Source organism: Haemaphysalis longicornis, unplaced genomic scaffold (assembly GCF_048455015.1).
Source record: "Haemaphysalis longicornis isolate Haplotype H1 unplaced genomic scaffold, Haemaphysalis longicornis Haplotype H1 scaffold_5, whole genome shotgun sequence".
NCBI lineage: Eukaryota > Metazoa > Arthropoda > Arachnida > Ixodida > Ixodidae > Haemaphysalis > Haemaphysalis longicornis.
In genome coordinates, this window is record NW_027526385.1 from 69,591,401 (window position 1) to 69,879,758 (window position 288,358).

General features: G+C 47.1%; 2 protein-coding genes across 4 annotated transcripts; one reads left to right on the forward strand and one right to left on the reverse strand.

Annotated features, from left to right (window-relative positions):
* The first annotated feature begins 13,890 nt into the window (after positions 1–13,890).
* LOC144138404 (uncharacterized) lies at positions 13,891–28,574 on the forward strand. Of its 2 annotated transcripts, none has more exons than XM_077670671.1 (10): positions 13,891–14,148; positions 14,642–14,688; positions 16,426–16,464; positions 17,679–17,714; positions 19,983–20,079; positions 22,488–22,630; positions 25,091–25,138; positions 25,227–25,262; positions 26,282–26,475; positions 28,271–28,574. In XM_077670671.1, the coding sequence occupies exons 1-10, from the start codon at positions 14,085–14,087 to the stop codon at positions 28,272–28,274; spliced, it is 708 nt and encodes a 235-aa protein (XP_077526797.1). In that variant the 5' UTR covers positions 13,891–14,084; the 3' UTR covers positions 28,275–28,574. The 2 variants fall into 2 exon arrangements, with proteins under 2 accessions (XP_077526797.1, XP_077526796.1); XM_077670670.1 differs by having other exon boundaries at positions 26,282–26,471.
* Positions 28,575–50,962: 22,388 nt separating this feature from the next.
* Irsp53 (Insulin receptor substrate 53 kDa) lies at positions 50,963–194,616 on the reverse strand. 2 transcript variants are annotated; one of them, XM_077670672.1, is made up of 16 exons: positions 194,432–194,616; positions 145,684–145,759; positions 112,137–112,229; positions 79,488–79,549; positions 72,509–72,580; positions 71,534–71,668; positions 70,606–70,671; positions 67,794–67,880; positions 66,720–66,830; positions 65,135–65,366; positions 63,038–63,245; positions 61,004–61,078; positions 57,930–58,092; positions 55,365–55,524; positions 52,766–53,168; positions 50,963–51,382 (listed from the first exon to the last, which is right to left on the reverse strand). In XM_077670672.1, exons 1-16 carry the CDS (start codon positions 194,477–194,479, stop codon positions 51,307–51,309), a joined length of 2,067 nt encoding a protein of 688 aa, XP_077526798.1. In that variant the 5' UTR covers positions 194,480–194,616; the 3' UTR covers positions 50,963–51,306. The 2 variants fall into 2 exon arrangements, with proteins under 2 accessions (XP_077526798.1, XP_077526799.1); XM_077670673.1 differs by lacking the exons at positions 50,963–51,382; positions 57,930–58,092 and having other exon boundaries at positions 52,902–53,168.
* Positions 194,617–288,358: the final 93,742 nt, after the last annotated feature.

Genomic DNA, 288,358 nt, shown 5'->3' on the forward strand with positions numbered 1-288,358 from the left:
GGCTTGTCTCGCCCGCGAAGGAGCCTCTTGGCGTCTAGGTCAATTAAAATATATTCCCGCTTGTTCCAAAACAAAGAAACGAATAAACAACAAAAACAAAAATCAAACCCAGTTCACTCTTTTAATGAAGTTTTCCCTTACTCTTATTATTACTATTTATGCGCGCTAAGTGTCTTTGTACCATTAAGCGGGAAATGTAGAAGTAAGAGCGCTTCACGTGTCCACATCACTAGTTCAAAGTAGAGAGAGAGAGGAGGGGGGGGGGGAGAGCGAGAATAAACATGATGCTCTTATCACCTCCCTTACACATAATACCGGCTTTCAGCCATGTCGTATAAGGCCGAAACATACCCGAAACATGGCTTTAGCGCTGCTGAGTAACAAAACACAGCAGCTCGAGTCCCGAAAACTCCTCGTGACGGATGGCTCCCAGTACTTCACTCGACGGCACCGCCAGGCTGTTTTTACTCGCGTCTTGCTATTGCTAAAGCTTCTTTCCTAAACACACGGTGCGTCGGACAGTGTCCTCCAAGCCCAGATCGTTGTTCCACTCACCGAACGGCTCTGCCGGACCTGGCTCGAAGACGGAAGACGCTCATTGCAGCCGGCTCATCTGCGCGCTATGAGGCGACAGAAGCCAGGGATCCGCAATTAGGAGTAATACCGTAATTCCAGCCTCCCCTTCCGTCTGCCGCACCCCTCTCGGGCCTCCGGGGCTATTGCATAAAGTGGTCCGGGTGTGATGCCCCATTAGGCACTACTCTCCGGGACGAGGTGGCGCACGGCGAAGCTTGCTCTTCCAAGTGAGTATCCAGCGGGGTGAAAGAAATACAAAGAAGGCTGTATGTCCCGCGTGGATAGGGGTGTGGCATAGAGAGAAGATGAGAAAAGGATGCGGAAGAGGTTCAGGAGCGGTATTAGAAGCAATAATGGGCGCAAGCGTTGTCCGCGCAGTAATTTAATCAGCCGGGTGCAGCGGTGGAAGCGGGTGAACAACAACATTTATCACGACATGCATGGAAGTGGTGCAGAATCGCTGACGCTGTACTTTCAACAAATGACAAAAAAAAAATCTGTGAGCGCCTGACTAGAAAAAGGGTGTCGATACACCCGGGTGGCGATGCAAAATAGAGCAGACGCAAGCTTGAGAAGTTTGAGAGTTAAAATGACGGTGGGGCTAGCCTAGACTGTGGTAAAGAAACAGAAGGATAAAATTAAACAAATAAAAGGAAAAAAAACTGGAAGAGAAAATTGGCTTATGTGGGTAGCTTCTGTAAATCGATTGAGCGAAGACGCAACGCAGCGCCAAAGGGATGCCTACAGACCAGGCCACCAACACAACTATAACCGCTTATGCATAACATGACGTTAGCTATGGGTAAAGCTATGCAAGATACGAAACAACCGGAAACTGGAGCCAAAGGCATTCGGGAAGTGCACAAAAGCCAACGTTTACCGATATCGCACAAATAGCCCGCGAGTTTTGTCGTTAGGCAACGGGTGCAAAATAGGGAATGAAAAAAAACTTGAAGCATGGGAATGTGGCACCATACACCAAAGTAACTGAGATTTGGATTCGAGGAAGGAATGCTGCTGTTCCATCGAAGCTCATTAACTTTGTACGAGCGCTCTGGTGCAAATGAAGTGGATTCTGCATGGGAAGGAATGGGAATTGTTTTTCAGTTTTTTTCGTTTTTTATCATTACATATACCGGCAAAAAACCACGAACTGCATAAAATATCCCTTTTTCCACGTTCATTTTGATAACACTGGGAAAAAGCTTTGTTTTTTCGAAAACGCAATCATTTCTCTGTTTAGAATGATGCGCGTTTACATGCACCCACGGATATATTCGATTACCAGCTCAAGGTCTGCTAGTTTCTTTGAATTTGAGGTTTAATGTACTGGACTCGTGTTGTTTTTTTATCCGTGCCTCTCGGGTAACGTCTTGCCTGGCCAGTTACTTCTTTCAAAATCTGCTTGGGGCTGCATTCGAACGTAGGTGACCTGCAAGGCATTCATGCGCATTCGTTTGGCTGTGAATGTAGTCCCTTGGAATTTACGAGGCGGGGTATTTGTGAGCAAAACAAGATGTTGCCCGACAATCTGTCGTGCCACGCTTTTTTTTCCTTTTTAACACAAAATTCTTTTATTCCGGGACACACGAATATTTCTCTGACGTCATATCCGTCACGGAAATGACTCCAGTACAACGAAGCAAGCGGCCTGTAAAGGGTGCACCCCGGCACACAGGGTCTTCTTGCAGGGAAGCAACCTTTAGTTTAAAGAGTACGTTATACTTAGGGTTGTTCGTTTTCGGGCTTTATATTTTAAGACGAAAGTGTTTAATGCGGGGTACACAAAGATTTCACTGACATCATATCCGTCACGGAAATGATGCCAGTACACCTTTGCCGAAGTGACCCGCCAGCAGGACGTCACTTGCCAAGCCCACCCACAAGACAGCCGCCGACCCGCAAATCATGCTCAGCTGTAGATTTTGCTGCACATTCCACTTTCGTGTTTTACCGATTCCTATGACTGAGAAATGAACCACAGTTTGTTGTAGTCTACGACGGTCAGGCAGTTTCAGTGCAATACCGTAAGAAGTACCAAAATGTTTAAAAATCAGTCTTCACACTGGTGGCATCCTTGCATTGCTCTTGCTGTTCTTTGAAGTACAAAACTTCTGTCACGGCTGCAAACGTTTTCGTGCACTACACTGTTGCTTTCACACTACTGTGGGCGCTTATGTACAACACATGGACATCCACAAAACAACCAGTCTATCCTTCCGTGCTGTTGGCAAGGAGGGGAAAGTCGGCTGAGTGAATGTTCCTCGTTTCTTTCGAATATGAACCAAAAGCGGCCGCGTGAAATAATGGCGAAACGGTGTATGCCGCTGCGGTTGCCTGCACTACACAAAAAAGGAGATCTTCGAAAAGCCGAGCGGAAGCATACGCCCATCCAAGGCCCCCTCCCGCGACGGCAGGGCAGTCCATGCGTACGTGTAGCTACTATTCAAGTAAGCTTCCGGGTAAGTAGGCAAAAAGCACGGCGCCTTATGACGGCATCGCAAGAAGCCGCGGCTGAGTGCGGTACGGTGTTCACTACGGAAGCACGCAATCTTTCTCTGTTCCCGCCGCAGCGGGGCATGCAAAGCGGCAAGTCTTGGGTGCGAAGACGGAAGAGTAATAAAACTCGACAGCCTTACCAGAGGTATATATTGCGAACCCCTCTGGAACTTAAAGGAGGCGCAAGCCAATGCTATCTACTTTCACCGTCCCGTGCTTTTAAGCAAAGCTTATATGGCTGGGGTTTTAAGAATTTTTTGCGTCCCATAACGAGAACTCCGAAGGCTCCGCGTGTCTTTCAAACGACCGGTCACTACCCCCGCCTGAATGCCATGAAGTTAATTTCCCTCTCTATTTCTGTCTGAAGCGCGAGGAGTTGAGAAACGGACGTCCCGGTGGGGGTGCTATTAGAAAACAGTCAACACCAAAGTCGCACGCCGTTCGAAACATGATTTATATCTCAGGCTTATACGTATCATCACTTGGGTATCCGTCTTGAATAAATTAGTTAATAATATAGGCACCATTTGCAAGACCAAAACGTGTCGTCGACCACAGCCTTCGTCACTCGATACGTCTCATCACATGATGCATTTTGGGTACATTAGATATCGGTTGGAACCAGTTTCAAGAACAGTAGAGTCAATATAAAGGTGTAGGTATATGTCTCTCTATAGGAGTGACCACCCTCAACGCTCAAGAGATATAAGACTTGCTCATACCTTACACCTAAATCCCGTGTCCTCTCTACGTCATGTGCTAGAAAGCTACGCTGGTCACAGAATGGAATGGTTCACAATATTTTAAAACGAAGCTTTAGGGTCCTGACTTATGCCGTGGTACGACAATACGCCCTGCAGGAAAGCCAACTTTCTCTGATGATGATGATGAATGATCGTGGGTGAAGTGAAAGAAAAACAAAGCTCCCCGTGGCGGGAATCGAACCTGGGTCCCTCGCGTCATGCAACCGGCGTCTATTCGACTTCTCCATTTCGACAAAATCGAAGCGAACGCCAAGTAGCAGGTACCACTTAACGCCGTACACCCCAAAAAGAGAGTAAATGTTTATTGAAAAGGAGAAGAGGTTGGCCTGAGAAATTGATCTTGGGCCTGCTACTTCCCTCTGGGGGGAGGGTACTGGGGACAGAAAGAGAAAGGAATGAATATGGAAGGTATGGGAAATGACAATGAAAGCGACAAATGAACTATGTACAAGCAGTAAAACCAATAAGCGTCTCACGTACAACGGGGTGCTGAATCAGATGACTACAGTTCACTTTTCAGCACATGACTATCGTCCATGAAAAAAAAAAAGAAACTGCTAAGACATTATTTCGCAGTCTGTTCAATTTTGTCGCAACCTAGAGGCGAGAATCCAAAGAGGAGTCACCAGAAAATGTAAGCAGGGCTTTAACGGCTAGGCTTTGCTTCCTGTTGTCAGCCCACGTGCCCAAAATCTTTTGTTCGGACAGAGGGCGTGTCCAAGTGTAGTATTAATGCTGCCTCAAGGTTCATTCGCTCACTAGAGTACTTTGGACAAGCACTAAGCAAATGTTCGATAGTCCCAAACCCAAACGTTAGGCCTACGGAGTGCACCCCCGAGATTTGCTGTGGGTTTTGTAGAAAAAGCGGTGCGTACCTCCAGAGTATCACACACTCGCATTGTGGGATTGGCCAACTAAGTAATCCATCATTAGAAAGCTTCGCGTTCAGTTATTGTCGTCGTTAGACGGAGGTGTGCATGATTTTTTTCATTGTGTATGCTTTGTACCGGCACCAGTTGTGCGCTCGAATTCCTCTGGCGTGTTTGCTACCTTCACAACCCCGCCCTTTAAGAAGCGCACTAGCGCCAGTGTTACACTTGCATGGGTTCTGGGGAAAACACCCATTCTCTTTCAAGTTTTTTTTTGCGCAGCTATGCTCGGCCGTACCGCCTTCCACAGAGTAGTGCTGGGGGTTGTTACAAATTTATTTTTGAAAGGGCAACCGTAACCTCCATTGCTTGATGAACTTTTTTTCTTTATCCAGGATTCCGACGTATAATATGGTCGACGCCCCGAGGGGGCAAAGAGGAACAAAAAGTACCCTGTGTTCGACCATTCCGCACGAACAGAAAGGCACACGCCGGCTGGCTGCCTTTTCTTTGCAGTGCTGCTGGTGCCGTAATAGCTTCCTCCGGGCATCCACTCCAAAGCGGGCGTCGACGGGGGTGAAAAATGTCCCCGCCTGTCAAGCTGCCACGCGTGTCGGAAGAAACCGACAACCGAATCAATGCCGCCTCAGGCGACTCTCTTCACGCTACCGTCGATCGCTTATTTCCTCTCATTCCTCGGTTCGAAACGCCTGCTTACACAAGTTCATTTAGTTCTTATAAATGTGCTCTCTTTTTGATGGCGTCAAAAGTTGTATCGGGACTTATAACATTGTGTGCAGTGAAACTGGTCGAAGGGCGCAGCTCCACGCATATCGATTGCTTCAAGCTACAGCCTGAACGGGCCGGCAACGTAAAATACAAACTGGCGTAATTTAGAAGAACTAGCGCAATAAACCACTGCTCAGCCTCATTTCAGCCACAAAAGACGTTTCTTAACCGAAAAAAAAAACGCAGGAAATGTTGACCGCCTTTCGTATTTCGCCCTACACGGCGTAAGTAGTTACGTAATACAAAGAACAATAAAAAAGACTCAGGGGCACCTAAATCTGCTTTCGTGCTTTGATGGCGAAAGCCTCGCGATACGTATTGACAACTTCTTTAGTGCTATATTAATCCTTTACTGCCACATTGTATTTGCTTCTCTTTCTTTGCTTTTGTTTCTTCGTCCTACGGCGCGAAGTACGTCAGAAAGCAGACTGGAACACGCCGCAGCTTCCCTAGATTCAGGATTGTGCGGGAATGGTGCTCAGTGTTCTACTTACATTGCCACCACGTTCAGGTGCCACGCGGCATGCACTATTGTACAACCCTTGCGTTTCAAATTCATAGTTTTAATTTTGTGAACCGAGAACATTGGCCCTCGAAGTTCTTGGAGCCTTATCAATCCCCTAAATGGATGTGTTCCACTAAGACGTTGTTGCTGTTGTTGTTGAAAGGCCACACAGGAGTTCCCTTCAATCAGTGGAGCCCAGGCTAAGGTAGATCATATATTATAGGACCATTTCTACGACCGGGGAGGACCCCAGTCCGGACTAGTCTTGAGAGCCCACTCTCTACTCCGATGAGCCCAAGGGCTGTAATAAAATTTGGGTCTTCAAATGGAGGGTCATGTTGAGTGGCATCGGGAGAAATAGCGTTGTGGAGGATGGGCCGGTACAGTCAAAACGCGGTGCAGTGCCAGACTAGGGGGTCGAGAGTGGCAAATACGGTCATCTGGCAGTATGGACCATAAGGAGGTGGAGACGCGGTATGATGAGTCCATTTTCTTGTGATTAAGAAAGGAACAACAACAACCATGTTCCATTGCTGGCAACATGTGGAGATAGCTCAGAGGTAGGTAGGACGTTAGGCTGTGGAGACCTGGATTCAAATCCAATCAGATCCCACACGAGTCTGCGTGTGGGTGTACGCGTGCGTGTGCGTGCACGTTCGTATGCGTTCGTGCGTATTCACTTGCGTTCGTGTGTGTGCGTGTGAGCGCACGGGCATGCGCGGGGGTGTGTGGGAGGGGTAATCGTAAACATATTACAAAAGGGAAAAGAAAGGACGGCACAGAATGAATTCGATAGTGGACTTCCTATTGCAGTCGGCATAACACGGTGTGAGGATGATGATTATAATCATGATCATGACGACTACGACGGCGACGATGATGACAGTGGCGATGCACATATTGTTCTAAACCTTTCGAATTTGAAGAGTGCCATCAGACCAGCCTGTACCATTCCCACTGGCTTACAAAATGAAGGCGTGTGAAATGAGCGCCTTCGCCGGACCGTCTATCCTTTCCGTTTCATTGTAGCACCAGCCCCCCAAAACAGCATAGAGTTAGAAGGCGAGCACGCATCGCGACGCGATGCATGCAGACCTGCCTCTCCTGTCAATGTCTTCTCTTGAGCTGTAGTTACCCTGAGTGATTAAAAATCGCCCATCAAGCGATTTTATTCGTTTGGTTATTAACTACGCGTAACAATCCTGTCCGCGCTTTAAGTAAAAACAGTGCATGAAAGCCACCCCACAGAGTACTACTTGTTACCTCCTCGAGGCATCCACCTGGGCAGTGACTCAAAATACACCCACCGTCAAACTGTCAGGCATGGTCACCGTGTGGCCACGCCCCTCGAGGTCAATTTGTTCTAATCATTTTCTTCGCCTCCAGAGAGAGCCAACTCCTCGGTCCGTGTCCGGGGGATAGCACTCTCTAAGCGTTAGAAATTGGAAGCGTTGTCGGAGAGAAGCGTAAGTACCGCGCTGTCCTCAGGCACGCTTCGCCCGCTTCGTGGAGCTCGCGGCGTTCCCTTTTAGAACTGACCACTTCTCCTGAGCCAGACATGTTTGTAAAGTTGCTTCTATTGTTCCTATATATCCGATTGTGCCAGCTTAGCTGGTATACATACACATTTACCTCCAAACAGGAATAACAAAGAAAAAAGTGCCGATAAATTAACAAATATTTTGTCTAATTGCTAACTTACTTCTTTGGCGTGGGGACCTTACGTCATTATTACCCATGTGACGTATAATTCCGGCAGCCTGGCCGGTAATAATAAAAAAAAATCTTACTAAATATGGCTGCGGCTTACCTCAGATAACCTTCTCAGCTCAGATAAAATATATGCCAAGTAAAACTTGACTTGGTCTTTTTGAGTGTTGGTTTCGCTTGATTATCCTGTCATGCAGCTGTATGGCCGATTACGGCTCAAAGCCGTTCGGTCCCATGCAACTCTCACAGAAGGAGGCCCGGCCTCGCTTTCATTCTTGGCGAACGCGGCGGTCCTCTTCCCCGAGTCCAAGATGAGTCACGTAGCCCGAGATGACCCGGCGGCGCATGCGTGGGAGGATGCGGGGTTGGTCGGCTGCCTATCAGCTGTGTGCACACCACGACCGGCGGCGCTCGGTTGAGCAGAACGACGGAAAGCAAGGCCTTGTGCGCAGCACCAGAAAAGGGTCCAGCGAGTCACGTGATGCTCTGCAAGGGGTGCGTCGTAGGGGGTGTGTCTGCGGTCAAGAGGTGAACTTGCGCATTCGCGGCAAAACCGCTGGACGAGAGTAGTAAAGCTTTGCTTTAAAATCAAGACGGATACGAGGAGAAAGAAACATAGAAGACAACACGGACAAGAGGGGAGGAATTATGAAGAAACATATGCCCCATGGGGTGGTGTCGAAATAGCACGCGACAAAAATGCACAGCGACAAAGCAACACAGTGAGAAAACAGCCCCCTTTTTGGGAATGCCTAGATGGGCAACCATTTACATATTTAACGTGGCTACAAGCATTATTGCGTGCAGTTTTTACGTCGTGCTGTATTGTCGGTGCTGTTTTGTCATGTGGTTTTTTTATAGCGCAATGTTCTGTCGCAATCCCATGTCGCACCGCCCTGCCAGCACTGGCAGCCTCATAGCAATTGTCAGCATAAAAACATTCCATATATATCTCTTTACCTCTCTCTATAGCTCTCAGCCAACTTGAATGCTCATAGTTCGTTTCGTCCTTTCATTTAGGCCGAACCTATCATGAAATCTGTTCCGCGGAAAAATAAGGTGTAGAAAATTAACTTGGTTAGAGGCGGTCCGCAATTAGGCAATGGAAATCTGACGAAAGGGGCTGATAGCAGGATTAAGTTACAGTTCAAAGCTGCCAGCCTTCATGCTGCTTCGGTAGCGGAAAGTGTTTCTTGAAAAATATACTTCTTTTTTTTTGTCTACGTTTTCGTTCGACTTCATTCGAGCAGTATTTCCACCCCCCCCCCCTAAGTTGTAGAGAGAGAGAGAGAGAAACATCTTTAATGGGCAAGTGAGGTCAGCCGGGCTGGGCGCCCGACTTGCTACACCAAATGGGGGTGAAGGTGTGATGAAAATATACCAAAACTCTCACTTACACATGAATACTCAACCACACAGACGCCCACATACAGCACACACACAATCAGGCGATATAGCCATTTGTCTGAGAGTTCATAGCTCACTCACAAGTCCAGTGCTCCGGAGGAACGTCACGAGCACTTTTGTTACGCGACTTGCCATGCCGGTTGTAAGCCAGGGCACAAGTAGAATGAATGAATGAATTTATTGTCAAGGAAAAGGAAAGGAAGGACCACCAGCAGGCGTAAATTGTCACACCTAGGGGTGGACGGTGGAACGGCTGCTGGTGTGGGGGTTGGGGCAGAGGATGACAGATTCATAGAGAGGAGAGACAGAGGATAGAGGTGACATATTTACAGAAGACAGAAGGAGGTGCCTGTAAGAGATCTGGGCGGACGCGGGCAGGACCAGAGAAAGCTTAGCCATGGTACGCTCAAGTTCGTAGCGAGGACATGCACAGAGAACGTGTTTCAGGTGCTCGCGAACTGTACAGGTAGGGCACAGAGGGGAGGAAGCTCGACGAAGTTTTAAAAGGAAATGCTTAGTGTAAGCCAAATTCAGTCGTATTCGATGCAGGACAGCTTCATCTCGCTTGCACAGACCGCTTGCCATCCGAAATCGGCACTCTGGGTCTATTGTGTGCAACGGATCGTAGGTCTTATTTGGGCCGATCCACAGCAGTCGCTGAGAACTCTTGGCAAGCGATGACGCCGGAGTCGCTCCGTCGCGCCTTGTGAAAGGCACTGGAGTAATAATTGGGCTGAAATGCGCTGATGCAGCAGCTCTGTCGGCTTCGTCGTTGCCAGCCACACCGCAGTGAGATGGAAGCCACTGCAGAACAACGACGTGGTGGTTGTTTATTGCCTGCGTGTGCAGGCCATTAATTTCTTGAGCAAACTGCTCTTGTGGCAGCAACATGAGGTGCTGAAGGGCTGCTCGAGAGTTGGTGAAGATTGGCCATGCCTGAACTGGAGCAGTTAAAATGTGTTGCAATGCCGCACGCAGGGCCGTAAGTTCAGTAACCATCGACGAAGTTTTGTGACCTAGTTTTGCGGTAATTTTTGTGCTGGTTGATGGGATTCATATTCCGATGGTAGATGACGTATCCATCACCGATCCATCCGTGAAAATCTGAGTGTAATTTTGGTAAGTAGTAGCAACGTGCTCCAATGAAAAGAACTTCAGAGAAGGCAGAGGCAACTTAGCTTTGCTCTGGATGCCGGGAACAGCTAGTGTTATTTTCCAGGATGCAAATATCCATGGTGGCTTGGTATGCTCTGGTGGGCTCTGATACACTGGTGGTAATAATACACGTACCTCGGCTTCCGAGTCACAAGCCAGCGCATGGTCGACAGTCCTCGTCACAAACCGCAAGTATGCACGAAGGAGTTCTCGCTGGCAGAGAACCGTTGGAGAGAGGCGCCTACTTTCCCTGAGAGTCCCAAAAGTTGAAGTATTTTTAGGCACCCCAAGGCACACACGAAGCAGTGTAGGCCTTCTATAAGCCGTGAGTTGGTCTTTGTGAGAGGCTCGAGGGCAGGTAAGCTGTAGCGAAGCAATCCCTCGCACAGTGCATTGCAGAGCCTGATGAGAGACTCCACTGAGAAATCTCCCGCACTGCTGGAGATCATGCGGAGGATCGATGCGTACCCCTCAAGCTTGTGCCTCAGTTGCCGTATATGAGGGGACCACGTCATGTTCTTGTCAAAAGTCACTCCTAGAAATTTGTGGCTGTCAACGTAAGAGATAGGAACGCCTCCGAGTTTAAAAAGATACCGGGAGATATCACGCCTGGTGAAGGCTATCGCAGCAGACTTCTCCGCTGATATTTCGAGGCCACGTACTGCCAGAAAGGTTGCCATTGAGGTAATGGCCCTTCGAAGCCCTTCACTAAAGCAACCGAACGAAAAAAAATGGCTCATGCCTTTGAAAGCTCGTGAGTAACGTGAGCATTTAATTGCATAGCCGGTTGTTGGGTCTGTTTTATTTATCATTCTCGTCATCATCATCATCATCGTCGTCGTCGTCGTCGTCGTCGTCCTCCTCTTCCTCATAATAATAATACCGCCACCATCATCATAATCACCCTCATCATCATCCCCATGATCATCACCAGCCTATCTACGCCTACTGCAGGGGAAAGGCCTCTCCCATTAATCTCCAATTACCCCGGTCCTGTGCTAACTGCGACCAATTTATCCCCGCAAACTTCTTGATCTCATCTACCCGTCTATCTTTCTGCCGCCCCCTGCCACGTTTGCCTTCTCTAGGGATCCACTCTGTTACCCTTAATGACCAACGGTTATCTTGCCTTCGCATTACATGCCCTGCCCACGTCCATTTCTTCTTCTTAATTTCTACTAATATGTCCTTAACACGCGTTTGTTCCCTGACCCACTCCGCTCTCTTCTTGTACCTTAATGTTACACCTATCATCTTCTGTTCCATTGGTCGCTCAGTCGTCCTTGATTTAAGTTGAACCGTCTTAGTGAGCCTCCAAGTTTCTGCCCCGTGGGTAAGTACCGGTAAGATGCAGCTGTCATACTCTTTCTTCTGAAGGGACAATGGTAGGCTGCCATTCATTATCTGACAATGCCTGCCGAATGCACTCCACCCCATTTTTATCCTTCCAATCATCTCTGCCTCATGGTTGGGATCCGGGGTCACAACTTGGCATAAGTAGATATGATAGATTCGCTTACCACCTCCACTGCCCCGCCACCTATCTCAAACCGCTGTGCTGTCCCGAGGTTATTGATCATTACTTTATTTTCTGCATATTAATTTTCAGGCCCACGGTTCTACTCTGTTTGTCCAGTGCATGCTTTTCAATTCGTCCCCCGAGTTACTTAGCAAGGCAACGTCATCAGCAAATGTGAGGTTACTGAGGTATTCTCCATTAACTCTTACTCCCACCTGTTCCCAATCCAATGTTCTGAATACTTCTTGTAAACATGCCGCGAATAACATTGGAGAGATTGTGTCTCCTTGTCTGACGCCCTTCCTTATAGGGATTTTAGCGTTCTCCTTATGGAGGATGATGGTAGCTGCGGACCCATTGTAAATATCCTCTAGTATTCTTACGTAATGCTCGTCTACACCCTGATTCCGCAATGCCTGAATGACTGCTGAGGTTTCGACGTAGTCAAATGCTTTCTCATAATATATGAAGGCTATATATAGGGGTTGAGTATACTCCACGCACTTATCGATCACCGGATTGATCGTGTGAATATGGTACATTGTTCAATAGCCTTAACGGAACCCTGCTTGTTCTTTAGGTTGACTGAAATCTAAGGTGGCAGAAATTGTGTTAGCGATTGCCTTGGTAAGTACCTTGTAGACGGCTGACAGTAAGCTGATCGGCCTGTAATTTTTCAAGCCCTTCATGTCACCTTTCTTATGGATTAGGATGATGTTCGCGTTCTTCCAAGATTCCGGTACACTTGCGGTCATTAGGCATTGCGTGTACAGGTTTGCCAGTTTTGCTAATACAATTTGCCCGCCATCAATCAAGAGGTCTGCTGTTATTTGATCTTCACTAGGTGCTTTGCCCCCTTTCATTTCTTTAAAGCATTCCTTACTTCTTGGGTCGTTAGTGGTGGGATTTCTATCTCTTATGAACTACTTTCTCGTGCGACATTATCCTGGATATCCCGGCTACTGTAAAGATCTTTATAGAACTCCTTGGCTACTATAAATATTTTAGCCCTATTTGTTTTGACATTGCCTTGCTTGTCTTTAAATGCATACATCTGATTTTCCCCACGCCTAGACGCCTCTTCACTGCTTTTAGGCTGCCTCCGTTCTTTACAGCATATTCGATCCTCTCCATATTATACTTCCGTATGTCAGCTGTCTTACGCTTATTGATTAACTTCGAAAGCCCCGCTAGTTCTATTCTGTCAGCTGGGGTGGAGATTGTCATGGTTTGCTGTTTCCTAATGAGATCTTTCGACTCCTGGGAAAGCTTTCCAGTATGCTGTCTAGCCATCGTTCCCCCGACTTCTACTGCACACTCCGTGATAATGCGTGTAAGATTGTCGCTGGCTTCCTTTGTCGCTGGCTTATTTACCATAGACCATTGGAATTCCCGCCGCCATAAATACGCTTTGGGAAACTATGTCGCAGTTACGCCAGGCAGAGTTTATTAACCGACTCACAACATTATCGTCACAGTTCGTTCGCTTCACTGTCCTTCAAAACACCTCACCGGTAAAAAAAAAAGAGACGACGGAATACCCGCATTGTTATACACACCTGACATTCTCAGCGACCGCTGAGGCTTTCCGAGTTCCGGGAGGAATTGTTGACAATCTTTCCGCACAGGCATAGACACCGACATGACATTTCGTCACGCGAAAAAAAAGCAAAAAAAAAAAAAAACCGCCACGACGACAATTGTCACATTGTTAGAGTCCATGCGGTGAAGCTATGCCGTGCACACCTATGGTTCCGGGCTCAACCTGTCGAAGCGTTTCCGCCGGTATCGACGCATTGTTGACGTCACACCGCAGCCACGTGTCCCGGTGGAAACCATTGGCGTAGAGTGGTTGCCCCACCTGGAGCCTGAGGTAGCAATGCTGACGGCATCTGTCAATCGTTTTGGAAAAACAATCAGCGTCCGGTTCTTGTGAGAAAGCTGAAGCCACGTGCCCAAGAAGGACGCTTTGTTTTGGCACGGGGCATGCGCCGTAGATGGTACTGCTGCGTTGCTGGGACGGCAATGCTGACAGCATCCGTCAAGCCCCCGAAAAACAATCCGGTTAAAGTCAGGTATAAATACAAGCAGCAGCGACCCTGCGACCCTACGCCTCCCACTCAAGCAATCTTTGCTTACGGGCCTTCAGAGACTGCGATTTGCCACCAATGTTGGCTACACCGCGTTATCTGTACATTTATTCGACCGATCAGGTCGTTTTTATACCAGAAACAAAGCATATCGAGACATTAGTTGTTCGCTAAGATTCCCGTCAGTCCTCAGCCTGCACTATGATCCGTTCAACGTCTTACGCTCTTCTGTTCTTCGGAGTCGCCCTTCTTCCCATTGTAAATGGTAAGGAATGCTTCACTATGACAGTAATATTCAATCTATTGAATAGGGCCAGTGTAAAAAAGGCAATTTCTTCTAGCCACAGTAAGCTATTTCTTTCGAAACTATCACGAAACTTTCGATTTTAGTTTTTAACACATTTGCTGGGCAGCCCATATAGAGCCATGAACAAAGGGCCGAGTGGGTACACATTCGAGAAATTTTCTTTGCTTTGAAGCGCCTGGGTTTCATATCTCTTTCCGAGGAAAGTTTGATCATCAATTAATTAAAGCTATTGGCATCGTAAGTTTATTTCTTGCTTAAGGACTAGGATAAGTTTTCGGAGGAATTCAACCACAGAACCTGTAATCAATCCTGACTGCGAGGTACTAAAATACTTTGAGAATTTATTCAACAAAATGGCAATTTCGGAGTCTCCTAGTCGTTATTATGCTCCCTTTTCTGGGCTTCGAAAAGGCGAATATCACTATAAAAACTATTTTTTCTGTGTTTGCAGGCCAATGCATCAACGTGACTTTGCCCAACGTTTTAGGTCTTGGGGAGGTAAGCATGTTCTTGACGTGTTCATACGTACGAAGGGTTTGTCCATGGTACGAAGGATCTGAGACTATGCAAATATGAAGGAGCGGTGAAGTTAGTAGAAATGGTAGACTAGTCATGCGCCTAACGATGCTCGAAAATATAGAAGGATAGCTTGTAAATAACCGCTAAGGGTACAGAAAGGCTCCAACACAATCAACATTTAAACTTGGTCCAATGCATTTATTGTTATCAGTCAGAACATATTCTTTTTTGCTCATATGGCGTCGAGATGACAGCCGGAAATCTTCTGGCACACGGTCGTTTAAGATACATATAAAATTGTCCGCATGACACAGTGTCTCATATTGTACTTTAACGTTTTTACAAATGCACATTAAACGCCTGCTACTTCTGTAGCCCTGTGTTGAAAGTTGGCGTTGTATAAAGTGATGCGGTAGGTTACTCGAACTGGCGGGTTTTGCCGACACGGTTTCTCGGCTAAGCATGAAATTTACTATCAGCAGTTCGTCATTCGTCTTCCACGAACACAACTCATCGTATAATTTAAAAGTAAGTCGCAAAAATAACTTGTAATTGAATGCGAATAAGCATTATATGGAGATAATGTTTTGTCGAAACAAAAACGCGTTATTAGATTAGGATAAGTGCGTTACAAAGACAGCGTTTAGGAGAGGGATAAAAAAGAGTGCATGAACTTTGTAAAATCACCTGATTATTTGGGAAAAAAATATTTTAATCAGACACGGGTAAGCAAAGAATTGTTAATATGTATACCCCGAAAAAAAAATTAGTACTACTTTGTTTCTCGTTTTTTAAACGTTAGGATGTCGAATCTTTGCCGGTCTTCCAAACAGCGGCTTTCACTACAATTACCTACGTTCTTTTGCAACGTCCCACCAAAGCGCACTTCAAACAAGTTATCCACTTGGGAACGCAGACACACAACATTTTGCATTTGACCAGTAATTGAGGCCGGTGCATGCAGTTAAAAGTGATTGCCCACACACTAAATAATTATTGCTAAGAAAAGTGTCTAATAATTTGCACCACGTGATTTTAGGCGAACATCCTCTTTTACAATACAACACATTCATTTGAAATTGTCATCGCGCAATGACCCGTATGCGCGGCACTTGTTTTTTTTTTTTTTTCTTCCGCGAGTTGATGTTTCCAATGCGTAGGCACTTCGTTGCTGACTCCGCTAGAAAACCTGCGTATTTGTTTTTAGGGCTTGATGTTGCGCGCTCTACCCACATACGGAAATACCATTAATGAGAGGCCCTGGGGATTTCATATCTTCATATGACGTCCCTGCATTTCGCCTAAGACGTTTTGCCGCAATGCATTTGTGCATGCTAGTGAGTCGGACTCCAAAGAGACTCGTTTTACAACGCTACGTATCTGTACAGCGCTACAGCCGGTTTATCGGTTTATGAAAGCATTCAATAACAACAATTAAATAACAATAGGGCTTTACACTTTGATATCAGACTACTTATACGGACCACGAAAATGTATTTTCCGCTTTGAATTCGGATGTAGCAGGGAAGCCACTTTTAAAGTGACTCGTTGGACCGCAGGCCGGCTTACGTATCCTTCCGACAGTTCACTTGAGAGTTTCCAGAATTTTTCTTTATTTTAAAATAGCCTCTGGCAAGTGGGAGGTCTGTCTCAAGAAACATTTGTTACTGAAATGGAGATTCTGGGCTTCATAAAATTCCTTCGTTTTGTCTGCAGTGTCTTGGCACGACCTTGAGAGCTTGCCCCGACACATCGGTAAGTCTTAAGCTTCTGTGCAAACTTCCGCGTGGGGGTTGCTCCGTACTTCGCTTAGCAATGAATTCGTCTGAAGTACTCGTAATGAAATGCATGCAAATTTCATGGTGTAGTGCATGTGTGCAAGAGACTGCTTTAGTTTGAAGGGACCCTGCAACAATTTCTTCAACTCTTTTTGAAATCTTAAATGCTCGCAGAAAGAAGTCACCCAACACACCCAGTACTTAGATATAAGGGGTCGCAAAATACCCGAGCCAAAAATTACGGCTCTATGCCCATCGGATAACTTGGAAACTCGCTCAAAGGATTTTTCTTTCTTTCCCCGTCCTCACATTCATCTACGGCTCGAAATACGTCCCTAAGGCCATTTAGCGGACATTGGCCGGTTTTCCTTCAGTTGCAGCCATGAACGCATTTCGATAGCAACTTTAAGAAAAAGCCACAAAAACAAAGCAGAAACGGAAAGCGTATCTGGTGCGGCGAGCAAATCACGGAGTGCCGCTCCGTGCTGGCGATAACTGTACCTTTTGCGGTGCTTCAAGACGCGAAGGAAAGAGTTAAAGCGTTGCAACACTTTCGATAAGCGGTTTCACTCTTACCTTCGCGTCCGGAAGCACCGCAAAAGGTACACTTCTCGCCAGCACGGAGCGGCACTGCGTGATTTGCTCGTCGCACCATATCCACCTACCATTCTGCTTTGCTTTTGCAGCTTTTTTAAGTGTCTATCGAATGCGTTTACTGCTGAAACTGAAAGAAAGCCGGCCCATAGCCGTTAAACCGCTGTAATGAAGTCATTGCAGCGGTCGAAGAAATCTGAGACCGCGAAAGAGAGAAAAATCTTCTGAGCAAGTTTCTAAGTTATCCGATTTGGCATAGAGCAACAATTTCTGTCAGAGGTACTTCGTGACCCCGTATTACAAGTACTGGGTGTGTTTGTTGATTACGTTGTGAAATGATCAAGAATTTACAAAAAAAGTTAGGATGTTGCAAGGTCGCTTCAATTTGGGTTCCGAGGTGCCAAGACGATACACCTGAACCGAAATTTGTCCCCTGTCTGAAAGTATGTGTTCTCTGAGAACCTTCAGCCGCTGCATCAAACGTGAAGCAGCATCCGGGAGGACAAGCATTGCTTTGCTATACTTTAAACCAACTTATGCTATTGTTTCATGGTGCGTGAATGCATTTTGAGCGTATCCGGTTTTCTATTATTTCAGCCTGGGCTGATACCGGACCTGGCTAAGATTTTGCGGGTGAGTCATCTGCTTTCTTCGCTCAAGATTGGTTACGTACAACAATCACCGTAAACGTATCGCAGTAGCCGTGAACGACTGTAACGTATAGTTAGAGGCATGGGACCGTATTCTCCATCACAATTTTCTCTTACTTACCTATCTGTTTTCAATGTTGTGCCTGATGCTTGGATGATGCATTCCAGGCCATCATGTGCAAAAGGGGGCTAACGTAATAGAATGCTGATTGACCCGCTTACGAAATAATAACGTTTTTAAATGAAGTATGCAGATTAGTTACGGGCGGAGAGTAATGAACTTACAGCAGCCAGAGGAACTATCAGAAGAGCTGTGCTCCTACCTATTCTGTGATTCTCTTGTTTACACATGCAGTGATTCTCTTGTTTTGTTCCTTTCACCAACACAATTTTCAATTCGAATAGCGGTAGGCAGATACAAATAGGGAAGGATGCGACGCTTATTCCTTTTTGTTTGCATGCACCTTCAGGGAAATTTCAGTATGCATCAACTAGCCGAAACCACCGTTCTAACGCAGTTCCTTTTTGTTTGTCGACTTATGTCGTCAATTTTTCATCCTGACAGTTTCTATTTTAATTTTCTTAACTTCAAATGAAAGGCAGACAAGTTTCTATGCCTGACACCTCAATAAAACGCCGTTTTCCCAAGCTATACTATAACTTACATCCGCCCACACTCACGAGCAAATGTTCCCATAAAACGATGTGATTGTAACCGTGCATCTTCTGCAGCATTTTCCGGGAGAGTTCGAACGTCCCACCTTTCTACAGGGCATAATAACGTATCGAAAGATATCCATCGCATTCTAATTCCTTTTTGAAGGGAAATCATTTAATGCTTTATTGGGCAAAAAAAATTCCCCGCATTTCCCCGAGGGGAAGAATGTGAAAGTGCGAATGCACGAGTTGAATTTGCGCGGTTCGGTAATGTTCGCGAAAGAGAGATCACACACACACACACAACTACAAAGAAAGAAAGATGCATTTATTCACAGACACCTATTTGTGTTGTCGTTGTACTTGATTGCTAGAGCGGATCTCAGCTTTGAAATTTCGTGTCAGTACTCCTTTAAGCGGGTGCATTAGCCCTTCTCACGCCCGATTCCTGGCCAATCCCCCACGTGGGTATGTGCCATGTCAGCGGCCAGGAAGCGCGCGCCCATCTCCCCCCGTTGCCAAGGAAGACGAGGAGCGCGCGCACCCGCAGCTGTTGCTATGCGGACGGCGGCGGACGCTTTAGGCTCGCTTAAGAAGTGCATTCGCACTTAAAAATCCGGCGTAAACGTCGGCGTCTCGCTAGGAAGCTGATAAATGGTTACCACGCGACTGCGAAGCGTTCCATAGCACGAGCTTCGCCATTATGAAAACACAAGTAGAGGGCCGCGCTGCTACGCAACGCATGGACCAGCGCAGAGCCGTGTGGAAATCAGAGGTACAACTGCGGTTGTCAGCACAGTGTTCGGGGCTGGCATTCGTAATATTAAGAACAGGTTCCGCTGACTTTCCCCAGCAGCGCATCAGCCACCATTAGCCAGAAATATTTTTTCGAGGGGTGTTATACACCATCGGTAATAAAAAATAAAAAGAGCTATCCTGCACCCAAACAATAACAGTCATTTTTATGCTTTAATAAAGCAACAAGGTTAGTTCTTTTGTTCACTGGTAAAATCAACAAACACACAAGTGCACACTTGGCTAAGCAGAACCATTTTTTGTCGAGAAACCAACGGCCATCTCATGTTCGTTTTTACATTTAAAGTTATCAATGCGATGTGTACATAGCAGGGGAGAACAAAACCCGAAAGGCGGGAATAAATGCAGCCCTAAGAAAATTTCGGGAGCTGTTCTGGCCCCGATCCCCAACTGTCTACGCGCCTGCTTGCGGCGCAAAACTGGAGCGAGCACTCGACGGCGTGCTCGCTCCAGTTTCACAACACGAAAATCTGAACCAGAACACGCAAAATTGATAAATACTCTTCGTGGAGGTCAAATAATTCCGCGCTACTTGTACATCTGGATGGCCCCATTTCTTAGCTTGTAAAGGTTGTTAAGCCACCCGTCAATTTGGATTGCATTGAAAGAAATCGCGCTTTTTCTGAATTCTCGTTCATATTTTCTTAATGGCGCTCCATTTTTCCATAACTGTACATTATTGCTTTCCCATTAAAACTAATAAGGGGACCTTACGCGTCCTCGAAGCTTTGTTGTTATGCCCGACGACAATACGTGCCGTACCTCTCGTGGCCAACAGTGCGTGCTTCAGATATTGCCAGAAGTCGCCAACCCTGTTTCCTTACTCTACAACGTGGTCGGGCTGCTGGAAGTCGTCGTCTCAAGACTCGGCCTGTGTGAGTACACGTCTACTTCAATGGAGAGCTCAAAAAGGTTCAATGACGCCAATTTGCACTGCTGTTGGGCGAAGTGCGAGTCGTTCAAGCGTAAATAGTCATTGTATCTTCAATTCAGATGGTCATAGGTCCCATACTACGGGTTTAAAAAACGCTAAAGGCCTAATACAACTTCGTATTTCTCTGAGGATGAACGCCCCTAAATAAAATACGCACCATCTTAGCAGCTTCAAAGTGACGGGAACGTTAAAACGAGGCCTATGTCCCATGCAACAAGCTCATATACTGCAGCTCATGACGAAAAAAAGAATACGTATGAAAATTTGTTAAACTGCTCAGTGTGAATAATAATAAGATAAGATAAGATAATCTTCATTTTCTCCAGAAGAAACGAAGGTCGTCCGGGCTAAAAGCTGCTAAATACAGCTTGACAGTGGCCCGGAAACCCTCACTTGGCAGGGCTCAAGAAAAAAAAAGAGTCACTCATAACGAAAGCAATTGAAAAGAGTGCATCCTTCGTACGTAGTTCACAATAGGCTGAATTCGAAAAGTTATACAAAAATTATTCAGGTAAGAAATGGTGGGGGCTGGTTGTAAGTAAAGAAGTTAAGAGGAAAGCTGATTTTGGTTTCATCGATAATAAGAACAAGGCGACGATAGAGCTCATTTGTTAAAATCTCTGGGGAAAGAATAATGTAGTTGTAAACTGAATGGTGCATCTTTCAGCTTTTGGCAGGCAGCCTTTACCATTGCTGCGATAGTGCGCGGCTGCTTTGTGCGCAGCCTGCAAGAAAAATCGAATGAAGCGAGAAAGTCATTGCGGCTTCATGGTTTAGTCGTTGGCGGATGACTACGTATGGGGACGGGAAATTTGAGCGCCATATGAAGTCACTGTGCATTAAAAAAATGACTAGTTGGTCGACTGCGATTGATTGATTGATTGATTGATTGATTGATTGATTGATTGATTGATTGATTGATTGATTGATTGATTGATTGATTGATTGATTGATTGATTGATTGATTGATTGATTGATTGATTGATTGATTGATTGATTCATTCATTCATTCATTCATTCATTCATTCATTCATTCATATCCCTTATTTGACTAACTCTACCATCAGGCATCGGTGAATATTACTCTGTCGGAATGGAATGCCCCGTATTTGCACGCGTGCACAGCTATGGGCGGACGAAGCGTGGACACGAATATATTAGTATTTTAAATGCGCGGATGATTCATTGTACTTATGTCATAATTTGCCGGGAAAGAAACAAATTTGTGCGTTCCAGCTTATATTTTATTATTCCCGTTTAATTTTCCCGTGCCTCTGCCAACAGTGCGACAAGCCCAAATGGGCCATACATCGACTTTCGAGTAGCTTACGGTAGACATCATATTAAGGTGTCCCAGCACGGAGAGTGGACGCTCTAGAAAAGTGTTCCCAGCGAAAAAGTTATGAAAAGTTTTACAGTTATATGTCATTTAGAGGATTTGTGGTGAAGCGACGGTGCATTTAACAGCGCGAATTTCGTTAGACTTGTAATGCCTGAATTGCTGAAAGAACTCTGTTAATATGGGGTAAACTAACACGACGTCATTGTATATGTATCAGAAGAGGTTGCAGCACGGATAAATGTCTCTACATCAACGTACGCCTTAGTTACAACCGAAACATAAAGACGGGAAGACCGTAGAGTGGAGCCGAAACCAATAGTTAAAACAAACTAGCATTGTGTACTTTCGTAAAGACGCCATGAAGACAAAACACTACCTTTCCTCATTAGAAAGACTGCTTTGTATCGATAACAATGGTACTAATTCTATCGCAAACTTCAAAAAAAAAAAAAAAAGGAGACCTTAAGGAAAACAGATACAGCAGTGGCGACTTCCTCGCCACTTTCTGGAAACTTTTGTGTGACGTTACAGAACCTTCTTTGTGCGATAGGCGGCCGCCAAACTAACCCACCGCTAAGATACATGACTGAGCGATTGTAATGGCGCCTCTGGTTTCCCTTGTAAGCATTCTTGGTACGCTAACGTGCAATTACCACACTTAAAATTATCTGTTAGTGCTGACCCATATGGCGTCACTCCTGTTTATATTACTTCATTTTTTGAGCGACATTTCAGTTTTTCATGAGTTCTTGCTCTTTCTTTTTTGGTTATAGAACTCCTTTCGTGGCTGGGGTGGAGCCGAGTGAGATACTGAAGCCGAAGTTGTATTTTGTCGTTGTGGCTCGTTTAATGCTTGCATCAAATAACTGTTATCAGGAGTCATAACATTCTAAGATTACTAGAACCAACCCTGGAGCCTATGACTGCTTACGGACCCGGGGGGGGGGGGGGGGAGGGATTTATGGTGTAAAGCAATAACTCACATGGAACCATTTTTTTTCCCTCAGCGGCTGACATCGGAGGTTTGTCGAACATTTTGTGCAATCCTCTTGGAATATCCCTGTTCACTTGCGGACGGTTCAGCCCGGGAAATCTGGCGTGCGGGGAGCCTCTGCAAATAAGCCTGCCCAGCGTCTTCAAAATTGGCAAGGTGAGAGACATGTTCCACCTGCAAGTGATCAGTCAACGCACCCTTGTTTTTAGTTCTGGGCTGACCGGCTTTTCTTAGCTCGGTGTACTTTACTAGCTGGGTTGAATGCCTTTTAAAGTGGCAGTGTATTGTGTGCCCGTAATTGCGTCTACCCCCTGCCACTGCTGCCCGTCGGTATATCCCCGCTCAGTGGGGCGCGTTAGAATAAGGAAGCCTGCTCCACAGCGTAACGCTAAAGGGATTAGCTGGCGCTGGCATTGGTAGCGACACCCGTCAAAATAGCAGCGGTTGGATAAATTCCGCTGTTCCGCCGACAAATGACTCAGTTTTTCGGACTTCGCTTGCAGACTCGAAGTATCCTAACTAGAGTGTCTTGTTCTAGGAAACTCTATCTCTGCCGTAGCTTTACAATCCTGGAAGGCACTTCAGTCCTTCTTTTTTTAGTAATGCGATTGCTCAGTGACATAATCCATTAAAAAAAAAGAAATGTCTAAGAAGCAATAAAGCGCGTTTCGCTTGTGTGTACAACTGACTCAGTGGCTAAGGCGTTCCGCTGCTGAGCACGAGGTCGCGGGTTCGGATTCCCGGCCGCGGCGGCCGCTTTTCTGATGAAGGCGAAAAGCAAAAACGCCCTTGTGTACGAGATTTCGGCGCACGTTAAAAATCCCCTGCAGGTGGTCAAAATTAAACCGGAGCCCTCCACTATGTCGCGCCTCATCGCCTGCCTTGCGTCGGTGCGTTACACACTGCAATCAATCAAATACTGTGCACCGTGAAGATGTCAATTTTTTGACGGTCTGCAGCCACAACAGCACACAGACAGAGTGAGCGTGCACTGCGGCCGCGCTTGTAGCAATAGGTAATCCCGAATTAGTTTTTTTTAATAAGGTTTCGATGCCAGTTGATGAGAGGGAAACGACTGCGAGAGGAAAACTCCAAAGAAGGCTAAACGAATGCAGAAGTACTTTGAAATGTCCTTGAGTGCGTCCAGGGCGGATGGCTGACAGTTGATTGCAACGATATATCAGAGCGGTTTTTAAATACATATAACGCACCAAAGAGAAATATTTCAATATACCCTCAGACTGTTAACTTGTGCCTTAAAGGGGCAAATGAATACGTCAACTTAGTTGGCACCATGCAGGTTTGAGCAAGTACTTCACCGCACAAAACGCATAACGGTTTGCCGCTAATATTGACAAAGCCAAACTCCAAGTAACTTGCTTTGTAGACACGTAAATTGGACATGGCTACGCGGCTCAGACGAAAACGGAACTTCGCGATGCAGGCCAAGCGGTTGGTAATGCACGGCACAGCCACACAACGTCAGTCGAAAATCGGTATCGTCGGTGCGATAGTAGGGACTCGAGAGGTGTAGAAGAGCAGAGAAGTTGTCCCGGTACGGTTCCCGGTAGCCGACCGGCGCCACTGCGCGTGCTCAGAGAGGGCGCGGCCGGTTGGGAAAATGCGAAATTGCTCCGAGTTTGGATCATTCGAAAAATTGCTTTGTCCGGGTTACAATGATACCAATTTTATCGCAAACTTCGAAAAGCGTAACGAAGACACTAAAGAAAACACGCGAAGCAGTGGCGACTCCCTAAACACTTTGCGGCAACTTTTGTGTGACGTCACAGAATATTGTTTGTGTGATTGGCGGTAGCCGAACTAACCCATCACTAAGACAAATAACTTGGTGATTGAAGTGGGGACTCTAGTTCCGTTTGATCGTGTCAATTGAACGCTAACATGCGGTTAACACACTGAACGTTGGGTTTTAGTGATGACCCATTTGACGTCGCTCATTCCCATAACATGTCGCAGTAGCGCTAAATATGAAAGTGTTTCAATACTAGCGTTTTTTTTGTTAAAAAACGTATTTCAAGGCTGTAATGGAACTTAGTAAGATACTTAAGCCTAGTTCTTTCAAATTAAACAAAGTTTTGCGTCGTCATGACCCCTTTAATAAGAAGCAAGCGTAGAAAGAGTGAATACTTCTGATTATACTTCTATTATTCTATTATACTTGTAGTATTATACTCCTACCCTATACAGAGTGTTATTGTTTATCTAAGCTATCCTGAAGAAATTGTGTTCAAATAACATTTTGTAATGGGTCCGTACAAGCCTTGTGGGCTGAGGACCCAGATGCGTGATTCACAGTTTTGTTATCTATTTTGGAATAAATCTTCTTCTTCTTCTTCTTCTTCTTCTTCTTCTTCTTCTTCTTCTTCTTCTTCTTCTTCTTCTTCTTCTTCTTCTTCTTCTTCTTCAACTTCTTCTTCTTGTGCCAGGGATGTTACTCGTACTTATGAGCATGAACAAGAAGTTACGCAGTGAAAGCCAAGAACTGCACTACTGCCCCAGTGCTTTTACCCCCTTTCCCCTATCCCTTACCCTGCACAGAGCGGTACACCGTTTCAATAAAAGATGTACTACTACTATTCTTTTAATTTCTTCCAGTGCCTGAACACAACTCTTCTGTTCTGCGCCGAAGGGCAGAAAGTCACGGTAAGGCCTGGAGTTTGCATCTTGAGGAGGAACGGGATTGTGTTGTCCATATTGTCCCGTACTAACGATGGTGTTGCTTTTGTTCCAGGATCCAATTCTAAATGAATTATTCAGCGCAATCGCCGTGAGTATCCTTATTCGTGTAACCAGTCACTGAGACGGAATTTTCTGCTATGTGATAAAGTAGAGTGCACTTTGACCTACAGAACAGTCATAGCAAGGAAAGACTCGCATCGAGCAACCTGACCAACAGATTCTGGAATTTTAAGACAACGTGTAGTAATTACTAATACTCTGGATGAAATAAATTGAACCCATCACTCCCAAAGCAGTGCAGCCACCAAGACTAGCAGCCAGAAGTTGTGGAGGGTCGAACTGCGGGGCAAAAATTGGTGGGACATATGGATTTAGACTACAGAATGGGACGCATCCTTGGGTCCAGCGAGGAAACGGTCTGTGCGCCCGTCAGTGCCTACGTCATGCCAATTAAATTTTTTCCTGCTTGATACCTTCAATATTAATTTGTGCAGTTATCTCGACTCACTCGTATATAACACAAAATTTTTATTCTTTTTGTAACACCTTCTGTGTTAGCTTAGTTGCTAAAGCGAAAGCATAGCAAACTGTGAATGGTTCAAAATTTACCACGTTTCAGTTTGATTTCCCCCCTATTACACTAGTAAAAATGTCATTGAGACTAAGTATTTCTCCGTTGTCCTCCCAATCAATTTATGCCAATTCATTCGAAGGAGGGGATAACCCTGAATTTGTTTGAACGGTGGTCATGCGTGTGTCTTTTGGGGAACCAACAATTTGTACATGCACATACAACAACAACAGCTACTACTACTACTACTACTAACACCACCACTACTACTACCTCTGCTACTATTACTACTACTACTATTACTACTACTACAGCTACTACTACTACTACTACTACTACTACTACTACTACTACTACTACTACTACTACTACTACTACTACTACTACTACTACTACTACTTGAACAAAAGTTTCTGCTAGCCTTAGCCTTGCGGCATAAAAGAGGCAGCGAACTGCTAACAAAATAATCCAAACAAGTGTATTTTGCTCAAGCAGGAACAACAAGCGTCAATTTGTATGTTCGTTACCTTACGCAGTGCATTCTGGGCGGCGCTCCTGAGGGGTTGCAACTGGACCTTGTGAAAAGCCTGGTGTGTCCGCTGGTAGAGATCCTCCAGTCGTCTCTGGCAGCGTTCACGGATCTGCTGCCGTTCAGATTTCTCACCCGTGGCATCACCAGAACTGTGAATTCGCTCACCGACAGCCTGCTTGGATCTGTGGTTTCTTGTACGTGAGTAGAAGTACCCGCTGACGACAACTTACCATTTTGAGGGGAAGGGGAACGCCACCCGGCAACACTGATTCAGATATGAATACGAAGAAAAATTTGGCACTCACCCATGCTCCACCCGTGGTGGCAAGTAAACGCTAAAAGATATCTCAATTTAGTAAAAAAATATTGGTGGGAGCTTGAAGAATTTAGTTTGCATAGCCGCCTGATGTTGTTAACTTTAGAGCAAAATTTCGTACAGAGTGGGGGTTAGAAGAACATCCAGTAGTTTTTTTGTTGTTATTTTCAGCCGTGGTCCTTGTAGAAGAAGACTCCTTTTATTAGAGATTTCATTTCCTGTCCGCGGCCCTACACAGGTTAAAAGGAACAGATGCCTGATTTTTGTCGAGTGTTTTTTTTTATTTATCCGAAATGAAAGGGCACCATTTAAAACACCTTAACACGAAGTGGTTTTGCTCATAGTGCCCTAGAACTTTAGAAATCGGAATTTTCAGATCTACTAGCCGTTCATGTACCAACAAAAGGAATGCTGGCAACCATGACAGTCAGCCTATCGGCAACACACTTTTAACTGCGCATGAGATTAAAAGAGGTATTTAAAAACTTGTCCACGGCGTAAACAACAATAATGCGCAGCTTTTCCTATTCCTTCATGCGGCTTTTGAATCACGCGCTGAAATCGACGGAGTTGTTCGAACACGTAATGTACTGTCACGTTTGGACACTAGGTGTCGCCACCTTTCAGACTTCCGAAATTTTAGCGCAAAAACAAAATTGTTTCCGCCTGTTCATTTAGATATTTGTTGTGGTTACTCCGGTATATAAAACACTGGCTTTCACACGGGCTAGACGACATGCACTCCCCAAAAATCGGTTGTCTGTCCCTTTAGGGCGCCCATGCAACTTCTTAGTTTTGAAAAAGGGAAGCCCCTGAAAGCGAGATCAGGTCATAGAGGGCGCTAAATGTTTGGCCTAGCCGACAGCAACGTCTGGCTTCTGTAACTTCTCCTTCATCTTTCTGTAATTGATTCAGGGACACATCTTAATCTCATGATCAAGAAAGTAAGGTGCGAGCTGGGATAAGGGGACAATCTCTCTTTTATTCAGGCGGCGCCGTGTTTTTTTCTTCAGCGAAGCTGTCTTTCGCTCGGTTCTGACCAAACATGCGTGCGTCTATCGGGTCGCGTCCACAAACAATCGCATGCTCTCGCTCCAGAGCTCGGGTAAAATGCTTTATAGCTCGTATTGTACTGTGGAAATCTTGAAAACAAAGCACACTAAAATTGGCCGGTAAGACAACTCTGCCATTACCCCAAGTTTAAGTTACTTTTTATAATCAGCTCACCGTGAAGCTGCAAACGTTACAGAACTCACGTCTACTATCAACCCACAGCTGTTAACGGAGGGAGTGTGGCTAGAGAAAATGGCTGTACTTTTCGTTTTATCAACATTATACCATAACAAAAATTAATAAGGATGAATTCAAAAATTAATTCCAATTAGGTTACGTGTATGTCTCTATTCGATCCATACCGTCACTGCAGTGAAAGAGCTCTAAATTTTTTTGCATCAAGACAGGGTAAGCGTATTCAAGTCCATTTTTGCGGGGTCGTTAAAGCGTATTATGTCGAACTAAGGGAACTTTGCCGCCTTTCGGTGTACCGACGTGCTGTTTTTTTAACATTCGTACCCATATTGACCAGAGCTTCTCAAACACACGGGTAAGGATACAGGTGGCGTTCCCGTACATTGCGTTTCATTCACCTAACGAAGATGAACTTTTCTTATAATGCAGGTAACCGCTAGGCGAAAAAAGCTAAATGAACCCGCAAACCTTTTCGCGTAACATCAGAAAAGCCTTCCCGCCAGCATCTTCTGTGAACAACCTTGAGTCACACCCACTCACCTACGCAAGCCAAGACGAGACTCCACGGACGTGAGGACTGGGACATTCAGCATTCAATGAAGATACCCTCAAGACCAAATCGTACCTCCCCCTGTGTCTACCTCATTTTTGACAAGGACAGGCCAAGGAAGGCCAGAGATTGCACGCCTAAATGTGCTCTGAGAACACGCAATAAAAATTGCAAATTCTTGCACTTCGCGTGATTGTTGAGTTCCTTGTTCACGCGTCTGGCTACGGATAAAATATGGTGCCGTGTCGTGACTGCACCCCAGCCAGGTGCGTGTGTCCCGTCTTATCTCCCGTCGCCTATGTTTGCTGTTGTCTGGCTTGAGAAGCGTCTAAGCCAACTGTTTCAAGGGAATCCAGCACATGATGAGGAGGTCTTCGGGGTTTCCGGTGTGTCGTAGACAAGTAAAAAGAAATATTGCGGGAATAACCAATGACAAAAGCTTATAAAAGAGGGCAAGTCAGGTTCCTATTGATGTGAAAGCGTTGGTTCACCGGAATTGGGATGAAACAAAGGGTTGTAATTGATTGAGTTCACCCACAGCCGCCACTTGTGAGATTACATTTGACACATAAAAGGGGCCTCGGTGTAAAACCTGAAATGACGTAAGAGTAGACGAAAGAAAAGCCAAGGGTAAGAGAGATGGCTCATTGGGCGAGTTCTGTCTCAAAGTCAACTAATGTAACAAGTCTGTTTAGATTGGTCTCGGACGGCGGCGTAGCCAAAAGGGGGGCACAACGGGCCTGTGCATCCCCCCCCCCCCCACCCCAAGAAATGTTTCATGCCAGGCTGGCATGCGGTTTCGGTCGCCTTAAGTCGCCTGGAGGCACGGAACCTGCAGTTTTGAGGACATTCTCGTTCATGAAAAACTGAAAACAAAGACAAAGCCAACTTCTGATCCCTGTGGCTGCTCCAGATGCTGTACATATCAACCCTTACAGCCGGGGGACGTGTCCGACTCCGAATAGCTCCTGCTGTATTCCACGTTGAATACGCCGAGCTCTGCCGGGAACGCGTCGCGAGCCGATCGAGGCAGTCGGGCGGTATTGATGGAGGAACATCACGACCGGGAAACGGCGGAACAGCAGGAAAAGTATCATATGGACATACATGTGATATGTATTTACGCGCTATATTTTGTCATTTATTGTCTTTACTATGACACAAATCGTAACACGATGGCAGAGAATGTCACCACATTTTGTTAATTCAACTACCAATCCAATTGATATGCTTATTTTCCTACCGACATCGCCTTTCAATGACTACTGCAGTTCAATAACTTCTACGGTATGAAAAGCGTTGTTATTCCCATTTTGCATTGCCTCCACATCAACAAAACTGTACAATTCTCTTTATTGCGGAGCTTTGTCTTCTTGACACTATTCCATTGCTTCCTTGACCTCCCTCTGGGATTAGAATCGGTATTCTGTATTTGCTTAACCACAAGTTTACTTAAACCACGTCTGTTTGATTGAACGGCTAGAAATGAAATGAAATTTAAGAAACGTGCTACAAGCTTAGCACTCAACAACAGCGCAATAAGGTGTTGCGCTCAGTGCAGGTTTTCTAGTGACGTTACAAGTACAATAAATAACGAATAGGCGATCACTTACACATAAAGACGCAAGTTTGATTGCTTCACAGCCATATTATCCGAATGTGCCGCAAGTACGGTCGAGTGAGATTTGAAGGTTATCGCGGGAGCGCAACTCGTTCAAACGAAGCAGACGAAACACCAGCTTTAGTAGATCTTCCCAATTTCGTTATCGCTGGCGTAGATAAAAGGCAACCAAGTATGTGCTTGATCACGACGAATGTAATGCTTGAAGCAGAAAGGGTTGCAAGTTGGTCGGGGAATTTGGGGTGGGGGGCATTGCTGTAGCATGAAACAGCCAAAAAGTGAGAGAAGGGTGCGAAATCTTGATTTTCATGGTTCCGAAAGGAACCGCCAGGCCCCTGGCACGCTTAGCCGGTTGATGCTCACGCGATAACCTTCAAATCGTGCTCGAATGCACTTCCCAGCTGATTAGAAAAATTATTCGGCCCTTTTCTAAAGGAACATGTAAAGCACGCGAATCTTGCTAGTAAACACGCAATGTTCCCCTCCACTTCCGCCTGGCGCATTTCGGGGTTCGCACGCTGCTCACGAGCACGCTCACCATTACGCTCACGTGCGCTTGCCCGCATTACTGCGTGCTCTACGGCAGAGCGAATCACCCGTGGCCTACCCATAGACCGGAGAAAGGGAATTCAGGTAATCATCATCATCATAATCCCAATCATCTATCATCATTATAATCACCATCATCTAAGATCCTTAGGGTAGGTTCTACTGTTCAGCCTTTCAGATACAAACATTGCACGTTTAAGTGTTATTTCGAGCGTCGCTTGAAAAACAACGTGCCAGAAGCCTTGTCTTCCTACCTCCCACCACCCACCTCATGGACGACCGCAGGCCCACCCTCCAAAAAGTTCCTGGCTACGCGCCTGGTCTAAAGTCAGGTTAAGGTAAGGAACAGTCATGTGGGAAAAAAAAAATGGTATTACAAATCGGTCTGGCGGTCCGGCTTCTGGAACTATACGCAATTCTGATCTATGTGACAATTGAGGATTTCTACAGATTCTCACATGTCGCATTATCAGTTACAACCTTGCGGAAAATCGTTCCTACACCCCCGAACTAGACCCTCCCTGGAATGGACAGCGTGACCCGAGGCAATATGTTCTAAAAATTAGCAAGGACCGTTTGAAAAAATCTGAGGAAACTCGAAGTACATTTCCGCAACACCCCCGTATTATAAAACGCCGCTTTATATTAACACGACACTACGTTTCACCCGCTACGTTAGGACTCGTCTCAAATGCACTCCATGAGGACATTGACACACACCATACCCCATTGCACCCAAAGACTAGAAATATTCCCTTATGCTACCGCATGGTTCCCACCACGTAATACAGCCTTCAAGTCCATACCCGAAAAAATATTCGCCCAGGTCAGGCAAGCCGCCGCGATGATAGGTTTAACCAACACAACAAAAGATATTCTCCCACCGAACTACGGTTGTTTACACTAACTTCTCTAATAACGTACACAAGAAATCGGGGCGACAGCTTTTCCCCGCCACTTCTTCGCAACAAACACATATACGCTCCAGCAATACCATCAGCTTCTCCAGAGTTTCAGGCTATTGTCAACGCCACAGAAGCCCGCCAAGACAAAGAAACTGGCCATTATAACCGACAGCAAATCTTCAATTCACGATTTCCTGGAACGATATGTGTTCCCCCATGCACTCGCCGGTAATTCACGCAACCATTCCCGACCTTTAAAAAAAAGCGTTGCCGTAGTCAGATGGCTCAGTACCCTTTACTCCTTGGGGGTCGTTGCCTTCATTATGTGCGCCCCCGAAGGTACCTTGGGATAATTATGGATCGGAAGCTCTCGTGTACCCCTGAGGTCCAGAGACTACGTGTTCGAGATTCCGTGGTGGCGCACGTTATTGGGTACTTTTACGGAAGTCGATGGGGCAGTGACTGTCGATCGATGGCTTGCTACGTTACAGCGGCTGTTTTACAGCGGCCGTTTTACAGCGGCTGTCGACCACAAGCAAAAAGCAGCTTGATGCGGCAAGAAATAATTGTCTGCGCACATGTCTTGGCGTGCCTAGGCCATGCACTTCGTTGCACTGGTACAGTTGCGGAGGCTGGTTGCTTGCTTTAGATGTCATTCGGGTGCAGTAAACAGTTCGAGTATACCTGAGGCACCAGGTGCACACATAAACCAATTTCTTGACCCGTATTGTACAACGCAACAAAAATTCCAGCTTCGCAGAAAAGATTAACTCTATAAACATATCTGCACCTTCTCAAGCACGACAAACTATGCCGTCTGATTTCTCTCCATGAACTCTCTCACCCCTGTGCATAAAAATTGGTATACCTGGTCTCAACTCAAAGAAACCTCTGCCACAAAATTTGCCTCTTACAAATCGCGCTTGCCCACATCAATGCCCGATATTCACATATGGCCCTCATATTTACTGATGGTTCATCTACGCCTCGCGTTAGTTCATTCGGCGTCTTCATTTCGTCAAAGGCCGAGCACTGTGCTACCGCCTTGAACGATCGATCTCATCCACGTCTTCCGAGCTCCGTGCACCTAAACAAACCCTGCGCTACATTCTTCGTCAGCCACCAGCAGAACAGGCTGTATTCACAGATTAGAAGGCGGCGTTGCAAACCTTACGGCGTGCCAGCTGATTCAGCCTTCACCAGCATGTATCCCGTGAAGTCCCCTACCTGTACCACCTAGCCTACGTGGCAGGGCGCTGTGTCACCCTACAATGGATGCCTGCACACTGCGGCATTAGCGGCAATGAGAAAGCGGATGAAGCAGCTCGCAGAGGGCTACAGCTGCGAAATGCAAGGAATTTTTTTTCACAAAGCACGAGGCCGCAGTGCTAGCGAAGGAGCTTGCCTTAGTGGAACGAAACCGCCTCGGGTCTTTTCCTGTAACTCGGCACCGTTTGTTTCCTGCACCATATGAACTCTGGACTCAGAATGAGACTACCAGAGCGTATTCCACGTATGCTTGAAAATCTTTACCACCGGTTGCGTCTCAACGCAGCACCCACGAACTCCTACCGCCATTGCCTCGGTGTAAACGCAAACCCCTATTGTGACAACTGTGCATTGCCGGGAACAGTTGCGCACATCTTGCTTGACTGTCCGGCATATAGGTAGTAAAGAAATCACCTCCCACAAAAGATCGAGTGCCTAAACTACGGATCTATATCTTTGAAATCTCTGCTTATACCCTGGCCCTCTCCATCGTCTCAGGGAAAAGTATTGGTGGCCTTATTTGATCATTCACACGAAATCGGCGTTGCAGAGACAATTTAGAACCTCATATCGTGAACATACAAAACATCCCAAAAACACGAGGACTAAGAGGGAACGAAGCACAGACAAGCGCTGACAAACAACTGAGCGTAATTTCGTGTTTCGTAATTTCGCGTGAGCGCAATTTCGTGTGAGCGTAGTCCTCATGTTTTTGCGCTGTTTTGTGTGTCCAGAATTAACCAACTGGCCCCACTCCAGACGGTAATTCAGCTCATATCCTGGCCTGTAAGATCATGTGTACTTAGCGCCAAGCTTCATGTTCATTTTTTTACCCCTCCTTTTTTCCTTCTCTCTTCCGCCCTACTTCCTTTACGGCCTTTATACCCTTTTCCCCATCCCTGCAAAGTAGCATGTAGGTGGGAACATGCCGGCAAATCTTTCTGCTTTCATCTAATAAAAATGTCTCGCTGTCTCCCGACCTTCGTCAACTTAAACGCATGAATTTTGTTCTGTCTGTCTGTATGTCTGTCTGTGTGACTCGATTCAGCCGCCCGGCCAAAGTGAAACAGAAGCTGCGCAATAGTCTGGCATACTCACTATCAAATCGAAACGTCTAAATCCGGCGTTAATGTTCATTCGCGTCAACACTGTTGAGCAAGAACAATACATTACGCAAATATAAGGCAGAAAATCAACACATCAACGATATTTGCAGTGTTCCTTTATTAAACAATTCACGGATGTTTGGTTTTAGCGATAGCAAATAAGATACTATATCAACTGCAGAAAACAGTCGCCTGCTGTTGCCCGAGCTACCTGGTGGCATTTAAAAAAATGAAACGGCTACAGCAACGAAAGGTTCCACTAGATAGGTTCCACGATCCGCTTGGAATGCTCGTGGTTCTATAAACGTTGTAGTTGGGTGCTTTGATTCACGCGTTCTCTGTCGTATGGCAGCGCTGGTATCGAGGCACCCAACTTGAAGCAGTGGAACGCTGTAAATTTAAATCGACTTGAGCAAACCTATACCGTGTTATCGTGGGAGAAACGAGACGGGAGAGGAACAGCATGAAAGGTGAGCGGGAAAGAGAAGGGAGGCATTTACTTGGCAGGGGCGCCAGTCGACTATCGTCTTCCGTCGACATTTGCAACAAAAGGAGCAGATACGCGGCCAATTTTTTCTTCCTGGCCAAGCAGGAGTAAAGGGGGATGAGGCACCCTCAGCCTGAGCTGCTCTCCATGATCCGGGCACCCCAATGCCATAATCTCACTTGTAAGGACCTAGAAGAGTACCGCCAAGCTATGCATCATACTCGCAGCCAGTACTTACCACACCTCAGAGTTTTAAGAAACAGCCTCCCCTACCCTGTAAAATTCACCCGCCCTGACTCTGTCCTCACTGGAGGAGCTCAAACCGGATCGCTACCAGCACAACCCTCCAGCTATACACAGACAGGCTTCGGGGCAATCCAAAGTGCCTCCACACTGCGGTCCCTGGTAATCGACAAGCAAGCATACAAGCGAACCTGAGCTGTTCCCTCCAACTAATTCCCGCCGCAGAGCGCCGTCCTAGCTGAGAGGCATAGGTCCCAATCACTAAGGAGCTTGAAGAGCTCTGATGGACTATGTTACTAACTCACATTGAAAACACACGGTAACTAGTTAAGTCTTAATTACCTTAGCAAGAAGCTAAGCAGTCATTTGCACACGGCTTAAAAATACTTTTACCCGCCGCGGTAACTGAGTGGCTAGAACGTTGTGCTGCTGAGCCCAAGGACGTGGGTTCGATCCCAGCTGCAGTTGCCCCTCTACAAATGCTGGCGAAAAGCGAAAACGCCTGTGTGTCGAGATTTCTGGGCGCAATCAATCCGGAGCTCTCCCCTATACGGCACGCCCCGTAGCACAAGTGTAGTTTGGGCACGGGAAACACAAAAATTTGATTTTTTTTTCGATTTTCTCCAGAGAAATCAGCGTCACCGCCCTAAAACAATCAATCGAACTGCCATCTCTCGCATCACGCCGCCTCATCTCACGCCTATGCCTCCTGCACAGTTTCTTTTTCCGCCCGAAATCAAGACACGAACTTTTACAGCCCCCTAACAGAACTTCTTCTCGCATTAACCATTCTAGCCCTATTGCACGAATCAACGGCCGTACATCCGCAATGAACGACTCCTTTTTCCCCCAAGCAATTACACTTTGGAATCACCTCCCCGACACCATTGTTGCCACACCTGACCGCACATCATTCCACGCAAAATTGGAATCCCACTTTGATTCCACCCAATAACCCGTGGCTGTAAATATATCCTACCAGCGTACTGTATGAATAATTTTTTTTTGCCAAGTTGTTTGTACTCCAATTCCCAGTCAAAGCGTTTCTTTTGTTTGTTGTTTGATTCGTTTTTGTTGTCATTCTTGACCAAACTGCCATACGCGTATTTAGAACTGTATTGTTTATAATAATTTGTTCAGATTGAATTGTACAGCCTCACACCGTATTTGTTGCCCCCCCTTATGTAATGCCCTCGGGCCTTTAAGGATGCAATAAATGAAAAAAATTTTTTTCCCTCTCGTGGATTTGCAAGTCTTGAATAAGATTGACCAGAACAAGTCAATTGAAGATGCGAATAGTAACTGGTACTCACTGCCGCCTGGTCATGTAACGGTTAAAATTTTTGTACGGTCAATTCTGACGGCTCATTTCCACTGCCTTCACAAACACGTATTTATGACGTGTAATACTAGCTTGGCCTCCCTTACTCCCGATCCCCCCTTCTCCAACTGTGGCGAACTTCCAGGATGTGAACACTCATTTGTACGTCGAATCGTCCTCCGAGCCTTCGCCGCCTCCCTATTCTCCTCCAACTCTTCCCTTTCCCCCACTGCGTAACTTTCTTTTCCCTGCAGGGCTATATTTTCCTTTCACTCCCAGCAGCAGTCCGTTGCCCTCTTATCGTGGAAGACACTGTGTCGCCGCTTTTATTTCCGATGTACAACACGTTCCGAGACCCTCATTTGGGGCCGTCCTCACTTTCCCTCTCTCGTCCTCCACCCAACCCCTTCGATTATTTCTTTACTCCTTTCGTCCTTTTTACGTACCAGCACTCTCTTGCCTAACAGCGCGTTTGAACCTGACGTCTCCGGACCGTCACATTCCCTCCAATCCCCACTTTTTTTGCCTCGCCCTAGTGCTTTAGTTTTTTCCCCTCATAGCAACATTCCGTACTCTCGCTTCATAGACACATTTTTTTGTTCTCGAAGACGTTATTTTTTCTCTTTTTTTAACGCCCCCGAAGACACGTCACACGTTTTTTTTTTCGTCTCTAGAGCTACCCCGACCACAGCGAAGCCAGCGGGTGCTCCGAGCCAGAGCCAATGAGCCGTCACTGTGTGTAGAGAATGAGAGGGAGATGAAAATGGAGAAACACTAAGAGAGAGGGAGGAGGAAGAGCAAGTTGGCAAACGTTGTTAGCAGGCGGAGCACGTTACCTTGTTTCGCCACTCATCCGGCCACCGTTCCGAGCTTTTCCAATCGAGCGGCCGGGGCTTTTACGAGCTCTTGAGACGACGCTCCCTGTGTCGTCGAGTCCCGAAGCGGGGCGTCTCGAGAGTACGGTCTGCGGGAGGATACGGGTGCGGCACTCACTCGTTGTGAAGACCGCGCAAGTGCAGCGATTCGGTACGAATGACTCGGCTGCGTTGCGCCCTTCACGCGGGGCGCGTATTCGGTATTTCTTGGTTTAAAGGCGAGTTGCCAATCGCGTTTGAATATTTTACGTGAGTTGCAGCACTTTACATGATGATGACTACGAAGATGATGACGACGACGACGACGACGATGATGACAATGACGAGTTTCGCATATCGTCCAACTGAGCCCGAAAATAAAAAAAGAAAGTGAGTACGACGTGTTCCGGCCATGCGGTGTGAATGCTAACAAAAGTTCGCCAGCTTTCTGCGCAAACATGCGAAAAATGGGTATGAGTGCGCTTGTATAGAAGATCGTTTTGGGTGCTGCGTCTCAGGAATGTTGCGGGAATTGCGCTACTAACAGCTGACGCTTAAAATTTCGCCGAACAGCCTCTGTCTTTTGTCTGCGTCGTCTGTACACGCCTCTATTTACAAGCACGTTAAAGATACTTACGCGGTTAAAATATTCTGGAGCCCTACACTGCGGCGTCTTTCACAGTTCAGGTGCAACTTCGACCTATGTCTCATTGGCTGTGTTACGATCGCTCCACGCAGATTATTTTAATTCTAACTTATTATGGTTCATTTCGTACTTTTACATTCGCGTACTGGAATTAACGAACGTAGGTGGTGTACACGTGTGCAAACCAGCAGCCAAAGTGCTCTAAAAGCGTTACCGGTGGTGGTATTCTTACACCGAAGTATATATAAGAATGAATGCAGAGGAGGAGAAGAAGGAGGAGGAAAACGAACGGAAATACCGTGAAGTTATCCAGGCTTAGAGCCCGGATTGTTAGGGGGCCAAGCAACGTAGTAGCAGTAGTAGTAGCAGCAGTAGTAGTAGTAGTGCAGTCAAACCCGGTTATAGCAAACTGTAATATGCACCGTGATTAGTTCGATATATCCAATAGTTCGATATAGCCGAACCCATCTATAACGAATCATTTTTATGACTTCGCAATACGTGCCCCCCCCCCCCCCCGCCATTCCCACGTAATTATGCCATTACCTTACACAAAACAAACCATTTCTTGCATGCACTAAAGCTAATTTCCACCTTAACTGCCTATTTCACAAAAGAGCGGTGGTCTTTGTTTTCACTTTCGTTTTGGCGGCGACGTCGTTTGCGCCAATTCAGGTCCATGCCCTTCAATATCGAAGTAATATTGCAGAGCACATCGACTGGTGAAAGCGCTTCATTAACCATTATTAAAGCACCGAAGAGATTGAGGATGTCTCTTGTTACATTTTCAGACTCTTGAGCGCTTTCAGCAGCACCAGCTGCCATGACATCAGGGACGCTGCCTGTGTCTGAGGGGCTCGCAGTGACGGCAAAGTCGTCGTTAACACTCAGGAAATCCTCAAATGACACTTCTTTAGGCACAGCATCTGGAACGTTGGCGAGCTCTTTGCGCAGTTCGCCGATGCTGCCATCTTGGTCCGGACTCGCTTACTGTATGTGCTCCGCCGTGAATCCCGTGCGTCGGAAACAGCTACGGAAGGTGTCAGGCGTCACATCGCTCCATGCGAGGCCCAACATCTCATTCGTGGCCAATCAACATCTCAATCGCCGCATCGAGACTATGCATTTCAGTGGCAATTGTAGGCGCGCCGAATTCGATATATCCGATGTGAACTTCGTTGTAAGGAATATGTTCCGCATGCATTTTCGTAACGGATTCGCATTTGTTCGATATATCACATAATTCGCTCTATCCGCGTTCGTTATAATCGGGTTTGACTGAAGTAGCAGTAAAACTTGATAAGGGCAAAAGAAAAAGTGAAGAGGTGTACAGTGATTTTTTTTAAACTGCAGAACACCTTAGGGGCCCGGATTATGGCTGTAGCTCGTCCGGGGTCACGCCATCTAGCCACCGTAGTCACGCGCCGTCACGCAGCCCAACAGAGGCTTCGGAAAGACCACCGCTCCCCCTGGTCGGGATCCAGCCTGGGTCCCTCGCGCACTGATTGATTGATTTATTGATTGATTGATTGATTGATTGATTGATTGATTGATTGATTGATTGATTGATTGGTTGATTGATTGATTGATTGATTGATTGATTGATTGATTGATTGATTGATTGATTGATTGATTGATTGTAGGATTTAACGCGCCGACGCAACGCAGGTGATGAGGCTCGCCATAGTGGACGGCTCCGGATTGATTTTGACCACCTGGGGATCTTTAACGTGCGCCGAAATCTCGTTCACAGGGGCGTTTTTGCTTTTCGCTTCCAACAGAAAAGCGGCCGCGGGGGCCGGGAATCAAACCCGTGACTTCGCGCTCAGCCCTCGCGTTAGGAAGCCGTTGTCAATCACATTGCGCCCCACAGGCACACTTTAAACATCGCATGCGGGGCCTCGTCATTCACCAAATTTGCACATTTTGTCGCTATGGTTGGTCGGTCTGGAGTGTTGTGCTGAAACCCACCTGCGGCTATTTTTAAGAGTGTTGTTGTATCGAAACTATCCCTAAACAAGCTACATAAAATTTAATTTAGAATGAAGTCTGAGTAAGTTGTGCGTATGTGCCTTTATTGAATTAATATCATAGGTCACCACACATAACTCGATATAGTCATCCCCCAGTACCGCTTCGCTGGTCTTCCATCTTCGTAGTTGTGGAAGGGCTCTAAATTTTTTACTGTAGCTGTATTCGCGTAAAGTGTACCAGTAACCGAAATCAAGTTGAGTTAACCTTACTGTGGTCACAATTAAGCCGTATTGTTGTATTCAGATGGCTAAAAGGTCGTGGGACTGTCACGATTGTTGGTGTAGCGTTTTCAGTCCAGGCTCCAGCGTTTAGCTTGGGTCGCCATCTTGGAACGGGAGGTCCGATCACCTTTGCCTGCGTGTCAAAAGCTGGTGAGACGGCTCTCCTACTGCTCGGGATAAGGGATTGGAATAAGGGGAAGGGATGCAGTGTTAGGGAATCCCCACATCTAGTTTTAGGGAGGTTAGAGGTCAGGTAGGGAATGTTAAGGAGGGTAGATTGTGTGCACCATCGTCTCTTCGTAGAAAGTGTTAGTGTGTGAGAGTACCGGGTGATTTCATCTTTCTTGGACAGTACGGTCTGAAGAGGAGGAAAAAAGCAGAGGGGAGAGAGAGAGAGAGAGAGAGAGAGAGAGAGAGAGAGAGAGAGAGAGAGAGAGAGAGAGAGAGAGAGAACTTTATTACATCCAGGTGAATTTTCTTTGTTTTGGTTGAAACAGAGCCTAGCCACGAGACTAGAAAAAAGATAAGCAGACAGCGTCCTCCTCGAAATAATTACCTGCACAAATGCAATGAGCATTGCAGTGATTGTGATGGATATATAATTGGGGGTTGTACCCCCGGTCTGAGCACTTGAGGCAGCCACCGCCCAACCTCCAGTGGTCAACTAAGGGTAACGGACAACTGCTTTCACACGAGAGTTATTCCGCCAGCATCCGCACTTCACGCGTGCTGGTGTTTTGATGTACGGGGATCATGGGGCGATCATTCTGCACGATGCAGCGCTGTCTTGGCTAATGTGCGACTCCGGCTGTGTGTTGAAGATTTGTGGTGGTGGAGTGACTTTTTAACTCATGCTACACCTCCCCCCCGCCTCTCACTCCACACTCCTCTCCAGACTCACTACATTTCCACCTCCCCTGTTCCCTTTTCCTGTCCTTCCACTCTCCGCGCCATTCAGTCCTCCCGTCAATCTTCGCGGCGTCCAGGCGGAGACACACAGGAATCGTACGGGATCGGCTGACACATGGAGGAGTTAAAGCTCGGGGCGCCGGCGCATTGGGAGAAGAGCGGAGGAAGTCACCTGGTTCTTTCACGCTCATCGGAGGCCACTGGCAACCACTTCTTAGCAACGGCGTCGAAGGCCGGCCCACCGAGCTTTATGTTACAACGCGACGCAGCAGGTGTTCAATGGTCGGCAGGCGCTGAAGCTCCACCGTCGAAGCAGACAACAGTGTAGAGAGCGAAGGCAGAGAAAGTGGCGCATGCGTGCAAAATACAAGCAAAAAATGGCAGCCTCCGTAAACGGCGTTTCCCGCTTCAGCAGAGGTGACGTCAGGGCCTCTCTTTAGCTTTTATTTTTTCCACGGGCTGAAGGTGGAACGCAGTTCACGTGACCTGCTGACATGTGTCCCTGAGCGCTCACTCCTCCCAGCCGGCGCGCAACGAGGTGGTATAGACGCGAGTTTGAGTGCTTGATCAGGCGGCCTACGCGTGACACGGTTATGAAAAACAAGCGGCGTACCATGTGCTTGTTTTCGCCTTGAGAATAGGCCGGCTAGGAAAGCGGCCGCTTTGTATCGTTATCGCCTAATTAGTACCATTGCGGTAACATCATCATCATTGCTGATTGATTGATTGTAGTGTTTAACGCGCCGACGCAACGCAGGCGATGAGGCGCGCCGTAGTGGAGGGCTCCGGATTAATTTTGACCACCTGGGGATCTTTATCGTGCGCCGAAATCTCGTACACACGGGCGTTTTTGCTTTTCGCCTCCATCAGAAAAGCGGCCGCCGCGGCCGGGAATCGAACCCGCGACCTCGTGCTCAGCAGCGCAACGCCTTAGCCACTGAGCCACCGCGGCGGGTATCATCATCATTGCGGCGTCATCATCATTTGTGTCGAGTAATCGTCGAGCAGTTCTAAAAGTGTTTTCTTGAATAGGTTTTTAGCTTTAGTTTCAATTTTTGTTGGGTTTATGTACTCTTAAATGCGAAACGTTCTTTGCCGATCCATCCAGCCTTTGTGAATTGTAACCAAACAGCTTTCTGGCCTTCTAACAGTCAGCGCTAAGAAAAGATGTTACAGCATCAGCAATTCTCCCCAGCAAGTGTCTAAGCCATGTCGCCAACCAATTTTCGCAAATTATCTCGAGTGATTTCACAAAATTCCCGGTCATTCTACGAGTAACTGTCCCAGGCCAAACAATGCTTTGCAATGAATAAAATAATCGGAATTGAATACAGTTAAACCCGATCTAACGAAGTCACCAGGAACGGAAATTATTTAGTTAAATAGAGAACTTCGTAAAGTGGGGACTGGGGTTTGTCAAGCAGTTGATTCCATAAATTCGATGCTTAAAGGTGGGCGCAGCTACCAGCTACCACGGCATCGTAATTGCCGCGGCCGCGGTGACAAAAATAATTAAACGTTGGGGGTACTGGGGGAAACGAGTTTATTTCCTGAAGTGAAGCAAGCGCCGCCCTCACCACTGCTGGCGCCATCTAGTATCACGGATTTATACCGGCACTACTCAGTTTATCTCGTAGAGCACCGCAAAAAGGAAACTTCGTGGCGTCCTGGCAAAACACATTCGACATTTCTAGTTTTTTTTAATGTGTAGGTTTCTCGAAATACCTAGTTATATCAGTAATGGCGCTAAATCTATGTCGTTATTTCGAATTCATAAAAAGCATTAAGGCGTATGGGCACCAGCAGGGTAAACCAAGTTTGTTCGTTAGGTCGGAAAATTCTTAAGATCATGTTTCCTTAAAGCGGGTTTTGATTGCACCACATATTACGTTTTGTTCCCCGTTGTATATGTTTTTCTACCCACCGCGGTGAGTCAGTGACTAAGTCATTGTGCTGTTGAGTGTTGAGCCCGAGGACGCGGGTTCGATACTGACCGCTGTGGCGCTTTTTCGATGGAGGCGAAAAGCGAAAATTCCCGTGTGTCCAGTCTTCGGCGCACGTTAAACATCCTCAGGTGGTGAAAGTTGATCTAGAACGCTCCACTACGGCGCGCCTCTTAGTACTAACTAGAAACCTCATAAATAGCAAAACTAGAAACCTCATAAATAAAAAAAAATTGTTTTCTTTTATAGAATTTAGAACCATTCCTCAAAAACGACAAACTACGTACGCCACTGCTTCTCGCCTCCGCGTAGTATAATAGCGTTTAGCTTCTAGCGGGCATCGAAGGCCCGTGTTAGCCGAAACAAAGAATAGCTTAAAAACGATGAAGGATGCTTGTCAGTCAATTTTCGCTAACAAGCGTGGTGCCTCGCGTTTTCGGTGCTGATGAACCACAGTCGCCGAATAGCTTAACAAAGAATAGCTTAACAAAGAATAGTTTAACAAAGAATAGCTTAACAAAGAATAGCTTAAAAATGATGAAGGCTGCTTGTCAGTCAATTTTAGCTAACAAGCGTGGTGCCTCGCGTTTTCGGCGCTGATGAACCACAGTCGCCGAATCCGCGTGGCGAAGCAGCTCTACGGACGCGTTTGCGGTCGTCCAAGTTAACGAGGCGCCCCGAAAAAGAAACTCGAAACTCGGAGACGAAATTCGATCAGTCGGCGCCGATGCGAAATGAAGGCCTGGTCGCTTGGGAACACGTTTCCTTTTTGTCTTCTTTCTTTCTCTAGATGCGGGGACGGTTTTGTCGAGCTGAAGGCTCAACGACTTTGTTCGGGGTCTACAAAAAGCGTCGGCGCGTTTGTGTTTGTGTGGGTGTGTGTGCGGACGTGTGGGTGTCTTGTACCACTCCTTGCTGCGATGACGTTGAGGGCCTCGTCGCCAATGTTTTGCTAGCCTTGAAATCGAATCAAGTCGCCAGCAAACAAGCCAATCCGCTGTTGTTTTTCACGGACGAAGCGGAAACTTGTTTTCCGGGGCGCATTACGGCGGGTGCTGTTGCTTCCGTTCAGCTCCCTGTTTCGGTGACCTCGCTACTGCTAGGCCAGACAGAACGGGACCATTTAAAGTGGGCAAAAAGATAAGATCAAGGGACTCATTCGTAAGCGTTTGTCTCTTGGTGAGGTACTGCTTATTGGGAGATGAGGCCTATCTTAAAGATAGAGTTTACGCACGAACAGCGCGTCTTTTGTTTTGGTTTTCGCTCAGGTGAGTTCCCGGACTCACCTGAGCGCATTCTTATGGGACCTACTTATTCATGATCCACGGACTTAAAAACCATCGTGTACCGATAGGAAAAGTTTTACAAATGCATACAGATGTTATTAACGGCCTAGCTTGCTTCTTTGATAAATATGTGACTTCTATACTGAGATAAAAATAAAAAAAGAAATGAATTTTAGTTTACCATTTCCAATAGATGGCGCTAGCTGTCGCACAAGCAAGAGTTTTATTTTTATATTTGAGTACAGAAGTGACATTTCACTAAAATAAGCAAACGAGGCCGTTGTAAACATTGACATGTATTTGTGAAGCTTTTGGTATTGGTGCACGATTGTTTTTAAGTCCGTGGTTCATAAGTAGTACGTCCCGTTGGAATGCTAACAGGTGAGTCCCCCTTTAAGTCCTGAAGTGGCCGAATATACACAAATACGCGCAGCTTCGCTGCCGTGTCATGCAGGAAAACGTTTCTTGAATTGTCGTTGTCATGGTGCACAAACGTTTGCTCGTGTTGGTACGTATGCACGGTGGATATTTTTTTCCTTGGAGCCACGCGTATGCAACATGGAGCAAGCCAAACTCCCCTTCTTGGAGATGGCTACACTAGCGGCGCAAGTAACGTGCGCAAGAAACTTCTGGCAGCAGCGTAACTCCTGAGGCGTCTTGAATGCTTTTTGTCCTTATTTTTCACACCTTAGCTAGATAACGTTGTAACGGAGGGTGTTCAGGACGTACACAAACGGACCCAGTTGTCGTCACCGCAATCATCATCATCATCATCATCATCATCATCATCATCATCATCATCCTAACCATCATAATCATGATATTGTCTGCGTTCATTGCTAAATGAAGACTCCCTCCATATTCATTCATAAATACCAAAGCACACTTTGTTAGCGTTTATTGTCTACAGCCTGTGCTCTTAACGCTTTCTGGGATCTACGTTAAGATAGCAAAGTCTTAAAATCTGATCCATAGCTGCATCCAAGCCCAGTTTAAAGCTAATTATGAAGTGTTTGACATGTTGGCGACACGGCGCGGTTTCTCCGTGGTGTTATTTAAATCGGGCATTAAATTTCGAATCAAAGTTCGATTACTCTGCGATTTGAATCGGCAGGATGGAACTGCATGAGTGCGTCGTCATGTTTGCACTTCGAAAGGGTGCAAAGAAGGTTCACTCGCATCTTCTTTCGCCGCTCCACCCCGCATGCATCCAGACAACGCATCCAGGAGTGTGCAATTTTCGGCGTAACGTTTCCGGAGCGATATCACGTCCACCATTGCGTCGGATATGACATCAACGATTGAGGTTACCGTGCTAAAATATGCAAATAGAATGCTGTAGGAGCAACAAAGCACGAACTCAGAAGGGTGTATGATTACTCAAGCACTGCATCGTCGCCTGTGCGAAGCAAGTTGCAAGGGAGAGCTGAAAGATTAGTCGCAGAATGATGGGATTCCCGACAGCCACCGAGGAAGGCTTATCGCTGCCTCTTCCAACTCGTCTCCCGCCTTCCGCCTAGACGGGACAAGATGGATCGCTGATTGCCGCACCGGCACCCAATCCTTCTCCCGGCGGAACGGATGAGAGCACCAACACCCTCTACACGTGACAGCCTGCGACAGTTTGTCGTTCATTTTTTTTCGTCGTACGAACCCAGACTTTCTTGCACCTAAATCTACGTTATCGTTGTTCTTTCTCAGTGGTTTGTAATAGCGATATACGGTTGTCGCGGTGTCTATGATGGTGACGTTTCAAGGCGTTGTTACCTAGGAGGTGTTTTTGACGTCCGGAGGCGTAGCGTGTGAACGGACACGACGGTGATGCGGAGCCCGCATTGCAAGCCCGGTCGCCACTGACCGTGGTGGAAGCGGTTATCGCGGAAGAGGCGTAGGTTTAATCGTACAAGTTATCTCGACCCGGATGCCGCGCATTCCCAATTACGGCCGAGTTAGCGGAAAGGGGGAAAATAAAGAGCTGCTGACAAACACTCCGCAAATTGTGGCAATGTTCGATACGCGACGGTTAGAATCTCTCTCTCGCTCCCTCTCTCTGGTCGTGCCGGTCGGCCTGCGGGCCGCAGCCGGAAGTCCAACGCATGGGTGTAACTCGGAGGACTTTGCCACAAATGGAAACCCTCCCCGATCTTCCAGTCGATCAGTAGGGGTGTATGCATCGTACCACCGACGCAGCCTCTTCTGCGAAACAGTCGTCTTAACGTTTTCGTGTTAAAAATGTTTAAAACGCGCATGCGCATATGTGCATATGGTCACGTTAGGCTATGTTCAGACTACTGACGCAAAAGCCATATCGTGATGTATGAAAGTAAAGAAAAGGGCGAGTCACGCAGTTCGGTTGGCTGAGACGTGAAATGACGTCATTACTTAAAGGGACCCTGCAACACTTTCAATAAGCACCTTCACTGTGTCCTTCGCGTCTGGAAGCACTGCGAAAGCTGCAGTTATCACCAGCACGCATGGGCACTGCGTGATTTGCTCGTCGCACCAGATACGCCTTGCGTTTATGCTTTGTTTTTAAGGCTTTACTTCGCATAAGCAACTTCCCACTTTCCGTAGTTGGGCTTTTCCCGCAAAAGAGTCTACTTGCGGTAGAGTATGCTTTACAGGTTACGCACAGCTTCCTAACGTGGTGGCGATAGCTTCCCTGCATTGTGGGTAAGACGTGGAACTCATGCGACGATCGCCAAATGCGCATCTGGTACAAAAAAAAAAAAAGGATTCTTGTATGTATATACCTACCACTCAGCACTGATTGGCGCGGATGGTCGTTCTGACAACCAAATACAAGTTGAAGCAATCATTTTTTTTTGGAAATTGGCGCGTGGTACAGTATGGGCTGTCAAAGTGGCACTCATCAACGTAGAACCTCTTAGAGTCAGAACAAAGTTGGCCAGAAGGAGGTTATCAGTCTGGAATATTCTGGCGTCATCGTTTAAATATCCTTACAGAAAGCGAATATTTTAGTGTATATTACGTGGTGTTAAAGACGACAGCTGTAGGCAGAACAATATATGGCACTTACGTATTCGGGGATGGGGGAACCAACCTTCTCGCACCCTTGTTAATGACGGTAAAATACAACAAAAGATGCTCACTGCTAACATCAAGGACCACTGAATTATTATTCCTTAGGGCTGAAATAAAAGTACTTCACTATATTCCTGATTCCCGTGTACGCCAAAAGGGAAAAAAGAAGGAAGAAAGAAACTTTCCGTGGCTCTTTAACGTCAACGTTAATGGAAACATTCCATGACTTCTCCCGGCCCGCAGCTTCCTCGTTTACTCTTTTCATTTCGTTTCGGGAACCTTTTAAGCCAACGTCTACTGATCCCCACCGTCGACTTCCCTAGGCGCTCGCCGAGCTCTCGGAAGCCGCCCTCGCTGACACTTACCAAAAACCGGCCATTTTTCAAAACTCCCGCTCTTTCGCCCTTTTGTAGTTTCCAGAGCGGGGGCCGCCCCACTTGACATTTTCATCCCCGCTTAGACAAAAAACGGTTCCACCATTTTCAAATGCAGTCGTCTCATCAGCGTTCACGGGAGACCTCGGGGGTGCTCCGAAGCGCATTCGTTCACTCACAAATTTAGAGACACTCGCAAGGGGGCGGGGGGGCTTCCGGGAATTCTGTCATTCAGTGGGCGGCGGGGAGACCGAATCCCCGAAGCCCTCCGTGCCGTTTCTTGCCCGAGACATATTTTTTGCGGAGCGTCGTCGTGCTAACCGGGAAAGTGGCGCAATTCTCGTCGTCGTGAAGCCGAGTACGTAGACAACGAAAAAAACGGCAGCCGCACGCCGAATATTTTTCGTTGTTTCGACCGAGTGCGAGGCACATCGGCACGAACGGATGAAGCTCTGCGGTTGGCGGAGGGAAGACATTTCGTCGATAAGCGGCTCCGCCACTCCATTAACATCCGCAGTAGGAGCAGCAGCAGCAGCGACGGAGCGTCGGTTCGAGTTTTCCTTTTATGCCCACTTTCGTCGTCGGCTTCTGCGCAAGTTCTCCCGTTCGCCTCTATTATTCCGAAGCTTGTCTCCCTCTGTCGCTCTTACCACCGCTTCTAATCTCCAGGACGAAGGCACGAACACGCCTCGGCGACAGATTTACCGCTGCGGAAAGGGGAGGAAAGAGGCTTTTCTTCATCGGTTGTCGCCTCGGGAGAGTCGCCCGTGTTTCCGTAGTAGCGTTTTGGATGTTTCTGGCTGTGGGCTCAATCACGTACGTGTACGTACCTAGGGTTTCGGCGATGTCTCGACGCTGAGTTTGAGTAGTTTGGAAACTTCGTGAAGAATGCGTCTTGGGAAGACGGTTTGGCGCCGAAGTAACGCAGCGTCGGAAAAACAGGATCCCGCACTGGTCCACTCGAGCACGGGCGAACTTTATCAATAGATCATATTCTTGCTACAGTGCCTGTGTCGCGCTACATGAAAGTATAAGCAGCTCCGTAAATTAAAGAGAAGTTCGCCGGCAGTGTCTCTTAAATTGTCTTTGACCGGAGCCAATTTCTGAAGTCGGTAAAGAAAACTCCCCGCGCACATTTCGGGGGTGGTACGACACTGGAGCATTGTGCACGGAACCGTGTGTTAATTTAGTTGGGTGAGGTTTTAAAGGGGAAAATACCGAACCCAAAACACTTTGTCGGAAACATTTACGCTGAGAAGTATTCGTTGACAGTGTCCGCAAACACAGTTTCTTTAGGGGTTTGTTTTTACCTCGCTGTAGTAGAGACGAAGGTCGGAATCAAAAAGCCAAATAAACAAAAAAGAACAGACTTTGTTAAAGAAAAAGGAAAAAAATAGCAATCAGGGTAGATATAATGTATTCGGATGGCCCGGAATATCTACGGTAGAAAGTCTATTGGAGGTCTATTAGAAATACCTTCATTCTGCAGTGAATATAAATAGTTTGAAGGCGATGATGATAATGGCAGCGCAGCCTGTTGGAATTAAGTTTAACGAAGCCATTGTGTTAGGGATTCATGCTTATAGTCAATATACCGTAAAAAGTATAAAGTGGCAACGCGCAGCTCTGGTCTGCTTTACCCTGCACAGAGATTGAGATTATTCGATGGCTGAGCTAAGTCAACGTCTAAGCTACTGAAAACACTCTTTACTAAGAATTGGGTTTGGGAAGGTTCGTCAGATTGCAGTGCATTCGTACGAAACGGACACATGACCTAAAAAGGCATCGCATTTATTCCCCATGAGCATTTTTCGTACGATTTTCTCCCCAAGATTCACGCAATACAAGTGAAACGTGCTGTCATAACAAATTCAGAAAAGCTTGCACTCCCGCACAAAACTTGAATGCCCAAGCTGTTGCAGGTAATTATTGCCGGACACATAGTTGGGTTTCAGTATCGTTGTTTGTTTGCATAGTTGCAGTGGTAGTAATCGTCGTCATATGCATCGAAGAGGTCGAAGAGGTCGAGTGGTAAATGCAAGGTCATCCTCAGCCTTGTTAGACTTGCACCCGCTCTTCATCATCGACTCGAGGCAGCGGCGGCGGGATCTGCAAGTCGTCTCGGGAACGACTGGCACACTTGTAGCTATGTGTCCAATTATCCATAATGACTTCTAGAGAATGCGGCGGCTGCGGTGACCTCTCCCAAGCAGGATGTTGTTGTAATCTTTAACATTTGCGCTGGAGTTGTACTTTTTACATGCGCGGTAGCGCTTGACGACAGTGCTGGAGTATTTTTTTTTTTGCTAGAGCCGCTGCGCGAGCCGGGGACTCGGCGGTCGCCGCGAGGCATTCTCCCTCAAGCGCTAGGCATTTTCTTGGTATTTTTTCTGCAACAGCGAAGTTGCGGCTTGTAAAACAGCTTCGCTGTTAAAATAGGCTTCGTGAAAATAGCATCACATTAGGGACAACGATATCTCCATTCCTTAATGATATCTTCAAATAAAGTCATCTTCTGTTATGCGGAAGAGTGCCAACATCACTGTGCCTGCCTACACTTTCGCGCGTCCTTAATACATCCCGTTATTCCTGGCCTTGGGTGAGAAGGCGAACGCCGCGGAATCTGGGAAGGGGGAGATGGCCCCCTCACCTTAGGTCATCTGTGGTTGGCCATCCATTTACAATGCAGTTCTAACAGTTCTTTGTCGCCGGAATCAAGGTAAAGGAACTTCTTTCGCTACAGCCCACTCTGTCAGCAGCCACTCGCTCCAAGCACCTGCTCGGGTTCACCATCCCTCCACCCCTCCCTCTTCTTCCACCCTCTTTTCCTCCCTCGCTCTTTTCTTCCACACTGGGTTAAAGGGATACAGCAACACTTTTATAAGCGCTTTCAGTCTTTCCTTCTCGTCTGGAAGCAATGCGAAAGCTACAGTTATCGCCAGCGCGGAGCTAAGCTGCGTGATTTGCTTGTCGGACCAGGTACGCCTTCCGTTTCTCCTTTGCTTTTCTGGGTTTATTTTTAAAGTTGCTATCGAAAAGCGTTCATAGCTACAACTGAAGGAAACCCGGCCAACAGCCGCTACATGGCCTTAGTGACGTAATTTGAACCGTCAAAGAACGTCGATACCGGGAAAGAGAGAGAAATCCTTTGAGCGAGTTTCCTAGTTATCTGATGGGCATAGAGCAGTAATTTCTGGCTGAGGTACTTTGCGACCCCCTAATCTAAGTACTGGGTGTGTTGGGTGGCAACGTTCTACAAACATTTAGGATTCCAAACAAAGTTGAAAAAAGTGTTGCAGGGTCCCTTTTACTACAATAGTTCAGTGCTAGGGTCAGGATTATCACCATCGTTTCTTGAATGCCCACAACGTTCGCTTTTTCATTCACTCGTTTGCTCCTAGATTCATTCGCTCGTTCATTCACTCTCTGGTTCTCTCGCTCGTTCCTTCATTTTACCGGATCATTTTGCACCCATGATATGCCAAAAGCTATCAACACCCGACACCAGAGACTCCTCTGCTAGAACCACATCTGCGATAAATTTGCGATAACCGCGTAGCAGAGGTTCTCCTGTATGTTTATTAGGTTCCAGGAAATAGAAAAAAACCAAATTCTGGCCTCACCTTCAATTCTACACCTTCTGCACCCTACACCTTCTATACCTACAGCTTCTGGACCTTCATTCTACACCTTCAAGTTCTTCCTCCTCCCTCTTTAAAGAGTTGTTTCTGTTAGGAAAAACACAAAGAACACCGGGAGTTAGTTGTGGAATTTATTTGCAAAGATGCTTCCAACGCGTTGTACAAGTCAACAATGTCGGCAACCGCTTATATAGTATATATATTTATTTATATTACTATAGCGGCGCGAGAGTGCACCGCTTATCTCTTTGTATAAACATTTCGAACAATGTCCGAGTACGGCCTTCGCAAAATAGGTATACTAGAAAACAACAGATACGAACGAGAGTCGTGGGGAAAAAAACCATAGATAGATAAAGAAAGAGTCCTCGGCAGGAATTGCGCCCCGCGCTTTTTCACTGCCAAGTCCTGGAATGTCTCTGGGTTTCTTCGACGGCGGCCGCGACACGCAATCTTCTTTTCTATAACGTGATCACGGGAGCCGATCGATCGTCGGTTAGCACCTTCTTCAGCTTGACGGATGAGAAGACGTTGTCCCTAACGGTGACCGGGAGAAGGAGAAAAGAGATAGCAAAGTAGGACGTTAAAAAATTTCTCAGGACACTTCACTTTTATTACCCGCTTTGAATGTAAAAGCCGGGCGTATTATTGGTATGGCTACATTTTACGTAAAAGTCCCCACGTCGACACTGCAGCCACGATATTTTATCATCCTTAGTTCACCTTAATTTGCATTAATTCACCTTAATCCAATTCAACACATTTAAAAAACAATATTCGGAGCTAATTCACATTAATTCATCTCAATCCATCTCACTTCGCAATAATCCCACATTACTTGCCTTAAGCTATTTTAATCAACTTTATATCCATCTTAACTCATCTTAATCCACCTAAATCCACCATAATCTACCTGAATCCGCCTTAGTTATTCTGATCCACCCTAATCTCACCTTACTAATCATTACTATCAGTCACTAATTGATTATTATTCCATTCTAATTCATTCTATTCCACCTTAATTTGTCCTAGTTAATCTTAATCAACTGTAATGCATCTTATTTTACAGTAACCCATTTTAAGGATCATTACAATCTATGACTAATTAATTTTTAATCAACTTCGGTAATCATTATCACCTTATACACACGGCTGCCATGCTCTGATTCCCCTCTGGCCTTCATTTTGTTCATGCATCACTCGTCTAGACGTCGGGGTAATTCGAGGCCAAACTTCCATTGAGGCATAAAAGGCTTTCCCATAAATAAAACGGCGATGGCGTCGAAAGCACGCCATTACGTGCGCCAATATTTCGGTGGCGCAATTTCCATATACTATGCACGCGCGAGCTCTCGCTTAAAACTGCTGAGAAACCTACGATTTAGGTACGTTGGCGCAACGCACATGGACCGAAGACGTCTTTATAACAGTGACAAAGCTCGGGGGTGATGATGAAGGAGCGATGACCGCTCCTGTGTGAACTGATCAAACTTCTAGCTTACGAGGTAAGCCTGCGTACGCAGTGCAACCGTTGGGTTATTTGTAACGATAAGAAAAGAGTAAAAAAATGAAGGACCAGATCTTCCAGCTGGTGCACCAACCATGCCTCCTCAAGTAGTCAAAATAAAAGAATATCAAAGACAGCAGAAACAGCGCAATTGACGGGGCAAGGAAGGACACCAGGGCGATGTTGTCCTTCCTTGTGCCGTCCTGTTGTCCTTATTTTTCCCGTCCATAGCGCTGTTTCTGCTGTCTTTGAAGATGCACCAACACGACCAAATTTCTGCTTTGATGCAAAACAATACCGCTTTCGCAAGAACAAGAGGCCTGTGGCGCCAAAATTCAAACCCGCATGCACTTCCCGGATAGAAGTGCACGGTTATAAGCGTGAACTTTTGAGATGTGTTTTTAAGTGGCTACCTGGGCTGCTCTTCCTGTTCCTCGTCCTCCTCGCGCACGCTGTCCTGGGCGGTGACCGCCCTGGCGTCGGCTGACGACGCCGTGGCACCCGACGCCGCCACCGCCGTCGACGTCGCCGACGTTGCTGACGTTCCAGCGGCGGCGGCGGCGCTGCTCTCGTTTCCAAATCCGCTGTCGCTGCTCCCATGGTGGAGCAGGCTTCCCGAAGGCGGCAACGTCGGCGGCGGCAGCAGCGGGAACGGGCACGGCGACGTCATGGAGCGGCGCGGGGGCCTCAGGGCTCCCGCCACCGGGAGGTGCCGGTACATGGGGTGGATGGTGGCGGGGGCGGTGGCGGGGGAGGAGGCGGAGGGGGTGGCACCGACGCCGCTGGCACCGGAGGGGACTCCCGTGGCCGAGGAGGCTGCCGAAGAGAGCTTCTTTAAAAATAAATCATCTAGATCTAACTGTTTCAGCAGTGAATTCTCCTTATAGCAAACTTGCATTATTTGAATTCTACCTTTATTTGAAGTGCTGCACTGCTGAAAAAGTAAATCATCCGAGATTTTAGCGAAGTACAGTATTTGTCAAAATTTCCTAGGCCATGCCAAACGTGTGCGGGCCACAAAAAATCCACAGCAAAATCTTAACATTTAACTGTGACCCCATTATTATATGGAAGTATAATAGAAAGCTGTTTTCTTTAGCTTTTTGGCATAAACCATTTCATCCTCGGACTATAAGTAACCTTCTACTTTGAATACTTTTGCGGCCAATACATTTTTGGCTTGGCGAAGAAAATTTTGACCAAGACTGTACCTCTTATAGCAAATTCAGGCTTCGTTATAACGAGGATTTGTTATATATCAAATTAATTTTTATTTCGAAAAGCTCCAGTCACAGTTATTTCGGAAGTGATCCCTCTGGTGTTATTCCGTGTAGTGCAAAGTAAGTTCCTACGGCTAATGCTGGGGCGAAAGCTTGCCGTGCGCAAAGTTTCAAAGTTAATCACTCTTTTGTTTCAGGTTCTTAAGTAAGTGAAACTATAAGATTGATATGTATGGGCAAAAAAGTGACAACAAATTACACAATAGCTATTCAGAGTTATGAATAGTAGAGTATTCCCTCGTTAACTTAACTTGAAGTCTGTAAAATTCGGTTAAAATTTCGAGATAAGCGGAGTTTCGAGTTAAGACAAATGCCGAAAATTTATGGCGTGCTCACTTAAATAAGTGCTAGTGTTGGTGACAAAAGCTACACTGCACAGGGGACTTTTTAATAAAAGTAAAACAATTCGCAGGAAAAACACATTTTATTATTTCGTAAGAAATAATTGCGGGATGCTCGCCTATTTAGCGTTCGCATCCGGTCCAAGAAAACAGTTCCCGAGCTGCTCTATGAATCGCATCAATTGTTGGTAGCCACCGCTACATTATACTTTGTTGCGAAGTATAAGCGCAGAATGTTTATTATTTATTCCGTTATAGGCACTTCTGGAGGGTCGTCGACGTCCGCATGATCTGCTGCGGCGCCCACAGCTCTCTTAACAATGTAGGCGTCGGGCAGCATTTCGGTAAGGCGGACATCGGCCTCGTACAGCGTAAATTTGCCGTTCACTACCACGCTCAGCGCATAGTGGGATCTAAGTGCTAGAACTGAGACCTTATCAGCTGTCAGTAGCGGACTTCGCCTTGTGTCTTATCTGTCAACATTTCAAGGTAACCGTGGTACACGTAAAAATGGTTCGCGATAAAGTGGGTAGATAGATAGAGCCTATGAGAGAGAGAGAGAGAGAGAGAGAGAGAGAGAGAGAGAGAGAGAGAGAGAGAGAGAGAGAGAGAGAGAGAGAGAGAGAGAGAAACTTTATTTTGAAGCCTGTGTCCAAAGGACGGCTCGGCTTCTTGGTTAGGTTACAGCGACTATAGTCCTGGCTATCTATAGTCCTGGCGTGTTGTTAACGTGGTGCACCAGCGTGGTTCAATAGAGCTCTTCAAGTTCCTTAGGAGGTGTGACCCATGCCTCCCAGCAAGTAGGGCGCTTTGCGGCAGGAATTGGTTGCAGCGAAGATCTCAGGGCTCTTTGTATGTTTGGGCATGTCTAGAGGGTGTGTTGAGGTAAATTCACGGCGGGAAAATGTTTTGACTTAACGGATATTTCGAGATATCCGCGTTTTTTAGTTTACGCGGTATTACTGTACTTTCAAAGTGTTCATATTAAGATCGACTCCCTGCATTGTGCGAAATTAGTACTTTGCAATGAATTTAATACGTAACTGAGCGGTCCGAATTTTGAGCGAGACAGCTGGTCGCGTCTCGAGGCATTGAGTATTCAAGCACTAAAAATTCAGACAGGGGTCGAACGAGACATAAACAAGCGCTCTAGGCCCCTGTATGATTGTTTGTGCTTGAAATTCGTACAATGGATTTCCAACTAGCTCGAACCCGCATAGTGTATATCGCCTTATAGATCATAGGCAAGTATTCCGACGCCCTTCGGATTTGGTAGAGCGTTCAGATCATACTTTGAAGACAAACGTAGGAAACGTAATCTGTACACGCGCCGATGGAGAATCATCTCAAGTGTTTTCCCCCATTTTTCTCGCAAACCGGAAGTGGCGCACCTGCTGAGGAGACTCCGGAAGAGGACGATCCTCCTTCGGCTCCTCTTCCTCCTCTTCCGGGAGAACTGGCGGCCGGAAGTAGATTGGGTTGTAGCCCTCGATGATGGAGCTCGCCGGGCCCGTCCTCGACACCGGACTCCAGCTGTAGCGGGAAGGACGGCTGCGCCGCACAACACGGCGGGCCCCCGCGGGGAGGGAGTGGTGCCGGCGCCGTGTTACCCGTCGGCAAGACACAGACATTTACACCACACACTGGTAGCCATGCCTCGTAATTCAAAGTATCATAAAAAATGAAGAAAGCTCACAGTAACGAGTAAGAATTGAAGCTAGCGAAGCTGTACGCGACTACCACGACCATGGAGACTACCACGACCAGGGAGACTGACGTGTTAACATTCGTATGGGACTTACTATTTTATGAACCATGACTTAAAACCATCGTGCACCAATACGAAAAGCTTTACAGATTCATATCAATGCTTCAAACGGCCTAGTTTGCTTATTGGAGATATATGTCACTTCTGTGTAGAAACAAAAAAATAAAACTCTTCCTTGCTTGACAGCTAGCACTATTTAGCGAAAACTGGAGAAACTAAAATGTGTTTCTGGTTTTTTTTTTTATTTGAGTAAAGAAGAGACATATTGGGAACAATTCTATGAATTTGTAAAATTTTTCGTATCGGCACACGAAGCTTTTTTAAGACCGTAAATCATGGATTAGTTAAGTCCTATAGGAATGTGATCAGGTGGGTGGCCCTTAAGACCACGATTGCAGCCGCTTTGCTTCTTCTTCGCTGCCCCAACGACCTTTACTCCATCACTGTTGCTATAAGTGTGAGCTTCCTTTATTTCTTTTGGGAGTGGTAATCATTGGACATCACCTCGGAGGGGCGTACGCTACGACGTGTCTTTCTCGTTCCGAGGAAGTCTTGCCACGATTACGGCGAACGCTGGAGTTTTTTATTTTTTTTTGCCAATCTTAGCCAATCATCCTAAGTCAGTACGCTTGGATTGACAACGTGCGCAGGGTACGCTTGTCGGTCGTTCCGAGGCACGCACACATGAGCGCTGAACATTTTCTTGGTTTTGCTGACTGCTGGGCGGTTGCCGCGAGGCACGAGCTGACGTGCGCGCGCTCGGCGTTTTCTTCGTATTTTTAACTGCGGACACGCAAAATAACAATTTGCTAAACAACGTCGCTGTTAAAACCAAATGCGACTTAGTTTTATTTTAAATAGCCTTCCTTTCTCAACCCCCTCACCTCTAATCCAGCCCCAAAGGCCGTTCTTTTCAGCAAAAAGGTAGCGAAATATAAATATGCAAGACTTGTAAATTTAACCGTAGAAGTCGATGCGTCTCTCAAAAAGGGCAGACACTGCGGCTTTCGTACCCCACTGGGACACACGTAACCGCAAAGGGTAGAGAAGCACCTGGGGTCGCGCTGTACCTATAAATTTAATGTCGTGCTTAAAAGCTAATCCCTACAGCAGAGCATAGAACCACAGAAGGAAACCTCATAGAGAATGGCTGCAAAATGCTGAAGCATTAAGCGCGGAGTGGACGTTACCTCGCTATTCGCTAAAATTAGCGCTGCGATGAGGAGTGTGATAGTTATCCCCTCATCATGAATGATCAGCCCGCTCGTAATATGCGTGCGGAGTGTTAGGAGCATAGTGGTCAGTGCGCTGTTACTCTTCAGGACAGAGAGACGGACTGTTAAGATTGAAGATAAAATAAAAGAAATGTGGAAGTTCCTGTTGTGCAAAGATTGCATGAGGGCTATCTACTTGAACAATATTGCCCCTAATTTAACCATTCAGTACTTCCATCCTTCAGGTGTCTACTGGAATGCGCTGTTTCCTGTAATTATTCCCTAGTCTGGATAACTATTGAGTCCTACGATTTACCCCTAGTTCACCATGATTGCCTAGTCATGATAAGTGATGAGAGAACACTTATAATCGTATTGCATGCTATATGCCTGTCTCAGAGCGAAAATGTGCTCGCAGGTACCTACGACGGGGCCTTACGAAACATCGTCACTACCGTGACTCTACAGGGAACAAGTGACTTCCTCTCCTCATGAGAAGCCTGTTAATTCTAAGGTGTGTGAGGAGACAGAGGGCAGCGAAAGCGTAGCGATGGTGCTGTTCATAATATGGTACTACAAACCAACAGACAGCGGAGTAGAATTAAGTTCCCCTGTGGCTTATGTAGGGAGATTGTCGCTGTCATAACCGTAGAAAATCACGTTAGTTCTATGGGGGCGTACGGGAGGCAAAACATCTGCTTACATTCGGACGTACATTTCCACTGTGTGATGAAAACAGCGCTCAAGCAGGGTGCACAGATGAGAACCTACCACACCCAGCGCTCGGGCCGTCGGCACACTTGGCAGTGGGGCCGTCGGGACGCCCAGCGCTGGGGTCCTCCTCACTAAGACCCGTAAGATCATCTGGCATCGCGGTTTTTCTCTTTGCAGTACACAGCAAGCGAGCAAGCTAGCGAAGAAAGAAAGTGAGAGAGGAAAGAGGTAGAGAAAAAAAGAAAGGCCAAGCGGCTCACAGCGTCAGCAAAGCTGGACAGTGGTCGGCGAGGAGCGGGGCCCGGAGGTAGCAGGAAATCGCTGGCCAAGTAGCTGCTGCGGGGCCGCCAGCGACCCAGCCCGGACGAGCCGCCCGAGGACTCGGACGAAGAGGACGGCACGGCCGCTGAGCTGTCCGAGCCGCTAAGCGAGGCACGGGGAAATGGGGGATGGGGAGCAGCGCGTAAGCATCTGCAGCGCACTGGCCCTTTAATCATTAATCCTGGCCCAAACTGGCCCAGTTGTGTACACCGCGGAATTGTATTTTTTTGTATAGTAAGCTTTTTCGACGCGTTCAGCACCCAGGATATTAAGTTTAGTTCCCTGTACAGCGTAGTAAAGTATAAGCTGCTTGTTAGCAACCGCTTTTTTCTACTGGCCCAGTTACATGAACTATGTGTCCCAGTTCTACTCAATGCAAGATTACCTTTTTGTATACTGGACCCTTTGGATGCACTCAACATTGGTAATGCGTTGAGCGTCATCCGGTCTAATCGCCTTATTATGCAGCCACGTTTTCTTTCACAACTGGCCTGGTTACAAGAGCCAATTTTCTTAGTTTTACACACTGCTAAGTAGCACTTGTGTATGTCGGAATTCTAAACTTGTCCAGAATCGCGGATACGAAGTTTAGTCACGTGTCCAGCGTCACTCAGCATAGATTACTCGCGACGGAACCACTTCTCAACTGGCCCAGTTACATGAACCCATTGGCCCAATTTAAAAAAAAAAATCCTGATTGCATATATTTGTATGCCGGATGTATTTGCGTGCATTCAGCGTCCGAATACCAAGATTAGTCACGTGTTCAGCGTTATAAAGTTTCATCTTCATTGAAACGCAACCTTAATTTGTTTCGCTGATTTTAGTACCTCGAGGGGGAACCGGCTATCCTAGTTTAATATCCTGCCGGATTAGATACCTTGTACACTGGACATCCTCCTATTCACTTGAGCTTCTAAAAAACTGAGTTTCGTCCTGCGTCTTGCACCATAATTGTCTACAGCTCTTCTATCGCGTCGGTGCCGTCTTTGGTAGCTTTAAATGCACCAAGGCCAAGCCAACTGGCCCACTGTTTTCCGCTTCTATGGAGTGCGTGCCTTTAACACAAGACATCTTAGTACTTGTAGAACTTTTCGGCCGCGAAGTTATGCCATGCGTGCAGCGCCACCTAGTCTAGTCCTCGCTTTACATTTCACTGGTTTTTACTACTTCGAGCATAAAACAACTGGCCCAGACTTCCTCATTTTTTACTATCTATCTTGTTTAGATGGACGTTGTGTAGCAAAAAGCCGGTGCAGTACTGTCAACGCTAGTTTTAGCGCGCAGGAAGCCCCCAAGCATAAGGCAGGCGAAAGAAAACAGACGCCCATTTCTACAACCAGCATGTTTCTCGAGGTATATTTGGCTACGTACATACCGGACTATCATAAAAGCCAATTTGATCACATGTCAGCGCACTGCCGTAAGTCCAAATTTTGCTATTCCGGAACTTATGTTACATATGTTTGTACGAAACCATACGGATCTCTGTTCAAACCGAACCAGTCTGGCAGACCGACAGGGGCTGAAAGCTATGGGCGCGTTTTTATAAAAGAGTAGTTACACTCGGGGTTTCGCAGATAATTAAGAGACGATTGCGCTAACGCACGATTCACTGCAGCAGAATAGCCCGCATTGCGCATTTGTTTTATGATTTTTGCGTAACGCCGAAAATAGCCTCCAAGACCTCGTTAGCTCACGCCTATCTACCCGCCGTTTAACTAAAAAAAGGGAGAAATAATTTATTTTTCAAGCTCATATAACTAAAAATTTCAATGTGATTAATCATGTAAACCTTCTTGTTCGTTCGGGGGTGGGAAAGTTTCTACCATGTTCCAGAATAATCCTGCGGGTTAGGTTAAAAGATTAAGGGATAGGTTAGAGCTAGTTGGCGTCTGCACTGAACGTACACTTGCGGAAAAAAAGGACGACAACAGGAAACAATTTGCATTGAGGATGAGCTCTGAGCTGTGTATTTCTCCTGCTGTCACCGCGTATTTTTGTGCAAGCGAACGTACAGCAGGCGAAAAAAAAAATTCGCAGAAGACGGATAGAGCTAGTTGCTAGGGGCTCACTGGTTTCTCAATACCGGGCATGAACAACGTAGAAACAAGGACGGCACTGGAGGGAGCCATTGCTACAACGCTCACGTCGGCTCCCCTGCTTCGAAGCCTAATTTAAGCGCTTCTAACACGGATCGAGCAAATGAGCAGCTTATGTTAAGCAAAGCCCGTGGCTCGTGAAGCTTATGGAAAAGTGCTGTGGCGCCTTCTATTGGCAAGCGTGTACACAGTGGGGGCAAAACAAATACTACGGGTGAGAACATGTTAAAAATAGGCGGAGGATTTGCGGTTGCAGACAAGGCGGGCGTGAGAGATTTCTAGAACAGGAATTAAATACGACACAAGACCAATTTATTTACGCTTGCGTTTGTTTGTTGTCGTCTTCAGAACCGCAGATTCTGCTTCCTTTTGGCTGTTTTCTTGTCTGTCGGGTAATGTATACGTCGTTGGGCTCATTTATTATTTGCGTTTGTGGTGGTTTACAGCGTCGTGCTTTCGAGACTTAGGTTCGTTATTTTTGCTTTCATTGATCTGCATGTTGAAACATATCTTTTCATTAACACATACTTATTATCTGCGGCGAGGCTCGAAATAACGATTCTAATGCTCTTTCGTGCCTTTAACCATAAACTGTACCGCGGAAGAGCCAGTTTTAGGACGGGGCCTGATCTAGTGGAACCTGTTAGTAGAGAATGGGTTAGGGCTAGTTAGTATCAGTGATCCATGGATTCGTTTAGCGCAAAACAAAAGCAGGCAACCCCAGAGAACGCCCGTGTCCATAACATCGCACTGTGGTTGTCTGCTTTAATTTTGCGCTAAGCGGAGCTACGGCAACTAGTTTTTCTGTAATATTTTCATCCGCCACTACGCGGAGGCTTTCGTGTTGCTACCTATAGTTTTTATGACTGCAGTTAGTAGTGAAGGTCAAACAGAAAAACGACCTATTTTACCTGATGAAGCTGTCGAAGTCCGACGCATCCCCGGGGTCGTGGGGTTCCGTGTAAGCGATTGGAAACCAGCCGCACCTGTGACCCCAAAACAAAGTCATTTTGTGAATTTGCTCGTGGACATAGCATGAAAGGTAGCACAAAAGTAGCAGAGGCAGTCGATAACTCATCTTCAGGGCGTTATAGCAGAGCGAACGACCGGTACCGGTACGGTACCCAATAAGCGACCGGCGCCACTTCGCCTGGGAAGAGGCAACTCTTCTGCGCATGCGCTGGTGCGCCGCTCGTGTGACGGGCGCGTTACCGGGAGCGCTTTTCAGCGCTACTATAGCTCTCTTCTATCCGTAATACATCATTAATATAACAGTAACATAGTAATACCGTAATGATGAGCATATCGGTAACCCACACAAACCTTGGGGAGGGTGAAAGTGACGATGAATAAACCTTACGTTTAAGCCGCGAGGGTGGCCACCAGAAAGAGTGGGATGGTCCCATTCTGCTAAGAATTGCCCATTTCTGTACTTACACGAAGAAGCAAGGTAATATATAAAAAAAACAAAAAACGCATGCAAAAACGCGTACACGTTAAGATGGCGTTTCTGAGTTTCCCGGACAATCCAACCTTCTGTGTTACACAATGCCATTAGAAGAAAATGCTCACCCGAGAAAATCGTTAATGCCTGATTTCGCCTACGAGGGCCCGGTTGGCTTCGCGAACCGTATGTCACGCGCTGTGCCAGCATTTCCTTATTAATGTGGGCTTGGAAAGAAAACCAAGCTTATTCACGACAGCCGATTGCAGAATCGAAAAAAGAAAACAAGACGCTCATTCTGCCGGTTAAAGCGCCACAATGTCATAGCCGTTACACGCTCGCACAATCCTGTTTACGCTGCAGATTGCACAAAATTGTCCACTTTCTAATCACTCCAGCTCAACTTTTGCCTGCGAGCTGCAGCGCGCCTACTGCGAGATTGTGGCGTCATTCAGGTGTGGGAGAGAGCAGTGACCACCTCGAGAAACCAGAAGGCTCGGGTTTCTCGAGCCCCGACTGCGGCCAGGTTCCCGGGCTACTTGTATTGAGAAACTCCAGTCCCCGGAGAAATTGCCTCAATCAAAACACCGTTACGGTCTGTTTCTTCTCCTTCTCGACCATAGAGCTGCATACTAATATACACTAGAGGGAAACCTGGCGCCACTGTCTAGGGGAGCCGCGCTTCAGCGAGCGTTCCGTCATGTACCGGGCAGGCACGTTCCACCTGTCCTAGGCATGGCTCACGAACAGGCTGAAAAGTTGCCTCTGGCTGCAAAAATGCAACAATATTACTGCGGAAGATTAATAGAATTTATTTTATTCTGATAAAATTAAACCTCCAGGAAGATCTATTTGTCAGGGAATATTTAGAAGCTTCGTGCAAGATAAACAAAAAAAATGATGTTACCCGTTTTTATTGATTTTGGCTTCAAGGCGAAATATAAGCCATGTGGCTAAGCAAGCCAAGGAGGCGAGGAACGTCGCCAGTTGCAATGGCGCCGCCCACGGCGGCCCGCGAATGCAGCGCCAGATTTCCCTCTAGTATATATTAGTATGAAACTCTATGTTATCGACGAGTTCGGGCAGTTGCGAGAGCACTAGAGGTCACTGGAATCCATCCTCTTGTCGCCTCTCCCCGTCACCCATAGCGCCCTACGCTTCATTCATTCATTCATTCATTCATTCATTCATTCATTCATTCATTCATTCATTCATTCATTCATTCATTCATCATCATCATAATCATTCATCATCATCATCATCAGCCTGCCTACAGCCACTGTAGGGCAAAGGACTCTCCCGCAGATCTCCAATTATCTCGGTCCTGTGCTAAAAGCAACCAATTTATAAACGCAAACTTCTTGATCTCATCTGCCCGCCTAATTTTCTGGCCTACGCATACCCCCCATTTTCTGACGGAATTAAAGTTTCTATCCATTCATCGTCTTCTTCCCTCTGGGCTGCCGGTCGTGAGGGAGTACAGTGATTAAATAAAGGTCACCTGTTGTTCCGGAGGTTGACGCCGTACTGCCAGCCCTTGTTACGGCTGCCCACGAGCGCGATCAGGTCCCCCTCGTGGAAGCTCAGCTGGTGCTCCCCGCTGGACAGGTAGGCGTACAGGGCCCGGACCCGGGGCCGATCTCCTCCGGAGACGCCCACCGCCACGCCTCCGAGACCCAGGGGGCTCCCGCCGTTGCGCCCTGGGCTCACTGCGTCGTGGAAAGCGACACTGTCTTGAGGCAGACCCAGTGATTCCTTCTACCTCCCGTCTGAAGGCATTAGGTGTCGGCGACATTACGTTCCCACGTTGGTACAAGCTATGCCCTTTCTGTAGGCACACTGCGCCGTTTATTGGTTTGCAATGAACACTCATACAGTCGAAACTCGTTATAACATAGTAGTATCAGGAAAGTAATTTAGTTCGTTATATACGACATTCGTTGTAACCGTAGAGCTAAAAAACCTGTTTTAACCAATCGGTAATCTGGCTCCTGCAAAAATCGTTTATTTAAAAACGCATTATTTTAATCTTCGACCCTATAAAATACAAGGAAACCCTTATCTTTCTCCTTGTGGCATTTCAAGCTCAATGAACGAGAACATGAAACGGGAAATAACAACATAACAAAGTAAATTTCACAAAACCGGCCTGCGTTCTCATTTTTTTCGAGGAAGGATGTAATCTTTGTCTGGTGGCTATTCACAGCACTGAGCAGGATGAGGCTTTCCACAGTGTCCACGAACAAAGGGGCCTTTTCTACTTCTGCAGTTTCGGACGCCGGGAGTTTTTCCAAGCAGCGTCGCAGCCCATTGGTCAAATATTTCTTCGTTATATCCGATAGTGCGCGTGGCTCTCACAGTTTCATTTTCTGGATAAAAGAATAAGTGTCATTGAAATGAAGCGTGGCCAACCAAAGTTCGTATTTAGTTCACTATAGCCGATAATTCGCTATATCAGTGTTCGCAATAACGAGGTTTAACTGTACTATTCTTTCGAGCGACTGCTAAAGCAACTCCGCCGTTTGTCCTCAGACTGCCCCCAAAAGGAACCGTGGCTTTTGGCGCGAACGGCTTTCTGAACTTGTTTTTCACGCAAGGAATTTTGTTTATTGTAAAAATGCTTTTCTGGCTAAGTTCTACGTATTCTTTCCGTAGCTAAGGTTCCGTGGATATCTTTTAGGTCGTTTTAAGGGCACGGCGCGGCATATCAGCACGCGCAATTAACCGTCTTCAGCGAACCGGAAGTTCAAGGCTTGTACCAAACCGGGAACGGAATATCGCTAGGTGTAGCTGTGTCAAAATAATGAAGTGTTGGAATTTTGGGCCACCATGCACGGATTGCGCTAATCATTTGGATGTTTCATGCTTTTTGAAAATAGAAGGCTTAGTGACGTTGAGTCCTGGATAAGCCCTTCTGTCAAAGAAAGTACAATAATAAGTTTGCCCATCCATCAATTCAATTCCACAAACTCTGGGAACCTATAAGAGATTGCATTCAAATATTTACCGCTCTCATTCTGAGACGTAAAATAGAAGGTATCACAAAGAAGCGCGTTCCCGCGGCGCTTGGGCCATTTGTTCTGTGATCTGTTGGTACCCAGGCTCCTGGAGTGTTATGTATGTATATATTGTACTTTTCTACATGACCTAATACTGCATCACTTACTTAGTTTTATTTTTATATGTCTCGGTTATTCTGCCTTAAGTTATGTTAAAGTAGCTATGGTCTGCATATTCCTGTTGTAGATGGTAATATGCGTTCAAGTGAAGTCGCTTGCTTTTGTTCATTTGGTGATACGTTCACGCACTGTTTCATTCACATTTTTGTGAAATGCTACCAATATGTACTGCTGCTAACCCTTCTATAAGGATTTGGGACGTAGCCAGGGACTGGGCGGTACCTTTTTATCCCCTTCCCTTGTTTTTTCTGAATACAAAACTGAAATTAATTTCAATTTAAATTTCAATTTCATTCATTATGTACTAGGCAAACGGCAAATACGGCATAGTTGATGCAGCAGGTGTGCTGTCATTAGGGCATTCCTTAGGGCTGCTCCTTGCGCGTCCACCTTAGGCGGTGTGTTGAGAGTCAACGCACCGTATTCCGCCGAGTTGAGGCTGGCCGTGGAGGAGGCAAGGTTGAAGTCGGACTTAGCGCGCGCCATGTTCGTCCTGGGCGGCCCGTACGGGTCGTCCATGAGCGAGCGCAGGTCGAGGCAGCTGTTGTCCGTGCTGCGGGGCATCCTCCGCGCAAGGCTACCGCCGTACGAGTACTCCGGGTCGGAGAGGATGCCGGAGCACGCGTACTCGCTGCTGCATCGAACGGGGAGCTGCGGAGGGAGACGGTACAAGCCAATGACTTTAAAAAATGGGTTAGGCTTAGCACTTGTAAACGCGGTTATCACGAGCGAGAACTGAAGCTCACGCGCAGACGGCCCGGCCGGCGCGCTATGGCCAGATTGAGCAAACAAGCGCCAGCGAAGCAGCCATTACATACTCGCTTGTCACGTGATACCGTAGCGGCGAGGCTCCCAGCGAGCGCAACTGCTACGCCCGTCCGCAGCGGATCACGCGGCATGGTGTCAAACCTGCCACACGTGCGCTCTATACGGCTCAAGGTCACTGCGACGCAATAAATGACCTTTCAAGATGTGGCATTATAGAGGTTTCGCTCTAGTAAAGGAAGGCGACTGAGGCATACCACCGGAAAGGGGCAGCTCCAGCTGCGATTGCGACGACTCAGTAATTATTTGGATTCCTCGATTTGCTGGTCCAGAATAGGTTTGGACAGTTCATGTACAGTCCAGGCCTGCTCTCGCAATGAAAACCTTATGGAAAAGACAAAAATACGGACTTCCTGGGAGTGGTTCTGTGCAGCCGAAAATGATAATACGAGAAAACACGACATCTTATCCACGCGAAACCTACTCGACCCCATTTTATTACTTAACCGAAAGGGGTTATCAGCGGTTATACTCCATTTACCACGTAACCGTAACCGAAAGTACGCCTCCGGAAATCTTGATTTCTGCAACGCGCGGCTTCTAATCGGTGTCTACATAACAGGAAATACCTGAATGCCGTATCTTGTCGAGAGTGTGTGTGTGTGTGTGTGTGTGTGTGTGAGTGTGTGTGTGTGTGTGTGTGTGTGTGTGTGTGTGTGTGTGTGTGTGTGTGTGTGTGTGTGTGTGTGTGTGTGTGTGTGTGTGTGTGTGAGAGAGAGAGAGAGAGAGAACGATCTTCAATGAAGTCCGGTGATGTTAGCCGAGCTAAAATGCCTAACTTGCAACGCAAGATGCTGACGTGATAAAGATGATGGGGATGATGTTGAAGAACTTGATACAGAGGCATTGAACTATTCACAGACATTGGTCTAGACCTGTGTGCTGCAGATACGTGATCAGAGAATTTCCAGCCCGTGCAGAACGTTTGGGACATGTCCTCGGACCTAAAACGTCCTTTAGTTAAATGTCCACGGAAAGCGGCAGTCCCAAAGAGACTGCGAAGAACAACGTTTGTGCCTTAAATCGAGCGCATTCACAAAGAAGGTGCTGGAGGTTTTCTCGCACATCTCACTGTACGCCGAGCGGTGACGTAGTACGTTTCAACTTAAAGGGGAAGTTGTCGATTGCTCTCCCGTATCTCCTACGTATCCACCTATGCTTTCGGGTTGGAGGACTTACCCGAAGTTCAGGTACAGTCTTGAAAATCTTTCCGATAGACTCCGGCAGGGTCTCTCTCGTCCTGACAATGTCCAGCCAACCTTCGACATTTTGCTGCAGGAGAGCGTGACCCTGAAAAGAAAGCAAGGCTGCGTTTTCGAGGCGCATATATTGGGATTTTCTGTCATTCATGCAAGCTGCGGTAATCACGACTACCGTCAAATGAGTAATTGAATTAAACACCGAACGGCGTGCCACCGGATCAGTTTGTGCCCACTCCTGCGTCTGTTCCACTCCTGCCTCCTTCAATTCTCTAATTACCTAATTAATTAATTATTCAAAACACTGCACCTGAGAGAGCCAGTGAAGGAGGGAGGGAGGGAGAAATACCCCGTCCCCACTGAATATTTCTCACATCGCGAAAGTATAAGAATCACATTTTTCTAAATCCCGGCCGCGGCGGCCGCTATTCTGACAGAGGCGAAAAGCAAAAACGCCCGTGTGTTCGAGATTTTGGCCAACGTTAAAGATCCCCAGGTTGTCAAAACTAATCGGGAGCCTTCCACTATGCCGCGCCTTGTCGTCTGTGAAGCGTGGGTGCATTAAACCCCACAATCAATCAATCAATCAATCAATCAATCAATCAATCAATCAATCAATCAATCAATCAATCAATCAATCAATCAATCAATCAATCAATCAATCAATCAATCAATCAATCAATCAATCAATCAATCAATCAAATCACATTTTTCTTAAAGACGGATAAATTATTCATACTGACCGGTCCATACAAAAAAAATCGCAAATAACCAAGCATGTTTTCAATGCGCATTGCACCGCGAGTGACACGCTTAGCTGGCAACCCACAGAGACGGCGGCGTATTTTGAATTGAATTGAATTCATCTTTTATTTTCCCAGAAAAGGTTGTGTGGATTGTAGCCAGAGATAAAACCTAAAAGCAGGTATGTGGATGGGTCCAGGGTACCGTTGCAGTTGGTCAAACCCACCTACACTTTCCAGCGTACCGGATAGGGGCCCTAAGGCAGAGGTAAAAGGCCACACGTCAGAGGAAAGTGGGCGTCAAAGCTTACCTTTGCCGTGTAGGCGAGGTAGTGCTTCGCCAGCGAGCACTGGCGCTCGAGGACGAAGCCGAATCGGCGGCGCTCTTGCGTAATCGCCTGCGTAGAATGCCAAACACGGCGCGTTGTCTTCCACAGACAGACAATGAATCGCCTCATTGGAGTTGTTCACAGGACTCTTGCATGATATTTGGTCGCAGTGCAATTGTTATTTTTATAAAGTGGCTTAATTACCCCAAAACGCTTGCTTAGGACAAACGCTTTGGCCGGCGTCGCGGTTTTCATCGCGGTACGTATGTTTACGGTATTTAAAGGAGCCATGAAGAGGAAATACAACTTCGTTTAATTTGAAAGAACTAGGATTCAGTATCTCACTCAGCTCCATTAGAACCCCAAAAGATTTTTTTTAACGAAAAAAAGCAAAAAGTATTTAAAAACTTTCAAATTTTGCGCCACAGTGACGTGTTATGAGCAAGAATGACGTCATACGGGCCAACAATAAAACATGATTTTCAGTGTGTTAACTGCACGTTAGCACTCAAGTGATGCGGTCAAATGGAACTAGAGGCCCCATTACAGGCGTCCAGTTATGTGTCGTCACGACAGGTCAGTTAGGCGGCCGCCAATCGCACAAACAAGGTTCCGTGACGTCATAGAAAAGTTGCGGGAAATTGTCTAGGGGGTCGCGACTGCTTCACACGTTTTCTTTAATATCTCCGTTATTTGTTCAAAGATTGCGATGATATTGGTATCATTGTTATCGGTACTAAGCAGTCTTTCTAATAACCCGAACTTGTATTTTGTCTTCATGGCTCCTTTAAGCCTTCATGCAGTTCTGCATTTTACTTCGGTCTCAACTTCAACCCCAGATAACCAACTGTGCCAGCAGTAAGCACCTGTGACGTTTTCCTGTGGCTGTCCTCTTGGCGGCCGACAAATCCAGGCTTTCCTTCGTTTTTGAGAGCCTGACGTTATTTTTTCGGCCCCCTTTTTAGCTAGGTGACACAATGTTGGCGCCGGCCTCATTTTAGGTCGTCGGAGAGGCGTCTTGGTGGTAGCGTAAGTTGCGAGCACGGCTGGCGTCCATGTCTGCCAAACTCCAGACTACACACGGCGTGTACAAAGAACATCCCCGCCCAGGCGCGGCTTCTGCTGTATTCGCGTATCTTTTTCCGTATCGGCCGTAGCATCATTGTCGTTCTTTCCCCGACCTGCCGCTGCTCTTGTACTCAACGCATTCCCTCGTATCTGGCTGCCTCAGTTGTAGTTTCCTGTTAGTATCGATTACGCACTTCCGCGGACGCTTGATGAGCACGGCTCATGGCGGACGGCTGGCAGGCCAAGGAAAATTAAAAAAAACGAGCCCAATAACGCTATCGCGTTGAAACAAATTCTCGCGGAGCTACACTATTTACTGTGAATTGTATGTTCTCTCCAAAGCCGTAGACTGGTTGCAAAAAGAGGAGGGCTGTTAGAGGCTATAACTAAGCGTTGACAGAATAACGAGCGTTGCAACAAACGGAGGAGAGATTAAACAACTTTCCTGCCTTTCTAACTTCTTGGCAGCTGTTATTTTATGTTTATTTGGGCTGAAATAGTGGCAGTTTAATCGGCGCATTCGACAAGATGGCCTAACTGTGCATGTGCAGAAAAGTGCAGAACATGCCAAGATGTTTTAAATGATTGAGTAATAACATTTACGATATCTACTGGACAATTGTTGGCGCCTCCTTTCGCCAGAGAAGTTGACCAAAGTTCTGACTTAAGTGCAACACACATCACGTAGGCCTCGTTCGCAATTCGTAGTTCTTTCGCTCAACACAGTCAGGTAATCCGGCCGCCTAGCAACGAAGCCTAAAAGCCAGCTTCTGTCCAGAAACAAACGGAGCATATCTCCACAAGTTGCCCCTCAGGGAAAGCGACCAGCTTCCTCGTAGGAGCAACGTAAGCGGCCTGCGTGACTCGGCAGCAGGGCGTGCACGGAGTTCTCGCTTCGCCAGCGCTTCCAATTTGTAACGCTTAGCGTCGCGATTTCTCGGGCACGGACCGTGGAGTCCGCGCCTTTCAGAGAGTACTAAAATAGAAAGGAGTGAAAGGAACAGTCTGCTGGACGGACCGAGTAGCCACCGGGGACAATTTTACGGTTGGTGAATTCGCTTCTTCGAAGACGTGTGCGTTTATAGGAAGAAACAGTGCGAGAAGGCCCTTTTTGCTACGCTGTGGTTCCAATGTAGAGAGAGCGCTGACGGATCGTGTCCCTCACAGAAGATCGTTTGGCCTGCCGCACTTGTTGTGGAATGAACTGGTTCGTCATCTGCTTTCCAAGTTTTTTTTTTTTTGTAAAGCTGTTTGTCTTAAAAGCTTTGCATCTGTCCGCGCATGTGCAACATCAGGGGCTTGACGTTTTTAGATAAAAACTACGTTCGGCGTAGAGTTTGCTACGGAGAAATACCACTGTGAGAGATGTAACATGCAACTACAATAATGAGAAACTACACGTTAGCTTTAAAAGGTGGCCAGTTGTTAATGAGTATCCTTAGACCTCAAACAGCAACTGTGCTGTTAAAGCTATTTAAAGGTAAAAAGAAACATTAAAACAAAAACTGGTGAAGCTACACAACAGGTCTTCGAGCGTGTTTTCTTTCTTCGTACAAATGTGATAATAAAGACGCGCAGACAAAAACTATGCCGGGGAACCTAACGACTAAATCTGTACACATCAAGCGTTGTCCATGGTGGCTGCGCCGCGATTGCATTATGTTAACCACAGATTTGAAATTCGCTTGTGAATAAATTGATTGGAAAATCAATACAGAAGACTCACCTGCTTCAAGCTGCTTTCGCAGAAGCCATCGAGTTTTCCCTTTTCTTCTTCTAGAGTCTGCATTTGCTGTCGGGTGATAAGAAACAACTTCTATGAAAGAAAGTGAATATTCGGCACAACGCATGTCGTTCCTATATTTTCTTACCACGGTCTCAAAAGTAGAAAATAGTCTGCCTAGGGGCACCGCGAAGCATTTTTAAGCTGCGAACTTAAGCAAAAAAGCTAATACTAATACGTTCGTCACAATAAAGCTGTGGAAAAACTGCATGAGTCAATGTCAACCAATGTAAAATGGTAGCAAATGTGTAAAATAAGCATCGCGAAATACTTAATATGAACGATTTATTTTCAAATAATTTAAGAATGCGCCTTTTTTTGGCAAGCATATAGGTATTATCTTCCTTATAAATTGTACGGGTCAATCCAAACCAAGTTAACCGAATTGTATCGGAAACGGCAAACATCGGTTGCGACGTCTTCAAGAAGACCAGGAAGCCATGCAAGTCTTGTTGAGAATGTGTTTTACCTGATTTTTTCTGCATTTCATCTCGTACAAGGAAGCATACCGGTATACCGAATAATTCGTTTAACCGAGATCGTAGCAACGAAAGTAACCAACACATTAAAAGGGGCATTGTCAGGCGCATCAAATTATTTATTTTAACCCAGATCGTACTGACAGGATTCTCCGTCAACATCAACGTAACCAACAGGGCATTTCGTCGGGATATCGGATAATTCGTTTTAAATGGGATCGCTGCAATGGGAGTCCCTTTTATAGTGAACATATTGAACGGTTTGTTTGGATATAACTCGCTTTAACTGAGGCAATACCAACGAAAGCCTACTTCGAAATCAAGATAATAAAGGGGTTGGTTGTTCCGTATATCACGCAATTCGTTTTCACCGATATCGTATAAACAGGCACCTTGATTTCCTTGTCGACGTTCGAGCCCCGGCTTCCGGTCCTGCTCTTCTTGCGTTGCTTCTTCACCACCGACGCCACCTTCATGTAGGCCTCTTGGTGCGTCTTCTGCTGCTGCATAAACCGCTTCTGCTCGCTCTGTGAAGACGAAGCGGCACGGACAGGGTAAGTTCGCTGAATCACTACCAGAAGCGATAGCTAAATCTCAGCGAAAGATTGGCAGAAAAATCAGGTATATATCGATGTTTGTCCCCACAGGTATCGCAGAGCGAGCGGCAACGTGACCTATGGAATTCAGGATAAAGAGATGGATGCAGGCGGGAGCGACAGCCAACTTCGCAAACACACCGATAGACGTAAATTGGGCCATAGCGTCAGCAATGCTCGAATTAGGGCCAGTTGGTATTTCGTACGTTAAGGTGACATGAACACAAAATATAACTTTCCCTCATTTGAATTATTTAGCGGCTGGTACAAAGTAAACTATCCCCGAAAGACATCATTTTCACAAACGAAAAACACTTAAGGCATCAAATAACTTCCGAATTTTGCGCTGCATGACGTCAGCAGTGACGTGACATAAGGAATACTAAACACACAATCATCAGTTGCCACTCTTTATAAGTCGAGCCTAGCTGTTCGAAGTTGGCGTTAAATGTTGCATCATTGTCATTGGGTCTGTGCATTCTAATGAATGAACAATTCTTACAATTTGTTTTCATGCCCCGTGTTTAATGCAGAAATCCTCCACACTTCGACAGAAAGTCAGTCAAGTAACGAAGACTACGGAAGATCGGCAAGTGCGATGTCGGTATTCCGCACTATTCGCTTATGTGTCGTCTTCCTGTCCAAACTTATCGCTGTCCTGCGTTACGCATTACAGGACCTGACACCCTTCGTTCAAGCCTTCCGTGGTCGCCCAGGAGAGACAAGGGCGATATTATTTTCAGGAGAAACAAGGCAGTTGTTGACACTCACCGCAACCACCTTGGCATCCTTCTCGATATTGGACTCCAGCGGGACTATGACGTCCACGTAGAATGCTTTCAGCTGCGGCAGGGAAACAATGCGCATAATTCAAACCCGTGAGTATTATCAGAGTGAGGACTCTAGTATTATGAAACTACAAGTGTAGGCACCCAAACTTGTAGGCTATGACAGAGGCCCCCCTCTCAGCTTGATTAGCAGATAACGATCTTTACACGTCTGCGTAAGCATTGCTTGGAAACGTTGAAGTCCTTCAACATGGCTATGTGGCTCAGTGCAGTGAACTTCGCGCACAACACGAGAGCAATGTTTTCGATCGTGTTGCATGTAGATGTATGCGGAAAAGTAGCCCGCCAAAATTTTAAGCGGCTATACTTTGGGTGGGTCCCATACAACCGCAGTCAGCGCAAGACGGCATCGAGTAGTGTTTTCGGGGGATCACATCTTCGAAAATGAATGACCTGGAAGATTAGCACATGGTATGAGGCGTACACGTTGATCTGTATCACCTGGTCCCAAAATCCCGACTTCCCCTCCAACCGCTTTTTAAACCAGAAAATAGTCAACAGTTTCATATGTTGTGTGAAAGTTCACACGAGCGGTTAGGTATTTTGCCACTCACCAAAGCACGAGCCCCGACTGGCTTGAGATAGAACAGTACATCTAGGCTAAGATTCGCAAATCTGTTCACCAGTAAACTGTCGTAAGAGTAGCTCGTGAATGGTAGGCTTTTGTTTGTGATCGGTTGTCAACGAACAGCGACATAATAGCCAAGCCAATGCTTCGGCTAGTCGCAAACCGCTCTCTGAATGTATTAGGTGCGAAAAGCTTTGCGCTCCTCGGTTTCACTTCCGAACCACTTCAATGATTACAAATCACAACTTCACGAAAACAAAATATCGAGGCGGCGCAAGATAGGCCCAATAATATTTCGTCTGCTTCCTTCAGGTTTTCGTCTTTGATTCCTTCGAATGTTTTCTCCTGGGTACCCACTACAGCGAAAAGCGGTGACAGGGAACCAGGACGCGTCACGGAATTGCTCGCCGCCATTGAATAGGTAGCATAGCATTTCTACAGCACTTCCAACTGTGGTCAGAAGTTCAACTCCAAAAGGGAGTTTACTTTTCTCAACCCATAGACGTTGTTGGAGCACCCACTACCCTCTCGCCCTTTCTTGCCGGCTGAAAGAACGCTAACCCGACCCCGGCGGCTGGGAAACCCGCGTGCGCTTGAGGCTTACGCCGATGCGCGCGCTAGTGTCGCTCTCCCGTGATGTGAGGGCGCAGCCGGTGCGGAAGCGACGCGCCTACCTGTCCGAGAGGGCCCACTCATGCATAATGAGGCGTGAGGGGATTAGTCGCTGGAAATGTGACTAATTAAGACAGGCAAACAAGGTACTCGCCGCACGCGTGGCTCATTCATATTAATTGAAGCACGACGCGGCATCAACGAGCGCTAAGATTGCTGCGCCTGCACTCACCCCCCGCCCATCCTGCCGCCCAGCAGGGAAGAGGCGAGCTCGCAGCAGTCGAGGTTCGTGGAACTCACAACGTGCTTGTCGCAGAACGTCTGCGTCATCGCATACCGCTAACCTAACATCACACTCGCCAGGGGCCACGCGACGCCATTTAGCGACGCTATCGATAGCGGAGTATGGATGTTGTAGCAATTTAAGCAGTAACAGCGATGTATTGTGCCGACGAAAAAACGACGGACGGACAGACAGACAGACAGACAGACAGACAGACAGACAGACAGACAGACAGACAGACAGACAGAGAGACATCGCGCTCACGGCGCTTTAAATTTATCAAGAAGATGCATAAACAGGCTTGAGCGTGGGCGGACGCGTGCACAAGCGTCGAAATGTTTGATTGACAGGTACACCCTGTAATGCCGATAGATTTGGTAATGAAAACCATTTGCGAAGCTTTTACCGCTTTTAGAGTAGCTCTAAATGCGACAGCATTTCGAGAACAGCAGAGCACTGAACTTTGTCACTCACGTTAGGCGGCATCGGGATAATCTCCCGTAACGAAGGCGCGCGGCAGTGAAAAGTATGCTTCTTTTAAGGTAAAGCTTTACTACTTTCGTCCATCGATGCGCGGAGGATGCGCAAGTTAACCTTTTGAGCGGAGACACACCCCCGGCGACACACCCCTCGAAGCGCATCGCGTGATTCGCCGGGCCCGCTGTCGCCGATGCGCACAAGGCCGCGTGTTCGAGTCGTTCTGCTCACGTAGCACAGCGGCCGCGAAGGGAGCAGCCGCTCAGCTGATCGGCAGCCGACAAAACCCGCCGCCTCCCACGCGTGCGCCGCTGGGTCGTCTCGGGCTATGTGACTCATGTTGCGCCTCGTTCGCCGTGAATGCAAGCGAGGCCCGGCCTGCTTCTGTGAGCGTTGCACGGTACCGAACGGCTTTGAGCAGTGGTCGGCAATACAGCTACATCAAACGTTAGCCAAGCGAAGCCAAGACTCAACCCCACTAAGCCAAGCTTTTGCTTTACACATCCAAGGTTAGCTGAGCTAAACCTCAACCACTTTTTTTTTTGTATCCCATGTTTCTTGCTTGCGAACAAACAGAAGCTCGACCTATTATTTTAGATGCGGAGTATCTCATGCTCGGGGCTGTGTCCCTTCCTCCCTTGTCCGCCGTCCGCACTCTAATGCACATGCGCGTCTCTTCAGCCCCGTCAGCGTTTGGGCTGACGTCAGCGCAGTCCACTATAAAAAGAAACACTTTGGCGGCGCCCGGTTTCCATCCCACGACTCTCTGGCCGCAACGGAAGGTACGTGGCGCTCTTCCCACTGCGCTACAAACCGAGACGGGAGCATGGGCTACGAACGCGCCTTATGTCCTTCACTCATTCAAACTACGTCAAGAAGCTACTGATACAACGAAGGCGCGCGAAGCTGAACGTCAACGGTAAACGACGAACTTAAAACTAATGGGAACTTCAGTCGACCCCGTGGCTGCTTCGCATACTACTCAGGGTTCCCGGGAAGATGGTGTAATTTTTTTTTTGTATTTACGCAACACCACCTGTATAATATTATCTTTTGCATTCCCCGCTTCCAATAAGGGTGTGTGTAGGGTGCCGTCTAGAGCACTTCACTATAACCCCGTTCACCAGCGTTTTGTAAAAAAAAATGCCGCGTCTGGCGCTACATCGCTCTACATAGCGTAAAGCGAGGTAGCCTAACATAAACTAACATAAGACGACGTACCGAACCCAAAGCAATTATTTAAAACAGCCAAAACCTACATTATACCATGAAAATTATAGTTCAATTTTGTGTAAAAAAACAACAACCGACCTCCTGTGCATCACGAAGCTCAGTAGGAACCTCTACACTACAGTGACAGACACTCTGGGCGGTGCTAGCCTAGCCCTAAATATTCGAATGTCGTCGGACGGCACCTAGCCATGCCTGCCGCGCAGAGCTAGAATGCCGTCAGACGACACTCTAGATATTGCGTTTCAATAAAAACAGTAGTGGCATATTTCATCCGCTCGTATGTAATGTGACGCGCGGCAGCGGGCGTAGCACCTTACGTCACCGCTCGAGCTTAACACCCAGCTTGACCGGCAAACACCGAGAGAACGTGGACGTAAGAGCGCCGCCCGCAAAAGCTGGACAAACCCTGTAAGCTGTTTCTTCTAGCTGCCGCAAAGTGGTGCTGGCAAGCGGGTGACTGTGAGGGAAATATTTGGCTTCCAGAAGCCCTATAGATTTAAGGATAGCACAGAGGGATACAACTTCAAGGCTTCCTAGGCGACGAAAAGAAGATTACAGTGCTGATGGATGAAAAGCATAGAGGGGAATATTGCCCAGGACAGCTACCACCTGTAAAAGATGAAATAAGTATTTTGTGCCTAATGAGTCTTTTGTGCCTCCCCTAAGAGCAGCGCTAGTATTAAACGAAGAGTATAAAGCATAGGTATGCTAGTTTTTTTTGGTAAGATGACACATCATCCCCCCGCTACAAAAGGGATACCACTAGCAATCATCATCATAATCATCATCATCATGTAGGGTGACGCGATTCAGCAACCCTTTGCCGTACAGAGTAGGGACACGTATACGCGGCGCCGCCATTTTGGGTCACTCGCTCGCCACCGCAGCGAGCCACTGTAACACGACCAGGCTATAATTTTCGCCGCAACGCCGTTTACTCGCGAAGTTTGATCATATGATCTATTTCGCGATGTTGGGTCTTCTGGAAAACAAAAGCAGCTATGCGTTGAGAACTTTGACCCAATAGCGACGGCACGGGACCGTCCAAAGGGTGTCGCGACTCTGTACGGCGACGCGGTATTAGAGGCAATCTAGGTGCCTGCCCGAAACGTGAGCACTCGCGCGTGGTGAAGAGCAGGAAAGAGCCACAGGAAAGTGGTTGTTCGGTCATTTTCGGCGGATGCGGCAGGCTGTGTAATACATCCGGCACGGTTTCTGAAACCTTTGCTGTAGCTCCGTCGACGTAACGGCGCATGCTCAACGACAAATAGGAACCGACTGCATCCGCTGCCATTGCGTCATGTCGAAGCATCTCAACAACAACGCCCTTTAAAAACCAGCCTTCGTTTCACCAGGGTTTTATATTCGCCTGCAGTTTTAATTTCCATATTCGCATTAGCTAGCTGCGTTAATTAAACGTGCCCTACATGAACCATGAAACAAGCAGTAAATGCGTCCCCTGCCTGAATACCTTAGCCAGAACTCATTAACGTTATTAGCCCGAATTCAAACAGTGCCGCGATGGCTAATTAAAACGTGGAATTTACCGGAACTTCGGGACTCGGCGCATTGGTTCTGAAAGCATTGTTGGACTGCACTGCTCACGCCAGGTATATAATGCGGGTTGAGATACGCGCAAAGGGTTTTCAAACAGAGTGCGAGGGCAGCTATGTTCGCTGTACTAAAGACGACTTTGAGTCTGACGACGTTCCTGATCTAAACACACTCATTTAAATATCAATCTGGTCCCCGTCTAAGCATGGGACGGCCACTGATTATCCCCTAACCCTTTAGGCTACGCCTTCAGGCGTAGCAGTGCTTTTACAGATGGAAATCCGGAGAAAGAACATCCACCGGCTCCCACCAGCCTGGACCCAGCACTGATCTAAACTAAGCCCAGACAAAGCATGTGCTCAGTTATGCGGCTCCAACAACGGTACAAGACCCAAATACCGGAGAAAGCGAGTAGGCGGTGGATGCTTGCTTGCCAGTTCGACTTCTGTTTTTTAAAGACGATAGTCTTCCTTGAGCTACTTAAACCAAGAAATTTTGGTCTGTCTGTCTGATTAGAACAAAAACCTCGCTGTACCCAGTCCCACCCACTTTCCCATAACCCATTCCTTATTGCCACCATCCGCATCCCTCATCCCAACCTTTCCTGCTACCGTCCCAGGGGAGATCAGGGGAGTCTCCCCGGGCCCGCTCTCCTGGCTGTGGTGTCGCTGTGTAGCATTTTTCCCTTTTATTTTCCACTTCGGTGGGTATTTCCTTCGCTTCAAAACTCTAGTTGACCTTGGTCCAGTTTGTTTATTTTTAATTGGCGTCACCCGTAATACGTATGTGGTACGGGTTGGGCTTTTATTTTATATTATAGCCCTTTAGCTTTATGTCTGTCTGTCTGTCTGTCTGTCTGTCTGTCTGTCTGTCTGTCTGTCTGTCTGTCTGTCTGTCTGTCTGTCTGTCTGTCTGTCTGTCTGTCTGCTTGTCTGCCTGTGACTCGATTCAGCCAGCCAGCCAAAGTGAAACAAAGACTGCGTAATAGTCTTATGTGCTCACAGCAAAATCTAAACGTCAAAGTGTGGTGTCAATGTTCATACTTGTCAACACTGTTGAACTACAGCAAGACATTACGCAAATATAAGACAGAAAAACAATTGACAAGCGATATTTGCAGTGCCCCTTTATAAGAGAATTCATAGATGCTAGATTTTTGCGAAATCAAATATTACATCCAACGCAGAAAAAAAAAAAAAATCACTCTGTCGCCTGCGGTCGCCCGCGCCGTTATAGCTTCTGGAGGCATTTTAAGAAATCAAGCGGCCACAGTTACGAAAGGTTCCATTAGACAGGTTCCACATTATGCTTGGAACGCACGTGGAGTAGGGCAGCGTGGCTCTATAAACGCGGTTGTATAAATGTCGACAAAGAATATCGTCTTTTGTCGACATTTGCAACGAAAGGAGCAGATACGCGGCCAATTTTGCCTGATACTTCTTTTCTCTGATTGTTACTAATTCGAGCGTTTAACGTTGACTGACGCAAGGGTGTTTTCTTTGTGGCTATGTTTTTTTTTATATTCTGAGGTAAACAACGCGGTGAAAGAGTTCTATCGGCCAAAGACACGATGGAGGCATGAGCTACGAAAACTTGGTGGGAAAGGGTGGAGTCAGCTAAAACTCGATAGACATGGCTGGCGACCTTTTGGAAAGGCCTTCGTCTTGCAGTGGACACAGCGAGACTTATAATGATGATGATTATTATGAATAAGTGATAAGGGCTTGTTAATGCCCTTCCATCAAATGAGCTTCCGGAACCCATTATTCCTTTCATTCAGGCCGCACAAAATTAGAGCAAGTGCCATCCTATGTTCCTGGATTTCTTTAACCAAGCCAAACCGAAATCTCGGGTGCTCCGGTTTGTAGGGTTCTACTACACAGTTCTACGCGTTCCGCTGTACTGCACTTAACTGCGAGTATAAATAGCACAGCCTCTCTATGTAGCCTCTTCTTTTATTTCACTAGTAGAAACTGCTATAACACAGTTGTATGGGTAATGGAGTTTGTGAGCCGCGTGGGTGGCTTAATTATGCAGATCACTCCGAAGTACACAGGAGCTTTGTCGGCACTCTGAGCCCCAGATTTGAGATGCATAATACGAATCCTGCTATGCCTTTGAGACGCGAAAAAGCCTGCAGCACGTGCGTGCACTGAGATTGAGTAACAAACTTACCACATTCATTTGCTGATTCTCTATCTCCTTCTGGACGTCGACTAGCTGCATCAAGGCTGTTCCTGCACATTGAATAAAAGAAGAAAAAAAGGTTTGGTGGGATATTTTCACGACACAAAGTACAATCTTCATCATAAGTTTGTAGGCCACGACGAAGGTTGTCAGGGATACGACATACAAGCTTACGTAGTGAGGCTGAAATGTTTTATTGCAAAAATCTGGCGAAAGCACTCTTCGTCCTTACGAGCACCAAACACTGGGTCAAATTTAAAGGCTAAACTGTCCCTGTAAACTCTTTGTGGACAAGAAAGTTTCCGTATGACCTAGAAATTTCTAAAAAATATTTCCCTAGTAAACTTTTTCGTAAAATTTTAAATGAATGACGAAGTAAATTTTTTGAGTGCTCCTAGTAGACACATTAGTCCATCCACTGATGTAGTCCTAATTTCCCGATTTCACGAAAGTATACAGCCACACTTAGACCGGGTTCAGACTGTTGCCGCAACGGTCGTGATAACTTTAAAGAATGACGTTATTTCACGTCTCACCGAACCGAACGGCATGACAGGCCGTTTTTTTTACGTCCATAGATCCCGATGTGGCTTTTGCGTCGGTAGGCTGAACATTGCCTGAGATTCCGACGTTTTCAGATAGGTAGCAACATTCGCCTGTATGTCAAGGGTTACCGTTGTGACGTCACTCGTTTTTTTAAATATCATTTTAGGCTGTGGTAATCTTCATAATTTTGATTAAGCCCTATTAATGGTTAGTGTTATCGCCTTTGTACTTGTCCAGGCGTAGCATACCTAAAATTAACACGTTCACAATCTGCTAAAATGTAGCCATGCCGACCAGATCATGTGCCGTCACAGCGAAGTCACCAAAATTGGCCTGGACGATGGTGAAAAAAAAGGACCGTATAACCCAGTTTTATATTAAAAAAATTGACCACATCTTTCCGCGGGGGGAAACCATGTGGTGATGCGACGTATCTGGGCGGTGCTTGTTACGGTTGCACCGACCATCTCGGTAGCAGACCTGTTAGTCTCAATTCAAATCATCGGTGGTCATCGGATGTCATCGGAGCGGCGACGGTGGAGCGACTGAGCGGAGCGGCGGAGTTATCGCGTTTATATGTACCGCGCGTTAACGGTGAGGGGAATGAGAGAGAGTAGCGCATGCGCATGTGTTAACCGAGCGCTAACGCGCGCTGACGCACAGCTGGCATGGCGAGGGGAGCGAGCGCTAACGCAAGATGGCGCTGCGGTGAGGGCGGCGTTATCGCGCAGCTGGCGTGGCGAGGAGAATGGGGGAGGGATGCGGACTACGGATGGACGCCGGAGGGACAAGGCGAGTTAAAGAGATGCGTCGCATCTAAAATGGCTGCTTATTGGCCCACTGAACTAGTGGGCTGCACACACTGAAATGTATCGCGATCAAATGATGCGTCAACTTTGAGTAAGTATTTTCAGGACTAGTTTGAACCATTGAATTGTCACTGAACCAACAGGAAATTTTAGGATAACGAGCTTTCAGGGGCTCGAGGCGGCTCCGCCGTGCCGCTCAACTTGCGGTAGCTGAGTGATTTCGCACTCGAAGTATGCTGAACGGCACGACGAAGCGCCGTAGCAGACGTCAGAGAGGCTTTTCCTGCCTCGTGCGATCATTGCGCATGCGCCGGCTGTCTCCGATTCTTGCCCCTCCGCGGCGCCGGCGCTTCGCGGAGCGCTGCGGCCACGCGCTCGCCAATTCCCTTTAACAGTGGACCGCACTGCATATAACCGAGAGTGCCCGCGTTTCTTTACAACAACAGACGTTGGGAAGGTTTGTACGGCAGCAAAGGGAAACAAAAAAAAATTTAACCTAGCTTCGCTGACTTAACGTCGCGAACGCTGACGGTTTACAGCGAAGCTGCCTGGCATTCCCTAATTCAAGGCTAAGCTTCATAGAACGACTCAAAATCAGCAGACCGATTCTCGTTTACACCAGGTCATTTTTACTAGTGTTCTACTGCTCATGCCATCTACTGGAACCTTCTGGTACTTTTGAACTTGGAACTCTGCCACGAGGGGGCGCCGCGAGCGCTATTTGTATTTTGTGATCAAAACATTTTTTTTCAGGGCGTATTGTTTATTTGCTACCGCAAAAGTCAAGCAGCAATGTATTTGTAATTAAACGAACAATTAAAATATCACTTAAGTACTGATGCTTAAGTATGCTTAAAGGGGCCATGCAGATAAAACGCAAGTTTGGTTCACTCGGAAGATTCCTCGTTAGAATCATACTGACACCACTTTTAACGCAAACTTCGCTCAAATAAGCTACATAGTTAGGAAAGAAAGGTATGACCATGCGACCCACTAGCTCATTTCCCGGAACAGAACTTATGATGTCGTTTGTGCCCAGCTGTGCGATTGGCTGAGGCCGGCAAAAGCAAACGCAAATTAGGCACGGCTTATAAGCTTGCCGAACGAGCTATTAGCGCCTAAATGTAATGCATATTCAGTTTACAGCACTAAGAGTGGTGCGTTAAACAATGAAAGCCATGAAAATACACGTATGCATAGAAGTACCGATGCGCACTCCTGTTGGTACTGGGCACATTATGCTTGCTTTAGCTGCACAGCAATCCGCCGCTTTGGAATTGTCTTACACGACACTGGCCGACTGCCGTAAGCGATGCTGTCTTACGTGACCCTGTTTGTCGAGCATATCCTATGTTTCACGAAACGATTACTTTCTACCGCACCAAAAACAAGTCAGGAGCAAATACGGTCAAAAACAAAGCAACGGCGGAACACGGTAAGCGACTCAGTATGGTAGCGACATCTGGGAGGACTGACGGCAAGCAAGGCTGCAGAGGCGATTGACGCAGTAGAAGTTCGTTTGAATACGCGCACTTATGACTTCATTGCCGACGTCACGAAACACACGAAACGGCGGGAGAATCAAAACTTTAACCTAAATTGATTAATTTCTCGGTAAATTCGGCGTCATTTGCTGCAAGACAAGCGCTGGGGGCATTATAAAACACGAAATCGTTCGAATAAAACAAACTGGTATTTTGTCTGCATCGCCCCTTTAAGGTTTTATTTTCGCTCAACAGTGTTGACAAGTACAAACATTGCGACCCTATTTAGTAATTGATAAATGCTTTGCCGATATAAACATCTCATTGGAGAATTCTTTTAACTTGCTGCACGTTCGCTTGGCATTTGCCCTCCCCCTTGCTGGGCTATGCCCTCTCAACCTCGCTCGCCCGCGTTACCACGTCTCGTCCCATGGAAGCAACGACCACGAACAGCTTCGCTCTTAAAACAACGCGTTAAGTGTGGCCCAGAAGGGTAAGATAAAAATAAGCACAAAAGGAACGCAGCTCATTCTCTGCTGTGTTAGGCAGAACGAGAACCAAAAGATAAAGAAAAGGTTGATGCTGTCGCAACAGATGGCGCGCGGGTAGTGCGAAGGCTGGATAATCTGATTGGTTTGAACAAACGCATATGAAAATTCGTCATGAGCAGAGTGAGAGGAAAGGAGCAAGAATGAGGGGTGGGACCCGAGGTCAGAGAAGGATGTGCATTGCAGGGACGGAGATTACTATTGTTATTCGACGACATTCGCAGTTAAACGACCAGATACGTGTTTTTAACACGAATGTGTTGTATTACTGGATACAACAAGGTTTCACTGACGTCATATCCGTCACGGAAATGACGCCAGTACAACGAAGCAAGCGGCCTGTAAAGGGTGCACCCCTGCACACCGGGTCTTCTTGAGGGGAAGCAACCTTTAGTACTAAACAGTGCGTTATACTTAGGATTGTTCGTTTTCGGGTTTTACATTTTAACACGAAAGTGTTTTATGCCGGGATACACCAAGATTTCACTGGCGTTATATCCGTCACGGAAATGACGCCAGTACACCTTTGCCGAAGTGACCCGCCAGCAGGACGTCGCTCGCCAAGCACACCCACAAGACAGCCGCCGACCCTCAAATCATGCTCAGCTGCAGATTTCGCTGCACATTTCACTTTCATGTTTTACCGATTCCGATGACAGAGGAATCAGCCACCGTTTTTTCTTCTTTTTTTTTTTTTGCTGTTTACGTCAATACTGGCATCATCATTATTTAGTCAATGCAGATTTTTGGCGAAAGAAAACGTTTACTTTGTCTTCATAGCTCCTCTACCATAAAAAAATTTACTGCGTCGCAAAGGCGTTGAAATTCCGCAGTGCTTTCATCGAAATAAATCTTGATGATCCCAGCCAACGCTTCAAATGCGTCGACTTTCCAGCGGCGAACGTTTGCTTTCCAAGCAAGTAAAACAAAAGATAATGGGGCATCGGTAGAGAAGATCATTCCAAGCTCAGTCGCTCGCCGTGTACTAAGAGTAACACTGCCGAAAGAATTCTAATTACAGCTCGCGCCGCTCCACGCGAAAGCTGCAACGGAGATTTATCCTAGCGCAAAGGCTAAATCTGTGCGCAGTAACCTGCAGTACGCAGAAGCGCTAGTCCTTGCCTCCGGCGAGTCGTAATTGGTCGGTCGTAATTAAATTTAGTGTAAACGAGAAGTCATTTCTCTCTCTCTCTCTCTCTCTCTCTCTCTCTCTCTCTCTCTCTCTCTCTCTCTCTCTCTCTCTCTCTCTCTCTCTCTCTCTCTCTCTCTCTCTCTCTCTCTCTCTCTCTCTCTCTCTCTGCTTCTAACCCGTGCTCCAACCAACCATGCCCGCCCTCCAGACCCCGGGAAACAGAACCAGATGTTCGAGTTATGGCCCTCTTGGAACAGCGAAAAAAAAACAACAGGACCAGCTTTATGGCCCCTTTCTTTTCTCTCTCCTTATTTCGTTACCAAGCAAGTCACCGGCACGGTTTCCGTTCTGAAGCAAAACTCAGGGCACGACTGGTGAAACATGTTCAAACTGATGTTTTTATTGTCTAAGAAATACACCAAGCATGCCGGCACAGTTTTCGCGTTGCTCCGCAGAGCCGTGTCGATCCGTCCACAGAACGAGCCACAGAGCGCACAACGACAGAGAGTAGAGAGCGCGCGGACAGAGGTGCCATCAAGAAAGCAGACGGCTGCCTTAGCAACAGTGCCGACCGTCATTACATATATTTTTCGTGCATCGGAATCATGCCGCCGCAGCTCGTGTTTTCCCGCCGCTGTAAGTTCCGGTAAAGCCGGAACCCAGAACCTTCGATTAATCTTTCTTCCGTCTCTTCGACTTCACAGCAAGAAAACTTGGCCGCGTATCTGCGTGCTGCGCTGCAAATGACCCTGAAAAACGACACTTCCTTCCGCGCCTGCCCAGTAACACCCCTTTCCTCGCTTCCCCGCACTGCTTACACTAGTCCCCTACCTTCGCCCGTGCGTACTTCTTTATCTATCTTGTCTCTTTCTCTCTCCCTACCTGCCGCTCTCCTCGCCCTTTCCCGCTACCTTCCCCATATTCAGATCTTTCTCCCTCCACCTGGTCGCGTGACGTACTCGTACGTAGCTAGCGATTCACGGATTGCCGGCTGGTGGTCGTTGCCCAACCAGTGGGGCACGTCACTCACCAAATACCCATGTAGACGTGGAGAGTTGTTCGCCAATGATTAATCGGTGACCCACGCATTGCAGTGAGTCAGTGGCTTATTATCGAGCAGAGTCATCAGTAACATTACTGGAATATTTGTGTGTCAGTTAGTGAGTCCGTCAGTCAGTCAGTCAGTCAGTCAGTCAGTCAGTCAGTCAGTCAGACAGTCAGACAGACAGACAGACAGACAGACAGACAGACAGACAGACAGACAGACAGACAGACAGACAGACAGACAGACAGACAGACAGAAAAAGAAGCACTGTTAGTATGGTCGCGGTAAAACCCCGCTTAATACACAGTGCTGAAAAAGTCGTGCACCTGGAAAGATTACTATCTGTGACGATAGTGGGAAGTGTCATGTAGGGCGCTCTATAACATCTCAGCCCGGACGGTGGCCAAATGCTCGTTTGAACTTTCCCCTCTTCGGCGATGAAAAAATAATCCGAGAGCAACCCGGAAGTGCAGGTTCCCCTTACTGAAACCCGAGTACACTACGAGGGAACAAAAAAATCGGTGGCCCTTGACTTTTTCACCACCATTGCCAGTGTACTAGGGCTATCCGCGTTTGCACTGCTCGCCTCTGGGGATTGCAACGGAGCTACGTGCTTTCATTGTTAACACCGTACTGCACTCAGTCGTGCTTGCCGAGCCGTGCTGGAAGCCGCCGCTCTGGGCTGCGCCGTCCGTTTCTCTCCAGGATGTCTCTCTCCCTCTCTCTCTCTCTCTCTCTTTCTCGCTCTATCTCTCTCATTACAGCACAGTTGTACCGCAGACATGGAGAGAGCCGACAGAAATAGCAGCGGAACTGAGCTTTGCAGCCCCCCCAAACATAGGAGTGTAATTACAGCGGTGCTGTTTGGTGCGAGCGTGAAAGCTCACTTGAAACCAGATCTCACGAGCTTAATGGAGGCAAGAAATTATTTCGTTAGCTGGTAAATATAGATGAAGAAGAAAAACAAAAATATATTAGAAGAGAGCCGCTGAGGTTATGCGAAGGGTATAATTAATGAATATCGTAAAGTCACTTGCGGTGAGTTATCGTTAGTCTCGTTTCACCAAACGTACGAGGACGCGGGTTCGATACCCGGCCGCGCGGCCGCTTTTCTGATGGAGGCGAAAAGCAAAAACGCCCGTGTATACGAGATTTCGGCGCACGTTAAAGATCCCAAGGTGGTAAAAATTATTCCGGAGCCCACTACTACGGCGCGCATCATCGCCTGCGTTGCGTCAGCGCATGAAACCGTACAATACATCAAATCAAATAGTTTGACAAAAACAAGTATTTGGGAATTGAGTGAGTGGGTGAAACGTGCAACGTAGTCAAGTAAAAATAAATGAATAAAATAACAGAAAGGTGTGTGGCCACGAGCTGATATAACTGGTATTCATTCCTTTTCCCGGACTTCAAATCATGCCTAGGCATCCTTGGGTCAAACGAATAGGAAGCGTGGGTAAGTAGAATAGATTCAAAGTAAGGACAACCGCAGAAACCCAAACCGCCCAACGATGTGCCGAAGTCGCTAGGAGCAGCGGTGTGTGGTCTGGTAGGCGTGCCCCGTCCGTAGCAGCGCTCTAGCAGGTAGTGGTAGCGGCAGCGTAACGCTGTAGTTCCACTGCGCGGACAGCTTAGTAGACAGCTTACGAAGCAGTCTAACTAGACGTCTACAGGAATAAAATTGGAACGGCGCCGTGGACCCAAACGCAACACCAACGCAGACGACAGCCTCGTAGCAGAAATGCTGAGAAACGCAAGCCGCAGGTTTCGTAAATACTATTACTGTTATTATTGCAAACATTAAGTAATTTAAAAATTATACAAAGTCATCTTCACGACTAGTAAATTATACTAAATATTTCAATAAAAGAACAAGTGCTTTTGTTTCAACATTAATACGCAAAAAGATGGCGCTGGCGTCACTTATCGGTTTAGACAGGAAGGTAGCCTGTATCGTTGGTGACTGATGCCGCCGCCTCGAAGCAGACTTCGTTGACTGCTTCGGTCGTATTGAAACGGTGCTTAACATGGCGGGCTGTCCGCGAAGACGGCAACGACGCCGTCTGGAGGAGAAATTGGAACGCACCCGTAGTTCCTCTTATTTAACACGATAGCCGTACTAGGATGAGCGATTTTTCGTAATCCCTACGCGTCTGCCGCTGCTGTGGTTTTTAGCCGTGCTTATAAGATTAACGAGAAACAGACGTCATCACCGCCAACCGGAAAGACGTAGGCTGCACCGAGAAGACAGCGCTCGTACGCAGCTAGCATGAGGTTGAGCGACAACTGGAGTTTGAAAAAAAGTAGGCGTACCGATAGACTCGCGGACAGTGACAGCGCATGGGCAAGAAATAGTGGACACGTTAATTCAGCACGCGCCGCGCCTGCGCAGCGGGGTTCGTTTTTCCCAGGTCGGCGCTCGCGGGGATGAGTCACTGTTTTAAATGCAGAGCATTTCTTAGTCTCGCCTCTTCCTGCATCGGACGGCGTCCACAGCTCCGCGTCCGCTGCAGGTGCGCCTCTCCTCCTTCCCTCCTCTCTCTCAACAGCAGCTGGCGCGCGCATGCGTCGTAGTCAGCCCGTTCGCTCCGTCGCGGTCTCGGCGTAACAGGTGCGTGATAGCAGCGCGGTGGGGCGTGGAAGGTCGCGCGCTGCTTGCGCATGCGCGCTCTCCCCCCGTACTGCTCTCCCTCTACTGTGCGCGCTGCAAATATAAAGCGGCTAGCGGTCGCTCGTGCTTCAGTCACTGCATTGCTCCTTCCTTCCTTGGTTGACGCTCGCTCCACCCTAACGCGGCTTTACTCTTCTGTCTCTACCCCAAACCAACACCAACGCAACTACGACCGAACTACCCACCATAACGCGACTTTACGCGGCGTTAACGACCCCCAATGCTCTGCATTTACTCGTGTTCGCCTCGCGGGAAGGCGCGGGAATTTTTTTTTGTGTCTCCGGGTGCATTAAACAGTTGCCGTCAGTCTCGCTCTCTCCGCTTACTTTCAGCCATTTGAGAGCATAGATGGTGAACGCAACAGCACTGCTTGAAAATGCTCCCTGAGCGATGTAGCAAGGCAACCACGTGTCATATTTTAAAACCTAAACGTACGTTCTCTGGAACTTTTTTAATCTCAAATAACGCTTCTGTGTTGACTACTCAGCGGAACAGCGCGATAAAACGTCTGTACTCTGTGTTTTGTTGCTCTTGTGTTAGGCGTTCATATGCCGGAGCGAGGTAGATTTTTTCTGCCTGTATCACCTTTGCTACGCTCTAGTCTTCCCTCTATTTGACACATTTCCTAATGTTTTTTTTTATTTATATGCGTCAAAAAGAACGCCAGGCGAACTTTTACTAAAAGAACGCTGTAATGTTCATTTATGTACGTAGCTTATGCCGCAAATACGGCCGAGATTTGTTTTGCACTCAGTAATGCGGACGCGCATGAGCCATACCTTGAGTTTTATTCGTTCGGAAAGGTTACGCTTCTATATACCCTATGAGTACGTATCTAACACGCCCAAGAATGTAACACGCAGTGGAATTTATTTGGGAGAAGTAAAAAAATAGTTCGACTCCGATTGTTATGAAAAGTCACGAAACCAGATACCTGGCATACAATATTTTATTTGACGCATGCAACTGTGGCAGTAAAAATGCCTGCTGCAATAAACTTGTTCATCCAGCTCTTTCTAGCATTAAAACTGGCGCCGGGAACATTGAAAGCATTTGCTATTGTAAGCGCCTTCACCTTAGTAATCCCCATTGAAGAGTGAGCAGAAGGGGTACGCAAAAAAAATTACGCTTGTGGTGTTGACGGATTGCTTTAGATTGGATTGAGTTGGATTTTGCGATGCTTCCGACCACTTTGAAGCCAGTATCGGTTTTGAGGCAGATTGTAACGCACACGCTAATCTGAAGGCTATTTTTAGCGAACAAAGGTGTGCGTTAGAATCGTGCAATGACGCCATTTCACGTTCACAGTGCTTGTTAAGGAAGAAACGCTTTTGCAACACGCGCTCAAAACGACTTCAGAGAAAAGGGACGTCACTATAAAATCAATGAAAGACAACTCGCCGGTGTCTATCAAGGTATGCGTAATGCACGTCTATGAAGAGGGACTTTTTTGCAGTTCGTAAATCAGTTTTTCTTGCGACGGCCTGTTTAACAATGCACTCACGTTTTGTCGAATTCTTCCTCCTTTGTGATATGTTGGTGGGAAAGCCTAAAGTACACATTGGACGAAAAGCCGGCGTCGTTTTTGTTCGGTAGAAAACATGGAAGTTGTCACTGTTATGTAAACAGCGAACAGAAAACACATTAGATTCATGTGGGAATAAAACCGGGTAGACAGCTTTGGAGGCGATTGGGTTACCACCGAGCTACCTCCGCACGATTTCTAGTCTAGTGCGTGCGGCAGTGACGTAATCGAGTTTTAGCGTACAGTGTGCACCGTGTGCACCATGTGTACCGTGCGTTCCGGGACCCGACTGGGCATGTGCGCATTCGTTCCTCTAGAGTGGCTTATTTCCGATGTACGGGCGGAAGTAAGCCGTGTCCGCGCATTCGTTACGGTGAGGGGTGGCCTTTCTGCCTGTGACCGCGAGCGCATGCGCAGTCGGGTTTCGCTACACACAGTAGACATGGTACACACAGTAGGGTAAAACTATCTAATATCACTATACCGGTGAACCCGACGGCATGTGAGTAAAACAAGTGTCCACCCGCCACGGGAAAACGTTAGTTCTGGAGAAACTGGGGCGTGAACTTCACCAGCCTGCCTGATAAAGTGTTTCGCGTTAAAAGACGAATAAACTCAAGTGAAAAGAGAGACGCAAACAGGATGTACCACTTAAGAAGTCTTTGATAAGTATCGCCAAGGGAAGGCCTAATGCTGTCGCCTTGAAAGCCCGTGAGTAGACTTCAGTGCTACGATGAATTCGCACTTCTGATGGTGTGGACAATTATGATCTCCCCGATTTGACGCACTGTACCGCTGCAAATCTTCCGGCCGAGTTGAAACTAAGTTCATTCGTAAGGTCGGGCTCGTGATTGGCCGGCGCATTTTCCAGTGCTACTTTCGCAAGCCGGGATTGGATAATGTTTGATGGCGAAGAAGGCAGCCCGGCCAATGGCAGACCTTCTTGACGAGCTTTTTGAATGCAGCTCATTTCTGTGCGTACTACGGCAAAACGGTGCCCCTTCTGGTCGCAAAACTGCATCTCATACAACGAATGCGAACAGGACTTTCGATGGCTTGTAGGGTTTAACGCACCGATGCTACACAGGAGATGAGGCAAGCTCTAGTGGAGGGCTCCGAATTAATTTTGACCACCTCGGCATCTCTAAACGTGAGCCGAAATCTGGAACACACGGACGCTTTCGCTGTTCACCTTCATCAGTAAAGCGGCCACCGCGGCCGGGAATCGAACCTGCGACCTTGTGCACAGCAGCACAACGCCATAGCCACTGAGCCACCGCGGCGGGTCGAACAGGACTTTCGCGGCGTTACTGAATAAAGCTAACGCCAACGCTGTGGCCGGAGCCGTAGCCCGTTGCGACGTTCGCATCTCCGCAGCGATAACGGGAAGGTGCTCACTTTACATACATCTCCACAGTAATGACACGCTACGAGCGAACGTAATAAGCTGCCACCTTTCTGGTTTCGCGATAGCGTAAAACGAGTGGGCGCAACCTAAGACAAAGTTTCTTTCAGAACTTTATTAAGGTGGAGAGACAAAGTTGCGCAGGGCCGCTCATTTCCACGATAGGGCACGCAGCGATTTTGCACTTTGATTCGAATTTTTTAAACATATTTTCCAGACCCGCACAGGCTTCACGCGGCGGTCCAAAACGTCCGCCCTGCGTGCCTAATCTGGATTATTTCACGAGCACTGCTCCCCCCCCTTCCCCCCCCCCCCCCCACCCATCAGCGTGCGGCAAAAGCGCGCGATATTTAAAATAGGAAGCGTGGCTTTCAATAAAACCTATGACAAGAAGAGCTAATCACAAATTCAGTATAGCGAGGAATGTTTCTGGGAGAAAGCTACTTTCGATGATAAAAAAAAAATCGCGGGGAGGCGATAACGCATGGTAGTAGCGAAATTGCCGCCACGTTGTTGGGGAAAAAGGGGCGCAAAGGGAGTGGGGAGATGAGGGTGTAGATAAGGAGTTTGAATAATATTGGTAGATAAACGTAATAAAAATTGAGCGCACCGCTCGTTCGTGTGGTAAAGAACAAAACAGTAAAATGAATGATGGTGAGAAGATGGAAAAGAAGTGTCTCGCCGCGAAAAAGGGGGCGAGTAGATGTTCGCTCCGCAGTGAATACGACCGGCGCGGTATTTAAAGTGGCCTCCCGATAAGGGACTGAAATAAAAACGAAGCTCGTGACAGCAATGGCGATTGGGGCTTTAGATTATTGCAAAGGAACTTAAAACGAGCGAGTGGGTTGCGCCGCGTTTTGTATTGCAAGATCGATTACTTGGCGCGGTATTAGCCCCCGCCAAGCCTTGTTAATCTGTCTTATCGGGCACAGGAACCCAAAATACAACTTTGATCGACAGATATAGTCTTTCCAGCCGGGAGAGACGTTTTTTAAACCCCAAAACCGCAAGAAATATTGAAAAATGTCAAATTTCGCGCTACGGTGACGCAGTATGAGCAGCAGTGACGCAGCAGAGGTCAGCACTAACAATCATGATTATGAGTGCGCTAACTGCACGTTACGTTTAATTAATACGATCAAAAAGAATTAAAGGCCTCACTACACTGTCCGAGTATTGTTTGAACAGCACAGAGCTTGAGCTTGGTCCGGTGGCGTTCGCAAAAACAAACAAAAAAAAAAAAGATACTATACTCGGTTACAACTCAAGAACGGCCCCACCTCATGTAGTGTATCACTCCGCCAAAGCGCCGGACCCGTGACGTCATTGCGCGCGCGTTTTGAAAGGGGTTTTGCTATGCATGCGTGAAATCGTCTGCCTTGTCTCACGCAGTTTGTTTGTCGTCATAGGAGTCGTTTATAAGCATATTAAGTCCAAAAAATCACGGGAATGGCTCACGCCACGTTCATGATGATGATGATTGCTATTGGTTTCCCCTTTGGGGCGATGACATGTCATCTTACCAAAAAGGACTAATACAACCATGTTTTACACTCTTGGCTTAATACTAGCGCTGCTTAGGGCAGGCACTAAAGCTTATTAGGCCCGAAATACTTTTTTTCCCCCTGTTACAGGTGGTAACTGTCCTAGGCAATATTCCCCTCTGCTTTTCGTCCACCAGCATTCTAATCTTCTTTTCGTCCCCTCGACAGCTTTCAAAATATTTCTAGTAGCGCCCTACTTGCGCCGCGCGGAGAAACATCCGGCTACGGTGATAAGGCACAGCGGCAACTTCCGGTGCCGTTCTTAAGTTGTCACCGAGTATAAGAAAAAATACCGAGCCCAGGTGTGCGTGCGCGTGTGAGGAGCGCCCGGCGTCGTCCAGCTCGACCTTCCAGAAAACTCTGTCCACCGTTTGTGGCGTGATCTATCGAGCGCTGTTGTCCTCGCCAGTTCACGTGCGTTCGCGCCTGAAGTGGGAAGCACAGACCCCGACTTCGCGAAACCGGTTGCAACCGGTTCTAGCCCGAGACAACGTGGTCCGCTTTGGGAGAGATGCTAAAGGCTGCGGCAAAGACGATGTGGGCCTACCAGTCATGGAGGCCTTACAGCGGCAAGTTCGGAAATTTATGTGAGGTGCAACAACCGGGTCTCCTACAATGAGAGAAGGGCCGCCAGCTCTGCTTTTTCTCCAGCCATGCACCACTATTGCAAGCTGCACCATTTTTTTAGCGGTGGCATATAGATCGGCAGCCGCGAATCAGACAAGCAAGATCCCGTGGCGTCATACTGACGTCGTCCGGAGAGTTGTCACTTCTTCATCGGTTTTCCTTAATATCTGGCTTGTTTGTGTGAAGTTGACAATAAAATGGGTATCACTGTTATCGGAACAAAGTCGTCTCTTTAATGACTCAAACTTACATTTTGTGTTCATGCCCCATTTAGTAGTAGTAGTAGTAGTAGTAGTAGTAGTAGTAGTAGTAGTAGTAGTAGTAGTAGTATGAAACTTTAATGAGCCATATAAAGTAGGAGTGGCTCCCTAGTCCTGGAATCCAAGTGATGACGGGGCGACCGACACCCTACATGCCAGTAGTTGCTGGACGTCCAGGTGGTCGCTGGTAATCAGGTTCTCCCACAGCTACATGGCCTAACCCATGGCGGTTTAGCAACTTAAATGAAGTTGCTAAACCGCCTAACCCAGATTTCCCCGCCCGTCAACTACAGCAGAACGTTGAAGCTTTAAGAGCAATCGCGCACTCTACTGAAGCTCGTTGATTTTATAGGTGGCTGTCAAAGGATATTTATATCAAAAATGGTTGTATAGTACACTCCGTGAAGTGCGAGATTTGTTAAAACATTTGAATCCTTAGCGGAACCGGAAGCAACAGTACTAAAAAAAATAAGCAACCAGATCCCGCTTTTTTATCTTTTTTGTGTCGGTTTCAGAACATCAACACCTAAACAAACACGTCAGGCACCAAGCAACCTAGTGCGCCATCAATACCAATGTTTAACAATCAGAACTCCGTTTTCGGAAAACTTTCTCTTGACATACCGTACACAACTCACCGCCGCGCATATCCAAGGGACTCACAAGGTGAAATTTCAAATGCATTGGCTTTTCCAGTGGTGCGGAAATAGGGAGTGCGAGCCAACCAACAACACCCCGATAAGAAGGCCTCCGAAAAGATAACATTGACGCCACCCACGTTTCCTTTTGAATGCCCACATTTTCTGGGCAGCCCACAAGCATTTTATAGACATTTTTAACCGCTCTTCTCAAACGTTCTCAATGAAGGCCACCTAGTGTTTCATGCATACCCGCACAGACTTACGCCGTCTTTCTTCTCTGGTAGGTGTTTAGCCTACTCGCACTCGTCCGATGCACTTGCAAGGGAGGGAGGGGTTCAACGCCCCCGAAAGCCTGTTTGCGTTCCAATACGTGCCATCGCAGCGTAAGACACACACTTGCCTATAATAAACGCACTGACTCCCAGCCGCACCACGGATCGGGTGCACATAGTGTCGGTAGCCGATAGAGCTCGGATAAATAAAAATGAAAGCACCAGCGCACCCGCGCTGTCTGGCAAAGATCAGACATGGCATCGCCTATACCTCGTTTTTTCTTTCACTTTCGCTTTGGCGGTAGCCGTTTTCTTTCGTAGGCCGCAGTTCTTTTTTTCTCTTCCCGAATTCCGGCACAGACCAGAAACTGGCCCTACTGGGGATAGGGGGAGGTGCGCGGTATTTGTTCGTATTATTCGTCCACTAATGGAATTCCCGAGGCCGGACGGTGCGGGCGTCAGAAATAGAGCGTGGAGCAGATGGGGTGTGAGAGCGAGATCGGGCCCGGCCGCCGTATTTAGGCACCGCGGTGGGGAGGCCGGGGTTGCCGGCAGGCAGAGGAGACGTCGTCTTTAGATATTGGTTCTCCCCCAGGCGATGCGCTTCGCATAACGCGAGGTGGCAAGGAATGGGTCTTCGTTTTGATTCTCTGTTAGGTGGCGAAGCACCTTAAGTCCGCGGCTTGTCCGGCGTCCGGCGTCCGTGCTCACGGCACAGCCCCGTGTAAATCGAAACATCTGAGAACAAAAGGTTCACCAAAGGTTAACAAGAACAAAATAAAAGGTTCACAAAAGGTTAGAGAGAGAGAGAGAGAGAGAGAGAGAGAGAGAGAGAGAGAGAGAGAGAGAGAGAGAGAGAGAGAGAGAGAGAGAGAGAGAGAGAGAGAGAGAGAGAGAGAGGTCCTGGAGAGCCGTGCTGCCCATGCGCGAGGAGTATTGGATTGCATTTGGATTGAATTGGATTGGATTTGCTTGCAATGAATTGGATTGGATTTGCTTGCAATGAATTGGATTGGATTAGATAAAATTGAATTGTATTGGATTGAATTGCAAATCATTTTACCAGCAGTAATCACTCTCACGGGTGATTCAGGGTAAGAACGATCCCCAGTGCTTCGCCCACTCCTTATGGATTTACTTCGTGGAGATGTGTGAATTTTTTTTTTGCGAGTCGAACCTGTACGTCTATACATTTGTGTATTTCCTGCGAATCCGGCGTCGTCGGAGCTGGAGTGCCGTATACTGGTTTCCTGGTGTAATCCGGAAACTCGTAATAGTGGATGACTTCGGTAACAGGTTATCGGAAAATATAAGGAGCATATTATGCATCGCTTTTCGTGACTGTATATTAATGCAAACAATGAAGGAAGCTCACTCTAACACGTATACACACTTGAAGGAGGCGAAGCTGTAGGCAACCGTCAAGACCATCCCGAAGGTTTAAGTCCGCGATTGCAGCCGATTTGCTTTTTCTTCGCTGCCGCAACGATTTTTACTGCATCATTATTGCTATAGGTATGCGCTCCTTTCATTTTTTTGGAAGTGATAATCATTGGACATCACCTCCGAGGGGCGTCCGCTATGACGTGTCTTTGTCGTTCCGAGCAACTGTTTCCACGATTACGGCGAACGCTGGAGTTCTTTTTCTTTTCTGGCCAATCTTGGCCAATCTCCCTAGTGGGGCATGCTTGGCTTGACAAACGTGTGCCGGGGACGCTGGGCGGTCTACCTCACGTGCCTGCTCTCGGCAATTCCTTGGTATTTTTAACTGCGGACACGAAAAATTACGATTATATACACAGCTTCGCTGTGGAAAGCATAAAGTGTCTTAATGAGCACAAAATGCGGCAGTCCGCCTCACTCTTTCTGTACCGGAACACCAGGTGGCATAGCACTGTTACTTGAGACTTCAGGGGTGGTAATTCCACTTTTCAAGATGAGAGTAAAAAGAGGAAGATATATGACTCTATAAAGGGTGAGACGGCCGTGTTTGGGTCCAGCTCCAAGTGATGTGCATCAATGCGATATATTCAAAGACTAGTTTTCTTCAGTTGTTGTCTAGGAATAAAAGCTTTGTAGAGGCGAAGACCCTTAGGGGCTGGGGCTGTTGGCGTCTCGATCCTGTCGTGGTCGTAATCGTCGTCTTATTTTTTCACGGTACTAAAACCCCGGGAAACTCTTTTACGCCTCGCGCTAGAACGTAACGCGTATACTAAAATCCACCGGGACACTCGTTTACGCCTCGCGCTAGAGAGCGTCGTGCTTCAAAGACAAGAGCCTTTTACAGCCAAGCTGTATACCTCTACCCCCCAGCGCTTTCATCTCTGTAGGCAAAAGCGCCAAGGCGCCAAGAATAAACTTATTTATAGCATGCTTAGAACCTCCCCAGTTTTCACGTTAGTGGAGATGGACCAGGATTTGTATTCAAACCCATACCTTACACGTTTAAACTTTATTGGCTTTCTCGTAGAGCAGCGGATGTGGCGCACGAAGCTCGTAAATGATAAGCCACTGACAGAAATGTAATCTAGCCTTATGATGAAGACTCGATTTTGGGGAAACAGTCCTCATTTAGTACAAAAAGTAAGTAGAGACGCGCACCCGAATATGTGGGGTGCGCTACGGGTCACCGCTGCTTCTTAAAAACGCAGGTGCCATGTCTCATTCATTTTGTTCACAGCTGGCGCAAGTGCTTCAAACCCGTTCTTTACATCTCCTTGTGCATGTTAAAAACCTAGTTTAGAATGGCGTACACTGTTAACCCACTTAGTAAAACCAATACCCCACGGACAATTTACAGCAATAAAATAAGGTTTAAAAAGCACGGAATCGTTCTGAATGCCTGCAACAACGGGAGGGTCATGCAGTCCTCCCGTTTCCCCACTACACGGTTTCTCATGCATTATCTGCTCATCTGGATATAGGCACGCCTGGCCGACGTTCCATCATAACACATTACATCACGCAACCCGCCCGTTACCACTTCCGCTTACTCTTGCCACGTCCAATTGTTAATCGGTGGTTTCTTCAACAAAATCAACAAGAATTCCACGCCGGCATTTCCAGTTCGCATTTTCTTTGCCGCACACTTCCCCATTGCATCCCTGGTTGATCTGCGTCAACCTGGGCGACGTACGTGTCTGGCCTCTTTCAATCCTTTTTGCTCTCCATCCTCATCGTCAGCCTCTTCCTCCCCTTTGCTTCCTCTCCATCCTCTCATCCCTGGCTTCATTTCCCATGCTTGGAAAGTTTCACCAAGCGGCGGACGAGGCACGATGCGCTGCTTAATGGCGCCTGCTTACGCTAAGCGCGTCGTGCAGGGAAGCCAGCCCATAGGGCCGGGGCTGCGGATGAGCATGAATTACGGTAATATTCCTAATTGCGGGGGCTCCGCCGTCTCTCCCCTGTTCTTGGCCGTCGCAGTCCACGGAGCAGATGAGGCGGCGATAAGCGTCGTCCGTCTTCGTTTGAACCGCGTCGCTGCATCCGCCTCGGCGGACCCGCTCTCGCCCCGTCACGTCCGCCTCCGTAACAGCCCAGCCTCCTCCAATCACCTCCCAGGAAAGATAAGGCCTGGGCTGAACTTCCTCAGTTGACGGTGCGTAGTCATTTCAAAGGTACCAAGGACTAAAATTCAAAAAAAGCCATTTTACTGTGGGCAATCACTCCAATTAAAGTTGAGAGTGTTCAAATACGGTAAAACTGCGAAAAGGCCTTCTTGTCTGAGAGGTGTCGCCAGCCGTCGTGGACCGAAGCAAAGCAGCAGCTTGATGGTACCGCAGCGTTGTGCCAGCCACCGTGGTTTCTTGCAAAAAGCGCGTTCTGTAAGTCGTTTGCTTTCCAAATTGGTTAAGCCCGGGATGTGTTAGAGCCGCGATCTCGTTTTCTCGGCGTCGTGAGTTTTACTTAATGTAAGCTACTTAAGAGATTAGGACAATGAATATGTATTGTGGAGAACATGGCTTTACTACAACGTAAATCCTTCCTTGCACGCAGTCTTAGACGCTTTGAATGCCGCTGTATGCATCTCTTTATTGCTCTACTTGAAGAACATGGTTTCTGGAGGCAAGGAAAGAATTCGATGCGACGCTCCCTACACACCTCAGCTCGACTGACTTAGGGGATATGTGATCTACACACAAAAAGTAAAAAAAAACGTCGTTTTGATATCGAATACTTTTGCTACATGTCATCCCCTTAAAGCGTTCAAGTGGTGAGACTTATAGGCTTCAGGTGTGCCATTCATGTTTCAATCTTGAAAATGCTGTCTAACCTACTCAAGATGAGCATCGAAGTGGTAAGACGTATAATACAAACGAGACGAAGTCCAACTCAAGTTTTGAACGACGTGTGACTTTCGCGGTGACGCACACGTCGGGACATTTGTTTTCCAACGCCTCGTGCTCTCCAAAGACACGTGGGGTCGCGGGAGTTTTCGTTCGTGGTCATAAAAGATACGCGGAGTCCTAGCCATATAAGCTTCGCTTAAAAATGGTTCACACTAACCATTTTCCCTAATGAGAAACTTGAGCGCAGCGCGAACTGCAGGGCCTTCTCGGCGACGTCGCATAGCCGCGGCTTCGGCGGCGCGCACCTAAGGATGCAGGCGTCCAGGCCGCTGAGCGTAAGCGCTGGCAGCACTTCGTTTGCCTAAGGGAGTGATGACGTCATCAGCGAATGCACGACGGCACGCGCTAAACCCTGGCGTTATCTCGCAGCGCGTCGCCGCCGGGGAGCACGTCTCGCGCGGCCTCGGCATAAAGCCCTACCCCTCACACTTTCGCCATTCATTCCTCCTCGGCCCTCCTGATTGATTGATTGATTGATTGATTGATTGATTGATTGATTGATTGATTGATTGATTGTGAGGTTTTACGCGTCGACGCGACACAGGCGATGAAGCGCGCGTTAGTGTAGGGCTCCGGATTAATTTATGACCACCTGGGGATCTTTAATGTGCGCCGAAATTTCGAAAGCAGGAGTGTTTTTGCGGTTAATCTCCATCATAAAAGCGGCCGCCGTGGTCGGGAATCGAACCCGAGTCCTTGGGCTCAGCCTCGGCTCTCCTGTTTGCTCTATTTTCGGTGTCCTCTTCGTTCTCACGGTTACACCGAACCCGACGGCGAGGGACGACGCGAAACCACAGGAGGGGCGCTTAAGAGCTGCGCTCTAAAACAAACTTCCACGCTCCAACAGCACAGAACTGCCAAAATAGGTCTGTTGCCTGAATATTTGTACAAAGAATGGTCAGTAAGCAATAACACCCCATTCAGTCTCTCACAAGCAAACACACACTTGCAAAACAGTGCGAGCTGTCGCCAGCACACCCCAGCTACGCCAAGGAAAACAACGGCCTGCTCCGAAGCGGGCGTCGCAATTCGATGCGAGTGCCTGTAGATAGGCCTACAAAAGCACACTGAGACACCGAACGCCCGCCGGCCACTCCGACGGCGCTTTTTCGCCTGATTGGGCGCTAAGTGCCGCTACTGGCCATCGCGGTCTGTTTGCACTCTTCTCCGCTCACCTTTCCTCCAATGCGGGAAAGACCGCTTTCTGCTGACTTCGACGTCTGCCGCTGAAGCTGCCGGCTTCGATGGACCCGTAATAGGGCCCTCGCTTGCTGTACTACTAGCGACCCTGTGTTCCTTTTGTCTGGTCGTCGTGCCATCTTATCTGTGTGGGTAACACCGCGTCCGTTTTGTCGGGCTGTTGTTCGGAGACTCACAAGAGAAGGGGGCGCGTAACTCAGCCGTTGGCTGGCGTCAGCTACTTGGGCTTGCCCTTATTTGTCGCCAGCAATAAGGAAAAGAGGCTCGGATAATAAATTGGACTTACGCGTAAGCGAACGGGAAGCTGTAGCGGGTACTCGGTGTTTATCAATGTTGACCGCTTACGGCAATGTTACCCGTTTTGTTTTCCTGCTGCACGTTTATATATATATATATATATATATATATATATATATATATATATATAGTAAAAAAGGGCGCAATAACAAGCATAACAAGTTTACTTCGAAAACATAACTTCACATCGACGTTTCGGACGGGGACCGTCCTTTATCACTCTTGATAAAGGACGGACCCCGTCCGAAACGTCCATGTAAAGTTATGTTTTCGAAGTAAACTTGTTATGCTTTTTATTGCGCCCTTTTTACTATTTAACCTTCACTAGCCTAACCGTTTATCGTGTATATATATATATACATATATATATATATATATATATATATATATATATATATATATATATATATATATATATATATATATATATATATATATATATATATATATATATATATATATATATATATATATATCTTGTGAGCTTTGTTTGCGGCTACAGCTTGTCTGCCACCGTAGGTAGCAATTGCTCACCATCGTCACCACCGGCTTGATGCCATTACTTCTCCATTCCTTGTACATAATCACCATCATCGACGATCCCGTTTCATCGGATATCATCATCAGTGCTTGGGCTTTATCGCCATCTTGGGCCTCTTCTGACTCGCCTCCGAATAAAGGAGCTACGAAGCAACGGTCTTCTCGCCTCCTATCTACGGCCTCACAATACATATATACATTCTAATTTATTTTCCGTAGCCTTTCGGACCATGGAAAACCCTTTCGAGTAATAACTCTAGAGTGAGTGCTTCCGACATTTGCTCTGTGTGTCAAATCCCGCTTAAATGATGCGTTTAAAATTCGCCAAATTGATGTAATTGATGAGATGTAACTCAAGGGCCGCAGCTTATCAAGTTGAATTTACCGAGGCTCATTAACGTTTGGCTGAATGTGTGTCTACTCCCGTTTTGTGGTCTTGCGAAAATGCGTTGCTGAACGAAGCCTTCATCCGAGTATACAGTTCGTATTGTTGCTTTCGGTCATAAAACTAAATTCAAAATAAAAGAAAACACAAAAGGACCTTTCGACGCCCCTCGTACGGGTCCCCGAGGATGAAGGCGCCAAAATTCGAAATAAACGCATCCGACGCGAAACCATGGTCTGGCCGATCTCCAGCCTATCGAAGCCCCGTCGCTATTCCCAGCCTTCGTTCTTTTCTCGATATGAGCACAATTTTCCACTTGTCAATTCCTTCTAGCAGAACATCGAATAAAGTGAGTGAGAAGAAAAAAATTACCGCCAGCAGCGCCGACACAACTTTGTACGCGACAGGCGTTGAACAGTTAATCCGACGAAGGGGATACAAAAAAGTTCTGCGTCCAAACGCAAGCTCTCGGAGCTATGAGGACCCGGCAGCCTCAAGCTATACACGTTATTAAGAACTTCTTCCAAGTCGTTCCGGACGTGTCTGGCCGCATCTCACTTAAGATCCGACGTCGTGTCGCCCTGGGGAAGAAGAGCCGGTCTCATAACCGATTCCTTCAAACCTCCGGATCGCTTCTCGCCCTTCACTTAAGTTTGCGCGCGACACGTCTCTTGTCTCGGGACGGTAACTCTTTGTTTTTGCTGCTGTGGGATGTCATATTTCATGGACTAGACGAGGGATGGAGGAGAAGGGTTCCGAAGTTTTTATTTTTATTTTACGCTCTATGCTGCTTATCTCTCTCACTCTGGGTTCGGGCCGCTCCTTCAACGCAGCTTCTCCCAATCTCCAGTCATCCCGACTTCCTCCTGCGGGGTGTTTTCTTTTTAATTCCTTTATCTTGTCCCTGCGGCTCGGTTAAACTTTACCCGAGTTGTTGGAGCGGCAGGATTCCCTTTGGATGTAACGGGGAAACCAAGAGGTTCTTCCGGGTTTCTTTTCTATGCGTATGTATCACTCAGTTCGCCACCAGTTGGGAGAGTAATAACAATGCGCAATAATCAACTGAGCTTCGGAAACTAGGCGTGTTCGCGTACTCGTTATCTGTGCCTCCCCAAAACGCCTGAAAAAGGAGACTCGTTGAGCTGTACAACCAAATTACAGGCTACATTACTCTTGAGCTCTCCATATCTTTTCACTTCATGTTCTGAAACCTACTGAAATTGAAAGACTTTTTGTGAAGCATGTGAATGTTGACCTCATCGACACTAAAAAACACTAAAAAACAGCGCAAAGACAAGGACGAAAGAAGCGACAAACTAGAGCGCACTAGTTTGTCGCTTCTTTTACCCTTGTCTTTGCGCTGGTTTTTAGTGTCAATAATGTGTATACAACTAGCCCAACGTCAGGCCTTATAATCTTTACTTAAACAGTACCCACTGTTGCCCAGATGAATCGCTCTATCTTAGGAAACTTCAGACTACGACTGGACAGTAGCCCATTCAAAAACCTATATGAGCCGCACGCTAATATTTATTCGAAAATACGCTTTTTTAAATTGTGTGTGGGACAATCCTAAACTATAGGACATAAGGAGGCTAAGCTGTTCTTGAGTCGCCTAACAGTGGACAGCCATGTAGAAGGTTCCGTAGAAGAGGATAAGGAAACGGCCTGAGCGCTACCTCCATCAATGTCCATTGCGCGCAAAACCTCTCGCACTATACGCTCCGAACCCGCAGCAACTGCAAAAGCTGACAGAACGCCTGATAGCATCGCCGAATTCTAACTACTTTCGGGCTATCAAAGAGCGTCGCCAACTCTTTTCTTCCCATCGATTCCTTTTTCTCCCTCGAATCGGTCAGTGAACACTTACGCTTCTTTTGTCGAGCAGCCCTTTCCCGCCCACACACGGCTGGACTTAATTTATTTTCCGACGTCGCGCTCACTTCTACCTCAACTCAGACGACGAATGAGAGGTCGCGCGCAAAACAGCAGCCGTTCACACACAATAGAGCCGCGAGCCTTGGCATCGGGACCCTGGGGACTCAAACTCGGTACCCCTCTCCCCTTTCTCCCTTTGAAACGCGCTAAGCCCCGGGACAGATTGCGAAAGGGCGCGAAGTTTAATTAAACGCCGGAGCGGAACCGCCGCGGGAAGAGGGGGGGGGGGGGATCAAAACAAAAGGAGGCCATAACGCAGGAACAAAGCGATGCTGCTGCTGCCATCAGACACGCCTGACAGAACGGTTTCACGGGGCGCATAGCGAATGACAAAAGAGGTGGTTTTCGAACCTCGCGCGAGCTTTCAATTTAATTCCGAGGAAGGAGTGCGCACACTAGCCTTTTCTCTCTCTCCCATATTTCTCTCTCTCTCCCTCTATCTCTCTCTCTCCCTAACTCTCCATACACTTCATCCCCCGCTCCACTGCCTCTCATATTATGCGCATATATGAAAGTGTATCTCGCCGGCACGAACGTAGGAGCCACGGCTGTCGCGAATATATTTTTATAGAAAATTCGTTCTCTCCAGACGTATGTGGTGGTGCCTAAGTATATTCCTTTTGGCTTTTCTCACATCAGTCGAAGCCGAAGGGAAGGACGTTAGAAATTAATACCGCCTCTTCGAGCCCCGATGCATGCGGGTCAGTGGGTTTGAATTTGCTTCGGAGCTGAACTTCATGGGTGTCGAAGTGTGAAAAGAAATGGGCGATATGACTCCACAGTCTGGGGGTTACTCGCAGTTGCAGGTAAGATAGGACTTAGCGTAGAGCCGTGACATGCGGACGCTGAGTAATGTAACTCCTTGGCTGCCATAAGAGAGAGAGAGAGAGAGAGAGAGAGAGAGAGAGAGAGAGAGAGAGAGAGAGAGAGAGAGAGAGGTAAAGAAAGGCCGGAATGTTAACCAGCCTCCGGCCTCGTATGCTATCCTATACGAGGGAAAGGGCAACAATGAGGAAAAAGAGGAAAACAGAAAAAGAAGGGGAAAGGTACGGACAGAGCGTAAAGTGGTGTGTCCAGCGGTAGGACACTATAGACAAAAAAGTTCAATGAGTTCATAGAGGGTAGTCTTTTGCGCTACAGTCTTTTGTGCAATTCCCTCGTTTTGAGGAAGCACAGGAGCGCTTTTGTCGCCTTGTGCCTAGATGACGGAGAGGGCCAATGGCCCAGGATTCTCTCCTCGGAGAACGAGCGCCGAGAGTCTAGCTTCCGTAGAGTTGAAGAGAGCTGGCTTCTTTCCTAAGAAAAGTGTGGACACTCGCCTACGGCATGTCGTATGGTATCTGGTGTGTCACAAAGTTCGCAGGCCTCACTGGCTACCATTGCAATGAAATAGGAGTAAGCATTTGTGAATGCGACTCCAAGCCAAAGATGGCAAAGAATGGTTGCATCAAATCGTGGGAGCCCTAACGAAAGGGGGCGCCGAAGATATGATATGATATGATATGTTGCGGGTCCAGGGCACGGATACGACCCCTCGTGAACTCTTCGGTAGTGCATTTGGATAGCGTGGTCTCCCAAGTTTGCGGAGGGTCCTAGCTGCGTCAGTCCTGGATAAAGGAATGAAAATGGATTCCGTTTTTCGGTGTGCCAAGCGGGCGGCAGCGTCCGGACCACGAAGCCCCGTGGTCCGGACACTGCCGCCCGCTTGGCACACGCTTGACCACCGAGCTCTGTGGTCCGGACTTTCGTTTCCGACAATGCCGCAATGACTGGAAGGAGCCGTGACATACGCGCAATTAGTAATGTAACCCCTGCCTGCCATGAAAAACGTGTTTATGGGTGGCTTTTGAGAAAGCGCATGTCAAAGTTGATTAGCGATGAGTTTCAGTGGAAATATATTTTGCAGAATCAGCCAAACAAGATTTCGGTAACTTTTTACTTGTTTGTAGATCGTGCCAACACGTGGAATAAAGTTGAATTGTACCTCGTGTAATGGAGGTGCGCAATTTACTACAAAACCGACAGGCGGACAACCAAGGCCAACGTGGAGCTAAATATTCGCAAAATTGACACATTTCACATTCAAATTCGAAATTTTGCTCCATGATTAGACACCGGATGCGGTATACGTCGACTTATTACTGAACTCGGATCGCCACTAGCGAGATAATTGTGACATTCGCGCATAACCGTCTCCCGCGCAGCAATGGTTGGGCATTACCCGTCGCAGTATCGGCAGGCGCGCGATGCGGTCAGCTAGCTCTAGCCCAATATATTTAGGCACGATCCCTAAATGCATGGTTTTATCATCCACCGCTACATACCGCGACGCGCTTGGAAACCAAAATTGTACGCTCTCGCCTAGGATGGGCGACATATAGTTTCAATCATTTCTTTGCTCACTGGTAACATTGTGCATTTTAAAAAATGTCCGCGTATCTGCCCCTTTGTTGCAAATGTCGACGAAAGACGATAGTCGATTGGCGGCTCTTCCAAGTAAATGCCTCCCTCCTCTTTCTTGCTCACCTCTCATGCTGTTCCTCTCCCGTCTCGTTCTTCCCAAGATAACGCGCTAAAGGTGTGCTCCAGTCTATTTAAATGTACCACGTTCCACTGCTACATGTCGGGTGCCTGGATGCCAGCGCTGCCCTACGGCGCAGACTCGGTGAATCAAGGCCCCCTACTACAACGTTTATAGAACCAGTTCGCGTGCCCTACTCCACGAGCGTTCCAAGCGGAACGTGGAACCTATATAGCAGAACCTTTCGTAACTGTTGCCGTTTGATTTCTTTAAATGTCGCCAGGAGCTATTGCAGCGCAGCCAACAGTAGGTGACGGTTTCCTGAAGTTATTGTAGTATTTCATTTGCTATCGCAAAAACCAAGCGTCCAGGTATTGTTCAATAAAAAACACTGCAAATATCCCGTATGTATTGATTTCTTGCCTCATATTTGCGTAATGTTTCGTTCTTGCTCAACAATGTTGAGAAGTATGAGCACTGCCACCCGACTTCGACGTTTAGATTTGACTGTGCGTATATAAGACTATTGTGCAGATTCTGTTTCTTTTGTACAGGTGGCTAAATCGAGGGACAGACCGACAGTCAGCCATACGAACAGACATACAGACACACCAAAATTTCTGCGGTTAAGTAGCCCAAGAAAGACTATCATCTTTAAAAAACAAACATTGTTTTTACGCCAAGCACGTAGCCACTTTTTTGTTGTAGGGAATAACTCGCGCAACGAGATGAGCAGCTAGCGACGCCTGCACTTCCCAGGCATACCGGTGATGCATGGATTCGTAGGACACAAAAGACAAGTAATACTATGCATTTATTTATCTCTCATTTTAACTCGGCAGGATCGGTACGAGGAGCTTCTCTTATTATGCCCAATAATGCCATCTGCTCGAGGTGCCACAACTCGATTTCTTCCTTATTTCTTCTGACAATACTCCTTAGACGCTTAGAAATAGGTGCGTCATGTGCGCGCTCCTAGTAGGAAATACTGAGTCAGGGTCTGGGGCGGTGAGAAATTTGATGCTACGCCCACGTGTTAAAAAAAGACGTGTGACCGCGCTTACAAAATTACAGCGATCACGTAGTACCGACGAGAGGTTACAACGGTGTATTTGAATCTCCCGCCTCTCCGGGAACCTTCGTCCCCCCCGAGGGATTGGAAAAGGATCCGAATTTTTTAACAAATATTAGTAAGTCTCATAAAATTACACCTTTCTTGCGGTCTTGGGCAATATTTGGCTCGTGCAGGACAAACTATCGCTCACATACAGAACAGTGAATGGGTCTCAATTGGACGTTTCACTGGTCAATACCCACTCCTTTTGAACCCCGGAATGTCCTTCCGGTGTCAGTGGCTGCCAAAAAAAAAAAAAAATCGAAGTATTTCGATTTTTTCGAAATTTCGAAGTATTTCGCAATTTTAGAAATTTCGAAAAATTTCTCCGGGTGCCGTTTGCTGTGCTCGCGGGTGCGACGTGCGAAATATATGCGAATCACGGCGTCGTAAACAGGTTCTTTTCAGAAGGAATTAAATAAAGCTATCCAAGAAACCCCCCCCCCCCACCCCCCCCCCCCCCCGCCTCCGACGTTCAAGCGCACTAGTATGACCCCAGACACGCGAGCGCTGCCTGCAACGGTTAGAATTCGGCATTGAACCATTTCTGACCGGTCTGTTCCTGCTCAAGGCGAGAAATCAGAGCTTGTCATTTGCAAGCTCTTCTAGCGCGAAATACTCGGAACAGTGACGCGTGGTAAATAACGTGAGTGTGCTTCTAATTTAGTAGTCAAAGGTGCCGTTTTGGTAGGCTTGCCCACTTGCAACTCATTCGCAATCTTGCCGAAGCTGGTGCCAGTCAGTTTGGTTTGCAATACCAACTGCGTGTGCTTATGTGATAATCCTTCACACGTACAGCCCAGCTAGGTCACAGTCTAGCTTTAATAAATTACGGTAGCACCTAAGCAACTTACTAACCACATGCATGCAAAAGCTTCCCAAGCAGTCTGATGCCCCAGAGACATGCCGCAAATGGTGCTACCCAGAAGGGGTTCCCAAGTTCATCTACTGCAAACCCCTCCCCCCTGAAAATCTCTATCATCTGGTGTGACAGTGCCCAAAAATTGACAAAATACATAGCTTTCTGATCCTCTGCCTTTGGCACCACCCCTCGCGTTGACCCTAACACACTAGAATAGGGCACTATCATTCAAATTGCTCAATTTGGTATTGAGAGAAGCTTAAAGCGAGGGGTATACTGCTGGTCTAAGCGGATTCTCTCTACAAAAGAGCTATAGACTCGGTTCACGGCTTTCAACATTTCAGAGCTCTAATCTACATTAACTTACCCACTACTTCTCGCCGGCCTAGTGTCTTCCTTTAGTACATAACTGGCTTACAACAACATCGTTGTATGACGTCATTTCGTTTTGAAAAGTACGGGAGCGGAACTGGGCCTCTGAGAAATCAAGCGTATAGCAACGGCTACAGGGCCAACGAAAGCTAAGCGTTATGCTTTCTTTTATCCCGGTCCATGGCTCCCAAGCAAAGTACACCTCCACGCGCGACCCAAGTGCACCCGAACGCCGCCGGGAGAAACCAAATGGAAACGCCCGGAACGTGCAATGGTTAGAAGCGTGAAGCTGTAAAAGCCGGACCCGTCGAGTACGGCCGTCCGATTGAACGTAAAATCGGAAGAGGGGCAGATAAGATGGGGCCCAGTGGGGAAGAAAAGGATGCTGACTGAGAGGAGAGGGGGAAATTGATGTGGAAGAGGAGGGAGCGGGCGACAACATCTCGCCCTGAGTTTACGACTAGGGCGGGAAGAGGGGGGGGGGCGACCCCTTTTCAGTACACGGGCCGGTATTACGGTTCGCGGAGGCGTTCATTTCCTCCCCTGCGAATCGCAATGCAGGCACAATTCTGAGGGGACCTACGCGTTCCATTCCTCAAAATTCGGCGGGGCCGGGCGTAATAAAGGCTGGTCGTAAACATATGAGTGGCGTCCCATCTTGCGCTCTACCCGACCCCATATCCCAACAGCCGGAGTGTGCGGTCGTCAGCAGTAAGCGGGAACGGCCGCCTATTGCAGGCACTGGAGATGTCCAAGACGCTCTGTGAATCATAGGATGCTGGAAGGACGGCATTAAACGCTAACCGTAAGGGTGGCGGCTATGAAGTAATTCTTTGAGGTGGCGTTCGAAGGTGCGGCCAACTGCGGTTACATCGAGACGACCAATCAAGTGGTCGCTTAATTAAGACGTCACTAACAAGTCCTTGGTGCAAAGAGCAAACTGTTCTTGCAGAAAAAGCGAACGTAAGAAACCTCGAGAGGTCAGTGGGTTCCCAAAGCAATGAAGAGATACGTGTTAAGCCCCGTTCTCCAGTTCTACGGAACGGAACGCGAATCGAAGCATTATTTTCGCAGTACTGTTCTGGGCCGGCGTTAGTTTCTACGGTTGACTCACTTTGAAATTTCCGCGATTCAGCCTATCTGGTGGAAGGAAGGCCCCGTGGTAGCGATTGTAGCCAGATATAACGTGCCGCATTCTTAAAGTCAATTTCTTATTCTAAAAATTCTAAAATTCGTGGTACATGTCATTTGGCTCATTACCCTTTTTTCTTCATGCCCATCGGTCATCTTCGGTAAATTGTTATGTCCAGACTACCGAAACAAAAGCCATACCATGATCTATGAACGCAAAAAAAAAAAAAAAAAAAAAAACCAGCGTGTCACGCAGTTCGGTTGGCTGAGACGTGAAATGACGTCCTTCTTCCAATTCATTACGGCAGTTGCGCCAACAGTCTGACTTGCTCAAAGGCAAGAAGTGAACTTCAGATTTGAAATAACCGTTAGATCTTGTTTGCTCTTCTTTTAAGGTAGCGTGCGGCGGCGTAAGTACAAATAATTTCATTTTCTAGTCACCTTTCGTCGCACAACTCACGCAGTCCACGGAAAGCATTCGTTACAATGCAAATACACCGCTCATTCTATCACCCGACAATAAGGTCATGAATTAATCAGGTTCATTTTCTGTTGCCCCATGCAGTGTTTACGAAAAATAGTATTTATTTATTTATTTATTTATTGTAGGGTTTAACGCGCCGTCGCAACGCCGGCAATGAGGCGCGCCGTAGTGGAGGGCTCTGGGTTAATTTTGACCACCTGGGGATCTTTAAAACGTGCGCCTAAATCTCGTACACACGGGCGTTTTTGCTTTTCGCCTCCATCAGAAAAGCCGGCGTCCTCGTGATTTAGCAACGAACTGGAGTAGACCGGTCAAAAAGCAAGCTGTTTTACCCAGCATGGGCACACTTCAGTTAGGCTACATTGAAAAGCTGCCTTTTACCTTATTCATCAATTTTTAATTGACATTTCGAACGATAAAACAGAGACGAAGAACAGCGCCACTGAATACTTTTATAAAAGCCTCTAGTCAGCGCCACCCTTACACTCACACGCATCAGGCGTAGAACAGGAACGAGAAACACAGAGAGAGAGAGAGAGAGAGAGAGAAACACACAGAGAGAGAGAGAGAGAGAGAGAGAGAGAGAGAGAGAGAGAGAAGAAGAAGAAAGCAGGATTCCCTGCTTCAGTGACAATTTAGGGTGCCAAAACAGAATATCTCAGCGTCTATGTCGTCTCCCTAAGCTCCAACAAAAACCAACCATAGGCGGAGGAGAATAGAAATAAAATAACCGAAAACCAGAGGGAAACACTCTCACGAGTTTACCGACCTGAAGACTTAAATCAAGCCAATGTGGGGTTCTTTGTCCGAAAAAAAAAAAAGCGGGCTGGAAGGAAGGCGGGGTTCAAGACCCAGGGCTGAGCGGGCGTTTGCGATTCAGGGCACGGTAGCGGGGACGCGAACACTCAGCGGGCGGAAAAACGCAAAAAAAAATAAGCGGGAGGGCATCGAGTTTAAAGCGCTTGTCGGGGTAACACCCATGGATGGGAGCGAGACGGTCTCGGACAGGAAAAAGAAAAGCAGAGGGCGTAAAACAATGGGGGCTTTTAAAGGACCCCTTGTCTTAGGTGCAGCGGAAGGCGAGTTTTCACGCGTGAGGACGCAGCGCGCGGGAGCAAGGACAGTACGCGTTTTGAGTTTCCCGGGTTTTGTTTTTTTCTCCTTTCGTTGATGCTGCTGGGTGCTTGCCAGCGCGTTCCGCCTGAGGGTTTCGTCCCGTGTGCGGGAACACCAAATCGAGGAAACGTTGCAAGGATTGAACGAAGGGGGTTAGAATGCAGAACGTTAAGGCAGGGGTGCCGGTGCGTCAAACACGAAGCCAGTTAGAGAAAAAAAGGACGAAGCGGAACAAGACACGCACCTTAGAAACAATGAACTAAAAAAGCATAACATAACGCCCGCTCACGCCCACACACCCGCATGTCACAAACTATATATACAGTAGCCGAACGTTGTTTTTTTTTCGAATTCTGAAAATTCGGGCTTGCTGGATATTCCGGACTTTCGCGATGAACCGCCATATGTCCCATAGAAGTAATGTATATGAACAATAAATATTTCGGACGACATAAAGCGACAAGTTCAATTTCCCGGGCGAAAGTTTCCGTGACGAAGCCACAGTGCGACAACGGGACGACGCCATTTTGAATCCTAAGCACCTGGCTATCCAAGAATTGTCTTGACTCCCACGGGGGTGTCAAACTTTCACCTTGGAGGTTATAATTTTGCATTAGTGTCCGACACAAGCAATATCGAAGCCGGAACCGGGTCATACATGGCGAGAGAGAGAGAGAGAGAGAGAGAGAGAGAGAGAGTAAACTTTATTAAAGAAAAAAGAGCCAAGTGGTCGGTTTCCTCAGTCCAGGACCCCGTTGGAGCGTCCAGCCGTCTCAGCCCGGTGAATCAGCCGAAGCTGTTCTTCGGCGCTCGAGCTGGCCATTTCTCCCTCCCACTGCTCAACCGAGGGGTTAGAATTCGCGGAAAGTGAGGGGTTGAGCTGGCACTCTTACACCATGTGGTACAGAGTGCAGGGCGCTTTGCAGAATCGACACTGCGGGTCGTATTGCGTAGGCCAGATAAAGTGCAGCTTGGTAGGATGGGGAAAGATGTTCGTTTGCAGGAGACGCTAGTAGCGCTCCTCTTTCTTGCTGAGAGAGGGCTGTGCAGGGGGAAGGGTAAGCCGGGCTAGCCTGTAGTATTGCGTCACCTCCTGGAATGACGTCAAGGGGATGGCCGTCTCTAGCCAACTCTCTCGCGGCGCTCGGCTGGTTAGACCTCGATCAGTCTCGTGGGCAAAGACATTAACACGGAGAGAAGTGTGAGAAGGTGTCCAGACAACCGATATCCTTTTCTTTGGAGGGTTCTGGCTCAGAATCTTCATTGCGGTGTGTGAGATGCGGCCTTAGAGGTAGCTTTTACACGCTGACTGAGAATCCGTGATGATTACTTCCACAGGTGTTTGCGTTATCGCCAGTGCTATAGCTACCTCTTCGGCCTGTAGCGTCGTTACTTTCGTGAGAGTGAGGCTCGTGACGTGGCTGTCTATCTTCGTTACGGTCGCCACCATGACTCCGCGTCTCGCATAATCTGCGGCGTCCGTGTAATTACCTTTTTCGTTGGAGCCATATTTTTTCTCCGGGGCTCTAATTCGCGCCTCTCTCCATCCCTCGTGGAACTGCGGGTGCATGTTTCTTGGCAAAGGGGCCACTGTGATGTTTCGGCGTAGTTCGCCAGGGATATTTTCCGTGGATTCTAGAGGGGTCTGGTTACTCTAAATCGACGTTCGGTTGAGCGACAGAAAACCGCCCCCGTTAGGGAAAATCATTTTATAAACTAAGTGCCCTTCATTCCATCGCTCATTCCGAGAAGCCCGACAACATTCGCTGCTTGGAGTGATATACGTGCAGCGTAGTGCGCATGCGCGCCCACTCACCGATATCGGTACATCCACCCCAGGTGGCCTGGTGGGCGTGGCGCGCCAGCCGAGAGATGGCGTCCATGTATCCCTTGGACGCGGCTACGGCGGCTGGGGAAAGAGAGGGATGAAGCAGGAACACAGTCAGCAGGTTGACATATAATCGCATTGTTCGCGTCAAATGTGCATTCAGATAAAATATCATTGGCTTGTCCTTTTTACAGTTCTACTTATTAGATTTGCCAAAAAAGTTCTTAAGAGTAAAAATACAATTTTCTCGCTCTTCAAACAAACTTGGGCTTGTCAATATAAATCCTTATCAATACAAACCCAGTTTTATTGCTCTTCAGACGTACTTGGGTTTGGCAATATAAATTCTTATCAATAAAAATCCAATTTTCTCGCCGTTCAAAAAAACTTTATCTCCGGCTACAAAAAAGAAACGCCACCTAAGCATGTCCAAGTTCGGTGTAATGTACTAAGACAACGTGACCGTAGGGTTCTGGATGACAATATTCTACGCTACATCAACTACTTCTGGAAAGACGCTATCCTACGAATGCTCTAGCAGCGACATCCGTGAATGCGCCTATGTTTCTGTGCCAATCTCTTACCCCCGATGTGAGGAGGTTCGCACAGATATACTGAGTGTTGTCGTTCTTCACCGAGTTGAAGAACGACAGTATTTAAAACCCACGTTTATTTGACCTAAATGCTTAGGCTTCGCATTTCGTCTTAAACTAGAGCAATTTTTGCAATAAATGCAGAAGCGAGGGCGCGCTGAAGGAGTCAATAAACAAAAAAACAGGCGAAGCTTTCACTCAGTCGCACAAGGCTTGACCCTTAGCGGAGCTGGATGATTCCTTTCTATGCTAGCACTGAAAGACACACCACCACGCATTGCATTAGCTTTGAAACTGTTTATTTACATGTTACATCATCGCTTTCCCCTGTGGTAGTAGTATTCATCGTGATGCCCATCTAAATCGTAGTCTCCCTCCTGAATGACTGGCGGGCCTACATTTTTTTGTCCTATAGCAAGACCGTATCAGCAAGGACGTGCGCGTTTTCGCGAGCATCTCATCGTACACAGCAGGGAGGCAAAAGCGCCGCTCCATTCTTCGCGTTGTGGGATGCTATCGCTTTAAGCAGTGGCTGACACTGCAAAGAGCTATTCGTAGAATAATGCGTTACGTAATCCTGTCTCAGAAATAGGAATACACATGTAGGGAAAATAGAAACTAGAAATGGAGGAAGGGACCGCACCGGTCACAACCGGTTTGTAATTTTGCATCCTAATGTACTCAGGGCACGCCACAAATAGCCCTTTAATATCGAAACGGCGCCACCACCGCAACATCTCTCGATCACTTATCGTCCGCAGCATTTGCACTGCGGAATAATATATTAGTGCAGAAGGAATTACTTTCGATGATCTGTCAGTTGATTGATTGATTGATTGATTGATTGATTGATTGATTGATTGATTGATTGATTGATTGATTGATTGATTGATTGTAGGCTTTAACACGCCGACGTAACGCGGGCGATGAGGCGCGCCGTAGCGGAGGGCTAAAGATTAATTTTGACCACCTAGGGTTCTTTAACATGCGCCGAAATCTCGTACACACGGGTGTTTTTACTTGTTAATCTGTCGAAATAAACAGTGCCTTCAAACGAACAAGTTTCTGTCACCGCAGCAAATACTTCTTGCGGTGGTGCACCCTTTACAGGAAAATTAACCTCACTGTAGTTTCTAGGTGCGAAAGGCCACTGAATGGAATGACGCAGCGGGGATCAAAAGCGCAAAAAGGACGAGGAATATGGCGATCACGCTCTCGAGCAAATATGGAACGAAAAACTCACTGTGATCTCGGACGGGGTCAGAAAATATTCCCAAAATATACGTGTTTCATCAAAAAGATTTCAGGCAGAATGCACCCGCAATGATGTTGTTTAAATTATTTAAGGGCGTAAGACATTAGTTATCTTGGTAAATTTCCACGATGTTACTTTACAGCCGTCCACGTTAAGGATCCCTGGATCCTTCTAGGAAATAAATTCGCACTCGGAGTCATTTTGTATTAGCACTAAATTTGCTTCACTACCATGCTGCCTTGGGTACTAGGCTGCCCCCTTTACAGGCAAGGCCGAGGCTCGTTGACTCGGCGTCAGAGGCTCGATAGTATTGCCAGACACTCCAATACACAAAGCGAGCGCAGTAGTCAGACTGTTTTGTATTAGAAGGTTATGTTTGTTTCATTAAAAAAAGTCTGGTGAGTATCTCGTCAGATTTCCTTCGCGTAGCAACAAGCGTACTGTTTATGCAAAGAAACCTGGTTAGCTGAAAATTTTAAAAGATATTGTATGCTTGCACCTAGCATGGAACGGCATTAAACATAATTGTTTTTGTAAACACACACACACACACACACACACACACACACACACACACACACACACACACACACACACGCGCACACGCACACGCACACGCACACGCGCGCACACACACACACACACACACACACACACACACACACACACACACACACACACACACACACACACACACACACACACACACACACACACACACACACACACACACACACACACACACACAGTCAATTGCCGTAAATGACATTGCGCTGATTTCAATTTTCGATTCACTTTTTCAGGCGAATTCGTTATAATCTATTATCGGAACCGTAAATTGTATTTCCTCGTAAAAAATATTACTGCATCTTCGAAATACCCCGATTAAAATGTGTTGTTAGGCTAGTTGCTGCATTATGAATTACAAAATAAGCGCTAACTGGACATACAGAGGGAGGAAGACAAACAATGCGCTACGTTTGCCTACCTTTCTCTATATGTCCAGTTAGCGCATATTTCGTTATTCATCCCGATTAATTTTAAAGCGCGCCAACGGCCCCCAAATCATTCATAGTACTATCACTTACCTCGTGGTGATGTTTCTTTTATGCTGTCAATGAAAATAACGCAAGTAACGGGTAAAGCTAGAAACATAGTGATGTCAGGTTATGCGTGTGTGTACCACCTTCTCTCTAAAGTCGCGGTTGAGTTCGGGTAAATACGTCGACACTATGCCAACAATATACCAACCGGCGGCTAAAATGAAAAACGGGTAAAGCGAAAAATCTAAAAACCTTTACCACAGTTAGAGGCCAAAGTAGCGTTTCTGTAAAGAGCGTAGACACGAGAGCCGAGGTAGAGCACCAGCGGGCCTCTAAAAGATCCAAGCCAAGCCAAGCCATTTAAGGGGTAAACGAGCGGCTCAGCGCGTTCCCAGTTCTTCGCAGAGCCATTCATGATGCAAAGCTCCCGGTAGGTCGGTTGAAACGGTCTCCCAGACACGATGCCAAGCCCTCGGTTCATAAAACATGCAGACGACCTCGAAAGCAGACGACACGCGCAGGTGACTCCCAGGAGACCTGGAGACGGCAGACCTTTGAGAAAGGTCAAACAGGCACCGGCCACCAGAACGGAGCGACTACCTGCAGTGTTGATACAACGACGAACGTGAAAAACAGCTAAAATTCCGGACGATTTATGGTGAAATGGAGGAAATAAATGCTTAGAGGGGCCCTGAAGAAAAAAATCAACATTGTTTAAGTTGAAAAAACTGGTCTTTGGTAACCAACTCATCTGCATTGCAGTCACGAAAGAGGTTTTTTTTTTAATAAACGCAGGAAAATGTAAAAAAAAAAAACGTTTAAATTTCGCGCTACGTGACAAAAAGACAAAGACAAACCACGGAAAAAACCTGCTCATTGGCGTGTATTATATGCATCCAACTCTAGACTTCCCCGCATTCGCGTCCGTTTTTCAGCACCTCTCAGAAAGTATAGACCCTGGAAAGTACAACATTCTTTTATTCGGTGATTTCAACGTGCCCGGCCGGTGGTGGAATCCCGGGGAAAATGTTGGCAATTCTACCAAAGCCGCTCACTTGTTTAACTTTTTCTCATTCGCAGGATTGGCATATGCTGCACTTCCTCCTAACCCCGCAGGAAATGTCCTTGACATCGTCTTCTCCAACTTGACCTCCTTAGACCTTAAACACGCTCGAGAAGCCCTTGTTCCGGTCGACCCGTGGCATGAACCATTCACTGTCACGGCTTTACTACCGGTCGCCTATGAGCGGCGCATGGAGACCCCATTCTTTGATTTTCCCCGTGGCGATTACAATGCCCTCTACATAACGCTCCAGGAGACGAATTGGGAGCCAGTCTACACATCGCATAATGCAGACGCAGCGGTGCAGCTGCTCACAAAAATTGTCCAAAAAGCAATGGACGAGCACATACCAAAAAAGTCTAAGCGCCCTCATCAATTCCCTTTCTGGTTCAGCAAAGAACTCCGCAGCGCGCTGCGCAGTAAGCGTCGATTCCACAAACTAAGGAAAGCTAAAAACGACACGTCCGCCGACACTAACTTCAAAGAACAGCGCTCACTTGTGAAAGTGCTGCTCGCTCGCGACAAAAAACATTTTTCGGACTTCACAGAATCTTCGCTCACCCGATCCCCGAGCGACTTCTGGCGGATCTTTAGCACGCGCACAAGAAAGGCCCCTGAGCGGATTACTCTGCAGGATGGCGACACCATCGTTTCCGACCCAGCTAGCATTGTTGAAATATTCACAAAACACTTCTCGTCCGCGTACTCCTCGTCACGCGACAGCGGCTTCCCGCTTCGGCTCGCGCAGATAGGTGATGTCATACACACGCCCAACATAACCGTTGAGGATGTCACGGCTGCTATCCGCAGCCTAAGTTCGAAGAAATCCTCAGGCCATGATAACATCCCATGCTTCATTGTAAAAGGCTGCTCTGCCATTTTCGCGCCATTGCTCTGCCACATTTTTTGTCTCTCGCTTGAAGAGCGGCACTTTCCGACAAATTGGAAACCCGGCGTTGTTTTTCCTCTCCATAAGTCCGGAAATGCGTCGGTGCCTGGGTACTACCGACCAATATCTCTCCTTTGTTCTTTCTCAAAAGTTTTCGAAAAAGTAGTACACCGTTATCTCTTGTCCAAAATCCGGCCCCTCATTCATAGTAATCAGCACGGTTTTATACCTGCCCGGTCCGTCGAATCAAACCTTGCCTGCTTTCTGAGTGACGCCAGCAAGTACATACTTTCACGTCAACAAATGGATGCCATCTACTTCGACTGCAGCAAGGCCTTCGACCGCGTAAACCATGATTTGCTCCTTCGCAAACTGTCTTCTTATGGCTTGGCTCCTGCTTTCTGCGAGTGGTTTGCAACCTACCTCAAACAGAGAACAATTTGTTCAGTACGCTGGTGCTAAGTCTCGCAGCTTCACTGTACCGTCCGGGGTTCCCCAGGGCTCTATTCTCGGTCCTTTATTGTTTAACTTATTTGTGAATGATGTGCAGTTAATTATAAAGCATTCATCTCTATTGCAGTTTGCAGACGACATGAAACTCTATCGCGCAGTGGGATCACAGGCGGACTGCGCCCAGCTTCAACGCGACGTACAAGCAATCTCCCTCTGGTGCAAAACTAACTACTTAGATTTGAATCCATTGAAGACCGTTGCAATTACATACACTCGAAAAACCTCTCCTTTAACCTTTCCATACCACCTCGACTCTCTGACGATAAGAAGAGTAAGCGAAACACGTGATTTGGGCGTTCTGATGGATTCGAAACTACGATTCACACCGCATGTAAACTACCTCGCACGCTCATCTCTTCGGACTTTGGGCGCTATCTCTCGTGCAACAAGGGACTTCTCAGGAGGTTCGTGTTTCCTTGCTCTGTACAAAGCCCTTGTACTCCCAAAGCTGGAGTTTGCATCGGCAGTCTGGAACTGCATGAGGGCGTCGTCGTCTTTGCGCTTGGAAAGGGTTCAGAAAAGGTTCACGCGCATCTTCTCTCGCCGCTACACCCCACACGAGAAATACGCTTACAAGGATGTCATCAAGCGGCTGAAGCTCGAAGAACTGCAATCTAGACGCACAAACCGCGATTTAGTGTTTTTGTTCAAGTGTATCCACTCCAGATTTGACAGCCCGAAATTAGTGAGCTCTGTTCGGCTAAGGGCACCAATTCGAGCTCTCCGCCCCCACCTTTGCTTTGATGTGACCACCTCAGAGATGCTGTCTCCAGTGTGCCGTGTGCAACGTGTGTACAATGATGACTTTCGTGCATCTTTGGACGTCTTTTCCGGCAATGTTAACTCTTTTAAACGCGCCCTGAAAAATGCATGCATATGAAGCCGCTGTTGCCCATTCAGTATGGTATAGAAGTTATCTCGTGTTCGTGCTTTCCGTTCCCTTCCCATTTTCTACACTTGCACCGTTTGCCGTACACATACTCCCGTGCACCTATGTATGTGTGTCCGCAGGTGTGTGTGCATGCATGCACGTGCGCATTTGCCTGCCCTTGTTCACCTTCACATGCACCCGCGTGGGCATGCGTGTATGTATGTTTTCTTTGCGCTCACGAGCGTATGTGCCGTGCATACATATAAATTTTGCTTTATATGTACTTATTACCAGTATCCATGTTCCCCAGTAAGTTACGACGGTGGATTGTACTGAACTTGCGTGTATGCCAATGTACTTTGTAGTATACCTTGTCACAAGCCCTGTCTCAGCGCGTGAATGTACCTGACTGTAACCTCAATTCCTTAAATGTATACATTGAGTGTGTGTGTGTGTGTGTGTGTGTGTGTGTGTGTGTGTGTGTGTGTGTGTGTGTGTGCGTGTGTGTGTGTGTGCGTGCGCGCATGCGTGCGTGCTTACGTGTTTGTGAGTGCGTGTGCGTGCCTGCGAGCACGCGCGTGTGCGGTGGTACTATGTACTTTGTGATCCCTGCACTTCATAACCAGTCTGCATGTTTTACTGTTTGTTTATCTGTGTGTCGCCCTATCCTTTTTGTGTGCACCACCCAAGAAGGCCTAGTGCTGTTGGTGGGCACCACCCAATAAACAATAAACAATAAACAATAAACAATAAGCAGTGACGCAATAGAAGAAGCCCTGAAAAAAATCATGTTGTTAACTGCGCGTTACCATTCAAGTGGTGCAATCAAACTTAACAAGTGTACCCACTACAAATGCAGCCATTTTTCTTGCGGTGGCTTTGGTTGGCAGCAGCTGATTGGTCAAACAAGTTCCTGCGACGTCATAAAGACGTCACTAAGTCATTGGGGAGTCGCCACCGCTTCATTTGTTTCCTTTGGTTGGAACTTTGCGATAAAACTGAGGTCATTGTTATTAGGACAAAAAAGTCTTTTAATGAACCAAACTCCCATTTTATCACCATGGCCCCTTTAACACACACAAAAAAAAAACATTTTATCTCATGCCGACCGTCCTCCTATCTGCCTCTTTTTGCGTTTTCCTGCGACCACATGTAATTTGTCAGACTAAACGTCAAAGGTCAAATCGGTTCCAGACAAACATCTCGTCAAACTTGGTTGAGTATCGGGTAAATATTTCAAGCGAAAAGTGGCTATGGAAGTTGCTATGCAGAATGCGGTGCGCCTCACCGATCCATAATATATCGACGGCAGTAAGCGTAGCGGTATAGGATCTCTAATGAAGACTGCGTTTGGGAAACCCAGCTACGGATTGGACATGGACGACGCTGGCTGCATTTCGAGACAAAGTAGCAATTTCGACCACACGGACGACGTAGCGCAGCGGGATGCCATACAGAAAACAAATGAGGACAAACAAAATAGATATCCATATAAAGGCATATTTCTACGTAGAAAGCCAACAGATAACGTCTCTTGCCCTGGAACTCTGAGTCCTTCCTCGACTCGAGCATCCAGTGAAGGAGACGCTGGAAACTATTTCACCATTCATAAGCATTGTGAAGTCCTCCCCTCAGCCGAGTAGAGGGAGCAAATGGAGTGGAGGAGGGACTCAGAATACGGCCCTTAGTTCACTCCTTCGCTTCACGTTGGTATTAGCTAGATTGAACGTCCCACATCTTTTATCATTCAAGGTCAGATCTTTTAACCTACAATAGAAGTCACAACACGCACCGCCATAGAAAAGCCACGGCTGAAGTCCTTACTCAAAATTATACAGAAAGAACAGGACAAACACTTCGCCAGAGGTGTACAAAGAGAGAACGTTTACGGGGCAAAATGTTTCGAGGGCAGCCAGCGTAGTATGAATGCGGTTTCTGTGCTTGTGTATGGCGACAAGAACGGTGGAAGCGTTATCTCTTCTTTTTAAAGCAAAAGCTTTCTTACTGGGACCGATAAAAAAAAAAAAAAACTAATGCATTTCCCCATAGACCGTTTGGTCGACCGAAAAGCCCTGGTAAGGTATTTGGGCACACGGCGCATGCGTGAAACAAGGATTCCATTGTGCCGAAACGGTTACTCGAAAATTGCGAAAAAGGAACGCTTCTAGAAAAGACAGCACACGCGTGGATGACGAAGAAGGAATGCGTACAACAGTATAACTTTATCTCATAAACCACGTATCGGTATACATTTAGATCATTCGTAAATGCGTTTAGTTAGTGCGCGAAAAATATTCGCGTGGGTTTATTCTTCGTTTGCGACTTGGGTCTTTGAAGGTTCAAGGATTGATTGGACGCACTTTCAACGAAGATTGGACGCAGTTATAGCTTTCGCGCTTCTCTCAACTTTCTTCAGGCAGGAATGATAATTTCTTTCTGTTTCTATCATTTCTGTAACACCGATGTACAAACATCCCTACCAAGCCCCTACAAGCTGTTATTGCTACACACTAACCGAGGCACTCCTGCAGGAATCCTGTACAAGAGAAGCTCCTCGTTCTCATATCCGCAGGCAACACATTTTCATTTCGCTCCGCAAAGAAGTGCCAGTGTACGGAGAAGGAAAGAACCCGTAAAAACGCAGCATAAACGAGAGAAGAGTTTTTTTTTTTTTTTTTCCAGCGGTATTAAAGCAAGACGAGCGTTTTGAAGAAGAGGTCGCCCCATATTTGCATTTCTCCAGGAAGTGACACCGGTTCCTTCTGAGCGTGCCCAAGGTTCGTTTTCAGAGCTGCTGCAGCCAGAGGGTGCACCGGACCACGCAGAGGATAGAATGCAGGAAGGAACAACGTTCGAGGAGGGGGAACGCGGGAGCTCGTCAGGGCGCGGGCCTCATTCTCGCAAAATCCCGCGGGGAGGAACTTTCAGTAGTGCGTATGCAGCGTCACTCTCGGGTCTTCTCGAAGAGGGGAGGGAGGCGTCATCTGCCCTGCTTTGCATTCGTAGCCAGCGGTAAGTCGGGTAACTGGGGCTGGAGATGCAAAATGTCCCGGATTGGGGAACTTTCTTGAAAAAAAAAAGTGGCCCCTGGCTTTCTATTTCCTTTTTTTCTCTACAGGCAACTACAATAAAAAAGCCAAACAAAAATTCCGAGAATTGTCTACTAATGCGAGAACATTCTTACGGCGTTTTCCTGCTTCACCGACCTAACGTTTTCATTGAAGGAACTCGTCTTCCGGCATTCGCCCTCTCCGAAGCGCTCTAAAAACTTAGCAAAACCCCCGTTCGATCACTCAGTCTGCTTTTCGAAGGCGCAGCGTAGCTCCGGGGCAGCTGTATTTTTTTATTTTATTCAGTTTCCAGCCTTTAGTTATTACCTCAACACGGCGACGGCGTCGCCTGTGGTTTCTTTACCACTACCAATCATATACTGTATATTAATCATAATCATCATCAGAACCATAACTTACATCAACGAATATTTTCATTTTTAAACTCAGACGGCCCACAGCGAGCGTCTCCGCATACACGCCCGTAATATGGGAAAGTAAGCTTCGAAGGATTGTGAACGAGGGCGAATTTCTGTGTGTCAATCTTTTTTTTAAGTACGGTAATCGTCCCTGCGCTACCTGAACAAGAAACATTTGGTCTGTCTGTCTGCCTTCCTGTCATTCGATTCAATGATACGTGCAAAAGATAGAAATATGCTATAACGAGAAGCAAAAACAGGGTGTTACATTGATAAATGAAAATCTTTTAAAAATTTTCCCGAGAAAACGGCTGCTGTGTGCGGGCCCAAAGTTTAATGAAGGTCGCACGCATTTTGAAGTCTATTTTGTTTGCCACCAAGAACAAAGACGACACTTCCCTGCTTATTCTTACCCGACGTATTATTATTACCCGACCTGCTTATTCTTACCTGGTTCTTAGCCGACTTCAACAAAAGGTAAGAACGAGACACTTTTGAGCTTTCAGTCGGAACATACCTAGCAGACGTATACGGTAACGCCAGAAGCCTCAACGCTCTTTACGGATTGGTTGACTAGCCAATTAGTTAACACGGATTCGTCTTTTGAATGGGTGAAGATAGACGCAGATTTGTAATACGAAGTTGTAGAGCAAAGAAACAAAAGAAAGGCTTGAGCCGAAGTTTCAGCGAGAATTGATGAAGAGACAGAGACAGGCATTTATTATACTGGTGAGCAGGAGGATGTTCTCAGGTCCTCTACCCAGTGAGAGGCATCCTTATTCCAAGATGCCTTGGAGCTGGCTGGCAGCCCGGAACCATTCCACCACTCGGCGATAGTCCGAGGGCTCGGAGATGGTCAGCGGCTCCACCCACTGCTATTAGGTAGGGTTGGGATTTGGGGTTAGACTAGGGGCCCTTTGGCACTCCCATACGAAGTGGTATAGGGTACCAGCAACAGGGCAGAAGTTACAGGTGGCAGGGTATTGGGTGGAGTGCATAGCGTGTAGTAAGGTGTTATTGGGTGTGAAGTGGTTTGTAGGCGCCGCAAAGAGGTTTCTTTGTCGCGTGTTGGTTGTGAATAAGGTGGTGGGAAGGTCGCTTAAGAAATTGATGGCACTTGGATGATAAATCTAAATATGAAGGCACTGCGGTAATCTGCGGCCACGCGTGACTGTTGATGGGCATGGTTGACAACACGAAAAAAAAGCAGCAAGCCCCGCTTTTAGCCCTATTCTTGTTAAAAATGCCCAAGTACGTACATCACATTGCGATTTCACATTGCCGGCCTCAACGTACGGCCCCCCGTCCCCCCCATCCCCACGGCAAGAAAGGTGTGCCCCTCTATGGTGGTCAGGCATGACCAATTACAAGGATAGCGTTTTTCACATCACATAATGCGACAAGCCCCATCGTCGCGGCAGCCGCTGTTCTGATGGAGGCGAAAAGCAAAAACGCCCGTGTGTACGAGATTTCGGCGCGCGTTAAACATCCCCAGGTAGTCAAAATTAATTCGGAGCCCTCCACTACGGCGCGCCTCCTCACCTGCGTTGCGTCGGCGCGTTAAACCCAACAATCAGTCAATAAAACACCATGGATTCTTATAAAGAGGACTTAAAGACAAAATATACGTTTGGTTCATTAAAAATACTGCTTTGACGCGATAACATTCCCACCACTTCCATCGCAAACTTTAAGCAAATAATCAAGATATTAAGGCAAATAGATGAAGCGTGGCGACTCCCCAGCCAGTTTTCGGCGATTTCATTATTACGTCACATAATCTTATTTTGCGCGATTGGCGCTGGCCGCTTTATGCCGCCGACCACAGAAACGCCTGGGGCCCCTAGTTCCGTTTGATTGAGTGGCTTCGACGCTAACACGTGCCGATAAGTATGTTTTTAGTGCTCGCCGATAATCAGTAACTCCTTCCCATATTACGTTACTGCATCGCAAAATACGAACACTTTTGTAATATCTCCAGCGTTTTCCTTTCTTGACAAAGCGTCCTTCTGGAATGGAGCTGAGTGCGGTACCAAAGGCTAGTTCTTTGCAATCAAACAAAGCTGCATTTCGTTTTCATGGACGATTTAAAACCGCAACGCTCGTATTTTTGCACCGAAAAGATTAAATCAAAGAGCCAAAATATACGTAGACTCGCAGAATATATGGTCCGCCAGGCCTATCCCCACATGCCGCATGCTATAGGCACACGTGCCAAGCACGGGCCTTCAATATTGAAGGCCACGAAACAACGATCCCACTAACGCTGGCGACTCTGCTCCCCCAATAACAGGGATTCGAAATAAGGCTGCTGCGGCGAGTCTGCCGCAATACCCCGAGCGCGTGACGCGTCGCGCACGAAAAAGCAATAGCGACAGGCGAGCCGATGGCGAGCGAAGAACGCGTGCTCGGCATTACGGGGCCCGGCTTTCATCCCCCATATCCACTGACAAACTGCGCAATTCGCAATCGTCGTCGCAGTCGTGGAGCTTCTCTATGTCCCAGTAGTCTCGCGAATGCGCGTGTTTCGTTTTGTTTCCGTGAGATGAACGAGAAAACAAACGGCGCGGAGAATGCTCGAATCGCAAGAAGAACAAGTACGTGTTTATTTCAGCGGAAAATAAAGAACAGCATGGAGACGAGCGCTGCGCCTTGCGGAACTCCTGTTGTAGTTGCTGGACGTGGCGGACCAAGCCTTGCAACGTCATAAATAGTTGGCCAATTTGTCGGCGCCTTTACGAAAAAGGGATACTTTGGAGGTGAGTCTGCGCTGTCCGCCTTCCTTGATCGTTAAAAAAAAAGAAGATAAAAACGCCCCTGCTTTAGAATGCAAACTCAGTCACTGCGCGAGAAAGTACCGAAGCGGAAAGGACGTTCAAAGGCTTTAAGGGGCGAATACCGGCTGGGGCTGTTGGCGTCGCCTGTCATCGTCGTCGTAGTCGTCATTCGTCTCATGTAGTCATGGTTCAGAACGCCGGGAAACTCGTTTACGCATCGCGCTAGAGAGCTTCGTGCTTCAAAGAAAAGAGACTTACAACAAAGCTGCATACATCTACCCCCAAGTGGTTTCATCTCCGTTGGCAAAAACTTCAAGGTGCCAAGAACACACTTATACACTGCATGCTTCGCCACTCACCGAGTTTCACGTTAGTGGAGATGGCCCGGGATTTGTTTCTTATCCACGCACAGAACCCGCACACTCGAAGAAACAAGCAACACTCCTAAGTGTTGCTGGATACTTCAAGTGTGCGTTGCCGACGACGTTTGGTCACAGCCTCCGAACAACAATTTGTTGCCCGCAGTAAAGAGGGTTATGAAGAAGTTGGTTATTGCCACATTCTTAGCAATAAAGTCGGTTATTTCGTCGCTTCAATGTCTTTGTCTACTAACGTCAAAAAAAAAAAAATAGTTTACTATACCTTCCTAAAGAAAGTTGACCGAAGCCCGAAGCTTTCTCATATCAAAACTGCGTCAAAGATGCGTCAGAAACTGCCGTAAAAGTTTTTCCAATGGATCGTCAAACCTTCAAAGACCCGACTCGCAAACTAAGAACGAAACCATACGGCGATTTTTCACGAAGTGCTAAGTGAACGCATCTACGAAAAATCTAAATGTATACCGACACGTGGTTCATGAGCTAAGGGTATACTATTGTACTCCCTCTTCCCGATCGATGTGGTGGTGGTGGTGGTTGTTGTTGTGGGATCAGGCGGCGTTAGCCTGGCTGGATATGCCGGCAATTGCTCCGCCCAAGCTCCTCCTAATTAGCCAAAGATAGTGTCCTTTTACCACAAGTTTGCCAGCTCCGTCTCTTCAAGGAAGCTTAGGAGAAGGCGTGACACGTCTCTTCGCAGCATCCAATGTCCCCTTGGAAAGACGATATGTTCCAGAGTACTGTGTGGGGCTGCCAGCTTTCGAATCGCTATCAGCGTTCCTTTTTCGCGATTTTCAAGTAACCGTGTTGACACAATGAAAGCCTGGTTTCACGCACGCACTGCGTGTCCAGAGATGTCATCACAGCTTCTCGGTCTATGGGGAAATGCATGAGTTTTTTGCCAGGACGTCACCGGTCCCACTAAGAAGGCTGTCGCTTACAAAATGAAATTAGTGTACCGATACTGCGACCGGACCGACTTATTTGGGCAACCTGTGGATTTTCAACGTACACGTAGGCATTTTTGCGTTCCTCCTGAGAAAAAAAAAAGTAATACACAATTTCATCCCCGGGCTCCTTTGGTACAACGTCCTTGTGGGTAACTGTAATACGCCAGGGGATCGCGACCTGGCGTATGCTTAGCATTTCCATGTTGCGTCATTAAGAGAAAACTAGGAAATCGTGGCGGGGTGACGCGAAATAAACGCACCGTCGCCTTAATCCCAGGGTTAACAATCAGACGCAAGGTCAGTGATCAAACTGTTAATGATGGCGAGTATTGTATGAAAGAAATAATGAAGTATACATTTCAGGACTTAGTTCAATGTAACCAATATTATCAAGCGCACAATAAAATCTTTATTACACGCTACTTGGAACATTAGCTCCAGAAACGTACCCGTACATACGAGTGTGTTACTCAATGCACCAACGCACCTGGAAGAGGTGGCTGAGTTGCCGTGACGATTGAATTCGATGCATCAAAAGAAGCATAAAAGGACATTTTTTACGTGCTCGCATGTATGAAAAATCCACGTGCACCGCACGAATAACACAGCCGCACTGTTCTTGTTCTTGGGAGCTTGATCAACCAAGATGGAGTCCTCAACGAAACCGAATTGCGCTCATCTGGCAACTTCATTTCTCGCCGAGGGAAACTCAAACACACCTTTTTCCGAATCGAAATATTAATTATATTTACCTGCACGAACGCTATCCTTTACCGGCTCCAAAATAATCTAGACACTTGTTATTCAACGCACACGCCCCAACGCTCCCGCGCGGCTTATACCATATCGGCACATCTTCCGGCACGGGTCCCCGAGTCCTAACTCCTCTCCCACACAGACGATCCTTTTTCATACCTCCCAGCGTGGACAGTCTCCTTTTTTTTCTTCTTGTCCACCAGTTCTTTCTTTACTTGGTCTCGAGCATCTTTTATGGGGTCCGGTTGCCCGTAGCAACCGCCTGTCTCCGTCCCCACGCACGCTCAAGTCACCAAGTCCAATCTGGAGAAAGCGGCGACATCCATGCAAGCGGGCACGTTGAGTGCTCCGAGAGCGGCGATTGCAGTCATCCGACGGAGCTTCGCTGCAAGATTGCAGTTGCTTCATCGTTGTTGTGCCTTGCAGATTGTCCGGTTGATGCGTAAGGCAGAGGAGTCACTGTTGCTCGCCCGCCGTCTCAGGTAGCAAATGGCTCACGTACCTGGACACGGGCGAACTTGATCGATGAGTCGCAATAGGAACTGACCGTTGTAGGTAGGAGTCTGCTGCAATATAGCGGCGGTTGATTCCTGCAGATGACTCGCTTCTAAACAATGCCAGCGTGTGAGTCGCCCCTGAGTGCGCGAGAACGAAAAACATGTAGGAGCTATAGCGGCTAGACGGACCCTTCAGAGAGGGCAACCTGGTTTGGGAATGTTAGAGAGGTGAACGAGTCAAGGAGGGAACCACTTCGCGTTCTAATGCTGAAAGCGGTCTCAAAATCATTCCTTGTAACAGTTTTATTCTTCTTTATGAAGAATAAAATAAATATTTGATTGATTGATTGATTGATTGATTGATTGATTGATTGATTGATTGATTGATTGATTGACTGCCTCGCTGACTAACTCGCTGACTGACTGACTGTCTGACTGACTGGATGATTAACTGCTTGATTGATTGATTGATTGATTGATTGATTGATTGACTGGTTGACTGATTGACTGATTGATTGATTGATTGATTGATTGATTGATTGATTGATTGATTGATTGATTGATTGATTGATTGATTGATTGATTGATTGATTGATTGATTGATTGATTGATTGATTGATTGATTGATTGATTGATTGACCAAGGATGCACAAACGTGTACATTTTCATCGGGCAAGGGGAAACACTGCTTTGTAGGCATATGAGAAGGCACGTGAGCGGCCTTTCCTTTTTATGATGTGATTTTCCGGCAGCGAGCGAATTAGTTAATTGATATTTTATATAATCTGCGAACTCGTATTTTAATGAAAGCGTTGGTAGGAAAGTAGGGCAACCAGAAGCTTGTATAGAATGACTGCGAAAAGCAGCACACACCGGACGGGAAAGAAACAGACGAGTTCATTGCACCGTGATTCTTACTTCGTCACATATGAGGGCTGAGCTTCTCCATCGTGACAAACGCCAACCAATGTGCCTGCTCGGCCCACGCTGAAAGGTGAACTCCAAATTAGTATTACGAAGGCATATCTGGGACCGCCTAATTAGCAAAGTAAAGCCGTCACGGTCAGCCGTATTGCGGAGAATGAGGCAAGCAAGGGTGGTCAATTGAACGAGGTGCCCTCGTGAAGTGTTAAACGATGGTATCAGTCGCTCTTGACAAGATTACCTTTCACAAACTGCGCATTAAGGCTAAACTGAGCAGCTAGTTTTTCACCACCGCAGCCGTACACAACACAGATATTGCGACCGCGCATAACGCCGGTCGTGTCTTGAACGCCAGGAACTTCCTCGCGCAAGCGGTTCCACATCAGTGTTCAATTTTCGCGAATGTCGTAATATTTTTCTACACTGACGTCACGAAACGTCTGAGCCAACCAAATTGCGCAAAACACCATTTCTCACGTACGTAGCGTTTCTGGCATGCTTCTTGCGCCAGTAGTCTGAACATAACATCCGGCTTTACAGGCGCCCGCTGCGTCAACATCTCTTGCAATGGTGACTTCGTGTCCCAGCCCGCCACTTTGTTGTCCTTCGCTCACTTTTCCAGCCCACAAACAACGTGAATGTCGCAAATATATCCGCCGTTTTGTCACATTTCCCATCTCAGCTTGATTTACGCCCCAAGCGCTCGCCGCTTGCATCTCTCCTTCCAGTCAAAACAGTCCGGTCACGCATCCAGCGTATATTCCCGCAGCTTGCGGGAGCAAATCCTCCTGTCTGTTGCTGTAAGGGATATGACAACTCTCGGCCAAAAACCTCCTCCCCCCCCCCCCCTTTCTTTCTCCCCGTCATCTCTTCCCTGCAGGCGTCATCTTGTATTCACCGCGCGTGCAGGGGGAGGGTGGCGGCGTGTCGTTTGCTTCGCTCTGATCCTTCCACGCATGCGCAGACAGTTGATCAAGTAACTCGGGGGGCTAGACGGCCAAAGCACAGCAGTAAGCCGCCGACGGCGCGGTGGTTAGGAAGGCTTTTGCAGGCGACTCACGTCCGGTCCGAAGGCTCAGCGCCCTCTTCCAGACATTCCTCCTCACATCCTCGGGCCCACACCGCGATAAGGCGTCTCAAGACGCGTGCCGGCGGATGTAAGCGCTTGCGATGCGAACCAAGCTACACTTGTGTTACTCTGTGTTGTGTGATCAGGGCGCACATGTAATCCCTGGGAACGAGGCTAACACTTGCAGGCTTAGCGCTCGTCGTGGTTTCTACTCTCTCTGGGAGAGAGACGGATACGTTATGATTGCCGCGTTGTTCCTTTTGGAGGCGGACTAGGAGATGGCGCGAACTAATGGTGCCCGTTCCGCCGTCGCTGCGGAAGTGAATTTTGTTGTCCGCGCTGGGTGTACTCTGAGATGGGCGAAACGGTAGTCTTTGTGGGTCTGAGGCCCTTCAACAAGGTTTGCGGGAAGCGGGTAAGAAATGCAAAAAAAAAAAAAAAAAGGATGAGTGGGATGTCGAGACGCCCCTGTGCATTAGCGTAGTAGGCAGCGGCAGTCAATGGGCTTACGGCGCACCAAAAACTTGGCGCTCACCAAGGGGTTAGGGTGATGGAATAAAATTCCCAGTGCTTCGTGTTCTTAAACAAACTTTAAGACTGTTTGGTGATACCAACTTTTCGTGACTGCGAATAAGAAAGCCTCGATGTACAATTAAACGCCCAGTGCACGGAATCGGTAGTGACTATTGCGCCGCTGGGCGCGGCACATGAGCGGGGGTAGCCCAGCATCACGTGTTCCTTTTCTTTGTTCTTTGTTTCCAGGCATGCGCTACGAAACACGTCATCGCCCATAGGGATTAACGTAGCACGTTTGTTGGGCGGCCGCTTTTTAATTCGAAAGCTTCCTTAACGGGACCGATCGCTTCCTGTCAAAAAAAAAACTAATTTCATTTCCCCACAGACCAGTTGGTCGATCGAAAAGCTCTGATAAGATCTCTCCCGCCGCGGTGGCTCAGTGGCTAAGGCGTTGTGCTGCTGAGCACGAGGTCGCGGGTTGGATTCCCGGCCGCGGCGGTCGCTTTTCTGATGGAGGCGCAAAGCAAAAACGCCCGTGTGTGCGAGATTTCGGCGCACGTTAAAGATCCCCAGGTGGTCGAAATTAATCAGGAGCCCTCAACTACTCATCGCCTGCGTTGCGTCGGCGGGTTAAACGCTACAATCAATCTGATAAGATCTCTGCACAGACGCCGCGTGCGTGAAACCGGGATTCCACTGTGTCATATGGTAGCTTGAAAATCGCGAAACGTGGTGCTAGATAAGATAATACACGCATCGATCGTGAAGAAGGAGTACAATAGTACACCGTTATCTCGTAAACAACGCATCAGCGTAGTTGTAGTGTTCGTAAATGAGTTTACTTAGCGCGCAAAATCGTCGACTCGGTTCGTTCTTCGTCTCCAGTTTGGGTCTTTGATGGTTTGACGATCGGTTGGGCGCACTTTTAGCGAATGGTTTGACGCACGTTCACCGCAGTTTTGATGGGAGAGAGCTTTCGCGCTTTTCTCTACTTTCTTTCGGAAGGCGTGGTAAAGTTTCTCACTTAAAGTTTTTATCGCGTTATTTTAACGCTTTCGCGTTAAAATAACGCGATGTCAGAACTGTGGGAACGAGAGCAAACGGAGTGTAAATAAGCAAACAGGGGGAACAAGTTCACTAGTCCTTCCACTCTGCGAAAGTGGACGAACAGCGAAAGAGCGCTGGGTCTTACCTAAATGTACGCGCCTATGCACGAAACAAAACACGGTTGTCTATCGGTAACTATCACAACGCAGTTTCATTGACTCTGCATAAAAAATTCCTCCAGGTTATTAAACCATAAATGGCAGCCTAGTGCTTATTTTATTACGCAGCGCTTAGGAGTAATGAAAATTGATAGCTCGCAATCTAATATGGGTCTTTCAGTTAATGTGGTCGTACAATATTACAAAGGATTATAAAAGGATTATCCCCAAATAAAACATTTAAACGGAAGAACTGCTGTTTGTGAAAAGCAAAAAAAAAAAAAGCTAATACAAACAGCGCAGAAAGATTGTTGGCTTAGCTTATAGAGCGAAATGTCAAAATGTCGCGGCTTACGTTCTGGTATTGTTGCGCATTCTTAACAGAAAACTTCTAGGTTTTACCGCATTGAAGAGGCGTTACATTTTTGTTCTTTGTTACCTCTATGCTTGCGCCAATACATTTCTCCAAGGGCGATAAAGGAAATAGAAAACCGCCCAAGGGCATCCGGAACGTCCACTAAAACGAGCGACACTTGAAAAACAACGACAACCAAAAACACCCGGAGACGCCTTTCACGGCGAAGATTTTGTTGTCCCACATCGGCGTCCACAAAAATGCCCGGAGCTGTTCGTCCAACGGTGGGCCACACATTTACAACGCTGGTAAATACGTCGAGGTCCTTTTACAAACGTTCTTTTTATTTTAAAGGGAACAGAATAAGTGCCCGAAAAAAATCCCGTATTTACGAGAAATACGAACCTCTTCACTTCCTGCTCAAAGTCTTTTTTTTTTCTTGCGCACAAATGCCACAGTGAGAGGTTCGTGTGCCATCGGCAAAGACAAGTTATGATTTCTACGACGTTTACAATGGCTCCGAAAAAGCAAGCAAGATGAAGCAAACAAGGGCTCTGCTTTCGTTAACAAGTTCCAACAAGGAAACTATTATTAGCACGTGAAGTCTGAACTTTTACGCTTGACGTGTAACAGGTTCAGCCGACACGGAAGTGCGATGTAACGACCGACATGCTGGAACAGCAAACTCGGGGTGTCATAAAAATATCGCTCGCTGAAGTAATTGATGCGGAGATAAAACTTTGATGACAGATAATGGCTGCATGCATACATAAGCAAACATGTGTCGGCTCCCAACTATGTATAAGTTCGGAAAAACAATTTTAAAAGCGTACGTAATAGGGGCACGTTACCAGAAACAAAATCACGGGCCATCTCCACTAACGTGAAATCTGGGGAGGGGCGAAGCGTGCAGTGTAAACTAATCTTGGAGCCTTGGCGTTTTTGCCATCGGAAAAGAAGCCGTTGGGGGGTAGAGGTATACAGCTTCGTTGTAAAACAATTCTTGTCTTTGAAGCCCGAAGCTCTCTAGTGCGAGGCATAAACGAGTGTCCCGGGGTTTTAGTACCGTGACTACATGAGGCGACGGTTACGCCGACGACATTAGACGCCAACAGCTCCAGCCCGTAAGGAGCTTCACCGCAAAATTTGCAATTTTAACACGAACGTGTTTTATGCTGGGATCTACCAAGATCTGACTGACGCATATCCGTCACGAAAATAACATCGCCAGAAAAAAAATTAGCCGCGTATCTGCTCCTTTCGTTGCAAATGCCGGCGAAAGACGATAGTCGACTGGCGCCCCTGCCAAGTAAAGGCCTCCCTTCTTTTTCCGGCTCACCTCTCGTGCTGTTCCTTTCCCGTCCCATTCCTCCGAAGATAACACGCTAGAGGGTCGCTCAAGTATATTTAAATTTACCGCGTTCTACTGCTCCAAGTCGGGTGCCTCGATGCCAGCGCTGCCGTACGGCTGAGATGCCCGTGAATTCAGGCACCCAGCTAAAACATTTATAGAATCACGATGCCCTACTGCACGAGCGTTCCAAGCGGAATGAAGATACCATCTAGTGCAACCTTTCGTTGCTATTGCCGTTTGATTTCTTAAATGCCGCCAGGAGGTAGTGCTGGCAACATCAGCCGACGGTTTTCTGCCGTTGATGTAGTATTTTATTTGCTATCGCGAAAACCAGGCATTAATGACTTTTTTATAAAAGGACACTCTCAATACCTCTTGCGAATGATTCATATGCAGCTTTCCCGCTATTGGCAGTCGTTTTAACAGAGATTACTCTGTAGTTATTTAGTGAAATGTAAAGTTTTTTTTTTTTTTTTTTTTTTTGGCGCAGCGTATATTGAGGGTGAAAACAAACTTGCTTTGTGCACAGTTTCAAGTCTTGCACATTGCGCGACTATGCTCCTGAGCCATTGAAACTACCCCATAGAAATGCATGGGGAGTAAGATTTGACAGCGACTTACACACGAAATATTCAGATTCCTGGAAACTTCGTTTATTGTGTTCTTAATGCCGTTGACTTTTTGCTTTAAGCCAAATATCACTTTCCTGAAATGGTTTTGCTAGAATCCTGAGAGGTGGGAATTTTGAGCGAGAAAGCTGAGTATGCTGCCTCATATTTGCCTTATGTTTTGTTCTTGTTCAACAATTTTGACAAGTATGAACACTGACACCGAACTTAGATGTTTAGATTTGGCTGTGAGTATAAAAGACTATTGCACAAGAATGATTTCCCTTTGGCCGGGTGGCTGAATCGAGTCACAGACAGGCAGACCGACAGATAGACAATAATTTCTGCGTTTCGAGAGGTTTGGAGTTAGGATTTGCGTGAATGAAGCAGAAACGAAACCAAAATGCTATACCTCAGTGATGGCGAAGTCGCCCTTAAAGGTTTTGTTTCGCAGCGGAAAACTGCGTGATTTTTGCCGGCTGCTTTCCCGCGAACTTAGTCACTACACGGTACTCGAAAGAAGCAACGTCACTTACCCCCGTATTTACAAGCGTACGTTAAGTGGCGCTTAACACTTTTCGGTGCCTCAACCCGTTTCAAGGACCAACCTCATGATTCTTCGCGAACTTGATGCTTTTTGCCGAACTCAAAAATTGTTGAGAGGGTGCTCCTAGCTGGGATAGTGTACCGGGCGGCGACATTCTTCTTTCTCGCCGGCGGAGACGCCGTTTAAAATTGCGAGCTCGTCTTTAAAAGACAGCTCTCATTTTCTGGCAGCAGAACTCATCCTTGACGAACCGACACCACAGATGGCACTGGAGATGCGCGACTACACTCCGTCAGACAGGCCTAGCAACTAAACGACACCGCACTCGCACTGGAAACGCGCGGTAGTTTGCGGTGCGGGCGAAGATCGCTAAATTAGTGCATTTGTTCTGATTATTTTTCAGAAAAAGTGCAAAACACAATGGCTCGTCAGCGTAACGACTTCGTTACGTCAAGGTTAACAGTCGCAATGCCTTTGTTATTAGAGGTCGCAAAAACATGGGTTTCAATGGGGCTGGCAATGGAGAATAGAAAAACTTCAGTAAATCCAGGAATTCGTTACATAGGGGTTCGTTACATCCAGGTTTAACTGTAACAATTTCAGGCAGGCAACGACTACCGCAGCAAGTTACGACGCCACTAATAACGAGCGCAATTAAACATTCCTGCACGGCGGCAGAAAAAAAAAGTCTGGTATTTAAAAATACGCCTGCACAATTGCCTTAAGGTTCAACTATGGTTCCGTGGTTTTGGCCTTATTTTTTGGGAATATTCTACGAATGAGCATTCCTCTTCATTTCTTTCCACGAATTATATTTTTATCGCAATTTTAACGCTTATAGTGCTGAATACTCGTTCAAGTGTGCGGTTTGTTAACTTTGCCGCAGTACAAGTCAGCGTTCTGCGAAGCACCCTTTAAAGGCGGGCAGCCCGTATGTTGATGTTATGGCGCGGAAATGATGAACATCCACGTGTCCCTAAAATATCCCAAACACAATAAAAACAAGAATGCTAGCACCCGCGTTTTGTTCCTTTCCCCTTGTCCCATCATTTGAACGTTCCTCTTCACACAAAACGCTTCAAAGCACACAAAATACGCTTTTTTCTTCACACCTTCAACGCAGCACACCATCGGGTAATCTGCCCTGCGAGCCAATTCGCGAGGCCCCAATGGTCCGTGACGACCACGACGGCAATAAAACGTCACGCGCTTACCGACCTCCCGCTGCTTGCTGTCACTTCCGGAGAAGACTCGCGGAAGCCGAGGGCGGTAATCGCCCCCGTTCACGCCACCTAACAATTTCCCCGGCCCGGGAGGCTTCCCCATCCCGCCTCCCGTAGGCCGCCAGCGAAATCACGGCGCCGATGCCAGAATGAACGCACACTGCTTGTACCTCCCTTTCTTTCATCCTTTTCCGCGTACGGTGCCTAATCAAAAAGCAGCGAGCAAGTTGCGTGCGCGGCTAAGTGAATACGCCTGCCCTGAAAGCTACCAACGCTTGCCCTTGCCCGCGCAGGTGGTTGGCGGGAAAATTTCCCAGAGCGAAGCGTTTTTCCCGTACGTTCTTTTAAAACTACGCCGTGTGAAGACTCCGGCGTGGCCATCCCGAGAGCGAGGGGCCTCCTTTCTCCTACAGCCCAGGGACAAGCGTGGTATGTTAAGCGAGTTAATGCATGACGTGCTCCAGCAGGCTGCAGACCAGACGCGGGAAAGGAAGCCCACGAAGAGATGACGTGTGAAACCCGGGGGCATAGAATGGAGTATGGAATATTGTTGCTCAGGAGAGAGCGAGAGAGAGAGAGATAGATAGATAGATAGATAGATAGATAGATAGATAGATAGATAGAGAGAGAGAGAGAGAGAGAGAGAGATGGAGATGGAGAAAGAGAGAAATATAGAGATAGAGCGACAGAGAGAGAGAAAGAAAGAGAGAGAGAGCCGACACCCTGGAGTGGGAATAAGCAGAGTGGTGGTGATGGTGATGACGGTGTTGGTGATGACGTTTGGTAACTTTGGTTCCTACCAACCAGCCAAATATTGCACTTGAGTAAGGCGGATGTCAGTCTGTTTAACCCTTTTTGGAAATCTGTGGAATTACATTAAAACTCATCTCAGTATCATTTAGTACCATAGTATCATGTTTGGCTCGTTTAGTATCATTTTATTATCGCTATGTACCTAAATCGTACTTGTACACTGTATTGGCCTTCAACATAAACTTCGCCCGGGTAGACACATGTTAAGTAGAGTACATCATCAGCACCCTCATCATAGGGAACCCTTGCGACAGAAATCGTTGGAGTTCTTCAGGTGAGGTCTTCGCCCTGCAGTGAACATATGAATGGTCTGTGGATGATGATGAATGTACGTTAAGTACACCAGATACAAGAGTAAGTACAGCTGACGTGACGCGGTGGCTTTAGTTGCAGGTTTCCTTTAGAAAGAAGCAACCACGGCTCTAAACCTTTACGGCCATCCTGATACCTGGGGGAAAAAGCTTGCAAGCCATTGTTTTCGTAACGGGCAACCACGACGAAAAAAGGGTAGAGAGAGATTAGAGAGACTGGAAGAAGAGAGAAAAGAGGGAGAGAGGATTCGGAGGGAGGAGAGAGGGAGGGAGCGGGAAAGTGCGAGAACCGTATCGGCCCCAGCGCGTTCCAAGTCGACGAAGTGACGGGCCGAATAACGGCTTCGATGATAAATCTCTGGGGCCCATTCCCGGCGGCCGCATCCATCTTCGCGTCCGGCGACGGCTGCACGGCGCAGCGTAAGTGCGGTTCGCGCGTCGACCACAAGGGCGGCGCTGCCTGCTTTGTCCGCCGACCGGCGGAGGATCTCGCAACTGCAAATGCGTCCCCAGAGCGCTGGCCGGATTCCTTTCCGCGGCCGTCGGAGACAACACGGTGACTGTGCGACAACGCCGTGCGGCCATAAATCCAGGTTCGGCGTCGGCGGAGAGCAGAGGGAAGAAATGCGGCCGACATAGTTCGCCAGCCGATTCGTCAATGCTGGCGACACGTTTTCTTTTTTTGTGTTTTGGCGGACAGAGAAGAATGGAACGGCGAGAACTGTCCAAACATCCGTCGGACAGCTTTCGCAACTGCACACTGGTACAATTTCTCAATTTACGCGGGTGCGAAGTTGGGAACAATGACGCATGGAGGCTTGATTATGGAGGCAATCTGTATTCTTTTCACTCGTGTACGTCCTTTGTCATCGAAGAGTTATCTTCGTCCGTGTGATAAATTAGTGAGGCAACAGAGGACATGGGAGGAATAATTTACACCGCACAGTCACTGCGTTCAGCGTGCTTTGTCTGCTACTTTTTTTCTGGGGTCGAATAACGGACCGCTTGCGTAATAGCAAGATTCCGCATGAAAGCATTTGTTTGCTTGTTTACTGCATGCCTTGTTACGCATACGGAGTTCTTTTGGGGAGGCGAAAAGGGAGAAGAAATAAGGTCGAAACTTTCTGGCATCAACTAATCGGGGGTAAGGATAGCGGTATATTCTTATGTAACGTGACTTTCAACCGGGAGGTTCCCGTTTGAACCCATTCCCATTTCACCCTTCCCGCTTGTTCCCTCCCGTTTCAACCCGGCGCAAAACGACCTTCCCGTTTCGCCCTTTCCCACTTGGCCCGTTCCCGTGTGAACCCGTTCCCATTTCAACCTTCCCGTTTGTTCCTTCCCATTTCAACCCGGGGCGAAAGAACCTTGCCGTTTCGTATTTTCCTATTTATTTAGCCCGCTCCCGGAATAACGTACCCAGTTTATGAAACGTTATAAAAAACATTTTCATATTATTTTTCATTTATTTCCGTTTGTCGCTGCGATAGCATGCTCAGTACATCCAGAGTCTTTGACTGCTTTTCAAACCTGGGCTTCACTTTTTGAATCTACAGACGACAAAATTTGGTTACAATTCAAGTCATATCAATTAACAATTTTTTGAAAATTAACAAAGCCTAACAAACAAATTAACAATTAACAAATTAATAAACAAATCTTTTAAATTACTAACAAGTCTTTTAAATTAACAAACCAAAAAATGATAAAACCAAAAAGCCCAGAAAAGCACCGCGGAAGCGCAAATAAAAAATCGCAAAAACACCCTCACTTTGAAAGAAATCGTATTTGGCGGACTAACACATTTAATCGTTATATTAGCGCAAGTGTACATCAATGTCGAAAAGAAACAGATGAAAACTATAAAAGATAAAAAGATGTATAAAAATAAAGTAACCCTATGTATCTGGATACATATACCACATCTGGCTATAAAAAAATCAGTCATGAGAAGCGGCGAAAATTATAAACTTAGCTTTGGATTTTATTGATTCTGTTTATTCCCGTCACTCTAGCGTACTCAATTTGCATAATAGGGCAAACCTTCAAAAACTTAAGCAGTGCAGGGTCGTCTCTAGCCTAAATTTTCTTTACTACAGAAACTTAAAAGTGTCGCCGGAATATTACCTCCAAGGGCCTTTCAGACGTTCAGCCAGAAGACATCATAGTAAGACTATTAGGCAGCCAATCAGCTCAATTACTATTAGAAAGTTCTCTTTGTTTCCTCGGGCAATTTCTTACTGGAATACGTTAACTGAACGAACAGTGAACTCGGTATCGTTAGGAGAATTTTCCCCACGTATTGTAAATATGTGTTCTGCTTGAATCGTCGTATTTTAAAATTGGAATACATTACGAATGCATATCCTTGTTCGGACCCCTTTGCGTCTTTTACATATTTATGTCTTTTACTTATTTGTGTGGGGCGTTATTTTTAAACTACGCTAACCAATACTGGTGTGCTTTTATGTTCGCTCCTGCATGAGCCCGACCAGGCCGTAAAGTATCAGTAAATAAATAAAAATATCTGCCCATTACTCACGTAGGAAAGGCATTTGTAGCCAATTATCAGATTTCTGCACATGTTTCTGCCTTTTTTTAAAGTCTCTCCTACGGACATCTTTGATCTATAGATCTCTCGAACCCGAAGACAAAGCTACGCTCCAAACAATGAGCATAAGAGCGGCTGATAAATAAATTTCAGCCGCACGTACGAACACCAACTGCAGAAAAATCCAATGCGTGCATTCCTCAAGATATTGGGTATCTTTATAGTACACTTTCGCCGCTACAAATTTTGTGTCAAAAGGGCAGTATCGACCTAAGGCATTCGAAAACTTTTATCGGCCGGAAATACCGGTCGATTCCGGAAAATTTGGTGCATACAAGTTTTTAGTGCATGACCCGTTGCTTGTAAGCACATTTTGGGGAACAGTTTCGAAGACGGTAACGCATATTTTCAGAAATTCAAATGGTTTGCAACAATGCGGGTTGAAATGAGAAGGGCGCTTTGGGCATACCCAGCTTTCTCGCTCAAAATTACAACCTCTCGGGAACCTAGAAAAACCACTTTAGGAAAATGATATTTGGCATAAAGCTAGACGTCAACGTGAAGAATAAAACGCTAAAAGAACATTTTAGGTTTCTTTTTTGTGTAATTTTTTTGTGTAATTCGCTGTCAAATCTAACTCCCCATGCACTTCTATGGGATAGTTCCCATGGCTCAGGAACCCAGTCCCGCAACGTGCGCGACTTGAAACTGTGCACAAAGCAAGTATTCACCCCAAATATTAGCTGTGCAAACGAAGTTTTCGTTTCGCTAAAAAATTGCAGAGTAATCACTGTTGAAAGGACTGCCATGAGCGGGAAAGCTGCACATGGAGCGGGTTGTAACGGGAAGGTCGTTTCGGAAACGGGCGCACACGGGACGGGTCAAGCGGGAAGGGCGTTTCGGGAATGGGTTCAAACAGGAAGGGGTCAAACGGGAATGGGTTCTTTCGGGCTACACCCCTTTCAACCAACATAAGCTAAAGTTGCAAACCTTGTGTCATCGGCTCAGCTAGTGAAAGTACAGAATTTAAAACGCCTCTTTTTAGTATTTACGTTCGTATGTGCTAGCATTAGAAGCACATTCAAAAGTGCCGTTGTTGCAGTTAACCACCCTCTCGCCCGTTTGGTAACGTCACGAGTGTAGCGAAACACCCAGATGTCTGTACGGCTAGCCCCAGAACGGCTACCGGACTACACTCCTTGGACTTAGGGAATCGTCAGCGGCCTCTTATCGCTTTCTTTCGCAAGGCTAGAATTTTGGTATATCTTTGTATATGCTTCAGAGAAAACTTTCGCATTAAAAAAGATGAATCCCCCCCCTCGTGCGTAACACAAAACGTGTTCAAGAAAAGGGAAAGTTGTTAATTATCATGGAGCCAGTTATTATTTGAAACGAGAAGACTTAGCTTAAAGCGCATTGTGAATAACTGAAGTGACTCCGGTACTTCGTAAGACGGCCGCGCGGAAAGAATGATATTTGTTTTTTGTTATTTCTTTGAGCTTTCTAAACTAACTAAGGGCTCAGGATCCTTCCGAGTTTTTCAATAGAAGGATCATGCTTAACTATATAAAAGCGGTACAAATGGGAGTTCATTAAACTAACACTTGTGACCCCCCCCCCCCACCCTTTTATGCAATAACAAGATCCATTTTCGCGGTGACTTCTTTTTCTGTGATCATTTTAAAACACTCCACTATTTAAACCCCTGTAGTAACAATATTGTTACAGAAAGACGTAAACAGTGGCTATCCGCGCCGTTTTCGCGGCTAAAGGCGAGTAAGCACGCAAGCGGCCCATAGTTTCGGAATCTGGGCTAAGATGGTCGCGCATAAAAAAACCTTTACCTCAGCCACCACAGTTAGCTGGTTAGCGTCACCTTTCCATAGCCTCCACGTGACATCATCCCCATCATGACCCTAAAGCATCGCCCGGATCATCAATAGAAAGGTTCCCCTGGAGGTCCTCATTTCGGGGAGATTCGCCCCAGCTCAGTCCTTCAGTGACCCCGCCAATGTCCCCAGCCCTGTGGTCCCAGCCTGTAACACACCTGAAAATAGTCGAGACGTGACCCGCCGTGACCTAAACTCGATGATGTCGCTCCCCGTCTCAGTACACCCAGGCATATCGAAGGGCTTTTGACGTTTGTTTGCTGCATTGGCCTACATCGCAGCCCCCGGGGTTGGCGTTCACCGAGCACAGCCCCTTAATTTGTGGCGGAATTGAATTAGTTGCTCTTTGTCCTCTTCTCAGTGCTCCCCTCTCCGCTGTCGAACGGACAGGCGCACTGAACTGGGGAAGGGGGAGGGTGCGTTACAGAAATAACTAAACAGTGGTGCGCGCCATGACCGTGCAAGAAAGCAAGAAAACGACGGATCAAACAGGTGACACATAGTTTCGGTATTGGGGACGAAGATGGCAGAGATCGTCATTTTGCCACCATCCACCGTGGTCTGTGTCCCCTGTGTAACAATATTGTCCAAGTTGGCGAGAATGAGTTGCATGTTGTTTCCTCCTCGAATGTCTGAAGCCATAAACCGACTTCTTATGAGTGTTTTCGGTTAGCAAACCGCTAACGCTGAGCCAATATGCGAAAAAGTTCGGATCTACATGCTAACCAGGAAACTCTGAACTATTGTGTGTGCGGCCTCGAAGGATCAAAAAGGACCCAGAGGGCATCTACATCGTCTTGGAGGGAGGGACACACAATCAAGCCCTGCGAATCTCTTCGAGTGCTTGATGTCCCCATTCGGGCCGTTGGTAAAACCAAAATAGCGATCCAACGTTTCGACAAAAAGCAGTGAACAGGTTATTCACAAGACACGCAGAGTGGCAAATAGACACGAGGACTGAAGGAAATGGACATTCTTCGCCTCGTTCAGGCACGTGTGCTCTCCAGAATCACTTACGCCATATAGAATTTGATTTTAAGCAAGAAAGACACCGATTAAATCAACACCCTCGTACGGAAAGCAAGAAAGCATGCCCTAAGCATTCCCATGAACGCTTCAGTCGACAGGCTGCTGAGAATAGACCTGCACAATACGGTAGTGGAAGGCCCTCTTTCACGCCAAAAGTCAAGACTGAGGCGGGAAGAAGAGTCCCCGGGAAGATCAAGTGGACTTCCAAGACTGTAAATCAGGCCTTGAAAATCCTGACCAACGGAGAGCGCAAGTCACTCTTAGTCCTCTTCCCAGGAATCTGCACCCGGTCCGCCACACAGGGCGGTGGGAAGCAAGAGCTAAGGACTTAGAAAAACGTATGGCGCAGACCAAAACACGGTCTACACTAACGCAGCAACTCTTTCTGGACGAAAGGTCAAGACAGCAGTAGTGACGACCAAGCAAGGTCCCGCCGCAAGCATTACAGTGACAACAAGTTCATCTAAACAGGCGGAAGAATTAGCCATCGCGCTATCGTTCACCTAGACCACAGCCCGTACAATCATCACGGACTCTCAAGACGCATACCGAATTTACCAATGGGGACGGGCTACCCCTGAAGCACATCCTATACTATCAAGTTGATCCCCCCGACAGAAAGGTACAAATCGTGTGGACACCTGCGTATGCCTCCATGGATGGTACCGAATTTGCTCACCAACAGGCCCTCGCACTGACCAACCGGGCCCTCGAGAGTACGGCAGAGCTTACCCTGCTCACTACATTTCAAAAAATTCCTCAGCACTCGACTTAACCTAAGCACCTGACTTGACCTAATTTAACTTGACGTTTCAACTTAAAAGTATGAACACTTTTTATACTGAACAGCAAGTCGCTGTCTTAAAGAAGTCTTCCGCAGCTTTCGCAGAGCTGCATATTGTGCACAAGGATTGTACCGAACAAAAATCGCACACGTGTAGGCGCTACCCAAACACAGCGACGGAAAGAGAAAAAGAATAATCTAGAAAGGAATGCGATAGAATGAGGTCTGCCATTCTATATCAAGGAAACGTTCCAGTAAAAAAAAGTGCCGCCATGATTTTTACAATTGTTGTAACACAAGAAATTGCAAAACGAAGACGCGGATGGTAAGAGTTGGATCAAATAACGAGAGTAATTTTGTATGCCTGCGCACTGCTAGTACAATTTCTGTACCCTCGTTGAAGATTTAGAGCCCTATCATTTTAGGTTTCCAAATTTCCAGCAAATGTTTTCAATGTTGGCACTTCAAAAACCGCCAAACTGGCACTTTAACTAGGGTTTTTGGCGATTAAGGCTGTCGTGATAACCTCGAAATTTTGCCTCTAAGCTTCTGCTCTCCTCCCACTTTCTCCGACCACGTTGCCAACAAAGAGCTCCTTTAATTTATGACGTTACGCCACCGCACACTGGCGTCAGCAGCACCGTGTGCCAATAATGGGACAAGCGCAGCTCCTCTAAAAGACGCCAGCCAAGTCCACAAACCGCCCAAAAGACAATAGAGCACGGACAATTTTCGTTCACGACGCATACGTCGTTCACGGCCGGCCCGCCTGTACCAGACCCTTACGGCGTATGCGGAAACGTCCCTTCCTCGTGTTCCAAGTGGTGCTGCGGCGTCGCGAGCCGCAGTCGAGCAACTGTCGTTGACACAATGGCGTCGTATAAGCGAACAGGCGGTCGGTGGCAAACGCGGGGTCCTCCCCCGCGCTCGGAAGCCCAATTTTATTCGGAGCGAAAGCCCATTTTTCACTGCGCCGACGACGTCGCTGGGACATTCTCCGAGGCGCTCCGTTAAGCGCGTAAGCCCGCCCTGTCTGTTTTAGGGAGCACGCGCTGGCGAGGGTGGAGCGGGGGGGAAAATGACAAAATGGCGGCGTACCCTCCCCTACTCCGTACCCTTCGGGGCACTAAGCAAGAGCGGCGTCCGCCGAACTGCGGGACCCTTTCCCCGACTCGCTCCCAACCTTTCCCCTTGTTCCCCAACTCGGTTTGCTCCGTCGTAAAATGGGGAACAGTTAGGGAATGAGGGAGAGGGTAATGACCGGCGTGCCGAGAGGGGGAAATCATCGGCGTTGTCCCTGTGGCGGTGATGTGGTGAGCGGCTTTTGAGTTATGGGTTCGCCGCTGGAAAACGGCGTGGAAGCCGCGGTCATAACGGATCCGCGTTCTTCCCTTTTTTATTTGCGGGACGTGTGACGCGCGGGGGTGCAGCCCCGCTTTTTTTTTTTTATCGCGTCCCCTTTTCCCCACTATCGTCGTCGCCGTCGAGTGCGCCCCACAGGGTCGTGCCGGCAGGAAGTCGTCTCGGATGTGCCGGAATGCGAACGGTGTGAAGAAACAATTGCCGCTTATCGCGCGCGACGGAAACGTGAAGGGTGAGCGGTTGGCCTTTGTGTGAAAGACGTCTTTCGGGTGAAATTTCCACGTCAGCGGTTTCTGTTCTGGCTAGCGAGACCCCGGAAGGGGTCATGCGTTATTTGAACGCGTTCAGAACCATCCTGCAGGCATATTACAATGTGGAGGTTGTGGGAAGAAGCATGGAACGAAGTCTACTCAAAAATAGGGAGTTGTACCTAGATCCTCACAACCGGTGCAAACAGACATCACACACAGGAATACAACACATTGCTGTGTTGGGTGCTTTGTTGTCTTTCCATTTTCTTTCTAGAAGCCAAGACCCAGGGCTTCCTGGGCTAAGAAAGTCTCCCACGTGGTGGCCAATCAATCAAAAAATTTTACTGCTCTATGAAACCTTTATAGGTCCTCCTCCTCATTTCCTTTCATGTTTTTCTTGGTCTGCTTTTCTTTCGTCTACGTTAGACTGACGCTCCAAGATACCGCTGAGCAGAAACACTTATCTTTTGCGCAAGACTCTGCATGAATATACCATTTACATTCCTCTACACTACACAGGACGATGAGCTTTAAGTAGGCGAAATGCCATCCGAATACCTCAATGAGCGGCAAAATATTGCGCTGTTCAGCGATATATCCCGTCATAGTTTCAAGAAGAACCTTAGACAATGAAGATTACAGAAGGCTCTAGTAATAAAGCCCGAGTGGCAGGTTGCAGTGGCAAAGCGTCACGGATGCTCCCTAGCCAACGCGACACCTCGAAGCTAGTAAAGAAACATACTTTGCCACGAAACGTGCTCGCTCTTTAGAACGATTGATTGAGACTACCGCTATAAACCACCCTGTTCTTATGACCATACAATAGTGTATTCGAAGGCAAGTGTCATCTGGGGCTATATTAAGCTACACACAAAGGACGTATCTTATTGAATAATTTCCCCCAATATCGGCCAACAGTAACAAGAAAACTGTAATTAATTAGCCTACGTACCTCGTGAAATTAAACTAAGACACTCCGCAACACTCACGATAAATGCTTTCACTCTTTCCTTCGCGTCTGGAAGCACTGAGACAGCTACATCGAGAGCACGGAGCGGCACTGTGTGATTTGCTCGTCGCAGCAGATAAAACTCCCGTTTCTGCTTTGAATGTGTGGCTTTAGCAGTTATGGAATGCGTTCATTGTTGAAACTGCAAGGAAGCCGGTCAATAGCCGCCACACCGCTGTAATGACGTAATTACAGCGGTCGAAGAACTCCAGGGCCGGGAAAGAGCGAAAAACCTTTTGAGAAAGTTTACAAGTTATCCGATGGGCACAGAGCAGTAATTTTGGACTGAGGTACTTTGCGACCCCTCAATCTAAGTACTGGACGTGTTCGTTGAGTAGGCCCTGCAAACAATGAAGACATCGGAAAAAGTTGCAAAAAATCGTTTAGGGTTTCTTTAAGTACGTGCGCTTGAAGAGTTCATTAAAGCCTACCGTGGATTCAGGCTCAGGCGGTCTCGCCGCAGACTCTGGTAGGCTATGGCTCACTCAGTCTCAGGTGGACTCAGGCTCACCCAGTCTACTTGTCTCGCGCCTACTTGTCTCACGCTCACTCAGGCTCAAAGTAACGCGTCATTTTGAGCCTCAATGAGACGGATTGAGTGGACTCAAGAGCAAGTCCCCCGACGTTTAGTCAGATGTCCGAGTCCGGAAGTTTTAAATAAAAACACGTCTATTGCACTAACCGTGTAATGCCTTGAGGTACGTCTTGCCGGCCGCGATCAGTTGCCTGGCACAGGGGTTGAACTTCTCCAAGATGTTCTGGAAAGAGCAGTGGAAAAAAGATTGCCATAAAGGAATGAGCACACATATTATCACTGTATTGCCAACATTGCTTAAGTTCTAAACCCTTCGAAAAGCGAAAGCTCCTGGGTGTTCGATATTTCGCTTTACGTTAGAGAACCCCAGGTGGTCACAATTAATCCGGGGCCCTCCACTACGCCGCGCCTCGTCGCCTGTGTATCGTCGGCGCGTTAAACCTCATAATCAAATCAATCAAAGTTCTAAACGCTCCGCACAGCACTGGGGTTCACGGAAGCAAAACAGTGGAGAAGCTTTAAGATTAGCGCCGGAAGTTAGCACCTTAGATATGCAGGTTCCCCCACGCTGAATTTTATTCGGTGCTTTTCAAGTATGCCTAATGATTAACAACGCAGTAGTAGTGCATCTCTAAAGGATCAATTTTGAGCCCCCAGTGCCCTCACGCACACTTATTTCTTCATAGCTTTTACGTTGACAGCAAAATATTACAAGAAGCAGGGGCAATCAAGGAGAAAACCGCCCACGTATAGTCGCCTCCTCCACGGCCGTCCTTTCCATTGCGCTGTTGCCCTTAAGACAGCCTTTCCTGACTTCCAAGCAAGGAGCCAGATATCTTTCACTAACCATTTTCGGTTGATTTTCTGCTCAGCCATGGTTCCACCCGAGTTTCTAACCACAACGGGCCCGTGGGATGAAGTACGCCAGACGCGTCTCTAACGCTACGTGTCCTGGAACTTACAGCAGGTTACACTTCCAGGTTTATAAATCATTTTACCCCGCCCCCATCCTCCCCACTCCAAAAGCACTACCAAACCAACGCAATAATACCGCTAGTCAGAGATAAACAATAGTGCAGAATATGTAAACTAAGAGTGAACCATGCGCTCCGGAGCTATCCAACTCCCGTTTATGGCACGAGTAGTAAGAGTGCACCGGACCAGATCAAGGTACATTTTTCCTTGCATTAAGCATGAACCGAGCGCATCTCCCTAAACCTTTACGGATATAATCCAGAGGCCCCGCGACGTATATTACGACAGCGTAAAACAATCGATCCGGGTATCGCTGCAGACATTTTCGGCTAACTAAATTCGTGCATGCAACGCAACGAGAGAAAGTTGCCTTACAAAACAAGATAACAAAAACCGCCGGTCTGAGTGAGGGGAACCCCCAGTACGGTGCCTCCCAGGCACCCAACCGCGAAGACGGTGTTGGTTCCTGTTTTTTTTTTTCTTCCATTTCTCATTCCTCGCACGCATCGTTGGCGAAATAACTTCTCCTATTTTGGCGTTCAAGCCGCCGCGGTTGCTACTCCCGAAGCCAAACCCCGCGCAGCGGGGTCCAGAAATAGACCCTGCCTCCCTGCGCGGACTAGGCGGTTGGTGCTGGCACGAGCCGACTACCTTGACAGCTGCCCAGAGTGTGGAGGATCCGAGGCGAGTATGGATGCGGGTTTAGGACATCTTAGTCAGCGCGCAGTATGACAGTACAAGATGGAAGACGCGGAATGACAGTGGGCCTACAGAGCTGTGCTGTTGTTCCTCTGCATTCTTGTCCCGAGGTCTTGTGCGCTCCTGCATAAAGATGAATGCTTTTGAACTCGTCCACTCTGCCTTATTATTGAGTAGAGAATACTCCTTATGTTCTCAGACATTAGCTTATCGGGAAGACTCCCAAATAATGAAAAGTAAGCTACCCCTGCCACTCAAAAGAAAGATCTAGAACCAGTGCATACTGCTGGTGATGACATGCGGAGCTGAAACTTGGCTTTAAAAGCGGGAACCAGTGTTAAGACGCTACACAGGTAGAGAAGACATGTACGGGTAGTGTCTGTCTCCTTATTTGTAGTGTCTGTCTTCTTACGAGTAGTGTCGGTCTTCTTAAGTAGTGTCTATCTTCTTACTGACTTACTAGGCAGCTAGAAAGCAAACTTAGGTCGGCTCAACGGGCCTCGTAAATAATGTTTCGAGTAACACTCAGGGACAGGAAACGAGCTACCTGGACCAGAGAAGAAACTAGAGTAGATGATATTATAGGTGAAATAAAGAAAAAAGAAATGGACTTGGGCGGGCCATGTAGTAAGACGAGATGACAACCGGCGGACTACCAAAGTACCAAAGTAACAGAGTGGACACTGAAAGGCGGGCCTAGAAGAAGGGAAAGGCCAATAACTCGATGGAGGTAAGACATAATGAAATTCGGAGGTAAAGAATGTACTTGAGCAGCGCAGGAGAGGAGCGGCTAGAGGTCACTGGGAGAGGCGTTCGTACTGCAGTGGACCTAACTCGGCAGTTGATTAGGATGTTGGTTTTGAGCCACAGCAGGGACAAGAAATCTACTGGAATCTTTCGTTGCTGTTAAACTTCTTGGAATGTCGCCAGGAGCTCTAGTGTCTCGGGCGAACGTGGGCAACGGCGTATTTTTTTTTTTTTGTACAATGGACGTATAGTATTTCATTTGCTGTCGTAAAACCAAGCATCCATGTTTATTTAAATAAATAAACACTGCGAATATCACTTATGTATTGATGTCTTGCCTCGGATATGCGCAATGTACTGTTTCTGCGCTACAATGTTCACCAGTATGAACATTGCCACCACATTTATATGTTTATAAATGGGTTAGCCTATATAAACGACTCGTTCAACATCTTGTTAACTATGGCCGGGCGGCTGAATCTAGGTACAGATACACAGACGGACAGACCTAAATTTCTGCGTCCACGTAACCCAAGGAATGCTATCGTGTGTAAAGTACTAATTTAGCGTTTAGTGCGCTGAAAATAGTACCTGAGTTATGAGGTTGGGTGGCTCGAGGTTTAAGTTATGGAGCCTAGCGCTTTCATCCTTTTGCTGCGCACTAAATAACCAGCCAACTAACGTGCTCAACGTCACCTGTAGGCACAAAACAAAATTCACGCATCTCCACGAAGTGAATCATCACGAGTGGGCGAAGCACTGGGGATCGTTCTTACCTTAAATCACCCCTGGCGTTGCCCACTCGCGCATGTAAATGAGTGACAACGCGTGCGTACAGTATATACCATTCCAATCCAATCCAATCCGATAAAATTCAATTTAATCCAATCCAATACGTTTCAATCCAATCCATTTCAATCCAATCCAAATCCAAATCCAATCCAAATCCAATCCAAATCCAATCCAATCCAATGCTACTCGCGGATGCGCAACACTGTGCACACGGACGCCAAGCCCCGGGCAAAGCGAGGTCCTAAGGTGCTTCGCCCCTAAAATGTACAAATACTGGGATTTGTCTACTCATGCGTGGACATTACTTCCAGTGCGTTGACTAACCACCATAATTATTCAAAGTCGGCTTCCCCTATCGTAAAAAAAGTTGATGTTAGAAAGCCATCCCACAGGGGCAATGTAAACAGATGTGAATCAAAGTATGAATGCCTCATTTATTTCTCAGAAGCGCTCATACACAGAGTCTCTTTCAAGTCGTCTTGACTATTATACGCAGCTGCATCGCTAACACATCGTCCTACGCATTCTCTTTCCTTTCTGTAAATTCCTTATTGATCGTAAGGTTGCCAATTATCTCGATTTTTACGATCGCAGCATTAACGTGACCAATATGCATTTATTTTGGACGTATGAGGCGTCGGCTTTTTCGGCACAGGGCTCGCATAAGAATGCTTCCACATTGATACAGTTGACGGTTCCGGGAACAGAACCAACGATACGACACCGAGCTGAACCGCACAACGCATTAGCCTGCGATCCACCGCACAGCGTCAGAGTGCCACAAATACGGCTTCCTGTAGCCGTGACACATAAACATGCGTGCTCAGAGATATACGTTGCGAGTTTACGAAAGCCCCCGGCGTACGAACGAAAAAAAGAAAGCACTCCTGCTGCGACAACAGTCTGGAGCTCGCTAAAAGGATGCGTAGGTGCAGCAGAGCGAACACACCGGGTACAGGAAACGCGAGAACCGCGGGGACCTGTAGGGTTACGTGCGTTTGACATCGACGGTGGTGCAACCGCGAGCCGATTCACTGAGCCGCCGCCCGCGGCATATCTAATTAAGTATGCGGCTGACTTCCACCTCGCGAAACGAGAGCCTCCCCGCTCACTCGCCGATCCAATGCTTAGGAGCGGTTTTTTCTCTGCGCGCTTTGCTGACGCCGCACCCGGCTTCTTCCGGTTAGGTTGCCCCGTCTTCCGCAAGCCCATAACAACGCGTTTGTTGCCTGAGTGACACAAAGGGTCCGCGTATCTGCTCTCGACGAACTAGGCGGTGGCGCGTCACAATATTAGCGAAGTGGTTCGCTAACTCGTCGAGGCATGCGAAAACAGTCCATTTCTGGTGGTACCTTTTCTTCTTGGTGGTTTTCTGTTGTTGTTCCGGCGTCTGTAGTTAGATAGTTAGATAGTTCCGGATAGAATGTCGAACGCGTACTATACTTTTGCGGGCACTGCCTTGCTGCCTCGCTGAAGGCGCGAAATTCGAAGGGAGGGTATTTCTTTTGTATACGTTCGAATTATACGTGAAAAACACATTCCGTGTTACCGCCGCAGTGAACAGGAGGTTAGAGCGAACATATTCGAGGTTGGTTGGGCTGTTTGTTTCGGTGGCAGCGTTCACTGATTATGAGGTTTTTACGCGCCGACGCTACACACGCGACGAGGTGCGGCGTAGTGGAGGGCTCCGCATTAATGTTGACCACCTGGGGGAGATCTTTAAGGTACGGCGAAATGTCGAACACACGGGCGTTTTCACTTTCCGGCTTCACAGGAAATGCGGCCGCGCGGCCGGGAATCGAAGCCGCGTCCTCGGGCTCAGCAGTTTGCTGCCGCAGTACTGCCATCGCAGTCTGCTGTCGCAGTAATTCACTATCATTAACGAATTTTGCATAATGACCCGGCATCCGTGGTTTAGTATGCAGGAAAGCAGACTTGGTTGTAGCCGATGCGACTCCCTACATTTAATTAAGCGTAGGCCCGGCCAGAAGTTGGAGCGCCGAAGACGAGCGGCCGCCCATGTGAGCAGTCGTGTTAGATCTGATGCATGACAAAGCTGACGCTGCCGGGCAAGCACCGCTGATGATCATGATGGCGCTGATGATGATGATGGTTTCGCTACAAGTCTCAAGTCTATATAGATTGTCGTCTGCGCTCTCATTTCCAAAAGCACTGGCTATCACAAGTCCTCGCGAATACGTTTAAACCGCTGCCGTTAGTCTATATAATGGTGTCGCTACAAGTCTATATAGATTGTCGTCTGCGGCCTCATTTCCAAAAGCACTGGCTATCACAAGTCCTCCGGAGTACGTTTAAACAGCTACCGTTAGCGTGTGAAGTTCACACAAACAAGCATCGTCATAGCATAGCGCCTGTGAGCTCACTGTTGAACCAAATACAGAAACGCTTTAGAATGGGCTGTAACACAGCAGGCGCTAATATGTTGGCACTGGCAAATATGTCTTTCCTTGCAGGATGGACAAAATAGACTATGCACAGGTGGACAGAGTGTCGGGAGAGAACCAGCAGCCGCTGCGGCATTCCTTCTCTCCCCTTTTTGCCGAGACGCGCAAGAGCGGCTGAGATCGGCGTACAGTTCCCGCGATCCATTGACGACGCCGGGCCGGTAGCGCTCGCTCCTCCCAGCCGGCGCATAACTCCGTACGACAATCTGGCTTAAGCGCTCGCTGCCCCAGCCGACGGAGAGCAGTTTGCAAAAGGTGCAGGGGTGGCGTGTATTCACATTAACAGTGGAGCTGTTGTTGCTGGCCGTACAGTATGCGTCGTCTTCGCAAAAATCATGGATCACAGTAACTCCCGCCGTGTACGACACTCGTGAGCACGCGCTTTACGAGGAGCGTCCGGCGTCGTAAGGCTTGCGCGTGGTGCTCGCAAAAAATGCAAAGAAAACAGTTCACACGTGTCCTCGCCTCAAGGCGGGAGCAGACGACAACAGACGCCCAGTTCGAGAAGCCGGTTGCCGCCGGTTCTAGCTCGTGCAGACACGTTCCACTTGGGGAGAATAGTGAAAGCCTGCGGACAAAACGATCGGGCCCTCCAGTCGTGCATGAGGAGGACGACGATATAGATGGATATGATGAGTACTACTACCGCAGTGAAAACCGACGACGAAACACGTCAATAAACTATTTCAAAGGTAACAAAAGCGTGAGGTGGTGTGTCCTTCAGTGCTTACATGAACAGAAATCCTCCAGCTTCGCTGTTGTTCACGCCCTGCGCGACTTTGGGCAAGCTTCGCCAATAGTTTCGCAAAGATGATAGTCTTTCTCGGGCTACTTAAGCCCAGAAATTTTGGTCTATCTGTCAGTCTGTTTGTCTAGGACTCGGTTCAGCCACCCGGCAAAAGTGAAACAAAATCTGCGCATAGTCTTATATAATTACAGCCAAATCTAGACGTCTAAGTCCGGTGTCAGTGTTCATAATTGTCAACATTGTTGAATAAAAAAAAGACATTACGCAAACATAAGGCGGAACATCAATACATGAGTGATATTTGCAGTGTTCCTTTATTAAAAAATGTATGGATGCTTCGCTTTTGCGATAGCAATTGATATTCTACATTTACTGCAGAGAACCGTTGCCTGCTGGTGCCCGCGCTTCTGGCGGCATTTGAGAAATCACACGGCAACAGCACAAAAGGTTCCACTAGATAGGTTCCATGTCCTGCTTGGAAAGCACGTGAAGTAAGGCAACGTGGTTATATAAACGTTGAAGTACGGCGCCTCAATTCACGCGCGTCTCCGCCGTACTGCAGCGCTGGCATCGACGCACCAGGCCAGTAGCAGTGGAACGCGGTAAATTTAAATTGACCTGAGCAACCCTTTAGTGTGTTTACCTTGGGAGGAGCGCGACGGAAGAGTAACAGCCTTAGCAGTGAGCGGGAAAGCAAATGGAGGCATTTACTTTTCAAATGCCGACAAAGACTATCATCTTTTGTCGACATTTGCAACGAAAGGAGCAGATACGCGGCCATTTTTTGCCCGCCTTTGCAGAAGACGGGCTACAATATCGTGTACAGGGCACCGCCCGGACTGCAACTCGCAAAGTGGAAAGACTCGGACACCGCTATCGCCATGGCGCGGGCGATGAACATGCCATTGAAGGATTTCGTGAACCAGGTCACCACTCAAGTACGGCGGACGCCGTACTTGAGTGGCCGCCTGCTTGTCGCTAGCACGCCGCACGAGGAGCTTGTGGATTGATTGACCGACATTGCCCAGCTACAGGTATGAACAAAAGTATACAAGTTTGTTCCATACCTCAAGCCTTAACCGAACACGAGCGCGGGAATGGTGGCTGGAATCACCGGCTGGCTGACGAACGAAAGCATCCTGGAGTACATTACGGCACCGCAACGTAAAATAGTATCCCCCAGACGACTAGGGAACTCGTCGGCAGCTTTGCTCCACATCAAGGGACCGCATGAACCCTTACATTAAAAGAGTAGGGACAATAACCAGATGCTGTCCCTATCGCAAGTCAGTTCAGTTTAGTAGGGCACACGGGAACATTGCTTGGTTTGAGGAGCACGACGATATCGATGAATATGTCGGTGACTACAACTAGCACAGTGCAAAAAAAAAAAAAACGACGAAATGTGGAAATAAACCATTTTAAACTTGTACAAATGTGCGGTGATGTGTCCTTCAGTGCTCACGTAGAGAGAAATCATGCAGCTTCGCTATAGTTCAAGCCTTGCACGACTCAGTTCAAGCTTCACCACTTTTTTTAACGTTCAATGCCAGTTATATTTTCATAGCTCAGATCAGTTTTCGGTGTTTTAAACGAGCTCTTTCAGTTTAGGTTGCGTTACGTTACGTTAATGTAGGGCGAAGTAATGCCAGAGGCGGCATTTTTTAATCGAAATGGCGGCGGACGTTGATTTGGTGCAGTGCTTACACTACCGTCGGACAGCGCTCTATAGGCACAGCCAGTGGTAAAAAAAAAATTTTCTCATTCCCTTAAAACCGCAGTGCCAATCAACACCACACGTGGCATAAGGTTCCGCCGCCGCTCGGAAGCAGCCCAAAAGCACCGCGCGTTTTTCAAAAACAGAGCAGCACCACCTTCGGCTTCTCGTCATGCCTTCCGTATACACACGAAGGCGTTTCAAACGCGTTTCTCGCACACAAGAAACGAACTTTGTTTCAGGAATGACCTCATCAACTCAGACACACGCGCCGCTATTACGAAAGAGCAACAATGAAAGAACAAAGCCCGGGAAGAAAGGGGATTGTTTCGCCGAGCCACCACAACGACGAACCGCGCGCCATTTCTCATCGAAGCGGCGCAGTGCATTCCCGGCGTTGCTCGTCAGTGATAATACGCGAGGTCCATCGCTCATCCCGTCTCTTCTCCGCGCACACAGTCGAGGCAGTGTTCCGCGCGCCGCCCGTGGCACGAGGCCACGCGAAAACAATCAACTCCGAATTAGTGCCGGCGAGAGAAGAACGTGTAGCTGTGCGAGCGGGAAAGCGACTCTGCGGGGAGGCTGAGCGAAGAACGGTTGGAAAAGCGCTCGGAGAAATGAATGGTCCACTGCCCCGGCGATGACGACTGCGGGAGCAGCGCCAGATCCTCGGGCTAACGGCGCACCGAGAGCTGTAGCGATGCCCCCGTCGCTGGCACACGTGGCGATTGTGATGAAGGCGGGATGAAGTAGAGGTGAACGCGATTGGGGGAGTAAATATGTTTAGTCGCGGCATCAAGGAACATGTTTCTATTGCGGAGGTAATGTGAGCTGTATTTGGAATATCTGGGAGACCAAAGTATGAAACTAAGCTTGGTTTACTGGGCTTATGTACAAGCTTGTGTGTTACTTAGATAGGCCTAATGGTCGGAGTAACGCTAAGGGATAAGAAATCAGTGTTATCTAAGGAGAAAACTGGGCTGGAAGGTATCTTAACTCGAACTGAAAAGAAGAAACGGAGTTGAACTGGACATGTAATGCGGAAAGCTGACAAACAAAGGACAGCAAGGGTAACGGAGCGGAGATAACGAGACACGGGGCAAAAAGCATAGAGGAAGGCCATTAACTTGATGGAAGGACGGAGATAAGGAAATTTGGTTGCAAAAAATAGCTTCGTACAGCGCAGTGCAGGAGCAGTTGTAAGTGAATGGGAGGAGCATGCATCCTGCAGTGAACATAACTGTGGTGATGATGTTGATAACGAAGACGACGGTGATGATAATTACAGTGCCGATGATGGCAACGGTAATGATTATTATCATGATAGAAAACGACATCAAGGAGTAATTAGGACTACAGCTAGAAACATTATATAGTTGCTCGGCTAGCGGTTTAGTACTAGTGCTTGCAAATATCCATCAAACCGGTTATCCGGGTAAAACCGGCTCGGAGCGACTCCGGCCTTCAAAGCCGGTGATGCGGCAATCCGGATTTTCAACGAAAGGTAAAGAGTATGCACTGTTTAAATAGCCAGTTAACCAGATATTCTAATGTTCGAACGGTTGAGTGTGAAATATATTATGCAATGAAGGAGCCACGGAAAAGAAATGGGCTTGAAAAAAGCGACGGCGAAACGGTGACGCCTTAAAAATCGATGCCAAAAAACCTGCTCGGGTTCGCAAGGATATCTTTCGCATATGAAAGAGAAATTCCTATGTCCGAATATCTGGATAAAAAACCGGTTAAAAAGGTATACGCTAACCGATAACTTCAATTATCCGGTTATCCGGATTTCAAATTCGAATAATCGGTGAATCGAGCAACCTGATAGCCGATTTTTCCGGAAAACTGCTTTCGTATCACCACACAATTTAGTACCCGCCCGATAGCTCGGTTTGAGTGAAATTAGGGATGCCAAGTGATAGCCATTATCGTACACATGGCTTGCTGACGTCGGCACTAACGATGGTTTCTGCTCCTCCGTTTCTGCTCCTTTTCAACGCTAAAAATGAGCTAAACTTTAAACATCGTCTGATTAACAAAAAAGAAATTACACAAGCAGAACGGAAGAGGCGTAGCAATAAGGCGGGAGTTCGAGATGATCACTTCAGCTTGCTTCCGACTACCACACCTTATTCCGCTGTTAACATTCGCGTCAGCCTATAAAGAAGACAACACCTCGAGTGAGGATGCGTGTTTTATGACTTTTTAAAACCTCACGGAGAGTTACGTGTTATACGACGCCTTCTTGAAGGTCAAGACCACACTAATACCTTAAAGATATAGGCAACACAGGCAGGCATAATGGACTATGTGCGTTGCTGCTGTCATAAATATTCGACCAGGGAATAATTATACGTGGCTAAAAACCGATTTTCCCTATTAACTTACAAGCTCTGAGAAGAAAAGCGTTCCTTTTTCTCGAAAACTTCCTGCGGGTACGATAACGTAGATGAAATGAGGAGACGGCCATTGCCTCGAGGCGTGGCGAGAAGCTAAGAGCGGCAGATGCGGTGGCATTCCTTTTGTTTTTTTCCAAATCCAGCAGCAGTCACCAACCCTGCCACAATACGCACGTAAAGACAGAACGACGGGCGCATAATCGAAGCGAGAATTCGCAATGCGCCCTCTCCAAGTCCTCATGGTTCATTGTTCGCCGCCTGTTTTGCGGCCGGAAACCAACCTTCCGCCGAAGTCTTTGTTAATCAAATCGAAAAAAAAAATGCTGGTGCGGGGCGTTCATTTGTTTGGACTGCTTAACATTGAATAAACAGGGTAATTTGTTTTATTACCGTAGTGGCTGTATTCTCATGTATTTTTGCTTTGTTAGCGTAACCCACTCCCCTCTGCAATGCCTCTAGCCCTGAGGGTATGATAAAAATAAATAAATAAATAAATAAATAAATAAATAAATAAATAAATAAATAAATAAATAAATAAATAAATCTGTGCAGGATTAGATCCGCTTGCTGGCGTAATTTAACCACGGCGACAACTGTCGCACCGCCCTCAGCAACTCAACCTTATGAACGCCTTGGGGAGACCGCGTGCGTTGCCCATTGCGTTTTTATGTGCAAAGTGGCCTGTTACGTCTAACACTGCGTTGACCAGCGGAACCCGTGAATTCGATTAGAGTGCCCCGTCTCTCGTCAAGCCTTTTTGTAGCGTAAGCGACACTGGCCGAGGTTGAGCAGTTTCGAGCGGACCTTGAAGGGCCGTGCTGCGCAAGCGCGAGTAGCATTGGATTCGATTCGATTCGATTAAATTGGATTAGATTGGAAATCCAATCCAATTGGAGTACGGGTGTGTAGAGAATTGAGTCTGCACATTCGCCGGTCTGCGCATTCCAGAGGAGTGACGTCATAGCCGCGGCAGACGCACTGGCGCTGGCGCGTGCCCAGCTGTGCGCCTCCGTTGCGCAGTAGCCAAGTCTGACGCTGCGCCAGAGCCGTTTAATAGCCGTTTCGCGTGGCTCCTGGAGAGCCGTGCTGCGCATGCGCGAGGAGCAGTAACTGGACGGGACTGGACTGGACTGGATTCGATTGGATTGGCTTGGATTGCTGAAGCTTGGTTCACGCTACGTACATCCTGGCATAGCCGAGCTAAGCCACTGCTCATTTTTTCTAAACCATTGCGTTGCCGCACTGTGTTTCAACGAGAATTCTTCCGAGTCTTTGTTGACTATTTCGAATCATTTACAACCGTTGCGAGGGCCGGCACACTGACACACCGGCGACAGGTTACGTTGGTTTTAAGTGCAGAACACTTCAGGGGCCCTGCTTGTCGTCGCAGCTTGTCCGGTGTCACGCACCCAAATAGAGGCTTAGAAAACGCCACCGCCATCCCCTGGTTTGGATCGAACCTGGGCCCTTAGCGTTACTAAGCCGATGTCGATCCCATTGAGCACAGAGACACACGTTTCTCATATCCAAAGTGTTGGGGGTGATCTTCGCGCTTCGCCGTTGCAACGAACGCTGCCGTTGAGGCCGCAAATAAGTACACAATAATATAAAATAAGGAAAACACCATCAACTAACGCATTAATTGCCCAAAGGAAATGAAAACTCCGTACCGTCTCTTTATCGGCCGTTTTAGGAGCTAGCACGTCCTCTCTTGACTACTTTCGCTATCGACGCCAGGCTGATGCTAAAACTAGTCGAGAGAGGGCGCCACAGCCCCTATTGGCGGTCTCCGCACTTCCCGACAGCTCTCACGTTGAGTGGAACTGCTTTAATTTTTTAGGCACGCAGCTAAGTGGATACTCTTGAACAGTTAGGCATGCGTAAAAGCCATAACTTCTGTCACCATAGAATTTACTTCTTTTTCCGTGCAGAGCCGGAAGAGTGGTTAAAATTGTCAGTTGTGCCAAAAAAAAAGGTCATTTAAAGCGAATTATTCAGTCCATAACGCGAAAACATTAGATGCGTCATGAGTCGAATAATCCGGATTCGTTTTTGACCCTCGCGGAATACAGCGCGTGGTAAGAACGCGTGACTGCGCGTAAGAAGAAAAAGTGCACCGGCATCCGCGGAAACGTTGATTCTTGGGAAGTAATGGGGTGAAGTTGAGGTGAATGCGTTGATAAAGTACCAAATAAAATTAAATGGCAAGTTTCCCGTGGCAACTTAAGTCTACCCACGTATCGCAAGGGAAACCATCTACGTTTTCGCGATCGAAGCACGCAAGCAGACTTGGGTCCCCACAGGAACTTGTCTCCGAGCTGTTCTTTGTTGCTCATCGGATAATGACGAACAACAATTTCAATTGCTCTCCCCTTTGACAAAAGGAAGCTTAGCCAACAAGGTTATGTTTTAGCTTACTTCCACTCATTTAGAGTACCATTTTTATACACTTATTTTGTTACCACCAAAATTAAGTTACTAAAGCAGCGAAAAAATATACCGCTTGCAAATGGAGGGATTCATTCTTTTTTTTTTTCCTTGCTCGAGCGAACCGCAGCGAGCTTCACTCTTTCTGCACCTGCATCTGGCTTGCATCCAAGACCAAATAAGGGCCGCACAGTAGCTCAAAAAGATCAAAACTCTGAATGCGCTCCCATCAGCAAGTCCTCTCTCCCTCTTCACTTTCCCTCTCTTTTTTTTTATTCCATCACGCAACATTTCATTAACTCCGGGCCGCCAAACTGAAGCGGGGAGGCATATAAGCCGAGAACCAAACGCGCCAGCTCATTTCCCGTCGCTTCTCAACACCGGTCTGCCTGTCACGCGCGAACAACAAACGCCCAAAAGCCACAGGAATAAAGAAAGTAAAAGCAATGAAAAGGTAAAACCTAAACTCAAGAACGATCGAGAAGGCAAAAACAGTTCGACGACAACAATGGCCGTGGAATCAAACTTCGCTCTCAGCGGGGAACCAGGAGAACACCGCGGGCATTAAACTGCAGACGTTCGAAAAAAAAAAGGCACACACAAGTGTTCAGCGAAGTTCAAGCCGCAGAAAACGCGCCTCGCAAGCAAGGAACGCGGAGCGAATGTCGGTGGCAATGGGGCTGAAAGCAGCTTATAAAACAAAATACAACGGCGCGCAAAACAGAGGGAACAATGGTGTTAGAACGACGAGGAGGGGGGAAACGGCCGGTGCTCTCGGATTCCTGTCGTTCCTTTGCGCCCCATTCGGTGCGTCGCCTCCCGCTGATAGGCTGCACGTCGGGGTCCCGCAGTAATGTGTCGCCACTGTGTTTCGCTGCTGCTGTACACACGGCTGAACGCGCCGTAGTTTTCTGCTCCCAGTCCGCCGCCTGTTTATGTATCTGGGCGGTGTCGTTTTCTTTCTTCCGTTTCGGTGGACGAAATAAGAGTAATTTTGTGCACCTTTTTGGGCGCCTGGTTCGACTGGAAACGTCAACGACCTCATCGGTCATTTGAACTGTTACTGTACTGGATGCTGTGAGAAGGTAAAAATTATGGAAAGAGGGAAACGGTTTCCCAAGAAACAATCTCGTGATTGGCTTGGGCGGGTGAGAGGCGCGATGCGGGTGTTGACCTGTGGGCGTGTGGCGATAACTGCTTCGAAAGGCTCGAAAGGTAAAGACAGATATCGTTAGGTGAGCTTCCAATGCTTCCATGTGCTTGTATGTATTCCTGATTTTTGTATATGCGGACATAACCAGAGCAGTGTTTTCACAGTGGAGATAACTGTTTAATTGAAAACTGTTATTATTGGCGAGATACTTAGCACGGGGCGGTTGCGGGGATGGGTAAAGTTCAAGGTCAATATTTTTTAACTACTTTTATATCGTACAAGTAATTTGCGCTGAAAACCACATTAAAAAATGGTAGCATCTCCACTCCGTGGATGATGGCGAGGGTGCGGAGTACGGGGACTCGAAGTGACATCCAAGTTGCGCCCTGAGTGACATCCGATTTGCGCCCCGACCGTCATTCGATTTGAGCCGTGAGTTGCTCGTTGATTATTCCCGAAATGAAACTGCAACTCACGGCTCAAGCCGAATTTTGCTTGATTTTCACTTAATAGTGATGCGCGCACGGATGGACGCGGACGGACATTGGGAGGTCCTAAGGTACTTCGCACCGTTACAGGCGAGGGAGTGAGCCGTTTGGTCGTAGCCCAATGGGTAAAGCGACTGACACTATCTCTGTGTGGTCTACCAGACACAGGCTCGAATCCTGCCGGTGCCTGTCTGATTTTTTGCGATTGTAAATGCTATGCGCACGGATGCGGACAGACATTGCGCGGTCCTAAGGTACTCCGCACCTAAAATTCACGGCTGCTGACGTTACTGCCCGAAAGCCACTGTAGTGGCGCGAACCAGTAAGGCACCCGACCCTCATCCTCACCAACGTCAAACTTTCTACAAACATGCCCACCCGCCGCGGTGGCTCAGTTGCTAAGGCGTTGTGCTGCTGAGCATGAGGTAGCGGGATCGATTCCTGGACGCGGCGGCCGCTTTTTTTAATAGAGGCGAAAAGCAAAAAACGCCCCTGTGTACGAGATTTTGGCTCACGTTAAAGATCCCCAGGTGGTCAAAATTAGTCCTGTAGCCCTCCACTACAGCGCGCCTCATCGCCTGCGTTGCGTCGGAGTCAATCAATCAATCAATCAATCAATCAATCAATCAATCAATCAATCAATCAATCAATCAATCAATCAATCAATCAATCAATCAATCAATCAATCAATCAATCAATCAATCAATCAATCAATCAAATAAACACAAACATGCTGTGAGTTATTCTGTGGAAGCTCTCAATTTTTCGCCAGTGCTTTCACTATACTCTCCCCTACTCTTCGTAAGCGCTTTTTGCAAATGGCAAAACTTGCAGCGCGATCCCAGATAAGTGAACGAGTTAAGCGGACCCCGCAACGCTTCTTTCACCTTTCCTTAGAAATCTTAAATGCTTGCAGAACGTAGTCACCCCACCCATCCAGTACTTTTATTAGGGGGTCGAAAAGTACCTCAGCCAAAAATTACTGCTCTATGCTCATCAGATAACTTGTAAACTCGCTCAAAAGATTTTTCTTTCTTTCCCGGTCTTGACGTTCTTCGACGGATCGAATTACATCACTAAAGGCGTTGCGCTGCTGAGCACGAGGTCGCAGGTTCGATTCCCGGCCGCGGCGGCCGCTTTTCTGATGGAGGCGAAAAGCAAAAACGCCCGTGTGTACGAGATTTCGGCGCACGATAAAGATCCCCAGGTGGTCAAAATTAATCCGGAGCCCTCCACTACGGCGCGCCTCATCGCCTGCGTTGCGTCGGCGCGTTAAACCCCTCAATCAATCAAATCAATTACATCACTAAGGCCATGTAGCGGCTGTTGGCCGGTTTTCCTTCCGTTGCAGCAATGAACGCTTTCCGATGCCAAATTAAAAAAAAAAGCCACAAAAACAAAGCAGAAACGTAAGGCGTATCTGCGTGGTGCGACGAGCAAATCACGCAGTGCCGCTCCGTGCTGGCGGTAACTGTAGCTTTCTCAGTGTTTCCAGAAGTATTACAGGGTCCCTTTAAGCGGTCGTTTCGGAAGCCCAGTTTGCCTACGCCGTCTCCGCTCGCATCACGACCGCCTCTCGACATGGCCACGTGATATGTCATCGCCAGACAAGCGGAGCACGGCGCAACCTGATTGGGCAACTTCGCCTCTCTCCACCCTCTGCACCACGCCAACACTCACCCCTAAAAATGTATGGACACCGTCTCTCCTGTTCGGTTTTGCATACTCCGCGGCAGCCGTTTTTTGGTGGCATACTGGAAGCTTACCTCGTTTAGAATCCACTCAATTTGACTCGTATAATGACTTCCGCCATTCTACTGAATGAACGTTTACTAAATACGAATGATTTTAAATTACACTGCGACGTGGAGATGGAAGTGGGTTGATGCTGTAGAAAAATAAAGTAAAAGGGCCGAGAAAAAACAGCGCAAATTACTATACGCGACAGGGCTGTTGGTATTTAGGCACGTTCTTAAGTCTTGGCCTCTCTCTTTCGCGCAGCGGCTGCTAAGAGGGATAATTAGGCCTCCGCTACCCGTTGCGGACGGACATTAAAGTTCGGGCGAGAGAATATTCAAAAGTGGCAGTTTGCGGATATGTTTAAAATATTACTAGGTGCGTTAACGCACCTAGTCATATTTTAAACTTATCCGCATCCGCAGAATAACAAATCAGGGCGCAAATCCTTGTGGTCAGATATTTGCCACACTTAGAGCAGTATTTGTGGAAGTAAATATAGGACTCGCCGGAGACGTAGTAAAATTTTCGACATAAATTTCGAAATTTCTCCATCTCGAGCTAACGGATGGTTTTGCGTAACCAACTTCTTGAACGGAAACTTTTCCCCCAACTTCCACAAGATCATTTCGATCAGTTAACGTGTGCATATGTGCACTAGTTCTTATACGACTGTCCAGGTTGGCGTTACTCTGAACGCAAAAGCGAGAAAATCCAGCTTTCATAGCGCCTCGTACATGCATATGTATGCGTATATACGGGGCTGTAAACGATTAAGATTGTGCTATTATGCATAAATTTGTGAACAGACGTCTTATTATGTACGCAGTAAATCGGGTGGCTGAGGCCTCTTTAAGGCCACGTTCGCCTTTAGCCTCAGCCTCCCCTTGGTTTTGCCAAGAAATAAAAATCAAATACTCAAATAATGGAGAGTCTTTCTGACCCACGCCCTTCCTGATCGGGACCTTTTCGCTCTTTCCATGGATTATGCTGTCCGTGGATCCGTTTTAACGACCTTTGATAGCTATATATGTTGGGATTACTCCCGTTGTCTCTTCACTATTATATATGGAAATGCGGCCCATGAATCCATCTACGAAGGGCAAATGCTTGCTTCCATCCTCGCATACATTTTCCCCAACGATATAAGAAAGAAGACCTGTACCCTGACACACACAGTAATCTGGGCCCAAATTCCGCTCAACTTGGAACTAATCTACTCTTCCCTGCGTCTCTGTGCACACACTTGGCGCCATACGGTCTTTCCTGCTGTCTAAGAAGCACAAACGGCGCAACGCCGCGCATGTACACAGGAGATATTTGCAGGGGGAGGCGACGGCAAAGCCCGACAAGATTCGCGGTTGTGCAGACACTTTCCGCTGTGTCGCCCACGCACTGCTGAGCCACCACCCCTGTCGCTAAGCAAACCTCGCTTGCCGTGCAGACAAGCCTGGCGGAATCCACACCGGCAAACACTGCCTACTGCGTTCTTGCCGAGCAGACGAGCGCGGTAGGACTCACTCTGGCGAACACTGTTAGATCGGTATTTTTTGCTTTTTTTTTCCACCGTGCGTTGGTCCCGCCAAACTACAGCAACCTCGATTACAAGAAACCGAGATGGTGAATGCGTACAGCGTTTAATCTGGTGCAATGGGAAACTCAGAGGCTGCCAGCATGGTTGTACTCTAGCCAAAGTAGCCCCCAAAATTTCTTCCACGGGTACTGCGCGTGTAGGCGAGGACGAGGAGTAGAAGACGAAAAAATTCCTGGAAAAGTAGCCGAAAAAAATAAAGCGGTTCTGCTCACTGTGAAAGCTGTCGAAGTTCGGAGCAGCGATAAACCAGATGTAGCTGTGACATCCTCTCTTCACTGGTTTCAGTATCAGTCTGGCGTTGATACCGAAAGTAGTCGAGAGAGGGAGACGCAATTTCCGAAAAGGCCTATACAGAGACACTTAATTGAGTTTTCATTAAGTTGGGGTAATTAATGCCGAACTGCGCGTCGAAAAATCGGAGTGGTTCTCGATTTCACGCGACGTTTTTCGTAGCGTAAGCCACACTGGCCGATGTTGAGCAGTTTCGCGTGGGTCCTGGAGAGCCGTGCTGCGCATGCGCGAGGAGCAGTGACATCTCACGGCGCACAGCTGGCGCGCCGGAGGCGCCGCCGCCGCGACTGGATTGGATTGTATCGGATTGGAAATCGTTTTAGCAGAAGTAAGAATGATAATCAGCTAATCCTACACAACCAGGAAACCTAAGAATAACAAGCTGAATCTTAGCTCCCGCTACGTATATCCTAGCATAGCCGAGCTAAGCCACTGCTAATGTTTTTTTCTTTCAAGGTCGAATTTGTATTTACGCTCTGCCGGCTGTCGCTTGTATTGAATACCCATCGCCACTTTGCTGAAAACACAAGTTCTAAACAAAACTGGCCGCGCCTCTATTTGTTGCACCCGCGAGCTGATGATAGCACTCTTCCCGATCTCTAAGTAATCTCACTTCTGTGAGCACTCCTGGAGATCTTCTTATTGCGCACTATGCCCGATCGATTGTTTTCGCTTCTCTCTGATTATCGTATCCACCTTTTCGTATACTTTTTTCTGTATCCCGCCGCACGACCGTTTTTCTGATACAGGCTACAAACAAAAACGTTCGTGCGCCGAGATTTCAGCGCATGTTTAAGACCGCCGCGTGGCCTGAATTAATTATCTGCCTTCGACTACGGCGCACTTAACAGCCCACATGTAGCTTCATCTTGTATAACCCTCATTTTTTAGATTAAGGTAGTCGTTGAGTGAACATGTAAAAGGAAAACCAACCGTCAAGAGGGCTTCCGAAAGTATGTAGGAAGCAGACGGTTTCTCTCAATGTTCACAAAAAATAGGAATTTGCACTGACTAGCTGTGCCACGGATGTCACCGATTTTACATCCACCACGGTGCTTCTCGGTAGTTAGTGATCAACCATGGCGGCTAACGTTTGTACAAAGCTACTCGGGTAGTGCGCAACGCAGCACCAGGCCTTTTTAAGCACCCGAGCCTGGTTCTCACAGACATGCCGTCTGTCTTCGCAGAACAATGGCGAAGGAGATTGCCTGCGCTACGTTCCTTTCACTTATGACTCCTAGGGACATTATAAAACCGTCTACCTTAACAGAAACCCACATGGACACTAAACATGTTGTTTGCGCCACCGGTATCGTATTCGGAATGTACCCATGCTTCCTCAGCCATTCTTACTTGTGATATAGTAAAAGGAAGTACGGAAGATTACGGGAAGCAACGTCGCTGGCAGTAGCGCCGGCTAATGCCGCTGTCTCGACGTACCGGATCAGATGGCCGACACCAACGATGACCCAGCGGTTGCCAGACGCGAGAAAAGGAAGGTGTGCGTGCAGATCAATATCGACGCGATTGGAGACTCGTACTGACAGGGTAATGGCTGCATGGTGCCGCATCAATGCTGAGGAGAAGATTAGCGGCGTTGACGGTGTGCGCGAGAGCGAACGCACCGCGGACAAACCCTTACATGTCACGACGCCAATAAAGCGGAGCCGGAGACGTCGGTAGGTTTTTGAGGACACGGGCGTGGGCGCAGTAAGGCTCGCAGAGAGAACAGTCACATACTTCTGAGCGTAAATGGCGCAAACTGACGAGTAACTATTTCCGCCCACCGTGGTGATGGTTGCGCACGGTGAAAAACGTGGTCACGAATGGTGAAGTGGGACGCCTGCCGCCGAAGTGCACGAGACGTTGCATCTGCGGTAGGAATAAACAAGCGATCGTAAAGGCAGGCGATTCAGGGGTTCCTTGGTTGCTTGGATGGCACTGAGCAGAGTAACTTTCGCTGGATACGCTCTCAGCGTCTGGCGACAAAGGAGGACGCGAAAGACAGTCGGCGTCACAAGCCTTCGGCCTAAGCGATATATAGAGCGAATGCCATAGTCCTTAAGGAGAAAAGGCCATTACGCTATCCGAACAGCCGGGTGAGTCTCTTAACGACGACAATCAGCAAAGTGCATTGCGGTACGTTGCGACGTAGAAAGCGCGGCCATAGGGGTAAGTTTAAGCTTCCGTCCCGCCCAAACGATGGCGAGACATTCTCCCTCGGTGACGGAATAGTTATCCCCCGCTTTCGTGAGCTCGCGGCTGGCGTAAGAGCTCCAGTACTCGTCGAATGCGGTACTTCCGTGGGCCAGTACCGTACCCAAGCCAACGCAGCTGGCATCAGTGTGTATTTCCGTCAAAGGAGTGGGGTGGAAATATCAGAGAACGACGAGGATGCAGTGGCGGTCCCAAGAGGGGGGGGGGGGCAAAGGGGGCGGTTGCCCCCCCCCCCCCCCAAAGAGGTCCTCAGTTTCTTATTTTTAGTTTTTTTAAGCATTCCACTTGCGCGAAGTTAAATCCCAGCGGGTTGCACCGCATACGCGCACACGTCTCTATGGTGATCACCACTTCAGCAGAATTGGCGCAAGGAGGGGAGCGATTCTTTATTCACCTCGCCCCCCCCCCAAAAAAAAAAAAAAAAAATCGCCCCCCCCCAAAACCGATCTCTGGGACCGCTACTGCGAGGATGTGCGCGGACGGGATAACGTAGTACGCGCGACATCAGGGGTCGATAACCTCGCTGTGAGGAAATACTCGTCCCCGAAGAGCTGAGTTAATGGTGTGGTGATAAAGGTGTTGGATTCGAAAAGGCCCGCAACCACCGGAAGGACGCGCAGTGTCATCATTGCCTCTACATTGCACCCTGTTCGACCAAGCTGTGGCGACCAGGAGACGGAAAGGCCACTCACCGGCGAACCACGCTGACTGTGGCATCACATGTAGTGCTTCCGGTCTGCGAGGGACTCGTGCGAGTGCGCCGTGGACATGCGATATCCCAAGGGATTGCGCAGCGTTGTGTAACCGACAATGCCAGTGCACGGGCGTGTGTGCATGACGCATTCGCGGGTGGCGCGATGATTGCACCACAATGGCAAAGCGCTACCACATTGCGGACGATCCATTCAACTCGAGGATAACTTGCGGGAAAGACCGGGCGGGCATTTCATCTGCAGCCAATGGGAAGTTCACGAAATGAAAAGTGCCGTTCTTTGGTTGGTCTGCAGAGAATCTTAGAAGGTCTATATAACCTCTTGCAAGTACACTGTAAATGAGCAGGAGACGCATTAAACACTCTCTTCTCTCAGATGTCGTAGTTGTCTCCTCCTCAAGGTGCCAGCAAATAACGAGTTCGTCTTCATTCCCCATGTCAGCGGCACCCACCTGCAGCTCAACCAGCAAGGCGACTGAGAAGGAGGAGAAGGGGATAGCGTGACTACAGGATAATTCAATTTCGAGTGAAGCGACGCAATTCACAACGAAGGCCTATGAAGCTGTGAAGAGCCTTGTGCATGGTCGTCGGCGTCGTCGTCGTCGTCATCATCATCTACATCTTCATCATCCGGTTTGTGTGCACTGCCGGAAGAAGGCCTTAGAGGGAGAGAGAAAGAGAGTGCGATGCATTTGCTCCACGGTACAACGGTTCTGTTTGTAAAAGGCGTTTTTTATGTCGTAGGGTGTCCGTTCCGGTCACGACGAATAAATACCGGTTGTTTGGCGACCTGGCACGCCCACGTCTCTGCCTCCTTTGTCGTACGTGATAAATACCGCTATGCAACGAAGACCGTCTCCAAGCACCGGCGGCCCCGACAGGAAGGGCTCGCCGATAACCGTAAACATTCCCGACTAAACGCTGCGCAGCGATGAAAGCCTGCCGCCAGTCGACGATTTCGAGCGACAGCGCGTCGGCGACACAAACCGCCCACGCTCGCCGGTGTTGATACAGCCTCAGTCAGCGTTATAGGTGGCGGAGAACAATTAGCGCACGGCCTTTAGCGCACAATTAGCGGCGCACAGGCGCGTGCTTACGACCTTGTTTTGGGTCAGCTATTTGGAACATCCACCCATTCTAACGCCCCGGTTCTTCGAGTAGTCAGCGGCATTACCGCTGTAGGATGGCGATCATAACAGGCGTTACTCCCCTTTCCGAATGCATGCGCAAAGTAACATTCTGTGCGGGAGCTGACGCATAATTCATCCGTGCATAAGCAAGGACTCCCATCCTCCGCAATGCGGCCCATTGGCTAATGCGTTACGGTGTTAAACTATACGCCGCGGGTTCTATGCCCGGATGTATGGCATTTTTACGGCGGCAAACGCAAATACGCGAGGTTAATGCTTTCACCAGCATGTCCTCGTGAGAATGCCAACCTAACAGTGCGCTTGCTGAGCAGCGCGTTCACCTGCCGTGTGCCGGCGTGCCAGCGTTCCGGGAGGCTTGTAACGGCTGCCAATCGCTCGTCGCAAATGTCAACGCTGCACAACAGGAATTGGCACCTTAACATTGTAGGGCAACGCACCATCATAATCGTACTTATCATAACTATCATCATTATCATTACTCAACAGACTCCGTTTTGATTGAATTATCGTAAAAGGTTAGTGCTATTTGTACGAATCACTTTTTAGTACCGCGGTGTGAGACGTCATTTTAGGGGCGAAGTCCCTCAGGGGCTGGGACAGTTGGCTTCTCCTGTCGTCGTCGTCGTCGTAATCATCGTCGTCGTCGTAATCATCGTCGTAATCATCGTCGTAATCATCGTCGTAATCGTCGTTTCATGTAGTCACGGCACTAAAACACAGGGAAACTCGCTTACGCCTCGCGCTTAAACGTAACGCGTGCTAAAAAAACACCGGGACACTCGTTTACGTCTCGCACTGGAGCGCTTCATAACGCATACCAAAAAAAAAAAAAACACCGGGACACTTGTTCATGCCTCGCGCTGGAGAGCTTCGTGCTTCAAAGATAAGAGACTTTTACAGCAAAGCTGAATACCTGTACCACCCCAACAGTTTCATCTCTGTTGGGAAAAACGCCAAAGCGCCAAGAATACATTTATACACTGCATGCTTCGCTCCTCCCCATGTTTCGCGTTAGTGGAGATGGCCCGGGATTTCATGCATGTTAAGGACGGCGCGGTATCGCCTCACTAAATACGGTAGTGTCCTTGGCCATTGCTGCTTGCACCACCTCCAGGCTTTGCAGCTTTTTTTACACAAGAGCTGATTATGGCTAGGGTACAATGTATATTTTGTGCCCTTCGAAAAATCTGGGGTGACAAAAACGCTTTGCGGCAAAGCCAACTGTACACCGCGAATGCTCAGTAGAAAACGGTTGCAACTGTCATTGTATCAAAACCTACCGCCATCCCCCCAAGTCATATGAAAAGTGGCCGCTAGAACGACTCTACCATTACGCCGAGTTTAACTTGCTTGTCCCGATTAGCTTGTTCACGGTGAATCGTGAAGGCTACAGAATTCCCGTCCGCCGTCAATACCTGGGCTACTGCGGAAGGGGAACTGGCAGCCCCACGTTTGCCAGCTAGAATACAACTAGGATACAGTCCAACTAGAATACAACTAGGATACAGTCCAACTAGAATACAACTAGGATACAGTCCAACTAGAAACAACTAGGATATAACTAGAATACAACTAGGATACAGTCCAACTAGAATACAACTAGGATACAACTAGAATACAACTAGGATACAGTCCAACTAGAATACAACTAGATACAGTCCAACTAGAATACAACTACGATACAACTAGAATACAACTAGGATACAGTCCAACTAGAATACAACTAGGATACAGTCCAACTAGAATACAACTAGGATATAACTAGAATACAACTAGGATACAGTCCAACTACAATACAACTAGGATACAACTAGAATACAACTAGGCTACAGTCAGCGCTGAAACGCGCTAACCGTGTGAACGAGCACAACACTAAGAACACCCACCACCTATCAGCAACATCGTCATCATCATCCCCAGAAAGGCAGGCCCTCGTAACGACTGCTTTTCAGAGACGACTGTCGAGACAATCATTCTGTTCCGCCAGAAGAGCCGAAACGACCGGAGGCTTCTTTCGACAGCAAGGTAATAATACTCCGAGAAGCCCCGCAGCCAGCAGAGCTATGTACGAAACACGCCAATCATCGCTAGGGGAGCGAGAAGAACAATTTTCTGAAGAAACACCGGCGGCGTACACCCCCGGGTCGTCGTTGCAGACGCCGGCAGGAAGCTATACGCCGGCTCGTGTGAGCTCGTAAATACCTCGCTGACGGGCGCGTTCTCTTCTTTTTCCGAGCCAGGAGTATGCATGGAAGAACGAGCGAGAGGATATCGGATGCCCAAAGCGAACACAATAGGCCTCGCCGCTACCGCCAAACCCTGCGCACCGTAGTGCCCTTGGCGGCACAACACGACCCCCACATAGCGATGCCTCCGTAATCACTTCATCACAGGAAGGCCCATAGCAGCACCTTTCTTCTTTACGTCAAAACTGGAGAAGAAACAGCCACAATTTGTTTTGCAAAACAACGAAGAGACTTTGCTATTTGAGGTTTTTCCGAATGCGCAGGCATTGTTACCTAGAGGGTGTTGCAACCGTCCGCGTCGTCGCGTTTAGCGCGTGACGCTCGGCGCTGTCGCTTAGCGCAACTCGACGAGGTGCAAGGAATGCAGCCGTTTCCGTGCGTGTTCGCCCACTTGTCGTTGCGAAAGGTGCGAGCGGAGTTTCTGAAGAGGGGAGCGCCGTGCGTGCGTAGAGGTAGAAAGAAAGACAGAGAGAAGATGTAAAAGACCTGGCAGTTGCGCAGCAGTCGTATGGCGGAGTGTTAGGGCGGGGCCGCACGCGGTAAGAGAAGCATGCTTTAACGAGACCGCAGCTGGTAAGCGCAGCAGCGTGGAATCGTTCGTGTGTGACGGCACACATGCTAGGCCGTAATGAGCAACTGTGTCATAGCCTGCTCTCGGCCCGGTTTGTGCGTAAGAGGTTGATTGAGTCAGCTGCTTCGCAAACGAACCTGTCAGTTTTTGGGACCCGAATGAACGAGACCTCAATACGGAGTTTGAAGCGCTTGTGCTGTACAATTGAGCTTAGAATACGCACGGATTGGCAGCTTTAAAGTACGCACATATTCTCGTACTCGACACTGTACGGCATTCTCTAATATTCTCGTATTGGAGATTTCTTAGTGCATGGATATCCTCACGTTCGATTTGGTCGAATATTCTCGTATCCGAGACTGTCGAACCTGACATTTAAAATATTATAGTAGCCAGTATTCTCTAATAAATTCCTATTCTAGATCGTCGAAATGATGCTACTTGTATTCTTCAGTTCGTTGATATTCAATCCTATATTCTCGAATATTTTTTTTGTATTCAATATGATCGATATTCACGTATTCGATGTCGCCGTAGCGCGTCGCCTATATTTCCCGCCACGACATTCAAATTCGATAATATTGCCGATATTCGCGCAATATTTCGTCTAAATTACTGTACTTGATATTCTCTGGTGCGTCGACATTCTCGAATTCGATATTCTAGAATATGTAACGCATTCATTGTTCTCAGTGTTCTCACATTACGTACTCACAGTGCGCCGATACTCTCGTAATTTCGCCGTGACATCCCATACTCGATATTCTCGCTCATACTCTCTAAATTCCCGCGAATAATCTAACCGGTATACTAGTATTGAAATGCAACGCAATAGTTTTGTCTCTGTCGTTTTTGTTTTCACTTCTATCAGGGAAACGCCCACAGCTAGCGGCTGGGAAGGTAACCGAGTCAGAGACGTCGCGCTAGGCACAATCACGGCTTGTTTACTGAGCACACGCGAAGGGTGCACAGGGTACGGTCAGGAAAGTTGATAAGCCCGCCAAATTCAAACGAGCTACTCGTTTGTAGATTTCATAGAAACGAGGCATCAGAGTTTGAGTTTAGATGAATTTCTTTTTGTTTGATTGTCAGCTAGACTGATTTCGCAAACAGAGAGGTTATTAGAAGAGTTCGGCACGGACTTCGGCATATGCATCAGCTTTAGAATTAAGGACACTACTTGAGATATTCTTTGAGGTTGCCTTCGATTTCAACACCACAGACAGGTTCTCCTTGACACCCTTCCCGCTAACCTAAAGCTGAATTCCTTGAATGACCTCCTCGAACCGCATCTACCCACCCCAATTAGCGAAAGCAGTCTCGAACACTCCCCAGTACGTTCTATTCCAACCCAACACGTTGCCTACTAATTCCCACCGATAACCACCGTGGACCATAGTTGCTACCTTTGCTACTTGCTACGCTTCGAATAGTTTGATGCATCAGCAAGATGCCCCCGAGTTTTTTTTTTTTTTCATTTCAATAAGCGTTTAAAGATGCTGGTGCGGAGAGGAACGTTAAGCATTATTAGGATCGGTGCTGCTTGAAACACATCAAACAAAAGCAGAGAAACAATGAATAAATGTTGACCGCATCACCACTAAAAACGTTTTGTGGCTGTTTCTAAGAAGGCTGCCGACGATTCGCAGTCAGAGAGCACGGGATATCGTAATGCCGGGTCCCCCACGAGTACCACGTCGCGAAAGCGTCCCATTCGACAAATCTCGATTATCTCGGCCCAGACCTTATCCTTTTACGACGGTGCTGTAAAAAAGGCGTGCAGATGCCTCACCTTAGTTGAGCTTCGAAACGCAATGCTGTATGCTGTAGGCTGATGTACACCCCGGTGAAAATATATAGGGCGACGGCTGAGATTGGCGCAGTTCACCCGCTATCAGCGCACGCAATATCTTCTGTGTGGGCAGTTAAGCTTGCATACTGATGGGGAAATGTCGAGTGCCTGCGAAAGCTTATCATGTGAAGAAAAACATTCACAAAAGAGGACATCGTACGAAAAAATTGAAGGCTATCTTCTTTGATTCAAGGCGAAAGAGGTTGCGTGTTTCGATCGCAGTAACAAACTTAAGACACAGGGATCTTTCAAGACCACATTTTTCATCTACGATAACTCCACTCCGCATCCATGCGTGCAGAAAACAGCAGTACGTATCTAGGTAAATTCTGACGATTACGCATGCATGCACTCACGCCCGAAGATGCAAAACATGTACAGACAGCATACTTTTATATAAAAATTTGAAGAGTGTGGTATTTTGCTCAGAAGTACAGCTTCTAATTGGTGGAACCAAGGCCGATTAGTTCCCTTTCGTGGAAAAAAACATAGCAAGGTGGAGGGTTCGGTTAGTTCATCGGGATTCATTGCCTGGGTGGGATATAGTAACGGCGTTGCTCTCACCTGCACCATGTGCGGTAAAGGTCCCCCTTCAACGTTCCACGATTATCTCTTCGCGGACGTTACACTTTTACGACGTAGCCATATAAAAAAAAGGGGGGGGGAGCATTATCCTGTCTTTGTTGAGCTAAGGAACGCAATGTTGTCTGCTTTAGGTTGACCTACGCCGCAGCGGGACTATACGAGGCGATGACTGCAATAATTTACCCGCTCAGCCTGCGCTAGATTTCCTGTGTCTGTAAGTAAGCTTACGTAGTGCTGGCGAAATCTTGCTCGCACCGTCGACGCTCATTCAGTCAGAAAGGTAGAAAAAAAAAGATCAGAAAAAAATTAGAAAGAAGGGATGAAGAAGATGCTGGACACCCTAATCATCCGGGATGGACATCTACAATAGATGAAAAAGATGATAGATACGGTTCTCATCCGGGATAGAGGCGTACACATCAACAACTTATTTGACCAATCTTCGTACTAACGGTTCCAACGTTGGAACATTACACTGCTGTGTTTAGAACTGCTTCTCTTAAAGGGGAAATCTAAAATAATTGTTAAACTTGGCATGAATGAACGGGCAGAGTTTATTCCTGGAAGTTCAGTTTCAAACAGTGAACAGAAAGCACGAATGCATAAGTAAGTTTCCTTCGGTGTAAGCACAAAAAAAAAATAGGGAAATAACCTTCTGGTCGACGTCTGAACCGTAAAAGCATACGCTTCGGCGACTACATGCACATAAGACCACTTTACTGCCGCAGAGAGCGTGCAATTTCCGCCGGCGTCGATACTAAGTTTGTTTTACCCGCTACTAAAAGTACTTAGCCGCCCAAGACGGCTGTGCCCGACCGAAATCGATCTATAGCTCACAAAAAAAAAAAGAGCATCCATCCGCAAGTTACTCCGGGAAACGCCCCGGCGTCAATCTGATGAAGTCGGAACCATAAACTCGGTGAAAAGTGGGAAAGGCCGCGAACTGCGGAGTCTGGACTGGAAAGCGTCGAAGTTCCGCAGGAAGGCGATCGTTTTTCTTCCTCCGCGCCGCGTGTGCCAACGAACGTTTTAAACGCGCCGGGCGGCCGGAGTTAATGGAGCGCTGCCGGCGAAGACGCCGGATTGGAAGAAGCGCAGGTTGAGCGGAGCGGCGACGCTAGCATCCTCCTCTCGCTCCTCCCCATCCAGCATCTTCCGCATCCCCTATCCTCCACCACCCAGCGGCGAGGCGCTAACGAAAGCTGGGAGCGGTGGGAGCGCACCTGAAGTTTCGCGGTTACGGGAAATGCTTTAGTACTTGGTTTAAGCCGGATCCCGTTAACTGCCGTTTTCTGAGGTACAAGCTCGTGCATTTTTGGGGGTGCGCTGATTTTTGGTTTCTTTTTAATACTGAAACCATTAACGGGCGAAATTCTCGAAAACCGTGACGCAAGAGGGAATATAGAGAGAAAGGGGAGGATAAAACATGTTTATTAAGAGCATTTAGACGATCTTAAGAAGACGGAGTGGTTCCCTCTCCACAGGTATCCATGAGGCGTCTTAGCATCTACCGATCTTTCGGTGAGCAGGACTTGATCCGACAGGCAGGCTCTGCACGGACAGCAGTGTCTCCCACTACTGCTCTTGAGGATTGGGGGTGCGTGCGAGGAAGAGGTGGTAAGTGCTTCTTTTAACACGAAAGTTTATTCCGGGATTCACGAAGATTTCTCCTACGTCATATCCGACACGGAAATGACGCCAGTGCAACGAAGCAAGCTGCCTGTAAAGGGTGCCCCACTGCACAAAGGGTCTTCTGGCGGGGAAGCAACCTTTATGCTAAAGAGTACATAAAACTTAGGGTTGTTCGTTTTCGGGTTTTATATTTTAACACGAAAGTGTTTTATGCCGGGATACACCCAGATTTCACTCCCGTCATATCCGTCACGAAATGACGCCAGTACACTTTTACCGAAGCGACCCGACAGCAGGACGTCGCTCACCAAGCACACCCATAAGACATCCGCCGACCCGGAAATCATGCTCAGCTGCAGATTTCGCCGCACGTTTCACTTTCGTGTTTTACCGATTCCTATGCCAGAGGAATCAGTCACACTTTTTTTCCTATGCACTATGAATATATGTCCGACTGACCTAGCTGTTCACAGTGTATTCTGCTGGAAATTACCGTTTTGTGTAAGCGCTTGCGTATACGCCCGTGTAGGCGTCTGCGTCCCGATAGAGTGAGGAGCGTAATATTTGTTCCGAAACACACTATAGGGCCCATGTGCAAACAAAAATAAGCATGAGCCGAGAAGGATGACAGCAAAGCTTGGCCGAGTTTAACGAGAGCACAAAACAAAACACGTTCGTTTGTAATTTGCGATTGAGAATACTTCCTAGCTAACTACCTGAATGAAACTCGGAAGGCTTAAAGTTTTATTCTAGCGGACAAACATGGGGCCGTCCTTTTAACATCCAGCGTCGTAGGCATCTTACGCTCTGTGTAACACGCATTCTGCTGCTGAGCACAAGGACGCTCGTTCGATTGCCGGCCGCGTCGGCCACTTTTCTGATGGATGCGAAAAGCGAAAACACCCGTGTGTTCGAGATTGCGGCGATATTTCCCCTCCACTACGGCGCGCTTTATCCCCTGCGTAGCGTCGGCGCGTTAAACCCCACAATCAATCAATCAATCAATCAATCAATCAATCAATCAATCAATCAATCAATCAATCAATCAATCAATGTACAACGCCCCCAGAAACCGCTCGACCACGTGGGACAGCAGCAAAGTCGCATCAGGCTATAAGACGTCCACGCTTAAATCTAACACCAGCACAACTGGAATGTCATCGGTAAGCGCGTGAAGCCTGAATGCGCGTGCACAACCTCCCCCTATACCCGCCCATTCGTGGCGCATACAGGGGCGACCGGTGAAGTGCGGGCGCTTGCACCGGAAAGACACCGGCCAAAATGTCGCTCCGGAAGCTAAGGTGCCCGTGTCTGTACGGGGAAAACACCGACCGAGACACCAGTGCAGGAGTCCTTCGATAAGCCAAAACAAATCACCAGCTATTGAGATGGACATTTTTTGTTCTACGCCGCTTTGTCCACGCACGCTGTATGTGGAAACCGAGGCATATACGGCTTCCTGCAAGAGAAACGTTAAAGAAGACGCCCATTGTCTAAACCGAAGGCTCGCAAGCAGTGCGAACGCGGGAAAATAGAATTGAACAATCCAATATTACAAGGCTCTCTCTCTCTCTCTCTCTCTCTCTCTCTCTCTCTCTCTCTCTCTCTCTCTCTCTCTCTCTCTCTCTCTCCACCAAAGGACAAGCGAGAGAGGAGATGTACGTAAGGAGTAGGAAGGGGAGACTGCGTCTACGAGGAAGGGTAGGTGCAAGACAATCGTCTCTTCACGACATTCGCAGCAAAGCGACCAGATACGCGTCCAGTTCTCTTTCCTCTCATAGATCAAATCTCCAAGTTTAAAATTCAGTTAACTCGAACTCAAATCGTTCGGCGGCGGTGAAGCGGCGCTTGAGAACCGCTCGCGGAAACGCCACGCTGCAGTGCGTCCCACGGGCCCGCCCTCTACAAAAGGGGGGAAAAAAGAAAAAAAAAAAAAACATCAAGGGCAAGCGAAGCTACTTGAAATGCGAAGTTGTACGAGTTATTTGCTCTTCGCCGCCATCTGGTGGCAGCCAAGCTCTTCCAGTTCTTCCTTTTCATTTCCCTCTTCGGCGCACGGTCTAGCGAACCGACCCGTAATTACCCGAATGCCGGACCGATTGGAGCGGATGCATTGTGTTTCGGTTCCCGCTGTGTGCGAGACGGCAGCTGAGATGGGGGAGAATAAAAATAAAAAGAGCATAGATCGGCTTGAAGACGCTTTTAAGATGTTTCATTTTACTCTTGGTGATAGAGGCGCTCTAGAGTGAGGATACACTTTAAAAAATAGACCCCCGTATAGCGCGCTTCAGAGAACTTTGGTTATACGCGATGCTCTAGAGGCATTGCACGTTGCTTCGATTGAGAATAGATGGCGTCAGAAAAAGAGGCGCCTTTCCATCCTGTGTCACGCCAGCTTGAGAGACGCAGCGACGGGCGGTTCATGATGGAGCTGATGCTCACTCTAATCATCACTGTAATGGCTAAAAGCCGGTGCCATGCGCGTTAGAGCATGTCATCTCTTTCCCATACCAAAACCTATTGCACCTTTCCAAATGTACACACATACACGCATGTATATATATATAGGGTTTGGAAATGAGGGGCTCGTTAGTAGATACAGAAAGAAATGTCGGCAGTCTACAACGCCAAAGAAGGCATAGGGGAATGGTTATACTGGTTTTTACAGTTAGTGACGTTACATTATTTTTTATTAATTACGTGAGAAAGGTGTTTTTCTTTTTTTCTTTCTCACGTAATTAATAAAAAATAATGTAACGTCACTAACTGTAAAAAACAGTATAACCATTCCCCTATGCCTTCTTTTGGCGTTGTAGAATGCCGACATTGCTTTCTGTATATATATATATATATATATATATATATATATATATATATATATATATATATATATATATATATATATATATATATATATATATATATATATATATATATATATATATATATATATATATATATATAGGGTTTGGAAATGAGGGGCTCGTTAGGAAATACAGCAAGAAATTAATGTCGGCAGTCTACAACGCCAAAGAAGGCATAGGGGAATGGTTAGACTGTTAGACTGTTTTTTAGCGTTAGTGACGTTACATTATTTTTTATTAATTACGTGAGAAAGAAAGAAAGAAAAACACGCATGTAACGTCACTAACGCTAAAAAACAGTCTAACCATTCCCCTATGCCTTCTTTGGTGTTGTAGACTGCCGACATTGCTTTCTGTATATATATATATATATATATATATATATATATATATATATATATATATATATATATATATACCTTGAACAAGAAGACTAACGGGGGTAACGAACGAAAGTTTATTAAGTCTGCTGCTTGGGGTTAGCCTAGACGAAGTATTGCGCCAAGCCGAAACGTTATAAAGATTTGTTCGTTACCCGTTCGTCTTCTCGTTTAGAGTATATATATATATATACATATCAAGGTTGCAGTCGTCATTGCCAGTGCTATTCGGCTTTTTTCGAAATATTTAATAGGGCCGAATGACGTGTGTCTGTCACGTTTGTTTGATACATTGATAAATAAGCGAAAATATAAGTCGAGAAAAAATCCGCCGTTTTTCCGGGAGCGGGACGGATTTTTTCTCGACTTATATTTTCGCTTATTTATCAATGTATCAAACAAACGTGACAGACACACGTCATTCGGCCCTATTAAATATTTCGAAAAAAGCCGAATAGCACTGGCAATGACGACTGCAACCTTGATATGTATCTTTACCGAGTCCCTCGTCCCGTATCTTTCTGTTCTGCTATATATATAGATATATATATAATATATATATATAGCGAATCAGAAATGGGAAATGAGGGGCTCGGTGAAAATAAGACAGAAAACAGAAAAAAAGGTGTGGCAGTCAAGAAAACCTCGGAAAGCAAAGGGGAGGTTGTGGTGGGTCATAGAAACAGATGAAGAATTTTTTGAGTCAGAAACAAGTGGTGAAAAAATGCCCGCCGTGTGAGATCCGAACCCCCGACCTCCACAATACCGGTCTGGTGCGATAACCACTACGCTACCGGCGGGGCTATTTCCCCAGCACTTTCTCGGGTATTTATGTTAAGGTATTTTTGTTTCCTGCACTTGGGGGTGGTAGCCAGCGCCACTCGGACTACTCGGGGTGAAGGGGACCTTCTTTTTAACCCCCGGGCCGTGACTCAAGCGCCTGCGACATGTCGAGAGTGGTCGACCAGCGGATCCGAACCCAGAGAGAGGTCGTGGGTTCGGAACCCACCCGGTGGGCATTTTTTCACCACTTTCTTTCTGACTCAAAAAATTCTTCATCTGTTTCTATGACCAACCACAACCTCCCCTTTGCTTTCCGAGGTTTTCTTGACTGCCAAACCTTATTAAATGCGGAGCGTTTCTTAGGCTCGCCTGGTTCTCCGTCGCTGATGGCGGCGCCGTCCACACGCTCACTGCGCATGCGCAACTCTCCTCCTTACACCCACAGCTCCGCGATACTACACTATAAAAAAAGAAATTGTTAGCGGCGCCCGGTATCGATCCCACGACTCTGTGGCCGCAACGGAAGGTACGCGGTGCTCTTCCCACTACGCTACAAATCCGGGACAGGAGCAAGTGCTACGAACGCGCCTTATGTCTTTGACTCATTCAAACTAGGTCAAGAAGCTACTGATACAACGAAGGCACGCGAAGCTGAACGTCAACGGAAACGACGAACTGAAAACTTTCGAGGGGGATGCTGAATTTTCCGTGGGAAAGCTGTGACGGGAAGCGCCACGCGCCTTGCAGCTCAACCAGCCCCGTCCGCAGCGCCTCTGATGCTGATTGTGGCAGGATGCCCCTAGGGATTGGCCAACCAAAGAATCCATCACGAGATAGGTTCGCGTTCAACCACCGTCGTCATCTTCCCGTAGGGGAACCGCCGAAGAAGAAGAAGAACGAGAAGACAAAGCTGCGAAGAGGAAGGCGTGTACATTGCTCTCAGCCGGTGCACCAATGTCAACAACCTTTACCTCACCAAAGCTGACGGAGACTACCGATTCTACCACAGAGACAACATCGACAAGAACATGATGGACGAGTTTCGGCGCCTCGAGAACCACCGCCTACTCACCGTAACACAACAGCACTTGTGTGCCTTTGCCACCGGGGTGGACCCGGACGCGGAATTCCCTCTGGCGCTAGTAAAAACCAGATCACTCAACATAACGGCAACACAATGGAACCACACGGAACCGCCACGATGCTTCGCATTCTCATCAGGGTTCCCCACGGGAAGATGGTGTGATTTTTTTTCTGTCTTATATATATATATATATATATATATATATATATATATATATATATATATATATATATATATGTATATATATATATATATAATATATATATATATATATATATATATATATATTATGGTCAAGTTTGTTTCGAATAAAAAGAGGGCGTGTTGACTACCGGCCACTAAGCTCTCGCAGTTCCATTTATCCTATTCAACATGCGCAATCTCAGGTGTTCTCATTCGTGCAGCTGCTGCGCTATAATATATGATATCTGCGAGGCTTTACAACCCGTAGCAAAGTCTCACAGATACAAAAATCGCACGCAGCTGTTGCTTGTCAAATCAAAATCCTCGAACGTAATCACTTTGTTCGACTGGCTCGCTCTTATTGAACGCTGCACCTGGTGGGAAAGATGCAGCGATGCGTGCAGAGCTGTAGGATATCCATATGGGAACTCATAAACAAAAAAAAAAATCAACTATGAAGCCCTCAATTAACGAGCAACCGCAGCCGTTGCTTGAAAATTCAAAGTCCCCGTACTACAATGGCTCCCCCTTGCTCAGAGGTGTCTCTATTTATGTCCCCAGGAGAGCGCGGGCCACTGCGACCAGAGTGCTTAAATATACTCCAGTTACGAAACTCCCCTTCGGTATTCGAACTGTGCAAGCTCTCCTGCTTCGTTGAAGCTGAGCGGCATATGTATTGGCGCGACCTCAAGGGGGCAAGAACTGAAATTTGCTAAACAATTACTTAATGCCACAACTTTATAAAATCTAGCTCGCTAGGTAATGTTTACTCGTGTTTCAACAATATTTATTTATTTATTTATTTATTTATTTATTTATTTATTTATTTATTTATTAAAAGTCCCCCTAAAGGCCCGCACGCAGAAGGGTATTACACAGGGGGTGGTCAATGCAGCAAAAACAAACATACCAACAACGATATACACTGGGAGAAAGAAAACATAAAAAGAACAGCGTATGCGCGAACACAAATATGATAAATGTAGTATTAGCTCGAAATGACGCGATAAATAAATTCAGAAGAAGCAACAACAAACAAATCTCTGTAGAGAAAGAACAATCTGTCAGAAGTTATGCAATAAAAAAGCGATAGTTTTGTTTTCAATTCCCAACTTCGGTGAGCATTAGCTGGTTAAATTTATTAACAGCATCAATGACGGTGGCTACGTGTGATGGCGATGCGTTCCAGTCAATGATTGTACGCGGAACGAATGAACTTGAATGGTTCAAAGCATGACATGCTCAACGTTTCACGTTCAAAGGATGGTCGTGTCTAGGAAGAATGGAACCTTGTGAAGAAAACAAATCGTCCTGAAGCAATGGGTGGTGATAAAGTTTATGAAGAAGTGATAACCTTGAAGCTGTGCGTCGTTGCGACAAGTCGAGCAGTTCTGCACGAATTTTCAAGGCTGTGACACTGGAATGACGGGAGTAGTCGGAAAAGATGAAGCGCACTGCGCGGTTTTGAAGTGGTTCGATGTTGTTGATTGTGTAAGCTTGGTAAGGGTCCTAATTGGCTGATGCATACTAGAATTTTGGGTGTATAAGTGTAAGCGAGTTTACGTAAGCGAGTTTACGTAGGTGCCATGGGGCGTGCTTCAATTATGCTTTAAAAGATCTAGTGAGCGGATAGCCGATTCAAGTACGACGTTAATGTGATGATTCCAAGATAAGTCCGAACTAAGGTAAAAACGAGGTACTTGTAATTAGTAGTAAGTTCAACTGGAGTATTATTTAAAGAGTTCGAGGTTTCATTTTAACTTACGGCAGAAGCCGCGAGTATTTCGTTCTACTTCCACATTGCGTCGACAGATGGCAGATTAGTCAATATGCCCTGTAATAAATCGAAGCCTTCTCTGTACCTGACTGGTGGGGCCGAGCGCGAGAACGCACTCTAGGAAAGCCAATTTTACTTAGTGGGAGGGCAAATCATGATGACGGTGATGATGAAACGCGAAGCTTTTCTTCGATACAAATGCAAAGTACGCAATCCAACCAGCCAAAGTCCAAGTCAACGACAACGCTGAGCTAACCCAATCACATATTGAGATGACGCAGTCATAAACTATTAGAAAATCATAACATCACATTCGGTTAGTTCAGCGTTGTCGTAGATTTCGACTTCGGTTGACGAGATAACGAACTTTGCAGTTGTATCTGAGAAAGCTTCGCGTTTCAACCACCTTTCTTCCAGAATGGGGCATTGATTTTTTGTTGGCCCCTTTTTGTCCCAGCGCAATGTGGTCAATCGCATACCGGTTTTTGGTGCATGGGGCTTATGGAAAATTTAGCGACTGGTGTATGTCGTTGATAAAACTTGTTGCAGTGATGCATGGCTTCCGACGCGGCGTCCCCCAGAGTCCCTATTTGCGTCTTCGAGAGAGCACGGACAACGTCGAAGCGCACGCTCCTCGCAAGCATGACTCAGACGGCACAAGTGGCAGGGAAAAAGCTATTGCTCAAAGCGCGCGGCTACAACTGCGTGCTTCCTAAGCACAGCTGTTTTTCGACGTTGACGCGGCGCCGAGAACGCGGAGAACGGACTCAGCTGGAGCGCAAACACGACTTAGAAGGGTGCCGGAGCTATAAGCGCGCAGGGAACGGAATAAACCACGGCGCGTTGAGTATTGTGTCTATGACGTACAAATATCCGCAAGGTACAGAGCGCGGTTTTACGTTTTGCGCGGAAGCAAAACATCCGGGTTCTCGTCACTGAGCGCGGGTTTTTTAGCCCCCTATTCCGATTTCCTGAAGCCTCAGTCACTGCCCCTTAATTGTCAAGGAATATGAAACGTTTCGCTTTTTCACGTCCATATGGCCACGCTGAGTGGTGTGAAGGTGAAGGGCAACACCGCGAGCCGGCCTAGTTGGAAGGTATCCATGGCACCGTTTGCGCAAAAAACAAGCAAAGACAAAGAAGGACAAAGGGTGCGCTTGTCCTCGTCATTTGCTTTTTTGTCCTTGCTTGTTTTTGTGCAATAGGTGCCATGGGGAAGGGCAGGCGCGGAGACACCTTTTAATTTCCGGAAAACACGTTACACCCTTTTAATTACACCCTTATGGGTGTCATTCCGCGCCCTTCTTGGACCTCTAGGTGTCAGGGGCAAGCGTACTTTCTCCCCATAGGGCTATCGCTCTAAAAAAAATCATCCATCACTCTCGAAGTGCCCTGTCACTGAGGAGACGGCGCGAAATCCGGGCAGTCTCCTATCGACAGCGTTCGCGGTAGAGAGAGAATACCTATTGCTTTCAGATCGGAATTCCTTTTCAAGGCTCAGTTACTGTCACGAACCTGTGTTAACGTCAGTAACCTATTCCGCATGTTAATCCCAGTAATCTATCGATGACAATGGAAGTTACGTTTCTTCAACCTTTGCGTCCTTGGTTTATTGCTCCACCCCAAGGTCATATGCGCAACGAAAGGAGGCGGTCTGGGGCTGTGTATAATAGATAATTCCCGCTTAGTTTGATTGGTTTTAGAGCGGGAATGTGAAGAACATATGACTTTTGCAATGATGGAGAAAACGTTTATTGAGCAGAGCAGAAGGTGTGATGGCCGCTCGCCGGTGGGAGGACTGCTTAGTGCGGGAACCTTTGCGCTTTATAACCAATAAGCGCACCCTGGCAACCAGGCTCATCTGGTCTTCAAGGCTCGGGCCATGGTCAGCAGGCTTTTCCACTGCTCTACGGTTTGGGGGGAGGATGTTGTTGCATTCCCACACAACATGGTACAAAGTGCAGGGAGTCCGACCGATATGGCAGTGGAGGTATTGGTAGGGGTAGAGTTTACGAAGTATCGCACCACGGGGAGAAACATGGGGCTGTAGGCAACGACAGGCTACTTTTTCCCTGCTTAGTTTAGGATTTGGGGGCGACGTTTCATGTAGCCACGGAAAACCGCAGAATTTACGAATCGAACATGAACGTCACCTAAATGTGAACCACATAAAGCATTTGCTTTCTGCATTTCATGCCGACATTTCATTTCTAACGTTTTGTTTTTGTTGTGCTTAGAAAAGCTTGAGGTGGCAGTTTTCCGTTTTAGTACTTGCTATAACCTCCATTTTTTTGGCATTGTTTTTGACGTGTTTTTTTTTAATTTACTATGTTAAAAACCGACCAAACGTATGCTCTTATTATGAAAAAAACAGTGGTAGTTTTGGTAGCGCTCTTATCTTTTGCATCAAATACGCCTGTTTCCTTTACGCCCAATAATGCGGACTCGTATGAGCAATGGCAGCAGTTGTAGCAGTTGAGAACAGCCTTGCCTATATATGCTTCGTGCTTCAGCATTACTTAACTTGTTTTTAATACCGACGGATAAACCGAGCGACAGACCGACGGAGCGACCGACATACATGCATGCACACCTACATACATACATACATACATACATACATACATACATACATACATACATACATACATACATACATACATACATACATACATACATGCACACACACATACATACATACATACATACATACATACATACATACATACATACATACATACATACAGACAGACAGACAGACAGACAGATAGACCAAAATTCCGCGCTTAAGTACCCCGAAGAAGACTATCTGTTGTCTTTAAAGGGGTCATTAAGATAAAATACAGGTTTGGTTCATTAGAAAGACTGCGTTGTCGTGATAACAATGACACCGATCTCATCGCAATTTCCACACAAATAATCGAGATAAGAAAACATGAGACGCAGTGGCGACTACCCGGCACTTCCGGGCAACTTTTTATGACGTCACAGAATCTTGATTGTCCGATTGGCGGGCGCCGAACTAAGCTAAGCCATCGCTAAGACACATGACTGGACGATTTGTAATGGGGCCTCTATTTCTGTGTGTATTGTAACACTTGAAAGCTAACGTGCAGTTAACACACTGAAAATTATGTTTCCAGTGCTGGCCCACATGACGTCACTGTTGCCCATAACACGTCAGTTTAGCGCGAAATTCGAATTTTCCAACCCTTCTTGCGGTTTACGGTTTAAAAAACGTCTTTCGGGGCCGTAATGGAGCTGAGTGAGGTACGGAAGCCTGGTTCTTCCAAATTAAACGGTTCTATTTTGTTTTTTGTGGCCTCTAAGGAAATAAAAACCAGACGTCCGCAACTCTCTCTTCCCCCCCCCCCCCCTTCTCACAGGGGATGAGAATGGTCCAGGGAGCAGAGACCGGCTGCGAACAATGGATCGCCACGGCGAACTGTCACGCGCCTGCAGCGCAAGACGTCAAAGAGATCTTCCTTTACCCTCAGCACAGAGCTCCTCCCCCAGTATACGGACGCACGGGGAGTGGAGTTCTCCCGCCCGGCAGGCTGCCCCCACCCGCTGCCACGCCAGGGTGCATTCACAGCAGCCGTCATCATCCACGGGGGAATCGATATCAATCAGTCAAACGACGACGGCAGAGGCAGGACGCTTGCGTGGAGCGCGCGCCAGGGGCATCCGAGGAAACGGCGCACGGTTCCAAGCCCGTGCAGTTACAACGATTCGTGCGCAGAACGCCCATTGTCGTCTTCGTGACGTGAGGGACGACACGCTGCGACGGCTTTCAGAAATTCCTCGAGCGACACAGACGTGCTTTTTTTTTTCTGTTTGCTGCTATTTTTGATGCGATAGCATTCATGGGGTCAGACGTTTGGGTTACGTGTGGCTGTCGGTTCCACGCTGAGAAGCCTGGACACCCGGGATGCTGGTGCCGCGTTTTTTGGGTAGCAACCGAGGTTCTGCGTTGAGGAACAAGGCGACATGACGAGTGGAGGGTGAGAATTTAAAATGTTCAATTTTAAATGTTTTTGTGCTTCTGCCATAACCACCGACTCATAAATGAAAACCACCATCCGAGGACAGACATCCCAGGGCCTTACCAACTGATAGAAGCGAAAATGGTAGGGGAAAAAAAAGCGCCCAATAGACATGAGTGACCCGTGCACGGGTCATCGATTTTTCACCACCTGAAGAGCAAGAAACCTTAGAGACAAAAAAAAAAACCGGAAGTTAAATGAGTGCAAGGGCAGAACGAGCGACCAGAGGCGATGTTTTTGTACAAATTTTGATTAGGATGCCTACGCACGATGAGAGATTTATTGCTACAAATGATGGCGCATTGTCCCAACCTTGACAGTCCAGCGATAATGGTGCGTTGTATACTTAAAATATAATATATAATAAACATTCGCCAGATGGGCCACTAAACAGGCGAACGCTATCTAGCTTCAGTATACCAACCAATTTTAAACTAAAAAAAGACCCTATTCAAAGAAAAGCGATCCGATTTATTTTTTTTATAAATACAAGCGAACCGACTCTCCCTCGGTACTACGAAAGAATGCCGGCATTTTTAGCCTTCGAAGTCAAGCGAAAGCAGCTCCCCTCTAGCTAACGTAACACTTTGTACACAACCAACCAAATATTGACATTGACAAATACCGTCCGCATTTGCACGATTTTAACGCACCCCCGATCGTAATGCGCAGGCACGTTTACGCAGGAGAATTAGGAAAAATATTTTAACGCCGATTCTACCGCGCAGCTGTAGAAGATATGCCACCACGTACCTGCAGAAGACATTTTATTTGACGCACGCAACTGTGGTGCCAAAAAAAAAAAAAACACCTCGCAATTTATAAACCTGCATGTACACATCCTGCTGGCAATAAAAGTAGAGCGACGAACATTGACAGCATTTGAGATTTTAAGTGCCTTGAGCCCTTGACCAACATAATTTTAGACGTGACATGCTCATTGCAGCAGCCTGAAAAAGTGCGAAAGCTGACTAAGGTCATTCGTACGCCATTGAGGAATGGGTGCGCCAAACTTTACTCACGTGATGTTGACGGATCGTGTTTAATCAGGTTGAGCTTGATTTTGGAAGTAGTTTGTGTCCATGGCCGTGTTTCTGGCCGCTTTGAAGCTTATTTCCGTTTTGAACCCGATTGTAACGCCCACACAAATTTACAGGCTACTTTTAGCAAAATATGGCGCCTGTTAGAATCATGCAAACACGGTACTCTCAACAACCAGAGAAACGCGTCACAAACACTCACAAACCCTAACTGAACCCCCACTTCGCACCGACTGCTTCTAATACTCATTTTTCCTCTTTCTGTAAGGCAGTAGAATAGCCTCGATTCATTGATTACAAGCAGCCCATCACAAGATCAATTTTCTGAATTAGTAGAACTAATTTGCACCAAATAGAAACAATTTGACTGTGTCTGTTTTGAACTTCTTACTGAGCTTCACGCAGTGACGTTTTTACGATGAAGAACTATCTCCTTGGGTTTGCCTCATTAGATAGCATTGGTTCAAATGAAACGTCAGCATGACAAATAGGACTGCTTGTTTATCACGGTTCTTTAAGTATAAAATTTTAAACGTTCAACTCTGCATTCCTGTGAAAAATGTGTTCATAATCAATTGTTCGCCTCCTATTCTCATTTTGTATGCGCTTGTTAAACCGGCGCAGTAATTAAAACTGTTCAATTCATTTCCTCGCGCTTGATGAGCACATCTACGTATTTGAAAGAAACACAAAGAGTGCGCAAAAATAGTATGAGTAATAAGTCGGACATGCGGGAACAACCACTACAAGGATTTTTAATTACATATCGGCAGGGGGCTTTCCTTCATCAGAGTAAAGGTACAAAATTAGATCATGTTGATGTAATTCTGTAGCTCGTGATTGCTGCCAGCATCGGGCAAGCCGCCTCGGCAGGCTGCTTGACACATCAGTTTTTTGTTATAGGTCCGTGCTTTGTAACAAAAAGGAAAATAAATGTTTGATTTGATTTGAATTCTGTGACGATACTCTGATACAGGCAAGTCCCTTGCGGATAGGTAATTAAACGTCATTTTATTGTTCTTTGCGTGTGTCCAACTTTTGACTGTTGCCCTTTGACACATATTATGTACTGTCATGTCTCGTTAATACGGACTCCGTTAATATGGACATCCCGTAATATGGACGGAATTTTCGGCGACCGGTCTCTCGCCATGCAATTCTGCCCCGTTAATATATAAACCCGCAGCCCGGACTAAAGAAGGCTATTATGGGGACGAAATGGGTAAATACAGGCACTTTTGTCCCGTTATTATGGACACGGGTCCGGAAAGCAAAAAATAGAACAAATGACCTGTCACCCCCGAGGCCCCAGCGCCTACCGGGAATTTACTTGCTGCCGAAGCATGCATTTACCTTGGAACGCTCTTTATTCCAGCACCACAGAATAAGATCAAGAACATCCTTGATCAGCTAACAACACTTTAGCGTCATAACGAAAGGGTGACACCCTTTCCCCACCAAACAAGATTGCCCAGTGCGGCTTATGCCGAAAAGAGCAAGTCATGAGGCTCAGGACAAGATAACAGGACAGTAATAGTCTGTGCCAATATTCACCGCGCATAAAAGGCAAGGCTTCTCTGGTCATTTCGGTGGAAGCAATGACTGGTGTTAAGAGTAAACGAACCGAGCTTTCCCTTATGTTTCCATAAAAGATTATTCCTAAAACGAGCTTTCCTTAAACGAATTCCATAATATTTGTGAGTTTGACCTTGATTCCTTATTATGGACGACTCACATTACGGAGGATTTTTCTGAAGAACCAATGCGTCCATAATAAAGAGACGTGACTATACAGTTAAAACCCGATCTAACTAACTCACCGGAAACCGCGAATTATTTTATTAAATAGAGAACTTCGTGGTATCTGGACTGTTAATATAGAAGTTGTTGATTCCATAAATTCGTTGTCTAAATGTCTAAAAGAAGGCGCATCCCAGCGTCTACCGTGACATCGTAATTCCGGCGGACGCGCCGCTCGCCAGCTGGCAATTTAACAATGCGCTAAAAGTTCCCGGTGAAAATATTATCAATAATATTCTAGAGGTTTTGGAGGATATTTATTTATTTTTGGCGAAAAAGACTGTGATTTTCGTCCGTGCGCGCTTCGTTAGCATTGGGCGGACACTTTCAGCACGCAAGCGAGTTCAACGCGGGCTCTGTTCCTTTGTGAGCCCCAGCAAAGCGCCTGGGCAAGTCAGTAGCGCCCATCACCTGGCCTGTAGGGGGCACAGGAGCTTCAGCAGTTTCTGGGTTGTCCGAATACTCTAAAACCTCTTGTGCGGCGGAAACTAACTGTATAACTTCTTGGCCTGCTGAGTTTCCCTCGTAGAGCTAAGTAAAAACGAAACTAGATGCCTCGTTATTATTTTCTGATATGGTGGCATAATTTTCATGGCATTCTTGCGAAACACAATCGAATTGCTCTACTTAAATGTGTCGTGTTTCTCGAAATACTTCGTTTAAATCGGGAATGATGCTGAATTTAGTTCGCTAGTTGGAGTTCATAAAAGCATTGAGACGCATAGGCACCTGCGGAGGAATCCGAATATGTTCGTTAGATCGGGCAATGCGTAAGATCACATATCCTTAGATCGAGTTTTCACTTTATATACCGTATTTACTCGATTCCAAGCACACATTTTTCACACAATCGCGAGGCCCTAAGTGAGGCGAGGGGGGGGGGGTAGATTTGAAAACCCTAGATTACCCCCCACCCACCCCTTTTCGGCGGCCGTATCTCGACGAGACGGGGGCAAGGAATAATGATTAATTTGGCAAACATTAAAAAAAAAAACCGGTATAGACAGTGAACGAACTGCTTACGTATGATTCCCAGTCACCCTCACTGCCATACGAGTCTGTTGTGCCAATTGGGCCGCTGCTGTCAGTACCCCCAACAGGTCGTCTTCTGTTCCGTAGAAGTAGTTTGTAATTGAGAATTTTATAAATGGCCTGGCCACAGGGTTAACTCGCGCCCGCTTCCACGCGTCTCAAATCCACCTTCGATGGTTGCTTATAAAATGGGGTGATTAGATTCGAACGCACACTCTTTTCCCGAAAGTAGGGGGAGGCTGCTTAGAATCGGGGGGTGCTTACACATACATACACGCACATTTGCGAATATACCGTGGGACATCCGTGAAATGAAGTAACGAGTGCAGGTACTTGTTGACTCGTGCACCTACGAAAGTTGTGTACGCACAACCACCGTCATACGTAAGGGAACAACGGTGGCAGACTTCTTTATTATTCTCAGCTCCCGACTCAAAAATTCAGTCAACAAATAGTTTCGCCTTTCGAGAACGAAACTAGTAGACACAGCCGTAAGCGATATGGACGACAGTACATGCCTGTCCGTGTGGGCGTATGTAAATCACACTTGTCGCATGTGTTCCCATTTGAAATCTTTTAAAATTCCTTGGTAAGGAAAATTATCTTCGCAATTTGTTCGCAACTAATACGCTTCGCGTCATTGTTACCTCACCAGTGATCGAGAATTCGACGCCCTGGTCATGATGATGAAAATACAATAAGATGAACATATGCAGGTTTCATTATGGTGAAGGCCTTTTATACTTCTCATGGAAAAGTGACCTTGAACGACCTCTTCGTCTATACAACTGCTACAAAAATCCCTGAGAAGACCAGAAGATGGATTAATTATGAAGCTTAACGTACCTACGCTGCGCAGGCGATGTGGCGCGCCGTAGTGGGGTGTTCCGGATCAATTTTGACCACCTGGGAATCTTTAACGTGCGCCGAAATATCGAACACACGAGCTCTTTCTCTTTTCGCTTCAATCAGAAAAGCGGCCACTGCGGCGGGAATCGAACCCGCGTCTATGGGCTCAGGAGACCAAAAGAAGGCCAGAAGCGAACCAATGCATCTCAGTAATGATTAGTTTCGCGAGATTAAGGTGAACCTAGATTGATTAAATGGGATTTAGACTGAGTAAGGCGAATTAAGGCGAAAGGAAGTGGTATTAAGGCGGATTAATATGCGCCAGGATGGATTAAGGTGGGTTAAGCTGAATTTAGGTGGATTAATACGAGTCAAGGTATCCACCTTCATCCACATAAGATGGCAGGATTAGGATGATAATAAGACGTATTAGGGACGGTAAAATTGCGAGGCTGCTGTGCCGGCGGGCGGTCGTATGTATACAAGGTAGCCGTAATTACAGCACGCTACGCTTTCGCCTTCACAGCATGTGCGCAGACTTAGATGCCCGCAGAAATCTTTTCTTCTTACTTGCAAGCCATTCTCTCCCGTTCTATTGGAGCCACGGCTGCTTTTCAGGAATTAAGTCGGTAATTACAAATCTGCGTGCCCGTGCCTATTACGAGGGAAACGTATTAAAGAAACCACCGCGAATATCAATTAACATGACAACCAAAACCCCCGATCATCATCATAATTATTTTGCCGTCCGCTCTTTGGTTTGATAAGGCGTTAGTTCAATGGGAACGATAAAGATCCCCAGATGGTTAAAATCAATCCGTAGCCCTCTAATACGGCGCGCCTCATCGCCTGTGGAACGTCGCCGCGTTAAACCTCACAATCAATCAATCAATCAATCAATCAATCAATCAATCAATCAATCAATCAATCAATCAATCAATCAATCAATAGTTCAATGGGTAAGTCGTTGCCGTGCTGAACCCGAGGATGCAAGCTCATACCGGCTGCGGCGACAGTTTTTTGGTGGAAGTGCAAAATGCGAGCGTAATAAAACAAATAGTGTTTCACGAGATTTAAGAATGCAATTAAAAAAACCCGCGTGCCCGCGTTGCAGAGGCAGAACTGGAAATATATATATATATATATATATATATATATATATATATATATATATATATATATATATATATATATATATATATATATATATCTATATATATATATATATATGTATATATATATAAGAGAAGAAAAGCTTCGAACAAGGTAAAAGCACGATTGTGGCCTACGTTTCAGCAAAGAGAACTTGCTTTCCTCATATATATCCTCAATATATATATATATATATATATATATATATATATATATATATATATATATATATATATATATATATATATATATATATATATATATATATATATATATATATATATATATATATATATATATATATATATATATATATATATATATATATATATATATGTATATATATCATATATATATATATATATATATATATATATATATATATATATATATATATATATATATATATATATATATATATATATATATATATATATATATATATATATATATATATATATATATATATATATATATATATATATTTGCGTGGGAGGGTCCATACTGCGACGGTAAAATACTGAAGGAAAGACTGGGAACAAGAAGCATATATTAGGCATTTTTTTTCTAAGTCATTTGTATTTTTGTTTTCATATCTCAATGTATCGATGTGGACTGTAAATAGCGCAGGCGGAAAAGGCCGGAAGGCAGGGGGATGGGGGATGCAGCGCTCAGAAACTTTTGGCAGAAAAATGGCGTTTTGACTCCATACCCCTCCCTCCCCCCTTACCTGGCTACTCCCATGCCGAGTGGTCTGAAATAATCAGTAGCCCTATACTACCGTCCGGCTTATATATTAGCCAGGGGAGGTCCGGGTGCGCTATAGTGGAACTGAAATTTTCGCTAAAAATTCCTAATCAATACGCGACAATGCTTGCCGAGGCCATTTTTCTGAGCTTTAATTTTTTTTTTTTGCGGATGAAAGGCTAAGCGTACAAGCACATAGAACACACAGCGTACATTAGAAAGTAAACAGTGTTAAAGGAAAGGAGAAGCCCACCGTAAAAGGGACAAACGTCTAGTGGAGGAAAATACGCCGCCACTGTTTATTAAGCAAGCAGGGCCCGATCCACGTCGCCTGATTAGATCAGCGGATGAAGGCTGAGAGTGGGCAAACAATTGCACTTCCTTTTTTTCTATCTTATTAGGCCAGTGCTTAACACAACTGCACAATTTGTCGTACATTCTTTCCCAGCTATGTGAACGCGGAGGCAATTATGTTGAAGCAACAAGTACGCACATCACATTTCTGGTTATGTAAACCCAGAGAAATTGCGTTAAAAGATGAGGTACTTGGATATAGCTTTCCGACACTGGTGTACGCATATTTGCATCCCGGGGAAGTGGAGGGCGAAAAATGGGCGAGAGAGAAAGTGAAAAGCGAGAAAAAAAAGCAAGAAAGCAAAAAAAAACACAAAGAAAAAGTGTAAGCCAGCAATCAATTTAAAACTGAAAACAAGAAACATCGCGATCCTTAGGAATGCTTTACTTTTAATTTTTTTCTCACTGTTTTTTTTTCTTTCAGGAACATTCCAAAATAGCTGTACGTTGTGGTATTCATGAGCAGACATCGAAGCCCTTTCAGGTTGCTGTGTAGCTCGTTACAGAACCGCAACTGTCCGTAGTCGTAAATTATTCACAGGCACAATTAGCTGCTTCATTTACTCGTAGCTGCTTCATTTACTAAAAAAATCCCCCCCCCCTTATCTTTCTGGAAGCACGAAATTTTCGGCGGGGCAGTGGGATAACGTGACTCCGTAAATTAGTTCTTCTCGACTAAACCGATTACACGTGGCTGTATTGCAGATGCAATTGTGCAGTACCTGCATTCCAGAGATACCAGACTCACAGCGCATGCGCGTGTGAGTCCGCAGTGCGAAGATATCTTGTCATTTTCCAAGGAAGAGAAGGTCTACAAGATAAACCTCAAAACGGAGTTTTATCGCCTGCTTCGGGCACTCTCAAAGTTCCAAAGTAGCGGGTAAACGTAAAAAGGGTTGTCAGCGATTTTTATTCGCTTCGGGGCCCCTCGAACGGATGAGAAATAGTAAATAGTGCAAGGCAAGACTTGCACTCCTTTCACTCAAACGTCAAGCAGAGGGATGTAAAGGGATGCGTAAAAGAAATTTAAAAATTACACATAAAGGACAATGGTAAAACATTTCACAATTTAACTGTGCAAAATATATGTCCATTACGCTAATAAAGTCACGTGATTTCCATTTTCTACCCCAACTTCTATCATTTGTCCGTTATCCGTCCCGTATTTGGCGCTTGCCTATGAACATGCCAAATTTGATCAAACTCTGTTATTATAAACCTCTCGCCTCCGTTACAAAACCTAAACCCTAAAAAAACGCATTAAGACATTAATATTAGGGGGATATAAAAGCTACCCCTTACATATCCCGCGTACCCCCGCCTTTTTAAAAATCGAATGCATTACAACACAGCGATGCATGCTTGATCAACCCAACACGTAATTACACAATAATGTCGTATACTGCTCAGTGCTCAGAAAGTTGGCACTCAAAACAGCACCGCCGCATGTACGACAAAATTTTCACCATAGTTCATCAGTTCACATGTGAACGCACAGTCAAAGCCAGGGCGCGGCTTCGCGCGCCGGTTCGAGGTTGGCCTTCAAAATCCAAAGCGTAATCACTGACTTGTGACGCAAATTATTACGGCGAGAGAAACTCACTTTGTAGGCGCCGTCGACGAGCCGAACCGTCTCCTCGTATTCCGCCATGGTTTTCCTTACCCGGCCTTGAAATCCGCGCACTTCGCACAACCCACGTCACCACGACGAAACTTCTACCACTACGCTGCGCCGACACGCTCCGGCTGTCAGCATCGCCTCTGCCGGCGCCAACACCTTGACTCGCGCGGTAGCGGACGTCGAAGAACGGAGCGTCGAAGAAGCCGCGATGCCCGCTAGCGGAACGCCGTAAGATCCGAAACCGGCGAAAAAAGGGGGCGTCGGGCCCGAGCCTGTACCGTGAGCAGCACGCCGATGAGTAGAACAACGCTAGGAAGAGCCGCCGGCGAGCGCTGGTGAAAGGCAGATCGCATACCGATGGAGAGAGAATGCCCTCCAATGGAAAGCGAGTCCGGCGGCTCGGCGTCACTTCCGGAAGCGGCAGCTGGTCGAAACGAAAGCGCGCTGGCTTCCGCTTTGACGCTCCCGCGCGCCGCGTCGTCTGCTCTTGCGCGTCGTCTGCTTCCGCGTGCGCTGTTCTGCTGCCTCCGGCGGTTCCCACGAGCGAAATGGGCGCAGCGGTGGGAGCATTTATTTCGTGGTCAGCGTGGAGCGTGAATTAAAGACCAATACCGGTTCTACGGTATTGTTTCTGTTTGCCTTCGCCAACTCCGCGCTTGAACGTGAAGCCCTTCTCACTAACGGGCGCGCGCATACGAGGCTATGGAGGCGCACAGGTGCACGGACGAAAGGCGGGTGAATAGACCGAACATTTCTTACGCCATTATTTTTATTTCATCTATACGAAAAGAATCTCTTGGCAAGAAACAATGCCTTCTGAAAAAAGGAGGTTTATCTGAAGCAATACAAAGGTGGGCACTTCGGCTAAAGGCGTCATCTCAGCCTAGCTGTGTCCGGGAACGATGAAAGCGGATTCTTCCCGCGAGGTGACCCAACTTTATGGGGATATTCTAATGCCGCCTAGTATGGCCTTCTAATAAGTTTGACACTCGTTACTTCAACTACACAGTTCGCTGGACTAACGCTGTCAGTTTCGCACTGTCAAACCCACATTTTTTTTATATCTCATAGCACCCCCGGTACCACAAACACACTACTGTACGAGTTACACCAGCCCATTAAAAAGAAACTTCGGATTTCAGATACTTCATTTGTATTACAGGTTACTGAGCTGAATTATTGAGGAAAAATAAGATGTAAAAGCATCAGACGCTAGAAGTTAAATTATATGTACAGTTATGTGCCTGGGGAAAGTAGAATTTCAGAGTGCTCAGTTGGGGAAAGGTTTGGAAGGTTAATGGAATTGAACATCCGTAATATGTTCATGTACGTTGAATGTTGTGCCCAGGAAAATCGCAAATAATAACATCTTATTTACTTGACGCATAAACAACCAAATGAAATTTGAAAAATATAAATACCCTGCCATTTTACAGTTGATCAGTGAACCTTCCTAGTAAATTAGTATTGTACTAAACTTTTATGAATGGTTAAACATAATGACTTCAGATAAGAATGGCCATTGAAAACAATTCAACAAAATCATTTTATATGTATAGGCGTGAAACTTATGAGATATAGGTCACATTATTATCAAAAAACGAAAAAGATTGCCCTTTTTTTTAGCTTATTGTGCCGACACTTAGCCAAAACATGTATCGATGAGAACACAGCGACCAGCTCGGAAAATAACAAGGCAATATGCACCAGCGAGGGACGCGGGTTTTTCGTTTTAAACCAATTGCGGTGAGTTGAGGTCGCATTTTTTTGGTATGGTTTAAGGTTTACTGGAGTTCGTTATGGAATTTATTGGGCTTTTATGTGTCTTGTTTCTATACCCGCTTTTGAATTTTCCCGTCCTCGTTCCACGAGAATCTCCGCCATCGCTAAACAGGCTGAGTTGTGTTTTTCCAAGCCTCGTTTTCCAAGTAGATCCTAACCAATCCAATCCAATCCAATTCAATCCAATACCCTTAAATCCACTTCGCCTCACCAGGATCTTTTCTTTTCTGCGAACGCAGTCCCACGGTCTCGTTTTTTCCCTCGCTGCAATCCGGCGTCCCTGTTATTTCAGATCTTTGCTTACCACCCACTCGACGTCTCTTTCCGCCCCACGACAGTGACGGCGAATGAAACCCTTCGAAGTGAGTAAAAGTCGTTTCATCATATTATGGTAGTAACGGTAATATAGCCGTTATGCGTGCAAAGAAAGTGTTTTTGGAGAAAAACAGCGTTAAGTTGAAACGATGACGATGAGAGATGGCCAAACTGAGCCTTCGTCAGTGACTTTATGCGTTGTTTTCCTACTTTGCTGTGCTTTTATGCAATGAATCTCTACACGAGTAACCAAACCTGCACAAAAATAGGTATGTCGGATATCACTTTAACGCCAAAACATACGCCCACAGCCCGAATACCGTAGTAAGTGCCTCAATAGAAGTAAATGGAACAGTAGCGTGACTAAATAAGGGCGTAAGCGAAGATTGCTCCGTGGCTCTAGGTGAGCTGCTTTGAGAAAGTTATGTAAAAGATCATTTTGGAGCACCTGGGCGGGGACCTTGAATACAGTTCAGTGTGCCCATCCCAACTCCTCATGCACCGAAGGAGTAGCATCGATAATGTTCTTAAGATAGCAGAATATAAACCGGCGAATCACGTTGAACAAAGAAGATTCCATAGCGTTAATTCTAGACACCCTGGATACTTTTAGCAGCGTTGCCCACGAAGCCATTCGTCGAAAACGTGCCACCGTAGGTAACAATGGAAAGATCGTCGGGTGGTCTTGCGACAATCTTCAAGACAGGTCGGTGTAAATGACCAGTACGAGTACGGAGATCACCGTCATGCCATAAAACAAGGCGTTCCGAAAGGTGGAATCCCTGTCCCCACTCTTTTGAACATCTGCCTTGTTGGTCTTCTAAATGTGCTACTACCTGGCGTCCATGTAGCACTATATGCTGACGACATCTGCGTGTGGTTCTTGGTGGTAACCGCTAGAACGTACGAGAAAAGCTGCATCGCTGCCATCCCGAAAATTGCCACCCCAAGAACTGCGGCTTGGTTCTTTCACCAAACGATGCGGTGCTATGCCAGTTACAAGAGACAGTATTTCTCGTTTTGCACATAGTGCAGAAGTATCTGCCATTACGAATGTGTGAGGCCACCGACTCTTGCGCGTTTTCCTCAACGGGCAAATGTCGTGGATCTTCACCTGAAAGACAACTTGCAGTCTGCCGTGCACATTTTATGGTTGCATGCAGGTACAGAGTTTCATACTAATGTATACTAGAAGGAAACCTGGCGCTGCAGTCACGGGCCATCGTTGGCGAAGCCATTGCAGCTAGCGACGTTCCTCGCCTACTTGGCTTGGCTAGCCACAAGGCTTCTTTCTTGTTTTGAAGCCAAAATCAACAAAAATGGGTAACATCGTTTTCTTGTTCATCTTGCATGAAGCTTGTAAATAACCCGCGACAAATAAATACTTCTGGAGCTTTAATTTTTAATAACAAAACAAATTCGATTAATCTTCTACAGACAGACAGACAGACAGACAGACAGACAGACAGACAGACAGACAGACAGACAGACAGACAGACAGACAGACAGACAGACAGACAGACAGACAAAGAACTTTATTAAAGGTCCTGAGGGACTATCCTGGATGGCCTCTAAGGGTCTGCAGTAATATTATTGCTTTTTTGCAGCCACAGGTAACTTTCCAGCCTGTTCGTGAGCCATGCCAAGGACAAGTGGAGCGTGTTTGCCCGGTACATCACGGAATGCTCGCTGAAGCACGGCTCCATAAACTGTGGCGCCAGACTATATCAGTATGAAACTCAATGCTTGCAAGAACAGCTCAGGATTACCTGGTTACTTCGCTGCGACCATTCAACAAGACAATGTGTGGGTCTGCTCCTTTACAGCCTGTCTGCCCTCGGTACACTTTTCAAGAGCAACGTTCAGCAGCTGGAGGCACTGCTGGGGGAGCATTAACTTGCCTGGAACTCCTCAAATGTATATCGGCCATCATGAGGATTGCTGTGGTGAGACTACTCTGGGTCTCTGTGCTGTTAAGTCAAAACGAAATCCACGCTTTCCCCTCCATTTTAGCAGCCTGTTTATCCATCCCATGGCCGCTAGCCCCGTTAGTCGTGTCCGGGAATCGCTACCGCCCAGCTATCAACGTCTACCGGAGTAATCACCAGGGCTCTTTTCGACGTGGTCGATAGCGACAACAGGGTCCACCATCGGCCCTGACCTAATTCCTCCTTAACCACATACCTCGCTGCTTTGGCGGACATCCCCCACGGCTCAATACCCCAGAAATTTTCCGCCGTCTATGTACGGACCCCATGAGCGGGCACCTCAGTGGGGCAGGAGTTCAGCCACCGCATATCGGGTACAAAAACCGAGCTGGCACTTTGAATATTGTGATGCAAATTGTTACGATCACCCTTTAATGGGTGGGTTAATTTTTTCCTGGAATCCTGCTATGCGCTACACGCACTTTGAAAGCGAGGAAGTCGTGAATGTCAGCCGGTTTACGCATTCGCGACGCATACAGAGGCACCGAGGAAAGAACATGTTATTCGTTGCCGTGGTTAGCCTGGGAGCTGTGGCACCTTAGGCAATGTCATCTTACATCAGCTGGCCCGGGAGGCCCGTCCAAAGGGATGAACGGCTCAGCTTCTTTCCTGTTAGTATTACGCCAGTGGTTTAGATACCACAATGGAATGGCGTAAGAAACCGCAGCACTGACCAAGTCCGGACGTGCAGACGGCCCCCCCCTCTACGCTGTACACACGCAATGTGCGTTCCGTACGCCGCGACGTCTACTCCGATGCAACAAGTGTTACAATGTGGAGGCATCGCAGTGCCGCCACGAAGTTTCCTCAATTCTAAATTTTCATTTCAAGACCGGATTGGTGCCATTACCTTTAATTTCAAGGAGGGCACTGTTCACGTCTTGTGTGTTTGTCTGGGCATTTGGTCGGCGCGAGCGATGAGCAGCAAATCTTTGCACAGAAACTGTGCAAAGGCGGCCAGGTGCGGGGCCAGGAGCGGGATTTTTAAGCTGGTGTGAGTCTCCTAGAGCCACCTTACTACAGCAGGAAATTTTGTGACTGCCTTTCTTTTTGCCTTCTTTTTGTGTTTTTGCGTGTTCGCTTTCCTTTCGTGTTTGCATTTATTCGCCGCTGCGTACATATTCACCACCCACCCGAAGCTGCAAACGCAGCACTTGGCAGGGCTTGCCTCGTCCGTCTCATTAAATAATATTCAGTCTGTCTGTACTTCTGTCTGTCTATGCGTCCGTCCTTCTACCTCCCTGCCTGCTTGCCTGCCTGCCTCCCTCCATGTCTGTCTGCCTGTCTGCCTGTCTGTGGAGGGTAAGCAGAGTAAGCAATCTAGACGGATAGAAAGCACTTTTTTCCCATAATGCACGAAAAAGGGGTTTCTCCTCCGATGAGCCATTTTCTAGATGATGTTTTCTCTCGGCCGCGGCGAGCGCATAGAGTCCCTCCCCTTGCCGCGAAGCGAGATTCCCCGTGTTCTAGTCAACGCATGGCCGACGGCGGATGGACGCTCCCGCTGTTGTCGCCGACGTAAATAAGTTACGAGAATCCCACGCGGTCGCCGCCGTCCAATTTACGCCGCGGCGCTTTCAAAGTCACTTGCTGCTTGCGGAGAGCGGCATTGCGGCGTCGAAAATTGCGTTGCCAGCCACTACCACTCAGATATGCCATGCTTGTCAATTTTTCATTTCCTGTTCGTTCCTTTCGGGCAAAACAGAGTGGTCGCGAAGGCGAGAAATGGGTTTAGGAAAGTACGCTTGAGTACAGTGCACTCGCGTCTCCCGAGGGACATCGAATGAGTTCATATCGCAACACAGATGAGAAGAAGGAATTAAAAAAGGCGGAGCAAGGACAGGTTCCAGATAAAGGAGTTTGACGGATACGGAGAGATAAAAATCCCGCGCCGTCTCCACTAACTTGACACCTGGGGAGGGGCGAAGCATGAAGTGTATAAGTGTATTCTTGGCGCCTTGGCGTTTTTGCCAACGGATATGAAACCGTTGTGGGGTAGAGGTTTTCAGCTTTGCTGTAAAAGTATCCTGTGTTTGAAGCACGAAGCTCTCTAGCGCGAGGCGTAAACGAGGTTTCCGGTGTTTTGGTACTGGGACTACATGATCCGACGGTTACAACGATGACGACAGGAGACGCCAACAGCCCCCTAAGCGGTTTCGCCCCTAACAGAAAGTTACAGCTTACCGTGTGTACCATGTGTACCGGGACCTGACTGCGCATGCGCGCTGGGGCACGGAAGGAATGGCCACCTTCGTCGGAACGAATGCGCGGGCATGGCGAGGCGGAGGCCACCCGTCAGCAAAACTGAGCCATTCCCATTGGAACGAATGCGCACATGCCCCGTTGGGTCCCGGTGCAAATGCTACGCACGGCACACGTGGTGTGCTAAAACTCTAATAAAAGAGGCCGGGTATGGCGTTTCTCCTCAGGTGACGTTTCGGCATTCGCTCCTTCTTTAACCAACGTCGAGGGAGAATGAAGTGTCCGTGACGCCCGCCGGCAAACATGGCGATGAAAAGGCAGGACAAGACTGCGTGCCCATCAATCGGCGCGCCAATATTTCATGAATGGAAAGTCCTTCTGATTTGTATTTTTTTAGTTTTAAATGTAATTTTTGGAGGAGTGAAAAACAGGGTTCCCTCGCGGCGGTTGGTTCAAATCTCGTTGCGCCATTAGACAACTCTTGAACGGAGTAATTGTTCCAGGAAAATATGCAAAGCGAATTGAAATTCGCCTGTAAAGGAACTAAACGCAAATAACGTTTCGAATACGGTAATAATTTGGGTTGTATGGAGTTCGGCTTCGGTTTAATGGTGTCCGTCTGTCCACACGTACCCTGTCTTCCTTTCCTCCTGCCAGGACGAACATCTCTCCTAAAGAAGCTATTCCAGCTACATGAAAGCGTTCGTTGGTGAAAATAGACCAAGAACAGCGGCAACAAGGAGTGTTTTTCTCAACTCCTTCTTGGCGTTTGTCAGGTGCAACTCCACTCTTCTTGTTTTATAAAAAAATTAAAAAAATGTACTTACACATTGAACACTGATGGACTTCTTCTCTCGGTCTTCCTTGGAGTTTGCACTGCTGGCTTTTTCTTCTGTGCTCATTCTGTGCTCATTCAACCACCTATACTATCACATAAGACATGCACGGACCGACTGGGACCACGGAACGCGCTGTGTGAAGAAAAGCTCCATACTCAAAAACAGCTTGACCTTACTTACCCTTTATTGAAGTGAGATTTACCGGATCCCATTACTAATGGACTTACGAATTTATGACCCACTGGTGTAAAAACCATCTTACACCAATACGAAACGTTTTAGTCATTCATGAAGATGTTCCTCACCGCCTAGTTTGCCCAGTTAAGCAATATATCCCTTTTTTTGTCGAAATCAAAATTCAACAAGGAACACGCACATAATGATGTAATTAGGCCAACCCTAGAATATACTTCATTAGTATGGCACCCGCACACAACAGTCATTACCGAAATGCTTGAATCTGTTCAAAACAAAGCCGCACGGTTTATCTTGCCGTGCTATTCCCGTTATGAAAGTGTGTCGTCCATTAAGCAAAGTTTGAATCTCTCCCCACTTGCCATGCGCAAAACTTTTCCGGCCAATCCTTCTTCCACAGGTTATACGACACTGATTCGCCATTTCATCGAACTTTCATTCACCATGCTTCGTACACTTCCATGCTCGTCGACCATGATCATAAGGTAGAACCACTATTTTCTCGAACAAAGAAACACCAATTTTCCCCTCTTGCTTTGTCGATAAATGAGTGGAATTTATTGCCTGCTAGCGTTGTCGCACACACTCAGCATTCAACTTTCCAATCTGCGTTACTTGCTTTTCTTCAAACTGATAACCAATCTTAGTCATTCTAACCTTTTGCTGTGTAAAAATGATCGGTATTGCTATCCCAATGTCTTTGCTCAGTGAACATTTGTTGCGTTTTTTTTGTTATATTTTTTTGAAGTCCGACTGATAATTTTGCTATACCCTGCATATTTGAAACAATCTTCGTTGTTATTATTGCTGCATGTCTCTTAATGTAAATAAATGAATGAATAAATAAATAAATAAATAAATAAATAAATAAATAAAAATAAACAAGCAAATAAATAAATAAACAAATACAAAAATACATAAAATAAATAAATAAATTAATAAATAAAAATACATAAATAAATAAATACAAAAATACATAAAATAAATAAATAAATCAATAAATAAAGGAATCTCAGCTAATTGGTACTACATGGGGATCGCTGTCTGGTGAGCCAGAGTTTCATGTTTTTATTTCAGAACAGAAGTGGTATAATTAAAAAATAACCAAACTAGGCAGCTTGGAACGTTTTCGTAAAACTGGAGCCGTTTTCGTATTGGAGCTCAATGGTGGGTTATGACTATGCAAGTCCCCCAGGAATGTGATTATTTGAGTCCGCCTTGAAGGGGCCATGCAGACAAAATACAAGTTTGTTTTATTCCAAAGATTTCACGTTTTAACGTTCCCAGGGCTTGTCCGGAAGCAAACGATGGCTTACTAAAGAATTAATTAATTAAATTGAAAATTTTCATTCCCCGCAAAATTTTGTGTTTTCATGACGTGTGCAATCACATCACAAGAAAAGGTTTTCAAGCTATGCCTCATGTGGTGTGGAGCGTTGTTTACCGTTAGTCCACCTAGATGGCACCACTATACCGGAGCGGGCTGTTTATTGCCTTTGCGTTGTGTTTGACCGTATTTGTACCTGGCTTCTTTCTTTTAAGGTATAAAATAATCGTTTCGTGAAACATGGTGCTCGCTCGAAAAATATGGTCAAGACACCGTCGCTGACGCCAATCGGCCAGTGTAGTTTGAGACAACCCCAAAGAGCCGCAGTGCTGTGCCGCTAGAACGACCATAGTGCGAGCAGTACCAACAGCAGTACGCATCGGTACTTCTGTGTTTACGTCTACTTTCGTAACTTCCACTATTTACGACACCATTCTCACTGCTATAAGAAGAATGTGCCCTAAATGTAAGCGCAAATAGTTCGTTCGGCAAGCTTATAAGCCCTGCCTAATTTGCGTTTGATTTTGCCGGCCTCAGCTAATCGCCGAGCTGACACAGATGACATCATATGTTCTGTTGTGGGAAATGAGCTAGTGGGTCGCATAGCCATTCCTTTTTTTTTCTAATTATATGTAGCTTATCTGAGCGAAGTTTACCTTAAAATTGGTGTCAGTATGATTCTAACGAGGCAATCTTTCGAATGAACGAAACGTGTGTTTTGTCTGCAAGGCCCCCTTTAGGGAATCAGTTTTGACACATTCGTCAAACCCAGCGCCCGGGCAAAATCTCATTCAGATCTGTTCTCCCGAGGATAAAGCGTTGTCTTTTGCTACGTAAAAAATGCTGTGCGCTAAGTTCACCCATCTTTGTTGCCTTCAGATGCCAGAAACCTAACAACTCGTTTTTGTTTTCGGGACATTTGCTTTTTTCTTCTGAGTGAACACCATATAACCATTTGAGGAAATGGCGCCACAATTTCTGGCTTCGTCCGTCACATGGCAAGTTTCAGCAGACCCAGTTTTAAGCTTAGCCCGCTACGCGGCCAACAATACGCAGATTTGACGGCGAAGGCCTTGAAGTTAATTTCAGACGCAATACCAAGGTAGAGGAGATCTACGGAAACCACTACCATCCCGAATAGCATAGCTCGACAACGCAGCCCCAAATATAAGAGACATAGTTTAGCACGCATTTTGTCTTGCATGCATATTTCCTAAAGTTCACCCCACAATTACCCCAACTCCCAAGAGAGCAGCCCTAGATACCAATACGGGGCCACAGTACTATTTCAAAATTTATCGCTGAAGGCCGAAAAAACGTCTTCCATTTTGTTTTCACTCGGCTTTCATTTATTTATTAGATGACTATTGCTCGATTTCAGACAGCAATTACGGCATTTCCTATCCTGGGCACCCACTTCAAATTTTCAAAACCCGGTGCCTGACTTTGGGAGGGGACCATAGATTCGAGGCACATCTCCGTTAAAATGTTAACTTTGTCCGTCCGTCCATCCGTCCGTCCGTTCGTCTGTCTGTCTGTCTGTCTGTCTGTCTGTCTGTCTGTCTGTCTGTCTGTCTGTCTGTCTGTCCCGGCGAAAAGTTGATTGAATGCTTGAACAAATATATGTATGTAAAGCCCTTACAAGCCATAAATCTGGTGACGTGCTTCTTCATGTCAACATTCGGAAACAAAAAGAAAACGTTAAGTGTACTTAAGGCGAAGCATGAATACATAACTGCCACTAGCTGCGTTTGAGATAAAAGCAAAAAAAAAATTAAAAAAAGCTGCACCGCGAACTGCTTCAAGCGCAACAGTAAAGCATGTCCCAACAGATGACGCACGACCAGTGCGAACGCGGGAAAACTGAATTAGAGTAAGGAAGGCTTTATTGCGTGTATCACGAAAGGAGCAAGAAGCGGGGGGGGGGGGGGGGGGGTGAAAGGAGAGGGTACTACGTAGCAGCGCAGCGGCGGCAGAAGTCTACAGTGTTTGGAGGGCATTCGCAGCAAACCAGGCAGATATGCGCTAATTTGTAAAGCGAAAGCTTCCTTTGTGGGACCAATGGCCTCTTGTCAAAAAACTAATGCAGTTCCCCATAGACCGGTTGGTCGACCGAAAAGCTAAGATCTCTGGACACATGGCGCCTGAGCGGAACTAGGATTCCAATGCGTCAAAACAGGTCCTTGAAAATTTCGAAAAAAAAAGAACGGTTCTAGATGAGACAATACACTCATAGATCACGCAGAAGGAGTACAATAGCTTACTTTTATGTCATAAAGAACGCGTCGTTCGTAGATGCGTTTAATTAGCGCGCGAAAAATCGTAGCATGGGTTTGTTCGCCGTTTTCGATTTGGGTCCTTGAAAGTTTGACGTTCGATTAAACGCACTTTAAGTGAAGCTTGACGTACTTTTAGCTTTCGCACTTTTCTCAACTCTCTTTGCGGAGGGATGGTAAAGTTTTCTCCCCACGCCAGCACTAGAAACCTGAAAAGCCTGGAAGTAACCTTTCCTCCGAACATTTCCTTCACTGCAACCGAGGAGGCCACTTAGGTTCTCGTTGTGATTACACTCGATAAAATACGGTATATCGCTTCCGTGGACCCGAACCCGTTTCAGAGAACTCTTCGCTTCAAACGCGCCCAGTCATCTCCCGTGCGTCAGCTTTCCCGCCAATACCGACGAGCCTAAACGAGCGAGCGCTTTGTTGCGATGCGTCGCGGAGAATGCCCGCACAGCCGCCGCAGGGCGCTGTTATAGTGCGCGGGAAAGCTGCTCGCGTGTGCGCGGGATGAATTTCAATTAGAGCGCGTCGGGCTCGACACGCAGAAACCGCAACCGATACGTATTCCGGCGTAAATATTAAATCGCTGTCCTCGCACACTTCCGTGGCGATGCCCTCTCCGCGTCTTGGCCGTCGCTTCCACGTAATTAACCGGCCCTAATTAAAATCAATGAAGGCAGCGCGCCTCATCTCCCTTTCACGTCTCTCGCCGAGCGCTGAACGGGCCGCTTAATCGGCCACTCTCGCCCCCCGGCAGCGAAGAAATGGGACGGCACTTGAATTATGGCTGCTCCGTTGAAGCCTCCGTCGCTTCCCTTTTTCGGTGTTTTATTTGGTCGCCCTGGGGCTTTAAATCGAACAAATTTGTGCCAACAATGCCGCCGAATTGTCGGGGTTGTTGATAGTGGCGACTGCAATTTCATTGTTTTATGATTTACACCCTGGAAGTCCTAAAGCCTTTGAACAGGCTCAATGGGCTCAAAAACAAGCTTCTCAGATAAAAAAAAAAACAGTGCTCGGAAAGTGACGGGGCGAGAAATATAAGGCAGCTGAGATGTATTCCAGCTCACGTAAGCAATGTACTATACGAGTGCTTGGAAATGCCAAGTTCTTGTAAACTTTGTTTCTTCCTCAGCGCTTATTCCTTATTTTCTTTTTCGCTAACTAGTTTTAGTTACGGAATACCGAAACTTAGTGGATTTAGAAACTGACCCGGAAGAACTCACCCAAGGGTATAGCCTAAAACAGCATGCTTGTTATGCTTTACCTTGTTTGTTATGCTTTTCTGTGCTTTACCTCGTAGAAACATGAAACATTTCCTCTAGAGATGGAAACATTTAATCCAGTTGATGTTGATTTTGTAAAACTGAAGCGTCACTTGGGGTTGAAACTCCAGAGCGACTTGCTGTTGTTTGCACGCGGCTTACTTGCCGACCCCCTGGGGGGTACTTTATGAACGACGCCACCCAGTGTTATTTAGAAGTCTAACTGAAAGTGGACGAAGTGGCCCGTCAGCAAACCCTTCTCAAAGTGGACCCCGTAATGCTACTTAGTCCGCCATATTTAGTTTAGTGTCTCGGGCTGCACGTTGTCTCGACACAGACAAGGACTACGATGATCAGATAGGATAAAACTTTATTGTTGCCACGGGTGGGACCGTTTTAAAGTCCACTTCAGTGTCCTTCCGGCGACGGCAGGATTCATATAGATGTCTTCGGCGTCTTCGGCTGCCTGCATGGTTAGTGAGGCTTGGGTCAGAGGGTCTGTGCTGAGCGGCGCGACCTCCCACTGCTGTATAAAAAAAGGTTGAAGTAGTAGGTATAGGGGAAGAAGTGGCAGCTTCTGGGAACGGCGGCCTAATTTTTCGCTTCTCCTGGCCATTCGTAAATACGATAATCTTTCTTGGGCTTCTTAAACGCAAAAATGTGGTCTGCCTGTCTGCCTGTCCGTCTGCACTTCGGTTCAGGCTTCTGGCCCACTGCCAAACGGATACTTGAACGAGAGGTTTATATAAACAAAATGTTTCTCAAACAAAATGTTTCTCAAACGCTAATTCTGGAAACACACTTCAGATTTCTCAACATTGTGGTGGAAAAAGAAAACATTAGGCATATTTGAGGCAAGACATAAGTGGTATTTGCAGCGTTATTTCAATTATATACACATTCCTCCGTTTTGAATAGCTTGGATTATGCGGGAGTGGGTGGCCGAACGTACAGATGGATTCAATGTTTTCTATCTGGACGATAATGTTTTGTTGAGACCACCGACGGCACAACATCGCAGCACTACGTTTCCCAGGGTGTCCCACAAGGAAGTGTTCTTAGCCCGACATTGTTCAATCTCACGTTGATCGGAGTTAAAGAAGCCATACCAACCACTGTATACATATATGCTGATGTTTGCACCTGGGCATCAGGGGTTTCCCCGTCCTTAGGTTCCGGAGCACCTTCAGAAAGCTGCGACCCACACGTGAGTATTCTTGCATCAACAAGGACTTGAAGCAGCACTAGATAAGTATGCAGTGGTGGCATTTACTCGTAAAACTGTCGCAATATAGAATCTATTTAAATGAACACCCCATTTCGTACTGGAATATTCGCCGCTTTCTTAAAATTATAATCGATCGGGACTTATCATACACAGCACCTATCTCGTCCCTGAAAAAAGGCTCAGTGTAATTGTCCGGGTTTTCAAATTTCTGGCCCGAAAAAAAATGTGGGGCATTTATATTTTCTAAATGCTACATATTTACAATGCACGATTTCTCGATGTGCTACGTTATAGCCTGCGCGTTCTTTCCAATACACCCAAAACCAACTTACGCGCAACTCAGGTGATACAAGCCCTAAGGCTGCGGACGAATCTTGGCCTACCATGTTTCACCTCAACAGTGGCAACCATATGCACTGCAAGAGACCATCCGATAACGACCTACGTGGCAGTGGATGCACTCCGGGCTCACATGAGACATCTCGCTCGGCTGCCTCATCACCACATTGCATCTCTGCCGTCAACGAGACCACGGGCATACTTTTTTAAGCTAGTAGCTGTTGGCTGCGTCAGCCTCCCCTCAGGATATACACCTGCGGCACAACCATCATCCCCTTTTTGGTGCCTCTCCAAGCCAGAAGTGTATATAACCATCCCGGGAATAACCAAGAAAGCGGATATTCCACCACAAGGTCTTCGACAGCTCTCTATGAACTTTTTACAAGAAGCCTACAGAAAGAAGATTTATATCTACACTGATGGCTCGGCAACAAACTCCAGTTCTGCGGGAGCTGTAATCGCGCCAGCCAGAGCTGTAGGCATTCAGTTCAAGCAGTCCAATTTAACGATGTCAGCTGCATCCGAACTCACAGCTATTCGCGAGGCTCTTCTGTACCTTAAGCAAGAATTACCACAAAAATGGGCGGTGCTTTGCGACTCAAGGGCAGCTCTTCAGTGCCTGAAGTCTGCTCTTCGGTGCGGCCCGTACGAAGAGCTTGTGGCCTAGATCCATCAGGAATATGACCTCCTAGTCAAGCATGGATACAATGTTATTTTCCAATGCCTCCCAAACTACTGCGGCATTTCCGGGAATGAATGTGCAGGCCAATCGGCTCATTATGCCTATGGAAGTGTCCTATTGTCATTATCGCCTCATGACGCTGCAAGGTCACCGCGCTCCATTGCCCGGAAAATCACGCTGACTGTTTGGAATATGCCGGAGTTTTCAAACTCCCGCTTGTACTTGCCCGACCCCGACCTACAGCGCCACTTACCCATTAACATGCCACGCTCGGATGCCACCGTATACTGTGCCGCCTGTGAATAGGAGTTGCTTTCACCAAAGCTTACTCCTGCACTATCTACATGGCTGACAGCCCTGCTTTGATTTGCGTGCCACGGACGAAACAATAAAACAATTTTCGTGTCACTGTGTCAGGGTTTCAGCGCACACTGCACTTGTCAACCGCACTCCGGAAACTCGACAACCAACCATTAACTGCGCAGACAGTTTCATCTCACCGGCGTTGCCCACCACAGTCCCAAAAGACCACAGGAGCATTGCTTTGTTTAAAAAAAAAGAAAACACAGGTTTGTTTGAATGATTGTGGAGACACAGTGTAGCATTTTTCATTCGCCATTTGGTTGGTTTGCCTGTTCTTTTAAGGCTTTATTTCCCATAGTTTTGTTTTTGTAATTATCCTTAATTTTTCTTTTCTTGCTCCTCAAGCTCCATTCTTCATCTTTTAAACACCCTTTCCTTTCTAATCCCTCCTTTTCGACGTAACATGCGCAGGGTAGACAACCGGACTGTAACCTGGTTAACCTCCCTGCCTTTCATGTTCTGTATTTTCCTGTCCTATATATACGTGGCTGCATAAAATTAAGTTTTTCGACTGCATGCAGCGAAGTGAGCATACGCACCGCGAATTGTTTGACATTTGGGCTTTTGGTGCTGCTGCAGTTCAGCACGCCGCTACCCTCTGTGCGCAGTGCTGCAAGTTTTGTGCAGCTCCGGTGCTGTGTAAGATAGCCTGCCTTCCTCGGACAGGCTACGACACGCCGGAGAACGGCATCCGCGTGGGCGCCTCGCTGTCGGTGACTCAACCTTGTCGGCTGCAAAATACAAAACAAACTGTTCTTTGTGTTGAGACTTGCCCCTACGAACCGGACGCCGCAGTCGAGATCTCTTCTCCCCCCTCTCTCAGACTCAACGATCGCCGCTACTGCCCGCCCTCACGAACCAGGGAAAGAGTTTGCGTGTGTTTGTACTATTTTCGTGTCGCGTGCAAAGGACTAGGAATAGTTGTTGACCATCAGCGCCTCGGGGATAAATACGCGGTTCCTCCGAGCGCATAGTGGATTCAGTTGAGAGCTCATCTCGAAAACAGGCGCGGAAAGACGTAGACTAAGAAGAGAAATACACAGGACGACGCGCTTGAGAGCAGTTGAGAGCATCGGATCCCGCTGTCGCCCTGTTCAAGACATGCTGTAAGCTCCCCGGAAGGTTGCTGTTCCTGTATCGTCGTTCTTCATATCTCACCGTGCAGTGAATCAGTTAAAGGGACACTGAAGTGATTTGTAAACTTTTCGGGATTACTAGAGGAAATTATAGTCGGGTGTCTCTAGGACATCTTCGACCACTCTCGCTGCGTTTAGGCGAATTTATTCAGTAGAAAAATAAATTCGAAAGTTCTGCCCTCCTCGCTGCCTCCTTCTTTGCCGATTTCCTATGACGTTTCGTATGACGCTAAAACGAGATTGCTTGGCTATATTACGCTACTGCACGGCTCGCCGATCCACCCAACAAGCCCAGCGTTTAGTCGACCGGCCTCCGGCGCGTCGCCGCAATTAGTTCGCTCAGTTGAAATTAAGCCACGACACGTTTGTGCCTGTAAGAATGTTCCATTTGTTTGTTTGTTTAAACACTGTATCAAGCTCTAAGTTCAAGTAGCTCCACACAAGCACACACGCGACGCTTCGCTGACTGGTACGCTAGTAGATAAATCTAAGGCCAATTAAAGACGGAAGAATAGTCAGCGAAGTTAATATACGTGCTAAGGAACTAAAAGCAACCCAACATTTTATTTACAATGTAAAATCAAGGTGCACGACGCAGTTATTGCGCTGATTAAAGTAGCACAGCGGCCAGCAGCACGACCACACATCTGCGATCGCTTTTTATTTGGAGATCTGGAGATGAGATATTTGTGTGAATATGGGGGAGGCTTACGCCACGAGCGTTATTTAAAAAATAGTTATCGAAGCTGCTTGGAATGCTAAAACTAAATAAAAATATAAACAGGCTACACAGTATATACTTTATATTTCCAGTCCTGACACCACTGGCTTATGGCCCAACGGTCTAGAGCTTTAGGTCCGTTGTTTCACAATTCGCAAGTTCGGATACCCGATAATGCATGCTTTCTTTCTTTTGAAGTTGATTGATTTGTTTTTGAGCAAAGTTTTCTATACTGAATTGACAATTTTTGCGCTGTAACGTTCCTTGCTCCACGAGCGAGTTCACAGAACGCGTGCATACTGTCACTGACGCACTGGCAAGTTCTCGCTGGCGGGGTGTTGCCATAAGCACCGGCGACTACCGGGCACAGTCCCGAATCAGCCGATCCGTGGTCTGGTGCGAACACTCCTCTTACGATATAGGCGCGAGCCAGACAAGCTCCAAAAATGGGGGAGGGGTGCATAGCACTTAAGCGTCCCCGTTGAAACGGGGGGCGGCCGTCCACTGCGTACGCCTCGGCTAGTGATCGTTACGATTCCAAGTCGGTCTGGGAGGCTTATCTGACGTATTTTACAGCCGACAACATGGCAGAAGCGCGGTACGCTGATTATTGAAATATCGAGAATGCTCAGCCAACGATTACATCGGATGCCAAGCATGTTGTTTCCCCGAACCGAAAGCGAAACTTTGTTTGAATTCTAATCTTGGACATCGCCAATCACAGTAGCATCTCGTATGGACGTTACTGGTGTTAGTTGGTGCGGCAGCCGCAGACCACGCATGGTAGTTTGTCATCTTTCAGGATTTATGATATGAATCCCGCCTTATTGTCCGGATAAACGGTTGAAAGTGTGTTTATTTGAGGCAGTCTACGCAGTGCAAGAAGAAAAAAAGAGCTTGACAAATTTCCTTCAGTGTCCCTTTAAAATGCCAGGGAACAGAAGAGACCTACATAAGACTCCTAGACGACATATATAAGGGACGTACAGGCAGGATAACACTTCACAAGCAGAGAGATAAATTCCCTATCCGAAAGGGGGAAACACAGGGAGATACCATCTCGCCAAAACTGTTCACATCATGTATGAAGGGCGTATTCAGAACGCTTGACCGGGAAAACACGTGATTAAAGATAAATGAAGAATACTTGGGCCATTTGAGGTTCGCTGAGGACATAGCCTTCCTGAGTGAGAACACCTGCAAGAAATGTTTGAAGAACTACAACCAGAAAGCGTGGCCGTTGGGAGAAAAATAAGCTTGAATAAATCTAAAGTAATGCGGAATAAGCATGGCGAAAGCACCATCTTCAACTTAGCAAACGAAACGCTAGGACAAGTAAAAGAATATAACTACCTCGGACAGATGGTTAGTTCTGACCCCAACCACGGGAGAGAAATCCGGCCCGAAATAAGTGCGGGCTGGGGAGCACTCGGGAGCACTCCCAAACAATGAAAAGTAAGCTACCGTTATCAGTCAAACGAAAAATAAACAACCAGTGCATACTGCCGTTGATGACATACAGAGCCAAAATTAGGTGCCTTGCTAAACAAGTTGAAAGCGAACTTAGATCGGCTCCACAGGCCATGGAAAGAAAAATGACAGGAGTACCGTTAGTGGAGAGGGAACGAGCTTCCTGGATCAGAGAACAAATTTGAGTAGAGGATATCATAGTTCAAAAAAGGCGCATCTTCCCAGAGGGGAACCCTAAGTAGTATGCGAAGCAGCCATGGGGTCGACTGAAGTTCCCATTAGTTTTCAGTTCGTCGTTTCCGTTGACGTTCAGCTTCGCGTGCCTTCGTTGTAACAGTAGCTTCTTGATGTAGTTTGAATGAGTGAAGGACATAAGGCGCGTTCGTGGCACATGCTCCCGTCCCGGTTTGTAGCGCAGTGGGAAGAGCGCCACGTACCTCCCGTTGCGGCCAGAGAGTCGTGGGATCGAAACTGGGAGCCGCCTAACAATTTCTTTTTATAGTGAACTGCGCTAACGTCAACCCAAACGCTGACGGGGCTGAAGAGACGCGCATGCGCTGTAGAGTGCGGGCGGCGGACAACGACGACGAGGGAGGGAGGGACACAGCCCTGAGCATGAGATGCTTCGCATCTAATAAAAAAAGGAATGGTCTTGGGCTGGCCATGTAGTGAGAAGAAATGACCACCGGTAGACCACCAGGATAACAGATTGAACATCGAGAGACAGGTCTAGAAGAAGGGGAAGGCCAATAACACTCTGGAGGGCTGAAATAAGAAATTTAGGGAGCAAAGAATGGACTGCAGTCGCAGGACAGGAGTGGTTGGAAGTCATTGGGAGAGGCGTTCGCCCTGCAGTGGACCTGAGTAGGCAGTTATTGTTGATGATGATGGCCTCCTGAATGCACGAAAATGATGACTCCGATAACAGTGTTGTTTTTGGTTGAGGCTGAAGTAGCAAAACCCAGGCTACTCGGCCATTGGTGGTCGTCGCTGTAAGAGCGTTCATGTCACTTTCATTTTTTGTTGTGTAAGTATGACCTAAGGTCCGTTAACACCGGAGAGCACTGGGGTGTTAATTCGAATTGAGGCGGTGAAATTGCAAAAAAAAAAAAAATCCCGAACTGATGTTATTACGTCCGGGCATAATATTAACCAGTGCCCCCTTTTAGAGAATCGTATTTTTTGAGTGTGGGAAACTACAGGTCGACGTGGACAAAAAAGGCGTCCGGGCAGCATGCCTTAGAAGAGGCAACGAAGGCAAAAATGAAGCTTGTTTAACTTGAAACAATGACTTCTTAGGGCTCAATCAACTGCTTCCCCGCACCAAAACACGTTTTTTAGGGGAAAAACGTGAAAATATATTCAAAACTTCAAACTTTTCCCCTTCACGATATCATCATTGGCGTAATAAGTTACGGAAAAGAGATTTTGTTAATCCAAATAATACGCCTACACGGAAATAAAGGCTGGTACTATCCAAATGATACGCCTACATGGAAGTAGAGGCCGCACTAACTACAATTGTACTATCATGTTTCTTGGCTGCGGCTTTGGTCTGCATGTCGAAATGGCACAAACAAGTACTTGTAACGCCATAAGTTATCAGCAATAGTGTGGCTGTTGATTGCCGCTGCTCCATGTTTGTTTTACATGCAAGTTATTTGTGGCAACTTTGCGTTATATTCGGTATCACTATCATTCGGACAAAGCAGTCGTTTTAATGAACTGTACTTGTGTTTTGTTTGCATGGCCGCTTCAACGGACACCGTTGAAGCTGGCGCAAACTCCGTGCACCGCCGTGCTGAAATTTGTGCTATAGAGTTGTTGAGTCTATGCGCCACCGAGAGTCGGGTGGAGTTCCTCAGGGGTCACTACTGCCTCCACTCCTATTCAAGAACCAAATTGGCGCTGTTAGGAGCTTCGTGGACGCAAGCTCAGCGTTCATTGACCACGCCCGTTTCCATCACTATAAATGAGTAGCGGCGGCCAGACAACCAGTTTCCCTCCATCGTCTTAATCAGTCATAAATCCGCCGACTAATCACTTGGGGCGTCATTATGCATAAGCAGGCGGCACCACTCCCTGGCGGAACGGTGGGGAGGCTCGCGACGGCGGCTGGCGTGGTTTCCCTGACGTCTATTGCGGGGCTCTCTCCTCCGGTCTGCATTAATCAACCTTAAGCCTTCAATACACATAGATGACAAATTGCGGCGTTCGCGGAGGTTTCAGGACCCAGCGGGTGAGGCGACGAAAGAAGGCCGAGTCTTCTCTTTGAACGTCGCAATAAAGTGTTCCCCCAAAACTTATAATCGCCTGTGCGGAACGCAAGCGCGAAGTATCGCAGTTTGGCACGTTTCAGCTCGCTAAACAGAGTGGCAGAGTCTTAGTTCTTAGGCCCTGGTTCATTTTCAAGAGGCATTTCAGAAGGGAACGTCGGATAAGAGCACAGAGAGTTTGGGTCAATGCGTTCTGTTCGGTTGTACGCCTTTGGTACGCACTGCTTTGCGTTAGTTCTTTGGATGGACGTTGTGGAGTTAGCACTCGTTATAAATTGTTGCACTGAACAAGGAACTGTCTTCGTTATAAACGATATTTCGTTTCAAGGGGGATGTTTTGCTGTCTGTGTACTACAGAGGGACGGGGGGGGGGGCGATTAACTACTCTGAATAAATTGAGGTTCGACATAAAAATATTTTGTACTAACCAATATTTACTGCATATAATTAGGGGTCGCAATCAATCAGATTTGATTGAATAAATTAATGCAGCATATTTAGTGGCTGCCAACTGGAGAAGCCATAAGTGATCGTAAATATAGTACACTGTTTTTCGATTGTGCATTCCTCTTGAAACGTTCCGTATGTCTTGATTTATGGAAATAAGAAATTTTTACCTTTTCTGACACACGGCCGAAGTAAAAAATATATATATGTGTGCATATATTCGGTATATTTGTGCCCAACATATGATAATAACGTACGGCATTGCGTTAAAAAATTTGGCAGCAGTTTTACTTCTGTGTCCCCAGAAACGCCCACTCATATTGAGTATGCATTACGTATATACGGAGTATAGGGAAGGCATACGGAAAATATATGGGGCCGTATTTTGGGCATTAATTAAAACCGGAAAACGAATACTGGGTCAAAAGTTTCTATACCAACAAACCTTTTTATTCTTTTGTTTAACGAAAGATCACATGTTTTAGTTACGCCACAGTGCGTAATACTCTGTATAAATTCCGTATTATCGTATTTCCGTAAATACGGAACGTTTCACTAGGGATATAGGGCGTTTAATTATGATTCATTGATTGTGGGGTTTAACGCGTCGAAGCCACACCTGGGCTTTGAGGTGCGCCATCTGGAGGTCTCCGAATTAATTTTGACGACCGGGCGATCTTTAATATGCGCCGAAATTTCGACACACGGGCGTTTCCTCTTTTCGCCTTCATCAGAAAAGCAGCCTCCGCGGCCGAGATTAAACCTGCGTCCTTGGGCTCTGCAGAACAACGCCGCAGCCACTGAGTCGGCGTGGAGAAGAAGGAGGGCGTTTAACGCTGAAGACGGCTTTGTATATGGCTTGGCCACTGTTGGAAAAGGTATCAACCGACGAAACATTGCGAGTGGGACTTACCGGAAAACACTGCATGATGGTGCCGATTGAGTGTGGCATCCGCGATTAAGTAGCAAGCATAATGTAGTTGAATGGCATTAATTGGGGGGTTATTCTACGCGGAGGATGAAACTTTTTAGACTGTATGAAATTGATTGTGCTTCAAATTGGTTTTTAATAAGTTTGTGCACCGCCTCCGATATTGTAGTCTACTGTATGAAATTGTTATATACAGCAGCCTGTACAACGTTTGCGACCTGCTTCGGAAGAACGTTTTCCGAGTTGTTTCTAGGAGAGCCTTGTGACCACTAGTGGTCACGATTTAGTCTGTACATGTTTACGCGTAATTTGACTTTTGATTTCTTTACTACGTCGATTTTATCGACAAGCGTGTTCCCTAGAGCCATTTTTGTTCTTCACAGAGGCATGGAAGCCCTGTGATTCCTTCTTGCCATTTCGTTGTTCTTAATAACGCCTTTCCCACGTTAAGCGTGCTAACTCAACGGAGGCATGGGATGCGGAAATTTGGTGGAAAAGAATGGGTACGGACAGCGCTAGCTAAGAGCAGCTGCAAGTCAACGGGGGAGCCCTTCATTCTGCAGTAGACCTAAATGAGATGATGATGATGATGATGATGATGATGACGAGGATGATGATGAAGCATACAGTCTTGGTTTGCAGTAGCTTATCAAGCAACTGCCCTTCTAAAACGTACCGGATAAATAGAATTATGGCAATACGAAGATCTGACCTAGCCTCAACGAAGATAGTCATAAAAGAAGGAATATTTTTCAGAAACGTAGGATAATGAAGAAGGTTCGTACTTCTCGAAAATGTTGACGCAGTTTGTCATTTACTAAGACTGCCGAAAACGCCAGGCCATTATCCGTATGAATTCCGTATATACGGAGTACACGGACAAACTTGCGCACTTTTATTTCACCCATTATTTGAAGTTAGAAACGCGAAAACTGTGCCAAATGTTCACATTGTGAGAAATAATTATCTTCCACTGCTCCTGGAAAGAATACCTCTATTGGTTACTCTTCCTCACGCTGTACTCGAAGAAAAACAGCGGAAAAGAAAGGACGAAGAAAGGAACCACAAACCACGAGCGCTGTTTACTTTTTCTTTTTGAAGAGTGGAAGGTGTGCAAGAGCCCGATGTAAGAGAAATAAATTGCGAAAGGGCTTGCTGACGCACCAGTTGGTACATTGTAATACGAATAAAAACGGAGCAGCGCGTGTGGTTTGCGGCTGCTTTCTTCGTCCTATCTTTTGCGCTGTTTTCTTCGTATTATAATGTACCAACTAGTCCGGCAGCAAGCGCTATACTTTATATGAACTCAGCATTCCCACAATTCCATGTATACAGAACGTTTCAATAGGGTGCATTCCGTAGCCAGTACATTTATTATGCGGCACCATCGCTTTGGTGTCCCCCTATTCTTCCGGTCTCCTTCAAAAAACGTTCCTTCAATAAAACGTTCTGATGAGCTAGTTGGTACATACTGAGTGTGGGGCTTAGCGCAAGAAAGACGAGCACGGTGGCAGACAAGACAGGCACAACTAAACAGTGAGTTTATTTCGAAAAGTACAATATATATATATAACAGACATGCACTGAAGAAAAAGAAAGGAAGGGAGGAAGGAAAAAAGGGTACACCACGGGCATAGCTGGCACAGCGTGGACGCTGTTCCTTCAAACCCGCTACCTTCGCGCCCTTTAACCTTCCATCTCTACAGCGAGCGGAATCACCCACCTTAAAATTATTCCTGCCGGCCGGTGTGAGTAACGGTGCTTGGTATGCTGGCCACTGTCTCACAGTCTTCCCAATTCATCGCAGCTTGAAGGCGCGAACTTTGTGGCCCGTGCCTGCGCAATCAAGCCGCTGGAAGTTATGAATTCAAAACGATGCGAGAGTGGAGCCGCTGGGAATGGCCGTTTGATTGTAGCACGTTTATACGGTGGCTTCTCACGTCGGCACCTGCGAAGGCCGCTGCTTTCTTCTAATGGAAAACAATCACCCCGGAAGAAGCCGCGCTGCCCAAAGGAAGATTATTCGCCCGTAGGCCGAGCAATTTGTCACGAGCCCGTTCCCGCTAAACGGCGCCATTCAACGCTTCGGGAAGTTATCGACCGGGCTTTATATGCGGTGTGCGGCGTCCCAGTTCCCACGTTTGGAGGAGGGGGGAATAGGAGTACATTTAAAGGTGTGCCTATAGTGTCGTCAGACTGTAATATAAGCACTCCACTAAAGCGACGTCCATAGGCGTTTTGGGGGGAAAAAAGCCACGTTTGGCACTACCTCACCTTCCGTTAACGAAACGTAACGTAAATTAACCTAACATAACCTAAAGAAAAAAAATATTTAGATCACTACAAAGTAACATAAGCCATGAAAATTATAATTATACATGAGATCTAAAAAAATAAGAGGCGAGCGGCAGACCGTCAGGCCTGTGGCAGCCCAGTCTTTGGAATTCTAATGCCGTCGGACGGCGCTCTAGACACTGGTTACCTTCAATAATACGGGAAAGTCATCCTGACAGCGAGCTTGACTTGCTTCAATATACGGAAACGAAAACGGCGAAAATGGGCGAAGGAAGCGAAGACACAGAAATGCACACAAGCACTAACAAACGCAGAAACGCGCACGAAAACCAACAGGTTCAGGAACGCATGCGCAACGAACGCGTGGGAGTGTGATGGGAAATTTGTGGGACGTGATCACTGACTACAACTTTCGTCGTCCTCTCACGTCCCTTCTACCGCAAAAATTAAAATGAGGGCATGTTTATGAGAATAATGAGAATAATTTATCGGCCGCATTGACCGTCATTTAAAACGGGTAACCTGAACATTGAGGCGAGTTAAGTGTTCAAACCATAGGTAATGTGCTTCCAAGCTTCATTTGTACTGCGCCGTCTCTCATACCCGAAATGCTATTTGCGGCGGCTGCGTCAGAGTAATGTGAATTCCACATGAAAGAGTGCCATGTATCAAGAAGCTTCATGAATCGCGCGAACTGTTTTTTCCCGGCTTTGATCGCGTCAAAGTACAGGAAATAGCTAGTTGGATTAGCTGCTTCACACGCATCGTTGGTTGGCTGGCTGGCTGGCTGGCTGGCTGGCTGGCTGGCTGGCTGGCTCACTCACTCACTCACTCACTCACTCACTCACTCACTCACTCACTCACTCACTCACTCACTCACTCACTCACTCACTCACTCACTCACTCACTCACTCACTCACTCACTCACTCACTCACTCACTCACTCACTCACTCACTCACTCACTCACTCATTTGCCATCCGCGCTCATACACAAACACATGCAAGCACAAAAAACTGCATGAAGACGCATACATAGGCACGGAGAAACACACTCACACGTACACAAACGCATACACGCACACACCCACAAACGGACCACGCGCGCACGCAATGCGCGATGGAGGCACACAGTCACCGACGGGGCTGATTACAAGTAGTTTTTGTCATTGTGTGCCAATCACACTGTTGTTCGTCTCGGCGTGTTAGAGAGAGAGAGAGAGAGAGAGAGAGAGAGAGAGAGAGAGAGAGAGAGAGAGAGAGAGAGAGAGAGAGAGAGAGAGAGAGAGAGAGAGAGAGAGAGAGAGTCTTTAATAGAAAAGGATGTCCACTGGTCACGATGGGCGAATGGAATGGGGAGGGAGGGTAAGAGAAAATAAACAAATGCTGGTCGTTCTCAGTACACTCAATAACTGAGCCAGTTCTTGGAACCAGCAATTCATGGGCCAGTTCATGGTGATCGCAATAGGGTTTGTGCACGTTCGCCAGTTCGTTCGGGGGAGGACCCGCTCAAACAACCCGTGCTAGACCGCTTATAAACTGCTATTTCATATAACAGTTGTGCATCAGTTTGTTGTGGATTGTTAAGCGAGTCGCACTGCCTTGCGCCTGCTAAAATGACAAGGCAGCACCACTCACCGCTGGCCTAAATGGCTAAGTGTCTCCAAACACACTGTTCGTCGTCGCAGCCGGTGTTGTCTCCGCGGTTATTGGACGAGAATACGGTTGGAGTTATGTGCACAACTCTGAAGCTTTTGTGCCTACGGATGAGGGCAACCGGGTCTGGTGCAAGCTATTTCCTTTCTGCAGAGAAACCAAAATAGAAACGTCGATGTCAGAAGACAGATGCATAGCTGTCCAGGATGTCGATCATGTAGAAAGGCGTGAAAGAGCCTTTTTCCGGTGCCCCCTTCCGGTAACCATATACTCTCGTTCTCGTCCTTTCTTCGGTTTCTGGAACCGCGCCAGCATCAGCTATGACCACTTTCGCTTTCTTCATCTTCCATGACCGCAAGTACCGTGAAGCACTTAAGGGAAGGTTTTTTTTTTGTCTGCGTAGGTACGCGGAAAGGGTTATGATTATGTTCTGCTGCAGGCCTCCAGCGCTTTTTCGTTGTGTCGGTGCAATTTCACACGCGGAAGTTCCCGAGGTACCTGGATTCTCCCTCCCTGTATTATTTCCTCAACGCAAAACACACTGCGGAACCGGACAACAGGTGGCAACAGGTGCACTATTTGTCAACGTTTCGTACATGGGATTTTTTGTTACGCCTATGCACTTCCCCCTGTCCTAGAAAATTTTGACTACGACTGCACCTTTACTCTGGTTGAAAGTTTCGCCCTCTGTAGTTGGCTGGTTGCGCTAACATCAGCTATGGATGGAGCTGGTCTTAACGGATCAAACTGGAGCTCTCAGAATGAACAACTGGGACGATGTGATGACCCTCGCTGGCGAAAAAATGATTTTCGAATTTGAAGCATTGCCTCGCGAACTTCGCCTTCTTCCAGCTTCTTTCGCAAGCTTTGTAAATCGTATGAGGAGCAAGACCACCACAATTTTTACTGAACTCAAGTAGGCACAAAAAATACAGCTACAATGGCAGCTGTTGTTTAGCACCGAATTTCAACGACGAAAGAAGTCACTGCGGATTTAAAAGCGTTGCTGTACTAGGCGGGGGCCAACCAATTGTGCAAGATGAGAAAGAATCCGAAGGTTTTCAATGTAATATGTACTCGAGGAAGGAAGGAATGAAGGTATGAAGGAAGAAAGGAAGGAAGAAAATACGAAGGGAAGAAGGAACGAAGGAAGGAAGGAAATAGAAATGAATCAAGGAATTAAGCAAGGAAGGAAGAAAATGAGAAGGGATGAAGGGACAAAGGACGGAAGGAAATAGAAATGAATCAAGGAATTAAGCAAGGGAGGAAGAAATCAAGGAAGGAAGGGAGTTAACCAGTGTATTCCAGTGGGCTACCCGACGTGTAGGAAGAAAGAAAAGGTAGAGAGACAAAATAATGAGAACAACTTATGTCCAAACAAAAAAAAAATGTGGGTGTATTATATAACACGAAGCTTAGTGTACTTCACACAGAAAGAAAAACACGAGCAAACACACAGTTGTACTGACAAAGCAGATTCAAGCCGTTTTAACGTCCGTAAGAAGCGCAGGCGCGTTTTCGTTGCTTTCCAGTAAAGCGACGGGTGGCGCCACGAACACGCGGAAATGGCCTGTTCAATCAACGGACGATCGCACAACGGTCGAGGAGCAGCAGACACCGGGTACCTCTTGATTGAAAAAAAAAAAGGGTGGGGGGGTTGTGCAGACGTAAAATCTATACCTAGGCACAACCGACGGGATAACGCGGCTTCAGGGTGAGGTAAACCAGGGCGAATTTGAGAATACGGTTGAGGATCCTCTAATGTCTAGCGGGATTTCGAATAGTCCGGAGTGGCATGCAACAATGGAGTTATTTTTTTTTTGTACTGGCAATTCTGTGGCGAGGTCTTGCAGCGTCTGACGCTATGACCTCTGAAGTCTACGTTTTTGCTAGGGCCTGTTTGATCAAAGTGTATGTTCATGAGATTCGGATCCTGTAACTGTCATGGTTTCTTTTTGGCGCCGTCTGTCTATTTTATGGTCATGCTGGTTGCACCGTCAATCGTCCGAGCGGTAATGGACCGTTTGTTCAATCTTTGCCTGCGCATGTGTTTGCAGGCACCGCCATTAAATTTGTTGGCTGGCTCTTATCGCGAATGCAACTTCTAACGGACACCGTTAACGCAGCGGCATAAACTTCCAACAGATTCTGGTTGGCATTCGGTTGTCACCTCCAAAGCGCCAAGTCTTTACACAGCTGAATCATTGGCATCAGAAAACTTGCACAAGTTTTTGAACAGCGCAGCTAAAGAAAAAGAAGCAAGCTCACACTTGAACTGAACAGACTTGAACATAGTGAAGCTGTAGGCAATTATCGCAACCATCACGTCGGTTTAAATCCACGATTGCAGCCGATTTGCTTCTTCTTCGCTGCCACAACGACCTTTGCTCCATATTTGTTTCTATAACAGCGAAGAAGAAGCAAATCGAGAGAGAGAGAGAGAGAGAGAGAGAGAGAGAGAGAGGGAGAGAGAGAACGAGAACGATATTTAACGAACTTTGGCGATGTTAGCCGGGCTAAAATTCCTAACTTACTACGCCAGTTGATGACGGGATGAATATGATGGCGATGATGTTCAAGAACTTGATGTGCACAGAAACGGCAAGTTATTCACAGCGGCTGGTCTAGAACTGTGTGTTGCAGGCCTCTATTAGAGCTTTTGTAGCCCATAACGCACGTTTGCAACACGCCCGCGGTCCTAAAACGTCCTCTGGTTGAATGTTCACGGAAAGCGGCAGTACCAAAGACACAGCGAGAGACACCCTTTGCGCACTAAAGGAGCACATTCACAGAGCAGGTGCTGGAGGGTTGCTCGCACATCGCCGTGTGGGAAGAGTGGCGACGTAGCTTGTTTCATCTTAAAGGTGCCTTGAAGACAAAACTCGTTTGTGTTTTACGAAAGATTTCGTGTTTTATAGTGCCCCCAGCTCTTGTCCGAATGCAAACGATGCTGTATTCACTGCAAAATTATATAATTTAAGTTTAAATTTTGATTTTCCCGCTTAATCGCGCGTTTTCGTTGTCTGCAATGACATCACAGAATCTTGTTTACCGTTAGTGAACCTAGATGGCGCCACCACACCGCGACAGCCCGTTTTCTGCCTTAGGTTTGTTTGTGAACGTATTTGTACCTGGCTTGTTTTGTTCACGGAGAAAATAATCGTTTCGTGAAACATGGTGCTCGCTCGACAGATACGGTCACGTAAGGCATCGTCACTTGCGATCGGCCAGTGTCGTCTGAAACAACCCTAAAGCACCGCAGTCCTCTGTGCAGGAAAAACCAAGCATAGTGCGCGCAGTACCAACAGCAGTATAGGGACCGGTCACTGCTCAGAGGGCGCGACGAATAAAGTACACCCAGCGCCGCCCCGCGGAAGCTTGAGCTAACTTTGGGTCGGTGAGAGGCAGACGGCGGGCGTGCGTTCATGTAAGGCAGCTCTCGGTCGTTTGTTTTTGCGATTCTGCGATTGTTATTGAAAGGTGCCTCATGCTTGAAAACTGTTCTGGCGAATAGTTTACCCATGCTTCAAGTGCTTCTGTGCGATTTCCGGACAATTACGGGGCTGAACTACTACGGTCGGCCTCGCGTGAGCGAGGAGTTACAGAGATTGTACGTTCCCGCGCCCGTGTATGCCGTGAAAGAAATTTATGGAACAGACATCGTTGCGATTCTCAGCAAGGGAAGCTTATTTACAGCGCCAATTCAGGTTAGTATTAATTTTTTTTCTTGTATCGCAGCTTAGTAAAGTGACCCCAGCGTATTCAACGGCACTCCACGACAGAAGCGTGTTTGTGTTGTTTCCTCGGTTCGCGCAACCACACTACAGTTACGTTTTCGGTTGCCCTTCAGCTCAGTTGGTGTTGTCACTAATAACCAAAGGATTCCAAGCGTTATGCGCTGATGACAAAGTAAACGCAGTTCCACACAGTTGGAAATCTGCTGCGGAGCTGCGGTTGTCTTTACGAAGATTCCGTTTAATATCGGCTTCTATCTTGTGAGTAACGGTAGAGTCGTCTTAGCGGCTAATTGTGATAGTTTGTTCAAGCCGTTCAGAATTCTCCAAAAAGAGTATTTCCTCCTCCTCCCCATCCTCTGCTCAAACAATAGTAACCTCAAATTTCAGAGTACGCAAAACGCATTAAAGAAGTCAGCGCGAGTGAATGCAACCTTGCCTTTGACAGCTTGCCACGCTCTCGCTAGGAATGCGTGGCCAAACTCAGTGCACTTCGGGGAACAAAGTAGGGCAGTAAGCGGGATGCGTATTGACCGTCTTGACATTGCTTTTGGCATCACCCGCGAAGTGCTGTGAATGCATATTTTTGTGCTGCCTTTTGGTATCCATTCGGTGCCGTGAATGTCGCTAAAAAAAGGATTACTGCTGATAAAACAATGGTGGCGGAAGCCGTAATACCTTGTGTTATGCAAATACTACGACGGCATGCGATTTATCGCAGCGGGAGATGTGTATGGAACACTGAAAGCAAACGTTTAATTTTACGGCCCTTCGTGTCTGCGCTGCGCATAAACAGTCATCGTACTCATAATTTTACTCCTTCCATTGACAAAAAATGTCATGGCTTTCTTACTGCTAGAATTCATTTCTTGCGACGCTTATTCTCCACGGCTGCCCGAGAAACCTGTAGTACGATGGCAGGCTGCCTTTCCCGATTGTTGCAGTCCTTCACGCAGCAGTCGCGGCGCTGCCACTAATTCTTTCTTGCAGCATTCTGATCCTTTCGGACCCTGCAACTTGCAATTATTACTACGTTTCTTAAAAAACTTCCGCCACAAAACGCCGAACCGTACGCAGCGCGCGTGTTTTTACGTGCGCTGAACGCCCGGTCGCGACATCCACCGACCCAGAGTTGCTCAGCGGCGGCGAGAGGTGGCACTGCAGTCGCGCGCAAACTTCAGTGTCCGGTGCCTATACGGATCGGTACTTCTATGTTTACGTGTGCTTTCGTAACTTTCGCTGTTTGTCCCACCATTCTTAGGACTTAAAAAAAAATGGACCCTAAATTTAAGCGCAAATAGCTCGTTCGGCAAGCTTATAAGCTCTGCTTAATTTGCGTTTGCCTTTGCCGCCCTCCGCCAATCGCAGAGCTGTCTAGTATGACATCATAGGTTCTGTTGCGGAAAATGAGCTAGTGGGTCGCATGGCCATTCTCTTTTTTCCTACTTATGTAGAAGTGGTGTCACTATGATGCTAACGAGGCAATCTTTTGAATGAACCAAACTTGTGTTTTCTCTTCATGGCTCCTTTAAAAAGGCAGTTGGGCGAGTATGCGACATTCAACCGCATGCGATGTAGAATTGCTTCTACCCGCTTGGAGAGTCCTGGTGGTATTTTGAATTTGCAGTCGGGATCGATGGAAGATAGCGGCACGTAATGACGTGATACGTCATCGCAGTCTGCACGCTGCATGTTTCATGCCACGCTGGATACAAGGACAGATGCACCTTTCCTGTAGAATGGTATGTGGTATGGATACTGCCGATGCACGATGGTTATTCGCAACGGATGCAGCCATGTCCGCCTTCATATTGCCACTTATCCCACGATGGGCTGGAATCCATTGAACTGCAGTGTGATGGTGCGCTTGTAGAGCTTGGAGATGTAAAGCGTGTATGTGAGACACAAGCTGGTCTTTTGGAAAAGACGCTAGACTTTGAAGGACAGCCCTTGAGTCTGTAAAGATGGCCCGCTTTCGTGCGGGTTGCTTGATGATATGAGCGAAAGCCACCCTCAGAGCTGCAAGTTCGGTAGGCGTAGTTGACGCTTTGTGACTGAGCATGACATTGATGGTGGTGTGTGACGATGGTATCCACACCCCGATAGTGGATGATGTTGATGACACCGACCCATCAGTGTACACATGAGTGTGGTTTCTGTATATCCGCGAAATGTAGTCCAGAGCGAATAACTTTAGTGCGGAAGACGGAATATACTCCTACCTCGTGATACCGGGCACAGTAGTTGCGACTGGTATGGGCAGGAACATCCAGGGCGGGTTCTCAGGAGGAGCAGGCTATTTATAGACCTTCGGCCGTAATTCACGCACTTCTTTGGAACAGCTTGTCGCTAGAGGATGACGCCGCTGTCTTGCCACAATCCGCAGACGCGCACGAAGCAATTCCTGCGTGCTTAGAGGGAGTTGTGAGAGCTGCCTGCATTCTGTCTGCGTTCCGATAGTAGAGGTTGTCTTTGGAACGCCAACGCAGACCCGCAGGATTTGTGCTTGCATGCTCTCTAGCGCTTTGACCGTTCCTTTTGATAGACAGACCAAAGCAGGGATGCTGTAACACGACAGGCCAAAGGAAAACGCTTTGTATACCCGGAGAAGAGATTTGACTGAATAACCGTCGGAGTTGGTGGAGAGCATGCGGAATATGTGGGCGCATGAAGTAATCTTGTCCTCTAGGTGACGAACATGAGGCTACCATGTGTGATTACTATCAAATGTTTCTTCCAAGAACTTGCGGGTAGGGATGTATGGAACTGTGGTCTCTCCAACAGTGAGGTCGTTGCGCGTAAGGTCACGCTTTGTAAAGACTATCGCAGCACATTTGTTCCATGAAATCACTAATCCTCGAGTTGCCAGAAATGCCGCAATGAAATTAATTTCTCGTTGTACTGTTGAGCGTAACACTCTCCTTTTGCGGCCAGAACTTCATATGCAGATGTCGTAGGCGTACAGAGAGATTTCTACCGACTGTGGCACGCATTTCTCCAGGCCAACCATGGGAATGTTGAAGAGTGTAGGGCTTAGAACCCCACCCTGGGGAACACCTCGGGTCACCTGATGTAGCGATGAGTCGCCGCTGTCCGTAGACATGTACAGGTACCTATCGGAGAAGTAGTCCGATAGCCGTGCGTACATGCGGCCTCTGATGCCTAGAGACTTCAGCGCCGAGGGGATGGCTTCATGCTCGGCGCAGACATACGCTGACTTGATGTCGGGGAACACGGCAACAGTTGTTCCGCTGACACTTTGCTTGTCTTATGCTATTCGCAAGGGCGATGACGTTGTCGAGGCTGCTACGACCCTTGCGGAAACCAGACATCTGTGCTGGGTATATATCTCGGATGGTCAAATCCCAGCCCAAGCGGAACAGCATTATCTTTTCCATCAGTTTGCCGACACAACTCAGGAGCGCTATAGGTCAGTCGGGCTCAATGGCGGTAGGGACTTTCCCTGGCCATAGGACTGGGACAAGGCGAGCGTGTTTACACCTTGGGTAATCGAATGAGCATAACGAACGAATGGAGTGCGTACACTTAAACTAGGCATACGCAGGTGAAACGTGCACCCTATCACGTGTTCTGTGGCTATAAGGTGCCGTGATTCCTCTCCTCACAGTCACAGCCGAGGCAGCAAGCCGTCTGGCTCCGTGATGTTCCGTACTGAGGAGAAAAAAATCCCATTTGGAGGTTCAGAATTTTCCTATTTTTGGCATTTTTCCCCGCAGGTTTCTCAAGAGTTCCCTGTAAAATTCCCTTCGTTTTCTTTCGGCAGCTGATAGGTCTTACGTGGTTTCCTGTTCGATTTTGGGCGTCAGCCAGCGCCACCTGTGTCAAATTTACGTAGCGTTCCGGGCGCAGACGCCGTTCAGAAAATCAGAGTTCTAGCGTGAACAAAATTCTACTCCGTCTTCCGCGCAGCAGCACTTGACTAACCATTTTACGTTTTGTACAAAAAAAACCTCACTTTGCATGCTAAGCTCAAGTTTAAACTTTACGTAAAAAAAAAGAACAAAATATGTTGAGAAATTGAAATAGTTTTAGCTCAGCGCCGTGACTGCTGTCGCGGACGAAGGCGCACCTGAAATGTTTTTTTTAAGTGCGAATGCACTTCTTAAGCGAGCCTGAAGCGTCCGCCGCCGTCCGCATAGCAACAGCTGCGGGTGCGCGCGCTCCTTGTCTTCCTTGGCAACGGGGGAGATGGGCGCGCGCTGCCTGGCCGCTGACATGGCACATACCCACGTGGGGGATTGGCCAGGAATCTCCTCGTCTTCCTTGGCAACGGGGGGGGAGATGGGCGCGCGCTGCCTGGCCGCTGACATGGCACATACCCACGTGGGAGATTGGCCAAGAATCGGGCGTGAGAAGGGCTAATGCACCCGCTTAAAGGAGTACTGACACGAAATTTCAAAGCTGAGATCCGTTCTAGCAATCAAGTACAACGACAACACAAATAGGTGTCTGTGAATAAATGCATCTTTCTTTCTTTGTAGTTGTGTGTGTGTGTGTGATCTCTCTTTCGCGAACATTACCGAACCGCGCAAATTCAACTCGTGCATTTGCACTTTCACATTCTTCCCCTCGGGGAAATGCGAGGAATTTTTTTTGTGTATTGCACGGGAATACTTGCAAACAGTCTTCAGCCCTTCACCGCTGCCGCTTAACGTATTACTAACTCGTTGTCATGGGGTATTCGTTCCTCTGTGCTTGTGGGTAGCGGGAACATAACTCCAGATTTTTTAACATGACACTTCATGCTTGTGGCTTGAGGGAACACAACTGAAGCTGTGTTAACACGAAACCGACGAATTGTTACGGGATCCTTTTAAAAGAAGGCAAAGTAATAATGATGTGAGGTCCGGTTTAGAGACATTATTTTTCCTTTTGTCCCCACGACTCCTAAAATTCCCTGCATCAGTTAAAGATTCCCCTTTACTCTTTTGGCTAGAATTGCTGCCGAAAATTCCCCGAAAAAGGGAAAATTCCCCGCACGGAACACCACTGGTCTCGCTCTCGGGTACGAACACAAACTCATCATGGTTCTGGCCCTGCTCGACATTTGGAAGTTCCGTATGGCCATACGCCATCGTAATTTTGATGCGAAACGCTCTAAGGAGTATTTCTCTTAGTCCATTCGGTTGATTATTGAAGCATGGAGGGCTCAGCCCGGGCCTCAGAATGGTTGCCCGTAAGGGAAACTTTAACAGGCATGAAACAATGTTAGCCGGCTTTGTGATAACCAAACGTCGGCTAGCAGTTTTATCTATGTAGTGTTTTTTTGTGCGTGCTTGTGTTGTCGAAGCAAGGCAATAAAGAAAAAAAAAAAGACGGACGTAGCCGGGTGGGTAAGACGACTGACTTTAATTCCGTTAATCTACCAGACACAGGCTGGAATACTGCAGGGGCCGGATGTATATATTTTTATACTGTCATACTGAGTTTTATGAAATGCCGGAATCAACAAATTTCTAAACAGCTGCGCTTTTAAAAGCGGAGCACGATGAGTATGCAGAACAAGCCTCTTAGCTATCACCACGGACGCGCCCCCAAATTAGCAATATTGGACAAGAGCGTCACCGGCAATCCCGCACGAAAGAGATACCATTCGATATTTTTGCATTCGCCGCTGCTAGCGCTGTTCATGTAGTGCAAAAGGTCCGTTATCTTAATCTTAGTCCCCTTCATTGCATAAGTTCTCATGAACAGAAAAGGCTGTCAAGTAAAGCACTAAACCTTCGGATATAATTGTTACCAGGAGTAGATCTTCAGTCCGTTGCGCTCCTCCTTGTGGTTACAGTCTTCGCCATATTTTTTATTTTCTGTGTCGCAGATTCAATCACGATAGCGGAATGTAAGCTCGATTTTACGCGTGCGAGGTAGGCTTGGAGGGGTGCACAGCACCACAGTTCGTTCTCCGTGGAAACAAGGCTAAGCACGCGTTTCGCCTCGTGTGTGCCTGATAACGTAACGTACGCGGAGACCTTTCAGCAGCGAGGCATAAGACATATATGCGCACCCGTATCATTCAGTAAACAACCAAATATCAACAGCAGTGACGATGGTACAACAAGAAAATAAATCAGACACCTTCTATAAGCATTTACCTCGTTTCTGCAACCGATTTTTCCCACCACGAATTACAAAGTGTAGCGTCAAAAAATTAGGTATAAAAACTTTACCACCCCTTCGTGAAGAGATATTAGAGAAGCGCGTGCTCTTTCTCACATCAAAAGTGCGTCAAAAGCGTCGCGACAAGTGCGTCCAATCGATTGTCGAACCTTCAAAGACCGAAATCGAAAACGAAGAACGAACTCATGCGACAATTTTTCACACACTAAGTTAACGCATCTACGAGCGATCCTAATGTATACCCACGCATGGTTTACGAGATAAAAGTACACATATTAATTGCCCCCTTCAGGATGGATGCGTGTATTGTGTTATCTAGAACCGTTCCCTTTAAGATATTTTCAAGAAACCTTGTGGCACAATAAAAGCCCGGTGTCGCGCATGCGCCGTGTGTCCAGAGACCTTATCAGAGCTTTTCGGTCGACCAACCGGTCTATGGGGAAATGCATTAGTTCTTTGACAGGACGCCATTGGTCCCACTAAGAAAGCTTTGGCTGTAAATAAGAAAGACAAAACACAGGAGAGACATGACAATACCGTCCTATACTCCTCTTTCTTTTTCTTTTTTGCATACTGAATCCATTGAATGTGATTTTCACCATGCTGCGTAGCACGCGCTGGCTGAGCCGGCAGCCAAGGCTCCGGAACCGTTGCTGGCCCAAACTGGATTAGGGATGCGAACTGCTCCTCCTCGTCTTCCCTATAATTGGATGCCTAAGCCTTTCTGGCCGCTCGTGGTTGGGGCGTCTTTGGCTGCGCGCCTATATTTACCGCGCTGCCTTTACAACAACCGCTAGGCAAGAAGGCAGCACACACATCGCTCACGATGCCTTACCAAGACCAGGCGATTTGCCCACCGCAACTTCTCCAGGCGACATTCCTTAGCTTGCATCAAGCTTGGTCTCTGCCAAAAGTGGATGAGTGTTGAACCGGCTAGCAGGCCTTCTACTAGTCATCTGGCCTAGGAGGTGTTGTTACCTCTTTCTCTCCCCGTGCACTCCAGTGTGACGCTCAGGTACGATTAGATGCTCGTGTCTCTGGGGATTTGCGTGCAGTAGAGGGGAAGCTGTAGTCGTTGTTTGTTCAATTAAGACTCACCGAATAAGTTCGCTCAACACTGTCTCGGACTAATAACAGTGTCCTTGAAGCCCCGTGGTTTTGCATGCTTGTGTTTTATCGGAGAGCTGAGGCGACCATCACAAGCTACGTCGGTGATTACCTGGCTTTATATACACCGTAGGGATGCCCCGATATCTCGCCTATTCCAGGTAACTGCATAAGAAAGCGGGCAGCAAACATTCTCACGCTGTGATGACTGAGCGATATAGGAATTCCAGAGGAGCTACCACTAATGTTTTTTTCCCCCATAGGTGTGCAATAATTCTGTATGACGCCTCCGCCAGTGCTGAATATTTGTGTCTTATTGTCGGAAAAGGAAACGTTGTTTTTACAAATAAAATTGTTTGCCGTTTACGATAGCCGACACCATGAGCTAAGTGCATCTAAGTGCATCTTAGTGTAGATGTGACCGCAACCCAAACTTCCCTACCCCGTTAGGGTGACTGCACAGCAAAAGCGACTTTTAATACGGAATCATTAAGGAGACCCAAGCGGTGAAATATCCGGTTTCTCTCTCATAAAGATGGCTTAGAAAATGGCCAATGGTGCAAAGATCAATAAAAGTAACGTAATGGTGTTTCACTAGACAGGAAATGTCCTGGCTATACCCACTTCACGGCCGAGCATCCTTTCCGTTTGTCCAAGCGTCTCATTCGAGTGAGACAGACAGACAGACAGACAGACAGACAGACAGACAGACAGACAGACAGACAGACAGACAGACAGACAGACAGACAGACAGACAGACGGATGAACAGATAGACGGAAGTATGGATGAACAGACAGACAGACAGACAGACAGACAGACAGACAGACAGACGGACCAACCGACGGGCGGACGGACGGACAGGTTCAGACAGACAGACAAACATTTTCGCGTGTAGGTAGGCCAAGAAAGATATCGTCTTTTAAAACTGTGTCCCTCCTTACCTACCGTATTTACTCGCATAATGATCGCATCCGCGTAACGCCCCCCGGAAGTTTGTCGTCCAAGTCCGAATTTACTAATTTCCCGCGCAATGAACGCACCCTGAACGCAGCCACGTGTCGTATGTGTGCCAAGTGTAGTTGATGATGGTCGTGCTTACCTCAGTTTCCTGTCTTTCTAAAAGGGACGTGGCTACGTTATTGAGGCAGACTTGCCGGTATTAGCGATATCGGCAAGCATGCGTTCAGTATTGATGACGAAGAAACTCTTACTATAGGCGCATAATGTACTCACAAGAAAAAGAAAAAAACAAAGTGCTCAGGTTGCTGCTTCGGCAGCCATGTCTGTTTTGATGCCCCAGACTGTCACAGTGGCAGCAACTTATTCATCGAACTGTTGTCACCTCGCAGCAAACTTGTTCCGGCGCGTTCCCTAATTCATGAAAACACTGCATTTTGCGTCACTTTATTAAGCGGCTGGTCGCGGTGTGGGGAGGTTTTATTATGTTTTTATTTATTATTTTTATTATGTTCATGAGACCTATCACAAAAATGTTGACCCACAACTTGCTTGCGTTTTCCCTGCTCAAAAGTTTTTCGCGAAAAATTTACCCCGCCTAATGAATGCACCCCTAAATTTTCATCACATTTTCTGACAAAAGAGTGCGATCATTACCTAAGTAAATATAGTATATTGTAACTGTGTTTACAGGGAACATTGAACGTCCAGAGCAGTACGGTCCCAGAGCCCCCATGGCAGTTCGCGATGCGGAGAGGACAGTACAACCCCGGAGCTATGTGGACAACCGGAATACAACCGCGTTGCGCAGGTAAACCGCAGATTGACTCAATTTCACGACATAAGTGTTCTGCGGGTGGGACGCTTTGTGGCCTCGGGAAGACATCACCAATACTGTCAGATATCCCGTAGCGAAAAGCAATACATTTTAACATACGACCCATCATATTTGAAGTGCACTTCAAGTGTGCTTTGCATCTTAACAGCAGCGCTGTAGGCGCCGATGTGGTCGTGCGGCTGACCCTACATTTATTTTCAGATGGGTTTTGATGGCAGCTTGTGTCTGCGACCGGAGGAGCGCCCGTACAATGCGGCTGAGCAGCGCGGAAACCTGGGTGCTCTTTTTCTCCGGCGCGTGGCTCGTACCCCGTGTCGAGGCCACGCGCTGCTGGCCATGGAGGCAGCGGCCAATGATGATGATGGTGGGAGCTTGCTGTCGATGACGAAGTGGCCGTTACAAAGCTTTTAGTGCCGGTGTGGTGGTGTACCAAAAAATTCAGCCTAGCCGAGCGCAAGTGAGCATGCGCCTCGCGAGGGGCACCCTGCGTCGTCCAGGCTTGCGCGTTTGCTTGCGCCACGTGACGATCTCGCAAGAAAATACAAAAAAATACCGAGCGCACGTGAGCATGCGCCTCGTGAGGAGCACCAGGCATCGGGAAGCTGGACCTTCGAGAACACTCTGTCTTGCGTTCGTGATGGGATCTCTCGCGTGCTGTTCTCTTCGCCAGTTCACGTGCGTTCGCATCTGATGCGGTCAGCACGGGCGCCGAGTTCGTGAAGCCGGTTGCCGCTGGTTCTAGCGCGATCTGACGCGGTACACTTTGGGAGAGATGTGAAAAACCTGCGGACAAAACGATCCGGGCAGGCTACTAGTTATGGAGAACGTTCAGCGGCACGTTTGGAAATGCATGCGAGGTGCAACAGTCGGGTCTCCGACGAAGGGAGAGGTGGCGCCAGCTCTGCTGTTTCTCCACCCTTGCACCACTAGTGCAAGAGGAGCCAATTATTTAGATATATCAGAAACGCAGTAAAAATGTAGTCTCCAAATTTTTACTGAACATTGAAAGTAATTGTTTTTTCATGTGCTGAAAGTACGGTGGTTATAAATACTCTCTAAATAGGTTGAATATATCCAGAAACGTGGTAATCTACGATTAAGATGAGGAAAGTGGGCAGCGACCGGGGAGCTTTAGGAAGCTTTAAGAACCTTTAGGAAGCGGCCGGGAAGTTTTAGATCTTGTGTAACCAAAATGCACAACGCCTGTGAACGTTTCTCTTAACTTTACTACTGTTGGTGTGTTGTGTGTGCCTTTCCTCGTCTATCAGTTTCCGTGTGCTTATCTGCGTTGGTGAGTGTTTGTGTGCGTTTTTTTTTTCCTTCGTTTGTTTCGCCCATTTTCTCCTCTGTCATGTCCGTAGAAAATGGGAAGCCGAGCTCGCTGCCAGGCCGACTTCTCCTTATCATCACCTCCCCCCCTCCCCCTTCCTCTTCCTCCTCCAGAATACGTCTACCGCATTCAGGCATTGTTGGTGTGCTTGTGTGGTTGGCCGCGCTTAACTGACCTAGAAACTGGCCGTACACACGAAGTCCAAGCACCTTCCCTCCGAAAACACAGCGCGAGTCACACCGACAGCTTTGGCGAACGCCAGGAGACCCCTCTGTCGCTACGGAGCCACGAGTGGCGCGCGCTCATGAAGACATGAGGGTGTTCTGTGTTTTTAAAGAGCAGCTTTCTATGGCTCATTGAGGGCATCGGCGTCCGAGCAAAACGCGCTACAAAAAAAAAAAAAAAAGCAACGACTTTGAGCAATAGGTTTCACAAAACGATGATTTTGTTCAGCGACGGCGCATCAAGCGCTTTAAGAAAAAAAAAACAAAAAAAAAAAACGCTTCCCGTTGTCAGAACAGAACCTGTGGTCCATCGCGTTATGAAACCGACGCCTATTCGATATTCGATTGCGTAATTCCGACACGGTCAGAGCAGTTTGTATTTTGGACTTGGATTATGACTTTGACTACGGTTGCATGGGAGAAGGATTCGCATTTTAACCGTTTCTCTCATACGAAAGGGGCTTGGAATTCTCGGGCTGTATTTCTTCTCTTCCCAACCTTAAATTCGAAAGCCGTGCGGGGGTCATATCACCTGATATTTAGCCCTCAGAGTGCACGTAAGGCCTTTTCTCCTTAAAAAAAGGAGCAGCAAAAAAGAAAGCGCAAAAACTGTCTTTCACGGATGGACTGCGGTGTTGCAGTAACGCTGTTGTGAAATTACCAGATGCACTTCTTCCACACCGAATGAAATTGCTACCGTGGGGCCATTTTTTTTTTCGGTGCTTCTACGCACATCAAGATCGTCGGAAGGGGCATTATTGGGTGTGGGGTGGGTTCGCTCCAGAAAAACAAAACAAAACAAGAAGCTGGCAAACGAAAATAAACAAAAGATCGTTGAACAAAACTAGCTTAAGAGCTCGCGCGCGAACAACGGGTGCTAGAAACGTAAGCAAACAAAAAGAAAAAGCGAAGTGCGTGGTTGAAGGGCGCGCTGAGAGAGCATTAAGATTTCACGTGCTTTAGGGTTCGACGGCGGTACGCAGCGGCTTCCCGTTGAAGGGGCGCAGCGGTGCATGCCACTTACCGGGAACATGCTTTGCGGAGTAAGCAGCGCGCCTTGCGCTTGCCCCGACCGGTGTGTTTTAGCGAAATGAAGTCCGCTGTTGCGCCGCTGGCCCAATATTTCTCTCTCTCTCTCTCTCTCTCTCTCTCTCTCTATATATATATATATATATATATATATATATATATATATATATATATATATATATATATATAACGGAGGAAGTTTCTCGGAACGGGCGCTATACAGCTTTCAAACAAGTACAGCAGAATGGCCGCTGTATCTCTGCAATATCCACAGCTTAGCGTTGAAGTGGGCCTACACTTTGATGGGTCTTAAAGCTGAGGGGAGGTAGTCCAACCCGGAAAATAAGCGGGGCATAATTTAACAAGATGACCCCCGAAAGACTTCCGGACATTTTTCTTGAGGGCTGGGGGAAAGCGTTCGAAACTGATCTCGTTCAAATTGAATAGCTTTAAAAGCGACCCTGAAGTCCTTTGTTGATTGTTTCAGCGCTCCTGTGGCACTTAAAGGGACAAGAAAACGCTCACATAGGTTGTCATATATCAGTGAACACAGATATAGCGCTAATGGCATCAGCGGCTGCCTATCAACGAAGAAAAAGCGGCTAATGTGAAAAAACGAGCGTGGTCGTACTATACTACTTCGCGAACGACAATTTGTGGTGTCGCAATGCTACAGTGGTGAAGAGTTATTTGTGAAGGTAGTGTAGCCGTTTTTGTATGAGGGCGATACTTGCGCCACGAATGAAAAAAAAAAAACGCGTTTTGATTGGGGACCCTCCCTGAGCACAAGAAGTCCATACGAAGTATGGAAATACCCCTTTTTTGGGCCCTATTCCTTGGGCTCTTTTATATCAAGCTTATAATACAGGCTTAACGTATGTGCCAGTTTGTACTTAAAGTCTCCTAGAAGAGTTTCACCGCGAACTAATCACGCTTATATCATTATGCCTTACGTGACTATACTGAATGTCTTTACGCACTCTTTCAGTGTAAAACAAATTGTTGAGTGAAACAACTTGAACCCATGTGTATTTCCTATTAACAATATGGTTGACGCCACGTTAAAAAAATGAATGCATTATTTGTGTGAACCTTGCATTGTATTCCCATATAAACAAACAAACAAACAAACAAACAAACAAACAAACAAACAAACAAACAAACAAACAAACAAACAGACAGACAGACAGACAGACAGACAAACAAACAAACAAACAGACAGACAGACAGACAGACAGACAAACAAACAAACAAATAATTAAATAAATAAATAAATAAATAAATAAATAAATAAATAAATAAATAAATAAATAAATAAATAAATAAATAAATAAAACATTGTTCGCTAAGAAGGAACTGGCTATCGGTACCTCCATCTGCTCCATTCTAGCCACGAAAGACTTTTTTTAAAGCGATAAAACGCAAGAAATACGAAAATGAAAGATTTCGCGCTGCAGCGGCGTATATTACGGGCGGGCGGAAAAGAATATAGGCCGGCTCTGAAAACATACTCATCAGTGTTTGAAGTGCACGTTAACATTTGAGAGATACGATCATACAGAAGTACAGGCCCTACTACAATCGGCCAGTCATGTTTCTTGGCAGTGGCCTCGGTCGCCGCTCGCGAATCATTCGAATAATATTGCGTGACGTCATAAAATGTATCCGGAAAATGGCTGTGGAGTCGCCACAGATTGATCTGGTTCCCCCAATATACCGGATTTTCGCGCATATAACGCGCACCAAAAATGCGAAAATTTCAAAGGCAAAATAGGGGCGAGGATAATACGCGTTTTTGTTTTTCCCTTAGTGCAGCTTCGCAGCAATACGCGTTGTGCCGAGAAGCTCCTACGCACTAACACTGACTAAGCCTTCCATGGCAGCGACTGCGCAAAACATACAAGGACAAGGGAGAAAAAAACAAGGATGAGCGCACTCTAACAACGGAATTTTATTAGTGAATTATGATTTTCGCCTTGCAGTCAGTGTATTCTACTTCCTAAATATGCGATTTTCTGTCTATATAGTATGTCATGTGTTGCGTGAGCAGTAGCTTTGGTGCAGCCTTTGCTTTATTTAGTGTGCGGACAAAACGCGAGGTTTTTTTTTTATTTTCCGGCTGGCTGAAAGTGGGGGTGCAAATTAAATTCAGGGGCGCGTTATGCGCGCGAAAACACGGTAGTTATTGTTTGTTGGATGTTCCGGTAAAATTTGTCTCATTGTTATCGGTACACGCAGTTATTTGAGTAAATCAAACTTGAATTTTTCTGCATGGACCCCTTAAATATACTTTATAATCAAGCTTTTATTCTCACTGATGGCGTATGTCGCGTAAAAACGCACTGCACGAAAGCCAACTTTCTCTAACAATGATGATGATGATCGTTGGTAAAATGAGGAGGCGGTGGAGAAGGAAAACAAATCTAGCTTATCCCATCTGCTGTGATTGCGGTCACTCCGGTCTAGTGAGGGGTGTCTTCAGTCCACGATTCCGTGGGTGGTGCAAAAGAAAAAAAAAAAACGCTTCCCGAAGTGGCATTCGAATCTGGGTTCTTCGCGTCATGAAACCTACATCTATGTTTCCAAGCCATTCCGATATGTTTTCTTTATTACATGGGAGAATACGCTCAGGCGTACCAGTACGAGGACTACATAGTGAAGCAACCAAAAGAATGTACTGAAGTTAGGAGAAGCACAAATACATTAAAATTTAGGCAGACACACACAAGCGTTCAAAAGAGGAACACTTAGTAGAGGAATCCGAATGGCTCAAACGAGGGAACCACCTGACTGGTTTCCTCTTCTGAGCCATTCCGATCCCGCTACTCAGTAGTGCATGGACGTGCAAAAATAAAGCGAAAAAACCCGCCCCCTACCCCCTGACTCCCCGTCTGACGACGACGATAGTTGAACGTGAAGCTTTCTTCGCACTAAATGAAATGCCCAGTGGCAAACTCAAAGCCGGTACGATAAAAATACAAACTGCACGCTAGTAAAAGTGAAAGCTACACGAGTCAAAGTTCAAACAGTCTGCTAGTCAAAGTCCAAAGTCAAACAACCAAGAAATCCCGTTCGATTCCCGGCCGCGGTGGCCGCTTTTCTGATGGAGGCGGAAAGCGAAAACGTCCGTGTGTTTGAGATTTTAAAGATCCCCACGTTGAAGATCCCTCGATCCCCACGCGCACGTTAAAGATCCTCAGGTGGTCAAAATTAATCCGAATCCCTCCACTACGGCACACTTCATCACCTGCGGAGAGTCGCCGCGTTAAGCTTCATAATCAATCCATCATAATCAATCAAACCAAAGAAGCCCCCGTGAGAAAACTTCGCGTTCAAACATCGTCGTCGTTATACGGAGGGGTGCACGACTTTTGTTTTATTCCGGTGGACTATGTTTTGCATTCAATCTTTTCCAGGAACAATCGCCTCCTGCTATGATTGGTTCATTTCCGTGTGAGCTTTAAACACTAATCGAGAATACGGGCGTAGAGCAACCTCTATAGTTCCCACGGAAAAGGCTATGAAGACTAGCGCGATCCGATCCTACTTCCACTTTCCTCACCGCTCTTTTTTGTTCCCTGAATATCATTCCCCAAAATCAGGGTAGAAAAACAGGCTATGTTTACAGTTAACCTCTCAGCGTTTACGTTCCCTTTTATTTTGTCCTCTTTCCGCCATGCACCGCTTCTCAAGTATATTAAGGAATTAAGGAAGAAACTTACGAGATGGTGTCACCGGAGTTCTGATGATGCGAGTGTGATTAGAGCATGCATTGATGGATAGGCAGGTTTGCCAAGACTTACATTTTAGAATTTGAGGGAAGTCTAGCCTCTGACTTATTCACGAATGTTCGAAAGGAAACTCCATTTCTATGGGCCCATCACTGTCCTATTTCACCCATTAAACTGGATTCCGGTTCTCCTACCACATAGTTTTGCAAGCAAGGCTTGTATTGACTGACTTGTGTCGTGGAAGCTCGTCATGGTGTTCGAAAAACCAAGCGCCTCGAGAACAACAACAAAAAAAAAAACAAAAAAAAACAAGGCTTCCCGTAGTGGAAGTCGGACCGGGGTCCCTCGCTTTATGAAACCGACGTCTAGCCGGTTGCGCCAATCCGACACACTATTCCACGTCGGCCCTGGTGGTGTCAATTGACGCCGTCACATAAAAGTTCGCCTAGCCCATAGAGAACGAAACAAAACTGCTAGTTTTTTTTTAGAATTGTTATTTATTGATGCCTTTTGCGATAGATATCACTATTGTTTCATTTTAGTGCGGCTCCACGCTACAAAGAAGAAGAAGCTCCAGTGAAGACGAAATTACGACATTAAGGGTGAAAAAAATGGCGGCCGCAGTTTTATTTCCAAGATTGTAAATCTATACATCCGTGCATTACGAAGCTGATTTTTTTTGTTGGTTCATGTAGTCATAGAGTTTAGGAAAATATGCAGAAGTGATGTCTCTGCTCGATATAAAATTTTTGATTGCCAGATGTCCTATGTAATTGTCTTATTAATAAATCTGTAATCACTTTTCCTTCCATCTCTAATTTTGATTTGGGGGCTTATCGGACCCCCCCAAATTTAACAAAACACACAGAAAACACTGTTCCACCAAAAATGTAAAAAAGCAGGGCTGGGCTGAAAGGGTTAATACGCAAAGCGTTGAAGGTGATTCTTGCGCTGCTTCGTTGCCAGGGGCACCGTCATTGCTAGGCCGAACTGCACGCCGGGATATGAGCGGCTAATTTCAAATTGGTGCGCTGCGGACTCGTGTCGCTTTTTACCGTATCGTCGTTGGCACGGACGCTGCCGTCGATAGGCTGCGCTGCATGCCGGGAGATGAGCGGCTGTTTTGAATGTTGCCGAGAACTATAGCGTGACAGCATGCAGACACGCCAGTGGAAGTGAAGCTGTATGGGATGAGGTGATGAGGACATTCTTCAAGTGATGAGGGGTGATTCTTTTGTGTATGCATAGGGCGGCAAAACTGAAAGAACTCCCTCAAACTCAATAACACTTTTTTCTTCGCGCTGAACTCAGACTCAAAAATTTCATCGGCACTCAAAATGACTCGTACTAAATTATCAAGAACTCACTCGTAATTGTACTCACCTGTACTCAAACTCATATGACCGCGCGAGAACTCGTACTAAATCCGTACTTACTCGCACTCAACTCGTCTGTACTGACTTGTGCTCACACTCAATCTGTACTCACTTGATCGTACTCATATTAACTCTGTAGTCACGAGTATTTGTACTCAATCTGTACTTGTATTCATTTCATGTGTACTCATGAGTACTTGTACACAGTTTGTGCTCACGAGTATTCGAACTCAATCTGTGCTCAATCGTACTAAAGTCATGTATACTCACGAGTACTCATGCTCAATCTGTACTCAATCGTACTCAACTCATGTATATTCACGAGTACTCATACTCAATGTGTACTCACAAATACTCGTACTCAATCTTCACTCATATTTACTCGTATTCAAAAGTGTTTCTACTAATTTGTTCTAGTAATCAGCCGCTTGCATTCCCGCGCTGAACTACGTCAGTGGACTCCACTAGGTAAAACAAGTGCAAATACTGCCGATTGTTCTCTTACTGCGCTACGAAGTCGGTTCTTAAGAAAGGTACGGACCACAGCGGTGTGTTTTTAAAGTAGCTGTAAACGCGCATTATCAAAGTGACATGCACATTTGGGGTTATTTAAGACATCGTCAGTATAACAATCGTAAAATTTTCCTCGTCACCAAAAAAATCTTCTGAAGGGCAATGATGGAAGACCAGCAGAGACACGCTCCTCTGTCGACAAGTTTCCCGACACAAAACGGAATTTATATTTCATCCTTGCGGCGAAAACAACTGAATATCAATTTAAAACACGATGACTAGCAAACACCTTGATTAACGACGACAGAAATCGACATTCACGACAAAACGACACTAATGACACACAGAAACGACAGAAATTACTGACTCGGGACAAGCTTCGTGCAAACCCGTATTTTTCTCAGGCGAGGGGATTGGTTACTTACCATCTGTATTGGCGGTGAGATATTTGAGTGGGGCCCCCTTGCTCGTGATGTCAGCTTGGGGACTTGCGCCGCCACCGTCTGCAACACTACGCTTGTGAGGGGCAGCGTTGCCTGCGGTAGAAATCGCCAGTTTTCATGGTTAAGTGCGTTAAAAAGCGTATTTACAGTAATTTGGGTATTTTGCCAGGTTCTGACACTACTGAATAATTTCAAGTTGTATCCCGCACAAGCTTGCAACACACGACGAGAGAGAGAGAACAATTTTAAAGCAAAGCCTTATACCTCTACCGGCCAACGGTTCCTTCGCGGCGTGAGGGACAAGAAACTCCTAACGCGACTGAAGAGGGGGAGGGCAGTTTTCGCTCACGGAGCAGAGTGTACATGGCATGGCGAACGCGCGCTTTTAACCAGCGTTCCCTGCGCGCCGGAGGGCATGACCGCAGGGACCATTTCGTCGGCTTTGTCGTCTGCTTTAGCGACGGTTGTTTTGGGCCTGTTGTGCGCAGCTTTGCGTCCATTGAGCGCTTCCTTCGCACGGCTTGATTAACGTGTACGACAGCACCTCCTGGGTAACCCGGACTCGACGGAATTAAGAGGTAGGAAGGCAAAGATACGCTAAGGATTGGTTTGCAGGGCGGGAAAACGAAATGTAGAGACCACGTACAGCCATCTGGCCGCTAGAGAAAAGCTACCAATGCGGCTGTGTTTTAACAGGTATTGTAAAAGGCGAAAGGAGCAACTGGTTCTGATAAACAGCGATTATGAGAGTTCCCTCAGCTTTATCGCAATTCTCAAACCTGCTAAACTAACCAGCTTAAATCGGTATAAATGGGGATCACTAAGCTGACATGCCGAATTGTTTCGGTGTCTGTGCTTGTGTCGCGTGGTGGTGTTGCACCGAGCTAGCCCATAAGGATGGGCTAGGTTCCGCTGCCTCACCCTTCGATAGACGCTAGTCTGCGTTGTCTTTCTGCCGACCCACGGCTGGGCTACACCGACGGCGTCCGCCGCTCTAGTCCGGCCGTGGCCGACGCTACGGCTGTCGGGACGCCGCCCCTGCGAATTCAAGGGAACGGCTGGCCGAATCTCTGGTTTCGCTCTTTGTAGAGCTACGTGTGTGAATTCAAGTAACGTCGCATGGGTAATTGTTGTGGTTGTCGTTTAAAGCTTTGCTTTCCAACCCCCTTCGCAACCTGGATTCGAGCCAATTCTTTTTTTAATAGCATCGGTCACAAGATCGTGTGTAACTCGTCTTTTCTATATCTTATTTGCAAGGTTTAGTGCACAGAGCTCCTCGATAAGTATTCAAAATGCGCGGGTTCCCCAAAATAGTTTTGAAATTCTCTTACGAAGACTCAACAACCTGTAATGCTACCCAACCAAGCAGCGGGACCCTACACGCGCATCACACAGAAGGATATAATAAAACGGCTGTCTTTTATTTGTTTCGTTATTGTTGACTTGTGTCAGATGAATTTTTCAAAGCTAAGCGCTTTAATTGTTTCTGCACCGTCACAGGCGTCTTATTAGGAGGCTTGGGTATGTTTAAGAGGCTGAGAAAGTTCGTGTGGATATTTCTTTCAGGCTGTATAACATACAATAATTTCGTAACAAATTGGTTTTGTTATGGCTGCTTGCAAGAAGGTGCATATCCGCAGCGTGCGTTCTTTATTCGCATGCAAATTCAATTAGAAGGTGTGTGCTACGCCACCGCAAAACGGCGCAGACAACTTTGTCCAGAGTACTCGAAGGCGGCTTTTGTGCCCCGAATTTCTAACGCAACCATGGTTTTCATACCGAACTGATTGTCAACTCGAACGTTTATGACATGACTACGGGGTTCAAGGCTTGATATACTCGGTAACGAACGCAATATATAGTATATGTGCCGGTTTCCAGTATAACAAGAATAGAAACCGATGAGCATTTGCAAGCAGCTTTTTATTGTTTTCAAACCCTTGCAGGCGTAGAGAACCAATCCTGGCCTATTCGGTATGACGTTCCATGAATTGAAGAAAATTACTCTAGCTCTCTTAAGCGCACTTTTACATTAAAACATATCTGAATGTGGGATAGATGTGGCTGTGGCAATGTGCCGTAAATACCCTTCGAGGTCTGAACAAACATTGTGTTACTCTATTTCAACCGTATACGGGCTTAGTGTGTGTGTGTGTGTGTCTGTGTGCGTGCGTGTGTGTGTGTGTGTGTGTGTGTGTGTGTGTGTGTGTGTGCGTGTGTGCGTGTGTGCGTGCGTGCGTGCGTGTGTTTGCCTGTCCGTGTGCGTGTGCGCGTGTGCGTGCGTGTTATGGCGGAAACATGTTGTGGCGGCGCATCTGAAGATATGGTGAAAACGAGTAGCCGTAGCTCCTCCCTGTACTGACTTTTTAGACTCCGTACAGACTTTTTATAAGGACATAAAAGCAGCAATGGAAAATTGGTGTGTCATTACTAAACCCCTATGATTTCTTTTGCACCTACAAATATGAGGCGAGACCACGATGACTTTGTGGATGAAGTGGTTATGGCGCCCTGCGCTGTACACGAGCACAGCCTCCGAGCTTCAACCAACCACGTCATTAATATCGCGCTCAACTGCTAACGTTTTGGTCAATCAACCTGGATGCTGGTTAAAAGCCTGCATAAAATCAGCAGGCGCCTACACATCCAGTAGGTTATTTCGAACTCGATCTACATTTTTTCCGCCCCATAGTGCACGTGGGCATAGTCTCATGCCATGACAACCGAAAGTGATGTGATGCAATACTTTCGAGCGTTCGGCAAGGTTACAAAAACTGTTTTTCGATCTCCTTACATATGATTACCGGGAATCGTAATGCCTCCTGCCAAAACAGACAACGCCCAAGGCCTCCAATTTGTTTGGTTCTTGCATTTTCGTTGTTGTCGGTAAGTAGCAGCTGGCCGTTCCCTTTGGTCCAAAGATTGCTCGACACAGAAGCTGACGCGTAGCTCCGACTTTTTGCGCTCCGCACAATACCGGCTTCACAAAGGATGGGGCGACGCCAGCGATATTTCTTCCGTAGCAGTATCAAAAACTCCACTTTAAATCACACCCTGAGCTAGTGTACGCGATTTCAAGTCTCATCTTATGATAAAGCGTTACGCACACAAAAAATATGGTGCGCACAAGCACCAAAGTCGACCGAGTGCGATGAAACAGCATGGAGAGCGAATCCGAGTAAAGCAGACGACAGATGCGAGAATCCCTAACCGACGTCACGGAGACGTGCTTCGGAGCACCGCTTGTGGGCGCGCTCATCGTCAATAATGTCATATATCCTTGTTTGAGGCCACTAGTGAGACGCGAGCGCTCTGCTCTTAATCGTCTTTGCTTAAATGAGCCATAAAGACGTAATCGAAGGTCGGCTCATTAAAAAGTAAGCATTGTTCCGATAACAATGATAGTCATTTTGCCGCCAACTTCAAAGAAATTATAGAAAAGAGAGAGAGAGCGAGCGAGAGAGAGCGAGAGAGAGAGAGCGAGAGAGAGAGAGCGAGAGAGCGAGAGAGCGAGAGAGAGAGAGAGAGAGAGAGAGAGAGAGAGAGAGAGAGAGAGAGAGAGAGAGAGAGAGAGAGAGAGAGAGAGAGAGAGAGAGAGAGAGAGAGAGAGAGAATCTTTATTCGAGCTGCGGTCGCTGAGGGTTGCTGGGGGCTTGGCGAATGGCAGGAATGACTTTGGTAGCTCTCAAGCAGTGACGATACCAACCACTTTCCGGCAATTTCTCTATGACGGAATAGAAATTCGTGCGATTAGCGGTCGGCGACCTAAGCCAGCGCCAAGTAACATGACTGGGCGATTGTAGTGTGGGTTCTAGTCCCATTGGATCACATCACTTGAATGCTAACATGCAGTTCACACTCACTAGAAGCAATCACTGAGTACGCCCTTGAAAACGGTCTCTACAAATTGGTGTAACGGCCTGGTCGACTTCCCCGTTCTGTCTGCAATGTGAACTGTCTGAAGCGTGCACTGTCTTCAGTGTGAACCGCATTGTCTACAATGTGAACTGTATATTTAAATGTGAACTGTGCATTTTGAAGCCACTGACTGACTTTAATGTGTTATGCTTGGGATAAGGACCCCAAGACTGCAACTGTGTTCATTGTGCGAGCTGTGACCCTCCAATTTCCCTCATCCTTGCTCCCCCCAGGGCTTCATGGCCTCTCGTTAAAAAAAAGTGTTTCACTCACTCACTGATGACTATGCCCTTAGTACTGGCATATCGTACGTCACTCTTGTCACCGGCAGTGGTGGCTCAGTGGCTAAGGCGTAGCGCTGCTGAGCGCGAGGACGCGGGTTCGATTCCCGGCCGCGGCGGCCGCTTTTCTGATGGAGGCGAAAAGCAAAAACGCCCGTGTGTACGAGATTTAGACGCACGTTAAAGATCCCCAGGTGGTCAAAATTAATCCGGAGCCCTCCACTACGGCGCGCCTCATCGCCTGCGTTGCGGCGGGGCGTTAAACCCTACAATCATTAGGTCACTCTTGTCCATATTACGTCACTGTAGAGCGAAATTTGAAAGTTGTTTAATATTTCCTGCGGTTTCTTTCGGTTCAACAAACGTCTTTCGAGGCTGAAATGGGGCTGAGTGACCAAACTCTCCTTCTTCTTAATTGAACGAAGTTGTATTATTGTCTTAATGACCCCTTTAAATCCATGTTTAAACAACTTCCCCTTTCCTCCCTCTCCCCGAAAGACAGGAGCACAAAATGAAAATTTTACAAGCACGGCGGCTGTGGAGTTTGGCGACCGGCAATGCAATTTTCGCCGCCACAACGCCGCGCTCGACGCAAGCGCCAAGCGACTTCGCAAGACCTGCAGCGTAAACAGCCCTGCGGAGGCCGCAGCCATGGTCCCCTCCTAACTTATTTACTCCCGGGACGGCCGTGGAGGCGACCATTTGCCGCCCTCTACGCGGCGGGTATGGAACACAGCGCTGATGTGCGGTGCACGGCTCTCTCTGTATGGCCGTCGTGGGCGGTGGGGAATCTAGAAAATGGAACATCGGGACGAGGCCCTTGTGTCGTGTATAGCGGGAAAGTATGCAGCTTTCGCAAGCTTGGTTGCTTGGATACACCATTTTAAGCGGCGTGCATGCACTTGCTGCGGCAGCTTGAACGTGGGTTGGGAGTCTGAAAACTTTAAATGATGTGGGAAACAATTTTTTGTTTGGTTAGTAGCGTATTTGAAGTTTTTGTGAGTGGTGCTGTGTACATGTCCCCTGAAGAATCAATGAAAGATGCCCTTTATTGTGCCTCTGAATAATTTCAAATCTGGTGCATGTATCGCCCTTCGTTTTATTCTAGTGGGGTTACAGGAGACAGGTGGAATCATACTAGGCAATATTTGCTAGGGCACACAAAGTATTCCCTCACCGGAAGATGATGGGTGAATATTCGGCAAAACCCCCTCACATTGGGAGAGGAATGAATGAATGACTGAATGAATGAATGAATGAATGAAGGAATGAATGAATGAATGAATGAATGAATGAATGAATGGCTGACTGACTGACTGACTGACTGACTGACTGACTGACTGACTGACTGACTGACTGACTGACTGACTGACTGACTGAATGAATGAACGAATGAATGAATGAACGAACGAATGAATGAATGAACGAATGAATGAAATGGGCACCTAAGTATTGGTCTATGACATAAAAGCGGAGGCACGACGAACAACCCCCGAGAAAAAAAAATACTCTGACAAGCGCTTATCTGACGCCTCCATTGTCGTCGTTGCTTGGTATTGGCGGTTTTTTCTTCGCAATTATTCTTAGGTTTCGAAAAAATGGTCTACGGAGATCATATTTCCTCTCATTTTGCTTCGTTATGCTACTTTATTGACGCCCACATTAACGCTGATAAAATAATCCGCGGGGAAGATAACTCTGACTTCTGTAAAAAATAAGGGGATTCCTAAGAGATTACCGAAATATTGTGTCCAATTAGGTGTGCATGGAGTAGGGAATCACCCACTTGTACCACGTTTGCAAGAACATATACTACCCATTATAATATCATACAGCATATTTAAATAGAAATTTTAGTGTGTTTCCATCCAGTTTGTTCTAATCCCATACAGAGGACCGAGGCAAAGGTGTTTAGTCCCAGGGGGCACCAAAGACCGTCGTCTTTCGACGACCACTGCGGCGAAGGGAGCACAGCTCGGACAACTTCTCGTAGCGGGTGACTGCCGCTTTCTCCCCCGCAAATCAAAGTGTTTTATTGCGCGGACTTCAAGGCAAAACGAGCAATGCCCTCTTTTTTTTTGCTTTTTTCGTGGGGGAAATGCTAGCTGCGTTTAGTTCCACCCAAAGATCTCTCAGCGCGTCCTGAATTCGAGAGCCATTACTGGTACCCACCCTCGAAGAGTTCCACACGTTTAATGACAACTCGACACCCCTTTCCTCTGCGACATGTCGTCTTCGGTGCTACGCCTCTCGTTCTGTATCCTATGTGGATGGTGACGCCTATGTTACTGCTATTCGGTGCAATCAATCTATGTCCCCTGGAAATGCCACTGAGCGAAACGGCTTCGGCGTGTTCTTTCGTGTTAGCTCCGCCGGCCGCTGACACGACGGCGGCATTGCGAATTCCCGCACCAACAAGGTAATAGTACGACCCAAGCGACAGATCGACCTACCGACGGAGTATCTGTAATGACAAAAAAAAACACTTTGCTTGGTTTTGGTTACGATAGGCGGGTTTCTACGGTTTCTGTTTTGCGAAACCATTGGAATAAGACCTGTGTAATGTTGCTGTGGTATTACATACAGAGAGATACACTATATTAGATATGCAAGCGTGGCTGAATTCTGCTGTACGACATGCGTGTTGCAAAAGCCAGGCCAGTCTTATGACTTGCCATAATCTGCTCAAGTCTATCGCGTAAAAAGGAAATGAACGTAAAAAAATCACAGACATGTCAGAGCTCTGGCGCATGTTCTAGTAGCTTGGATAAATCGGCCAAAGTCCAACTTAAGCTTTTGCAGTTATGCCCTTAATTTCTCTTTTTTTTTTGGGGGGGGGGGGGGGGGGGCGGTCGTAGCTAGGCTCGGTCGAGAGAAGTCGATGTTGGAGAGACTCGCCCGGCTCGTTCGTGTCGTAACAACTAATAAGTCAAATGGCACCCTCCTCGCAGTCATGGCGTATCTCATTTCTCGTGCGATCAAAGCTTCAGGGAGGGCGGCTTAGGTTGTGCGCGTGGATGTGTCGTCGTTCCCGAAACAAAACATGATAACCTGAACACGTCATGGTTGAGACACCATGAGACACCTCGAGCCATACGCCCAGGGGAAAGAAGAAAAAAAGACCCTTTTCCTGCAAAGGGAAGCAGCGCGAGAAATGACGGGCACGGAAAACGTATTAATCGAAGTACTGGATGCAAGGCGTTCGGCCCCACCGCCGCTGTCTTCTGGACTTCCTCCGGCAAACTGGTGCCAACTTGTACCTTTAGGACTTTATGCCAAAGGGTATACTGTCGTAATTTAAAGAAAAAAACATTGCCTGCGAATGGTTGGTTAAAGCAGGGAGGGGGGCGGGGGATAAAAAGAAATGGCCAGATCCCAGAGCCAAACTTTCCAAACTTTTCTCAGGTGATGGATTTCCCGTCATAGACCCGCTCATCTGAAACCCGTATCTGGCAAAAAAACGTACAACCGAACCCTTTCCGGTATAAGCCAAGGTGGCGTATGCTACTGCTGCCCGTCATTTGTTCGTTTTATGGTTGGCAGCCAGGAGCTTTTCACTCCGAGGTATTTTTTTTTTCGCGTGAGCGTTAGGTTAGGTTTACAGAAAAAAAAAACGCATACTTGGGAACGAGTGCCAGAATTTAGTTCGGGGTTTTGGATCGAGTACCGCGTCCCTGTAAAACCACACGTCTGGGTTTGGCGCTATACCCAATAATTTTGAGCGCGATATCACTGGAATTGCTTATTGAAGACGCTGGTCTCGCTTTAGCTCCCTAACGCTAAATTTAGGACTGCCTGCCTGTCGGCCTGCCTGCGTGCCAATCAATTCAGCCGCCAAGCGGTGATTAACGATGGCTTGTTTTTTTAGATTCCTATTTTTATGTCTGATATCCGGTTGTGTGTACATGATTTGTATTTCATTACGCTCACTTCTGTAACGACATCGGGCCTTCAAGGTACAACCAGTGAAATGAAATGAAATGAATAGGAAGTTCATTACGGCAGAACCATTCCAAACCAGTAAGCTGCTGGCACAGTTTATACACGTCCCATCGTTGAGTGGCCAACAAAACTCGGGCATATTTGCGGCAAAATATAATAACATAATCGACAGGGCCAGCATTTCTTTATTCAAGGCTTCACTTTGGAGTGGTTTCTAGGATAGCAAAAAAAAAAAAAAACTACAAATTTAAGACGGTGCCGAAAATAGAATGTCTAGGGACTCACCATGTCCGTTGATGCTGGTCACGCTATGTGAAAGTACCCCGCGGGACCGACAGATGGCGGCACCGTCTTGGCGGCCGTCCAGTGTGGGAGCCGGGCCAAGCGGCGCACTACCACCCCACATAGTACAGGCAGCGTAATTAAACAGCTGAACTCCATGGGTCAGCTTCGAGCACGTAGATACTGCGGCGAGTGGCGTTCCCGCTTCTGCGGGATGTAGCCGCCATAGTGCCACAGCCAAATCTTCTGTTTAAGCAGGTTTCACAGGCGTAGAAGCGGCTTTAATTCTTTGAATTTGTTCTCGCAAAAATTTGAGCATACATCTACTTTAAGAAGAACACTGCAAACATCGGTTAAAAATTTCCGTCCTTTCTCAAATAAGCCTAGCATTACCTATAAAACAAGAGAACGTGGCGCAAACTAGACGTGGACGAAGAAGACAAGGTACGACAGATACAGGCGCCAACAGTTTGCGCCACGTTTTCTTCTAGTATAAGTATGTACCAACTAGCTCAGCAACAAGTTTTGTTCACTAGTACTACCTGTTTGCTGAAGAATGTGGAGAAATATGGAGGCTCTTTCTTGATATATTGGATTGAAAATGCTTTGCCTTTGTGAACGGCTCGCTGAATAATCTTTTCATCTTTGGTCCTGCGGCTGATTCCGGAGACAGGCAGACAGACAGGCATTGAGTTATGGAGGCTTGTGCAATTTAAGTACATCAAATTGCCTCGGTTCGCGCCAGCGAATCAAAACCCTGCTTAACCCAATTTTAAAATAAATGAATATGCCAAAATACAAGAGAGATTTGCACCGCCCGAGGGTGGAAATAAAAATTAAAGCGGGGAAAGCTAGTACAGCGACACCACCGCCAGGAGAGCAGACCCGGAGAGACTTCTCCGATCTCCCGTGGGCAGTAGCGGGAGGGGTTGGGAGGTGATGGATTGGGAACGAAGAGAAGGGAAGGGCTTATGGTAGTTGGGAAGGGAAACGGGAAAGCTTGTTTTAGATGCGAAGCAGCTTATGGTCGCGCCTGTTCCCTCCGCCGTTGTGCGACGTCCACACCCCCACTGCGCATCCGCACCCTCCTCCCCCTCCTCTCCTCTCCTTGTCTCATCTCCTCTCCTCTCCGGCACTCCTCCTATCCTCTCCTACGCTTCTCTCCTCTCCGGCATTCCTTTTCTCCTCTCCGAAGTTCCTCTCCTCTCCGGGATTGCTCAACGACTGGCAACACCTGCGGCTCCGCGCGCGATAATGCGAAGCAGTTTACGGTTAGAGGCGCAACGGTAGCCGCTGCATACTCCGCTGGAGCCGCCACTGTAGTTCAGCGGTATTTATGACGGGCGCGCGCGATCGCTCCCCTCATTCTCCTTCCGCAACGCCGCGATGAGTGCCACGGGCAACGCCACCAGTAACTACGAAATGGGAACTTGCATTTACCACATGGCTGCTTCACATACTACTTAGGGTTCTCCTATGGGAAGATTGTGAAATTTTTTGTTCTGAACCTTAGAAGTCTGACTCCTTTTAAGGCATTATCTCTCACCCCAGGAAGAGCACCAGACTATGACATCTGGGAATTAGGCTTCTCCTGCACCGGGATTTCGGCTCACTGACTGGTTCTCATTCCAGGCTTCGACCGTCGTAGACAGAAAACCTAATATGGGGTGGTGACCTGGTCCCTTCCACGACACTCGGTTCCACAGGCCGTACCTCCAGCGGGCCCTGACGATAAGGAGTGCTCTACCGATTCACCAAAGGAGTTTTCCACAAATCACGGTACTGAACTACCGTATTTACTCGACTTTAACGCGATCACGATTGTAACGCTAGGAGTGACTTTTAATTGCAGCCAAAAAATAAAAATAAAACCGCGAAAGTAACGCGAAGGGTACCTTTTCTATCGTCAAAAGAAAAAAAAAAAGAACCGCCAAAGTACTCATGCGGGGCCATGGGATGCCTGGAAAACCACATTTATTTTTCAAACACTGTGACTAGACACCCGCCCATCTGTCTATTTTTATCGCTTGTTTTTAGCTGTATCAGTTCAACGCTGCCCGAAATGAGGCGGTTGCGCAGTTCCGAGACGAAATCAGCAGCACGGTTCTCTAATTCGATGTGGCGGAAGTAGTAAACGGAAACCTTTCCGGCTGGGTTCGCACGTGGAAAGGCTCTCTCACTGGAGCCGCCATCCGTTCATAGTCGATACGCCGAGTGATAGTGTTCTAAAACACCCCTCCTAAACAACATGGCTAATTCTTCGGGCAGCAGCCATTAAAGTAGAGCATCTCTCGAAACGGGCATCTTACTGAGCGCAATACGTCGCCATTGCAAGGGGAGCCGAAGGGGGGTCGGAACACTCGAGGGCAGCGAAAACCACCGAGGCCTCCACACAGTACGACGCAAAAACAAAGGCAAAGCGCTGCGCACGCCATCAACGCCGTCACAAACCCCGAAAAAAAATCCAAGAAAACGAGTAAATATGGTGAAGACAGCCGGTTTTGGCTTGTAGTGGATCCCAACGGCTCTGGCACGTGTTGCCAACATAGTTCGCGAAAAGGCCGAAACTGTTGCCTTGGAAGAGAATTTGGTGAATCATTGCACTTTTTAGGCAACTTGAATTTCGGTATTCCATTGTAACGCGAGGGTTGACTTCAGGGATCAAAAAGGAATAAAAAAAAAACTCGCTATAAAATCGAGTAAATACTCTACCTCTAAATACCATGCCTTTCGCAATGTGTCCGGGTACCGCACGTTTGTTCGACAAACTCTGTTTACGGATAGTCTCGATACCATGCGATATGTTTGATGTCCTCCTTTTGTCAACCCTCTCCCATTGGGACATGAGTCTTCAGCATGCCTGAGGGGTTTCCCAAATAAGGAGATAGGCCCGTCCCTACTAGCCGGTGCTCAGCAAGGAGAGAGATTATGGGCGATGCACTCACTCGCTTTTTAACACAAAAGTGTTTTATGCCCGACTACACAAAGATTGTGGTGACGTGATATCCGTCACGGAAGTGACATCGCCAGAAAAAGTGCCATTGACATTTCGACGTCCGGTTTCGATCCCACGACTCTCTGGCCGCAATGGGAGGTGCGTGGCGCTCTTCCCACTGCGCTACGAACCAAGACGTGAGCATACGCTACGAACGCGCCTTATGTCCTGCTCTATGACTCATTCATATGGTGCGCGACTTCTAGAAGAGGCGAAGCGAAGTAGCGCTTTATGACGCTAATGAGCGCCGACAGATGGCGCCTCGATGCCGGCGCCTTCGTGTACGGGGGACACGCGTGAATTGAGGCACCCTCCCTGTTTTTTGTTTCTTGCGTGTCGGCGTCACTTCGTCTGGCGGGGTGAGGCTCGCGAACACTTCGCACAAGAAGGAGATTCCTTTAACATTCAACTGCTCCTGTGAAGGCCCCTTTCAATTTCGAATTTTGCCAATTCCTATGAAAGAGGGATCCACCACATTTTTTTCTCGTTTTGCCCACCCGAGCCACGCTTCTGGTACTGACCAGCCGTTTTCCGGAGTGTCAGTTCGAGCCCTGGCCACTACAAGCACCCCGCGAGATCCTGATTCTCCGTGACCAGGAACTTCCTTGCCGAAAGTGGGGCACATGTTCACCGTTCAGGAGGAAAGTGGTAGTGGCATCCTGGAATTTTTCAAATGATTTTTTTCACCGCCCCTTGTTGTGATTCCAAAAGCCAACGTCAGTAGCCGCCCAGGCCTGTCCGGGCCTGCCTCCGCATCAAGCATCGGTTACTTAAACAAAACTGGCCCATACAGTTCCCGGGAGCCACTGCAGTCTCCCTGGAGGTTTTGCAAGCCCAGACAGTGGGCCCTGGTGCCCACCCACCGCTGGCGTTCGGTGCAACTGACCAAAGCTAGGCAACCGAAACTGCCAATGCTCAAACCGCTTCCTGGGGGAGGGAAACCCGCGAGCAGGTCGGCAGTCAGACTCCCCTTCTCCGTGTGACTCGTACAGAAAGACAACTGTCATTTTTAAGGCGGAGGCGTTACACTTTTCATCGTCTTAGGAAACCAGAAAGTGACAGTAGTTTCGTCACCGCCAACCCAAACGTATCAAAATGTAAAGAGAATATAAATAAAGAGAAAATAAATACAGGAAATAAATAGAAAAATAAACAGAAAAGACCACGAACAGAAAATAAAGAGAGAATAAGGAGAGAGAGAGAGAAAAAAAAAGAAAAGAAATAAAGATTCAGCACCCTTCCCCTCTCCGAAGAAGAATAACCGAAGAAGCTGAGGACATTCCAAAAATTGCACGAAAAAAAAACTCCTTTGCTTGTAATTTTTGATTTGGCACACTTCCTAGCTGATTAGCGGAGTAATAGTTGAAAGGACTGGAGTTTTATTCTGTGTGACAAAGCAACGTACACCGCTCAACCACGTAGGACATCACACCGGTCGCATCGGGCCGTGAGACGTCACGATGCGCTAAAATCTCCCACCAGAACAACGGGCATATGGCATCGGTGAGAGCAGGCTTGGTTGCGCATGCACGCCCACTCTCCTACCGTCCGCCCCCTTTCCCGTGCCCGCCTAATGTGCTTAGACGCTACTGACATCGGGGGGAAAAGTCACTCCGGAAGCCCTTAAGTAAGGAAACACAAAACAAAGGTGGTGCTCCTATTTATTTATTTATTTATTTATTTATTTATTTATTTATTTATTTATTTATTTATTTATTTATTAAAATACTCTCAAAGCCCGAAGGCGTTACAGAGAGGAGTGGTTACATTTCATACAATATTAGTTACAGCCGTTTTGAATGATGTAGGATGCAGAATGCTGGCGATGGAGGCGGGGAGGTGGTTCCAGTCGTCGCAGGTCTTTGGAATGAACGAGTGAAAGTAGGGGTTTGCGCGATACTGAGGAACCCCTACCTTGAACCTGTGATCGTTTCGTGCGGAGTTGTAGAATGGAGCAGAAATGAGAGCCTGTTTTAGAATGGTGTTAGTAAAGTAAATCTTATGAAAGATGCACAAGCGCGCAATTTTCCTTCTAGCAGCAAGGTCACTAAGTTTGACAGAAGATTTAATTGACGTGATGCTAGCGGTTCGTGAGTAGTTTTGACAATGAATCGAGCAGCCCGGTTCTGAACGGCTTCCAAGGATGAAGGCAACACCACCATATGAGGGTCCCAAATCGATGATGCATACTCTAATTTAGATCTAACAAGAGCTTTATATAGTAAGTGCCTCCACGGTTCTTTTAAAGCGAAAGCTTTCTTTGTGGGATAGATGCCGTCCTGTAAAAAAACTGATTCATTTACCTATAGACCGGTAGGTCAATAGGAAATCTGTGATAAGATTTCCGGACACACGGCACGTGCGTGAAGTCGCGCTTCCGTGTGTCAAAACGGTTAGTTGAAAATGGCGAAAAGGGGACAGTTTGAGATAAGACAATGCAAGCGTCGATCAGGAACGAAAAGTACAATAGTACAGCTTTGTCCGCGCATGTAATGCTTGGCATGAGGAACACGACGATATCGACGCATATGACGATGACTGCTAGTAGCCCAGTGCAAAGCGATGACAGAACAAGTAAATCGACAATGTCAACCTTGTACAAATGCACAGTGATGTGTCCTTCCGTGATTGATTGTAGGGTTTAATGCGCCGACGCAACGCAGGCGATGAGGCGCGCCGTAGTGGAGGGCTCCGGATTAATGTTGACCACCTGGGGATCTTTATCGTGCGCCGAAACCTCGTACACACGGGCGTTTTTGCTTTTCGCCTACATCAGAAAACGGCTGCCGCGGCCGGGAATCGAACCCGTGACTTCGTGCTCAGCAGCGCAACGCCTTAGCCACTGAGCCACCGCGGCGGGTGATGTGTCCTTCAGTGTTCACGTATAAAGAAATCCTGCACCTTCGGTATGGTTCAAGCCTTACTCGACTTAGTGTGAGCTTCGCTAGTGTTTGGTTTGAAATCGCAATGCTATAGCAGCACTCGTTAAAACGGAGGGCTCTTTTACAGCCTGAAAGACTAGTGCGGGACCAGAGTCAACACCCGTGTGAGTAGTTCACTGGGAAGCACCCATAGGAGGAAACCAGTGCGCCAGTGCCGAAATTCAATGTTTATTTTGTGACCTAGAACAAAGTTTCCTGTTTTCATTTTATTGGCGAGGAAACTCAGTTATAAACGCTACGCCAGAAGGGGACTCCCTCATGTTTACTACGAATGCCACAAGGTCATATTCGCGACTGAAGGTACTAAAAAGTGCAGAGTTGCTTTTACATTTATTTCCTTGAAATGACTTCAATTCCGGGACATGGAAATGCTGTTATCACAAAGTACCCAAAGAGGCCCCCTTCAAAATTTTATTGTTTGCTTTTTGCAGAGAAAGGTACCTTTAAAAATGCGTGAACTTGCTTTATTGGAGTCCTATCCTTCGAGCGAAACCACCAGAACAAAGTTTGAGAGTATGATGGGTTTGGCTTTCCCGAATAGTCCAGAAGACAAATGTGCCACAAATAGAGATTCAACTTTCTATTTACGTCGGAACATTTTAAATAAACTTTCAAACATGACCCAATTTGTACAAGCACAGTATCTGTAAAGGGGTCCCACGAGGCCGGAATATATTTTGTCATTTGAAACGTAACAGCCAGGGCTTTTAAGGAACACGGAAATGAACGATAAATTTTCCGAGAAAGATTGGAGAGGGTCTAGTGCCACGCCTGGGAAGTTTGGCGTCGAATGGCCTAGCTGTAAAGAGGTTTTTGGTAAATATCGCCCGGGAAACCATAATGCTTTTGCATTGAAAGCACGTAAGCAGTGTTAACTTACCCTGACGAATTTTTTGCAATGACTTATCAAAGCGTACACGGCGGTGTTGTGAGCTCACTTTTGCTTTGTGAGTGGAGCTACGCGCTGCGTTCCAGCAACTCTTTGCAATGGTTGCGCCCACATCACGGATAACACGTTTGCTTACGAGCGCTAAACAGGAATCCCTACAGAGTTATTTTCGCCTTGAGTGCAGTTTTGTCGTGCGGGTTTTCTTTAAAGCAACGCAACAATACATATTGCATTCAGCTGTTAGAGAATGCTATGTGGTCGACGGTACTCCGACTACCGGCTACTTCGCCTTTTTATAAATAGAACATATTGATGGGCGGTTTCGGGCATGTGGCGCTCAAAATTAACTGTATGGGTTTGAGTAACATTATTCTATTAGACGCACATAAATTTATAAAGCGAAACGTCAGAACACAACAAGCCTTACCAGCAGTTGTTGATTATTTGATAAAATCGTAGGCGAAATCTGATGAGGAGTTCAGTGGTAAACATGTGAGTGGAATACCAAGATTCTATGACCAAGATTCTATCACACTGTATATTATATATGAAAAAAAAATAGAACTTCGTTCAATTTTAAAGAACTAGCCTTTGGCATCTAACATTTATTGGAGCCACGAAAGCTGCTTTAAACAACAGAACGCTTGAGGTATTAAAAGCTCAAATTTCGCGCACAAGTAGTGCGGGCGGGAGTAATGTTTTACACTCCAGCAATAATGACTTTTTATCAGTGTTCTAACTTCACCTTATATTCTAGGAACGAAAGCTGCTTAAAAAAAAGAATGCTCAAAGTATTAAAAACTTTCAAATTTCGCGCCTGAGTAACATAATGTGGGCGGTAGTGATGATTTACGCGCCAGCAAAAAGAACCTTTAATTAGCGTTCTAACTGCATTTTCGATACTAGCCACGAAAGCTACTTTAAAACAAAGAACGCTCCAAGTATTAAAAACCTTCAAATTTCCCGCCTCAGTAACGTAATTTGGGTGGGAGGTACGTTTTACGCGGCAGCAATAAGACATTTTATCAGCGTTTTAACTGCACCTTCGATTCTAGCCACGAAAGCTGCTTCACAAAAGAATACTCGAAACATTAAAAACTTTCAAATTTCGCGCCTGAGTGACGTAATGTGGGCGGGAGTGATGTTTTACGCGCCAGCAATAGGAACTTTTAATCAGTGTTGAAAATGCACCTTCGAATACAAGCGGTACAGTAAAACGAAACTGGAGGACCGTCTACAATCATCCAGTTATGTTTCTTTGGAGTTACTTACGTCCGTGGACGCCACTCGCTGAAAGAAGATTTTCTGACATCAAAACGAATTCGCCGTAAAGTGGTTCGGTAGCACCCAATGCTTCATATGTGTTTTCTTTAACATCTCGATAGCTGTTAAACTTTGACATAGAAATGTTAACATTTAAAAAACAATGAACTAATTTTTTTGTCTTCATGGCTCCTTAATGTAATCACGGAAATCTTGTACATTATTCACGGAACAGTTAGCAAGCTTTGTGCCCTCAAAACCAGTGCAGTTCTTACGAGACTCTGAACTAGACAAATTTCTCTAGATCACAGACAAAGCAAGTTTGTCGCGATATCTACTCTTTCGCACTGTGGAGTTCATCTATTTACTTTGCTTGTGTTGGTGTCACTGACGTTCATCTATTTATTTTTCTTGGGTTGGTGGTGTTACTCTTTTTTTTCGCGTCATTTACTTTTCATTTTGCTTCAGTGTTTACATTAGCGATACATTTTTCAATTGTATTCTTATGTCTGGACTCTGCTGGCAGCATTATCTTGTTTTTACTTTCTTTTTTTTTAACGTTTCTTGTTTGTCTTCTTCCTGCTGTAACCCTAATGTCTAGTATTCACCCCTCATCAACGTAGTCACCCTCCACCCATATGGTTTAGCAAGCCTTGTCCCTAGCAGGGCTGACCTCACTAGTTCACATTAAATAGCCTTCTCTCTCTCTTCGTTGAGCATACCAGAAGCGGTACCTGGCTCGTTCTACTCTTTCGTGGCGGTAGCCGCCAGAGCTCCCGTGCTTGTAACGTGCGTGCACTCAGGCCCCGAAACACCTGCGCCTCCACGCAACACCTGCCCACGTCACCTGCCCTCGGCGTCGCCTGCATGTTTTATGACGAGCTCTCTCCTAAGCGTGCCCCGAAGACACCGTTCGGCCGATCTTCCGATGCCACTGCATCTTGGATGACCCAGGGGGGAACTTGGAACGATAAGCCTTACCATTTTGTTTCTTTATCTGCTTGTTGGGCCGGCTTAGCTCCACTTTTTGTAAAAGTAAAAGCTGATACCTCTATTTTGTGCTACTGTTGAAGACTCAGTCACGTGATGTGCTTACCTGCGTTCCTAAGTTCGCTTCACCTTATGTTACTGTGATTTACCGGTTTAGCTGGTTTCAGTTGCCCACTTCTCAACGTTGCGATGCTTGGCTGCAAAGTGAAATGTTCCAGACTTTCACACGTTTTAATGCTTCCCCAAACGTATTTTAGAAGCTTTCCATTCGCAGTTTGACTTGTGGCAGGATCACTTCCTGTTCATATTCATATAACTTCGCATTGCGGAAATTCGAATTAGGTGGGTGCGACAACTGAACTTTAGTTTGACCGACGTCTAGCCTAGTTGGACGCTAATCATCATAAAACAGCAGAAAAAAAAACATGGGAGAACGAGAGGAGAATAGACTCAAAACAGGCGCTGACCTTTCTACAGGCAAGTTTAGAAGAACCAAGAACTGGGCTTGTTGGTAGCTATTCCTCTTGGAAATAGCCAAAAAAAACGAACATGACTCAAGAAAAGAGAACACAACACATGCACGTATAGTGTCCACGTTTTTCGCGGCCTGCTGTTGTTTGCGCTGGTTTTATAATAGATAGCTATCAACTTGCCCTGATGTCGTTTGAATTCTATTTAATTGCGTACAAGAATGCAGTGATTCAGTACAGTTCGTCCTACCTTACCCCTTGTCGCTTTTGGCGGCGTCTTCAGGAAGAAGGGGTGGAAATTAGCCAAGCCGTCGGTTCTTTCCAACCGATTTGCTAGTACAAAGTTCAGCGCTTGTGTTGTAAGCACTCTTCTCGCATACCGACTATTTGACGCTGTTTTCATGATTACATTTTGATGCCCTGAAAATTTTTCTGTTGATTGGGATGTCCGGCAGCTACTATGTGAAGTTTAATAATATGCCCATCCACCCCCCGCTCTTAGACAAAATCATGCACTGTCCCGTCTAACGACCACCATGGTAGATTTTTTGGTTGGCTAATCCCACACTGCGACTATGTGCTACTCGGGAGGTGCGCACCGCTTTTTCTTGAATACCCTCGGCAACTCTCGGGTGTGCACTCCGTAGGCCTGACGTTGGGGTTTGAGATGCAGGGCTTGAATCGGTACCTGCTGCTTGGCGTGCGTTTCGACAATATCGAAACAGAGCAATGAGATAGACGCTGGCTTCATGACGAGATGGACCCAGGTTCGATTCCGGTCACGGGAAGCGTTATTTTTCTTCTTTCCCTTCACCCACGATCATTCATCGCCATCATCAGAGAAATTTGGCTTTCCTGCAGTGCGTATTGACGTGCGACGGCATTAGTGAGGACACGAAAGCTTCGCTTTAAAATGAAACTAAGAAGGCGCATATAGTGAGTTGCATGAGGTTAGCCACAAGCAATTCATTGAGGTTGAAGGAAAAGGATTAAAAACTCCCCCGGAATTCTTACCAATATTTGGGCCGATTTTGCTTACTTTGCGTTTGCTTTTAAGAAAATACCGGGAAGAATCGCACAAATTTTTGATCTGCAGAGGTTGCAGAGGGACATCTTGTTTCTCCAGCCACTCCCCTTCTTGACACACAAAACCTCGCTTCCCTGTATCTTTGTCAAAGAAAATTATTCACCTTTATGAGGATTGTACTTTAACTATCGTTAAACAGTAAAACAAAAAAATTATTTGTACATCTGGACACAAGAAACCCTCAACCCGAGAACCTATAAAACTGCTGGCGACCTTCTTGATGAGGGCAGCAAAAGAAAGAGCTGGCGGCGCGGATTTGCGACATAGGCGCACTGGCGGCATTCTTCCATCGACTTGCCTGTAAAGCGTGCACGCCCGCACAGTGAGTTTTCGTGTGGCGAAGCGGGATAACGCAGCTGCATCTTTTTTGCTGATGGATTAGCTTCCTTTAGCGTTGCTGCCAAGAATTCTCGGTATTCGCACTTGATTGACTAGTCACCCATCTATTTCACCTCTTTGCCTTATATTAGGTGACGTCTTTAATACAATGGCTAAAAGTGATTGGCGCCCCTAAGCGATAAGCAGAGACGGGTAACCATTAAACCGAGATTCCAGCTCTCATCCCTCGACAAAAGACGAAAGAATCAGTAAAGGCGGACACCGCTACTCTTTCATCTTCTTATGCCAACAACAAATGTGTATGGCTGTTGCACCGTTTGCGCTCAGCCGAAACGCGGAGCTCCAAAATGACAGTTTTTGAAATTTTGTTTGTTTTTAGCGCTTGACTTTACACTCTTTCTCGAGCGAGCGGGTCACGCTTTCGCTTCGCGTATTTTGACCGGGCTGTGTTTGGCTCTACTCTAGCGTGCCTTGAACTGCAAACACACTCTCTCACCCTCAAAGGTTGCCTCCCTGACGAAGAACCTACCTTGGCTTGATTTAGGGCGCCTTAGCGCGAATGTGTAAAACGGTGCCGCACGTTGGTTTCACTTAGTAGTCGTTTTTTGCGTGTTCGTTGTGTTCACTGTTCAGTATTCTTTTAGAAATTTGTGCTCAAAAGGAAGAAGCTAGTTTTTCTAATCGCCATGCGCAACAGACATTTCTGCGCCCAATCGATCGTTTCACTACTCAATGTTCGTATTGACACGAATGCCGATTCTGTTTTATTTGACTTTGAAACACATTTAAAGAAAGTGTGAAGCAGATAACTTAAGCAGAGTGTTTTAGTAGGCTGCGTGTCGTCCTATGTGAACAACGAGGGAAAACAAAAAGCAAGTTCCCTTTTGCATCGTCTGACGCAGTTAAAACCAACAAAAAAAAAACCATGACTCGCTTTTCCGACCCTGTGAAAGTGGATGACATATTAGTACGTGGCATGGAGGTTACACATCATTTCGGTAAATAGTATGAGCAAATTTTATTTAAATTTGAGTGTTGACGGTACTTAACCTTAAAATGACACATAGATACACGCGTACAGATTTATTTTGACTGCCCTTACCTTGAAAATGATTCCTAATAATGAATAGTAATCCACTCCATATGCGTATTTTGTTGATGAGACTTATAAGCGTGAGGTTCAAGTGGTGTTTTCAACGGAGTGCAACCTTAGAGGTAACCTAGGTTTAAAGCATACATTTCTGAACTTCTGTTTGGCAGCGCAGCGCATTTGGTCGCCTTATCAGGCGCACATTACGGCACTAGCGGTGATATGCGTTTGCTTTGGCGAGAAGCTTTTTCTTTGTAAGCTGACGTGCCCACACTGCTTTTTACCATCCGCACGTGGACGCCATAAAATCCCTAATCCTAGCCACCGAAGCTTCGCTTAAAAAGAATCAAGGTGCACTGCAGCTCTATAGTGAAACAATAAAGGAAAGTTGGGTGGGGCGGAATATGCGAACAAAAAGTCGAAAGAAGCCTTTTAACAGGAGGTTAAAAAGGAAGTGGTGAGGGGAGCCACAAGGTGTTCGATAAAAATAATGACGACGCGGTGAACAATGATAACCCAGATAAAATGATCATGATACCATGAGGATGTGACTAGTGGGATAGCCGGAGTGCAGATGACGAGTCCGACGAAGAATCTCGAGAGGACTTTGATGAATACGCCAATGCTTAGAGCAACGAAAGGTTTAGGACAAGAACCACCAGGGGGTGTCACCTGAGCTGTTATTTCGTTTTTATTTATTTTTTGTTCTGCAGGCCCTGAATGAGAAATAGTTCAACTCTGTCGATGTCTCGTGATATTATCATGGTTAAATTTCTCGTGGAAAACAAAACATATACTCCCAAAGTGCGTCCACATATTTCCTGTAACAGCTTCCCTGTAAAACGTAATGCTGTATTCTATATAATGTATTTTATATTCTGTATTCTACATTTGATATTCTACGTTCTCTATTTTATATTGTATGTTCTATATTATTTATTCGGTGTGCTACATTCTAGAACAAAGGAAGACACAACCATCCTACCGCCACCGCACAATAATACTACAGGTGTGTGGAAGGGTTAACCCCATCGTAGTTTCTTGGCGTTGCGGCATCGGGAACGTCGAGTCACTCATTTTGCGCACAGATGCGACCAACGCTGAAAAAGCTGCAATGGCCGCTTGCAAAAGAAGCTGGAATTTCGGATGGAGCAAAATGGTTTCGGGAAAAAGAGAGAGAGAAAAAAAGAAAAACGATGGAAAAGAACAGAATCTAGGACATGCACTGGTGAGCCGGTACACCTGTACGATATAGTACACCGCACCACTGCTGCCTTCTCCATGTCCCGTACAGCTCGTACTCCTCACCCGCTTATTTTCAGCACGTAATCTTGTACCGTCCGGAATTCAGCCACTAAATAAGCTTTTCTCCATCTCTTGATGTTTCTTTGTCATATATCGATCTCCATACAATGAGCCCCCTCCCCCCACTCACCCTACCCTCTATCTCACTGCAAACTATTCTATTTGAAATGGTCCCACACGAAGAGTATAAGGAACGCGACTCTGCTCCCTTCCCCTTAACCCGATCTCGCACAACTCCTCCCGCCTCCCCAAGATGCCCACCTGGCTCACTTTTAAGTCACAAGTGAACCCCAGGACGTTCCAGACTCCTACCACCCCCTACCTTCTACACACCCTTCTCCCATTTACTTAAAGTCCTCTTGCTCAAATAACAGCTTTCTCTATCCCTTAGATGAACAGAAGAAAAAAAGAAGAGAATTAGAAATTCCAGGAGAAAAAACACCACGTTTGACTGGCCGGTCATCCGGGCACGCGGGGCCTCGCTTGCGGCGTTTGTGGATCACTAACGTTGAAAGCAGATAGCCAGGCACACGACACCCAAACGGTGGCGTCCACCTTAGCAGGCTTTCGGGCTGATTGGGGCCACCCATATCCACTACAGCTGTATCGGCTTGTTTGCCGGCTTGTTCCTATAGCTTTGCTGCTGCGCGGAAAAGCCCGCTTTCTGCTGACTCCAACGTTCGCTTCTGCACCCCGCTCGGCATACGACAGATAGCTGTCGGTGCCTTCATATTATGCCCTTCCGAGCCTACCTTTTTTGTTTGATTTGTTTGATGTGGGTAATTTGTTCTCCATGGTCACCTTTATTAATACAACGGAAAGACATTGGACATAAGGGAAATGATGCCATATGTAACCTGAGTGACCTGTCACGTGAGCTACTGAGAGCGGTGCTGGGAAAGTGAGACAATTTTATTTGAGCCCTATCGATACAGATACGCCAGTCTGTTTACAAAACGTAATATATGAAACGAGCAATTAAAAAGCAATTGTCTCGTACCACATAGTTTTCATAGAGTTGATGTACCCTCCTAAGCTGGGCGACATCGATAAAATCGAGGCCATTGAAAAAAAGGTATCAGATTTTAGATGCGACTGCATGTCATTCACTCGCCTTGTCCCTCCATACGGCGTTGTTGTTGTCCGTCCACACCCCTCCCCCATTCTCGTCGCCGCGCGAGCTGCGCTCTCCGCCGCTCACCCCCTCTCCTCTCCGATAGCGAACACTCTCTCGCGAGGGGCATTGGATTGGATTCGATTGGCTTGACTTGGCTTGGCTTGGCTTGGCTTGGCTTGGCTTGGCTTGGCTTGGCTTGGCTTGGCTTGGCTTGGATTGGATTGAATTGAATTTGGATTGGATTGGATTAAATTGGATTGTGTTGGATTAGTTGCGTCATAGTCGCGGTCGTTCCAGCACCGGCGTTCCGATTTCGGGCACGTGCATAGACTTGATCTTCGCTGCAAATTGCACGTTGGTCCCGTTACTTCACCATCCACTACCCGCACACTTCAGCGACCACAAGGCCGTCATCGTTAACGTTACGCCGCGTGTTAAATAAAGAATACATCATACGCGTTCCTCACACGTTTCGCGCAATTAAAGAATCAACCCAACGGAAACACCAAGTGAACCACCAAGATGCGTCGCATCTCCACCGGGGTCCCCTCGCGGGAAGGTGGGGTAATTTTATTTGCAGTCGTTATGACCGCTACTTTTCGTCTTCCTTTGTCCTATGCTCCCCGGAACTATCGACACTACGTACACGCCGACTCACTGACTCTATGAAATTGCTTCACTGTTTTCTTCACTCAGCGTTTCGCATGTCTGACGATACATGCACCCCATCTGCCTCGCCGTCTATTACTAGAAGCAATCACCTTCTTAACTTCGAGCCTTGTCATTGTAGAACCAACACATTCAAATTTAGCTTTTCTCCTTTAGCTACCGAGCACTAGAATGGATTTTCTGGTGACATACTCTCGCTTCGTTTAAAAAAAATGTGTACTTGCCCTTTCTGATATCCTGATTGTGCATATTGATTTTATCGCTTGGTTGCTCTGTTTATTTGCTATTTTGATTTTTCCCGTTCAATGCTCACTCCTGCCATAGCCCCAAGTGGGGCCTGCGGTATGCACAAATAAAAATAAATACAATAAAAAATAATGTATAATGCAAAAATTTCAACCAAAATTTAACTACATTTTTGGACCAAAACAAAGCCAATCTTAGTGTACTTCAGCGCTGTAATGTCACATTGAGTATGAAGGAAAAAAACAAAGAATAAACTAGGAAAGTGTTTCATTTCACTGACGTTAAAGACGCATTTCATGACGCATTTCCATGACTGCGGACCAAACTTCATCGCCGCTAACACGAAGCCGCTAAACACTAAACCGCTAACACTTAACCACTAAACACTTAATAACGTACGGCACACCAATAAAACCTCAGAGCGACTTTCATTATTAATGCTAGGATCAGAAAATAAAGAAAGAACGATAAAAAAATAACAATCACAGCCATTTATACCCAAAACTTCAGTCTTTTGAACACGCCCCTTCGTATACACTGTCCCATACCTAAACATTGCGAAATTCGCATCGTACATAACGACTGTCTTAACTCCTGCCATTTCTTTGGGGTTTGCTTCCTTCCGGCGATTTTTCTTGGGTTTGCAAAATAGGGCTGGTTGTACCGAGAGCACGTATTTCTCACCACACCCGGTTACCTTGTCGAGCGGTAATTACTTAAGCCGCTGAACCAACGTTAACCTAACGAACGTCGGAGAAGTTAGCCACTGGCTCGTCTGCATGCCTAATTAATTAAAGCGGTCTGAGGATACCGCCGTGCTAATAGTTAAGAATCTCACCATTAGTTAAGGTACATAAACTTCCCAGCGTGCCGTTAAGAAAGTCACCGCTACTTCTCCCAGTTCTCATTAGTTTTGTGCGACACTGCTCAGAGTATTTGCGGTGGTCATTAAAGATTATCGACGAAGCACACTTCGCCCATTTGCACAACACTTGAAGTATTTAGATTGAAGAAGGCTGGGATTCCGCCATATACGTAGGACGAGTCACGAAAAGGCACAAGAGGCAAGAAATAAAAAAAAATAAAGTCGTTCCACTCAATGTGAAAGTTGTCGGAAGTGCAGAGCAGTGATTCGCCATAATGGACTGTAGCGCTGTTATCCGCTCACTGCTACCACCCAATGCAAAGCAAATTTACTGCCTTCGCTGTGCTCGCTCGCCTCTTGCCTGAAACTGCGCCAGCGGGAGTTCTGTTCTTTCAGTGCTTGCTTTTCCTCCCACACGTGCCGGCGGTACACTGCCAGTTCTTTTTCGCTTACTATCGTAAAAACTAGCCCATCAAACGTTCCTAACTAGATGAACGAGGGCGCTGCCTGTTAATTACGTATATCTTGCCTCAAATGTACAATCGGCGTCAAATGAAACGCGAACACGGAAATGTGAACCAGAACGTGCAAAATGGAAAAATACTGTTCGTAGAGTTCATATAATGGCTTGCTATTGGTATGTTTGGAAATCCACTTTTCCCAACTTTGTTTTTGTAACTAAGACACGCGTCATTTTGGCTTGCATGGAAAGAAATCGCGCTATTTGTGTGTTCAGGTTCATATTTTAGTGTTCGCGTTTCATTTGTCGCCGATAGTTACCTAGAGGTTTCTTTGCGCTAAACAACGGGGAGATGTATGAAAAGCGCCAGTGGTTTACGAGTTTCGAACGCTTATGGCGATATAAACCGCTTGGCTTTCCAAGCCTCTGGGTTACGCCGCGACGACCGCGGCTACGACGGAACGCTGGCTCTACTTGGTTCAGCGAGCGAGCTACGACGACAAGGCGAGCCCTGAAGTGATCTGCCCTTAAAACTAAAATTATGAACTCCTCAGTCTAACGACGACGATGGTTGAACCCGAAGCTTTCTCATGAGGGATTCCTTGGATGTCGCCGGAGTTTGAACCTTGACTGGCACGCAGTTCGAGCTTTTTATCGCAGCTGCTCTGAGTTTGGTGCTTTGTAATTTGATTTCGCACGAAGAAAGCTTCTCATTCAATCATCGTCGTGTTCAGACGGAGGGGTGCATAATTTTGTTCGGGCTAATTTTGCACGTCCATGCACCCCTCTCTAAATTTAAACTCCTCGAAGCCTGTCAGAGTGGCGTAATCGGATAAACGTCGGCGTCGTAACGCGAGGGCTGCCCTGTTTGGTTCGGGCCACGGGAAGCGTTTTTTTTTTTTCACTTTACCCGTGGTCAGCATCATCGTCAGGGAAAGATGGGTTCCCTGCGGAGCGTTTTTGACCTGACGTCCGCCAGCAGTGTGACATAGAGAGCTTCGCTTTAAAAATTACAGGAGGGAGCTTAGAACTTTCTTATACTCGAAACGGAAAAGCCTAGTTGTTTTTTTTTTTGTTGAGCTACTGTCGAACTTTCTGCTGAACTTTGGGGCAGCACCCGTCACCACTTGACCAGCCCCTCGACAGCCCCGTCCGAAGCTCTGGCCGATCGCTCGCCATATGGCTAGGCGCCTCCTTCCCGGCCGCGTCGGTACCCTAACCCCTCAAAGCGACCTGTATAGCATGTGTGGCAGGTGCCTACTCTTCTGCGGCGCTTCCATTTCCCTGTCCCGGCACGCGCTCTGATTTTCTGCGCGATCATGCGTACCTCGCAACGATTTTCTGCACCTGACACGTTTAATCAAACACGGAGATCTCAGGTTTTCGCGTTGAAAATAGGCCTTCCAAAGACGCAGTATTTTTAACGCAAGCCCCTTCCCTTCAAGCGTGACGTCACAAAAATTCATTGACATTGGCATTGATACCAGTGGCAGTTTTAAATACCGGAAATCCACCAAAACCGAACGCAAGTGCTATAATAAAAGGTAAATAAATAATAAAAGGTAACAAAGCAATTTTAAGTTTGTACCTAAAACGATGCTATGGGCCATGCGACAGCTCACGACGTTTAGAAATCAGGAGCCCCCACATCTGTAGGCGTTGATGAAATGGTTTCCTACACATCCGCCTTTTGTTCAGGAGCGAAGTGTCAACGGAACTGTATTTGAAACACACTTAAACTGCCAACTAAACACAAAAATGAGCTCATGATTTAACATCGTTGGGAACGAGACGAGGAGCAGGAAGACACTGGACGAGCGCTGTTCTCGTCTCGTTCCCTGCGCAGTGAAATCATGATTGCAAACCAACTGGCCCAAATTTCCCTTTTGCTGCACAAAAGGAGCATTTGGGCTAAGTTGTAATCAACACCTTCTTTTCGCGGTATTGTTTAATGCATTATGATGTATTGTGCTGTGTTGTTTTTTATCTATTTTTGAAATGCACACTACTGTGATTTTGCGATATTTAAACTTCAGCTTTTTCAGCTGTTCTAAATATTGTGGCTTTCAATACACTATGTACTTTAAGCCTGAAGCAACACCTAGTGCAATGGACTATGTCTTGCGTCATGCGCTGTTCACTGTGCCATGCAACGGTTCCCTGGCCTACCTTGAGCCACTGTATAGTAACTTTTAGCCCCGGAAACCGTCCACTGTTTCTACAAAATAAACTGAATTAAAATTAAAATTAAAGTTGTAAAATTGGTGCGAGCAGTTCAAACCACGCAACTGAAAAAAGATACACAGTTAAATGGCAAGTATACAGGGAACGAATAATGTCTTTATGGATTATATCGGAGATGACGGTGAGAAGTGCGAAAGAGTGTGCACGGAATCTCGCTAGCACGTGCCATAACACAACAATCTCCAATAAAAAGGAATAATGGCGTTTTGTGTTGTGCACACTCTCGTGTGAGAAAGGATAAAAATCAAGCATAGTTTATTAAATTTAAGCTTGATAAGATAGCAATGCCGTGCGTAGGTAGGTCGCTTTATGGATCTGCATTTGATTGTACCGGGAACTTTATGGCCAGGAGAAACTACAAATCAAAAGAGAAATCGACACGTCACAACAGCAAAGGATAACGACAGGGGCAAAATTGAAAAATTCTCGTCGTGTCTTTATTTATTTGTTTTTTATTAGCAACCTCTACAGGCATCCCTGGCTCCTGCGAAGGTTTTAATAGTCCGAACGCTCCTTGTTAGGCCGCAGGGCTGTATATGGCAAAAAAACGAGATTTTATTGGCCGTAAGTTATTTATGAGAAGACAACTGGTGGCCGATGTAGTTTAGAAGGACTTATTGTTGGGCGGGTTAGTACATCTTCTCAAAACGTGTAAACTGGGCTAAGGAAGCTGCCAAGTACACATAGAGAGGTAGAAAAGGAGAGGCGCAGACTTGCAGCTAATTTTTTTTTCGCGCGCGCCCGCTGATGTGCCCGTCTGTATTTATGTCTGTTTCTGCGTGGAATAAACGTTAGTGGCAAGTCTTCGCCTGTGATTGTGTACATATGTCTGTGTGACGTCTTCCTTAGCGAAGTTCGCAATTTTTCGAGTGGTGGCCGGTGAACATACCTGAGGACTGAAAAAACCCTACCTAATTTTTTTTGCAGTACACTCGTGAGGTCTGAGCCTTGAACGAAACACCTAGTGGAGGCGAATGTATGGACGCTGCTTTTATAATGAAGGTGAAGTAAAAGAAAGCCGTTAATAAATGCTTGTGGGGCCAAAAGCTTCTCGGCCCAATGAGCACATTTGCTTGGAGCTGCTGCCTCAATGTACCATGCACCACTTACAGACTATAGATGAGCTTGTGTGCCAACAGGCTTTCATTTGATACCACTTGAACGCTGAAATCCCGTCTTACCGACGTCTGTCTGCAGCAGTCCACCAATTACGACCAAAAACAATATTTGCGTCATCTCGCCAACACCACAGCAAAATAAGTAACCCTCGCATCGTAGCTAGCAATAATGCGTTCTTTAGTGTGGTGTCATCATGTACGGCTAAAGTTTTTCTTCTCATTTGTTTGCATTCTCCGAGAAAACAAGCCTCTATTGTACGACATACCACTGCACCTTTGTTGCTGCCGGCTGTATAGCATTTTCACAGCCCGTTCGTCAGCGAACAACGAAAAGAAATCAAGGCCTCGGGAGTCGAATAACGCAAGAGTTGACAAAAAAGCGGCGTCGTTTCCAAACCGCCCAGTGTGAGGCCCCTTAGAGCTTGCTTCTCGTCTTTCTTTCGTCTCTGCGTGCAAACTTTGGACGGGGAACCCCAGACGCCCGCAGGGATGAAGAAGGGAGGGAAGCTACGTGCTTTCATTGTTAACACCGTACTGCACTCAGTCGTTGCCTGGGCTAGGTGCAGGGAAACGTTCCCCCGGGGCCGTTCTCTCGCCGTTTGCGCATGCGCACCGCCCGTGAGATTTCGTGCCTCGCCGACTCGGCTACGAGGGAAGTTGGAACGGCGGAGAGGGAGCGGGGAGTAATGTCTTTGATGCTGTACTTCCAATTTTCTTATCTGCCCTTACTAGCCTAAAGGATGCCTCTCCCCGCCCCATCTTTCTCCTCCTTCTCCGCATGCTCTTCCTGCACGCGGACTGGCGTACGCACTCCACCTGAGAGGATTGAAGAGTATTGGCAATCTCGACTGTATTCTACCTACTTTTTCATGCAAGTTTTAAATTGGTCATGCGAGAAAGAAATGATGAAGGAAGCAGAAAACAGTCTGCTGGATCTCAGATATGGTAAGTATTGTATGCGAAGACTCACGACGTAATCTACAAGAGAGGCGAGATGTTACTGCGAGAGGGATTCGTGACACACTTTAACAGCTTATAACACACCACACGATACTCCAGACTCATCTTGCATGAAGTGCTTCGTAAAGTAGACATCGGCCCGGTTGTAGGTGGTTGTTCTCACACACGACGGTGCTAACTGTATGCAGCACTTCGCCTCTCATCTTATGTTCCTCGGTAATCGCTTATAGGGCTTCATCACATCTGACACGACGAGGGCCTCAAGATCGGGCTTCGTAAATGCTTTGGGACGCGCTCACTGATGTCTGCGGTACTGCACCGGGCCACTTAAAAATCGAATTTTGAGCGATTACTTTGCAGCACCGGCGCGAATGTGGAGGAGTGCGTACTGCCACTCCCCCGAGCGTGCGTGGTGTGTGGTGCGGGTTTAGCTTCTGTCGCCGAAAGGGAGCAGGGTGCTGGTGCATTCTCTGCACCCTTGAAAAAGGGCGCTAATGCATGCATGCATGACGGCCACGTGCGCCTTGCCACAAGGGGCGGTCTGTGCCCATGCGTGACTTATTGTTCTGAGCCATCGATTCAATACCAGAAGCGTTGCTAAGCTACTTACTGAATACCATTTGGTAGTCACTAATTGTTCAGTAACACGGTAGTATCAAAAGCAAAACCGAAAATCACTGGTTGAATATCACGGCAGGTGCGCGCGGAAATGTTCTCCGCGGGAAACGTCTCTCGCTTTCTCGCTCTTTTTCGTCGGGATTTCTGTGCTCAGCCCATGCAGGTATGGAGGGCTTTAAGAAAGAAGAAAACGTGGCGCAAACTAGACGTGGACGAAGAAAACAAGGTAAGACATATACAGGCACCAACTTCCAACTGCTTATTTAAAGGAAACTACACGAATTTATACATCACTTATCTAAACAGATGCAACAACAAGAAAAAAATAAAAGCCAAGGTATAATCATGCTAACAAGTGTAGAAGGTGGTGACAATGGCTAAAATGAATAAATAAAACTATATTGAAAGAATGCGCGCACGTGCTATTGGACCATCTTGATTGCTCTTGAGGCTGGAGTAGATATGTTGTCATTCTTTCAGCAGAGTTGTATTTATTCATTTCATGTGGTTTTCTGTAAATAACCAGTTGGAAGTTGGCGCCTGTATATGTCTTACCTTGTTTTCTTCGTCCACGTCTAGTTTGCGCCACGTTTTCTTCTTTCTTTAAGTATCTACCAACTAGCTCAGCAGCAAGTTTTGATATATGGAGTGCTGTCTCCTCCAGAAGTAACTACCATTCCAGATACCTAAGGGGCTACACTAGAAAGCTTCAACCATTCTATGAAGGCTCTTCGGGACATAAACAGTACTTTCACACCAGAAAAGGTTCTGGCCACCCTGGTGTAGTAGTTGGCCGCCACCTCCCATGACTGGCCAACTCAACTCTCGGCCCTCACTCCCCAGTAGCTCCCAGTAGCTCCCTCCCCAGTAGAACACCTGTCCACGGCGGTTTTTAGAACAGCGATACAGCAGAAGACGCTAAGAATCTCTGGGTCAGGACAGGCCGCATTTGGAACTTTACCCTGGTAACGTTCAACGCACGTACCTTGTCTAGTGAAGGAAGCCTAGCTGTATTACTAGAGAAGCTCTAGGATATTGAGTGGGATATTATGGGGTTAAGCGCATTTAGATGGACAGAAGAAGGCTTCATGTAGCTCTCTAGCGGGCGTATTCTGTGTTTCAGTGGTCCGCCGGGGAACAAACAACACGGGGTGGGATTTTTATTCCCCAGAGAAAAAACAGGAAACGTGGAGGCTTTTTTTAGCATTAGCGAGAGTGTCGCGGCTGTTGTGATCAAGCTAAACAATCGATACTGGCTAAAGAGAGCACAGGCCTATGCGCCAACCACCAGCTATGGCGACAAAGCCGTAGACAGCTTGTACGAGAACGTCGAGTCAGCAATGAATTAGGGAACAATGCACTTCACGATCGTGAATGTAGGCTTTAACGCAAAGGTCGGCAAGAGGCAAATAGGAGGAAGGATAGTGGGATACTTCGGAATAGGCAGTCGCGCTGTCGAGGAGATACACTGGGGTGGGGGTTTGCACAGAAGAAAAACCTGAGGTGTGTGCACATATTCTTCTACAAACGAAAGAACAGGAAATGGACATGGAAAAGTCCCTACGGCATAACAAGAAACCAGATTGACTTCATTTTAAGTGACAACAGAGGGATCGTGCAAGACGTAGATGTGCTAAGTAAGATGCGGAGCAATGATCACAGGATTGTTAGCTGCAAGCTATGGCCGAATCTCGAAAGTGAAAGAAGGAAACTCGTAAAAACTAAGAAAGCCCGCATGGATTTCGTCAGTGCCAAACCGCCGGCGTTTAATATAACAATTCAAAACAAATTCGCGCTTCTGAACGACACCAACGAAATCAGTGTATACAGGCTAAATGACAACCTAACATCGGCACTCAGTGAATCAACAGCAGCAGTTTGGGAGAAACAACTTGCAAGGAACAAACTGGAAGACTAATTAAGAAGACGAAGGAACAACTAATTGTCAAACCTAAGATGAGAGTGTCGGCTACGCGGATTGGATTGAATTCGTCGAGCTTTTGACACTGCTTAACAGAATTAAAACAAGCGACATTCGTGTATATAACAAGGCCGTGAATGAGGAAATGCTGCAAATAAGGGGAAGCTTGAGAGCAAGTAAGAGAAAGCTAGCCATCGGCGAAGACAGGCTGTACGCACTCAGAGACGAGCAAGGTAACCTTACGCACAACTTGGACGAGATAATAACGGTAGCAGAACGATTATACACCAGGCTGTATGCCAGCGACGTTAGAACAGGGGAAAATACTGAGAATGCAAGCGAAACTCGCGCTGCACCACTAGTAACCAAAGAGGAAGTTGGAAAGGCTTTAAAAGACACAAGAATAGCAAAAGCTGAAGGTGACGACTGCGTAACCGTAGACGTTTTGTAGGGGAGAGCAGAAATTGTACTGGAAAAGTTTGCTGTGCTATTTTCGGAATGCCTGAAGACGCAAAAAGTGCCCACAGCCTGGAAAAGCGCCAACATGATTCTGATTCATGAGAAGGGAGACCCCAAGGATCATAGGAATTACAGACCCATCTCATCAACTCATAAAAAACTAATAAAAAAACCGAGTGCACGTGAGCGTGCGCCTCGTGAGAAGCGCTGTGCGTCGGCCAGGCTTGCGCGTGGGATTGCCCTAAAGGGGGAGCTCTCAAAAAGTACTGAGCGCACGTGAGCATGCGCCTCGGATGGAGCGCCCGGCGTCGGCCAGCTCGACCTTCGAGGAGACTGCCAAGCGTTCGTGGTGTGATCTATCGCGTGCTCTTGTTTTCGCCAGGGCACGTGCGTTTTCGCCTGAAACGGGTAGAAAAGACTCCGTGTTCGCGCTGCAGACGCCGAGTTCACGATTCTGGTTGCCTCCGGTTCTAGCGCGTGGTAACGCGGTGGATTTGATGTGAACGCCTGCGGACAAAACGATCCGGGCCTGCCAGTCATTAAGAACACTCAGGGGCAAGTTCAGAAATACATGTTAGGTGCAATAGCTTGGTTTCGGACGCATTGATAAGGGCTCCAGCTCTGCTGTTTCTCCAGCATTGCAGCACCAGAGCAAGCTGCGCCAGTTTTTTAAGGGGGGCATGAAGACAAAATACAACTTCATTTAATTTGAAAAAACTAAGCTTCAGTACCTCACTAAGCTCCCTTAGAGCCCCGGAAGTCGCTTTTAACTAAAAAAAACAGCCGGAAGTATGAAAAATTACACCATCTTCCCGGGGGGAACCCTGATGAGGATGCGAAGCATCATGGGGGTTCCATGTGGTTCCATTGTGTTACCGTTATGATGAGTGATCTGGTGTTTAGTAGCGCCAGATGGAATTCCGCGTCCGGGTCCACACCGGTGACAAAGGCACGCAAGTACTGTTGTGTTACGGTGAGTAGGCGGTGGTTCTCGAGGCGCCGAAACTCGTCCATCATGTTCTTGTCGATGTTGTCGTCTCTGTGGTAGAGTCGGCTGAGAGCCACGTACACGCTTACCCTCTTTGCAGCTTTGTCTTCTTCTCCGTCTTCTTCTTCAGCGGTTTCCCTGAAATGATCCACCGTTGTCATCTTCCCCTACAGGAAGATGACAACGGGGGTTGAACGTGAAGCTATCTTGTGATGGATTCTTTGGTTGGCCAATCCCTAGGGGCATCCTGCCACAATCATCATCAGAGGCGCTGCGGACGGGGCACGGACGCGGGACATCCTCCCGAGCAAGAGATGCTTCGCATCTAAAGAACTATAAAATTTTGCGCCAAAGTGACCTGTTGGGGCAGGAGTGGCGTCTTATGGGCCAGACTAAAACATCATTTTCAGTGTTATCTTCGCGTTAGCATTTGAGTGTGTGCTTAAAGGGACCCTGCAACAGTTTGTCCAACTTTTTGAAATCTTAAATGCTTGAAGAACGTAATCACCCAACACACGCATTGCTTAGATTAGGGGGTCGCAAAGTACCTTAGCCATAACTGGCTGCTATATGCCTATCAGATAACTCGTAAACTCTCTCCAAAGATTTTTCTCTCTTTCTTGGTCTTGATGTTCTTCGACCTCTCGAATTACGTCACTAAGAGCATGTAGCGACTGTTGGCCGGTTTTCCTTCAGTTGCAGGAATGAATGCTTTTCGATAGCAACTTAAAAAAAAAAGCCAGCAAAACAAAGCAGGAATGGAAGGCGTCTCCTCTGGACGAGCAAATTACGCAGTGCCGCTCCGTGCTGGCGATAACTATAGCTTTCGTAGCGGTTCCAGACGCGAAGCAAAGAGTGAAAGCGCCGATGGAAAGTGTTTCAGTGTCCCTTTAAACGGAACTAGAGGCCCCATTACATTCGTCCAGTCATGTGTCTTTGCGATGGTTTAGGTCGGCGTCCGCCAATCGCGCAAAGAAGGTTATGTGACGTCATAGAAAAGTTGCCGGAAAGTGGCTGGGTATTCGCCCCTTCTTCAAGTACTTTCTGTAATATCTCCATTATTTTACCGGAATTTGAGATGACATTTGAATAGTAGTTATTGTGGCAAAGCAGTCTTTGCAATGAACCAAACTTCTATTCTGTCTTCATAACCCCTTAAAATTCCCGGAGCTTCCTTTGAAGCCATTCGTGCACGCTCACATCACAGCTACTGGGCGTCAAGCCAAACGCCCCCTGTCATTGTTTCCCCGTTAGCCGTTGCACTTCATGCGTTGATAGCGAATTGGTGCATGAGGGTCCTCAAAAATAAAAATAATCTTTGATATTTTTCAAAGACATGGTGGACGCCGCATCCCTAGTGAGTCCTTCGATGTCAAGGGCCTCGAAACCATGCGTCGATAATCTGACGTTCGGTCACTCGGTGCTGTCGAAATCGGCGTCGCAGCAGCGTCACAAAATCTGACATCAAGGTTTGTCAGGGCGTGTTTGTGACAACACAGTGGGCAAGCACGACCGCATCACTGTTCGCTAGTCAGATTTCATTGCGCTCGCTGAAGAAAAAGAGGGCGACGATGGAGACGGTGACGACAAGGTGAATATCATCATTTCGAAATCACCCTCGGTGGTGGCGTGCAGTTGTGGCACGGAGTAGTCAGCGCACGAAGAAAGAAGAGAAGAGCACATTCAGCCTTCGCAGTGTCTAGAGTGCCGTCCGACGACATTCGAGTATTTAACACTAGGCTAGCACCAGCCAACGTGTCTCTGCTTAACTATAATTGAAAGTGAACGCATTCGTAGATTTAAGCTATGCAAGGCAGAGGTAAAACTTCTGGCCTACGGAGACGACATTGCTCTTTTCTGTACGACCAAAGATAGTGTTACAAAAGTGGTTGCATTGTTAAACGTTTTGGGTCAATCACAGGTAATGTGGTAAACTTGGGGAAATGTTTGGGATTCTGGCATGGGGACTGGTTATTGACACCGGAATTTTTTGCCAACGTGAGCTGGGAAACCAGTCCCGTTAAGTATCTAGGGACGCCACTGGAGTGCTACCAGGACAGCGAACCGTATTGGCGTGCCCGAACGCAGGACATACGCGACAGGGCAGATAAGTGGAAAGGGGTTTTTCTTTTAATGTTTGCTAAAGCGACTGTTTGTAATTTATTTTTTATTGCCAACGTGTGGTACGTTATGCAAGTGTTGCACTGCTCGCGTTTGAATGCACAGAAAATGCATCGTGCATTTGCTGTGTTTATCTGGTCATCTACATTCGAAAGGTGCAGTAGAGATAACCTTTTTCGACGCGTCAAAGAGGGCGGTCTTGGGTTGTCTCACCTGTTTGTCGGCCAGTTGGTGAATCCTTTTTCTTCGAGATACAAGCGATCCTTTTTTGCGAACAGTTTGCCAGGTGCGGCTGTCTCAAGCACTGCCGGAATTCGTCGTATCCAGTTTGCACATACAGGGAAGGATTTCAGGATATTTTAAAGAAGTTGTCATGTCACTCAGGTTTCTGTCAACTCGTTTTTCTATGGAATATTTGAGTACAGTGTCAGGTAGAAAATTATATAAAGATGTCTGCGACAGTCTGTTCCCGATACCGCGATATAGAGAACTGTACAAAGAAGGCCCAGGGCAGTAGTTACTGAAAAGAGTTAAGCGTATGGCTGTAAAACCGGGGGTGAAGTCATTTTTTTTTCAAATTTCATTCGGGGACACTTACTGTGCAAACATGGTTAAAAGAAAAGGGGTTAGATACACCGTGGGGTACTGACTGTACAATTTGTAAACCAGCGGATAACATAGACCACGTTTTTATACACTGCTGGATGGCGGTTCACTTTTGAGATGTTATGCAGCGAACTTTACACAAAGACTTCTCATTTACCCCGCATGGTATACGGTATTTACCCACAGAGAATAACGAAGGAGTCCCCTACGATTTAATAATGCTCCTGGGCCTTCACAGCATATTGTCACGAACACAAGGACGAAGCAGTTGTCTTGAATGAGAAACACGTTTATTGGAGCGAACTTGTGCTCCCCTAACAACTGAAAAGAATACAGAGGCGGTGAAGCAGTGGTCAACAAAGTGACTTGCACAGGCGAGTGTCGTCGAATCGAATGCCCCGGCGTCCGCACTGCAGACTTTTTATCTTTTGGCGCGCGTGGTTCTCGAAACGTCGATTCGCATCGAGAACATAGTAGATCCAAGAAGATTATTCTGGGCTGTTCACGTTAGATCGGAATGCTCTCCCTATCACAACAGATAACACATGCGGCACAGAAAGAAAGAATGGAACACGCGCTTCCCTTGGCGCAGAGATAACACAGACCGGCGCAGCCGGGCGGTAAAAGCAAAACACAAAAAAACAAACCCAATGTATGGTTCGCGGCATTACCCCCCCCCCTCTAAGAGTGCATCGACCCGATGCTAACATAAGCGACAGTCCGAACAAATGAAAATAAAAGTTCGTCATCGTCCGTAGAAAGGTTTTAAGCGAACCACGTGGACGACTTCAGGCCGCGTGCGTCGTCGTGATGTGCCGGAGTCACCATCGGGGATCACTTCGTAGGTAAGTTGGCCAACACGTCGTAGAATCTGGTAGGGTCCGAAATACCGTCGCAGGAGCTTCTCACTGAGTCCGCGTCGTCGGATGGGAGTCCAAACCCACACACGATCCCCTGGTTGGTACTCGGCGTCTCGGCGTCGGAGGTTGTAGCGGCCCGCATCCACCAGCTGCTGGTCCGTTATACGAACTCGAGCGAGCTGGCGGGCCTCCTCCGCACGTTGAAGATATCCGTGGACGTCGGCGTTGAGGTCGTCGTCTTCTACGTGCGGAAGCATGGCGTCGAGCATCGTAGTCGGTCTTCTACCGTAGACAAGCTCGAACGGCGTCAGCTGTGTGGTCTCCTGGATAGCCGTGTTGTACGCAAACGTGACATACGGGAGCACTTCGTCCCAAGTCTTATGTTCAACGTCAACGTACATTGACAGCATATCTGCGATTGTCTTGTTCAGACGTTCTGTTAGTCCGTTCGTTTGGGGGTGGTACGCCGTCGTTCTTCGGTGATCCGTGTTGCTGTAGCGTAATACTCCTTGCATCAGCTCCGCAGTAAATGCCGTTCCGCGGTCTGTGATTAGGACTTCCGGGGCTCCATGTCGCAGCACAACTTGGCTTATAAAGAACTTCGCCACTTCTTGTGCAGTCCCCCTCGGAAGAGCGGCGGTCTCTGCGTAGCGCGTCATGTAGTCTGTCGCTACGACAATCCACTTGTTAAGTGATCGTGACGTAGGGAACGGGCCTAAAAGGTCCATTCCAATCTGTTGAAATGGTCTCGATGGGACGGCGATCGGTTGCAGAAGTCCGGCGGGTCTTGTCGGCGGCGTTTTTCGTCGCTGGCAGTCACGGCAGCTCCGGACGTAGTGGGTGACGTCAGAGGTAAGGCCGGGCCAGTAGTACTTCGCCTTGATTTTTCCAATAGTGCGGGCTGTGCCCAGATGTCCGGAAGACGGGTCGTCGTGGCACGCTTCCAAAATTTCGTCACGAAGGTCCGCGGGGATGACGAGAAGGTAATTCGCTCTTGTTCCGGGGCTGAAATTCTTCTTCACAAGGACGGAGTTTCTCAGGCTGAATGCTGGTAAGCTGCGTTTGAGGGTCCTAGGAACGGCAACGTTGCATCCCTCGAAGTACTCGATTATGACGCGTAAGTCGGGGTCGGCACGCTGCTGGGCGGCTAGGTCGCTCTCCGTCACGATCCCGAAGAAGGCGCTGTCTTCATCAGAGTCTTGTGGTGGTGGGTCGACGGGGGCGCGGGACAGGCAGTCGGCGTCGGAGTGTTTCCTGCCGGATTTATAAACGACTGTAACGTCGAACTCTTGCAGGCGCAAGCTCCACCGCCCAAGACGGCCAGAGGGGTCCTTCAAATTGGCGAGCCAACACAGCGCATGGTGGTCTGTTACAACCTTGAATGGCCTTCCATACACGTGGGCGAAATTTTGAAATCGCCCATATAATAGCCAGGCACTCTTTCTCAGAGGCAGAATAGTTTTTCTCCTCCTTCGACAGACCACGGCTAGCATAGGCGATTACCCTTTCGCAGCCGCTTTGCTTTTGGACAAGGACGGCACCCAAGCCTATATCACTGGCGTCCGTATGCATTTCCGTTTCGGCATTTCCGTCGAAATGAGCGAGCACGGGCGGGCTTTGCAGGCGTTTTTGCAGCTCGCGGAATGCTTTTTCTTGGTCGTTTTCCCAGCTGAAAGGGGTGCTATCTTTCGTCAAGCGCGTGAGTGGCTCTGCAATGCGTGCGAAGTTTGCGACGAAGCGCCGGTAGTATGCGCACAGCCCGAGAAATCTCCGCACGCCCTTCTTGTCTTTCGGCCTTGGGAAGTTCGCTATGGCTGAAGTTTTTGCCGGGTCAGGTAGGACTCCCGCGGCGTTGACGACGTGGCCCAAGAACTTGAGTTCCCCGTATGCGAAACGGCACTTTTCAGGCTTCAGCGTCAACCCCGACGTACGAATGGCCTCGAGTACAGACTCCAACCTTGCAAGGTGTTCGTCGAAAGTCCGGGCGAAAACCACTACGTCGTCGAGGTATACGAGGCAGGTGTGCCACTTAAGGCCAGCTAGCACAGTGTCCATGACTCTTTGAAACGTCGCTGGTGCTGTGCACAGCCCAAACGGCATCACCTTGAACTCGTATAGGCCGTCTGGGGTTATAAATGCAGTCTTCTCTCGGTCTCTCTCGTCCACTTCAATTTGCCAGTAGCCGGTCTTCAGGTCCATCGATGAGAAGTACTTCGCGTGGCAGAGGTGGTCGAGGGCGTCGTCGATTCGGGGGAGGGGGTACACGTCCTTTTTCGTGATTTTGTTCAATCGCCGGTAGTCAACGCAAAACCTTAATGTGCCGTCTTTTTTCTTTACGAGTACGACGGGCGCAGCCCAGGGGCTTTTCGATGGCTGTATAATGTCATCGCTCAGCATGTCGTCGACTTGAGTCCGGATGGCTTCCCGTTCGTGTGAAGAGACGCGGTACGGTGACTGTCGGGTAGGTCGGGCTCCATCTTCGGTTATTATTCGGTGCTTCGCTAGAGGGGTCTGACGTAGTTTTGCGCTCGACGAAAAACATTCGCTATAGCGACGCAGCAAAGTCAATAATTTTTTCCGTTGTTCTTGCGGTAGCGCCGGATTCACGTCGAATGGCTGCGGGAGCTTGAATGTTTCTACGGGTGTGCGTTCAAAGTCGGCGACTGCGATCACATCACTTGCTTCTTGCGTTTCTTAGAGGAACGCAATTGCAGCTCCCTTGTTTAAATGCTGGTACTCTTCAGTGAAATTAGTGACCAAAACGTGAGATTGGCGTTGCTTAAAGTGCGCAATGCCTCTTGCGACGGAGACACCGCGGTCGAGAAGCAACCTTCGATCACTCTCTACGATAGCGTCGATGTCAGAAGCAGCATCCTCACAGTAGACGGCGATCATCAAGCTTGCGCGGGGTGGCAGGGTGATGTGATCGTCGGCGATCCTGACAGCAGCACGGTGATCGGGGTTCGGCTGCGGCGTCGTGGAGTGATTGGAGGAAAATGTTATCGACTTGGTCTGCAGATCAATTATTGCGCCGTTGTCCGTCAAAAAGTCCATTCCGAGAATCACGTCGCGGGAGCAGTTAGGCAGAACGACGAACGCCGCAGGGTACGTCGTGCCGTCTATGGTGACGCGCGATGTGCACGTTCCACTTGGCGTCACGAGGTGGCCTCCTGCTGTGCGTATGTGCGGACCGTCCCATCTAGTCATAACTTTCTTCAGTTTAGACGCAAATGGTCCGCTCATTACCGAATAGTCAGCTCCCGTGTCTACGAGGGCGACTACGTCAAAGCCGTCGATGGACACCTTGACGTCAGATGCAGTCGTCCTCGAGTTCCGGGTTCGTCGGGGCGTCGTATCTCTGCTTGTACGTGTTGATGGTCGGGCACTGTGCATCGTCGTTGTCGTCGTCTTCTCAACGGACGTCTCGGTCAGGTCGGGTACGCGTCGCGCCGTGTAGCTGTCGTCGTCTTCGGGAGTCTCGTCAGGGTTAGGTCGGGTCGTCGGGATGAGGGCATGTCGTGAATCACTGTCTTCAGCGCGTCCTTGCGTCGTTGGAGGGTTTCTAGTTTTTCGCCGTAGAGCAACTTCACCTCCAGAAGTTGCCGCCTTTAGTTTCCCCCGCGTGGGCTGGGGGACCTTCCACGGGCGAAGTCAGCGTTGCTACGGCGGTTCGGCGATTGGTAGGGGTAGGGCGACGGCGAACGGTTGAAACGCGCTGGGCCACGGCTGGTTTCAGATAGATACTCGTCGATCTCACGTGGTCGTTGGCCAGGGAGAGGGCGAGGTGCGTCGACGGAGAAACCACGCAGTCCGAGTCTTTTGTATGGGCAGCGACGGTAAATGTGGTCGACCTCTCCGCAGTGGTAGCACAGAGGACGGTTATCGGGAGTTCGCCATACGTCCGTCTTCCTCGGCGTCTGGTTTCGGGCTACCGGGGGTCGGGCGGGTGACAGTGGGCGGCGGTATGGCGGGGCCTCTTGACGGCGTGTTGGAGCAGGGCGGGGTCGACGAACAGCCGCGGAGTATGTCATAGCTTGTGGCTCTCGGGGTACCTCGGATGGCGTAGAAGTTCCCAACGCTTGTTGCACTTCTTCTCTAATCACGTCGGTGAGGGAAGCGACTTGGGGCTGCGGCGGCGTTGGGAGAAGTTTCCGCAGCTCCTCTCTCACTATTGCGCGGATAGTCTCGCGTAGGCTGTCGGCCGGGATCCGTGTGCTGCCAAAGTCGTTCGCATTGGCCGCGCCAACAAAGTTGCGGTCATACTGCTTAGCACACATTTCGAGGGCTTTCTCAATGGTGCTGGCTTCGGTCACGAATTCGGCGACGGTTTTGGGCGGATTTCGGACAAGTCCAGCAAACAGTTCCTCCTTCACTCCGCGCATTAAGAAGCGCAACTTCTTTTCTTCCGTCATTTCGGGGTCCGCGCGGCGAAATAGCTGCTTCATCTCCTCAACGAAGATCACGACACCTTCGTTGGGGTGTTGCGGGCGCGTTTCCAACAAAAGGGCGGCTCTTTCTTTCCGCACGACGGTAGTGAAGGTCTTAGTAAACTCGCTTTTGAACTGAGCCCAGTTTATCAAGGAGCTCTCGTGGTTCTCGAACCAAGTGCGAGCCGAATCTTCCAAGTAAAAGAAAACGTGCCGGAACGTTTCTGCGTCGTCCCACCTGTTGAATTTCCGGACGCGCTCCAGTTTCTCCAACCATTCTTCTGGGTCTTCTGCGGGGGCTCCTCGGAACGATGGCGGTTCCCGGGGCTGCTTCAGGACGATTGGCGACGTTGTTTCTTGCACCATGGTGTTGGTTGCAGCGTTCCTTTTCTTGGGCCCTTCTGGCATCAAACCGAACTCGGGCGGTAAATCTTGCAGGCGGGGGCTGGCTCTTGTTGGACTGGCTTGGCGGCTTTTCGAGGTTGTAGTGGTCATGAAGGGTGCGTACCCCGCACCTCCACCAGATGTCACGAACACAAGGACGAAGCAGTTGTCTTGAATGAGAAACACGTTTATTGGAGCGAACTTGTGCTCCCCTAACAACTGAAAAGAATACAGAGGCGGTGAAGCAGCGGTCAACAAAGTGACTTGCACAGGCGAGTGTCGTCGAATCGAATGCCCCGGCGTCCGCACTGCAGACTTTTTATCTTTTGGCGCGCGTGGTTCTCGAAACGTCGATTCGCATCGAGAACATAGTAGATCCAAGAAGATTATTCTGGGCTGTTCACGTTAGATCGGAATGCTCTCCCTATCACAACAGATAACACATGCGGCACAGAAAGAAAGAATGGAACAGGCGCTTCCCTTGGCGCAGAGATAACACAGACCGGCGCAGCCGGGCGGTAAAAGCAAAACACAAATAAACAAACCCAATGTATGGTTCGCGGCAATATGGAGGGCGCGCATGCCGTGGCTCCATGGCGACGTGGATGCCCTACCGGCGCGGTAGTTTCTGCGGGAGAGTGTCACGCAATTCGTTGAGGGGCTGAGAGTCCAGCAGCCAGTACCAGATTGGTTGGATTTTCTAGAGCCGTTAATTTCTCTAAAGTGATGATTAAATGACAAAGCCTAGCCGGAGGCACGCCTGGTATGTTAATGTCGGTGTGTTTTGCACCAAATGCAGTGTGGTTATTTTTGTGTTGTAAGTGTGAGTTGAAGACTGGTAATAAAGAAAAAAAATGTCGTTGTAGTGTGGACCATCCGTCTTAGCTTCTTAATCCCAAGGACGGTGGTTCGAAACCGGCTCTGGCCTCGTTTGTTTTTTTTCGCATTTTTAATTGAAGTGTAATTTTTATGCCTTAGGTTAGTTTTGGTGTTTTAAGTGATTCCTTTGTGTGCGTTAGGTTATCTCATGTAATGTTAGGTTAGGTTGCCTAGCTTTATGTTATCTAGGGCGATGTGTGGCAGACGCGGCAATTTTGTTGCAAAACGCCGGTGGACGTCGATGTAGTGGAGTGCTTATAATACCGTCGGACGGCACTCTAGACACGACCTTCAGCCTTAGGTAAATCAACGTCAGGCCAAAGATTCGTCGAGCATTCCACATAGCGCTGTTCATTTTACAAGTCAAGTCCTTCAGTGCCCTGCCACTCTGTGGAGAAGGATGAACAGCGAAGCTGAGAGCAGTCCAAGCAGTGCACGGAACAAAACGGTTTATTTATCACTTGGGACTAAGCATGTTTCTTAGTCAATTATCTGAATGAAACTTAAAAGGAGCAGAAGCTTAGACTAGCTGAAAACATGGGGCTGCCCGTCTACCATCCGTAGAAGCCTATTGTTGACAGCAGACGGGAGTTGCATAAAGTTTACAACTTCTCCTTATCTTAATTACAAAAGGTAAATAAGCTCGGCGCAATGTGAGAATGGTCTCAGATGCTAATTTTTATATATTTTTGAGGGAGATCGTTTGGATAACAAAGCCGTTTCCTGAAACGGTACTTTCTTCGCAGAAGGCCATGTATTGAGAGCAGACGCGAATTCTGCGATGTTTAAAGCTTCACTGTGCACTACCATATCGTGAAAAGTAAAGGACACTTAAGTTGATTATAAAGAAGTCTTAGCGGCCAATTTCACTAAAATATTTTTGTTGATGCCTACATCTGATTGAGAGCTGAAGAGCATTTTATGTTAGCTGTGGAGTGAAAGCGTGGGATTCTTTGAAGATGTGACCGTACACAGACGCTGTGTGTGTGTGTGTGTGGGTGTGTGGGGGGGGGGGTAATACATATGCAGCTTCACTGCAAAAACCATGAAACTATTCTACAAACCACTGTTTGATAGTCGTGATTGAGTAACAGCGTCCTTCGTGGGTCAACCGCTAAAAGTGTGGGAAGAAAACGTGATCGCCTGCGAGCCAATCGCGCGTAAGCATCGGTCGATGGGCGAACCATCCATCTTCGAGCGGATCGCTTCATAACTTCAGAGTGGTTTTTACTTGGTCTGACCTGAACCACCAAATTTTATTTCCTCGCCTCTACGTTTGTTCACATGAAAGTAAAGGAGCGAGCGCCCTAATCGGCCCCACAGATGGAGGGAGAGAGAAGTGAATTCTGTTTGTGGACACAAATATCTCACAACCGAACTCGCACTGCTAGCGCAGGCCCCACCGCATTTGTCGGAATAATCACTCCCAAATTTCTTAAACAGTGGTTCCGCTTTGTACTCACTTTATCTGGCAAGCCCATTAGTTTTTGCAATTTCTCGGGACACTTAAGTCTGCATACGTGCTCTCAATGCGAAGGCTTGCCGTACTCTTGTGGCGGGCACCCTTTGTACACACGTCCACCAGTCGATAGAGCATCCACAGTGTTTTATCGTCTCTAATCCATCTTAATCCCTATTGATCCCCCATATTTCGTTCCCCTTAATGCACCTTAATCGCCCCCTTAACCTACATAATGCGCCTTAATCCATCTAGATATGTCTTACTTAATCTCAACCCACATTGAAGCACCTTCGTATCACCTTACTAATTCGTACTACAAAAAGGCTAATTCATCAATAGTTAACAATTAATCCTAATACACCTTGAACCACCGTAGTATCACCTTACTAATCAATATTACAAAACGCTAGTCAAGCAATAGTTAAAGGGACACTGAAGTGAATTTGTCAAGCTCCCGTTTTTGCTTGCACTGCGTAGACTGGCTCAAATTAGCACACTTTTCATCGTTTATCCGGTTGACAAATCGGTAATTATTTTACAAAGCGCGAAAGAAGAAAAACTACCATGCGCGGTTTGCGGCGGCCGCACCAACTAAGGCTGTGACGTTGAGAGGAGGGGCGCCGTGATTGGACGATGCCCAAGGTTAGCAATCACACAAGTTTCGGTTTTGGTTTCGGTTCTGTAAAACATAACCAATGGCATTGTTGCATGGGCATTCTCAATATCTCAGTAATCATCGTACCGCGCTTCTGCCATGTTATCGGCTGTAAAATGCACAAGATAAGCCTCCCAGGACGGCTTGTAGTCGTAGCATTCACTATAGCCGAGACCTACGCAGTGCATGAACGCCCTCCGGGTACCCGCAGACGCCCAAATGTCATGCGCTTTTCCCCCATATTTGGAGCTTGCCTCCCTCATGCCTGTATCGTAAAAAGCGTGTTCGCACCAGGCCAAGGGTCTGTTCATTCTGGCCTGTGCCCACTGCCTGCAAGCAGTCGGCGCTTATGGCAACAGCACGCCAACGAGAACTCGCTAGCGCGCCAGTGCCAGCCTGCGCGCGTTTTGTGAACTAGTTCGTGTAGCCATGAACGTTGCGGCCCAAAAAAAGGTGAACTCGATATAGAAAACATCGGCGGAAAACAAAAAAGTTAACTTACAAAAAAAAAAGCACGTACCCGCGGGGATTCGAACTCGTGACTTGCAAAACATTTGCGGCGACATACCCGGCGCCCCAGACCACTGAGCCACGGAGCGGGACGCAAAGACCTTGCTAATATAAGGTATATATTGTACAACCGGTTTACACTTTTATTGAGTTTTGGCATTTCAAGCAGCTTTGGTGACTATTTGTTGTACTGCGATCGTGCAGTAAGTGTCGCCCGAGTTTCCACAGTAGCTCACGTCTAGCAATTGCATTTCGTAGACGGAAAAGCGTTCGCAGATGCGAAGTCGTGCTGCTGACCGCTGTGCTTGTTCGCCCAGCGCAAAAAAGTGCTTCCCGCGCCCTAGTTTTACGCTGTACGGTAAAAATATCAGTTGATTTTATTTCCTTAGTACCTATATTGACTTCGCTGACTCTTCTCCCGCCTTCAAGAGGCCTTATATTTTCCTACTGGCGTACCAGTCAGCGAAGCGTCGAGCGATTGTGTGAAGCGACCTTGACTTGGAGCTAGATACAGTGTACAACAAACCAAGTAAAGAAAGGCACATTCTTCCATTCACAAACGTGTCCTGGCTTCGTTTCAACTAAGCGAACGAATTGCGACCAAGCAATTTTTTTTTAACCTCCTTGATTGCGACGACCCGCCGGCGGCCGGCGGGCGAAACGCTGGGCCGACTGACTCTGTCGGCCGGGGAGCCGTGCAGTAGCGCAGCCGTGGCGCAGCCAATTGCCAGCTCAATCCCTCCTGACGTCACACGAAAACGCCACAGAAAATGGGCGAGCGTAAAGAGAGGAGGACAGCATTTTCGAATTAGTTTTTCTACTAAATAAAATCGCGTAAACTCGCCTAGAGTGGTCGAAACATGGCCTGGGGACTGCGGACTACAATTTGCGCTAGTAATCCCGCAATGTTTACATATCACTTCAGTGTCCCTTTAACAATTAATCTTAATCCACCTTGAAACACATTAGTATCAGCTTACTAATCATTACTTCAAAACGCTTATCAATCACTAGTCCTTACCGGTAATCAAGGGTCATTATTTTTCAATAATTGTGTCTCTACGCATATTCATCAATGAATATGCACCATGCAAACCCTTGTTACTCGCCTGGCAGGATGAGAGTAATCGCAGTGGTAACGCAACTGGATCTGTTCTTGCGAACCCGGTTCATATTCCGCGGGAATGAAATGGTCTTTTTCTACTCTCTCTTTACAGTCGTACCATTTCCCTTGACCCCAACGATGACGGCAAAAGAAAAAAAAACAAAAAAAAAACGACCGTCACTTTTCACGTTTGAAAAGACATGCAGAGCCTAAGTATTCCACTTTTATCATGCAGACGTCGCCGTTGTACGTTCGGGCCACAAAACCCACAGGAACCCTGGGCT

Bases quoted from the DNA above. Each gene is read 5' to 3' on its own strand.
- Irsp53 (XM_077670672.1), bottom strand. From the start codon at position 194,479: ATGGCGGAATACGAGGAGACGGTTCGGCTCGTCGACGGCGCCTACAAA. The intron at 112,230-145,683 runs GTTAGTGCAATA...CTCTTTCCCCAG, and splicing joins GTACCTCAAGGCATTACACG to CCGCCGTAGCCGCGTCCAAG. The intron at 58,093-61,003 runs GTAAAATAGGTC...TGCCTCGCTTAG, and splicing joins GACTTCGACAGCTTCATCAG to CGGCTCGGACAGCTCAGCGG.
- LOC144138404 (XM_077670670.1), top strand. From the start codon at position 14,085: ATGATCCGTTCAACGTCTTACGCTCTTCTGTTCTTCGGAGTCGCCCTT. The intron at 16,465-17,678 runs GTAAGTCTTAAG...CTATTATTTCAG, and splicing joins GAGCTTGCCCCGACACATCG to CCTGGGCTGATACCGGACCT. The intron at 25,139-25,226 runs GTAAGGCCTGGA...CTTTTGTTCCAG, and splicing joins CCGAAGGGCAGAAAGTCACG to GATCCAATTCTAAATGAATT.